At 30.5% G+C, this 237,665-nt stretch overlaps 7 protein-coding genes, 2 long non-coding RNA genes and 9 other non-coding genes across 18 annotated transcripts in view; 15 read left to right on the top strand and 3 right to left on the bottom strand.

The window, feature by feature from the left end:
- The first annotated feature begins 89,808 nt into the window (after positions 1-89,808).
- Positions 89,809-170,824, top strand: LOC135961172 (lipase 3). The gene is made up of 5 exons (XM_065512667.1): positions 89,809-90,231; positions 105,551-105,709; positions 154,396-154,480; positions 154,701-154,846; positions 170,672-170,824. The coding sequence occupies exons 1-5, from the start codon at positions 89,809-89,811 to the stop codon at positions 170,822-170,824; spliced, it is 966 nt and encodes a 321-aa protein (XP_065368739.1).
- A 96-nt stretch (positions 170,825-170,920) lies between these two features.
- On the bottom strand, positions 170,921-175,823 carry LOC135959929 (ubiquitin-protein ligase E3C). Its single transcript, XM_065511079.1, has 8 exons — positions 175,208-175,823; positions 174,120-174,888; positions 173,628-174,054; positions 173,446-173,567; positions 172,610-173,380; positions 172,394-172,538; positions 171,617-172,316; positions 170,921-171,549 (listed from the first exon to the last, which is right to left on the bottom strand). Exons 1-8 carry the CDS (start codon positions 175,541-175,543, stop codon positions 171,382-171,384), a joined length of 3,438 nt encoding a protein of 1,145 aa, XP_065367151.1. The 5' UTR covers positions 175,544-175,823; the 3' UTR covers positions 170,921-171,381.
- Positions 175,824-177,115: 1,292 nt separating this feature from the next.
- On the bottom strand, positions 177,116-179,270 carry cN-IIIB (cytosolic 5'-nucleotidase IIIB). The gene is made up of 3 exons (XM_065513215.1): positions 178,650-179,270; positions 177,585-178,008; positions 177,116-177,515 (listed from the first exon to the last, which is right to left on the bottom strand). The coding sequence occupies exons 1-3, from the start codon at positions 179,060-179,062 to the stop codon at positions 177,354-177,356; spliced, it is 999 nt and encodes a 332-aa protein (XP_065369287.1). The 5' UTR covers positions 179,063-179,270; the 3' UTR covers positions 177,116-177,353.
- A 4,222-nt stretch (positions 179,271-183,492) lies between these two features.
- On the top strand, positions 183,493-185,807 carry LOC135960254 (borealin-like). Its single transcript, XM_065511499.1, has 4 exons — positions 183,493-183,849; positions 184,026-184,137; positions 184,395-184,842; positions 184,912-185,807. Exons 1-4 carry the CDS (start codon positions 183,628-183,630, stop codon positions 185,099-185,101), a joined length of 972 nt encoding a protein of 323 aa, XP_065367571.1. The 5' UTR covers positions 183,493-183,627; the 3' UTR covers positions 185,102-185,807.
- A 3,239-nt stretch (positions 185,808-189,046) lies between these two features.
- On the top strand, positions 189,047-193,311 carry Nop60B (dyskerin pseudouridine synthase 1 Nop60B). Its single transcript, XM_065511505.1, has 6 exons — positions 189,047-189,185; positions 189,352-189,720; positions 190,792-191,043; positions 191,381-191,655; positions 192,223-192,639; positions 192,707-193,311. Exons 1-6 carry the CDS (start codon positions 189,173-189,175, stop codon positions 192,947-192,949), a joined length of 1,569 nt encoding a protein of 522 aa, XP_065367577.1. The 5' UTR covers positions 189,047-189,172; the 3' UTR covers positions 192,950-193,311.
- On the top strand, positions 190,554-190,699 carry LOC135962559 (small nucleolar RNA snoR639/H1). The gene has a single exon (XR_010576663.1). It is a non-coding gene; the product is annotated as a small nucleolar RNA snoR639/H1 (small nucleolar RNA).
- On the top strand, positions 191,699-191,842 carry LOC135962558 (small nucleolar RNA snoR639/H1). The gene has a single exon (XR_010576662.1). It is a non-coding gene; the product is annotated as a small nucleolar RNA snoR639/H1 (small nucleolar RNA).
- A 1,306-nt stretch (positions 193,312-194,617) lies between the features above and the next one.
- Positions 194,618-194,706, top strand: LOC135962562 (small nucleolar RNA Me28S-Gm1083). Its single transcript, XR_010576666.1, has one exon. It is a non-coding gene; the product is annotated as a small nucleolar RNA Me28S-Gm1083 (small nucleolar RNA).
- A 463-nt stretch (positions 194,707-195,169) lies between these two features.
- LOC135962566 (small nucleolar RNA Me28S-Gm1083) lies at positions 195,170-195,258 on the top strand. The gene has a single exon (XR_010576670.1). It is a non-coding gene; the product is annotated as a small nucleolar RNA Me28S-Gm1083 (small nucleolar RNA).
- A 472-nt stretch (positions 195,259-195,730) lies between these two features.
- LOC135962564 (small nucleolar RNA Me28S-Gm1083) lies at positions 195,731-195,821 on the top strand. Its single transcript, XR_010576668.1, has one exon. It is a non-coding gene; the product is annotated as a small nucleolar RNA Me28S-Gm1083 (small nucleolar RNA).
- An 887-nt stretch (positions 195,822-196,708) lies between these two features.
- On the top strand, positions 196,709-196,798 carry LOC135962565 (small nucleolar RNA Me28S-Gm1083). The gene has a single exon (XR_010576669.1). It is a non-coding gene; the product is annotated as a small nucleolar RNA Me28S-Gm1083 (small nucleolar RNA).
- Positions 196,799-196,863: 65 nt separating this feature from the next.
- LOC135960906 (uncharacterized) lies at positions 196,864-198,620 on the top strand. Its single transcript, XR_010576589.1, has 4 exons — positions 196,864-196,933; positions 197,137-197,193; positions 198,105-198,168; positions 198,553-198,620. It is a non-coding gene; the product is annotated as an uncharacterized LOC135960906 (long non-coding RNA).
- On the top strand, positions 196,973-197,061 carry LOC135962567 (small nucleolar RNA Me28S-Gm1083). Its single transcript, XR_010576671.1, has one exon. It is a non-coding gene; the product is annotated as a small nucleolar RNA Me28S-Gm1083 (small nucleolar RNA).
- Positions 197,244-197,332, top strand: LOC135962563 (small nucleolar RNA Me28S-Gm1083). The gene has a single exon (XR_010576667.1). It is a non-coding gene; the product is annotated as a small nucleolar RNA Me28S-Gm1083 (small nucleolar RNA).
- On the top strand, positions 198,385-198,473 carry LOC135962561 (small nucleolar RNA Me28S-Gm1083). The gene has a single exon (XR_010576665.1). It is a non-coding gene; the product is annotated as a small nucleolar RNA Me28S-Gm1083 (small nucleolar RNA).
- Positions 198,621-199,601: 981 nt separating the features above from the next.
- LOC135959844 (uncharacterized) lies at positions 199,602-201,882 on the top strand. The gene is made up of 5 exons (XR_010576558.1): positions 199,602-199,672; positions 200,122-200,181; positions 200,406-200,470; positions 201,062-201,107; positions 201,794-201,882. It is a non-coding gene; the product is annotated as an uncharacterized LOC135959844 (long non-coding RNA).
- Positions 201,883-210,567: 8,685 nt separating this feature from the next.
- ocm (over compensating males) lies at positions 210,568-222,161 on the top strand. Its single transcript, XM_065511434.1, has 6 exons — positions 210,568-213,143; positions 213,205-213,263; positions 213,325-213,485; positions 213,555-219,052; positions 219,132-219,219; positions 221,528-222,161. The coding sequence occupies exons 1-6, from the start codon at positions 210,607-210,609 to the stop codon at positions 221,660-221,662; spliced, it is 8,478 nt and encodes a 2,825-aa protein (XP_065367506.1). The 5' UTR covers positions 210,568-210,606; the 3' UTR covers positions 221,663-222,161.
- A 13,493-nt stretch (positions 222,162-235,654) lies between these two features.
- Positions 235,655-237,665, bottom strand: part of LOC135960308 (uncharacterized) — a 5,664-nt gene continuing 3,653 nt past the window's right edge. The window contains exons 2-3 of the mRNA XM_065511566.1: positions 236,840-237,049; positions 235,655-236,785 (exon numbers count right to left, since the gene is read on the bottom strand). Of these exons, the coding sequence (XP_065367638.1) occupies positions 236,027-236,785; positions 236,840-237,049 (969 nt within the window). The 3' untranslated portion in view covers positions 235,655-236,026. The remainder of the gene's footprint in view (positions 236,786-236,839; positions 237,050-237,665) is intronic.

Genomic DNA, 237,665 nt, shown 5'->3' with positions numbered 1-237,665 from the left:
TAAAGTTTCCCAACTCTGGCACATTCTTATTATTAAACTTCATAAGAAACCATATGATCCTTACATTTTACGTATAAAATGTGTTTAGCAAAGTTATGTAAAATGTTACGGAGAATATTTTTGTAGAATATGTTAACCCTCTAAGTCCTCAAAGCATGGGTCTTTTTATACCCTTCAGCTTCGTGAGAAGGGTATATATAAGTTTGTCATTCCGTTTGTAATTTCTACATTTTTCATTTCCGACCCTATAAAGTATATATATTCTGGATCCTTATAGATAGCGGAGTCGATTAAGCCATGTCCGTCTGTCTGTCTGTCTGTCTGTCTGTCTGTCTGTCTGTCTGTCTGTCTGTCTGTCTGTCTGTCTGTCTGTCTGTCTGTCTGTCTGTCTGTCTGTCTGTCTGTCTGTCTGTCTGTCTGTCTGTCTGTCTGTCTGTCTGTCTGTCTGTCTGTCTGTCTGTCTGTCTGTCTGTCTGTCTGTCTGTCTGTCTGTCTGTCTGTCTGTCTGTCTGTCTGTCTGTCTGTCTGTCTGTCTGTCTGTCTGTCTGTCTGTCTGTCTGTCTGTCTGTCTGTCTGTCTGTCTGTCTGTCTGTCTGTCTGTCTGTCTGTCTGTCTGTCTGTCTGTCTGTCTGTCTGTCTGTCTGTCTGTCTGTCTGTCTGTCTGTCTGTCTGTCTGTCTGTCTGTCTGTCTGTCTGTCTGTCTGTCTGTCTGTCTGTCTGTCTGTCTGTCTGTCTGTCTGTCTGTCTGTCTGTCTGTCTGTCTGTCTGTCTGTCTGTCTGTCTGTCTGTCTGTCTGTCTGTCTGTCTGTCTGTCTGTCTGTCTGTCTGTCTGTCTGTCTGTCTGTCTGTCTGTCTGTCTGTCTGTCTGTCTGTCTGTCTGTCTGTCTGTCTGTCTGTCTGTCTGTCTGTCTGTCTGTCTGTCTGTCTGTCTGTCTGTCTGTCTGTCTGTCTGTCTGTCTGTCTGTCTGTCTGTCTGTCTGTCTGTCTGTCTGTCTGTCTGTCTGTCTGTCTGTCTGTCTGTCTGTCTGTCTGTCTGTCTGTCTGTCTGTCTGTCTGTCTGTCTGTCTGTCTGTCTGTCTGTCTGTCTGTCTGTCTGTCTGTCTGTCTGTCTGTCTGTCTGTCTGTCTGTCTGTCTGTCTGTCTGTCTGTCTGTCTGTCTGTCTGTCTGTCTGTCTGTCTGTCTGTCTGTCTGTCTGTCCGTCTGTCTGTCTGTTGAAATCAATTTTCTGAAGGCCCCAGATATCTCCGGGATCCAAATCTTCAACAATTCTGTCAGACATACTTTCGAGAATTTTGCTATTTAAAATCAGCAAAATCCGTCCATAAATAACGGAGATATGAGCAAAAATCCGAGACAACCTCTGAAAATTTCATCAAAAAACACAATGTATTGCATGCTTTGACAAAAAAACAATAAAGCGTATGGTTGGATGTTTTGCGTATTTTGTTTTTTTTTTGTGTTTTGTTTCTTTTGGCGTTGTTGTTGTTTTTTATACAACTAAACGGTTGTTTGGTTGTGTGTTGGTTTTTTTGACAAAAAAACAACAAAACGTATGTTTGGTTGTGCAAGCTTGGCGTATTTTGTTTTTTTGTGTGTTTTGTTTCTCTTGGCGTTGTTGTTGTTTTTTATACAACTAAACGTTTGTTTGGTTGTGTGTTGGTTTTTGTGACAAAGAAACAACAAAACGTATGTTTGAATGTGCATGCTTTGCGTATTTTGTTTTTCTTTTGTGTTTTGTTTCTTTTGGCGTTGTTGTTGTTTTTTATACAACTAAACGTTTGTTTGGTTGTGTGTTGGTTTTTTTGACAAAACAGCAACAAATCGTATGTTTGAATGTGCATGCATTGCGTATTTTGTTTTTCTTTTGTGTTTTGTTTCTTTTGGCGTTGTTGTTGTTTTTTATACAATTAAACGTATGTTTGGATGTGTGTTGGTTTCATTGCCTTGCGTATTTTGTTTTTGTTTTTTCTTTTGGTGTTCTGTTTCGTTTGGCGTTGTTGTTGTTTTTTGTGTTCTTGATAAATTTAGGATGCTGTACGCTGAAAGTGGGCAATGTACATACATACCTATATACTAATTATAAAAAATAATAATGCATCCACAACAAAGGTGAAGGGTATATAAGATTCGGCATAGCCGAATATAGCACTCTTACTTGTTTGTCCTTCTTTTAAAAAAGTGCAAAACCCACCATTAAAACCGGGATTTAAGGGGTTAAACTGTTCTGCAAAAAAATTATACGTGAAATTTTACTATAAGTCTCTGAATACATCAAAACGGAAAATTCAACCAGAAAGTCAGAAATAAGACACAACAAAAGAGATCTTAAGGGTTAATTTCGCATTTTAAACCCCCCTCAAATGAAATTCAGATGTAAACTTTCAAAACGCCGATACACGTGTCTTTTTTTTTGTCTCCTCTATCAAAATTTATTGGTGTAGCATATAACCTAAAGATTTGCAGTCTTTTCAAATATGTTTTGTTAAGTTCTCGCATGCTCTAGTTATCCGGCTCTGGCTCGTCGGCAATCGGTATGGGTTCTTGAACTTAACATAAGATGTAAAGAATAAACTACATAGCAATACATATTTTATGCATGCGAATTTAAAAAAAAACAAACTAAACTTTAACTAATGGAGCCACGAAAAGCTAAAACATAAACAAAGAAAAATTTGAAGTATACTTGAGGTTCATTGCATCTGAGAACTGTCTGTTGCATTTAGATGGAAACTGCAACATTATGCCCATCCCTACCATGATCATCTACGAATATTTCCGAAAACTGATTTTCCCGATGATCCCTATCAAAAATGTTTCGCTACCTAGCTAGGTTTTGCCTTTAGAATCAAAAAATCAAAGAATTTAGCAATTCATAGTATCTATTTTATTCAATGAATAGATCAAAACAATTATATAAGATAACATGCTAATTTTATAAATTCATTTAATATGAATAATATTGTTGAAATATTTTTCATTTAAAATGTTTAAATAAATCATTAATTAGATATTTTTCTTAAATATATAAAAAAAAATTGGAAAATTAAAATAAACTTTATAACAAAATTTATAAGAAGATATAAAACAAAAATAATAACAAACTTTATAGAAAAATGTATAGAAAATTTATAGAAAAATTCACAGAAAAATTTTATATAAAATGTGTAACAAAATTCTTATATTTAGGCAAATTTTTAACAAAAAATGTATTTACAAAATTTACAGAATCAATTGAGCTATATACCCTGTATTTATATTAAGAATAGAAAAGAAAACAGAATCGAAACTAGGTCAAGTTGAGGTAGGTAAGTAATTGAGGGTTATAAAAAAAAACAGACGGACAGAAGCGCGAAAATATACTTCAAAAGAGGGGCTGATTTAGATTAACAAAAGAATATTGTAATAACTTACAGAACATCACTAAATGCTGCTATTCCATAGATATGTATGTGAACAATATGTGAAGCACTATTTTATTTTGAAACACTCTTTCAAATATATTTTATATAATTTATAACTTTTAATTTATCATTTCTTTTCTCTTGTTACTTTTCTAAATTTTTCTTCTTCTTATTAACTATTTTCTTTTAACTTTTTTTTTTATTTAATATTATCACACACAACACAAATATATATTAGATCTTTTTATTTATAATGTAAAATTTAATTAATTTAGATATTTTCACTATTTTTAGACACTATTTTTAATATTTTCACTTATATATATATTTTATTTTAATTTAATTATTTTTGTTTTAATATAAAGCACTTGTTCTTGCATAGTGTAAGTAGTGAAAATAACCAAATGTAATAAAATATGTAAATCAAATGACACTTACGGTTGTCGCATTTAATCCATCGATGAATGGCCATTCAGCAATTTCTGGATAGTATGTGGGAGAGAGACAAAATATAAATTTGATTGATGGTGTGATCGATTCTTAATTTTTGGAATTCTTCTTTTACTTAATCTGCATATCTTTCAACGATAAAAAAAATTAGCAACATGTTTCCAAACTTATTAGCAACATTATGTAATGTTCCTAGTAGACAAATTTGGAACAGTTTCTACTAATGTTACTTAACCCGGTTTTTAATATATAAATCACTCAATTTGATGCTGTTAAATTTTTAAATGATTATGATGATAATGATGAAAAATTGGTGTTAAATTTCAGAATACATTCGTGATTTTGCTGGACATTTCAATAATTTTAAGGCGATATCATGCTTGATTAATTGCTGGTTGCTAATGTGGTTATGTTAGGTGTTTTTTTCCGTGGTAAATTTTGAAGACTATTGCAAGATGTTGAAGAAATATTGGATTTGGTTCAAATATCAGGATCCAAAACTCCTTATGCAACTGATTTTTCTTTACAAGTACCAAGTGTTTTAGAATTTAGGTGTTTGGAGTGTAGGCGTTTTATAACCAATTCTAGGAATTTTAAATATGGTGCCAAATCTATAGAAATAATTGGTCTTTATTAGAAAAGAATATAAAATTTATAATAAAAATTTACCCGTAAGGATGTGGCACCAATGATTAAGTGTGCAAAATTTAATTTTATCCTTTAACTCAGGATTATATTCCACATTTGTTAGTTGTGGGAGTAAAAATTGTGGTTTTATCGCAAAAGTTTAGAAATATTAATTCTGAATTTTGAAATTGAAATACTAATTATAAAATGTTGTGTTTTATCACACTGCAAACTTTTAATAATTTGTATGACTTTCTCACTCAAAAATTTATTGGTTATGAAACGTGTTTTAGCCCGTAAGGGTTTTTATATGATCAGCAAATATGCTATTCAAATTGCTGAATAAAATGTGCGCCAACTAAAAATGTATATGAAAGTAACTAGTTACCAATACATCTTAAATTCAATTTTTTTTTTGCGAGTGGTGAAAATTATAAGATATTAAGTCAAGAATGCCAGATTCAAAAACAAGTTGTAATTTTAGCGATTTTTCAATCTTTTACAAAATTTTCTAGTTTTGACCACATTTTTAAACATAAATATGAAATAAACATATTAAATAACATGGTTTTAAATAATATTTTGAAAAAATAACTTTAACATAGTGTCAATTTGAGTAGAATTTATTTATGAATTTAAAATACTAAAAGAAATGTGAAAATTCTATTATCGTGATAAAAATATTGTCTCTCTTGCCAGCAACTTTACATTGGTCGGACCTCGTCATTTTTGTTGGTGTTGTATAGTGTTATTTTTGAATATTTTCTCAAGTAGATTTAACAACAGGGTAGTAAGCTAATTGGTCTCTAGGAGGATGGTATAGTTCCATTATAGTATTTGTTAAAATTTTAAAGTAATTTACCTTTATGTGATTCTCATCCGAAAAAAGGTTAGTTTCTTACTTGCAACGGACAGCCTCAGCTTTGCAGCATGAGATCTTCTTTGCTGCCAAACTGCTCTACGTTTCTTTTTCGAGAAGAAGTAATTCAATATCAAAGTTAGAAGTATACAGACTTGGTTTTGAAAGAACTGAACTAGGAAGAAATGAATTACGGAGAGGAAATTGTTTATCCCAAACCATAACTCTTAATTACACTGTAATATTAAATAAAAGCCAATAGTATTAATTAAATATTACTAACTTTCTTTATTGAGTGTAGCCAATACACAGCAACATCTCCTTGTAAAGTGTGGTTAAGGGCATAACACAAATCTTTTATCCTTTAAAATATCAACAATAATTTTCGATTTAATTTCAGCCAAACAGACAACAAAGACAACGAAAACAAAGTATCCGTCTACTTAAACATCTCCCCCATTTTCTCTGAACTTGCTGAACCGCATGGCCAAAATACTGGTATACTCTGGTAATATGATGGAATACCATTAGAAAATAACTTTTGTTACAAATTTCTAATTGCTTTGTGTTTTAATATCCTTAAACCAATACCTGGCATGCAACAACTACACAACCACAACTAGGTATCTGCCACAAAAACAATAATAAAAGCGAAAATAAAATAAAACTTTTAGCAAAATCTAGCAAAGTAAAGGAAATTGTGGAAAACCTTTGGAAAATCTTAACAATCTTTAAAACTAAATACAAAAAAATGCCACAAACAACAATGAAAATGAAATAAAATAAAATGAAACGAAACGAACGAAAGAAAGATTAAAGACAAACTCAGACTGGAAGAGCATTAAAAATCACTACTTAACTGGAAATTGTTGTTAAGCTTCTTCGGCTCCTTAAGTACCTGCTGCCTCCCCTGTACCCACTGCAGCCTCAACACATTGCTTTGCTAAACATTAAACGCCTTTGTTGCAAGTAAACAATTTTCCACCTTTTAGCTGCCATCAACTTGTGTTGTGTTTCAGGTGGATTTTAAACAAGATGCAGGATGCAGCACAACACTGCTACACACATAGCACCGACCCGACCAGGTTGGGCTACACAAGTCATTCTTCAGTCAGTTCAAGAAAATAACAACAAATACGTATGTAAGTGTAACGTGTACAATGCAACAAAACATAACTAGACAAGTCAAGCCAAACAGCCAAGTGGCAGCCATACTTCACCTCTATTTACTCATTGTATTTATTTCGTTGTTTCTTTTTTTTTTTGCTTCCTCCTTCTCGTCTCTTTAACAGATGGTAAAACTTTGACTCGAGTGTGCTGGAGGAAAAATGCAGAGAAGATGAAAAAGAATGGGAAAAAAATGGAAACAAGTGACAGCATGCCCTTTAGCTGGCTAAAGCAAAAGTCTCTGCTATTTTGTGTAGCAACACTTGTTGCCACATGAACTTTTGCCTTAAAACCTGGACAACAAGAACAATAAAAAAAATAATAACAGAAAACTGTTCAATAGCACTCTTTAAGATATATTTTAAAGGATCTGAAGAATTTGATTAAATCACAGTCTAGAAATACTCGAAAAGTAATGGATGGATGGTAGTATAAAGGGGATAAAAGATTAATTTAAATAAAAATTATTTTCAATATGTTTTTGTTTTTAGCGTGGTTTATTCTCCATTTAAATTTGTTCAATTCTAATATTACAAATATATACTCGTATATATGACTGAACAGACATTTATTAAAACAAATCAATCTCTCATTTAAAATGTCTATAAGCGACTCTGCAGCATAAGCGTATTTCACCGTTTTCACAGTGAAGCCTTCGTAAAAATTTAGACTTACACTCGTCGCTCCAGAGAACTATATTCTAGTAACGTGAATATTTTTTAAGCAAAGCACCCACGAAGTCCCGGCTTTTGCAAGCGCCTTCTTATTGTCCTTGTGAATCCCCCCTTGGGACATGGATAATCACACCTTGATGTTATGTTTTATTTATGTTTAATTTATTAAATTCAAAGCTGACTAGAGGCTTATCTAGTACCACGGGAATCCTATGGCCCCAGGACTTCGGTGACGCTCCACACCTTGATGTTATGCTCCGTGGTGCATGGACCTCATTCCTGGTAAGAATTTAATTTATTAAATTCAAAGCTGACTAGAGGCTAATCTAGTACCACTGGGATTTTATGGCCCCAGGACTTCGCTACTGTAGGAACATTGGTGAGGTCAGTTCTGTGAGCACGTGGTGACTGTGGTTTAAAACCATTTCCGGAGACCCATTCATTAAGGTTCCTATAGTGTTTTCTCTCACTTCGAACAGGTAGTCCATCTCCATTTGAAATCTAGCACACTTTAGGACACCTTTTGTGCTCTTCAATTCTATTTTAACAAGATCCCAATATCTCTCCATTGGCCTTAACCCCAGGCAGTTTGGAGGATTTGCCTCTCTTGGTAAAAATACCACATTATTGTTCTTGTGCCACTCAAGACCTTGCTTAACATAGCAACAGGATGCCAAACACATTAAGAAGTCTTATGAATGAAAACATCCTTTTTTGTAAACATTCCTTGAAGTAAATTTCGTTTTTATAGAGCCTTTTGTAACAAATGTTTGGCTTCTTTTGTCGCAACTGCATATTGATTGACATACCAAGAACTTTTTGGGAAAATTTTCTAATAATCAAATAATACTTGGGTTAAAAGTTTTAAGGAAAAACATTTGTTAAGGTTTTTTCGATCTAACTCCTTATTTGATTTTTGGTTAGTAGTTTCAAAAAAAAAATTGTGTGCGTTTATAAGAATATGTACCAGTGTATATAATGATCTTACACAAAATGGCAAATATCTAAGATACATCTATGTACAATAACCTTTTTATATTTATTGTTTCTTAAACACCCAATCAATGTATGCATTAGGATGATCGATTCTAGGACATTTTTAAGAAACCGGTTTTCGGTTTCTGCGAAAAATTGCAATTTAAAATAAACCGGTTTCGGTTTTTTATAATAACCGGTTAACCGGTTTTTTGGAAAAATATTAAAACGCATAGAAATAAGAAGAAAAAAAGTTTTATTTATTAAAATAATAGTGATTAAAACAATTTTGATTACTTCTTTTATACTTCACAAGGTCTTCGGTTCAAATTTGATCCATTTTGAAATTAATATTTAATTTTTTCTAAAAGTATCAACTTTTGATATTTTATTTTATTTCAAATATCAACAATTATCTTAGGTTTATGATTATGTTACATTTTTTCAGAGCTTTGGTAGCACTACAATATATCTTTGGTAGCTCTAATATATATCTGTCTCTTTTTATCAAACTTGCTGAACTACTGTTTTTCTTATCCTTCATAAGGTCATCGGGTAAAATGTTACCCATTTTGAAATCAAAATTGCAATTTTTCTAAAAATGAGTGGTTGATATTTTTGATATTTTATGACTTTAATTTAATTTCAAATGTCAACAACTACGTTAGGTTTTTTTTTTAAAAAAAAATCTATTATCTATTTGGGTAAAATTTGACCTGAAGATCGTTAACTTAAGTAAGTTTTACGACCTTATGAAGGTAAAATAATATCTTAGGAATAAGTAAAACACAGTTTAAATGCTTTGGTGTATATCGATTTTTTTTTGTTTTTATAAATAATTGAAAATTATCTTTTACTTGGTGTATTTGTAGGACATATAGAAAACAAAGCATTGAGTAAGTTTTCAGGCTCACCAGATCACTTGTGAAATTTTCTAAATATAAAAAGTCTTCTAAAATAGTTGAAGTATTTGTTTTATTTTTTTGGATTTTGAATATGTTTTTAAGTTTTTAATTCACTAACCCCCATTTTCTCAATATCTGGTTATTTTTTTATCGTGACGATAAACTGACAGTTCTCATACAAAAAAAAATGTTAATTAGAGTTTTATCGTTACGACAAAACGAGAACCAGATATTGAGAAAATGGGGGTAAAACTCATAAAAACACACCTTTAGAAAAAACCGGCTATTCGAGGAGAAAAACCCGGTTTCTTCGATATTCGAAATGTGAGCTTTTCAAAAAAACCGGAACCGACATTAGCAAAAAAACCGGTTATAACCGGTTATTAAAAACCGGGCCGATCACCCTAGTATGCATGCATGACCTACAAATGAGTTGATTTACAATAGATTGCGTATCTTTTGAACGAGGTTAATGTTTTTAATAACGTATATGTCATTTTGAGAGTACATATCTGTCACTTATTCCCACTTAGTTATTGAACATTAAATTTTTTTTTCGAAAATGTCGAATTTTTTGCCAACATGGCGTCATATGCGGGACGTTTTGCTTTACTTCCGATTGCTGACCAAAGCTTATGGTCAATGTGTTCCATCGGTTTCAAATTGCGAGTGATGATTTGTGCGGTTTGAAATGTTGTGATTTAGAAACGGAAGACAAATATCGCTCAGGCCAGCCAAAAAAGTTTGAAAATCAAGATTGTAGTCAAACTCAACAAAAGCTTGCAAAATCATTGGAAGCTAATCAGGCATCAATTTCAAAACAAGCAGCCTGCAGCAGGATTCATTCAAAAGCAGGAAAATTGGGTACCATACGAATTGAAGCTGAGAGACCTTAAAAAACGATTTTGCATGTCCGAAATGCTGCTTGATCTCACCCAATCATTAGTTTTGATGAAAATCAATGCATTACGATAACCCGAAGAGTAAGAGATCGTATGTAAAGCCCGGCCAACCAGCCGAAGCGACGCCAAAACTTAATATCCAATGCACTAAGGTAATGTAGGACCAAAGGGGTCCTGTTAATTATGAGTAGCTGAATTCTAGCCATGCCATCACAGGGAACATGTACCGAATATATACCTGTTAAAAACTATTTAGAATGAATTGGTTGGTGTCCTGTCCGAATAATATTTGTTTCGATTGCTGAATACATATTGTTACGGTTTTTCCTTTTAAAAACGGAGGTTTATTTCCTTTAAATAAGCCGGATACTTTTGATTGCAAATAAAAGCAGTTTAAGTTGTTTAAAAATTGTAACAACTCTTTATTTATTCAAACAACAACAGTTTAAATGGCTAATATGAGTTCTTATACAAATACACGTTTATAATTCACGATAATACACATACTTAAATTACACTTAATAATATACAAACCAATTGATGTTAACTCTAACAGCGCTTATGATAAAGCTAACTAAGGACTGCAACCACAGCCACTATTTATACGCAGCGCCCTCTTCTTTCGAGTAGCTTCTACAATGATATTAACGTACATAGCTAGAATGTTCGAATTCTAGAGATTTTAGCAGCTTCAATATGAATATTAGCAGCTTAAACATTTAGTGTTGCCATATTTACAAACAGTGATCAACTCAAAGCTTTTATTCAATGTTGTACGTGAATAATATCCACAGTTATGATAACTGCTGTTAATCGGCCGGCAAACAACATTCAGCCTTATCATGTAAGTCGTTTTACGACAACGATAGTTTCGTACTAGATTAATGAAACAGGTTGAATAATTTCATTAATATATTACGAAACTGTCGTTGTCGTAAAACGACAACGCCTTACATGATAAGGCTGATTGTAAACAATTAGAAGTCTCCAGAAATAGAAAGGTTAAGAAACATTATGCAACTTTAAACCAGCCGTTAAAACCGTTATACATATTTCAATTCAAATACAATTTCGTAACAATATGTTGCTAATACTTTGAATAAATTAATATTTTACAAATGTTTCAAAATAAAAGCTAAAAAAAAATAAATAGCATTTTTAAGTCATGGAGCGATCGCCATGAAATTAGGTCGCGTGATTATTTCTATATGAAACGTTTTTCTGTTGAATTATTTTTCTATACGAACAATATAAACAATTTTATGCTCGTTAAAGTAAAAAATAAAAAAACAAAGTGAAAAGTTTGTCACCAAATGTGTCATCACTATTTCTTATAAAAACAAGGTTTTAAAATTTATAGTTGTCTTTGTTTTATTCCAACTATACTCTTCAGGAATAGCTTCAAAAGTGAGAGCATGTTGACAGTTGGTTTTTGCAGAGTGAAAAAGTGGAAAATTAAGCGCATCTTTAAATTAATTAAAACCATATAAAAAAATGTTTTTTTGAAATAAATCAAAATGAATATTGAATTGGAAGGTATTAACTTAATTTTAAGATAATTACAATGTGTTTAGCTTCTTGTGTATTTTTTATAAAATTAATATTTGCCCAGTGTCATTTTTAGTATTCGTTCGTCCATATATTTCAATTTCAACTAGAGTTTTAGTTGTGTTTCCCACTGATGTCTCCAATGGGATTTTAGTTAATATTCCAAGATTCTAAAATTGGAAATTTCAGCTGCATCCTTTTGCATCTCTTTCGTTGTTTTCAATGTCCAACTTTGAATTTTTGTGAGGTGTTTTGTTAGTTTATGTTCGCGTTGCTTTGTTATTGTTATGCATGTAAAGAATTGTGTTTGTTTTTTTCTTTTCCACGGACTTTTAATATTTTTAATTTATGAATTTGGTCCTTATTATAAATTGTTTTTGCAATAGTCACATCTTATAATTGCAAACTTTCCCGCTCACAAATTTTTGATATTTGGTGCTTAAAATGCTGAAAAAGCTCGAAAAGTGAAGGATGTCGTGAAAAACAATATTAAAAATGAGGGCTACACATTTGAAGAAAGTAATTTAGAAACACGCTCAAATTATAATTGCAAAAAAATTTAAAAATTTTGGCAAAAATGGAATCGTATAAAAACAAAAGTTCAAAATACATATTCTGATTGGCTTGCCTAAAAGGAGTCGATTTTATTAAACTCACATGAGCGGGCGGACCACACCCAGATTTAGTTTGCAATTTTTTTAGTAATTGATTTTTAATTTTTTATCAATTTTAAAAAGTTTATAGTTTCACTTATATGGGGAGTGGGTGTGGCAGTTGTACAATTACGCCCATTTTTGAAAAAACTTTGTATAATATCCTTATTATATATTGTACCAAAAATTATAAATGTACTATTATTTATTACCGAGATATGGAATTTTGATTAACTAGAATGTCATAACTTCGCACTAACTTCGTTATGGTGAATTTGGATGCTAAGGTATGGTAGAGGGTGGGTATGAGTCATCAAACACTCCCATTTTATCATTAAACAGTTCTGACATATTTATAAAGCCGTGACCGAAATTACAAGTTGATACCTACACTGGAAGTATTTTTGACCGCCGACTCCATACAGCACCAACCACTGTGCGATCCCTTGAAATTTTTACTGTATGTTTCCCTATATCTAGAATTAACAATAAATTTAAATAGATATTATGGAATATCTGGTGGACTATAATCGTCGTCACCATTGTGCGCAGCTCGGCTAAAAGTGGGCGGTATTGCATTAATGGGTGTGGCACCACCCATACAAAGAGAATACTTATTTTCTACAAAACTATAATTTTCACAATCTTCAAACTATATACGAATCAATTTCTTATCACTGCATGAAGTTTAACCAAAAACGGGACGGATCGAAACAGGGATACAAAGAAAGTAGTTATTTTCGAATATCTGGAGAACTATAATTGTATAAATATAATTTTGCCCGATACTACCGTTATCATTTTAAATAGTTTGGCTACAAATGGGCGGCATTGGATTAATGGACGTGGAACCTCCCAAACAATGTACATTTTTCATTTCGAATATCTGAAGAACTATAATCGTATAAAAATTAAACTTTGTACGAATTAATTTCTTATCATTAAAGGAGTTTTACTGAAAGTGGTCGGAATTGGATTAGGGGGCGTAGCACCTATCATGCAAAGTAAATATTTATTTTCGAACATCTGGAAGACTATAATTGTAATAAGTAGTCTTCAAATTGCTGGTGTAGGTTATAATTATAACCTGCACACTAATTTACCAAATACAAATATATCCATTGGTATTGTATTAGTATCGCTAAAGCTTGCGCTATTACAACTCCTTGAATATTGTAGCACACAATTAACATACCCTGTATCACAGTGGATTTTAATAAAGATACTATGAATTAATTTCAAACGACAATAATTAAAAAGACAGCAAAAACTTTGCAAATACATATATTTATAAAGAAACAATGTCTTCTTATATTTGAACTCAACAACTTTTTCATGCTCACCTTCATTGTCATCTGCATTCTCAGTGTCGTAATTTGAATGCTGTCTTTTTTTCGCATTTCTTTTTGCAATTAAAATATTTATTAATAAATAGTTACAATTAGCAAGAAATGTGCAAAATACTTTAATTAAAAATATTTCATTTTCCATATAGTCCTTATTTTTTTATAAAAAAAAGTTGAGCTTTTGTCCTTGTTTTGTGATAAATATTTACTTTCACAAAAGTTTCACTTCAAACAAAGTTGCTGGCATTTGTATAAAATATTTATTGCTTTTAACATGAGATAATTAAGAATCTACTAGTTTTTATTTAAAGATTAAAATTGTGAAATCATTGTAAGAATGTAGTAATTAAATTTTATGTTTATACAGTTTTTTTAATCGTGAAGAAATAGTTGAGCAAAATTAAATTAACAATACACAGTGGGGTATAATAGGGTGTTTCATTTTGTAAGAGAAAAAATAAAATGTAACATTTTTGCAGACTTTTTTATTAGAGCAACTCCTCTTTCTGAGGTATCGTTGATCACCTTAAGAGCGTTTACATACTCTCTTAGAGAATCACTGCAGTATTCTGTTGTATCATGGATCCCAAACAATTCAAAGAACTTCTTTGTCTTCTTAGTGACATATATTTCCCTTCAAAAACTAAGTTTTTACCATCTAATATTTTGATTTGCTTTTTCTTTGCAGGTTTGGTTTCTAAATTTGTAATTATATTTTCCTTATCAGCTTCAGTAATGCGATCGTCTAAAAAAGCCAATCCAACGTTTATTTCTGACAGATACCACAGGTGTATCTTAGTAACTGTGAGAGCACTTTTCTTGACGCCTTCGTCTGAGTAAGTGCTCAGAAGCTGTAGCATATTCAAATCATTCTTTGGAGCCCATCGACTTACAATTGCCTCGTGCCAAAATCGCTACCAATGTCAATAACATTTTGTCGAGAAATGTGAAATAACTCAACGAGGTCACCTTTTCAAATCTGCCGTTTCATATTTGCTTTATCCGTGTTTCATGATTTTTCTTTACCCAGATTTTTGTATTGGTTGTACGGCACGGATATACTCCTCCGTCTTAACAGGGATATTTGCTTTTCTCCACACTTCCTATAGTTTAGTACTGGTACATTTAGCAGCATCCGAAAGTGTTTCTTTAGTTTCCTTATGGTGGTAAATAAAAACTAGAAGTAATTGTTCCTCTGAAGGGATCCGAGCTCCTAAAAACTCACTAGTAGGTACCTTTTCCAGCAGCCAAATTACTCTTTTGGTTCCCATTTTAAAGTGCAATTACCTACAACAGATGGAAGAAATTCAAGTGAAGTCGATTGGTACAAACTATTATTTAAATATTGTTATTAACACCAAATTTAAGACTAGCGTTAATAACTATAATTTAAAACAGTTTTTACCATATTTGTATACATAATAAGTGTGTTCGCGTACTTTCCAGTAAAAATGATCCAGTAAATTTAATTTAGAGCATAAAAATACATTTACTCTCAATGAAAAAAAATATCCAAAAAAATAAGCGAACAGCAATTTGTAAAAATAAGTTGTATTTTATTATAAATCAATTAAAAACGTTTGTTTTGTGTTATTTTACTTCATTTCTTTGCAAGACTTGTAAATTGTGTTAATTTTCAACTTTTTTGTTTTGTTTACATTTGCAACAATATGTTCTAAAGATATTTTTTATGTTGATATTTTTTACTGGACAAAAAATTTCCAGTAAAAAATATCATGTTTTCTATCTAACGAACTGTCACTTTTAACACTCTCTTGCTCTCTCGTTACAAGTTTTTCAAAGTAAACGAACGGAATCCCGTAAATTCCCGTGATAATTTGTACAAATTATTATAAATTATCAAGTACGCGAACACAACTAATATAAGACTTATTTCCGTATATATGATTATAATGTTAAAAACTGTTCTAAACATACTTTAAGTATGCTGGCGTTTTCAGATAAAAGTGTTAAATGTGTGCAACCCCTAAATATAGCCCAATCTTCTTGAAATTTGATATGTATTTCTTTTACATCACAGAGACTCGGGGCGTAAGCAAAGTGATATGAAAATCACATCTTTGGAAAAATGAAACACCCTAGGGTACAATCAAAATACTTTTTATACCCTTCACCTTCGTGAGAAGGGTATTTATAAGTTTGTCATTCCGTTCGTAATTTCTACAATATAATTTTCCGACCCTATAAAGTATAGAGTAAGTTCGGGTAATGTGGTATAGGCGGGTAATGTGGTATAGCTGCTTTTCTCTAAAACTAAGAGCATAGCTCAAGAGTTTTATGATCTCAGAAAATTAACATTGGGTGAGTGTACTTCATTTTTGCAGGTCATGTAAATAGTCAGTTGTAAAAAATCAGCATTATCTTATGGTAGACTTTTTTTGTGATCTGTTAAAAATTAATTTGTTTCTACAATCACATGTTTTAAACTTTATTAATTTAATTTTAAAGTCAATTGGGAATATTTTTTTATTGAAGAGCATACATATGTAACAATATAGTATATTTAGTTTATATATTTAATTTTATAATAATTTCATTAAACCACGTGGTCGGCTAATGTAATATAGCTAAAGAATTTCAAGCAAATAATATGCCAAAGAAATGTGAAGTATGAAAATGGGCAGCGGAAGATTTGAAAAACGGTATCTGAGCTATTAGAAACAACAAATGGAAATTTTTTTCGCTTCAGTCATTCAATGTCTCCTACGAAGCGAAGAATGTATTGAGGAGTAAGCTTGGTCAACCGCCAACTTCAACCGCATCCATTAAAGATGATTTAAATAAAACGCAACTCATTTACAAATTAAAATACTTTGTTTCGGTTATGCGGTTTGGTATACAATATTAAAAGAACATGGTGTACCACTTAAAAGACTTTTTTACTTTCATGGATGTAAACCTAACACTTGTAGTAAAACACCAGCTGAAAACTGTTCCAATCGAATTAAGATTCTAAAAATTATAGTCAAATCAAAAATAGGTATACCACATTACCCGAACTTACTCTATATATTATGGATCCTTAAAGATAGCAGAGTCGATTAAGCCATGTCCGTCTGTCTGTTGAAATCAACTATTTTAGAGCTATATCTGGATTACTAAGTCGTTAATATAGACAATATAGATATTTAATGATAGATATATAGATAAACCTTTGCCACAACGTATGTATATAAGACCATAGTAAGTTGGACCTACAATGGGTCAAAATCGGAAAAAATATTTTTTAACCCGAATTTTTTTTTCACTAAAAGTTTTTTTCCCTAATTAAAAACAAAAAAAAAATTAAAATAAATTTTTTTTTAAAAAATTTAAAAAATTAGAAACAAATGAAAAAAAAAATTTACACAAAATTAAAAAAACAACTTTGGAAAAACAATTTTTTTTGTTTACCTAAAAATATTTAAAATTTGTATTTTGAAGTATAATTTGGTGAAGGGTATATAAAATTCTGCACAGCCGAATATAGCACTCCTACTTGTTTATTATATTTTTAAAACCCTTGATTAGGCCTATAAAATGAGTATGCCAATTTTCTCTTATAGTAAGCGAATTATATGCATTTGAAACTTTTCTGAATGAACAAAGAGGAAAATTTCATACCCATAAGTCCTTTCCTCTAGGCTCTATAGTGCCAACAATAGACAGACGGATGGACATGGCTAGATTTTCTTAGAATATTATAAGAACCCAGAATATATATACTTTTTGGTTCTTGTACAAACGAAATGACAAAATCAATTTACCCCCATCTTTTTGGTGGTGGGTATAAAAATGTTTCCCATTTTTAATCTCACAGTCCGCACAGTTTCTTTAAAGATTAACCAATTTTATGTCGAAATTTCGGAAAAAGCTGATTTGTTCTAAAATTTCAAACGAAATATTTATCTGTCCTATCTGAAATATGTTATCTGAAGTCACATGTGGATCCACAGATCGGCATGTAAAAGATTGAGATACATAAATTTTGCATGAAATTTTCACGCAATAAAAAATTTCGACTGAAAATCAAAAACATTTTGGTTTGATGCAGATTTGTTTGTATTAAAATTTCTCTTTGAACAATTAAACTTGTTGTTACATTTGTTCCACCTACTAAGTAGTACACCAAACATCAATGAAAACTGACTGTCCCGTAGAGGGGGTGTGAAAAAAAATTTAGCCAAACCAAATTTAACACTTTTAAATATTTGCTTTTTACTTCATCGTATTTTTTCTTTTTTTCCGGTTGTTAGAGATGGTGTTTATTTTATGGCGAATAAGTGTTAAAAAAGCAATTCAACATCAAAAAGTTATTTATTTCCACTAATAATAAAAATGATATACAAAAAGCAGAGGATAAAAAACAAACAAACAAATGAATATATTTTTATTATTTCGAACTTTAAGAGCGGTGGCATCAGTGGGATATAATAGGAAAAAAGTTTACAGCATTTTCAAAAAATGCAAACCAGACCTTATAAAAGCATGGAAATATTGTAAAATTCCATTTTGCAAGTTTCATGTGTCCCTTCATATTAATTAATTACCTGCCCCACTAGGGACGCCTTTTTAAGCCACATAAACCAATCAACAATGCAAACTTTTGTATACAAATAAATTTGTTTTGTATTTTGGTTTATTGAGGGGATACAAACCAAAAAACAATGTGGATTTTTCTTTCGTTTTGAAGTTTTTTTTTTGCTGCTGCTGTATTCATGCGGTGTTTGCAATCAAATATAAAATTTTGTTTGTATTAAAAAAAAAATGTTCTTTGTATTTAAAAAAACAAAAAAAGCATAAATTGTTGTTGAAAAGGTGTATAAAATTATGTTATAAATAACTGGAAACTAAAAGTAATTTATTTGGTAGAAATGCATTTCATATAAACCCTACATACAACATTTGTACATGCATGAATACAGTGTAATATCCTGCAAGTACCTTAGTTCCGATTTGTGGAGTTTATTAGCCATCCATTCTATGCTTCGTTTTAAATACTAGTTTTATCCTCTATTTGTCTGTGTAAAACACCATCAAGCTAAGAATACCAAATCAAAATTAATGAGAATGTATGTTATTGTCCTAAATATTTTCGTATTGAACACATTCAAAGTCGGTTCAATAGAAACTAATGTATCAAGCGTTAAACAACCTAAAAAATTTAACTTAAATAATTATTTCGATATTACTAATGATTCATTTGGTATCATCCTCGAGCCTTCGAGAATGACGATTCTACTGCCACATCCTGATCGTTGATGATAAAATTTCCGAATAATCAGGTCTGGTGTTATGTGAGTTTTTGTGTGAATAGTATGAATGAATATTGTTGAAAATATAGGGAATTATTTATTTGATACTGATATTCCTTGATTTCTGGTTTCTCCGAGTGCAGTTTTCTCTCGGTATTTCGGATAATAAAAAAAGGGCATAAATTATAATGCGATTTATTAAAGGTCATTTGTATCTTTGTTATGATAAATTTCGAATTTTGTACGAACAAAGCGTCATATGCATTAAATTTTAAAACAAGACATAATTACCTATCCACTGATATATAATACTTATTTATATTTTTTTTCTAATTAATTTTGTAACAAAAATATGATAATAAAATTTAAAAATAAACAAACAATTTAAAAGGCTATAAACTGTTATAGAACTAAAATTATTAAAAAACTTCTTATATTTCTGTAAACTAGACGTAATATCCTATCCATTGATATATAATACTTTATATACCGCTTTATGTTACCTTAAAATATTCGCTATTCAGCTTAATAAAAATGTTAGCTTTACTTGTTGCACGGTGCTTACTATGCACTCCTTATTTTATCATGATATACATACTTATATCCTAATGTTCACTTGAAGCTTTGTTGTTGTTTGTTAAAATACGAATGTTATTTTTAGCTTAAGTACTATTTTGTTGACGCAATTTCAACTATTTTAGAAACCAATGCCAAGTTAGTTTGAACAGTAGACTGTTTGGTTCATAGAATTTGTATACTATCAAAATGGCAAAAATCGGAAATTTCAAAAAAAAAAAATTACCAGAAATTTAATTTTCTCAAAATTAAGAAAATTTCATTGAAAATTCTAGAATAATATTGAAATAAACAAATATTTGAAAATTTTTTTCAAATAAAATTTTATTGAAATAATTATTATTTTTGTAAAAATTTAATTTCTGAAATATGCTTAGCGAAATATAAATTTAGCGATTTGATAGAAATTTTTAATAAAATTTAAAATTTTTGGTTGAAAATAAAATTTTGGTGATTTTTTGGTAAAATTAAAGATTTTAAATTTTTGGTGATTTTTTTATTTTTTGTGAAAATTTAATTTTGGTTAAATTGGCGATATTTTTTCAAATAAAATATTTTTTAATATAATTCTAGAATTTAAAAAAAAAAATATTTTTGTGAAAATGGAATTTTTGGTGAAAAATTTTCTATTGTGAAATTTTTCACCTTTAAAAACAAATGTAGTTGAAATTGCGTCAACAAAATTGTACTTAAGCTCAAAATAATAGTCGTATTTTAACTAACAAAAACGAACTAGCACGACTCATGGCTAAAAGCAACAACAAAGCTTCAGAACATTTACATATCGATGGCTTAATATAAACAGGCCCTAACTCGTGTTTTTTTATGTCGTGATTTTTTTGGCTAATTATGATATATGATCGGACCATTTATCGAAATAAACGAAAATCTGGACTTACAAAAAAAACACGTCCCATGATAAAATGAGAAGTACATAGTAAGTACTGTGCATAAATAAAGCTAAAATGTTTAGTAAGCTTAATTTAATAGCGAATATTTAAAAGTTATATAAATCGGTATATAAAGTATTATATATCAATGGATAGGTAATTACATCTAGTTTTCAGAAATATAATAAGTTTTAGTCAACGGAAACCCCGATAACAAACGCAGGATATGTTCAAAGCCAGCCAACCCCGCTAACTCTGATGACCTATTCAGGCATCTGGTTGAAGGGAAGGAAGACCGCCGTCTCTCTACAAGGACATTCTAAAATCACTACAGAGGATATATGATCATCTGAAACGTCAGTACTAAGAATATCAATTTGTTCTTTTTATAGAATGAACTCGCGCGTAATTATACCCTACACCAGCATAGTGGGGAGTCTATTATGAGTTTGTAATTCCCAAAAATATTTGTCTAATATCGTTCGACTACTCAATCAGCAATTTCAAAACGTTTGCAAGCAGCAGGGCTCATCTAGAAGCAGTCAAATCGGGTACCATACGAATTGAAGCTGAGAGACTTTGAAAAACGATTTTGTATGTCTGAAATGTTGCTTGAGCGCAACCAACCAGCCAGCCGAATCGACACCAAAGCCAAATATCCATGGCGCTAAGGTAATTCTCTGTATTTGGTGAGCTGTAGAAATCTGTAACCACAATATTCCGTAATATTCCATCATGACAACTCTAGGCCACATGTTGTAATACCTGTTAAAAATTATTTAGAAAGATGATGTTGGACAGTTTTGCCTTACCCGCCTTATATTCCAGACCGTGCCCCATCCGACTACTATTTGTTTCTGTCGATACAGAACCGTCTCTCCGGGATACGCTTCATTTTAGAACATAGTACAAAACAACTGTTGTTATAACTATTTGACCTAGGCGTAATTCAAATCGATGAGTAGGCATCTTGTAATTTTTCTAGACAGCCAAGTAGCATATACCCTGTACAATAACTTTTCCGAAGCAGGGATTTTAGCACCTGGTTCAAATCTAGATTTACAAAAGATAAAGTCGAGAAGTTGTCTAATCGAAAGCAAACCCCTAATATATGTACTTTATAGTGTTTATAAAAAACCGACTTTTTAAAAAACCGGTTTGTCGGTTAACCGAAAATTGGACTTTTCTAGAAAACCGGTTTTTCGGTCATACATATTTATATACATATATGTATATACTTTATATATACTTTATTTATTTTACTATGTATTCCTCAGACGTTACCAGACTCAATTTCAAATTCCTTAAACTAAATTAACATTGCATACTTTTTGGGTTGCACCTACTTATGTTTGAAACGTATGATAACTATTTAATTCTGATAATAAGTATACGTCACCGGGTAAGCACATACTTTTGAGTAGTAATTCTGTAGCATAATTTTGGGATAAATTAAAAAAAAAACTAGGCGTATGATTGATATTTAACTCATATAGTACATATAGGGATGCCAGATTCAGATACGCAAAAAGATGGACATTGGGTTTTAAAAAGCTGGACAAATCAAAAAAAAACTGGACATTAAAAATATGACCGAGAAAATGTAAATTTTGGTTTTGTGTAAATATGTGTAAATAAACTTGAAAAACGTGGATATAGCGTGGGTATTAGTCTTGTTGAGTACATAAAAATTGTGTCTAAAAATTTCAGAAACACCCTCAAATTCAAAAGTTCTTCTAAAAACCCGTTTTTATTGATGTTCGTCATCTTAACGACCAGTAACTATGTGAGTTTTTGTCCGATTTTAATTTTTTAACAGGTTTAGAAAGAAAACTTATTACGCTTTAAAATAACGCGCATTTTTTGATACTTTTGTAAGTTAAAAATTTTATGCATATATGTATGTATTTTATGAAAGGTTAGTTCTTTGCTTTTCCGTAACTGTTTAAAATTTTGAAATCGGTCCAGAAATGTGTGAGTTGTTTCAAAATAACACAAAATTTTGAGCGTGTTTCAAAATCTTTCAAAACGGTATTTGTATGTCCTCATCTAGGCTTATAATCCTCACTTGGTCGCTTTTCAAGTTTAAGATTTTTTTTAGTGGGTAATACAATAGGCTGATTTATTTTTTTTTAATATTTAAGGTAGTATTTAAACAAAAATTAAATCAGTCGATTTAAAAAACCTTAAAAAATAAAAGTTGAGAAAAAGCTAATTTTTTTATATGTCGTAGTGGAAATTTTTTTTCAAGCTATCGAAAAATCGATGGCACAATATTGATTGCTAAATCGACCCTAATATACATATTTACAATCATATCGCACACCCAGTTCAAAAGTGACACAACTCAAAATTTTAATTTTTCAGAAATCGAAAATAAATATATACCAATTAAAACATAATGAAAGACATTAGTGTTTTTTTTTAGCCACAGTTAACAACAACAGAATACACTGATATCTTTTGTATAGATAAACAAGTGTATTGTGCAGAGTTTAAGCGTAAAATTCATTTTTCCGATTTATATAACCCGACAAATTAATTTGAATTGTGTCACTTTTGAACTGGGTGTGCGATATGTATGTATGTAAATAAAGAAAAAATTAAAAGTAATAAATTAAAATTAAATACTAAAAACAATGCCACTTTATTTTGTTTTTGAGATTACCGATTTGCCAATTCCAAACCTTTAGAGATCTGTAAACTATTTTGAAAATCTATACAAGATTCCTCTAAATTTGTTCGTATTAATTTTTTAGCTCTAATCAGGTCCAATGACAATCAGTTTCTTTCTTTAGTTTAGAGATTGTTTAAAATAGAAAAAAAAACTCTTTCACATAAACATACAACTTTTCTAAAATTCTCGAATTCATTCCTTTCACCTTTGGTAAACAAAAAAAGAAAATGAAAGACAGGTAAGTCCATTTAATATTGTAAAAATTTCAAAATTATTATCTTAGTCAAATGGAATTGAGTATATAAAAATAAAAGAGTATAAATATGTTACTAAATATATAATACATACTTGTTTTAATTATTGGTTTATTCACTAAATTTCAACCAAAAAATGTAAATCAATTTTTTAATTAAATATTTGATATTTAATATTTATCACCTCGACTTTCTGATATAAAACAGAAAATATTACAAGGTCTTATAGATCCCAAAAAGGACCTATAAGATGCAAACGCACTTCTTCTTAGCTGTGATTATTTGTCATTATAAATCATACCAAATAATTAATAAAACTCCATTATCAGATTTCAAAAACATTTCAAATCATGGATTTTAGAACGATTTTTGTTTCTCCTGTAAGACCCCTTTCACACTAGGCAATTTAGTTGCGCAAGTCTCTTGTGTTTGTAGATGTCAGAGGTAATGTCGGGTTAAGGAGAAGAAAATTTAGCATGTTGTTTTGTTGTTGGGCAAGAGACTTGCGCAACTAAATTGCATAGTATGAAAGGGGTCTAATATTTATAAAAAGGGCTAAGTCCTACACTAAGCTAACGAAATGAATAATAAAATAAAATTTTTAGAACAAAATACATTAATGAAGTCAAATTTATTGAACGACTTCATTTATTGTACATCAAATTCAATTTAACGTTTGGTAAAATCATCACTTAGTTTATAATGAATTATTATTAAGACTTAGCTTAACTTCTAGAATTATGCGGAATTTAATTTTTAATAATTTCATTATGTGCAATTTATTCTGAAAAAGTTTTTCAGTAAACTCATCGTCCTCTACTATTTGGAATCATTGTAATTCTTAAAAATATTAATCTAAAATGTTTTGTATTGTAATTCAGCAGTTTATGTTTCAAATCAGACCAATAATATGTATACAATTAAAATAAAAACTGCACAAAAACATGAGATTTATTAATTTTAGTCCCAAATATTAAAAACCGTTTAACAAAGTGATAAAAACTGGTTAAACCGGTTAACCGAAAATCAACATTTTAAATTAACAGGTTCGCAAAAAACTGAGATTTCGAAGAAAAACCGGTTTTTTCGGTTAACCGGTTTATAAACACTAGTACCTTAGGGTGGCTTTTAATAAACAAAAGTTGGATTTTTGCAAGTCTCACCCCATTTGTAAAAAAAAATAATCATGAAAACATTTTGGGTAAATATGTCTCAGGCCAGTAGAACAATAAATGTACACACAAAATACAGATTGGTTGGAAAATGGTTACAATTATGATAATTTTTTAATTCTAACCAAAATATTAGTTTAAATACTGAAAATTGGTAAAATTAACTGATTTTCTTTAATTGTATCTAAAAAAACATATTTAGAATGGAATTAGAATTCCTACAATTAAAATATTAGTTAACACAATAAATTTCCATCTATTGAAAATAAACGTAATAGACTCGGTAGATGCAACCGCATTCAATTCACATTTTACAATAAAATATTGGTGTTCGCAATCAAAAATATGTTTGAGTTAAAAATATTTTAACTTTAGCTATTTTATCAATAAGTAACAAGTTCGGTGTTTCCAACCGATTCATGCCTTTAATAAAATATATTTTAGTGATTCGGCAATGATAACCAAACTTAATTATGTTTGGTTATGAATTCGGTGTTCTCAACCGATTGAAAATTTTCTTTCGGTAGATTGTTTTGACATTCATAAACAAATAATATAAATAAAAATTATTTTATTTTATTGAAACAATTTGTGATAAATATAAGAACAAATCTTACTATGTATTATTAAAATACATATTAGCAGAAAAATTAGATAAGATGAAACCAACTACATAATTTTAAGGTATGTATTATTTTCTTAAGATGTTGTGTCTACATTAATAACGCGTTCATAACTTTTTATGTGTTTTAACAGCAACCCTTTATCTTATGTGTGGTACAGCCGAAAATAATAGTATTTGAAAAGCAAAAGCCACTTATTACATCCTCTCTGGCTGTTCACCGTTGACAAAAATCAATAAGTCCTAAAAAATGTACTTGATTGTAGAAACTCAGTAAGTTTTATCTTTGGATTCCTTATCGATGGCTATCTTTGCCATAATCTTCGACACCTCGGATTACATTATGGAACCGAAATCAAAAATAGGCATTACAGAGTAGATGAAGTCCGGATATTCCGTTAAAAGTCAAGCAAAGCTGAAATTTTCAAATGGTTAACTATTGTTAACATACATACGTGGATAAGATTATCAAAAACTACATGTTTATGCATTTCATTGATTTTTGTATTTAATATACATATATGTATATACATTAGAGTGACAATCAGTTGTATGGAAAAAAATGTTTGTTAAAATTTTGAAGAGTGCCGGGTGGAATATTGTGACACTAGGCCTAACTGTTAAGTGCTGAAAATTTGAGCCAAATCGGGGAACGATTTCTGGACGCGCATCGAGGTCAAAGTTCAGATATATGCAAAATTTTACTGTTAATATGGAATAAATAGGTGAAACTCGTTAACTTTCTGCATTGTTTTCTAGAAATATGTAGATTTATTTATATTAATGAATATTACATTAAAAAAAAATTTTGGAAATTAACCCTGTATCTCCTTTGGTTCAAAATGACCCAAAAACTGTATTATCGCCAAAATTAGAGAAAAATGCAAATTTTTCAGTTTTTGAAAAAATTTTGCTACTAAATAAATACTTTTGCAATTGAATGCAAAAGAATCGAAATATGTACGTAATTATCGTTGTAATGAGATATAAATGACAAAATTTGATTAAAAAATTTTTAAGTTATTACAAATTCGCCAGACCATTAACGTGTTTCAGGCCACTTGAACAAAAAATTTAGGAAAAAAATTAAGATATTTCGAGAAAAATTAAAATAAAAGCTCATTTTTACTTAAAATATGTCCATATTTACTTGTATATGAGTTTTTGTCTCCGTAGGATACCGTTAACCTATTCGCAGGTATGGCCAAAAAAAATATTTTTTTTAACTGCTGTTTCAAAACTCCATTTTCAATTTTTTAAAAATTTTGTTAAACAAATTTCAGATTTTTTCGATCATCACATTGGGGTTTATTGAGATCAAAATAGGGAATAAAAATATGAAAAAATGATGTCAATACCTCTTACAGTTTTTCCGTACCTGCGATTTAAATTTTGCGATTTTCAAGAAAAACTAATTATTTGTCCATATTTAGGCGAATGAGCCCAATTTCCTTACTGTTATAAATTTTAAGTAAAACTTATTCATAGTATTATAATCCTGGTAATTTTAAATATGGTCTGAAAGTTTTACTAAAATCGGAAAACGATTACCTTTAAAATCGTGAAGGTCAGGTCAAATTTTTCAATATTTGGAATTTCTAATGAAAAGATAGCGAAATGTTATATATTTTTGTGCCGATTTTCATGAAACTAGAAATTCCAAATATTGAAAAATTTGACCTTTGACCTTCACGATTTAAAGGTTAACGTTTTCCGATTTTAGTAAAACTTTCAGACCATATTTAAAATTACCAGGATTATAATACTATGAATAAGTTTTAGTTAAAATTTATAACAGTAAGGAAATTGGGCTCATTCGCCTAAATATGGACAAATAATTAGTTTTTCTTGAAAATCGCAAAATTTAAATCGCAGGTACGGAAAAACTGTAAGAGGTATTGACATCATTTTTTCATATTTTTATTCCCTATTTTGATCTCAATAAACCCCAATGTGATGATCGAAAAAATCTGAAATTTGTTTAACAAAATTTTTAAAAATTTGAAAATGGAGTTTGAAACAGCAGTTAAAAAAAATATTTTTTTTGGCCATACCTGCGAATAGGTTAACGGTATCCTACGAAGACAAAAACTCATATACAAGTAAATATGGATATATTTTAAGTAAAAATAAGCTTTTATTTTAATTTTTCTCGAAATATCTTAATTTTTTTCCTAAATTTTTTGTTCAAGTGGCCTGAAACACGTTAATGGTCTGGCGAATTTGTAATAACTTTAAAATTTTGTAATCAAATTTTGTCATTTATATCTCATTACAACGATAATTACGTACATATTTCGATTCTTTTGCATTCAATTGCAAAAGTATTTATTTAGTAGCAAAATTTTTTCAAAAACTGAAAAATTTGCCTTTTTCTCTAATTTTGGCGATAATACAGTTTTTGGGTCATTTTGAACCAAAGGAGATACAGGGTTAATTTCCAAAATTTTTTTTTTAATGTAATATTCATTAATATTAATAAATCTACATATTTCTAGAAAACAATGCAGAAAGTTAACGAGTTTCACCCATTTATTCCATATTAACAGTAAAATTTTGCATATATCTGAACTTTGACCTCGATGCGCGTCCAGAAATCGTTCCCCGATTTGGCTCAAATTTTCAGCACTTAACATTTAGGCCTAGTGTCACAATATTCCACCCGGCACTCTTTGAAATCTAAAAAAAAAAAATCGGCTGTCACTCTAATATACATATTGTATTTTATCTAAAATAAATTGAGAAAAAAATAAAATATTTTTACATTCTATTTTGGTCACAATACTTATTACTTCAGTCCTTTTTGCCGAATTGCTTTTTTAAAACAGTTGTGAGTACTATATAATTCAGCAATTGAGGTTGCGTATACCATATATTCAGTCACTCCAATCGAATTTTGTGATAGTACATGCAACCGACAAAATTCGATTGGCGATAAATTCGGTTGTGAACACGAATCTGTTTTCTCTGTGTAGGAACAAAATTAACATATTTCCAGAAATATTAAAATAAAAGCTCACTTTTACTTAAAATATATCCATAGTAACTTGTACATGAGTTTTTGTCTTGGTAGGATGCCGTTAACCTATTCGCAGGTATGACCTCCATTTCCAAATTTTTAAAAAATGTTGTTAAAAAAATTTCAAAATTTTTTGATCATCACATTGGGATTTATTGACAATATAATAGGGAATAAAAATATGAAAAAATTATGATAATATCGCCTATAGTTTTTCCGTACCTGCGATTTAAATTTAGCAATTTTCGAGAAAAACAAATTATTTGGCCCTATTTTGGCGAATAAGCTCAATTTCATTACTGTTATGAATTTTAAGTAGAACCTATTCAGAATATAATAGTCCAGGTAATTCTAAATATATTCCAAAAGTTTTACTAAATTTGGAAATCGTTAACACTTAAATCGTGAAGGTTAAAGGTAAAATTGTTCAATATTTGGAATATCTAATGGAAAGATAGCGAAATGTTATATATTTTTGGGCCGATTTTAATGAAACTTAAGAAAAATGCAACATGAAGTCTAGTATTTATAATAACTGCTTAAAAATGAAAATTAACCCTTAATGGTATTTGGAGTTAAAATGACACTCAACTGACGAAAAATACAGTTAATATAAATGGTGCTAATTTTAATGTTTTTTATAATTAAACTGAATTATTAAAGTTATTTTCAAATTTAATAAATCAAAAGTACACTAATGGGTTAAAATCAATTTTAATCTTCAAAAATCCATAATAAAATACTAATTACGTTATTAAGGCAAAAATAAAGTATAAATAAAATATTTTGCTGTTTAAAAAATGGGTGGTCAAAATTATGAAACATTTTCAAAATAGGTTAACTTACTACTTTCTAATTTATACACACTAGTTTCTTAAGTTGGCTTCCTTTAATAACACTATGCACGAAATTGACACTTTTTTTCTGTCAAGAGGGGCACCCAGCGGCTTAAACTAATTCAGGCACGCTGAATTCAGTGGTGCTAACCGTTTTTTTAGGTTAGCTCGGATTTTCGAGATATACCGTTATTTCGAAAATGGAGGAAGTTCAACAACATGTATTTGCGTAACTCAAAAACGGTTTAGTTTATTGAATAAACTGAAAAAAACGAAATTCCGCAAAGAAATAACCTTCAAGTAAAGCTTAACATGTTTATAATCCTCGCAGTCGTTTTAGAAATATATTTTTTTTTGGCAAAAAAAAATAATTTTTAAAAAAATTTAGAATTTTTTGGTTTTTAAAACGACATCAAAAATTTTAATTTTTTTACACATATAGAAAATGAAGTTCCAAATAAAACAATTCCTAAATGATTAAAATCTATCCACAACTTTTCATTTTAAAATAATACAAATATCCCCTAATATTTTATCAAAAGTAGTAATTAGATACATCGTGCAGTGCACAGTGGTTTAGAAAAAAAGGGGGAAATAAATCTAAACCCTTAGTCCGATTTGAATGAAATTTGACATTGTTGTAGAGTTTAAGGTTTGAATTTTGATTGCATGAGTTCACCAGAGGTGCGGTCAGGAGACCCCAAAGATCCTATGTCTTCGTTTGTGTTCCGATTTTAAAAAACTTAAACTTATCAACTATCTCTTATAGCTTAGGAGATATTCGCATTTGAAAATTAAATTATCAACATTTTTACCCACCATACTCCAGTTTTTTGATAACAGCGGGTCCAAATATTTCCCGATTTGTTCCTTTTTTCTTTTATTGGGCTAACTACAAATGTATATGTCTAACAAAAAAAGAATCGCGACTGACTCCAAAGTTATATGCATTTGAATTTAAAAATTAAGACCGTATACGCATTTCCAATTTTTAATTCCTTTTTAAAAACCAAAAATTTCTAAATTTTTCTAAAAAAAATTTATATTTCTAAAATGACTGCGAAAGTTAAAAACATGTTAAGCCTTACTTAAAGGTAACTTTGTTGCGGAATTTCTGTTTTTTTTCATTTTATCCAATAAACTAAACCGTTTTCGAGTTACGCGAATACATGTTGTGGAACTTCCTCCATTTTAGAAATAACGGTATATCTCGAAAATACGAGCTAACCTAAAAAACGGTTAACACCACTGAATTCAGCGTACGCGAACTAGCATAACCCACCGGGTGCCCCACTTGACAGTTTTATCAACTAGTACAGTGTAATTAAATTTTGATCAACACTATTGAAATTGACAAGGTTTTTATACCCTACACCACCATAGTGGGGAGGGTATTATGCGTTTGTGCAGATGTTTGTAAAGCCCAAAAATATTAGTCTAACACCCACCTTAAAGTATACCGATCGACTTAGAATCACTTTCTGAGTCGATTAAACAATGTCCGTCCGTCCGTCTGGTTGGCTGGCTGGCTGTCCATGTAAAACTTGTGCGCAGAGTACAGGTCGCAATTTTGAAGATATTTCGATCAAATTTAGTACATATTACTTTTTCGGCCCAAGGACCAAGCCTAATGAAACTGGCTGAAATCGGTCCATTATTTCACCTAGCCCCCATACAAAGTCCCCTCGAAATTGGACTTTATCGGTCATAAATGTTTAATTTATTTATGTATCTACACAAATTTCGCTCCAAGTTTTATATATACAAAATTCATGTCACCAAATTTTGTTACGATCGGTCCATAATTAGTCATAGCTCCCATATAGACCCGCTTCCGAAAATCACTTAAAAATGTTGGTATACACACAAAATTCAACATAGTTAAATTTAATGTAGACATAAATCACACGACCTAATTTCATGGTGATCGGTCCATAATTGGTCATAGCTCCCATATAAGGCCCACTTCCGAAAATCACTCATGAATATAAATTATTGATATTTTAAAAAAAAATATTTTTACTCATTTACTTGGTGTAGGGTATTATATTGTCGGGCTTGACCGACCATACTTTCTTACTTGTTTATAATTTTAAAAGTTTGGGGTCATTTTAACCCCAAGTGCCATAAGGGTTAATTTCCATTTTTGAACCGTTATTATAAATACTAGACTTTATGTTACATTTATCTTAAGTTTTATCAAAATCGGTCCAAAAATATATAACATTTCGCTATCTTTTCATTAGAAATGCCAAATATTGTAAAATTTGACCTTTGACCTTTTTTGGCAAAAAAGGGTCACTTATTCTAAATGCTAATTTTTCAATAAAAATCGAATACATTCAACTAATCATTTCACATATAGAACCACTCCTATTTAGTTATAGGATACTTGATGGCATATTTGTAATTTATAGTTTTGTTTTTACCAGTTTTCAAATTGCTTAAATGTTAAATTTTTAATGAAAATATTAATCACTCTACCCCCGCAATAAATTGCAAATGAAAGTAACAAACATTTAACTTCATTTAAAATAATAAATTACATATTTTTTCCCTCAATATTTTGCTAAAATTTGCCTTAAAATCTTTCAAGAGTGACAAACTATTGACACAACAATCAATTTTAAATTTCGTTTGCCTTTTTTTTCAACAAGGATTCAAATAAATATAAAAGAAATTCCACCAGATTGAAACAAACATTTAATGGATTCAATCAGCTCACAGCTCAACTCTACTCCACTCAGTTGAGTCAGTCATTCATTCAATCATTTATCTTGAAAATATTTTAAGGGACTTTTTTTTCTGGTGTGTTCATTTTATTTGTTATAAATTTTTAGTAGCATGTAAATGAGTTTCCTTGAGTTTTATTTTTATTACAAAGCAAATGAAAAGCTTGAATGAACGAACAAAAAAATTAGTTTTTTTTCTCCTGATCTACTTCTTCTTCTTATTGTTGAAGTAAGCAAAACAAACACAATTTTAGACTCGCATCCAACTTCCGGCGGCAAATTTCCGTTTCCTTTATTTAAACAATCAGCGAGAGCTGAGGATTGGGGGAGTTAAAGGGGAGGAAAATGAATTTTTGCATTTTGTTTTATTCATCATTGCCAACAAATACAAAGTTTTATTGACGAAAAATTCTATAATAAATGATTTTGCATTAGGAAAACTAATGAATCTCAGGGTAAATGCACAAGAAAAAATAAAATAAACGAAGCCGAGAATAAATTACTGCTTTGCTGTTTCCTCAAACCATTTTCCAGATCCACAAAATATTCTTGCTGCTGGGAACAAAAAGAAAAGGAAAATTGAGCAGCAAAAAGGGTTTTAATCATTAGTTTTGTAGAATTGTTTCAATAAATCATGCCATTGGCATAAGAATTTCTTTATTTCCTTCATTCATTCAAACTCTTGTTCGTTTCTTTGATTTAAATTACTTGACAATTATTATAATGGTGACAAGGATACGTCCGTCGTATGTATGATGTATTTGCTTGTAAGTTCTAGTGGCAGCAGGAGCATAAATAACTCAAGTTTTATTTTCCTCCATTTTTACTAGTTATTCTTTAGCTGTTTGTAGTTGTATTAACTTGCCACTTCTCTGTGGGAAAAAAATTATGGTAAGAACTAAATTTTTAAGGAAAGAAAGGTTTTATTTCATTGTAGCATGAAATTAATGATGTTCAAATCATTTTTTTTTCACTTTCTTCCCATATTTTGCTTTTGGTATTTCCATTTTTTTGTCGAGTTCACAGAATATGAGTAATTTTCTTAAGATGAAGCGTTTTCTGTTCATTTATTATTGCACCAGACATTCTTCCAACCAACCAACCAACCAGCCAGCCAGCCAACCAACCAAAATGGGTTTTCCATAGCAATTTTAAGTTTTTTGCCTTGTAAGCACTTTACTTATATGTTGAGTTATTATGACAACAAATTTGTAAAATTATTTTTTTTACATAAATAAAAGAAAAAATTAAACATGTTGTTAAAGCAGAAACTTTAGTTATTAGACTATTAAACAAATATATATTTGTTTACTGTAACCATATATATGGTTGATACAATCATGTGAATCGTAAATTAACCATATTATGGTTACCACAATCATGTAAATGGTTACTGTGACTATAATATTGTTAAAAATCTTGTAACACTATTTAAATGGTTACAGTAAACATGTACAACTATATTTTTTTCTGCGTGTATATTAGAGTGACAATCAGTTGTATGGAAAAAATTTTTTGTTAAAATTTTGAAGAGTGCCGGGTGGAATATTGTGACACTAGGCCTAAAAGTTAAGTGCTGAAAATTTGAGCCAAATCGGTCAACGATTTCTGGACGCGCATCGAGGTCAAAGTTCAGATATATGCAAAATTTTACTATTTATATGGAATAAATAGGTGAAACTCGTTAAATTTCTGCATTGTTTTCTAGAAATGTATAGATTAATAAATATTACATTAAAAATTTTTTTTGGAAGTTAAACCTGCATCTCCTTTGGGTCAAAATGACCCAAAAACTGTATTATCGCCAAAATTCTGAAAAAATGCAAATTTTTCAGATATTTTAAAAATTTTGCTACTAAATAAATACTTTTGCAACTGAATGCAAAAGAATCGAAATGTGTACGCAAAATTTTTAAAAATGAAAATGGAGATTTGAAACAGCCGTTAAAAAAAATAATTTTTTTTTGGCCATACCTGCGAATAGGTTAACGGTATCCTACGAAGACAAAAACTCATACACAAGTAAATACGGATAAATTTTAATAAAAATTAGCTTTTATTTTATTTTTTCTCGAAATATGTTAATTTTTTTTCATAAATTTTTTGTTCAAGTGGCCTGAAACACTTTAATGGTCTGGCGAATTTGTAATAACTTTAACAGTTTTTAACCAAATTTTGTCATTTATATCACATTACAACGACAATTACGTACACATTTCGATTCTTTTGCATTCAATTGCAAAAGTATTTATTTAGTAGCAACATTTTTTCAAAAACTGAAAAATTTGCATTTTTCTCTAATTTTAGCGATAATACAGTTTTTGGGTCATTTTGACCCAAAGGAGATACAGGGTCAATTTCCAAAAAAAATGTTTAATGTAATATTCATTAATATAAATAAATCTACATATTTCTAGAGAACAATGCAGAAAAATAACGAGTTTCACCTATTTATTCCACATAAATAGTAAAATTTAGCATATATCTGAACTTTGACCTCGATGCGCGTCCTGAAATCGTTGTCCGATTTTACCCAAATTTTCAGCAATTAACTTTTAGGCCTAGTGCTACAATATTCCACCCGGCACTCTTCAATATTTTAACAAAAAATTTTTTCCATACAACTGATTGTCACTCTAATATGCATGTATTTTAAGATCATGGCCTTCATCTATTTCAATGTAATCATTAAAAATGTCATCCTCAATATCACTTTCGATGACCGTTTCAAAATCACATTCAACTCCATTTTAATCTAAGTTAAAATTTTGATTATTAATTTCGCTTCTTCTAATATTTCCGCCAGCTAAATAACAAATATTTCATTCCGTACCTTTTATTTTCATTGGTTCAAGTCCTAAGTTAAAAATTTTGAAAGATTGGTTTTTGGAATTGTAACTTCTTGTAGTAATATTTATATATTTATAGAAGGAGCTATCGGAACACTCATCTACAGTGATCGAAAGTCCCTTTGTCTTTAGCTATTTGTCGAATTTCAGAAACAATACAATTTTTGTGAGTCAGTATTACTTATTATACCCTACAACACCATAGTGGGGAGGGTATTATGCGTTTGGCCAGATGTTTGTAGCGCCCAAAAATATTAGTCTAACGCCCACCTTAAAGTATACCGATCGACTTAGAATCATTTTCTGAGTCGATTAAACGATGTCTGTCCGTTTGGTTGTCTGGCTGGCTGTCCATGTAAACCTTATGAGCAGAGTACAGGTCGCAATTTTGAAGATATTTCGATTAAATTTGGTACATATTATTTTTTCAGCACATGGACCAAGTCTATTGAAACTGGATCAAATTGGTCCATTATTTCACCTAGCCCCCATACAAATGTCCTTCCGAAATTGGACTTTATCGGTCATAAATGTTTAATTTATAAATGTATCTCCACAAATTGCACTCCAAATAAGTTTTATATATACGAAATTCATATCACCAAATTTTGTTACGATCGCTCCATAATTAGTCATAGCTCCCATATAGACCCGCTTCCGAAAATCAGTTCAACGTGCATAAATCGCTTAAAAATGTTGGTATACTCACAAAATTCAACACAGTAAACTTTCATATAGACATAAATCACACTACCTAATTTCATGGTGATCGGTGCATAATTGGTCATAGCCCCCATATAAGGCCCACTTCCGAAAATCACTGAAAAATATGTATAAATTATTGAAATTTTAAAAGAAAAATATTTTTGCTCTTTTACTTAGTGTAGGGTATTATATGGTGGGGCTTGACCGACCATACTTTCTTACCTGTTTAAATTTGAAATTATGAAAAATTTTAAGCAATTTCATAAATTTAAATATATATGAACATTTATTCGTTTTACTCGATTATTCGGTTATTCTACATAAAATTGTTCGAATTATTTTTAAATTGTTCGAATAATTATTCGTAAGAAATTATTCGATTAATCGAACGATCATTAGTCTAATGAATACCCTAGTATTTATATACCGCTTTTACGTTTTTTACTAAAATATATTAACTTTAACTATGAATAGAGTAAAACATTTCTTTGTTGTTCAATTTTAGTGTAAAACAAATTATTCCATTAGTCTGCAAAAAAAAATATTTTAACTATTTGCAAAATTATTGAGTGAGGCTTATATTCATCACTAAACATTAAAAAACTTAGTGAATAATTTTACACTACCACTAACTATTAGTGATAGTTAAAAATTAGTGCACTAACCCCAACTCTGATACCAATAAGCCAGAGATTCTGCATCTGAAATATGCTACTGAAAATGTGGAAAAATAGCTCAAATTAAAAATTATGAAATCGTATTATTGAATTTAGTATTCAGCCTGTAGAATTTAAGATTCAATATGTATCGGAAAAAAATTTATTAAATCGGAAAAAATAATGAGAAAATGTATGAATTACTGCAGTATATGTGTATGATACTGCTGCAATTCATAAAGTTTTCCTTAATTTTTTCCGATTTAATCAATATTTCTTAATTGTTTTATATGAACTCTGTTGCTTTACAAATTCCATGAATGTTTTATTTTCTCTATCCCTCCCACAGAATTGGTTTCATTATAATATTTTGTTATAATTCGTAATAAAAGTTTCACAATTAATTAATGTGACACTGGTGTTCAGTTTAATTACTCGTAATACTCGTGGACAAACTCATGTCAACTGATTTTATTATTTTGTTTATTTGTATTTTTCTTCAGAATTTTTCTAAAAAGGCAAAATTGAGTTTTTTTTTTGTTGAAATGAAAAAGTTCATTAGCCTTAGAACAACATTTTTTTGTCAACATTATTATTTTAGAAATCAACAAAAGCAACAGCAACATAAAAAAACACAAACGTAATCACAATATGTCAATCACCTGTCCTCCAAAATGAAGCAACACCAAATATACCAACGACAACTACAGCAATATAATAGAATCGAAAATTATACATACACTCTCTTGCATCATGAATGTGGATGGTTGGATGGAAGGCTGCATATGTGATGCAGATCAACTAAATTTCCAATGAAATCTGTTTGATTAAAACTTGTACAAATAATGGTCAATAACCGGAGCTTTCAAAAGCTTGAGTTTATATTTCATTTTCGTTTATTTTTTTTAGACGTATGTACAACAAACAACTCAGGGAAAAATATAGAATAGAGATAAATGGAAATTGAATAGATAAAATATTCTTTTGTTTGAATTCTGAAGGACGGACAGATGTAGGGGCTGTGACAAATACGTTTTGCAACAAAAGCTAAACAAATATCACACAAGCTAATTGCAAGTAGATGTGTGAGTTCACACACTACCCAGCAGTTCTGGATGTCTATCCGCATCTAATAATTTTACCTAGCAGTTGGGGCCACCACTCAACATAGATTACAAAGCGACTGGCTGATAGCTGATCAAGTGCAGCCAATGCATGGGATTCACATACCATTTACATATAGTCAGTTATTTTAATATGTACGTATACTAGACAGAAGCCTAGTTAGAATACGTACATCTCCTAGTACTTGACCCAACCAGATACCGGCTACAAAGAGACAGTCTAATAGTCAGTTCTTAGTAGTCGGCTCATTATCAAGACTTCTAGCTCATTATTTATTCACCGCCACCCAAAGCTCTTACAGATTTTGTTCCTATCAGAGTTCTCATTATGGTGGCCAATTCAAAAAGTTAATAGTTCGATCCTCTGCCTTGTGCATCGATACATAAACGATGTATCGCCTGCTTCACAACCACAGATTTCCAGACTAGGCAGATAAGAATCCTTCAGATCTCTATATAATGATTTCATAGTGGCCTTGATTTTTTGAAGGATTACTAACGTTTCTCATTAAAAGCATCCCAATTATCATTGCATATCCTCCCCAAATTTCAAAGTATTTTGAATATTACGTGATGTGATACCAACTTTTATATCATACCATGACCACACGCGACTATCGGAGCCTAGGCGGTTTATTTTAGTTTCGTCGGACCATGCTATAAGCTTCCAACACTACAAGATTCCAATGCTGCAAGCTTCAAATCCGGTACTTAACTGACAAAAGCGACATCTTAATTTTAGTTTTGCCTTCATGCCGCACTCCTTATGGCATATACAGACTTTTTGATGGAACACTTTGATTTGAAGAGACTCCCCAAGTTCTTTATTGGCTTGTGTACCATTATCAACCTCTCCGGATACAACAAGACGTCTCACCAACCACATTATATACTTTGTAATAAAAAATAGGTTAGAGATACTAAAGTGGAATGAAAATAAAAATGTAAACATACTACACTTCAGATTACAAAAGTACACTAAGTTGTCAGATTATTTTTGGTGGGTAAAATAACAATTTGCTAAAGTACCGGACAAAATAAAAGTTTAAAGTGAATTTCCCTACATTTCTTAGATAACTTAATGACAATTGATTACACTCCAGAGTATCTGGAATGTATAAAGTAATCAATTGACTTCCCTTTGCACTACAAGCATTTACACGTCATATAATTAAAAAATTTATAAATTGGAATCAGCCAAGTCATCAAACATTACTGAAAATTACTGCCAATTTATAGGGCCTACATTGACTACTTCTAAAACTGCTGGGTATTTATATACGAATGCATTTGTGTACTTTCAATATGAACATCTGCATGTTGTCGTATATTTAGTTAAATCATTAAATCAATATTAATTGGAACAAATTTTAAATGAAACAAAGAATATTTATTTTTTGGAATTTCAATTTGATTAATTGATTACCATGCCAACATATGTGGTAGCAGCCAATAATTTTTAATTAGTAAAAAAAAAAAGTATTGAAATGTGTTTTAAAATTTAAGTTATAAATACTTATATAATACTTTTGCGGAATGCAAATTAATAATTTTATATCTATCAAATAACAAAAATACAATACAAAATAATACTTTAGTAAAAAAAAACACTGACTACAAGTGATATATTTTGAACATTCAGCCACTAAAATATTTCCTTTCCGTTTAGACGTGTTGACGAGAACTTTCACAAAGATATTAAAACTTTGACTAGACAAATATTTGAGTTTTAAAATATGCAGTTAAGAAAGTAAGGGTTTTTGGATCCTTATACATCACCAGCGTCTGTTATATTTTGGAGATTGGCTGTTCTGGAATTACTTCGTATCGGAAATCCTATCAACTCAATACTTGATTGAAAGATGGCCATGGTCTCCGAATCAGAAGGATATTCCATAAGGATCACAACTAAAACAAAATGTGGAAATAAATCTGAAACATCTAAACGGATAGTCCGATTTTAATAAAATTACGTATATCTTATGTTTTCATGCAATTTTTTAGATATTTTTTGTCACTGCATTTCCGACTACTGCATTACCAAACATCGGATAGCACTACAAGATGAAGCTAATTACTGCCAGTTATGTATTTTGAAGTCATTAATGATACTAGTTGAAAATAAAAGTTAGACATGTTATACATATTTCAATATTTAAGAAATTGTTTCTTCCTTTAAAAAAATTAAAAAAAAATAAAAAAATCATAGAAGATTTTTTGCAAAAAATAATTTCTTAATTTCATAAAATTTTTGTTTATCTTTTTTAATAAAATTTTACAGTGATAAAAATTTATGATCAAAATGCAAATGTGGATTATTTGAAGTAAATTTCATCCCCCTAAGTCCTTTCATATATGCCCTGTTGTACCTTCAACAGACGGGCGGACATAGAATCGTATGAGCACTCAGAATATATATACTTTTGTGGTCTGCGATGAATATTTCGATGTGTTACAAATGGATTGACAAACTTTTAAAATCGAATCGGGAACAAATATTTGGCATCATTTTTCATTTTTAATTTTTCATATACAAGAGGAACTCCACTTTACTGCATAGAGGCTACACCTCCAACTAACTCCTCTATAGATATGGAAAATTTTATAAAAATCGGACAATCCGTTTAGTTACAGATATATTTCCACCTTTTTCAGTTCCTCGCCTCGTTAAAGAAGATCCTACGAATTCAAGTTCATAATTCGTCGTGTTTATCCAGGGGTCAAAAAGAAGATTCTGAAACCAACTCTGAGTTGGTTGCTGAAATGGACGAAGGTTACACAAATTAATATTCACCACTTCAAAGCAGTTTAGACTATTCCGTTCCTCCGTATGTATTGGAGAACCCTGGATTTATGAAGGGTTTGTGGACTTGATGCCAAAGTTTTCAGGCTACTATACATGAACGGCTTAAGTAAACAATCTCAATATCTTTATCCTCTCCGAAATACTTTAGTACCGGCCTGGATGACTGGTGTATACACCAGTCCTGTAGGAACTATGTTTAATTAGCCAATTACATGGCTCATGACTATAGTGAACCACTACCAAACAGCAAGATTCTATTATAATTGGTGCTAAAGGCAACAGACATCATGTCGTATGGGGTAGCTCGGATAACAACGCAATGGATGAGTCTGTATTTGGGTTCATTCTTTAAAATAATATAGATGTTGTAAATATTGGTTTAGAGCCAAGCTTTTTTAGGGATGTTCTTTATGTGACTCTAGTTAGATCTAGACATTCTGAATTAGACAAATACTGGAGAAGAGGACAGTGCCCAACCGTAAAAGGAAAATAACAGATTGGTAGGGGCAATATGACATTCGCGCTCTACCTAATCATCTGATCATCAGTGATCGAAGTGACATTGAAACCACGTTCAACGTATTCATAAATACGTTTAACATATTTGACGACTACGTAGACTTGCAGATCTAGGATATGCAGGGCTAGTAGTAGGCCATCATGGTGGTTTCCCGTAATTGCGAGCACCCTCAGGGAGTGCAACTGGTACGACTAAAAGACGTATCATACAGCCGAACTTTCCGATGAGCGTACTGAAGTTCCATTTCCCATATGTGGGGATAGACGAAAACTGGTCTCTAGAAAGAATTCAGCAGTATAAGTCAACAGGAATACGGATCTGAGTTATATATTTTTGGGCCGATTTTGATGAAACTTAAAAAAAATATAATATGAAGTCTAGTATTTACAATAACAGCATAAAAATGGAAATTAACCCTTAAGAGCAATTGGGGTCCAAATCACCCTGAACTTTTAAAATCACGACAAACACAATAATTTTGACCCAAGTGCTCTTAAGGATTAATTTCCATTTTTGTGCTGTTATTTTAAATACTCGACTTCATGTTATATTTTTCTTAAGTTTCATCAAACTCGGCTCAAAAATATATAACATTTCGCTATTTTTACATTAGAAATTCCAAATATTGAAACATTTGACCTTCACGATTTAAAGATTAACGTTTTCCGATTTTAGGAAAACTTTCAGACTATATTTAAAATAACCTGGACTATAATATTCTGAACAGATTTTACTTAAAATTAATAACAGTAAGGAAATTGGGCTCATTCGCCAAAATATGGCCAAAAAATTAGTTTTTTTTTTTCGAAAATCGCAAAATTTATATCGCAGGTACGCAAAAACTATAGGAGGTATTGACATATTTTTTTTCACATTTTATTTCCTATTATGTTGTCAATAAATTCCCATGTGATGATCAAAAAATTCTAAAATTTTTTTAACAAAATTTTTAAAAATTTGAAAATGGAGTTTTGAAACTGCCGTAAAAAAAATATTTTTTTTGTCATACCAGCGAATAGGTTAACGGTTTCCTACTTAGACAAAAAACTCATATACAAGTAATAATGGATATATTTTAAGTAAAAGTGAGCTTTTATTTTAATATTTCTTAAAATGTGTTAATTTTGTTCCTACATTTCTTGTTCTAGTGGTCTGAGACACATTAATGGCCTGGCGATTTTTTTAATAACTTTAATATTTTTTAACCAATTTTTGTGTTTTATATCTCATTAGAACGACAATTACGTACACATTTCGTTTCTTTTAAATTAAATTGCAAAAGTAATTACTTAATAGAAAACTTTTTACAAAAACTGAAAAAAATTTAATTTTTCCCTTTGTAAATGCACCTCAAAACTAAATCGCAATCATGATAGAAAGACAAAATTTCATATTTAACTATAGTTTTATACATATATGTATGTATATAAAAAAATTAATTTCGAGACGTTTGCAATTTCCCTGTGTATGAACAGGATTTCTACCCATACGATAAAGTTTTGAAAATATAGTTATTCAACACCCACCAAACAATTTCATCAAATCTAAATTTGCAATGTACAAATATTCATATCGCAATTATTAGTTTCTTTTATATAAATTCCTCAGAAATTCCCCTATTCAAGGTGTAACAAAACGTTAAAAATGCTTTGCATTTAAATTCATTGGAAAATAATGACAACATTTTTAATTGCAATCGTTGTAATTTGAACACAATTCACCGAAAATATGAAAAAAAAAAGGAAATATAAAGTCAACGACATAAAAACCATGCAAATCTTGGATGAATCACTGCAACCAACACATCAGCAATAATGCTGATAACAAAAGAATAAAAATAAACAAAACAGAAAAATTACCAGAAAATAAAAAGAAATTAAAGAAAGAAAAACAATTTCATAATAAATGAAACGCAACGTTGATAATTAATTCTCAGCCAAGTGGATGATAAAGACATTAAAGGCAAATTAAAGCATCAAGTCAAGAGAACAGACAAAAATGCCAGGCATACTTTGCACCATAAATACACCATCGTACACCTAGAATTAAATGCATACAAATATAACATGGACACATTACAATTCGATAGTTTTTTTATTTTTTTGTATGTATAAAGGGTGATTTCTTTAAGATTATTTTGAAGAAAATCATAAGTTTCGATTAATCATTTATAAATAAGTTTTGATACCACAACTGACGTTTTGTGACCAGCCCGAAGTCAGACGACTTGACAACAAGTCAGACAATTACAACTGATGGTTGTTGTTGCTTCTGCTGGAAAGTGCGGCCACACTACGGATATTCGACCAACGATAATGACGCAAGCGGCTGCTGAGGTGACATTTTTGCGGAACTTTCTCTCGTTGCTTCTGCAGGATATTGCGACCACACTACGGCTGAGGTGTCATTTTTGTGGAACTTTCTCTCGTTGGGTCTAACCAGACAATCGATTATAAGTACATTAAATCAGACCAGGACTCGCTATGGCGATATCTGATAAACAAGCGCAATTATCCATAATCATTCAGTGTGCAGAAGGTGGATTCTTCAGTGTCTCTTCTCAGATCCTAAATCATGAAAGTCGTCAGGACACTGTAAAGCTGGTAACTTTAGCATATCGAGCCCTTAGCGCCAAATTATCGTAAGCGACAAAACACAAATTTTACAGGAGAAGGTTTTTTTGATTATTTTGAAATTTATACTACGTAGAATTAAAAATGTTATGATGCGATTTGTCTATTTTTCAAAAATATTTATAAATTTTGACAATTAAAAATTCATGAAACACTTTATTGAAAAATATGACAAAAAAAATTTTTTATTGAATTTTTGCAAAGATACAAATTTTTCGAATTGAAATAAAATTTTTATTTATAAAAAGTTTTTAATGAAATTTCACAGTTATGTAGATTTTTCTATTCAAAATGGAAAAATAAAATAATTTTGAAATTTATTATCAGCAATCCCGCAATTCCCATAAAATTGTTGAAATATCCCAAAAATGGGAATTTTTAGTTTTTTGGCTATAATATGCCAGAGTCCGGGTTATCGAAACCCTTTACAAAATAGTTAGAAACATATTATGCCACCTAAAACCAGTTACTATATTTTGTTATCGAATATGCGATTTTTGCTCTAAAGTTGAATTTTACATAAAAAATAGGTGTTTTTTGAAAGGACCTGGTCCCCTCGGTAACAAAAATTTTGAAATTTGTTTTCCCTTAAAATATTTTATGAAAACTTAGCTTTCAGAAAGTAGAAATTCCTAATGCAAATTTTTTGCGATAACTTAAAAAGAAAAAAAGTGCTTTTTTCCCAAAAACTTAGCGAATTTTTGGGAAAAAATTTTTAAATTTTTTTAAATTCGAATGCATATAACTTTGGACTTAGTCATTATTTTTAAACAATTATTTTTCTATTTGACACATGCATGTGTTAGTTAGTCCAATAAAGGAAAACTGGGAAATATTTGGATACGCTGTTATCAAAAAACTGGAGTAGGGTGGGTAAAAATTATGAAAATTTAATAAAGCTACGACGAGATTCTTTTTATAGTGCTCGATGAGAAGATTCTATAAGTATTTTTTTTGAAATCGGAACTCAAACCAAGAATTAATATCGTTTTAAAAATGTAACATACCCGAGGTGTCCTACTTTGAGGGCCCTTGGTTGAGGCCCTGGTGGGCCCATGAGGTCCACGTTCAAATCTTAAACTCCACAACACTTCTTATGTGAAATTTCATTCAAACCAATCTAACCATTTAGAAGTTACAGATTTATTTCCCTCTTTTTATTCCACACCACAGTGTGTCGCTTACGATAAAATTTGTTTACTATAAAATATAAACATTGACTTACGATAAAATCTTACCCTCTATATTTTAGAAGTTATTAACAATTTTGATATTCTGAGAACGCTAAAACATCAGTCGGTCCATAAAATTTAAATTTCTGCAAAAAAAAAAAATTTAAAAATGTCGCTTACGATAATTTGGCGCTAAGGGCTCGATATTATGGTTCAATGAATCAGGATATTGCGACCACACTACTAAATGGCTGGATCTTAGCCTCTCTGGGTCATGTAAAACGATATTTATTGGTGAGAACAGTGGCTCTAAGTGAATTTTGAACTTCATACGAGAACTAAACGTCTTATGGTGAATATGATCTAAATAAATATTGTTACGAAATTGTACTTGAATTCAAATATAACGATTTTAACGGCTGATTTAAAAGTTGCATAATGCTTTCAAAGAGCAGTGCCTCTCAAACTGTAACATATCTGTGGGCATTATTAACATTGAATAAATGCTTTCAGTTGACCATTGATCGTAAGTATGACAACGCTGTTTGCTGCCACCGTATATTCGAATATTCAGTTAAAGAACATTGTAGAATATACACCACAGATGGCTTATGTATTAGAAAGCTCTAGAATATACGAGCTTTGATAGTTAAAGAGCAATCTAGAATGCAGATGGCAGTGTTATAAATAGTGGCAGAGGTTGCAGTCGTTAGAGAGTTTATCAGAGACGCTTTTCGAATACACATCAACTGAGTGCCTTAAAGTGTGCTGTATTTTTCAAGTGAACTCGTGTAAATTATAAAGTGTGTCTATATTTCTGCGAATTTATAAACGTGTATAAAAAAACAAATAAACCAACGTTTTGAAAAGGTTAAAACGTAACAATATCAATATTTCCAAATTGAATGAGGTTAGAATTTGTAAATTCCGAAGATATCAAATATCGCGGTAACTTAAACTAACTAATAAATAACTTTTACTTATCAGATCACATGGGTAGAGGATACAGTTCGCTGTAGGCTGGTATTATTGTGTTAATTTCATATAAAAATATTCTCAACCTCTTAAAAGCAACACCCTTTGTGTGTCGCAACAGACATTGCGGCGACATACCAACAAATGTGTCAAGTGTTCTCATTTAATTCTTTTTGTAAATGACAAAGAAAAAACACAAAAAGAAAACACGAAACGGTGAAAATGATTAAAAAACTTAATGCTGTTTATAAAGGAATGCAATTACTTAGAAAATATAATAGAGTAAAAAGCTAAAACTTGAATTTTTGTATGTTTTATACCTAAACTTACTTATACCAAAATACCCACCTATTGATGTAAAGTTTCAAATAATATACAAATTTAACAGTTAACAAGAAAAGCTGACAGTTTCATTTAAAATCTCTATTATTCCAAAATGTATGTATATCTACTTATAACTCACAACTGACCCCTTAAACGATTGAAATCTTTTAAATCCCTTACAGTATAATTGCTACAATCAAATTGCTGCAATCCCAAAGAAGAGATATCAAATATTTGTATACACCGATGATAGTTTCACAAGATTACAGCAACAACTACAACGAGAGTCGTATAGCAGCTACAACAATTGCAACAGCAGCAGCAACAACAACAACGAAACCATTAAGAAAGACAGTGTAAATAGTTTTTCATGCTAATTGAAATTGGAATTTGGCGATGAACGTATTAGCGACTGCTGCAACTGGATGACTAGCAACCGGCAACTGAAAACAGCACAGCCAGCAACAAAACATAAAAAATGAACAATGTTAATGGCCTTCTACCAAACAAACAGTGAGGAAAAAAAAACAAACAAACAAAGAAATAAAATGAAAAAAACACACAAAAAATTTAATTTTCAGAAAATGAAAAACTAAATTAAAATTGAAATTTATTTGTATGCGAGGAGTGTTTGTATAAGCCAGACAAAATATTGCTAATTATTAAAAGTATCAGGAAATTAAGTTGGAAACTAATACCATAGAAATGGGAAATATGTTTTTAGTTAAGTTTGAAAATTGTATTAAAATTTGTTTAAATTTAAATATTATTATATTTTCGAAATCATTCGAATTAGAATCACTTTCTGATTATATTAACCTTTAATTAGTAAATTACCAAGAAAAAAACTTGACCACCAAAAGCCACCATGTAATATTGCAGCTAAGTAAGAACTACTTACTATAGTAATTACACAGTGAAACACGAAAAAAAATAAAGATTACGGACACCACTACTTGATAAAATACCAAAAACAAATAATACCCGTGTTTCTCAGTTTTGCCAAAGTCATGCACTTTTGTTATGGTGCCTCAAAGATTTGAGGCCTCGGTGTAATTTTTGCAAAAAACTGATCATTTTCTCAGGCTCATATCTTGCAAACAGTTCGGAATTTTGTTTACTTTTTTTCCCCTGTTCAGGTCCATAGGTTTAAAATTCAAGGAAACAATCAACTACAAATATGTACCTAAGACCTCAATAAACATCTTTCTAGAACCATGGTAGGCGTTCATATTGTTCAGGTTACGATGATTTTCGTCAAACAACCCGAATGTGAACAAAAGAGCGTAAAAGTACACACATTTCATTCAGTTTCTTGATGTTGTTGTGGATATTTTATTCTTTATCCAAAAGAGCACACAAATTAAATGCCTCTTTTTGCCTACCAATGTTCTAGAACATGTGAACTTACTAGGAGAGAGAAACAACTAAAGGAATTAAGTGTTTGGCCATAAACTATTAAATTATTGTAAACTAAAGCATACTTTTAGGCAGTTTTAAAAAATTTATTTTGATTTTTTTAAAGTTTTTTGCGATTTTGATCTTGAATATGAAGTATATGTTCACAATTTTTGTTCTTTATGACAAGGGCTACAACTTTGCCTCATAGATATGTTTGCAAGATATGAGCCTATGAAAATAATCACTTTTTTGCAAAAATTACACTGGCCACAAATCTTTGGGGTCCCATAAAAAAAGGGCATGACTTTGGGAAAAACTGGGAGACACGAATCTTTTTTTTTTGGTCTTTCATAACCAAAAATTATTAGCGATTTCACAAAATTGCTTTAAAAAAATTTTGTTTTCTTAAAGCATACATAAATGTTACTCTATGATTCTTTCATACATGTTAATACAAATGCTCCACGGGCGTCGATTTGGGGCTCAAAGTAACTTTCATATAGACGTAAATCAAACGACTTAATTTCATGATGATCGGTCCATAATTGGTCAATGCCCCCATATAACGACCACTTCCGAAAATCACTTAAAAATATAAATTATTGAAATTTTAAAAGAAAAATATTTTTGCTCTTTTACTTAGTGTAGGGTATTATATGGTCGGGCTTGACCGACCATACTTTCTCACTTGTTTAGTATGAAAAAGTTCAATATTTTTGATAGACTTAATTTTAAAGTGGCATAATTTTGAATCTAATTGAGATATTTTTTGTAAGACCAAAAATTAACTTACCTAAACAAAAAAATACAGCTATAATATTACGCCCTATATTTTTAAAATAGCGGGCCAAGGTATGGCCAAATTTTAAATTTTCAATTTTTAAATGCTAATAACTCGAAAATTGGAAGAGATAAATAGCATGTTTTTTGAAGACCTAGCCGGCGCTTTTCAAAAATATTAAAATCTTTGAAATCGGATGGGAAACAAAAAATTGGCACGTGTTTAAAAATTTTACATTTCGAAGGTACCCTACTTTGAGCCCCCATAGCGCCTCCCCTGTAGTATTTGTAGGGCCCATTTTACTAACTTAAACTCGAATACTCCTTGATTACACGTTAAATTTTATTCCGATCGGACCAGCCCTTTAGAAATGCCAGATTTATTTCTAAAAAAAATTGATTCTGCCTCACTGTGCTGTATGTAATTTTTTGAGTCATGGAAATATAACCATATACGGTCACCAGTACGTGATAAAAGACAAAAAAAGACCCGTGTCTCCTAGTTTTGCCCAAAGTCATGCACTTTTTTTTATTAGCCCCCAAATATTTGGGGCCTCGGTGTCATTTTTGCCGAGGTATGAGCCTGAGAAAATTATGACTTTTTTGCAAAAATGACGACACCATGACTTTGGGAATAACTAGGAGACACGGGTCTTTTTTGGTCAATTATCAGGTAGTGATGTCGTGTATGGTTATATTTCCATGACTCAAAAAATTACACACAGTGTTATAATATTTTTATATTTCTCACAATAAAATCGCTGGCACGTTTTGTAATTTTCATTTGAAAACATTTTCAGAAAAATCGCCTTTTTCCGACATTTGGCTATTAGATGACGAAGAACTATTTTAGACTTTGGGAGCATCGTAAATATAATTGAAGGAACTAGTTAGAGTAACATTTAGAAAAGATTCATACTTCGAATGAATTCAGTTGCACCTAATGGAAAACTAATGGTTTTATTATCTGTTTTTCTCACTAAAAACTCATTTGAAATTGATACGTTATTTAATTAACACATTTTACATTTCTTTATTTTAAAAATCCAATTAAACTTTTTACAATCAAACATAAAAACGTAATACCCCAAAATACATATTAAAATCTCACCAAATCAAGATTCGGCAATAAATAGAATTGAATTTAATTTCAATTTTATTTAAATTTGTTTTACTAAAATTTATGTGAATTAATAAAAAATAATAGTAATAATAAACGGCAGAAAAACATGATGAATGAACACAAACAAAATACCAACCAAATTTAATTTAAACTTATTCGTTAAAATATCAAAAAGCATAAATAAAAAAAAGAACTTTTTCGTTTTTATTAACTTATTACAAAAACAACTACTATAATAAAAATAGCTGTGAAAGGAAAATTATATTTAAGCTTTGTTTGCGGAAAATAAACAAACAAACGAAAAAAAAAGAAGATAAACAAATGAAATTATTAAAATTAAATCACTCTGCCTACTGACTGACTGGCTGACTGAGCAAGCAAATGTATGACAGACTGACTGACTAAAGGAAGTCAGCAAAAAATTATATTCTCCATATATTTATGCAAATGTAATTTTAGGGAATTATTTCAAGTTAATTTTCAGCAAAACGAAAAGAAAATGAGAAAGAATAATAAACAACAATGATAACAAATAAGATTATTATATTCAGCTGAGCCGAATCTTGTATACCCGCCATCTATGGGGTCTTGAATCAGTTATGATCCGAACTGTACAGAATTTATTAGGTTAAGTTCATATAAAACATGTTTATGTCTAAGAGAATTATGAATGTTTAAGTCATTTTCTGAGGCAGAGCTTGTATGGGGACTAGGGACAAATGTTGACCGATTTTCGCCACTCTTTACAGCATAATTTCAGACCACTTAAAACTAATTTGTGCAAAATTGTATCAGTATTGTCGCATAATCAACATATTTATAACTGCTCAAACAGTATTCCGGGGGGACATTTGTATGGGGGCTAGGTGAAATCATGGAACAATATCTCGCATTTCCAATACCAAACAAACTTTACCAACTGAGAGTATTTGTGGAAAATTTCAGTCAGCTAGCTCGTTTCGTTTGGGACCTATCGTGTTTTCAACAGACAGACTGACGGACGGACATTTCTAGATCATCTTAGAATATTTTGAGGACCCAGAATATATATACAAATGAGAGTCTGCGACAAATATTTTGATGTGTTACAAACAGAATGACAAAATCAATATACCCCCATCTTTTATGATGGTGTGTATACAAACAGAAGGGCGACTGTTTATAAATATTTACTTCCTTAAAATATGCCAAAAATTACATAAACGCCTTAAGGTAGGCTAGATTTTTATACATTCATTTATTTTTTTTATTATTAAAACACCACAAGTAGATAATAAAAAAATGTTGTCATTGTGTAATAATAAGCGAACATGAAGAATTGAGATTTTTGAATGCTACTGATCTAGGGATAAAAGAGATTTCTAATATTGTAATAAATTTAATATAAAAGAGTACTTTGTTAACATAATTGTTGTAAAATGACGGAAAACTTTTTATATCATTGTTTATTTTATATTTTTTTAACCAAACTGAGGCTAATTTTGCACAGAATATTAGATTATTTGAATATTTATTTAAATAAAAAAATTTTAAAAAAAAATGTTTGAAGTAGAAGCGAAAAATATATATAATTTATTTAAGAAACTGAAAGCTATGCTTAAATGTCAGCCCAACCTGATAAAGATGAATGAAGTGTGGAACGTTTGCATATCCACCTTTGCTTAAGGTAGGATCACACGATTGCCGCAATGCACCAATTTAATGAAATTTTTATTGTGCTGAATTGGGGCCCAATAAATAAATTGTCTCAATCAAATTCTCTGCAGTCACATGATTGCATCATCTATCTATGGAGAATTTCACGTCAAGTGAACCAACTTTTGAAATCGATGTCTTCCGATCGCGATGAAATTTGCACCAATGTTAGTTATATTGGATAGTAATTCGGACACCATTTTTCAACAAGATCGGTCAAGAACTCTCTGAGTTATAGGAGGTCAAAATTTGACATTTTGGCCAAACAGGTATTTTTTTATCCATATAACTTATTACCTATTGTTCTTAGCAAAATGTGTCCCAAATAGTTTAGATAGCTATTTATGCAATCTTTCGAAAAAAAAAATTAAAAAAATTTAATAAAATATTTTTGATTTTTTTTTTAAAAATCAAAAATATTTTTGACTTTTTTTTCAAAATGGGCCCTTTTTATTTTTTTTTTATGTTTTTTAAGAAAGCTTAGGTCTTTTCCTAAGCGACCATATAGGTGGGATGCGAGTGGGATATCTATCAAAAAAAATATTTTGTAACTCAAGATTTAAAATTTTTGATTTTTTTTGCAAAATCAAAAACTTTGTTGACTTTTTTTAAAAAAAATGGACCCATTTTTTAATTTTTTTTTTTTGCTCAGAAGAAAGCTTATGTGTTTTCCTTTAACACCCTTTTTGTCGCTTAGTGGGATGCGAGTGGGATATCTATAAAAAAATGTTTTGTAACTCAAGACATACAGTTTTTTACTTTTTTTTGAAAAATCAAAAACCTTTTTGACTTTTTTTTTCCAAAATGGACTCTTTTTTTATTAATTTTTTTTTCTCAAAACAAAGCTTAGGTCTTTTCCTTTAAAACCTTTTTAATCGCTTAGTGGGATGCGAGTGGGATATCTATCAAAATAAATGTTTTGTAACTCAAGACCAATGTTTATACCCTACACCACCATAGTGGGGAGGGTATTATGCGTTTGTGCAGATGTTTGTAACGCCCAAAAATATTAGTCTAACACCCACCTTAAAGTATACCGATCGACTTAGAATCACTTTCTGAGTCGATTAAGCGATGTCCGTCCGTCCGTCCGTCCGTCCGTCCGTCTGGTTGGCTGGCTGGCTGGCTGGCTGGCTGGCTGTCCATGTAAACCTTGTGCGCAGAGTACAGGTCGCAATTTTGAAGATATTTCAATCAAATTTGGTACATATTATTTTTTCGGCTCAAGGACCAAGCCTATTGAAACTGGCTGAAATCGGTCCACTATTTCACCTAGCCCCCATACGAATGTCCTCCCGAAATTGGACTTTATCGGTCATAAATGTTTAATTTATATATGTATCTCCACAAATTCCGCTCCAAATAAGATTTATGTACACAAAATTCATGTCACCAAATTTTGTTACGATCGGCCCATAATTAGTCATAGCTCCCATATAGACCCGCTTCCGAAAATCACTTTAACGTGCATAAATCGCTTAAAAATGTTTGTAAACACACAAAATTCAACATAGTTAACTTTAATATAGACATAAATCACATGACCTAATTTCATGGTGATCGGTCCATAATTGGTCATAACCCCCATATAACCCCACTTCCGAAAATCATTCAAAAATATAAATTATTGAAATTTTAAAAGAAAAATTTTTTTGCTCTTTTACTTAGTGTAGGGTATTATATGGTCGGGCTTGACCGACCATACTTTCTTACTTGTTTTAAATTGATTTTTTTCATATTTGTGTGTAAGTGTTTCTAAAACCTTAAAAATAAAAACCACAACAACTGACCGATAATAGCTCTGGAGGGGTGCAATATGAGGCCGACCGCTATTAATTTTCCACCCCCAAAATTTGTCTGAGTTTTGTATCTTGCGGCTTTTTTAGTCAATCATAGAGGTAGTTTTCAGCGCACGTGATTTTCATTGTTAAAATATCAGGTGCCCCAGAAACAAATTTTTGGAATCAAGTGGAAATATTTTATGGCCCTTCTCCGAAGTACCAGTTTATTTATTATTTTATGACATTTGACTTTAAGAAGTGGGTGGAGAGGTAGAAGTTGACAGGTAGGTTATTTATATGGTGGTTTATTTTTATTATTATTTGTAACATTTGGTTAAACTAGGTACTTTAGTATGTATGCATCTTTCAGTCTGAAGCCAAGATTAAAATTTTAACTCCTCAATTCTCGATCAAAAGAGTTGATTAAATTTTATTTGATGGATGTGGTTTCCGGGCAATTCGAACATTCACATAAGTGGCAAGAAGTTGTAGCATTAGGGCACATAGTCAATTTAAGGCAATCGCGGTAATGGTGTAAATCTTCTGATGAATCATCTTTTAAGTAATTTAAGTTGATTTCCTTCAACATCAATTTAACATTTTCATGGTAAATACAAACACATACTGTGTGAGTTCCGCTGCTTCCTGCCAAAACGCAATGTTTTGGCCTCAGTTGTGTAAATTTTGTGAATCCAATTTTGACATCCTCGTATTCAGATTGAAATGTTGCGAATAATTCATTCAGGTTACAGAGAACCATTCTCTTCTGCATTTGAACTTTCTTGCCATCGATTCGTACAGACATCCAGTCTTTCATCCCTGGCATCAGGCGACTCATATCATCTCGCTGATAAAACTGAGTTATTAGAGATTTAGTATCGCACTCCAAAGTTTTTCCCTTCTTCTTGTTTGGGAGTGTGAGAATCCCATGCTCAGCAACCAATTGTTTAGCAATTCTTGCTTTTCGTTGAGACGTTCCAAACTCAGTCATTGTTTTTGCAGAACTCCATGTTCTTGGAGCAAGCGTGAGAAGTTGAATTCTTTCAGCTTCACTCTGTGACGTTTTGTATTTCTCTTTTATTTGTTCAAGAACTTCTACTGCATCCTTATGGTATTGGTTTCGACACTCATTCGTTGAATTTGAAAAGTTAGAATAACCATCATCATCAACAGTTCTGTCTTCAGACTTTTTTAGTCTATGATTGACTAAAAAAGCCGCAAGATACAAAACTCAGACAAATTTTGGGGGTGGAAAATTAATAGCGGTCGGCCTCATATTGCACCCCTCCAGTGGCTATTATCGGTCAGTTGTTGTGGTTTTTATTTTTAAGGTTTTAGAAACACTTACACACAAATATGAAAAAAATCAATTTAAAAACATTGGTCTTGAGTTACAAAACATTTATTTTGATAGATATCCCACTCGCATCCCACTAAGCGACCAAAAAGGTTTTAAAGGAAAAGACCTAAGCTTTCTTTTGAGAAAAAAAAAATAATAAAAAAAGAGTCCATTTTGGAAAAAAAAAGTCAAAAAGGTTTTTGATTTTTCAAAAAAAAGTAAAAAATTGTATGTCTTGAGTTACAAAACATTTTTTTTATAGATATCCCACTAAGCGACAAAAAGGGTGTTAAAGGAAAACACATAAGCTTTCTTCTGAGCAAAAAAAAAAATTAAAAAATGGGTCCCTTTTTTTAAAAAAAAGTCAACAAAGTTTTTGATTTTGCAAAAAAAATCAAAAATTTTAAATCTTGAGTTACAAAATATTTTTTTTGATAGATATCCCACTCGCATCCCACTAAGCGACCATATAGGTCGCTTAGGAAAAGACCTAAGCTTTCTTAAAAAAAATAAAAAAAAAAAATAAAAAGGGCCCATTTTGAAAAAAAAGTCAAAAATATTTTTGATTTAACAAAAAAAAAATCAAAAATATTTTATTAAATTTTTTTAATTTTTTTTTTCGAAAGATTGCATAAATAGCTATCTAAACTATTTGGGACACATTTTGCTAAGAACAATAGGTAATAAGTTATATGGATAAAAAAATACACCTGTTTGGCCAAAATGTCAAATTTTGACCTCCTATAACTCAGAGAGTTCTTGACCGATCTTGTTGAAAAATGGTGTCCGAATTACTATCCAATAGAACTAACATTGGTGCAAATTTCATCGCGATCGGAAGACATCGATTTCAAAAGTTGGTTCACTTGACGTGAAATGCCCCCTATATATATAAAAATGAATGGTGAAATGGAGAATGGCTGGAGCGATTTGGCTGATTTTTTTTTATTCGATTCGAAATTTTCAGGAGATGGTTTGTAAAGAAAAAAAATTCAAAAATTCCGGGTAAAACTCGAAAATTCTTTTTTTTTTTGTGAATCCAGTTAACTGGAAAAAAATCTCCCTAAAGTATGCAGTACAAATTTATTTATTTGCATATAAATAAGAACAGGCTGGTGTGCGTGGGTTGGAGAAACTTGAAGAACTAACATTAGTAAATGCTACCGTGCGAAGCCGAAGATCAACTAGTTTTATATAAATTTGATTGTCGTAAATTGGCGCAAAGCGATTTAGTGGCAATAATTGTCGCATTCCAGTCACACGTTTGTTTACGGCAACTAGCTGTTGTGCTAGATGTTCAATTTTGTTGTTGCATTTGATTGGGCCAAATAAGCACAATATTGATGTGGTTTGACATATGAGCCAATAAGTTGTGAAATCACACGATGGACGTATAAAATAGACCAATAATTGATGCATTGCGGCAATCGTGTGATCCTACCTTCAGTCTTTCTAAAATATGCCGAATTAAATATTGGTCAAACTCAACCTTCGACTTTCCGGCCCATAATGTATTTTCCAAAAAAAACCGAAGAAAATTAAAACCGAGGTTTCGGTTTGAGAAATTTAATTGATATATATGATTGATATTTTTCAATGAAAATACAAACTTTTTCAGGCTCAGATTGGCACCAAAATAGTGGCACATGTTGATGTTATATTTCTTATTAAATGGAAGCTTATGAATTCATCCCTTAGCATTCTAATAACTTCTTCGGACCAAGGAAAACAGTATCAAATTCTGTATTTAGACCACCACACTAATACATTGGCGTAATTCTTTACTCATGAAAGCGTACTGCTTACTTTAGACATCATAGTCGACAGCGCACAGTGGGGAACTGAGAAAAAAAAGTGCAAATAAATCTGTAACTTCTAAACGAATAGACCGAATTTGGGCTTATAACACCAAGGAGGCGCCGAGCCACAGTGCCCCAAAGTGGGGTACCTCGGGTATATCAAAAATTAAAAATTATGGAATTAAAATTTTTGGAAATAAATCTGGCATTTCGGGTCCTGGCTTGTCCAATCGGGATAAAATTTGACGTGGGCATAGCCAAGGAGTATTCATGTTTAATTTATTAAAATAGGCCCTACAAATGCTCCAAAGTAGGAAAAAATCTTTATTTATTAACAAAACTCAATGAAAATTTCAAGCGTAAAAAACTTGTCAAAAAGTCAAAGGGAATCCTTGAAAAAATTTATTTTTTTACAATTTTTCCCATAGGGTCCACATTTCTTTCGGTGATAAATACAGAATACAACAAGGTTCCCAAGGCCGCATTCCGTTATCTGATCCCAGTTTTAGGATTTTAGAACATGTGGCCCAAAGTTGAAATTTTGATAAAAACAATATGTCGAATTCCGAAAGGGGTAGGGGCGACATATTCGAAAAATAGGACATGTTTTTTATATCGAAATGTTCGCCAAAGATACCTTACAGAAAAACAGAAAATTGTTATATGCTGGAAAGCCTAGCACTTTCCAAAAATATAAAAATCTTTGAAAGCGGATAGAAAAAAAAATTGCATGTGTTTAAAAAAATGGCCCGTGGAGCATTTGTAGGGTCCATTTTAATAAATTAAACTAGAATACTCCTTGGTTACGCGTCAAATTTTATACCGATCGAAACGGCCACTTAGAAATGCCAGATTTGTTTCCAAAAAATTTAATTCTACCCACTGTGCGACAGTGAAAAACTCGAAAATCTTAGGTGTCACTTTTGATAGCCTCTTTTACTTCAGCACACGACACTGCAATAACGCACAAATTAAGAAATGGGAACAAGGTCCAGAAGGCACCAGCCGACAGCAGTTGGAGTATGGAGAAGGAAAAACGAGTGGTCGGTCTGTGATCGACTATGCTGCTCCAATGTGGTCATCTTCATTGATTGAAATATTTAAAACTGTCAAATTGCCACCTTAAGGATAACCTTTTCATGAGGAAATTAATGATCTAATACTCAAGTAACACAGTGCAATATTGAGGCAACAGGTCCTTCTAGTATGTCACCGGAGGAAATCATTCAAACTTAGACGTTCCCCCGAAGCATGTCAGAAAGGACCTACATTTCGCCGCATAAAACAAGAGGTCAGGATAGAATATCTGGCCTTCAGGTTGCATAAACCGTGGTGTCTTCAACTTTAGCCCACTTTGTGGTCAGGATCCTCTTGACACCCTCCACATGCTTCTTAATTACACTAACCCCAGAGGCTTTATGGACTAATCCTGTCGAAGTAGTACTATTCCTTGGACATGATATCCATGCAGAAATCTACACTATTTTTCATTGAAATTGAGAAAATTCCAAATGAAATTGAGAATCTCCATTTCAAATTGAGAAAATTCCAATTGAAATTGAGAATTTCCATTTGAAATTGAGAAAATTGAGAAAATTTTAAATTGAGAAAATTCCAATTGAAATTGAAAATTTTTGAAATTCTTTTCATTTGAAATTGAGAAAATTGCAAATGAAATTGAGAAATTCAATTTTAAATTGAGAAAATTCCAAATGAAATTGAGAAATTCAAATTGAAATTTTGAATATTTCAAATGAAATTGGGAAAATTCCAATTGAAATTGAGAAAATTCCAAATGAAATTGGGAAAATTCTAAATAAAATTGAAAAACATTATATAAATTATTTTAAACTGAAAAAAAAAAAAAATTTAACGATTATATCAGATGTGGAAAAATGTGGATGTCTGGATAGAGAGACCAATTTCAATTTATTTTTTTGTCGTAAAAAACATCGTTGGTCCCGTATTGGATCCCGAACAGTTCTTTCGATACCTACTTCCCGTGGCCCCGACATCATCCTGATAGGTGCAATTGGTACGGCAGGCATCATTCAAATAGATAGTCGCAGAGGTTCGTTCACTGCCGAAAGCGAAAACGAATGGGTGAAAAGTGTTGATAGCAAGAGTTGAGTAATCAGTTATCTGATCTCGTTTTGGTATGTGACAATGCCCCTTGCCACAGTCGTTTACGTGAACTTTTCGACAACTCTTCAGCAACACTTTTACCATTGAGTCCCTATTCACCAATGCTTAACCCTATTGAAAAAGTCAAAAATGAATATACCAATCGTACATCTTCATAATGTAGGAGAGCAGAGGATTTTATATCTTCAAGCATTAATTAACGATTCCAAGTCCTGTATAACTACTGGAGATTGCAGTAGAGCAATACAACATACAACATCATTCCACCAAAGTAATAAGACTGTGTACATTAGGGTGGCCCTTAATAAACGAAAGTTGGGTTTTGGCCATTCTCACCCCCAAGTTTGGTGAACATTAGTAAAACAAATCATCCTAAAAAAATGTTGGGTAAATCGGTTGGGGTTAAGACGTGCCGCAAGCCCTCTGATGTTTTGAGATGCATTTACAAGGGGAAAAAATGCATTTTTTCAGTTTTTGTAAAAATTTAAAAAATTACTTTAGCAATTTAATTTAAAAGAATAGAAATGTGTATGTAATTGTCGTTCTAATGAGACATAAAAAACAGAAATTGGTCAAAAAATGTTAAAGTTATTAAAAATTCTCCAGGCCATTAACGTGTCTCAGGCAACTAGAACCAGAAATGTAGGAACAAAATTAACATATTTTGATAAATATTAAAATAAAAGATAATTTTTACTTAAAATATATCCATATTTACTTGTATATGAGTTTTTGTCTTCGTAGAATACCGTTAACCTATTCGCAGGTATGACCAAACAAATAAAATTTTTTTAACGGCAGTTTCAAAATTCCATTTTCAAATTTTTAAAAATTTTGTTATACAAATTTCAGAATTTGTTGATCATCTCATTGGGATTTATTGAGAATATAATAGGGAATAAAAATGTGAAAAAATTATTAAAATATCTCTTATAGTTTTTTCGTACCTGCGATTTAAATTTTGAAATTTTCGAGTAAAACTAATTTGTTGGCCATATTTTGGCAAATGAGCTCTATTTCCTTACTGTTATGAATTTTAAGTAAAATCTGTTCAGAATATTATAGTCTAGGTAATTATAAATATAGTCTGAAAGTTTTCCTGAAATCGGAAAACGTTAACCCTTAAATCGTGAAGGTCAAAGATAAAATGTTTTAATATTTGGAATTTCTAATGGAAAGATAGCGAAATATGATATATTTATGGGCTGATTTTGATGAAACTTAAGAAAAATATTACATGATGTCTAGTATTTATAATAACAGCACAAAAATGGAAATTAACCCTTAAATAGCACTTGGAGTTAAAATGACCCCAAACTTTTAAAATCATAAAAAACTTTGTCAATTTCAATAGTGGGGTTATTTTAACCACAAGTGCCATTAAGGGTTAATTTCCATTTTTGTTCTATTATTATTATATATTGAAATGGAAATTCTCAATTTCAATTGCAATTTTCTCAATTTGAAATGGAATTTCTCAATTTCATTTGGAATTTTCTCAATTTCATATTGAAATTCTCAATTTCATTTGGAATTTTCTCAATTTAAAATGGAAATTTCCAATTTCAATTCGAATTTTCTCAATTTGAAATGGAAATTCTCAATTTCATTTGAAATTTTCTCAATATCATGTATAATGTTCTCAATTTCAATGAAAAATTGTGTATTACAGTCCTAGAGTATAAGTAAAATAGTTGAAATCGAAAATTGAAGACAAAAAAACTATTTTATATTTATTTCCTAATTTGTGTGTTTTTACATCGTCCCCTTAATAAAACAATATTGTATAATTTTTTTGCCATTTTGAAATAATTGAGTTTAAAATTTTTTTGTTAGTAGACTTCTAGAACAAAATTAATATTTCAATTGATTTTTTGACCCACTTTGTGGAAGTAGAATTTCACCAAATTTTTACCACATATAGAATCAGTTATGTAGATTCTTATTATGCAATAATTACTGGAATATTTAATAATTAAACACAGACAAATATCATATTCTAATACTTAATATTGAATTCGTTTCAAGAAAAAACGAGGAGCACTGCCTACCCTCCTGAAACAAAACCTTACTTATCTTGTGTCCATTCTGTACTGCTCTTTGTCAAAAGTAATTATTTTTGAACACATTATCAAAGTTTTCTTAATAGTGATACAGATCGTTTTGTTTAACAAAAACACTTACCAACCACTTTCTTCTCGAAGTGATTATAAAACAAAATGATTAAGAAAATTAACTCATTGCCCTTCAAAGAAATAGAAACCCTAAAACAAGGGTAACCAACCCAAACCTTAACGAGATAGATGTTCAAATACAGAAAGACAGATTTTCCCTTATAGCAATTATTTGGACTTTGCCACAGCACGCATTACAAATAACAAAAAGGAACGAAGAGGAAAACAAATCACTTGTCTTACTCTTGAAGTTTTTAAACTTTATAATTCCCTTTTGATTTTCATAATTTGTAAAACTGTTTTTTTTTTAAGTTTTAACAAAAAATAAATATAAATTCTCTTTTAATTGCATAAACTTTCTTTTTAATCTGCTGCCATTCATTAAAATATTATAGCGAAAAGAAAACACACAAAAAAAAACGTAAAAAAAAGAAAATAAACCTTTTTGTGGATTCTTTTCGTGGCAAGACTCTGCTGCCATTTACCCCTCGGTCACAATTCCCTTAAGTCAAGTCAGTGAATAGAAAGTCAAGTCAAGTCAGTGCTGGAAATAGTGAGGGAAGAGCAAGTAAAAAATAAAGTAAAACCACAATCAGTTAAAGATAATCACTTAAACTACAAAGGAATAAAACGCCAACCAAGTAACCAACCAAACAAACATACTTACACTTCCATATTCAGTCATACATACATTCCAACACTGAATCGTTCAGTCAATTCGCTAGTAACTCATTCAGTCATTTCCTTAGTCATTCATTTATTCAGTGCATCTCGGTTGGTATGTTGGAGAGCTAGCGACGAGCATTGTTAGATACTGAAACAATCATTAAAACACTTCATTAAAAAGTCTTTTGTTTGCAACACCAATGTTATGGCTACAAATACCAAACATTCACATATATTTACGAGTAGTGATGGTTTGTGTCGCAACTATTATTGTTAAATATATGGAGTAGGTATGCCAATCAAAATATGTTCAATTATAGACTAGATTTGAACTCAACATCTCAACTACTGGCTATTTATTATCTTAAACCCAGTGATATTTCTATCTAATTCCATTATATCAAGGTTTTTGCTTCATTATTTCGATGGATTTTCTTTGGACACAAATTTATTCTATTTAGATACATGGCAAAGTGTATTTGGATAAGTTCCAGCAATATATTGTTACATTTTTACCTTTTAAAAGCAATGGTTTATTTGCTTCAAATAAACCGGATTGTTAAATTACAAATAAAACCGCCAAGTAGTTTAAAAACTGTAACAACTCTTTATTTATTCAAATTTACAAAACAACTTACATATATTACATACTTTAAACCCGCACTGGTAATACGTTTTGATGTTAACTCAAGCTTTGCATACGATATACTGACACCTCAGCAACTCGCAGTTACTATTTAATTCAGTCGATTTCCAGCATGTTCTAGCAGAGACACTTCTAGAATTATCATGCAGTGCAACAATGTAGACAACAATTTGTTATCAACATTGTTTATAATTAGAAATCTATACTTATCAACTTTATTAAAATTGTAGTTGCTGAACGTGTTGAAATATTGAAACCAAACGTTAAAAATTGTTACATATGTATAAGGGTATTCATTCGGTTAACCGATTAATTTTGGTCGGTTAACTGTTCGAATAATTCAAAATTGCCGATTTTCAAATAACAAATAAACCGATTAATTTGTGTCGATTAACCGATTAACCGAAATTTCCTTTTTTTGCACTTTTAACATATTTATACCCTACACCACCATAGTGGGGAGGGTATTATGCGTTTGTGCAGATGTGTGTAACTCCCACAATATTGGTCTAACACCCACCTTATACCAATCGACTTAGATTCACTTTCTGAGTCGATTAAACGATGTCCGTCCGTCTGTCTTGCTGTCCATGTAAACCTTGTGCGCAGAGTACAGGTCACAATTTTGAAGATATTTCGAAAAAATTTGGTAAATATAATTTTTTCGGCCCAAGGAAGAAGCCTACTGAAACTGGCTGAAATCAGTCCATTATTTCACCTAGCCCCCATACAAATGTTCTCTCGAAATTGGACTTTATCGGTCGTTAATGTCTAATTTAAATATGTATTTACACAAATTTCGCTCCAAATAAGTTTTATATATACAAAATTCATGTCACCAAATTTTGTTACGATCGGTCCATAATTAGTCATAGCTCCCATATAGACCGGCTTCCGAAAATCACTTTAACGTGCTTAAATCACTTAAAAATGTTGGTATATACACAAAATTCAACATAAATAACTTTCATATAGACATAAATCACACGACCTAATTTTATGGTGATCGGTCCATAATTGGTCATAGCTCCCATATAAGGCCCACTTCCGAAAATCACTCACGAATATAAATTATTTATATTTTAAAAGAAAAATATTTTTACTCATTTACTTGGTGTAGGGTATTATATGTTCGGGCTTCACCGACCATACTTTCTTACTTATTTTTTTTTTTGTATTTATTTTTCCCTTTTAATTCAAATACAAATGTCAAAGTAAAATTACATATTTTTTCGAACATCCATGTGAGTATAACAATTGACATATTTAATTTATATGTATTTGTCGGATGAGAACATGATAACAATGTTATTCAATGTTAATATGCACACAGATATGTTACAGTTTGCTATTACAGCACTGTTATTTGACAGCATTATGCTACTTTTAAATCAGCCGTTAAAATCGTTATATTTGAATTCAAGTACAATTTCGTAACAATATGTATGTACATAAAATTCGTGGTTTTATTTTCAGTTTAAAATATTAATAGAAATTATTCGGTTAACCAAATAATTTAAAATTATCCAATTATTAACCGATTAAATCTAAACTTCGATTAATAATTTGCTCGATTAACCGATTTAACCAGAAACCCGATTAATTGAATACCCTAATATGTATGCAATTTCATAACAAAATAGCACCAAAAACGCACCAAAATTCAAACGTTAATTTCCCTTTCATAATTTGAAAATTTTGAATATAAAACAAAAACAAATTTTTAAAATTTTTGAAATTTTTGTTTTTGCTTTCCATATAAATATCACTTTGGTGACGTGATTTACAAAATTAGGGCCTAAATTAGTTAAGACTTCACTTAAAATATTGTTTACAAAAAAAATTCATTTGTACTTTATTTATTTTTTTTTACTTCATTTTCGAGATTAACAGCCATTTTTTAGGGTATTTTCCTATAAACGCACTTTAATTTATGGGCCACTGTAGCATTATTAATAATGTGTGGATGATTCTTTGTTATGGATTGTTTCAAAAATACGGTCTGGCATTGATTCCACTAATTGGAATCAATTTCCTCCCAGACTTGTTTAATTCTTAGTTTCAGCTCTGTCACAGTCATTATGCTTTCATTCTGGGAATTATTTGCATAAACTTTACGGGCAATGTATCCCCACAAGTTCTCCATTGGGTTTAAGTCCGGACTACAAGCCGGCGAGTCCAACAGAGGAAGGCTATGTTCACTAAATCAAGATTTCAATTGCTAAGAAACATGGATTGCAGCATTATCTTGTTGGAATATACAATCTTCATCCATAAATGAGAGAAGAGCATCTTCCAACAGTTCGTTATAAATCGCATTATTCATTTTTGTCGGAACAAAACATATTTTCGACTTGCCAACTGCAGAAAACGCTGACCAGACTATAACACTGCCACCACCGAAATTACGTTTTGACATCCAAAATCGTTTGATCTCAAATCGTGCCAATAGCATGAGGACCGTCTAAATTTAATTTGTTTTCGTCAGAGAAAATAACTTTTTTCCACTCATTTGTCCATTTCATATATTTTAGACGATTTTCTTTATGGTGCTTTTTTAGCATTGGTTTACATTTCGGATTTTTCCATTTTATGTTTTCATCGTTTCGTAAAATATGTGCAAAGTGTTTGGAAGTCACTGGAAGATTCAATTTATTCTTTATTTGTGTGGAATTCAATTTGTTGCGGATTGCTTCTTGTTTTGTTAGATTATGTTGTCTTCTTGTTAGTTTTTTATTTCCCTTTGTAGGTTTGCGAACTCCATAATTTTGACCTTTCTTCAAGAAATTTCGCACCACAATTTCTCCTTGGTCGTGAAAAAATTTTATTTGAATCTTTTCTTGATCGGACATAAAACTTCCCTTGGGCAACTTTAAAAGTAATGAAATTTATTGAGATGTTACTATTAGAAACGAACCTTTGGTTGAAAAAAAACTAAAATTGATAATATTTTATTTTTACGAATCTTCTTAATTAAAGCAAACAACAATAATAAGAAAAAACCTTGTTTACTTTTAAAAAGTACCGTTAAGTTGTCTCACATTAAAAAAGTTAAAATTTTGCATTTGGATGAGAACAGCAGAGATATAACAAAAATACAGATACAAATTAAGTGCGTTTATAGGAATATGCACCAGTGTAATATCCATCAGTCAGAGCTTGGTTGCCTAAGCTCTCAATGAAAATACTCGTACAAAAATAGCACCTCTATATTTGTATAATCGATATTTATTATGTTTAAAAAATATAGGAGTCTACATTCAATCCTAAAGATTTGTCGGTTTTAGCTCCATACATAAGTCCACCTCTCTTTTCAAAATGTCTTTGAATACAGTGTATCACAAACTTGATGGTTCTCGTTACCCAGGCTCTATCGATCAAAAATATAAACCCAATATCCCCACGAGGATTGCATAATTCTGTCTGGAAGCTAAGTTGGCAGTTCCGACACCACACTCGGATCAGGTATGTGGCCCATCTTAAATACGCGATTGCTGAAATAAGCAAAATGTATACAAAACGGATATATTTACGACTATAGGTGTGAAAAGACGGATAATAATTAGAATTGTATTCTGTTATGATTTAATTCAATTATGAATGTAGCTAAAGAATTATATGTTGGGAATGGATTTATGAAATGAATGGCTAACAATTTTTTAATTCCGAATTAAAATTTTAGTGAATTAAGCTCAAATTTAATTAATTCATAGCTATGCTATAGAGGAGGTGTTGCTTAGTTTAGGTTTTGAATTTGGACTTTAATCATTAACGGCCTCAAAGTGAGGTACATCGGGTATATAAATATGATGCCAAATTTTTATTCACGGTGAATCAATAAATTTTTCTGGTAGAAAAGATGTCTTCTTATCAAAAATGTATACAATTTTTATGAATTAAATAAAGCATAGAAGATTTTTTGCAAAAATAGATGGAAAATTAATCTTTTTTAATGAAATTTTACAATTATATAGACATTTTTGATCAACGAATTTCAAGTTTCTAGCTTTAGCAGTTTGGGCTGTGCGATGATGAATGAATAAGTCAGTCACGTTGGTTTTTTCGAAAACAAAAGCCAGATTTATTAATTTATACAAGAAAGCTGAGAGCATTATAATATTGATAAATTGGCAGATGTTGATAGCAATCTGTTTGTCTGTTGAAAACACAATTGGGCCCAAACGAAAGGTGCTAGCTGGTTTAAATTTTCCACAATATCTGTCCACAATTTCACTTAGCCAAAATACAAATGTCCTCCCGGAATACTGCTTGAGCAGTCATAAATACATATATTGTTTATGCATGTTGGACAAATTAGTTCTTAGTACTCCGAAATTATACTGTAAAGTATGGCGAAAAACGGGCAAAATTTTAGGTTATCATCGAAGCAGGAAAGAACAGCTCACTTGGGCACACTTATGTTACCTGCAAATAGAGATGTAAAGATGACCATTAATGGCTAATAAAAGCTACTAAATAAAATAATTAAATATATTTACTTTTAACAAAACTAGTATAAACAAGTAATAAACCAAATTATTACTATTTTTCGCCAGATCATCGATAGGAAGGGCCTGAGAGTGGAATAATCAATATAATCTGGAAGATTCTGTATACTTTCGATTATACTGGCATGACCGTATGAACCATGTTTGCATGCATCAGCCGCATTAAGCCTGAAGGCCTTAGTGAATTTCATTTTCTGGGAATTATATACAGTTTAATACTGCAATACTGTAAGCGACTTTGTGGGGCTCCTGTTATCAGGATTGCCATTCTCCTTAAACCTTTCTCGAATAGCATAAAATTTGAGCCTTTATCTAGTGCCTTCCACCAGACAGAGACTCTTTAGAATAATATCGGTTGGTGGCCGCATCAAATAGCCAATATCCCATTGCGCCTTCTTGCAGACATACATTGCCGTCAAGGGTTTCGATGTACTTGCTAATGTTTTGAGAATGGTCAGAATGACGTCCAAGTTTTTTGTGCTGAGAGAGAGTTAACTCCTTGCGAGAAGCAAGGAATCTTGTACTTCCTTTTGGACAATACTAGTTCGGCTTAGCTTGTGTTCACATTCAGACCACTGTCATTAATCCACCAACATTACTCAAACAACTGCAACTGCATCGCTTAGGTCATGAAATCCAATTTCCTGAACAAACAATTTATGGCCAGATTCCACAGAAGTGGAGATAGGATGATGAGGGAGGAGGCGTACCATACTTGTGATCGTGGCCGTTTCCTATTAAGAACGAATGATCCTATAGTTTAAAAGGTTCATGATAAACCTAACAATTGATTGGTCCAGACCAAGATCTTGTGGAGCTGATCCTATAGTGACAGATTCTAAATTATTAAAGATTCCTTCTGTATCCAGAAACGCCACTAATGAAAAATGGTAAAATTCAAGGGATTTCTCAATGTATCCTACTAAGGGGTAAAGTGCTGTCTCAACAGATTTCCTTTCACGTAGAGATGTTAAGAAGATCCTTGTTTCACAGATACTCGTATGTGGCTATCGCTGATTCTCTCTCTGGTTTTCAAGAAAAATTATGATCGACTTACCTGTCTAAAATCGTTTGTCTTAGTTTGTGACGTTTTTCCTCCATATATGGTAACCAGTTTTCTAATCTTTTCGCCTCGTTGAAGAGTTTTCGACAACTATGCCTAGAGTTCTCCGTATCTAGAGACCACCATTGGGTCTCTAGATATAGCGTTTTGGCCTTAATAAGAGAGAGTGTGAGTTTATCCACATCGCTTTCAATATCCCTAGTGTTACCTATCATAGGAGGTGTGGGAAGTAATTCATACAAGATCCATTTATGTTCATCCCATTTGCATCAGCTCCGAGATTCACATATTTGATATTAGGTTGTTTGGTGGTGGTTCAACCCGGTCGTGCGAAATATAGCTTTAGAGCACCCACCTACCTCTGACTCCCAAACAGCAGCTACAGTATCTTCATCGCTATAGTCGCACAGTGTCAGATTTTGCAAATTTAGGGGGACAAAACTCATTTTTTTTTGTGTGTTTTTTTGATTAAGTTTAAATGCAGTACGACAGACAACTGTCCAAATAATAAATAAATGCTTAAGAAAGTGAAGGAATGTAAACCAAAACAAGGTAACGGTATTCTGAATGTCGTGTATATTACAAAAAATAAAAATCATATTTTTATCTGCCGAGTATTCAATAACTTTAAATCATTATAACTTTTTTGTTTATGGATATTTTTCCATTTTTTTTTTGCTTTTTAAAGGTATTAATCTATTTATTAATAGTAATAAAGCTTTTTGAAAAATAAGTGAGGACACATTTTTCTGTGCCGTTTAAAGTAAGTCATTTTATTTTAAGTAAGTTTTGAAATTAACAAATATTTAATGGAATCAAAAATATAGAATACCATTTGATTCCAAGGTTCTGTTGGCACTATATGATAAATTGATATATAACCTATTGGGATTACAAAATATTTTTTGCATCTTTTTGCATACCCCATACACATTTTTTCAAAAGTTCATCATGAACTCGCAAATGTCGAATCAACAAATTTTCGATGTTTGGTGTTCCGCTGCGCCAAATAATAAATATGAGCGGGTCTTTGATTTTATTTTAGGAAATATTAGTAATGGATCCAATCAAACTATTGATCTTAAAAAATTAAAAATTTTTGTTAGTAAAATTTCACATTATCCTAGAATGTTTAGCATCAGGATATCCAATAAATTCCACAGCTTTTGAAAAGTTCGCAGAAATGACAAGAAATATATATTTAGAGAAATATTCTTGGTACTTCATGCCAGTGACAGTACACAAAGTCCTCTTCCATGCAAAAGAAATTATAGATAGCAGTATTCTTCCAATAGGCCAGTTATCGGAAGAAGCACAGGAAGCTAGGAATAAAGACAACAGAAGATATCGACTAAACTTTACGAGAAAAACATCTAGAGTTGACTCTAATACTGATTTATTGCATAGACTTTTGATATCATCTGATCCGATAATATGCAGTTTGCGCAAAAATCCGAAAACTAAAAAACACGTTTTAACTCCTGAAGTTTTGGCATTACTTAAAGAGCAGGATATTTATAATGACGACTCTGATGGCTCTGATTTGGAATAAATAATGTAAATTAAATGTTTATGTACTTACCTACTATTGTATTATTCTGTAACAAATATTAAATTAATAAAAAATAAAAATATATTTTTTGACCAGCTATAAATTTTTTTTTCAGTGTAGTAAGGCCCGAGTATTTTTAAATATGGGTTTATCCTAATGGGTTTGCCCTAAAAAATCTCCTGGCCATAACTTTCAATCTTTCTTTGGCGCAATCTTTATTCATATTTAAGCATATTTATTCTTACTGTTACATGGGAGGTGGGCGTGTCAGTTGTCCGATTTCGCCCAATTTTTCTAAAAAGATGCGTCTTTTCATGATAATACCAAGTTCAAAAATTCGTGGCTTTACCATTAATAGTTTTTGAAATACAGAGTTTAGTCCCCCTAAAATGGCAAAATCTGACACTGTGAGTCGGGGAGAATAAAGATATTAAGATTTTACCTGTGCGTTTTATGTACGTCGACGTCTTCTGGATCAGATTCCAGAAGAACACCTTCGTCCTCCACTTCGTCCAGAGTACAGAATAGATCCCCAAACAAACTGTAGTGTGATTGGGTCTCCATTCTGTCTTCAGAGCTAGCGGGGTCAACCGATTTGCTGCACTCGATATCCTGGGGAGCTTCCGGTTTGCCACCTAACTGAAATGTACCTAACTGAAATGTAATATTTCAAAACTCTGAATTTGGTTGTTTTAGAATATACTACTTCTGATTAGTAAAACTTCCCCTCAAAAATATGTTGCATTAAATAAAAACTTTAAAAATAAACAGAATAGAAATAAGCCACAAAGGAGAGAGATGAAAAGATTTGAAGAACTTAAAAGGTCATTAAGATATGAAACATCACAAACTCTAGCAAGGACCAAAACACTTACTCTCATACACAGAAACAGATGCAGGCAAGTCGACAGTCAGACAAGACAAGACGATAAAAGACAGGACAACACAATACAATACATAATAAATGACATTAGATTTTGTTAACAACAAACAATTTCATTCATTCTCTTGTACAATAATGACAGTTGAAATCATATTTATGCTCTACCACACAAAGACATGATTAAAGATGTTCCATTTCATATTTCACCAAAAATAATAAATAGAAAAATATAGAAAATTTAGATAAACTTTTGAAAAATTTACAACAATTTTTTATTATTACTGTTACATTTTTTTATTTTATTTCATTTTATTCTCATTTTTGTTACTTTTCAAATGATTTGGCAAAGAAATTTTTGGAAAAAAAGAAGAATAATATGAATAATAAAAAGAAAAACTTTTATTTTGTGAAAAATCCCTCTTAAGTCGTGAAATAATTGATGCATTACAAAAGATTATAAAACGAACAGTGGCCAGGAATGCCAGAGGATGAGAGAGAGTGTGAGAATGAAAAAGGAAATTGGTGTTGAAAAGTATTTTGTGTAACTTTATCTCAATATTAAGAATGCTCAACAACACCAACAATAACAACAATAAGAGAGAAAAGTTGGCAGGACGAACAAAAAAAAATAAATAAAAAAAGAACTAAATTAAGGCTAAAGTAACTTTAGTAGCTGACTGATACGAACTGAAATAAAATGAATTCCTATTGTCAAGAGATTAAAGAGATGAAAGTTTTCGTAGTTAAAATACTGTCACACAAAAGATATTTAAACAGAATTTTTAATAATAAGTGTTGTGCACAGTAAAAGAATTTTAAGGCATTTTTGCAGTAAGTAAATAAATAATGGATATATAGAAATTTTATAAACTTTTCAACTTGATTTTGCTATAGTTATTTATCAAGTGGGAGTCATTTGATGTGAAACTATTTGAGAAATGGTTTGCAGTTAATATTATATGGAAGTTTCTTCTTTATTCTACCAAATCTTCCTATTTCTATATTGAGGGTAAACATTTTCAATATTTCTCCTTAGAGGTAAATTAAGAATTAAATGACATTAATTATATTTTGAGTGTAGGTTTTCAAAAGCATTTTTTCTTTATTCTACAAAATCTTCTATTATTCTAGCCACCCCAATTGGGAGAAAGAAATAGTACTATTAACATTTTCTCAATATCTGGTTATCGTTTTTCTTAACGATGAACCTCTAATTAACATTTTTTTTGTATGAGAACTGTCAGTTTATCGTCACGATAAAAAATAACCAGAGATTGAGAAAATGGGGGTAAGTCTCCTTTAGTGAATTAATACTAATTTAGGATAACATGTCTCTAGTTTCGTGTTTATTGATTCATTGTAATGTGGATTCTAGCTCATTCGAAACGTATTATTAGAATTAAAAAAGTACCATAAAGACCCACACTTTGTATTCCTAATCAGCATAATAATTCTGGCTCCATTATTATAGAAAATGCTAAAGAAAGGTACCACTAAAGTTTCCTTTCGTGATTTCTAACTTATTCAGAATCATGTGAATCATTTTGAAGAACGAAAAAGTACTCCTTAATTTGGTTTAGAGTACCATTAAAATAAAATTTCCTTTATCCACTTGAACACCCGCCAAGTTTGAATTTTAGATTTGTATAGCATTTCCTATATTATCAACTGATTTTGTTTTTATAATACTTAATATTTAACAAATTATCTCAAAACCGAAACCCATCGGATTTCAATTATTTAAAACCGAAATCGCGGTTTTGAAATTTTTCGGTTTTTTGGAAACTCTACTTAGGACCATATATACTTAATTTCATGTTTCTAAGTCCATTGTTATAGAAAATTAAAAAAAAAAGTACCATTAGAATAAAGAAAAAGTACCATAAAGCATCCGCTTGAATTTTCACTTAGCACCTTATACTCTTAATTTCATATTTCTAGGACTATTATTATAGAAAATTCAAAAAGTACCATTAGAATATAGAAAAAGTACAAAAAAACAGCTACTTATGGATTCCCACCCACTCTGGTGTGTGGGAGTACCATTAGAAGAATAAAAAAGTACCTATAGTTCAGTTCTCACATTTTGGTACCTAAATATTATCTCCTATTTCTAACACCTACTTCACTCAGATACATATCAGCTAACTTTAATATCGATAAGTGAAATAATTTAAAATATTAAAAAAGTACCATTAGGAGAAAAGGTCCATTTTGCCAAAATTGTTTACGTTACAGACATGCCTCAAACGATTAAAATCTGTGTTAATGTGCCCAAGAAAAAATATGTTTTAAAAAAAGTACCAAACTGTTTACCCGGATTTGGCCCAATATACACCTTGGCACGCGACTTCCAAATAACACCCTGTTAGTTAATTTTTGTATGAATCCAGGGACCAATGTTAAAAAAAAAATCAAAATCGGCTTAATAATTTCAAATAAAATGTATTTTCCCGATTTTATCCAAATAAATTTCTGTATCGTGTTGGGAGCTCATAATGGAAAAGTACCAAAAATAAACCCAATTTTTATACCTTAAAGGTTCGAATTTCCAAAAACTACCAAACTTATATTGTTTTTATTTTTTGATAAGTAAATAATACGTTTTAAAATTTGTTTCCATGTTCATTGGTTTAAAAGATACATAGGGTGCCAAAAAAGTACCAAAATACAGTTTTTACAAGTTTTCTCCCAATGGTTCGAATTTCGAAAAAGTACGAAACACCGAATTTACCCTTTGTTATCCCCTAAACGTTCGAATTTCCAAAAATCCCTTCTTAGTGGATCGTTTTGGGGACCCATTTCATGATTCTATCTTTAGTCGTTTGGGCTGTGCGATGATGAATCAGTCCTGCGTGACGAACGTTTCATTCGTACACGTTTTCATATTTAAATATGAACATTTTTTGGTTTTTCAAATAAGATACCTCCAACGTATACTATACGCTATAGTGAGATTTAAGTGCAATTCCAAATGGCATAATATGTTACCTTTTAATTGCCATTTCTTGCGAAATAATTTATTGCAAAGTTTTGTGACGCACGTTACAAAAAGTGGAAGTAACTTTAAAAGTTAAAGTGTTTAATCGTAATTTTAGCGAATTTGGCATAATATATCACACAAAATCTTACTCCTAAAAGAAAGATGAATGAAAGAGAATTCTAATATAACTTATTTGCATGAACAAACATTTGCCATTTTTATAAAAATCCGAGAACATATAGTGACGCACGTTACGTGACGCTCGTTACAAATTATCCAGATGCTTGAAAATTATCTCCTTTTCCGTGAGAAGCTGCGAAAAATTCCATTCAAAGTGAAATTACTCAAAATTTATTTGTATTTAAATTGAATGGTCAAAAATATAGCTGTCAATCGAACCATCTTGTTAACATTTAAGTAATGATAAAAACAAAAAATTTTTTTGTTGGTAGACTGTTTCTGGGTTTTGCCCATATATAAGATTGATTGAGGGTAATTGATTGAGAATGACATTAATAATTTCAAAATAGTCCTAGATTAAATCATCAAGTAAAGAATGACAGGACTTAAGCAACCTGCACAAGCTGTTTATGCTCATGTAGGGTATCATAAGATCGGGCTTGACCGACTATACCACCATACTTGATGTAATCGAAACCGTATTTAAAAAATTAATAATATTTAGCCAATTTAATGTCAAAATTAAAATATGTTCCTCTTTTTTATACCCTTCATCTTCGTGAAAAGGGTATATATAAGTTTGTCATTTCGTTTGTAATTTCCACAATATAATTTTACCACCCTATAAAGTATATATATTCTGGATCCTTATAGATAGCGGAGTCGATTAAGCCATGGCTGTCTGTCCATCTGTCTGTTGAAATCAATTTTCTGAAGACCCCAGCTATCTTCGGGATCCAAATCTTCAATAATTCTGTCATACATTTTTTCGAGAAGTTTCCTATTTAAAATCAGCAAAATCGGTCCACAAATGGCTGATATATGAGGATAAAACCAGGACAACCTCGATTTTTGACCAATATCTGGATTACTAAGTCATTAATATAGACAATATGGATATCTAATGATAGATATTTCAAAGCCCTTTGCAACGACGTATATAAGACCATAGTAAGTTGGACCTATAATGGGTCAAAATCGAAAAAAAAATAATTTAAAACTCCAAAAATTTTTTATAAAAATTTAAAAAAAAAATTTTAAATTTAAAATAACAATTCGAAAAAAAAAATTATAAAAACTACTTTGGAAAAAAAATAAATTTTGTTTAGCTTAAAATATTTAAAATTTGTATTTTGAAGTACAATTTGGTGAAGGGTATCTTAGATTCGCCACAGCCAAATATAGCTCTCTTACTTGTTTTTTTTTTTAAAAATACAAAATACAGAGACAGATGGTGTTAAATTATTTACTACAAACGGTAGTCATGGAAATCTTCATCCATTCATTCATTTATTTATCATCATCACCATCATTATGATTTAATAATATATTTTTAACAGATTAATTTTGTACGTGTCATTGTTTTTGTTTTAATTAGCATACATTTCATAAAATATAAAATAAAATAAACAACATTTTGTTACAGGTGACTTGAGTCAATAATAATTTACAAACTTTCGTACGTGAATTGACTCGAACTCGTTAAACAAACAAACGCCAACCAAAACAAAAACAAATAAACTCGAATGTCAGTCGCTTATGTGCAAAACAATGAAAGAATAAATGAACGAATGGCAGACTGACTGACAGTGAACATAATTTCGATTTATGTTTAATGTGACAATAACGACAGCAACACCAACAACAACAACACCAATAATATTTATGCTTGTTTTAACAGGCCCGACTAAGCACAACAATAATAAAATAATATTTATGTATTTATAAATAAATACATAAATATTTAAATGATTTAAGTCGAACGAAAAAAAAAATTAATTTAATTTATTCAATTATTTTGCTTTAATAAGGAGTGCGTCAATAAAAAACGTAACACTCGATTTATTTTATAATTTCAACTACCAATAATATAAAAATGGTAGATTCAATACATCTTCGAGTTTTAAAATTTTTTTTCAGAGAATAAAATGTTGGTTACAATTAATTTTAGAGTACTTTCAGTAGGGTACAGTAGAATTTTCGAACTAAATGTATTTCAGTCGTCTAAAAATCAAAAGACGGAGAATAATATTAGACCTTGGAGGCATCTAAAATAAAAATCGAGAGAGCTGTGCCGAATCTTACATACCCTTCACCAAATTATACTTTAAAATAAAAATTTTAAATATTTTTAGGTAAACAAAATTTATTTTTTTTCAAAATAGTTTTTTTTTGATTTAAAATTATTTTAATTTATTATTGAACAAAATGTATTTTAAAAAAAAAATCGTATTAATAAATATTAAGTCCCACTTTCTGTTATGGCCTTATATAATTCGTTGGAAAGCACTTTGAAATATCCAAATTGTCTATATTAGTGACTTGGTAATCTAGATATTAGGGAATTCATTCGAATAATGATCGCTCGATAATCATTAATTTCTTACGAATAATTATTCGAACAATTTAAAAATTACCATTTTTGAATAACGAATAATTCGAAAAATTGTATGTAGAATAAATCAAATAAATGTTCATAAATTTATTAAATGGCTTAAAATTTTTCATAATTCCAAATTTAAATAAGTAATAATGACTTACAAAAATTGTATTTTTTCTCAAATTCCACAAATAACTAAAGATAAAGGGAGTCTTTCAATGACTGTAGATGAGTGGTCTGATAGCTCCTTCTATAAATAAATATTACTGCAAGAAGTTAAAATTCTAAAAACAAGTCATTCACAATGTTTAATTTAGTACTTGAAACAATGAAAATAAAAGGTACAAAATAAAATATTTGTTATTTAGTAAAAAAGAGGCTGAATGATTTTAGAATTGATTTCGAAATAGTAATTTTAGGGTCTAAACATGACGTTGCGGTCGAGGTATGAACATATCGAGCCCTTAGCGCCAAATTATCGTAAGCGACAAAACATAAATTTTACAGGAGAATGTTTTTTTTTGATTATTTTGAAATTTATACATAAAATTAAAAATGTTATGATGCGATATAATATAATTTCGTTCAAGCTATTTGTCTATTTTTCAAAAATATTTATAACTTTTGACAATTAAAAATTCATGGAATACTTTATTGGAAAATATGACAAAAAATTTAATTTTTGCATAGATACAAATTTTTGGAATTGAAACTAAATTTTTATTTATAAATAGTTTTTAATGAAATTTCACAGTTATGTAGATTTTTCTATTTAAAATGGAAAAATAAAAACGAATTTTAAAATGTATTATCAGCTATCCCGCAATTCCCAAAACAGTGTTGAAAAATTCCAAAAATGGTAAATTTTAGTTTTTTTGCTATAATATCCATACCAGGGTCGGGGTTATCGGGACCCTTTACAAAATACTTAGAAACATATTGACCCATCTATAATCGGTTACTATATTTTGATATCGGATACGAGATTTGAGAATTTTAGCCCTAAAGTTTTATTTCACATAAAAAATAGGTGTTTTTTGAAAGGACCTGGTCTCCTCGGTAACAACAATTTTGAAATTTGTTTTCCTTTAAAATATTTTATGAAAACTTAGCTTTCAGAAAGTAGAAATTCCTTATACATCCTCTTAGAAATTTTTTGCGATAACTCAAAAGGAAAAAAGTTTTTTTTCCCAAAAAATTAGCGAAAAATCGATTATTTTAAAACAATTCTTTTTCCATTTGACACATACATGTGTTGTTAGTCCAATAAAGGAAAACTGGAGAAAATCGGGAAATATTTGGATATGCTGTTATCAAAACACTGGAGTAGGGTGGCTAAAAAAGTTGAAAATTTAATTTTCAAATGCGAATATCTCCTAAGCTATAATAGATAATTGATAGCTACGACGAAGTTTTTTATAGTGCTCGATGAGAAGATTCTATATGTATAATCTCAAACCAAGAAGTAATATCGTTTTAAAAATGTAACATATCCGAGGTGTCCTTCTTTAAGGGCCCTTGGTCGCGCCCCTGGTGGGCCCATGAGGTCCACGTTCAAAACTTAAACTCGACAACACTTCTTCTTTGCGCATGTGAAATTTCATTCAAACCAATCTACAGATTTATTTCCCTCTTTTTTTCTATACCACTGTGTGCTTACGATAAAATTAGTTTACTGTAAAATATAAACATTGACTTACGATAAAATCTTACCCCCTATATTTTTGATGTTATTAACAATTTTGATATTCTGAGAACGCTAAAACATCAGTCGATCCATACAAATTTTAATTTCTGCAATAAAACAAAAATTTTAAAAATGTCGCTTACGATAATTTGGCGCTAAGGGCTTGATATGGATAAATATTTAAGAATCGCAATTAATAAACAAAATATTAACTTAGATTAAAGTGGAGTTATGGCGAATATTATTTTGAAACGGTCGTGGAAAGTGATATAGAGGATGACATTTATAATGATTACGTTGAAATATATAAAGGCCATGATCATAAAATATATATAAGTGATGTTATAAACCGCGTACGTAAGTGTTGTAAAATATTTAATAAATCTTATGATAAACACAAAATATTACAAACTTACGTTTTGATGGACATCTTTGTCTAACATGTATAGTTGGGCATAATTGTTCTTTTTACTGATTGATCATTTTTGTTCAGAACAAATAAATGAACAAGTTCGTTCTCTTTGTTTTGTTGTTTATTTCTATTCTGTGGTGTTTGACTGAACTAAGTAAATGAACAATTGGCCTGTTAAGGTTTTTGCAGTGAACAAAACGGCCTATTATGAACACGATTTTAATATAATAAAGTATAGAAGATGGTAATTATATAAAATATAATATCAAGCGTTTGATAAGGTATGGCATGCTGGATTAATATACAAATTGAGTCAAAATTTACCGGCAAACACACATAAGCTGTTGGAAAGCTATTTAACTGGTCGAACATTTAAGGTTAAAGAGGGAAACTTTTTAAGTACTGCACAACCCATTGAAGCTGGAGTCCCCCAAGGCAGTATCCTGGGACCTTTTTTATATTTGATGTATTCGTCTGATATGCCAACTAACAATCGCACTCATACATCAACATTTGCTGATGATACTGCTATTCTAAGCATTCATGAAAACCCTCAAGAAGCGTCTCGTCACTTACAAAACCACATATTTGAATTAGAAAAATGGTTAAAACAATGGAAAATTAAAGTCAACGAGCAAAAATGTACACACATTACATTTACATTGCGTAGAGAATCATGCCCCCCTATTCATATCAATAACCAAACAATAATTCAACAATCGGAAGTGAAATACCTCGGAATACATCTCGATCGTCGCCTTACATGGAAAAGTCATATAGATGCAAAGTTGACTCAAATGAAATTGAAATCAATTCAAATTAATTGGCTTATTGGCAGAAACTCCACGCTTAGTTTAGATTGTAAACTTCTACTTTATAACATGATCATAAAACCGATATGGTGTTATGGCATACAGTTATGGGGCACGGCCTCAGCGTCAAATGTAGAAAAGATCCAAAGACGCCAAAACAAGTTTCTTAGAATGATCACAGTTGCCCCCTGGTATATCAAAAACGTGCCCATTGTAAAAACTGAAATCTCGAAAAACGTACAAAAATATTTAAAAAAAACTTGAAGTTCACCCAAACCCGCTGGCCCGCAACATATTAGATAACCGTGGCCACACTCGATTAAGAAGGAGGGACACAGCAGACCTAATCTAGAAGGAAGAATGCCAATTTAACCAAAACAACCATGAACACAAAATTTTTTCGTCCGGCACTGGCTGGACTAATTAAATACTAATATTAGATATAAGATTTGAACCACTTATTGTTAGTTCATTAAATAATGAAGATACAATAAATAAATGATGAAAAAAAAAAAAAAAAATTAGCCACGTTCACTGACAATGATATCAAACTTTGGACAGATTTGTGTAATTCCCTAAGACCAAAATAATTTAGAAAAAGTGAATAATTCATTTAGTAAAGAATTAGTTACTCATTTTAAAACCCGAATTAATGAACGACGTAAAAAATTTCTTAATACGTTTATATTGTACTTGAATTCAGGATCATGTCCAACTAGCTCAAATTTTTTAAAGCAAAACTCCAAAACGGAAACTAAAGAGTTTGCTAGTCAATTGTTTGGTAGATTGTTTGGTAGGGGAATCTCAATAGAATATTTCTGATGAAAATTTAATGACTGACTTTGTTTTCGAATGTTTTTTTAACATTATCAATAGAATTATTAACTTTGACGTTATTTTTTGTTTTTCTTTAACAATAAAATATTAAAAACCTACATCAAAACTATATTCTTTACTTTTTTAAAAAAAACTTAAATTATTCAAATAATTCGATTAATTTTAAACGTGTGATCGAATTATTCGAACAAGTTAAAATCTTTTATTCGAATTATTCGTTTTATTCGAACAAGAGAAAAATCAAGTAATTTGAATACCCTGAAAACATGATTAAAATGTGAAAATTTTAAAAATGTTGTAAAAAATAAATTCAATTTAAGTTGAAGAGTTTTGGTCTAGTGATAGACTAGTTCCATTTCCCACAGCTATCATTAAAAATGCAAACAGTGCAGCAAAATTTCTGGCAAAATAATAACTCAATCAAAATTAAATTTATATTTTACAGAAAATCTTAAAAACACTTTCACATTAGGCTGCTTCAAAATAGTGGGGAGGAAATTTAAATTATTTTCGACCATTGACTGAAGTAGGATTCCTATTTGAGTCAGAATAAGATTTTACAATATGTAAAATTACTCCAACTAAAGTTACTGTAAGGAACCGAGTTTTAATGTGTTTGTAGCAGTCTAATAAATGTGCATAAATTTTATTTAGGAAACAGATTTACATATGTATGTATATAAACTATTAAACAAACAACTATCACCTTCTCTTATTGCTCGTTAAAAATATAATAATTTATTTTCAATATCAATATTTAAAATTTAAAATTTATTTAACAATAAATTAATAAAAAACCTTAGCGTAAAAACCAACCGCGCTTTAAACAAATTACAAAACACTCAATGTAAACATTAAGTTTAAACTTTAAAGCAAGAACATGGCAAACAAAACAAAAAAATAAACATAAATGTAAATGTAAACAACTAAAGTATGAGTGAGAGAGTAATTGAGTGAGTAGTAAGAAAAAAGAACCACTGTAAACAATAAACAAAAATCATAAAGCGAATATTAAAACCAAATATGAATGAACGAGTATAAACGAGTAAATAAATAAATTTTGTACATATGTTTGTATGTACCCAGAAACAATTTTTGCCGACGTATCTGATATGAGAGTTTTCTGAACTAATTCCAAAAATTTAACAGAAAACAAGTAATACCCTACACCAAGTAAATGAGTAAAAATATTTTTCTTTTAAAATATCAATAATTTATATTCGTGAGTGATTTTCGGAAGTGGGCCTTATATGGGGGCTATGACCAATTATGGACCGATCACCATAAAATTAGGTCGTGTGATTTATGTCTGTATGAAAGTTAGTTATGTTGAATTGTGTGAGTATACCAACATTTTTAAGTGATTTAAGCACGTTAAAGTGATTTTCGGAAGCGGGTCTATATGGGAGCCATGACTAATTATGGACTGATCGTAACAAAATTTGGTGACATGAATTTTGTATATATAAAACTTATCTGAAGCGGAATTTGTGGAGATATATGGGGCATTTCATGTCAAGTGAACCAACTTTTGAAATCGATGTCTTCCGATCGGGATGAAATTTGCACCAAGGTTAGCTCTATTGGATAGTAACTCAGACACAATTTTTCAACAACATCGGTCGAGAACTCTCTGAGTTATAGGGGGTAAAATTTTGACAATTTGGTCAAACAGGGGTTTTTTCTTATCCATGTAACTTATTACCTATTGTTCTTAGCAAAATGTGTCCCAAATAGTATAGACAGCTATTTCTTCGATCTTTCGAAAAAAAATATTTAAAAAAAAAAATAAAAAATTTTTAATATTTTTTTTCCGAAATCAAAAACTTTTTTGACTTTTTTTTTAAATTTTTTCTCTTTTTTTTTTTTTTTTTTTTTTTCTTAAAATAAAGTTTAGATATTTTCCTTGAACACCTACTTGGTCGCTTAGTGGGATGCGAGTGGGATATCTATCAAAATAAATATTTTGTAACTCAAAACATAAAATTTTTGACTTTTTTTGCAAAATCAAAAACTTTGTTGACTTTTTTTTTCAAAATGGACCCTTTTTTAATCTTTTTTTTTAGGTCAAACAAAAGCTTAGATATTATCCTTGAAGACCCTTTTGGTCGCTTAGTGGGATGCGAGTGGGATATCTATCAAAATAAATATTTTTTAACTCAAGACTTACAATTTTTGACTTTTTTTTTTGCAAATACGATTTTTTTTCCAAATGGGCCCATTTATTTTGATAGATATCCCACTCGCATCCCACTAAGGGACTAAAAATATCTTAAAGGAATGGAACTAAGCTTTCTTTTGAGCAAAAAAAAAAATTAAAAAAGGGCCCATATTGGAAAAAAATTTTGATTTTGCAAAAAAAAATTAAAAAATTGTATGTCTTGCGTTACAAAATATTTATTTTGATAGATATCCCACTCGCATCCCACTAAGGGACTAAAAATATCTTAAAGGAATGGAACTAAGCTTTCTTTTGAGCAAAAAAAAAAATTAAAAAAGGGCCCATATTGGAAAAAAATTTTGATTTTGCAAAAAAAAATTAAAAAATTGTATGTCTTGCGTTACAAAATATTTATTTTGATAGATATCCCACTCGCATCCCACTAAGGGACTAAAAATATCTTAAAGGAATGGAACTAAGCTTTCTTTTGAGCAAAAAAAAAAATTAAAAAAGGGCCCATATTGGAAAAAAATTTTGATTTTGCAAAAAAAAATTAAAAAATTGTATGTCTTGCGTTACAAAATATTTATTTTGATAGATATCCCACTCGCATCCCACTAAGGGACTAAAAATATCTTAAAGGAATGGAACTAAGCTTTCTTTTGAGCAAAAAAAAAAATTAAAAAAGGGCCCATATTGGAAAAAAATTTTGATTTTGCAAAAAAAAATTAAAAAATTGTATGTCTTGCGTTACAAAATATTTATTTTGATAGATATCCCACTCGCATCCCACTAAGGGACTAAAAATATCTTAAAGGAATGGACCTAAGCTTTCTTTTGACTACAAAAAAAATTTTAAAAAAAGGGCCCATTTGGAAAAAAAATCGTATTTGCAAAAAAAAAAGTCAAAAATTGTAAGTCTTGAGTTAAAAAATATTTATTTTGATAGATATCCCACTCGCATCCCACTAAGCGACCAAAAGGGTCTTCAAGGATAATATCTAAGCTTTTGTTTGACCTAAAAAAAAAGATTAAAAAAGGGTCCATTTTGAAAAAAAAAAGTCAACAAAGTTTTTGATTTTGCAAAAAAAGTCAAAAATTTTATGTTTTGAGTTACAAAATATTTATTTTGATAGATATCCCACTCGCATCCCACTAAGCGACCAAGTAGGTGTTCAAGGAAAATATCTAAACTTTATTTTAAGAAAAAAAAAAAAAAAAGAGAAAAAATTTAAAAAAAAAAGTCAAAAAAGTTTTTGATTTCGGAAAAAAAATATTAAAAATTTTTTATTTTTTTTTTTAAATATTTTTTTTCGAAAGATCGAAGAAATAGCTATCTATACTATTTGGGACACATTTTGCTAAGAACAATAGGTAATAAGTTACATGGATAAGAAAAAACCCCTGTTTGACCAAATTGTCAAAATTTTACCCCCTATAACTCAGAGAGTTCTCGACCGATGTTGTTGAAAAATTGTGTCTGAGTTACTATCCAATAGAGCTAACCTTGGTGCAAATTTCATCCCGATCGGAAGACATCGATTTCAAAAGTTGGTTCACTTGACATGAATTTCATGTCAAGTGAACCAACTTTTTTCGCCTAACCAACTTTTGAAAGAAATAAAATATATATAAATTAAACATTTATGACGGATAAAGTCCAATTTCGGGAGGACATTTGTATGTGGGCTAGGCGAAATAATGGACCGATTCCAGCCAGTTTCAATAGGCTTGGTCCTTGAGCCGAAAAAATAATATTTACCAAATTTCATCGAAATATCTTCAAAATTGCGACCTGTACTCTGCGCACAAGGTTTACATGGACAGCCAGCCAGCCGACCAGACGGACGGACGGACATCGTTTAATCGACTCAGAAAGTGATTCTAAGTCGATCGGTATACTTTAAGACTAATATTTTTGGGCGTTACAAACATCTGCACAAACGCATTATACCCTCCCCACTATGGTGGTGTAGGGTATAATAACTTTCATATAGACATAAATCACACGACCTAATTTCATGGTGATCGGTCCATAATTGGTCATTGCTCCCATATAAATCCCATTTCGAAAATCACTCAGGAATATATATATAAATTATTGAAATTTTAAAAGAAAAATTGTTTGTTCTTTTACTTAATGTAGGGTATTATATGGTCGGGCTGGACCGACCATACTTTCTTACTTGTTTTATTAGAGATTTCTGTACATTTTCTGGAATATAATAAGAAAATTATGAAGGGAAATTCCCTTTTTCTTGTGTAGTTTTACTTTTTCAGTTAGAGTTTTGACAACAAATCAAAATGTGTTATAATATGTTGGTCTCCAAAAGTATGTAACTAAATTTTTATTATTTATTTTATTATTTTTTTAGGTAGAAATTTATAACCGGTTATGGCCAATAGGCTAGGTTGTTGAAAATAAATAATAATAAAATTATTTATGAAATTATTATCATATGAAATAATGATGATGATAATAATGATTTCCTTAACAATTTACGTCAGAACTCGTACAAAATTTCTGTCCAACAATTCTGAATTTCCCCAGACAAAGACTTACAATTACTCATACAAATTTCGGTACAATATCGGACACGAAATCGTGCGAATTCTGATCGAATTCGACAAAATATGTTTAGTGGGTAGGTAGTAGGGTATTCAATCGATTAACTGTTAATCGGTTAATCGATTAATTTTGGACGGTTAAATGTTCGAATAATTTAAAATTACCGATTTTCGAATAACAAACTGATTAATTTGTGTCGATTAACCGAAATTCCTTTTTCCGTTTCAATTAAAAAACAAATTTCAAATAAAAATTACATATTTTTTCGAACATTCAAGAAACATGTTTGGTGAGTATAGAAACTGACATACATATTTAATTTACATGTTCACATTTGTTTGTATTTATATTACACAGACGAAATTTTTATGGAAAAGAGTTTTTTATCAGAACTTAACGAAACTATTAAAAGGATTCCAATGGTATAATTAAAAAAAATGAACTGAGATATTGTATATTCTTTATCATGATTTCGATTTCTCCAACAATACATAAGGGAGAGAGTTATTTCCAAGTCACGTTTTATTAAATATAATTAAAAAATAGTTTACAAGGAAAACATTTAAATTATATTGTTTTTTTTTTAAAAGATTATTTCAGAAGATTTCAATAAAAACCTAAAAAATTCACATTGGTATACATGAAGGATCGCAAACACCATATTTGCTATTATGTTTTGCTTGAATTGTTATGTTTTGTTGGTTTTTTATGATTCGGTTAATCGAATAATTTTAAATTAACCGATTATTAACCGAATAAATCTAAACCCCGATTAATTATTTGTTCGAATAAACGATTAAACCAGAAACCCGATTAATTGAATACCCTAGTAGGTAGGTATGTTTTTGTAAAACAAATGTCTATGAAAACATCAACAACAAGTGGTGCACTTGTATGTATGATTATGTATATTAACAACAACAACAATGCAATATTGAACATCAAAATAAATACAAACAAACAATAGTGCAAATAAAAACCCATTTACACTAGGGTGGCCCTAACTTTGCATTTTTTGGAGTTTCGATTCTCCCCAGGTCAAAAATTGTTATTCGTCATCTAAAAACCAAATTCCGAAAGTTTGATCAAAATCGGATAACTTTTAGAGGTTGAAAATTTTATTTGAAGTTTATTCGAGTTTATTTAAAAAAAAATGTTGAAAAAAAATTTCAATTAAAATTAGTTTTTGTATTTAATTTACCCACAGATGTTTAAATATAAAAAAAAATCTGACATCGTAAAACCAAAAAATCATAAAATTTCATGAGTTATCAAATATTCGACATATACCAAAAACTGGTTTTCGAATAATTCGAAAAAGCGTAATTTTTAAAAACCGGGTTTCGTTTTTTCTTTCAAAACCCGGTTCGAATAACCGGCTTTTCTCAATATAAGTTTAAATTATTGGTATTAAAACAAAGAAAACAAGTAAGAAAGTATGGTCGGTCAAGCCCGACCATATAATACCCTACACTAAGTAAAAGAGCAAAAACATTTTTCTTTTAAAATTTCAATAATTTGTATTTTTGAGTGATTTTCGGAAGTGGGCCTTATATGGGGGCTATGACCAATTATGGACCGATCACCATGAAATTAGGTTGTGTGATTTGTGTCTATATGAGAGTTTACTATGTTGAATTTTGTGAGTATACCAACGATTTATGCACGTTAAATTGATTTTCGGAAGAGGGTATATATGGGAGCTATGACTAATTATGGACCGATGGTAACAAAATTTGGTGACATGAATTTTGTATATATAAATCTTATTTGGAGCTCACTTTGCGGAGATACATTTATAAATTAAACATTTATGACCGATAAAGTCCAATTTCGGAAGGACAATTGTATGGGGGCTAGGTGAAATAATGGACCGATTTCAGCTAGTTTCAATAGGCTTGGTCCTTGGGCCGAAAAAATAATATGTACCAAATTTGATCGAAATATCTTCAAAAATTTGCGACCTGTACTCTCCGCACAAGGTTTGCATGGACTGCCAGCCAGCCGACCAGACTCAAAATTGATTCTAAGTCGATCGGTATACTTTAAGGTGGGTGTTAGACTAATATTTTTGGGCGTTACAAACATCTGCACAAACGCATAATACCCTCCCCACTATGGCGGTGTAGGGTATAACAAGTAAGAAACTTTAGTAGGACAAGCCCGAAACTTATTTATATTGAATCTTATTTGAATGCACAAGATTGTGAATACCGCTAGTCTCAAGATAGTTGAGATATAATTTATTATCTTTTGTCCCGCGCAAGTTTTAAAAATCCCGCCATTGTTCCTATTTTTAAAATTGTCCCGCTTTTTGCAAAAAATAAACTGGCAACCCTAAGTGGGATTAACTGTTAAAAGTGTATTTTATAAAAGATTTAATTTAAATTTTTTCCAAATAATCAAAATCTTGTTTTAAGTCACTAGTTGTTGCAATATTAGTTCTTTTGTGTGGATTTTGAACTTCTTTTAATATTAAACTGAGCTGAGCTTCTAAATTTTGCATAAAATCTGAAAATAAATAAAAACAAAAATATTCGATTTTGTCGAGTAACTCGAAAACCGTCCTTTTATAAAAACCGAAAAGCAAACGGAAATTTGGGAAAAACCCGGTTTTTCGAATAATTCGAAAAACGCTTTGACAACTCTATGCCTATCTAATGCTATGTTCAGACTTGAGTTTTTGAAAGAGTTTAAGCAAAATGTTGATTAAGTTAATCAAAGCCGTTCACATTAAATTTGAGAAGATTTAGTTGACAGTAAACCACGAACAAATTTATATTTCTTTAAAGCATTAAAAATGGAAAGAAATACTTTAATAAAGTAATCTACAGATTACACAGGACAACAAAATCGAAAAAATTGTAGAGGCCACTACAAAATGTTTATGTATTGTGGTTCCAGTAGTACAAATGAGGAGCCGCAGGTACTTTTTCGATTTTTTGGTATTTTTATAATATTTGGATTGAAATCTTCTAGAAAATATCAATATCCCAAAATTTTTAAATTTTCAAAAAGTACATTTTGTTCTGCGGCTCCTCAAATAGGGTTTAAATTATATTGAGAATTTTTTTCTAAAATTTTTTTATTTTTTTGTAAAATTGTGAATTTTTTAGACGTTTCTCCACATAATTTATGATAATTCAAAAAGGGTTAGCCCGATATTTTTAAAATAATAGAAATGTTTAGATTTATATAACCTTTAATACGTCTATATATTGCGTTTTTATCGGCTGATTAGTTTCGGAGTTATAATAACAAATTGAAGCAAAAAATATATTTGTTACGTGAAAATAGCTAATTTTTTTGTTTTAGAAAAATCATGAAAAATCGAAAACGGCAGAAATTGTTCAGATTTATTACTTTATCACAAAGCCACATGTTATAGGAAAACGAGATATAAAATCGTAAAAATCGATGGATTCTTTTCGAATTTATTCACAATTAAAAGAATTCGTACATTTTCACAAAATTTTTGTTATTGTAACAAAAATTATTACAAAAACAAAACACATATAAAATTTACACTCAAAGTACAAGCGAATTCACTTAATTGTGAATAAATTCGAAATGAACGCATCGATTTTAATGATCGATATCTCATTTTAGTCCTATTGTATGTGGGTTTCCGATAAAATAATAAACTTGAACAATTTCTGCCGTTTTCGAATTTTAATGATTTTTTTTAAAACAAAAAAAAAAACTCAGGTCTGGCCATGTGCAGTTTCATTGCAATATCTTCAATAGTTCATGAGCTACCGAATTATTAAAAATAAAAATTTTCTAAATCAATATGTGGTCAAAACTTGTTGTCTTGTACAGATTTGACCCCATGGTTAACAATATTCTAGTAATTTAAAATAAAGAACACGTAAATTAGCAACATACAGAAAGTATATCGCTGGCTTAACATGCAAAGGCTCTAAGTCCATATTTTAAAATTTTACAGGAGAGACAAAAAACATTCAAACTGTTTTTTGCGTAAATATTTTTGAATTCTGTAAACGCAATTTTTTTTGTATTTTTCTTTGTTTTCGATGTGCGTAAAAGCAAAATGATAACATAAGTATTTGCCGAGATAAAATTTTTTTGGACTTAGAGCTTTTTCTATTGCTTAGTTTGTATTTTTTCTATGGACTTAGGTCTTTTTCTTATTTACTTGTTTTTATATCTGGATTACTAAGTCATTAATATAGACAATATTGGTATCTAATGATAGAAATTTCAAAGTCAATTGCAACGATTTATATAAAGCTATAGTAAGTTGGACCTACAATGGGTCAAAATCAGGAAAAATATATTTTAACCCGAATTTTTTTTTTCATCAAAAATATTTTTTTGCCATAAATTCATTTTTTTAATTATTAAAAATTTAAAAAAATTTTAAAAACTTTCAAAAATTTAAAAAAAATTTAAAAAAAAATTTGGAAAAAACTTTTTTAAGAAGGATATATAAGATTCGGCACAGCCAAATATAGCTCTCCTACTTGCTTTTCACTAACAATTTTAAAAAAAAAATTAAAAAAATTTGAAAAAAACAATTTAGAAAAAAAAATTTGGTAACAATTTTTTTAAAAAAAATTTTGAAATTTATTTTTTTTTAAATTTTGTATACCTAAAAATATTTAAGTTTTGTATTTTAAAGTACAATTTGGTGAATTTGGCTATAATACGTTTGTGTAGATGTTTTTAACGCCCAAAAATATTAGTCTAACACCCACCTTAAATTATACCAATAGACTCAGAATCACTTTATGAGTCGATTAATTTTGAAGGCATTTCAATAAAATGTAGTAATACACTTTTTTTAGGCCCAAGGACGATGCCTAGTTTCAATACTAGCTGAAATCGGTCCATTATTTCCCCTAGCTCCCATACAAATGTCCTCCCGAAATACATTATACTATGGAAATCATGTCACCTAATTCCATGCCGATCGGTCTATAATTAGTCATAGATCCAATATAGGGCCCGCTTCCAAAAATCACTTTAACGAGCATAAATCTCTTAAAAATGTTGGTATACACATAAAATTCAACGTAAATAACTTTGATGGCGATCGGTCCATAATTAGTCATAGCTCCCAAATAAGACCCTCTTCCGAAAATTACTTTTTTAAATTTTAAAATAAAAAAATGGTTGGGCATGACCGAACATTTTTTCATACTTGTTTTAATACATGCCATTGAACAATTTGACAGAAATGGTTAAACTGTACTTTTTATAGGGACTTAGAGCTTTTTCTTGTGATAAATTGGACTAAGCGCTTTTGCTCATCACTACAAAACAACAACAAAATGCGAGAAAACTCCAATTTTTTTCTTTGTAATCAATGTATTTTTACTTTTTGTACATTACTTCATTTAAATCTCAATTTCTAAAAAAAGTGGACTTAGAGCCTTTGCATGTTAAGCCAGCGATATATTACTTAGATAATAGATTACGAAATGTACATATTTTTAAGAAACTTGTCCCCACACTAACCCATATTACGTACAACTGTTAAAATTTATAATTTTAGTTTTCATTTAGATTCGAAAATAATTTTTATAATTTTTTTAAATTTCGTTTAAAAAAATTTTTGAAATTTAAAAACAATTTTAGACTTTTGGCACATCGAAAATCCAAAAACTGCAAAATAAGGGCCGCCCTACTATAATACACACTCCCATAAATACTCATTTAAAAATAGTGATTTAATACTTAGTTAGAGTCTATGTGCGAGTATTTAGTTAGTGTAGAAGCTGTATTTAGTCTAGTTTAACAAATAGAAATAGAGTTAGTTGGAGATGTTACACATTGAAGAAGAGCAATCACAATGTGTTTGTTTTTATTATTAAAATCTGGTACTTTGTATCGTTAACATTTTTATGGCCTACACAGTTTAGCAGTAGAGAGCAGAAATATAGCGGCATTTAGAAAAAAAAAAACTATGAAAAATAACTTTAACAACTATGAAGCAGTATTTTAACTGGAAAGACAATTTATATATTCCTCTAATATTGGTTTATAACTTAGGTAAAAATCATATTAATATCAGTAATTCAATAATATAAAAACTGATATTTTCCCACGACTATTTAATTTGGTCTCAACTATTTTTTACTGCCACCACTGTGCAATGTACAATAACAATACAAATAAAAATAAACATAAAACAAATTGACAAAAATAAATTAAATAAAAATATACCTACAACAAAACAACACACAGAAGAGATGCAAATTTAAATAAATATTTGAAAACAACATTTAAAATTGTGTTTTTTTTTCAATTAAAAGCAAACAATAGAAATAAACGAAAAAAATGCCGGTTAAATATTTGATGGTCAACGTGAAAAAAGGGCCTTTAAAATTACAAACAAACAAACAGACTGACAGTCACCAACCAACCCTCCTCACACAGTTCAAAATTCAAAAGAAGTAGCAGCCGAAAAAACTCTGCTAAAGCATAAAGATTTTTTTGTAGTTTAAAACTTAACATTTGTTATTATAAATCAGTAGTAAAGACAAGTTTAAACTAAGCACATGTGTATAAACAAATTGAATTGATTAAATTTAGTCAAGTTAAAGCCATAAATAAAAACATTAATAAACCAAACAAGAAGTGTTAATAAACAGCAACGGCAGGAAGCCTTGAATATTTTAAATATTTGAATTACAAAAAAAACCCAAACTAACTATGAGTTCTTTAAAATTGCAAAGTCTATATCTAATGCTAACATTAAGTTTAATATTTTTAAATTCCGTTACTTTGGCACAAAAAGACCTTGTCTGCCAGCTGATACAAATGAACTCCTACACCTGTGAAACCCATAAAATTCAAACCAAAGATGATTATATTCTAACAGTGCATCGTATACCTCCTCCTTTAAATGCCGCAAATAACTCTAATTCCTTTATGCAGCCCAAACGCCCCTTAATACTCATGCACGGTCTGTTGGGTTCAGCGGCTGATTTTATTTTACCCGGTAAAAATCGCGCCTTAAGTGCCATATTACACGAACAGGGCTATGATGTTTGGCTACCCAATGCTCGCGGCACCACTCATTCCAAAAAACATCTCACTTTTGATTCTTCACAATCAGAGTTTTGGAATTTTACTTTTCATGAGATAGGGGTTCAAGATTTACCCGCCATTGTCGATTATGTTTTGAATTTTACCCAGCAATCATCGGTGCATTATGTTGCCCATTCTCAGGGTTCTACTACTTTGCTGGTAATGCTATCGGAAAGACCAGAGTATAATGATAAAATTGTTAGTGGCCATTTACTGGCACCGGTGGCATTTTTAAAAGATCTCAAAAGTCCCCCGCTAAGAATAATGGCGCAGAAGAGTGATGAAATAGAGGTAAGTTAGGGGAACAATGCAGATCTATGATTGAGGGTAAAATAAGCCTGTATAAAGATGTGGGAGTAAAAATAAAACCTTTTACAATATTAAGATAGATTTAGTGTATAAAATACTTCATACAAAGACCTACGATTAAAGCTAAAAATGTTTCTAGAGAACTCCTATCAATTGCGGCTAAATTTGGTGTTTATGATACTAATGTATGTGAAGTAAAAATTTATCAATATAAAATACTATGAATTATTCTAAAATTGTTCTATATAAAGATCTACACGAAGATCTAACCATTACAACATTTTTACAAGGTTTTTAACAATATTATGGTCACTGTAACTATGCATATTATTTGGGAACCATAATATGTTTAAGTTACAATTCACATCATTATAGCAATCATATATATGATTGTATTAATTATGTATATGTTTGTGGCAACCATGTTTATGATGTAATACTTCAATATATTGTGTTGTTCAAAATATTATGATATACATGATTAGTCGTGAATAAACATGTATTTCTTTACTACAATCATATATATGATTGCTACAATAATGTCAATGGCAACTTGAAGCTATTACCACAATCATAGGCATAATTACAGTGACCATAATATTGTTTAAAAAAAACTAATTATTACAGCTTAAAAGTCTATAAAAGACAAGTAATAAAGTACAGCCGGCCAAGACCGTCTACACAATACACTACGCCGAGTATATGGTAAAATTATGGACCGATCCTCATAAAATTAGGTAGCATAACTTGGGTATATATTGGGTATAACATTTGCCTATCAATATTTTAAACACATTTATGCTCGTTACTGTGGTATTCATAGGTGGTCCTTCTATGGGAACTATGACTAATTATGGATAGATCCTCACAAAATTAGATGACATGACTTCCGTATATATAAAACTTTTTTATAGTAAAATTTGTGTAGACATCCATATAAATTAAAATTTATGCCCTATAAAATCCTATTTTTGGATGACATTTGTATGGGGGCTACAAGAACAGCCAGCCAGTAAGACAGACGGACTGGTGGACATTGCTAAATCGAGTCAGAAAGTGATTCTGGTTTGTATAAAGACCTGTTATTGAAGCCAAATCAATGAATATAAATATCTACGATTAAAACTAAAATTGGTCATCTGCAATATGAAGATGAAACCTTCGAATTGTCTATGAAAAGACCTACGATTAGTACTTAAATTCGTCTATATGAAGACCTAGATTTAGAACTTTGTCTATTTAAAGATTATAACTGGAATATGTCTATACAAACACCTACGATTCAAGTAAATATTGGTCTAAGATTGAATTAAAATGTTTCTAAATAAAGACCTATTTACTATTAAAACTAAAATATAAGATTGATGTGAAAATTGGTCTATATAAATATCTATGATTGATGTAAAAATTGGCTGTGTAGACACCTAAGATTGTTGTTGAAACTAGTCTGCATTGAAACTAAAGTTGATCTATATAAAACTTACAATTCAGGTTGAAATTGGTCTTTGTATAGACTTAAGATTAAAGCTAAAATTAATCAGCATAAATACCTTATATTGCAGACAAAAAATGTTGTTGGTCTATAGAAAGACCTATGATTGAAGTTAAAATTAATCGACGTAGAGATCTACGATTGAAGTTTAAAGTACTCGAAGCTAAAAAAGGCGATTAAAGTTAAAATTGCTAGATATAAAAATCACGATTCAATTTGAAATTGGTCTATACAAAGACCTATAATTGAAGCTAAAATTAATACACATATATAAGACTGAAATAAATACGATTGAAGTTGAAATTGAACTATATAAAGACCAACAGTTGAAGATAAAATTGGTCCACAATAAAAGTTGAAAACCTACAATTGAAGCAAAAATATATCCACGATTGAAGCTGAAATTACTCTATATAAGCCCCTATGATTGAAGCTAAAATTGGTTGATTGATTCATATTGAAATTGCTCTATATAAAGACCTACGATTGAAGATTAAATTAATCTATATAAAGACCTACCATTAAAGCTAAGAAGATTGAAGTTGAGATTGCTCTATATACATATATGTATATATCTATGATTGAAGTAAAAATTACTCTGTTTAAAACACCTTAGATTGATGTTAAACTAGTCTGGATTGCAACTATAGTTGGCCTATATAAAAACTTACGATTGAAGTTGAAATTGCTCTACGTAAAGACCTAAGAATAAAGCCATAATTGGTCCACGATTGATGTTGGTCTATAGAAAGACCTATGATTGAATCTAAACTTAATCGATATAAAGATCTGCGATTGAAGTTGAAATTACTCTATAAAAATACCTATGATTGATGGTAAAATTGGATGAGGATTAAAGTTTAAATTGCTCTATATAAAGACCTATGATTACAGATAATCTAAATAAACTTATAGGCCTATGTCCACGATTGAAGTTGGAATTGTTCTATATAAAGAACTACAACTGAAGCTAAAATTACTCTATATAAAGTCCTTCGATTAAAGCTAAAATTGGTCAACGATTGAATTTGAAATTGCACTACGATTAAAGTTAATATTGTTACAGGTAGGCCTCCATTTACGCGGTTTCGTAAAACGAGGTTCTAATTTAGAACGAAATGCTTTTGTGGGGCCAATAATTTTTTATTTCGCGTAACAATACATCAGTCACACAACAAAAAAGAAATTGGGACCTAAAAATCGCAAAAATTCAAAATCGAGTTGTTGATTGATTGAACAATTGCCAAGAATACTCTATTATTATTGATTTTATAAGGTATCCTGTAAAAACAATAAAAATGTAGTTACGTCCGTTTGCTTTATATACTTTAATTAGACTTATTTTATTTGTACTTTTAAAAACTAACTTCAAACAAAAGTAAAGTAAAAAACTGAACTAAAAAAATTATTTCTTATCGAAAATTATGGAAAAAATGTCAATTAAAAAAACAAAATATTCTAATACATTAAAGAGATCAACACATAACAAAAAAATTCATAAAAATTAACGAAGTTTTCAACAAAAAAAATATACAGGCTTACCTGTATATCTAAAGTTCTTTGAATTAAACTAAAATTGGCAACAGTTCAAGGATTAAAGCTAAAATTGGTATAAAACTGAAAAAAATATACATAGGTCTACTATTGAAGGTCTATAAAAGACTTTATTATTGGGAGTATGACTAAAAAATTAGGGATTTTTTCATATTTTTGCTTTTATTTTGAACAGAATAACCTATGACCTTTTCCCATATTTCTGACAACATATGGATTCTGAGCTATAAGAACTGCTCATCTTTTGAGGCCAAGAACGAATCAATCCAATATCAGATACTCTGCTCCAAAGTGAAGTGTATCCCAGAGAGAGCGTTCTGCATCGATCGAAACTAATAGTAGTCGGACGGCTATGAATGAATGACGGATGGTGAATTGCACAAACCATCTTTTGCAAGTTGAAACCGACGGAACACATTCACCATTTAGATCAACATTTTAAAGACAAAAATAATAGTTTAAACTGATAAAATTAAATTTTTTAATGTTTTAGGAAAAATATTTCGTTTAGTGTAAGAAATTAAATGAAAACGCCTCTCACGATTCTCAAATTTTCGCATGTTTCTGCATGTACCTCAAAATTACTTCCGTTTTATGTCACGTACGATATAATCTTATTTCGCTAGATATTCTGGACAACAATGATTCTAAATAACATTTTATTATTTTAAAATATATTACCCTCTGAATGGAACATAAAGACTAAATTATTTTTCAGATACTCTTATTTTTGCAAAATCTATTCCACTCTATAGGCGTACAAATTTCACGTACGATGATATGGAATTGCTCATATAAGTTATAAGTAGTTCCAAAATCTATTTTTATTCCCGTATTGACTTTATTTTGACAGACTCTTTTGGAATTGATGAGGAACAAGTTTTCTAGTGATAAAATTGTTTGTTGAAAAAAGTTCTTTGGGTTTAAATCCACTTTTTTATGTTTTTCTGTTTATCTCCATTATTTTTTTACCGATTTCGGTGGTTCTATTTAGATTTTACAAAATATTTTTCACAGATTTTCAATTCCCGAATTTTATTTTTTATACCCTTCAACTTCGTGAGAAGAGTAAATATAAGTTTGTCATTCCGTTTGTAATTTCCACAATATTATTTTCAAATCCTATAAAGTATATATGTATATTCTGGATCCTTATAGATAGCGGAGTCGATTAAGCCATGTCTGTCGGTCGGTCTGCCTGTCTGTCCGTATGTTTGTTGAAATCAATTTCTTGAAGACCCCAGATATCTTCGGGATCCAAATCTTTAACAATTCTGTCAGACATGCTTTTGAGAAGTTTCCTATTTAAAATCAGCAAAATCGGTCCACAAATGGCTGAGATATGAGGAAAAAACCAAGACAACCTCGATTTTTTACTTATTTTTGACCTACATATATCTGGATTACTAAGTCATTAATATAGACAATATTGATATGTAATGATAGATATTTCAAAGACATTTGCAACGACATATGTAAGACCATAGTTTAGTTTTTTAACCAAAAAAAAATTTTAAAATTTAAAAAACAAAAAAAAAATTTAAATTCAAAAATTCTAAAAAAAAACATTTTCCAAAAAAAGAAAAAAAAACACTTTGGAAAAAAAACATAAATTTCTTTTACCTAAAAATATTTAAAATTTGTATTTTGAAGTATAATTTGGTGAAGGGTATATAAGATTCGGCACAGCCGAATATAGCTCTCTTACTTGTTCTAATACTTTTTGTATCCAAAACCCTGCTATTTATAAATGTATTTCATGATTTCAAAAGCAACATAATCGAGATCATACCTGATTTATTTATGCATCATTCATGTTCTGTGGCGTTATTTGGAGTCATTGGAAAGTTTATTTCAACAGTAAGGCGGATTTTCAATATATCCAACATTCATATTTATTTGTATATCCCAAGTTTTAACAGACTAAACCATTAGTTTTAAATAATTTTTAAATTAATATTTAAAATGAAATATCATTTGACACTAGGAAATAATCTTTGTAATTATATTTAACCATTAAACTAAACTTATTACTTATTAAATTTAAGATTTAATAAAAATATATCCATAAAAATCCAAATAGACCACGTACTTTTGTACTGACACTGTGTGTATTTATTTAATGGACTCACAGATTCGTTATCAAATTCCATAAATGTGTCATTTAATGATCTTGTTATTACACTTGCTCATCGTACAACATGTTTGACACTTCACACACGCGCGCCAAAAACTCATAAAATGTTTAATGACATGTTTGTTTTGCCTGCAAAAAATAAAAATAAAAACAATTTATATTTTTAGAAGAAGGTAAAAAATACATTTGTATGTACGAGTACTTTAATTCAATTTGAAACATGTAATAAAATGTGTTAGGGAATTCTTTAATCATTAATACTCGAGTATAATGCAAAATTTAGATAACCTTCGCTACAAATCAAAAGCTAATTTGGAGGTTTGAAACAAATTGCATTAATTTAAATATGTGTCATTGACATGAATCTAACAGGGAAGCGATTAGAAACGCAATTTATGACAATCATTTAATGAAGATGTTAAGTTTTAATAAAACAGTTTCCGAATGTTATGAGTCAAATGATCTGATTTAGATTATGAAAAATGAGTGCTAAATATATTACAGGGTACGGTTAGATTGCTATAGCTGGGAATTATTATAATGATTTCAATATTCAAATAAACTATGAATTCCACTTTTTATTTCTGAATACCTCAATTATTTAATAATATAACGATATATTTCACTATTGTTTGCCATAATATTGTGTCAAGAAAGTAGCAATGTCATCATTATTTTCTTTATTCTACTATAACTATAACTTTTATAGCTTTCTTTTTCAACATGACACTTATTAAATAGAAAGGTTAATCCCAAGCTCAAACTCATTGTCTTCAGAGTATCAAAATGAACTCATACTCGGCTCTTATTAAGTCAAATAACTACTTTTGTCGTTGTTTCGTTTTTAATGCTTAAAATAACCAGCTTAATATTAATACTAATGAATCCTTTTTATGTTTTCTTTTCCATACTATAATATAGCCCTGTTGTTTTAGTGTTTTTTTTTCATTCATTCATTTACTTTAGTACGGTACGAGTATCACAACCATTAAAAACTTCTTTTATACAAAAGAATAAGAGTGAATGAAAAAAAAAATTAATAATATGCATACATTTTATAAATGTAATCCTTACTATGCTGAATATGTACAGTAGTCCCCCTATTTTTATAGGAGTTCCTTATAACTGCAAATTAACCAGTTGTGAACCGATAGTTGAGTAATTAGTTTGCACTAAACTTAGTACAACAAAATGCGGTGTCCTACTTTCCCCAGATTTTATGACATAAACACAAAAATCATTGAAACTTTTTGAATATGATTTTTGATATGATGAATATGATGATTTGAATAGGAGAAAATAATAAAATATTACTATGCGAAAGTATTTAGACATTTATTTACAACATTTTAAAGACAAAAGTAATAGTTTAAACTGATTATATTTATTTTTTTAATGTTTTAGGCTAAAATTGCGGCGAAAACTAGGCTCCCAATTAACTTGTAGTATGAAATGAATTTGACTCTGTTTTTTTTTTATTGTCAAATTGTTTATTGAAACCGAATGTATATTTTCTATTCACTTTTTTAGTTTTTGTATACAAATATTTACAGAATATATATTGTTTTATTATAAGAGAAAAATCTGTCACGTACGGTATGTCACGTACGGTATGTCACGTACGATATTAAATTTTATTTATTATAAAATCATCCAAAGATTGTTTTTATTTAAATATGTCGGATTGTAAAGGAAAAATATTTCGTTTAGTGTAAGAAATTAAAAGAAAACATAACCCCTCTCACGATTCGAATATTTTCGCATATTTCTACATGTACCTCAAAATGAGTTCCGTTTTATGTCACGTATGATATACCCTTATTTCGCTCAATATTTTAGACAACAATATTTCGAAAGAACTTTTTATTATTTTCAAATATAGTACCCTCTGAATGGAACATAAAGACCAAATTATTTTTCAGATACTCTTATTTTTGCAAAATCTATTCCACTTTATAGGCTTACAAATGTCACGTACGATGATATGGAATTGCCCATATGTGTCATAATATCTCTGCCTTGTTTAAACTTTTCAATCTGGCCGAAATCCAGCTATACAAAGTTCCTTCATTCATATTTATTCCTTCGATTTCACTAAATCTTCCGTTTACTAAACCATCTAACTGTAAAGTTTACACTTCATTAAAACCAAGACCATAGATTATTCTGCACTCATATAGTTTTGAAATTTTCAGATCTCTTTCCGCATTTAATGGTTTAATAATAAGGATTTAAACTTTTACACACATTTTACTCGGTGTATTTAAAACGGTGAAACAATTTAAATATATACACACATAAATCTTTAACATACAAATGTGCTAAATATAGCAGAAGAAGTACTTGTAACTATAGTTTAAATCACAGTCAACCCAGTGGAAAATATTGAACTTAACAACATCGCTTCTATGCAACAAATAACGGTACCGTGAAATAACTCCCAAATGAAATAACTCCCCACGAAAAAATGAAATAACACCCAAAAAATTTTTCATACAACTTAGGACTTATTCCATTATGAAACAACTCCTAACGCATGGGGAGTTATTTCATAATTTTTTGTTGGGAATTATTTCATAATGCAATAACTCCCAATGAAACAACTCCCAATGAAATTTTTGTTGGGTTTTATTTCATTTTATTTTGGGAATTGGGAGTTGTTTCACTGTATTGGGAGTTATTTCATTTTTGTTGGGCTCTACTTTGCAAAAGCAGAACCCATAAATATCAAAAACTGTCTTCACTCAGAAAAGTTTTTTGCATTGCCGGACTTCGGCCGGTCGCTAAGGTTTTCTCCTCTGGGGTGTATCAAATCCGGCTTCGCAAATTTGTTATTATAACTCCGAAATTAATAAGTCGATTAAGTTTATTTTAATGTCTGGACAATTTCTGCTGTTTTCGATTTTTCATGATTTTTTTAAAAACAAAAATATTTGCTATTTTCATGTAAAAAATATATTTTTTTGCTTCAATTTGTAATTATAACTCCGAAACTACTTAGCCGATTGAAATTCAAAATATATATGAACATTTTTACATAGTGTGGAAAAATGTTTTCAAAATTTAATCAATCGAAAGAAGAACATTAACTACTCAATCAAGGTGTATTCAATAAGGTGAAGTTACGAGCACAGCTGATTTTTGTTTGTTTATTTATGTTGTGTTTGAAAGTGTCAAAAAGTTGTTTACTATTTGTTGTTGACATTCGAAATATTTAAAATGAAAATAATAAAAATCTGAAAATTGTTTAAATAAATTTGTTCAAGCAAACAAAAACCATAATATCTGCAAGAACAAAAAAAGCAATATTGGAAATTGATTGGTGAAAATGCATCACATTTATAGCTTTTGCTGAATTTTAATACCAAACTCCTTAGAAGAATTTGGTTGTGTATTTTGGACGTGGTTTTGTATTTAGGACAGACAGACGGCCATATGTACATAAATGGATAGTTTGATAGTTCCGCTGGAATCACCTAGCTTTCTATCCCCGCTGGCCGTTTTTATACCCTTCAGCTTCGTGAGAAGGGTATATATAAGTTTGTCATTCCGTTTGTAATTTCTACATTTTTCATTTCCGACCCTATAAAGTATATATATTCTGGATCCTTATAGATAGCGGAGTCGATTAAGCCATGTCCGTCTGTCTGTCTGTCTGTCTGTCTGTCTGTCTGTCTGTCTGTCTGTCTGTCTGTCTGTCTGTCTGTCTGTCTGTCTGTCTGTCTGTCTGTCTGTCTGTCTGTCTGTCTGTCTGTCTGTCTGTCTGTCTGTCTGTCTGTCTGTCTGTCTGTCTGTCTGTCTGTCTGTCTGTCTGTCTGTCTGTCTGTCTGTCTGTCTGTCTGTCTGTCTGTCTGTCTGTCTGTCTGTCTGTCTGTCTGTCTGTCTGTCTGTCTGTCTGTCTGTCTGTCTGTCTGTCTGTCTGTCTGTCTGTCTGTCTGTCTGTCTGTCTGTCTGTCTGTCTGTCTGTCTGTCTGTCTGTCTGTCTGTCTGTCTGTCTGTCTGTCTGTCTGTCTGTCTGTCTGTCTGTCTGTCTGTCTGTCTGTCTGTCTGTCTGTCTGTCTGTCTGTCTGTCTGTCTGTCTGTCTGTCTGTCTGTCTGTCTGTCTGTCTGTCTGTCTGTCTGTCTGTCTGTCTGTCTGTCTGTCTGTCTGTCTGTCTGTCTGTCTGTCTGTCTGTCTGTCTGTCTGTCTGTCTGTCTGTCTGTCTGTCTGTCTGTCTGTCTGTCTGTCTGTCTGTCTGTCTGTCTGTCTGTCTGTCTGTCTGTCTGTCTGTCTGTCTGTCTGTCTGTCTGTCTGTCTGTCTGTCTGTCTGTCTGTCTGTCTGTCTGTCTGTCTGTCTGTCTGTCTGTCTGTCTGTCTGTCTGTCTGTCTGTCTGTCTGTCTGTCTGTCTGTCTGTCTGTCTGTCTGTCTGTCTGTCTGTCTGTCTGTCTGTCTGTCTGTCTGTCTGTCTGTCTGTCTGTCTGTCTGTCTGTCTGTCTGTCTGTCTGTCTGTCTGTCTGTCTGTCTGTCTGTCTGTCTGTCTGTCTGTCTGTCTGTCTGTCTGTCTGTCTGTCTGTCTGTCTGTCTGTCTGTCTGTCTGTCTGTCTGTCTGTCTGTCTGTCTGTCTGTCTGTCTGTCTGTCTGTCTGTCTGTCTGTCTGTCTGTCTGTCTGTCTGTCTGTCTGTCTGTCTGTCTGTCTGTCTGTCTGTCTGTCTGTCTGTCTGTCTGTCTGTCTGTCTGTCTGTCTGTCTGTCTGTCTGTCTGTCTGTCTGTCTGTCTGTCTGTCTGTCTGTCTGTCTGTCTGTCTGTCTGTCTGTCTGTCTGTCTGTCTGTCTGTCTGTCTGTCTGTCTGTCTGTCTGTCTGTCTGTCTGTCTGTCTGTCTGTCTGTCTGTCTGTCTGTCTGTCTGTCTGTCTGTCTGTCTGTCTGTCTGTCTGTCTGTCTGTCTGTCTGTCTGTCTGTCTGTCTGTCTGTCTGTCTGTCTGTCTGTCTGTCTGTCTGTCTGTCTGTCTGTCTGTCTGTCTGTCTGTCTGTCTGTCTGTCTGTCTGTCTGTCTGTCTGTCTGTCTGTCTGTCTGTCTGTCTGTCTGTCTGTCTGTCTGTCTGTCTGTCTGTCTGTCTGTCTGTCTGTCTGTCTGTCTGTCTGTCTGTCTGTCTGTCTGTCTGTCTGTCTGTCTGTCTGTCTGTCTGTCTGTCTGTCTGTCTGTCTGTCTGTCTGTCTGTCTGTCTGTCTGTCTGTCTGTCTGTCTGTCTGTCTGTCTGTCTGTCTGTCTGTCTGTCTGTCTGTCTGTCTGTCTGTCTGTCTGTCTGTCTGTCTGTCTGTCTGTCTGTTGAAATCAGTTTTCTGAAGACCCCAGATATCTTCGGGATCCAAATCTTCAATAATTCTGTCAGACATGCTTTCGAGAATTTTGCTATTTAAAATCAGCAAAATCGGTCCACAAATGGCTGAGATATGAGGAAAAAACCAAGACAACCTCGATTTTTGACCTATTTTTTTACCTATATCTGGATTACTAAGACATTATATAGACAATATGGATATCTAATGATAGATATTTCAAAGACATTTGAAACGACGTATATAAGACCATAGTAAGTTGGACCTACAATGGGTCAAAATCGGGAAAAAATTTTGAACCCGAATTTTTTTTTTTTAAAAAAAATTGAAAAAAAAAAAAAAAAAATTTTTAAATTTAAAAAAAAAAATTTGAAAATTTGAAAAAAAAAAAAAAAAATTTAAAATTTAAAAAAAAAAAATTTTAAAATTTAAAATTTAAAAAAAAAAATTTTAAATAACAATCGAAAAATTTTTTTTTCCAAAAAATTCAAAAAACAACTGGAAAAAAAATTAAATTTTGTTTACCTAAAAATATTTAAAATTTTGAAGTATAATTTGGTGAAGGGTATATAAGATTCGGCACAGCCGAATATAGCACTCTTACTTGTTAATATTAAATCTTCAAAAAAAAAACAGTGCAAACTACAAATAATTGATTTTTTATTTGTTTGTTTTTAATATTTTTCATATAAAAACTTGTAATTTATTTATTTTTTAATTGTTTGTTTTTTATATTTTTTGACATTTTCAATCTCTTGACAAATAACAAATATTGTCTTTGTTGTATTTGTTGCCGAGACGCTCTCACCTGATTAATACGCCTTGTACTCAATTTTATGTATATCAAACAAAAAAAATATATTTTGTAACAATGATTGAATTCACTTGATTGTGAATAAATTCAAAAAAAAAACCAATAGATTTTTATGATCGATATCTCATTTTGTTCCTATTGCATGTGGCTTTGAGATAAAGTAATAAATCTTGACAATTTCTACCGTAATATTTTTGTACTTAGGTAACCATTACATCAAATCTATATCATGGTTAGTCAAGCCTATTTCTGCTGTTGACCTGTGTAATCATACCACGATATTATAATTCATAAAAGGCGCCTTCAACTAAAAAATATATTTTACTATCGAAATAGACTTATTTAAAAAAAAATACACATTTTTAAGAACTGCTATTAATGAACTAATACATGCTAGTTATAAAGCTTACAAGAAACTTCAATTCAATGTGTTATATGTGTATATCAGATAGTTACCCATTGTCTAACAAACTCTTTTATTTAACTGTCAAATGGCGCGCAATGAGACAGTGTCTCGTTATTTGGTATTAATTCAGATGTCGCCATAATTGACTAACAATTATTTAAATTGACCCATTTTATATTCCATACTCCTCAAGTAGATTTCTTTGTTACTCCCATTCCAACCAAATAATTCTAAACTAAACTGCCAAATCATCTCCCAACGGCGAAAGTGGCATGATACATAAGCAACGTTCTCCCCTTGATAATCTTCTCCGCATTTTCGTCAAAAAATATTGAAATTAGTACACGAAATAAAATACAGTACAGTAAAATACAGAGATAAAATTTAGTTACCTAGCTATCAAGAAACCATTTCTAGTGACCAATCCAATTTTCCCCAATAATTAATGTATTTCCCAGTCAGACTAGCTCCTGAGATATGTCTCTATATTCCTCTGTCCTTAAATATCACAAAGAACAAGAATTCCAACGGTCAATGCTTTTACTTAGCCCCACTTATATAAGCAAAGTTTGGCTGCCTATTGTAGTACCAATACAGGTCTATTAAAATCCCATATCAGAGTGTTATGCATTACGTCAACAGGGAACAACGACATAAGACTTATTCAATTGCCTTCTCCTAATTCTTATTTCCAGTCCATTTATCATCGAATTCTGCAAAATGTTCAGATGCTTGGAGGATAAACAGACAAATTTGGCTGCCTGTTTATAATGCAGGGTACACCTCTCATATTCCCAACCCAATAAAGTATTTCGCAGTTGACAAATTGCTCAAGGTACTTTAAATTTCCTCCTTTTATATTTTATAACTGGAACCGATTATGGAATATTGGCTAGGATTCAGTTCCTGAACTGAATTAATAAAATAAAAAAATATTCTTATGCTATTTCCTTAAGAGACGATTGACTGTAAAGGTCTGTTTTCGTTCTCAGAACGAATTCCAAGGCCGTTATGGTGGCGTGACGGTCTAAAGAGACATTCACGAATTCATTCTCAGCCAGTCCGCAACTTCGTTAATCTCCAAAATGTCTGCCTCATATAGAAAACTTGATTGACATTTTGCTAAGCTTCTCGTATAATTAAGTATTGTTAAGTACAAAATAGACGAATTGCGACCTCCTTCCCAACAAAACTTAGCACATTCATAGAAAGCGGAGTCCAATGGGTCTTTTTATGGTATAAAAGCGATTATAGCTTTCTTCATCGGTTCCATGATATTCAGTTTGAATCTCAACTCAATCAATCCAGAATAATGCCAAGATATTTTGATCTGCATTGCTTAAATTAATTCCATTTACTCAGAGTTATGACATCTTGGCAAATAAAGTGAGTCAGTCAATGATAACCGGCTCCATAATCTTGTCCGTTTATGATACCCGCAAACTATAATGTTTCGATCCCTCAAGTAGAACCTTTAAATGTGCGAAAACGGTACAAACGAATGAAGGAATTCCACTTCGAATATTCACCAAACAAGGCAAAGACAGAAATGGATAATTCATTGTCCTCGTCATGACTATTTCTAAATATATAAATTATTACAAGAGAAATTCAATCGCCTCGCATTTGCACCTAACAAATAATGTCGTGTCAAAACAGCTATCAGAACCCTTAACCGATGCAATGAAAGTTCCCGCTGTGCTGGCGATATTCATCATGAAAACGGTACTCCAACCAACCAGTATTCTCCTTATCTTGCAAAACATTTTCTCGGTTTCAGCAAGTTTGTTCACAACGTTATAATCAGTATTATCAACTTGACAAGGGAGAAACTCGGCATTTATAGATCAATCTAGGTTTAGCGTGGAAACCAGAAAGAGACTTAACCGCAGGTTTAATGTTAGACCATATTTTGATATTCCCACTGCACATATTGTAGTACCTCAATGTACCCACCCGGTAGCTTGAAACTCATCCCCTACCCAAATCATGGAATATAAAACCACCAAGATCTCGAACGTATCATAGGTATCAAGGGAAAGCATCCTACACAAAAGGTGACTTGCCCTTAATCGATAACGTAATTCGTCTATAGAGGAAGATTAGTTACACATCACAAAATATTAACATTGTCAGCATTTCCAGGCTTCCATAATTTTAGAATTATGAGGAGTTTGCCGCTGAGTTCAGAGCACTTTGTGATCTTTGATGCAGAAGTACGAGAAGTAACCAAAAAAGGAAGCTTCCAAATGATATACTATCTATACTATATCATTTGATATGAAATCAACCTTAGAATGTGAGTTCATGTCTATAACTATTTTTTTAATAAGTCCCCAAACGCCGGACAATTACAGAGAAGATGATGAACTGTCTTCTCTTCTTCCTCGTGGTTACAACTTCTTCAAAAAACACTATATGGGAGTAAGAAATGTTCGCATGTGCACCTAGAGGCCAATGATCAGTAATGATTGATATAAGTTTTATAGCAAATCGTGTCCTCTACATTTTCATATTATGTCAGGTTTTTTTGGTCTCCCATCTTTCATTGACAATGACATAAAGTTTGTGTGCAATTAGTTGTTTACCCCTCGTGATTGGGATGACAATATAGTATTCACAAATGCATCAGTTCTGTAGTTTCCATCAATCTCACCAAGACCAGGAGCTCATGTAAGGGTAACCTATGGACGTCTCGCTATCTACTCTGGAAATACCCGGCATTATTGGACAAAATGTGATGTTATATTCATACTCTCCCGTTCTAATTCTCACTACCATATTTCTGTTAATTTATGGACTTTAAGGGGTTTCTAGTGGTTATCAAATATTTAGGGAATTTTGTTAAAAGTTCTTTAAATTATAACTTAAAGTCAAATTCGTTTCATATCATTTAATTTACTATTTAAATATTAATGATTTTCTTTGAAAAAACCTTGAATACATATTATAAATTTAACTTGATATTAGGAAAATTTTCAATATTTAGCAATTTCCTACCGATTCACATTATTACCAATTCACATTTTTCTACCACATTTAACTATGGGAATATTTACATGTAAATGTATTTACACACATATGCAGATTTGTGTGTGTGAGTGTTTGAGAGTATTTTCAACCTTAACCACTAAATAAAGTTGGCGGTTTTTATTTTTCAAATTTAAATGCAAATTTTGTTCTCCCTTCTTGCAAACGAGGCGAGTAGTATTTAAATGCAAATTTTGTTCTCCCTTCTTGCAAACGAGGCGAGTAGTACTGTGACTGGTATTTACAATATTTTTTTCCCGCATTCACCCATTAAGCTCCGTTTTCTGGTTACAATTATTATTTCAATTCACCAACGTAAAACACCTTTGTTTTTATTTTTATACTCACTTGTACCCCCCAAACCGAGTTAATACTCTTTTTATAAGCTCACTCACCCCCTCCCACAACTCACTCTTCGTTATATTATTTTAAGTTGTAGAGGTTTGAGTGAATATTTTATTTTATTTCCTCCACTCCTTACTACATAAGTATTTACCATTTTTGTTATTTTAATATCCTGTGTATGTCTTTTTTTTTTGTTGTATTTTTAGGCCCTCTTAAATCACTTGGGATTACATGAACTTTTTCCATCTACAGCTCTAAATCAATTGGGCGGACATCTGTTGTGCGGCAACGGAGTACCCACTCAAAATCTCTGCCTGTTACTTACGTTTCTATCGGTGGGTTTTAGTGACTTTCAAATGGATCGTGTGAGTACAAAACTATATTTAAAACCATGATTTACCTTACATTTCTATTTCTAGATGTTTGCAATTTTTCTATTTCTACTTTTTTCTTTCCCCATTTTCTATGAATTCGAGTGTATAAAGTTGTTTAACTGCAGGCATTTGAAATATGGTTTAAAATGTGCAAAAATACTGTAAAAGTTTTTCATTAAATTTCTGTGGTTAGAAACTTTTTTACATATTCAAAGCTTCAGGGTTAAATACAAAAATAAAATAAAAAAAAAGAGTTTTCAGTTCTTTTTGATTTTATTATTAATATTTAAACGAATGCTTAAGCGTTTTTTATGCATCAACAATGAGAAGGTAAAAAAAATGTGATTTTTATTTTTTAAATGTTGCATTTTACGTATGAGGAAATACGAGTAAATAGTATTTACACAAAGCCAAGGATTTTGACATTGACATTGAAGCGTATGTTTGACTTTGATATTGAAATCCTTCAATTATACAAAAATACTTATATAATGTTTATTATTAAAATATTAGTAGTGGTGTAATTATGACTGAAATTATGTATATTTTATTTAAGATTTACTTATTATTTGATGATTGCATGTTGTGTAATTGAAATAAACCAGCAGAAAAATATTACTGATTAGGATGCAGTATTAAACAGCTAAGTTTACTTAGCTGCTTAGAGTATATTTAGTGTTCTATATTGTTTGGTAAAATAATTTGAATGCAACAGAAATAATTTCTGATCCCTTCATTATAGCTACTCGCAGTAGCCTGAATCGTAGCTCAATCTTGTCCAAGTATAGACCCCATTGTGATATCTTATACCTATCTTACAATTCATCTAAAATTTATTAAAATACGAAAATGCTGAAAAAATCGGAAAGTCGACTTTTAAAAATAGCAAAAGTTGAATAGTCGACTTTTTAAATTTTTAAAAAGTCAACATTTGGAACTTTTTAAAATTTTTGAATAGTCGACTTTAGCTATTTCGTATTTTTATCAATTTTAGTATTCGACTTTTTTGTAGAGTTGATTGTTAGAACAAATGAATGCTTGCTGAAAAAAGCCAGGTATTTGGGGAGTTAAAATGTAGAATATTTGTGAACTTACAAACTTATTTACAAGACCTGTCTTTCGAAGGGTGATTTAAGTAGTAGGGGAGTCGACTTTTTTGGGACAACGTAATGAATTGATTGTTCGACTTTTTTCCGAAAAAAAAATCAAACAATCAATTCAGAAAAATGTTCAACAATTGATTACGTTATCCCAAAGAAGTCGACTCACCAAAAAAAAGTGGAATACTTAAACTTGAAAAAAAAATCTGAAAAAATCGTAAAGTCGACTTTTCATAAATAGCAAAAGTCGAATAGTCGACTTTTTCAATTTTTAAAACGTCAACTTTTTTAAATTTTTGAATAGTCGACTTTTCGACTTTTGCTATTTATGAAAAGTCAACAGTCCGATTTTTTTCAGCATTTTCGTATTTTTATCAATTTTAGTAATCGACTTTTAGAACAACTGAATGTTTGCTGAAAAATTCCAGGTATTTGGGGACTTAAAACATAGAATAGTTATTTTTAGTACTTTTTTCCTAAAAAAAATCGAACAATTAATTCAGAAAAAAGTCGAACAATTGATTACGTTGTCCCAAAGAAGTCGACTCACCAAAAAAGTCGAATACTAAAACATGATAAAAAGAAGAAAATGCTGAAAAAATCGGAAAGTCGACATTTCATAAATAGCTAAAGTAAAAAAGTCGACTTTTTAAATTTTTAAAATGTCAACTTCCAACATATTTAAATTTTTGATTAGTCGACTTTTCGACTTTTGCTGTTTATGAAAAGTCGACTTTCCGATTTTTTTTTGCATTCTAGTATTTCTTTAAATTTTAGTATTCGACTGTTTTGATGAGTCGATTGTTAGAACATGAATGAATGTTGGCTGAAAAAGCCAGCTATTTGGGTACTTAAAACATAGAATAGTTATTGACAAGTGCTATGTTTCGAATGATGATTTAATTAGTAGGTGAGTCGACTTTTTTGGGACAACGCAATCGATTACTAAAGCATGACAAAAAGAAGAAAAGGCTGAAAGAAATCGTTAAGTCGACTTTTCATAAATAGCAGAAGTCAAAAAGTCGACTTTTTCAATTTTTAAAAAGTGAACTTATGGAACTTCCAGCTTTTTAAAAATATTCAAAAGTCGACTTTTCGACTTTTGCTATTTATGAATAGACGACTTTCCGATATTTTTCAGCTTATTCGTCTTTTTAATATTCTTCTTTTTTGGTGAGTCGTCTTCTTTGAGACCAGGTAATCAATTGCTTGACTCATTTCCGAATTGATTGTCCCAAAAAAGTCGAAAAATCTACTTTATTCTCAACTACAGAAACTTATTACTTAAATCACCCTTCAAAAGACAGCACTTGTCAATAAATATTTGTTGACCTAACATTCTACGTTTTAAGTCCCCAAATGCCTGACTATGAAAGAGAAGATGTCCAGTTGTTTGCTCTTCTTCCTCAACATTACAACTTCTACTAAACTCGTAAGATATTACCAGCATGTGCACCTAGAGACCAGTGACCAGTGGAATCTAGGTAGATTTATCGCTGTTGTGTCCTCTAGTGGTATCCTTGCCAGTGGACTGTTTATCTTATCTTTCATTGACAATGACATAAATTTTGGGTGAAATTGGTTGTTTACCACTCGTGAGAGAGTGTCATGACTGAAATTATTCCAATTTAAATTAAGGCTAACATTCGAAAGTGCAGTTTACATCAATATTTCCATGTCCAGGTACCCATATAAGGATAACCGATGAATGTAGCGCTACTTTAGAAATACCGGCATTCTTGGACGATATTCGATGAGATATATATAATCTTTCTTTCTTATGTTCACTGTCATAACTCTTAATTTATATCATTCTCGAAGGTAAAGTGGATGTGTACACCTGGTTTTCAAAAGCCTTTATAATCTAATTTAAGCTAAACACTCCACTTTGCAATCAGTATTGAATCTAAAGTTATATGTGGTATGGCATACAGCTATGGGGCACGGCCTAAGCGTCAAATGTTGAAAAGATCCAAAGACGCCAAAACAAGTTTTTAAGAATGATCACAGTTGCCCCCTGGTATATCAAAAACGCGAATATACACAAAGATCTAAACGTACCCCTTGTAAAAACTGAGATCACGAAAAATGCAGAAAAATATTTAAAAAAACTTGAAATTCACCCAAACCCACTGGCCCGCAACATATTAAATAACCGTGGCCACACTCGGTTAAGAAGGAGTGACACAGCAGACCTAATCCAAATAATAGAAGGAAGAATGCCAATTTAATAAAAGCTAAATGAATAAACAATTTTTCGTCCGGCACTGGCTGGACTAATTAAATTATAATTATTAGATATAAGATTTGAAGTACTTGAAGTACTTGTTGTTAGTTCATGAATGAAGATACAATAAATAAAAAATTAAAATTGAAAAAAAAAAATCTAAAGTTGATCTGCGACTACTCTTGTAGCAATAATTTCGGCTAAAAATACCGTAATCTGTTAGCCCAGTTTTAAATTCAACTGGTCAGATAGCATATCCCACGCTTTAATGTAATTTTGATCCATCAGTGGATATTTAGTTGATATTCTCGCGCAGATTCCAGTACTTCCGAGAGTATTTTTGGAACGTTGACTGAGGGGCTACGTACTGGCCCCCATTAGCGCTAGGAAGCTGAACAAACGTAAGTCAACACCTCAGCTCAAACCATGTGAAATTTGGTAACAATATCTTCAATAGTTCCCAAGATACCGAATTATTTCCAAAAACAAATTTGTTAAACCACTGTGCATTCTAGTGTTGCGCCTACAGCCACTTTATTTTAAGAGTTTTCTGACAAATCGGATGATTTCAAGATCAATTTCCAGTTGTCACATCAATGGCCGATTAAAATTTAATGTTGTTGAATCAACTCTCTATATAAAGGAAGTTCAGGGACCTTTCTATATGGCTAACTAATGAGTTTAGCGCAGTTTCGGAAGATCTACAAAATTGTGTACGATTGCTGAACTTTAGATCGTCTCTCACGCCAGCCACGTAAAATACATGTTCATCAGTGGTTCTAGACAAAGTTTTTAGTAGAAAAGAGGAGAGGCTGATTCATCTGAAGTCTATATATTTTTTCCCAAAAATACTCTATAGAAGTTTATGTCTTGATATGATGTGTCTTGACTATTTTGTGGGACTAATGACCAAAATAGGAGTTAAAATAAGTTGAAATATGTATAAAATTGTTATTAGCATTTTAATCTTTTAATTCAAAAATTAAATCAGTAGCTCCTCGTAAATCATAAATTAAACAAATGCCTCTTCTTTGAGACAAGGCCGAATTTATTGAATTTAAATTAAACTGAACATTCTAATAAAAGTTAAACCTTTCCTGGTAATCCGATCGATAGGAACAAATTTGACTTTGTTCTGCATTTTATAAATGGTGTTTTTAAGCCTGATAGAACTTACGAAAGAGTTAACTGTCATAATTCGGTCACTTTTTGCTATTTATGATTAGTATACTCTGGCAAATCAACATGATTATCAAAATTTACTAAATTATCATATATACTTTGAAAATCAGTCATCGATTCGCGCAACTTATAGACTACTGTTTTATCTAGTTTGTAATACCAAAAATGTCTGATAAATATGTCCTTCTGTCGAGGCCCCAAAGTAGGACACCTCGGATATGTTAAAATTTACCACTGATTTTACTAAAAATTTTATAATTATCCTTTTACGTACAAAACTATTGGGCAAAATATAAAACAATAATTGACTATGACCACAAAGAATTTATAAATAGCAGATGGGGAGAATTGGATTCCGTTATAAGATAAATCATACCAGTTGAAGATCACATGATTCTTTCGTTATATTTATTTCTGGCCAACTTTTAAAACTCATATGTATGTAGTAGTCTAAAGTATGTTAAGTTTGTCTATATAAAATCTAATAAGATGAGTTTAAAATTGACAGCTATTTTGACACCACTAGGAAGTCATAAACTATTTTTAATATTTAATACCATTGATTACTAAAATATTGTTTAGACAAACAACTAATTTAAATATTTATCGACATTCAATAGTTATAGTCTACCTTTCTTAAGGAATTCTTAAAATATAAATTAAAATAATAAATAAACGGCAATTTAATACTAATGTAATAACTAATCTTACCTGTTTTTTTTAAATTCTATTTTTTGCTTAACTTGCTAATTTTAAACAAGACATTTGACATTGAATAACTAATTAAAAAACTGAAGAGAATACGCTTTGATGTTGCCATAATTAGTAATTCTTTAAAGGCCATTTCGTCTGATACGTCTATTAACCAAAACCATTTACATATTTGTGGGTCATTTGTTGTGTGTTTGAGAATCTTTGAGCCGTCTATTTGTTTAAAATGTTTATTTTATTTTTAACATTTTCTATGAATTTTTTCTAAATAAAAATGAAATATTTTCTTTGATTTTTTACCCCTGCCAGACTCAAGTCAAATACTATACTTGTGAGGAGCAGCAGTTCAGTCGCTGCTTCTTTATTTATTCATTCATTCAGTCATTTATCTGTGATAAAGTTAAACAATTTCTATTGCTCTTCATGTTTTGTGTACTAAATTTAGTTGCAGTTGTTGTTAGTTGTGTTGTGAATCCTTTTAACAAAATTGTTTACAATATAATCGTCTAAAATGTTCAGCTTTCCATCATTACTTTAACAACAGGGACATACTGCAAACAAAAAAAGTTCCCATGTAGTATGAAACCTCAGGTTATTTTATTGTTTTTTTTTTTAATTTTTTTTCTCTTGTTGCTTTTTTTTTTTGCTAGCGGACAACAACTTTTATACCGGAAATGCAAAAATATGTCTGTTTTTATTTCATCGTTTTTGTTTTTTTGTCCTTATTTTAGTAAGAAAATTCGTATTTCTATCATATTTTGTTTTGTTATCATGTTTAGAACCCTCTTTCAAAATAGAATTTCATATAGATGCATTGGTAACTGGTTATATTGCAGTTTTGTAACAATTTCTTTCATTGTATTCCCTTATTTTACGGCCGAGTTAATTTGAATGTTGTGCTGTTTTGTTGCTAACTATTTCTGTGTGCACCCTACTCAAATATGGAACGTGATATGTGATTTTATAATACAAAAGATCTAAAAAATCGTAAGCGACAAAACACAAATTTTACAGGAGAAGGTTTTTTCGATTATTTTGAAATTTATACATTGAATTAAAAATGTTATGATGCGAAATAATATAATTTCGTTCAAGCTATTTGTCTATTTTTCAAAAATATGTATAACTATTGACAATTAAAAATTTATGGAATACTTTATTGAAAAATATGACAAAAAATGTTTTTTATTGAATTTTTGCATAGATACAAATTTTTCGAATTGAAATAAAATTGTTATTTATGAATAGTTTTTAATGAAATTTCACAGATATGTAAGATTTTCTATTCAAAATGGAAATTGAAATTTATTATCAGCAATCCCACAATTCCCAAAAAAGTGTTGAAAAATCCCAAAAATGGAAATTTTTAGTTTTTTGGCTATAATATCCATACCAGGGTCGGAGTTATCGGAACCCTTTACAAAATAATTAAAAGCATATTGGGCCACCTAAAATCGTTTACTATATTTTGATATCGAATATGCGATTTGAGAATTTTTGCCCTAACGTTTAATTTAAAAAAAAAATAGGTGTTTTTTGATTGGACCTGGTCCCTTCGGTAACAACAATTTTATTTTTTTTTTCATTTAAAATATTTTGTGAAAACTTAGCTTTCAGAAAGTATAAATTCCTTATACATCCTCTTAGAAATTTTTTGTGATAACTTAAAAAGAAAAACAGTTCTTTTTTCCCAAAAAATTAGCGAAAAATCGGCTTTTTAAAATTTTTTAAATTCAAATGTATATAACTTTGGACTTAGGCATTATTTTTAAACAGTTCTTTTTCTATTTGACACATACATATATCTATACCACTATGTGTCGCTTACGATAAAATTCGTTTACTGTAAAATATAAACATTGGCTTACGATAAAATCTTACCGCCTGTAATTTTGAAGTTATTAACAATTTTGATATTCTGAGAACGCTACAGCATCAGTCGGTACATAAAATTTTAATTTTTGCAATAAAAAAAAATTAGAAAATGTCGTTTACGATAATTTGGCGCTAAGGGATCTTTATAAACATCAAATGCTGAAAAGTTTAGCAAACTCGGATAACGTTTAGAGGTTATACATTTTATTTGAAGTTTCGAGTTTTCGTTAAAAGTAGAAATTTTTCCAAAAAAATTTAAAAAAATTCTAAACTGCTCACAAACGTTTTAAAATTGCTGATTCAGTAGTTCCCAATGATTAAGCAAGCTCTTATTGAATTTTACAACAATTTTCATGGAGTAATGCCTCCAATTCTTGGTCTTCAAACTTTTTGGGCAGGCCTAGGCGATCTATGTCTTCCGTATCAAAATCAAGTGCAATATTTTTTAAGGACGGAGTTTTAAAGTGGCATATTTTTGATTCTAATTGAGATATTGATGACTTGAAATTTTTTCTATATAAGACTAAAAATTAATTTATCTAAACAAAAAAAAATAGTTCGGATTAAATGTGGATCAAATTGTACTAATATTTCCAATACTATTAAAATTTTAATACAAATTTTAGTTTTAGAAACTCAATAAAAATTAAATTAAAAATTAATTTAAATTTTCAACGTTTTTTAAATTTATTATTCTAAATAACAAAGTGTAAAAAAAACTTGTCAAAAGGTCAAAGGGAATCCCGCAATTCCTAAAAATTGGTGCGAAAATCCCAAAAAATGCAATTTTTTACAATTTTGCTCATAGGCTCCACATTTCCTTCGGAGCTGGAAAATACTTTGGGGATAAATAGGGAACACATTAAGGTTTCTAAAGCTGCATTCCATTTTCTGATCCCAGCTTTGGGATTTTAGACCATGTGGCCCAAAATTGAAATTTGTATAAAAAATTGATTAAATTCCGAAGAGCATAGGGGCGACATATTCGAAAAACAGAACATGTTTTTTATATCAGAATGTTTTCCATAAAAATACCTTACAGAAAAACATAAAATTCTCATATGTTCTTAAAGTTTTTTTTTTAATAAAAAAAGAGTTAAGTCACCCAAAAAAACAGCAAATATCTACTATTTTTTGAATTTTTAAATTGAAAATCGATTATTTTTGGATCCATAATTAATATTGCTCTGAAATCTTTTGTATATTATTGGTAATTTACTTGTCTAACTAACAAAAAAAATTAGAGCCCTTTCGGTCCAATATTACGACCTATATTTTTAAAAAAGCAGACCAAGGTATGGCAAAATTTTAAAATTTAAATTTTTAAATGCCTATAACTCGGAAATTATAACAGATAAATAGCTCAAGCAAGCATGTTTTTTCTTACAAATCTTTTAAATAGGATGGGAAACAAAAAAAAAATGGCACGTGTTTAAAAATTTTTCATGTCGAAGGTACCCTACTTTGAGCCCCCATAGTACCGCCCCTGTAGTATTTGTGGTACCGATTTTAATAACTTAAACTCGAATACTCCTTGGCTACGCCCACAACAAATTTTATCCCGGTTAGACCAGCCGATGTATTTCCAAAAATTTTAATTTTGCCGCACTGTGTAGCGTCAGACTAAATTGTTCACAAATACAACATTTCTAGCTTCTAAGACTTCTTCTTACTCGGAGTTTGGCTGTGTAGCGAACAATTTGCTATCCGTCTATGGCTTGTTGACAGTCGATCCTATATAAACGTTGTTTTAACATTTCTATGATTTTTGTCACTCTGGCGACCACTGGAACTCCTTCATTACTTCGTTTATTTTAGAGGGCGGCCAACTGATGCCTATCCTTAGGGTATAATATGATTTCATTAGAGAACTTTCAGCGAATATATGATTGCGGGTAGGCCTACTGTCTTCTTCTTAAGTCGCCATAGTTTTCTCTCCTTCGGCTTTTGTACTATATTTCTATTCTACGCTGCAGGGCATTCCTGAGAGCTCATCCGCATTGCCATACTTCTCGCTTTAGCTCTCAAGCCGTTCAATCAAACAAGCCATCCTTTCGGGTTGTGGAAATTGCGCCAACCACATGAGGGCAGAATGATCGGTTTTCAGTTAACTATACAAATACTTTTGGTAATTTTTCTCTCAACTACTGCCAGGAGTTCGTATCGCGTTACACAGTAGTCGCTCTCATGCTTTGAAACTTTTCGAATATGAATTTTTACACCCGGTTGATTACCTGTGACAATACACCTCCTATACCGTTTCAGCAGACACCGCTATTTAACACAAATTTCTCTCTAGCAATAGCATATGTTTTCATTTCATGAGTTTCTGGAAGCTTTGGTACAATCATGAATTCCATAACACAGCAGAAACTAATTGGCCTTATGTCTTTCGATTGTAATCATATTCGAAAATCGCATTTAGTGTCTGAGAATTACCTCTTTGCAAGTCTTATATGGAGAACCATTTCGTTTCGGCTAGTGTGGTTTTTGGTGACGTCGCACAGTGGGTACGATGGTACCCAAAGTGGCGATTAATTCATAGAAGCCGTAGTTTTAAAATATAATATTTTTTTATTGATGAATTATTGTTATAAAAGCTCAACATTTTAGAAAAAAAAGGTTACAAATTCTTTTTAAACACTTTTAGCGCATTATTTTTTTTGGAAAAAAAGACCTTAGCTCACAAATTATGCTATAACTTTGGAATGGAAAGCGATAAATTAATGAATAAAATTGGAAATTAAAGCAATAAATTTATTATATGTATTTATATTAGTTTTAATTTAATTTGAATTTTAATTATTGTTTTTCACAAAATTTTATAAATGTAAAATTTTTTTTTCAAAAAATTCACAAAAGAGAATATTATAAATTTTTGTAATGAATAATCATATAATTTTCGCTGTAACTTTGAAAACAAAATAAAGTTAAAGAATAAGTTAATATGTAGGTAATATGTATTCATATTAGTATACATTTTTATCCAGTTTTTCTTTCACTAAATTCAGTAAATGGTAAAATTAATCTGAAAAAATAAAAAAATTTAAAAGTTTTGGGAAAATCTTTGGTTTCTTTTACCTTCTTAATAAAAAATATATAAAAATATTTGTATTAATCTGCATTCTCAAATTCACCACAAATATCCCAATTATCATAAGCTTCATTATAATCATTATCTTCATCATCATTATTATAATCTTCTTCATCATTATCATCAACATTATCTTTATCGTTGTTATAATTTACTGGTCTTGTTAAATAAATGACAACCAGAGTTTTTACACAAAAATGAAAATAAAATACTACCTTAATACTTGTGGCCCATTAAATGCGAAATTATCCCAATTTTGGGCCTTTTTTAAAAAAATGATTAAAAATATATACACATAATTTTTATAAAAAAAAAAATTATCATATACTTAAATACCTGATGTTGAAGGTTCCATTATAAAAGATTTACTTTTAGTAGATTTAACACTAACAATAATCGCTTGAATTGTAAAAATATCCTATTTTTTCACTTTTTTTAAAAACAGCTATAATTTGCTAACTTTGACCGCTCACTGAAAAGAAAGTAAACAACTTAGTTAATTTATTTTTACAGCTAGTGATGTAGAATTTTATCTACTTTTATTCTATACCAAAATTTATTACAAAAACTTTATTTCTAAATTTCAATTAATCGCCACTTTTATACCATTTGAACCCAACTTGCGTCGCACAGTGGGGAAACTAAAAAAAAGTGGAAATAAATCTGTAACTTTTAAACGAATAGCCTGATTTTTTTATAAAATTTGCCATGGCTATAGAGGAGGTGTTGGTATGTTTAGGTTTTGAATTTGGGCTTGTAACACCAAGGGGACCAGAGCCACAATGCCCCAAAGTGGGCCACCTCGGGTATATCAAAAATTAAAAATGATGCCAAATTTTTGTTTGCGATCCAATTTGAAAGATTTTTATATATATATAATCTACTATACCTCTATATCCATGGGAAATTTTATTAAAATCGGTTTAGAAGTTACAGATTTATTTCCACTTTTTTTCAGTTCCCCCCATTGTGTATCGTTCAGATTGCAATAGTCGTGACAGAATCTTGTGCTATTATCCCACTTCTTAACTAATGCCAAAAACTTGAAAATAGTTCGAATGTTCCATTCCAATCTATTTTATTGAGTACATACCAGATATCTGTCCTTCTTGGTAACGTTCTGCTTTAAATAGACATGACATGACAGGCTCCTGAAAATGAAGCAGATGATGAAAAATTTTTGGAATTTGAATTAATTTCAGCAAATTTAACACGTTTGAAGAGTTGCAATGTTATATTCAAAAAATAAGCTTTTTTTCACAGCACTTAAGAACTTTCCAAAGTACGTGCTCTTTTCCTTAAGTACTTTCAAAAAATTTTAAAATTTTTACTGGATAATTTGCTGCCGAAGAGACTACTCTAACTCTTGTTGTAGTGTATAACAAAATTTGTATATTGTTATAAATAATTTCCTAAACAAAAATTTGCATATATGTATTTATGTAGTTCCCATTTCTATGTCATGATCTATTTAGTGCAACCTATATATAAAAAAATAAAACATTGTTGTTACCCCTACATATGTAAGTAGTTGCATTGTTATTGTTTGGCAAATGTTGAGGGAGAGTACAACTGTATCTGTGCATTTGTATTTCTATCTATATATTGACCTGCCCGAGGGCATATTGTTATAAAATACTTTCACAAACAAAACACACACACGTGCAAAATGTACACATAGATATAATATCTATGCATTTATTTAGAAGAAAATACCCACTAAACATAAACGAGTGGTTATGGAAAAAGAAAACTCAAGATGATATACAAATTGAGTTCAAATCTAATTTTTAAGATCTCTTGCATTAGCTTCAAACTAGTTCCAGGTTAACGAATGTTTAAAATGCCACCATTAGCCAATCGCTAAACTACTATCAAGGTGTTTAATTGGGGAATTTTAAAAAGCATTACTAGGGTGCTTTTACTACCGAAATTACTATTTAATAGCTGCTTAGCATAAACAAGGTAAATATTAAAAGCGTTCATGAAAATTTCGCCGCCCAATCGTATTAAAGTAAACTGAAACATAAAACTGGCTATAAGTCGGTACAAGTGCCCCAAATGGAAAAATTATGAAAATCTGAGATCACTCTATTTTGATCCAAAAATCGATTTTTTGGATGAAAGTCGCAAAATAGTGATCCAAATAGAAAAAGGACGAGTTTGTTAATATACAGCATTAAAAAAGTACTACTATTCCCTTTTGTAATATTACTTAGTTTCATAAGAATCTAATTCCACTTTTCCAGATTCATAATTATTGAAGATTCAAAAATTGCCTTTACTCTACTTATAATCCTATTCATCACATTTCATATTTCTCAATTCCTCATAATTGAAATTTAAAAGGTACCAGTGAGTGACCTTTGTGAATTCTCACACATTCAGGATAATAAGTTCACAAGTTCATGTTTATTGATTCATTGTAATCGATAAGTAACACTATAAAAACCACTAGGAGAAAAAGTGCTAATGGTACTTTCTTCTAGTTTGAAATATTAAAATAAATAAAATAAAATATTTTTTTTAGGACACAGACAATCTAACCATTCGCACTCGAGTTCCAAATAACAATCTGTTAGTTAATTTTTGTATGACTGGAGGAACCAATATTTAAAATGTTATTAAAATTTTTTTAAAAAATAAATAATATTTTTATCCCTTAAGGGTTCGAATTTCCAAAAAGTACCAAATTTATATATATATATATAACTGCATGTTTTGAGTTACAAAAAATTTATTTTGAAAGATATCCCACTCGCATCCCACTAAGCCACCAATTAGGTCTGAAAGGAAAATATCCAAGCTTTCTTTTGAGCAAAAAAAAAAATTAAAAAGGGTCCATTTTGAAAAAAAAAATCAACAAAGTTTTTGATTTTGCAAAAATAGTCAAAAATTGCATGTTTTGAGTTACAAAACATTTTTTTTGATAGATATCAAAGTCGCATCGCACTAAGCGACCAAATAGGTCTTCAAGGGAAATATCTAAGCTTTATTTTAAGAAAAAAAGGGCCCATTTTGAAAAAAAGTTAAAGTTTTTCATTTCGGAAAAAAAATATTAAAATTTTTTTATTTTTTTTTTTAAATATTTTTTTTTCGAAAGATTGAAGAAATAGCTATCTAAACTATTTGGAACACATTCTGCTAAGAACAATAGGTAATAAGTTATGATGAGGATGAGAAAAATCACATGTTTGGCCAAAATGTCAAATTTTTACCCCCTCTAACTCAGAGAGTTCTGGACCAATCTTGTTGAAAAATTGTGTCTGAATTACTATCCAATAGGTCTAACCTTAGTGTAAATTGCATCCCGATCGGAAGACATCGATTTTAAAAGTTGGTTCACTTGACGTGAAATCCCCCATATTTATATTGTTTGTATGACTTAAAAATTCGGTATTTTTTCCATTTTTATCTTTTATTTTGAACATTTGTACAAAATAAATTTATTCAAAGTATTGGCCATTTTTAGCTATTCACTTTTCCCATCTGTCTGACAGTATATAGATTGCGATCCAAATGAACTGCTCAACTTCCCACTTCATTCTATATACTTTTTAACAGATTTTGCAACATGTGACCGAGAGTTGTCATGATGGAATATTACGCATATTCTGGGTATTTTTCGGCCAATGCTAGCTTCAAACGAATCAATTGCGTTCCCTGTGATGGTCTGGTCAGTTTTCAGCAGCTCATAATAGATATCAACCTTTTGGTCCCACCAAATATAGAGCATTACATTAGCGCCATGAATATTTGGCATCGGTGTCGATTCGGCTGGTTGGCTGGGCTTCTCATACGATCTCTTACGATCAGGTTATTGTAATGGATCCTTTTTTTATCGCAAGTAATGATTCGGTGCAAAACTTATTTTCTTTTATAGCATTCAAGCATCATTTCGGACATGCAAAATCCTCGTTCAAGGTCTCTCGGCTTCAATTCGTATTGACCTCGACATACCCTTCCAAATACTTAGATATGTCGAGGTCATCAAAATAGGTATTTTTTGTGAGATGATTTCATCGTTGGAGTTAAATCTCTTTCAGCCGAGATATTTCTTCTGGTTTGGAAACAAGAATTAGTTTGTCGGGGCTAAATCCGGAGAATAAGAGGGAAGTAGCCCAATTCATGGATTTTTGGCATGGAAACTGCACATGTGTGTAGCCTTTTGTACACCCGATTGTGAGCAAACACGGCAGCCATCTTGCGAAAGCTTTCTCATACCTAAGTAATCATCCAAAATTTAAACCACTAAGACAAGTGAGATGCCTAGGCTTCCACAATCGCTCGCTCTTTCAATCCCCGATCGGCTAAATCCATATCGTGAATTTTTGAATTTGTTTCAACTGGGCGTCCAGAACGTTCGGCATCTTCCGTGCTTGTAAGTCCCCAACGAAATTCACTGAATCACTTGTTTACCATTTAAATTGATGGTGCAGAGTTCTTATAGTATTTATCAAACATAACTTCTATTTGAGTGATGTTATTTTGTTCCAATTTCTTATCAAGTCACTAGGTAATCTGCTATCAATGGCTGTCAAACACAAACTAAATGATGCAGCTTGTTCAAATTTTGACAAGAGTCTACTGACAGCTGCCTGTTGTCAGGATCAGTGTTGCCCTTTTATTTAAGAGGAGGGAAATTGAAAAAGTCACGGACTATTGACCCATTAAATCGACAACGGTATTTTAGCGACAACAACAATTGCTGTCATTTAGATAATGGTAGCCCACCTTGTTTTATCTCTTGTTTGCTGGGTATTGGCTTATATTCGAGTGTGTTTGTGTGTTGTGTCTCCATATGTAGACATCTGACAAGTAAAAGTACTGAGGACATTCGGTTCATCCGTTTATTCCTTGGATTTTGTGGCCCATATATGAAGCACAACTGCTTTTTAATTGTTGTTAAAAAGTTTTCTTGTATAAAAGTTTTGTTGTTTTTTTTTTTGCTTCTCCATCTCTATCACTACATTGTTGCTATACGAGGAGTTTAAAGGATTCTTGTGTTTAATTTAGTAATTTTTATTTTATTTTATTTCTATATATGTGTATTTATTATAACAATGATAAAAAGTTTCAAATGCAAATTATTATGTTGTTATATGAGCATGAGTTTGAGCGTGTTTGTTAAGGGGGTACAATTTTGTATTTTGGATTTTCGATGCTCCTATGATCTTATTCTATGTCATCTAAAAATCAACTGGTGAAAATTTTAGCTAATTCTTAAGGTTTAGTTTAGTTGCACATTTTATTTGAAGTTTCGAATTTTGAGTCAAAGTACCAAAACAATATTTTGAAAAAAATTCAATTAAAAATACATAGTTTTTGTATTTGATTGGCCCATATAATAATAAAATATAATAAAACTTCAATTTCCAAAAAAATTAAAAAAATTATGTTTGATTTTAATAATTGCTAAATAATGATTAATAACACAGGTCAACAGCAAAAAAAGGCTTCACTTACCATTATATAGATTTGATGCATCAACTACAAAAATTATAAAATTTTTGAATTATGGATAGATTTTTTAAAAATTTGTTTTTTTTTAAATTGTGAATTTTTTTAGATGTTTTTCCACATAATTTATGAAAACTCAAAAAGGGTTAGTCCGATATTATTGAAGTAGACTTAGAAAAGTTCAAATTTACATAACTTTTAATCTGTTTATATATTGCGTTTAAATCGGCACAGTAGTTTCGAAGTTATAATAACAAATTGAAGCAGTTATAATAACAAATACCCTACACCAAGTAAATGAGTAAAAATATTTTTCTTTTAAAATATCAATAATTTATATTCATGCGTGATTTTCGGAAGTGGGCCTTATATGGGAGCTATGACCAATTATGGACCGATCACCTTGAAATTAGGTTATGTCTATATTAAAGTTAACTATGTTGAATTTTGTGTGTATACCAACATTTTTAAGCGATTTATGCACGTTAAAGGGATTTTCGGAAGCGGGTCTATATGGGAGCTATGACTAATTATGGACCGATCGTAACAAAATTTGGTGACATGAATTTTGTATATATAAAACTTATTTGGAGCGAAATTTGTGTAGATACATAGATAAATTAAACATTTATGACCGATAAAGACCAATTTCGAGGGGACATTTGTATGGGGGCTAGGTGAAATAATGGACCGATTTCAGCCAGTTTCAATAGGCTTGGTTCTTGGGTCGAAAAAGTAATATGTACCAAATTTGATCGAAATATCTTCAAAATTGCGACCTGTACTCTGCGCACAAGGTTTACATGGACTGCCAGCCAGCCAGCCAACCAGACGGACGGATGGACATCGTTTAATCGACTCAGAAAGTGATTCTAAGTCGATCGGTATACTTTAAGGTGTGTGTTAGACTAATATTTTTGGGCGTTACAAACATCTGCACAAACGCATAATACCCTCCCCACTATGGTGGTGTAGGGTATAAATATATTTTTTATGTGAAAATAGCAAATTTTTTTTTTTAAAAATCATGAAAAATCGAAAACGAAAGAAATGGTTTAGGTTTATTACTTTGTCGCAAAGCCGTATATAATAGCAACAAAATGAGATATTGGAGATAAAAATCGATTGATTATTTTCGAATTTATTCAGAATTAAGTGAATTCGCTCATTTTCACAAAATTTAACATTTTTGTTTGATATACATAAAATTAAGTAGTTAATGTTCTTCTTTCGATTGATTGAATTTTGAAATCATTTTCCCCACACTATGTACAAATTTTTACATATATATTGCCTTTTAATCGGCTTAGTAGTTTCGGAATTATAATAACAAATTGAAGCAAAAAATATATTTTTTATGTAAAAATATCCAATTTTTTTGTTTTAAAAAAATCAGGAAAAATCGAAAACAGCAGAAATTGTTTAAATTTATTACTTTATCGCAAAGCCACATGTAATTGGAACAAAATGAGGTATCGGTCATAAAAATCTATTAATTATTTTAGAATTTATTCACAATTAAGTTAATTCGCTCATTATCAAAAAATTTGACTATTTTGTTTGATTTACATAAAATTGAGTAGTTAATGTTCTTCTTTCGATTGATTCAATTTTGAAATCATTTTCCCCATACGATTTACAACTTTTCACATATACATATCGTTTTAATCGCCTCAGCACTTTCGGAGTTATAATAACAAATTGAAGCAAAAAATACATTTTTTATGTAAAAATATCCAATTTTTTTGTTTTAAAAAAATCAGGAAAAATCGAAAACGGCAGAAATTGTTTAAATTTATTACTTCATCGCAAAGCCACATGTAATAGGAACAAAATGAGATATCGATCATAAAAATCGATGGATTATTTTGGAATTTATTTACAATTAAGTGAATTCGCTCATTTTCAGAAAATAATGAAGTGGTTTAAAAAGCCTCTAAAATTTTTTCGATTTTGATGCCCTTTGAATTGGTCACAAATTTCTTAAAACTTTTTCTACTTTGACCCAAAACTAGAAAATTTAAATAAACGTTATCCAATTTTTTTTAACAAATTTTAAAAAATCCAAATATTGTTAAATATGAACCCCGTTACTTTTGTATGTATGTTTGACTGAGTGAGTGCCCTGTTAGTGTAGATTTGCATGCTGGCATGTAGAGGTATGTGATGTGATAGTATGTTTTATGAAATTTAGTATAAAAAGCATGTAATAAAGTTTCTTGTTGTTTTTTTTTTTAAATAAATAAACCCAAAAAAATTATAGAAGAACAAAATACTCGTATATACAACCAACAAAAGTACATGAAATTATTGCTACAAAAATTATGTTCTGTTGTGTTGTGTTGCTTATACTGGCAACAAACAACAAGATGTTTATTAGTGAAAATGTAGAAATAAAACTTTTTGTATGCATAAATTTAAATTTAAATAATAACAAGAGCAACAGCAACGAAAATCAGTAAAAAAAACTTGTGTTTAATATAAGCAAATTTAAATACATATTTTATTTAAATAAAATTTTAAATTTATGTTTTAAATTGAAAGTAAAATTTAATAATTTATCATTAAAAACAGCTGACTTAAATCAAAAAATTTAATAGTGAATTTCGACATTTTAATAAAACATGTTGAATTTCTATAAGGTTTCCTCTTAACCGTGCATTATTATTTCTGCCAAGATAAAACAGATTCCAAGTGATTTGTTGCCAATAGAATAATTCGATTATAAGCATAGACTTTTTGATCGTAATTTGAAAATCAGTTGACATAATTAAAATTTTTCAGCCACAACGAACAATTCGGTCATTTAGAATCATTTGATTGACAATAAATTCGGTTATCATAACCAAAACTATCTTTAAATAGTTTTGGTACAGAAAACAAGTTAATACAAAAGAATAAAAATATTAATTAAGGACATTTTTTCGGTCGAACAAAATATTTATTTATTAAAAATTTGTTTCCACTAAATATCAACTAAAAATTTATTCGTTTTTATTCCTAAGATAGCAAAATAAAAAAGTAAGTTTGAATCCATTAATTTATATATAAATTTCAAAAAAAAGGAAAAAATTGTATGTCTTGAGTTACAAAACATTTTTTTTATAGATATCCCACTCGCATCCCACTAAGCGACAAAAAGGGTGTTAAAGGAAAACACATAAGCTTTCTTCTGAGCAAAAAAAAAAATTAAAAAATGGGTCCATTTTTTTACAAAAAGTCAACAAAGTTTTTGATTTTGCAAAAAAATTCAAAAATTTTAAATCTTGAGTTACAAAATATTTTTTTTGATAGATATCCCACTCGCATCCCACTAAGCGACCATATAGGTCGCTTAGGAAAAGACATAAGCTTTCTTAAAAAAAATAAAAAAAATAAATAAAAAGGGCCCATTTTGAAAAAAAAGTCAAAAATATTTTTGATTTAAAAAAAAAAAATCAAAAATATTTTATTAAATTTTTTTAATTTTTTTTTCGAAAGATTGCATAAATAGCTATCTAAACTATTTGGGACACATTTTGCTAAGAACAATAGGTAATAAGTTATATGGATAAAAAAAAAACACCTGTTTGGCCAAAATGTCAAATTTTGACCTCCTATAACTCAGAGAGTTCTTGACCGATCTTGTTGAAAAATGGTGTCCGAATTACTATCCAATAGAACTAACATTGGTGCAAATTTCATCGCGATCGGAAGACATCGATTTCAAAAGTTGGTTCACTTGACGTGAAATGCCCCATATATATTATTTAATACAGCATTTTTGAAATAGAATAGCTACCCTATAATTCTGAAAGCGGCATCTTTGGTGACCCCCACTGAAATTTTCCGGAAAAAAATTCCGTAGAATATTTTAATCCTTAAATGTCTGTTTTCAAAGGACTTTTTTTTATTTTCTCGAAAAAAATGTCAAATTGACACCTACAGAGAGGAACAGGAGGGATAAGATCTTCCACAAAAATTATCCCAATAAAATTCTACAATATAACTCTGACAATAAGAATTCTCTCAGACAATAACTAATAACATTTTTTTCATTTATTATAATGATCCCTTCGATCAAAAATTATTAAAAATTATTAAATTAACTTTGACCCACCGTAAAAAAGCAGTCGATAATATATTTATAAATGTTTTTGAATGAAAATCTACATATTGTTACGTTTTTACCTTTTCAAAACGTTGGTTTATTTCCTTTAAATAACCCGGAGACTTATGATTGCAAATAAAAGCAGTTTAGTAGTTTAAAATTTGTAACAACTCTTTATTTATTTAAATTATACAACAGCAACAGTTTAAATTAATGTTTTTATCCACGTTTATAAAATCGGAGAAATACACACACTTTATAATGTACAAGTATACACTGGTAATGCAGTTGATGTCTTTACTTAACGATGTTTCAAATTAGACTCACTCGTTTAGTGTTCTCACGGCCAATTTACATATATACGATGCATTACCATCTAGAAAGCTTTATTTCTACAATGATCTTCAAACTAAAATATTCGAATTCTAGAGTTTTCGATGTTAATAATTAATCTTTTAGTGTTGCCATACTTACAAACAATGCTTAACTCAAAGCTTTTATTCAATGTTGTGTGTTCCACAGCAATGTTAATAATACCCACAGACATGTTAAAGTTTGAGAGGTTCTGCTGTTTGAGAGGCATTATACAACTTTAAACCAGACGTTAAAACCAGTGTTTAAAAAACTAGACTACAAGTAGCAGTAGCAACGAAAAAACACAAGTAGTCTAGTTAAAAAATTAATAAAAACTCGGAGTCAATAATTACTACTACTATTGCTACCTTCACATTTTGGTAGCAGTAGTTGTAGTAGTACTAATAAAAGAAAAATTTAAAAGTAGCAGAGTAATTTATTTTCTATTGCTACCTTAAAAAAGAAAAAGTTTTGATGTAGCAGTCATAAGTTTTTTATTAATTCTGCTACTTTTAAAATTTAGTAGTAATAGAAGTAGCAGTTGAGGTAGTAGAAGAAGTAGCAGTTGAGGTAGCAATAAAATAAGTCAAAAATAAAAATCTTCAGCCAAAAAAGTATATTATGTGTTGTTGTTGTGAATGTATATTTGTGTAAGTTGGTCGTGTTGTAAACAAAAGTTCGGCTTTTTTGTTATACACACAGAAAACACGATCTTTCTGTTAGCAACACGAACATCTGAGACGAATAAAATCGAATAATTTTTTCAAACTCTCTCAAAACAAAAACAACACACAGTGTTTAATTCTGTCAATTTTGGTGTTATGACTGAAGATTTTCTTTTTTGACTACTTTTATTGCTACCTTAACTGCTGCATCAACTGTTACTTTACTGCTGCCTTAAAAATTAAAACTCGATATAGAGCAGTAGCAATGATTTGTATTTTTATACTACTACTCCATTTACAATTCATGTTTTATTACTACTGCTCTGTTAAGAGTTTTATATTTTGAAGGTAGCAGTTGTTTTAAAAAAACAAGAAAACGAAAAAAGACAAATGCTACTGCTACCGCTATATACACTTTTTTGAAGCAGTAGTAGTAGCAAAAGTTAAAAATTTGTTAGTTATCCTAGCTTTTTAAACACTGGTTAAATATAAATGTTTTAACTTAAAACAATTATATTTAAATTCAAGTACAATTTCGTAATAATTTATATATTTTTACCATCCTAAAAGCGGGATATATCAACAAATTAAATTTTTATTTAAAAATTCAAATATCTCGTAAGCTATAAGAGATAATTTATAGGTATAACTAGTTTTTGTTGTAGTAAAATATAGTAAAATATTTAGAATCGGATCAAAAACAGAAAATTTTTATAGTTTTTAATTTTGAAAATACTAGAGGTGGCTCACTATGGGGTTATATTGTTAGCTTATTCAATAAGATATGCAATTTAAACACTCTTCTATGGTTATTGGCTAAATTGTTCATTATTTCTGAAATATTGTCATATCAGAAACCTGTTTATGCTCATATACTCGGTGTAGGGTATCATAGAGTCGGGCTTGACCGTTGTTTCTTAGTTGTTTTAATTTCCCCACTGTAGATATACTATATCTCCATCTGTATATAGATATAGATCTCCCCATTTCGGAATCATATTATATGTGCTTTTTTCAATCTGCTATCAATGTGGTCCTTCCTGAACAGTCTACATTCGAGTACTACTCCTAGGTAATTGATTTTTCATGTTATTTGTATTGTATTGTCTTTTGAAAGACGGTGCATTTGTAGTTTGTTAGAAAAATATAACAATGGTCTGGTGAGGAACGTAAAGGATCTTCCAAATATGATTGCGGTCATATTATTGAAGCTACATCTGTCGAATTGACCAGTAAATTTTTGAGTCTGCCATGTATTACTGTTGGAGCAGTTGTACAATCGCGTTCCTTTATCTACTATTGATTATTGTTTCAGTACTGCTGATATTTCACAAAAATTATAGGAATATCAGAGGATTTTTAGCACGAACCTGCAATTTCACTTGTTTTTACCATACATATCATTTCTTTAAACATTTATATATATTTGGGCAATTTTAATATTTTATTGAAATGACACACAGCTTTTCAATAATTTTTTTTGTGGAAAATGATAAATTGTAAAACTGCAGTCATAAAATGTAATAAGAAATTACTCAGACGCAACGAACAACAAAAATAATTTATATTGCTCATATACACAGATTCATACGAATCAGGACACCATTTACAAACGCAATCGATACTGTGCATTTGGCATATGCAAGGTCAAAGGTTAAATTTTCAAATATCTGGGATTTATCATAAGAAATATTATACATTTACTAGGGAATTTGAATGAAACTTCATTTGTACAAGTTACAAACATAAAATCTTTCAAACAACAAAAATGGCCCACTTTAACACCATGTATCACAAATTTAAGTAGGATAGTCAAAAAGCAGTATTCAATTGGAAATTGTGTAAATAACTCAACAAAGGAGTTAATATGAAATATATCGTGTATGCTGAACTTATTGTACAATGGCAACAACATTCAGCCAGCGCCAAACAAATTTTTACAATGACAAAATAAAATAAAATGGGCTAAAGAAAGAAATAAATAAATAACAGTATTTCATTTCTAACTTAATAATATAAATAAACAAACAATAATAATAAAAATTTATAACTCACAGAACAAAACGAAAAGGCAGCAATACAAGCTAAGGATGCAAAAGAAAAATGAAATAATAATAAAGAATCCCACGCATTTTTAAGCAATTTTAAACGGTCAAACAGGCACACATACACAATGAACATTTAAAGCAGTGATCGGCACTCATAACCACTAGGGAATGAATGCAAAACGACTATTTTGATGTACAAATTAAGAAACAAATTAAAGATTGTACATCGAAAACAATGTCAGGAAACTCGTTTAATTTATGTACTAATGTGACATGTCTTGTTTGTGCCGACCACTGCTTTAATGTCAAACAAAAGAAGTACAAGAGTTAAAGCAAAAAAAATCGTATATTCTAACAAAAACAACACAATTGGCTCGGAAACAATAAGAATCATAAGAATGGCCATAAAGATAAACAGGGCATTTACAAAAACGGTTGCTGTTACAGTAGTTTTTGTACTTATACATGTACGAGAGTACATTACACTACGCTACTTACATTACAGTCACTTTTACTTACTATTTGTATGAATGAATATCTCCATATAGTACATTTGGGTGGCCCTTATTTTGCAATTTTTGTATTTTCAATGCTCCCAAGGTTCTTCCAACTGTTCTCCGACATCTTAAAACCAAATGCAAATTTTTTTAACGAAATTCCAAAAAAGACATTCTAACATTGCAGAATCGAAATTTTTTGGAAATAAATTTGCAGTATTTTTGAAACATTGAGTTTTAAAAGTGGCATATTTTTGAATCTAATTGAGATATTGACTTGAAGGCCAAAAATGAACTCATCTAAACAAAAAAATTAGTTCGGAATAAATGTGGATCAAATTGGGCCTAATATTTGCAATCCTATTAAAATTTTGATACAAATTTTAGTTTTAGAAATTCAATAAATCTATATATATAAAAGAGTAACGTTACTGACTGACTGAATGACTGACTGACTGATTCGTCATCCCACAGCCCAAACGACTGAAGCTAGAATCATGAAATTAACTGTGGGTTCCTCCCTCCCCAAAACGATCCATTAAGAAGGGATTTTTGGAAATTAGAACGTTTAGGGGGTAAAAACGGGTAAATTCGGTAACCTTATATCTTCAAATCTAATAAAGATACAAAAAAACTTAAAATGGCATGTTACTCCATTTAAAAAATAAGCTGACAGGTATTTCATACTTTTTCGAAATTCAAACCTTTTAAGGGATAAAACGGGTAAAAACTGTATTTTGGTACTTTTTTGGCACCCTATGTATCTTTTAAACCAATAAACATAGAAACAAATTTTAAATCGTATTCTTTACTCATCAAAAAATAAAAAATATAAGTTTGGTACTTTTTGGAAATTCCTTAAGGGATAAAAATTGAGTTTATTTTTGGTACTTTTTCATAAAATATGTTTTTCTATAATTTGACATAGAAATACGAATATTTTATTATGAGCTCCCAATTTGCATTGTTTACATTCTACACATTGGTGTATTGACTCATGCCTGTCTGTGTTTTTGAGTGTGCTTGGAACAAAGCATATTGTCAAATATGCTGACTGTTCAATAAATGTTTTGAGTGATTAAACCCTTTGTTCAATACACAATTCTATTTTAACGCCAAACAGTTGATCTAATTCTTGATCAGCCGCGCCACTCAATTTCCCAACAAGCAAAATGGGACCATACACACAACACGCATTTTCAAGTGTTGCACCATGAACATCTGTATTTCAAGTACTTCATGTGCACACTACAATACATTTTATTTGAAATTATTAAGCCAATTTTGATAATTTTTTTTTTAACATTGGTTCCTGGATTCATACAAAAATTAGGAACTCGAGTGCCAAGGATATTGGGTGAAATCCGGGTAAGCGTATATGGTCCTAAGTGAGTGAGAATTCTAGGAGAAGACTTTTTGGTACTTTTTCTTTATTCGAATGGTACTTTTTGTAATTTCTTCACCAGCTAAAGGCATGAAATTAAGCTTATATGGACCCGAGTGAGTGGGAAACCACAAGTGGGGGCTTTTTGGTACTTTTTATATATTCTAATAGTAGTTTTTGAATTTTCTGTAATAATGGACATAGAAATATGAAATGGTCCTAAGTGAGTGAAAATTAAATTTTCTATAATAATGGACCTAGAGTTTCCAAAAAACCGAAGAATTTCAAAACCGCGGTTTCGGTTTTAAAAGATTGAAAACCGATCGGTTTCGGTTTTATGATAATTTATTAAACATTAACCCCCATATGCATAAACAGTTTATAAATTTATCAAAGGTTTATGAAACAGATTTTGTATGGAAATTTTGTTTTATAAACTTTTGATAAATTTATAAACTGTTTATGCATATGGGGGTAAGTGTTTTAGAAACAGAATTAGTTAATAATATATAAAATGCTATACAAATTTAAAATTCAAACTTGGTTATGGTTTAGTTAATACGAATTCAAAAGTGATAATCAGTTTTCTTTATTGCAATGGTACTTTTTGAATATTTTATAATAATAAACCTAAAAATTTAAAATTAAGCACACATGATTCTGAATGGTAACTTTCTTTAGCATTTTCTATAATAATGGACCCAGAAATATGAAATTAGACATTTACATTTAGATTCACAAAGGGAGACTTAATAGTACTATTTCCTTCTTCTAATTGGGTGGCGAAGCGCACCGGGTCAGCTAGTATGTAATAAACTCTTTATTTATTATCAACATTATTTAAATTTATCATTCTAAATAACAACTGGTCAAAAGGTCAAAGGGAATTCCAAATAACACAGGTCAACAGCAAAATAAGGCTTTACTAACCACTATATAGATTTGATGCATCATGGTTACCTAAGTACAAAAATGGTCAAATTTTTAAATTCTTTGGATAGATTTTTTTTTTAATTTTTTTTCTAAATTTGTGAATTTTTTAGATGTTTCTCCACATAATTTATGATAAATCAAAGAGAGTTAGTAAATATATTATTGAAGTAAACTTAGAAAAGTTCATAGTTGTAACAAAAATTTTAACGAAAACAAAACACATGTACAATTACACTCAAAGTACACGCTTGTACGCACATGCAATTTTCTGAAAATAAGCGAATTCACTTAATTGTGAATAAATCCGAAAACAATCAATACATTTTTATGATCGATATCTCATTTTGTTTCCATTACATGTGGCTTTTTGATAATGTAATAAATCTAAACAATTTCTGCCGATTTCGATTTTTAATGATTTTTTTAAAACAAAAAAATAAATTTTTCACGTAAAAAACATATTTTTTGCTTCAATTTGTTATTATAACTCTGAAACTACTGGGCCAATTGAAACGCAATATATATGTGAAATGTTGTACATAGTATGGAGAAAATGTTTACAAAATTAACTCAATCGAAAGAAGAACATTAACACTCAATTTTTTGTATATTGAACAAAAAAGTAAAATTTTGTGAAAATGAGTGAATTCATTTAATTGCGAATAAATTCGAAAAGAATCAATCGATCTTTATCTTCGGTATCTCATTTTGTTGGTATTATATGCAGCTTTGCGACAAAGTAATAAACCTGAACAAGTTCTGCCATTTTCGATTTTTCATGAGTTTTTTAAACACAAAAATTTGCTATTTTCACGTAAAAAATATATTTTTTGCTTGAATTTGTTATTATAACTCCGAAACTATTGAGCCAATTAAAATGTAATATATAACCGGATTAAAGGTTATGTAAATTTGAACTCTTAAGTTTAAGTTAAGTTTACCTCAGTAATATCGGAGTAACCGTTTTTCAGTTATCATAAATTATGTGGAGAAACATATAAAAAAATTCACAATTTTAGAAAAAAAAAATTTAAAAAACAATCTATCCATAGAATTAAAAAAATTTACCATTTTGGTACTACTGGAACCACAATTCATCAAAATTGTGTAGTGGTTTAAAAAGCCTTCAAAATTTTTTTCCATTTTGTTGCCCTGTGTTGCCAAAAATTGGAATTTTTTACAATTTTGCCCATAGAGTCCACATTTCCTTTGCGGCTGAGAAAATTCTTTGGAAATAAATAGGTAACACATCAAGGTTTCCAAAGCTGCTTTCCGTTTTCTGATCCCTACTTTGAGATTTTAGAACATGTGGCCCAAAGTAGAAATTTTGATAAAAAAAATAGGTCAAATTCCGAATGGCGTAGGAGCGACATATTAGAAAACTATTACATGTTTTTTACACCAAAAAGTTTTCCGTAAAGATACCTTACAGAAAAACATAAAATTATTATATATTCTTAAAGAAAGTTTTTTTTTAATAAAAAAAGAATTAAGTCACCTTTTCGCCCAAAAAACAGCAAAAATTTACTATTTTTTTAATTTTTAAATTGAAAATCGTTTATTTTTAGATCCATAATCAATTTTGCTCTGACATTTTTGTATATTATTGGTAATTTAGTTGTCTTACTAACAATAAAAATTCGAGTCCGTTCGGTCCAAAAGTACGATCTCTATTTTTAAAAAATCAGACCAAGGTATGGCAAAATTTCGAAATTTAAATTTAGAAATACCTATTACTCAGAAATTATAAGTGATAAATAACACTAGCAAGCATGTATTTTCAAGACCTAGCCTTTATAAAAAAATATAAAAATCTTTGATAATTTTACATGTCTACTTTGAGCCCCCATAGCGCCGCCCTTGGACAATTTGTAGGGTCCATTTTATCCCGATCGGACCAGCAGTTTAAAAATGCCAGATTTATTTCCAAAAAAATTTTATTCTGCCCCACTGTGCGCTGTTATTAACATTGATTATAAGTATGACAACATTAGTGAAGCAGTGAAGCATCTTGGAAATAGATCATTCTAGCTTTTCCGTTAGATTATTCATGAAACTTCTAGAAGATGAAGCTGTGTATATAAAAAGTAACAGAGAGTTGTGATTGAGTTAGTGTATCGTAGGCACAGTTATAGTTATACATCAAATGTATTTTTAAAGAACTGTTTAGCAATTATTGAGAAACTAAAATCGAAAAAGTGCCAAAAAAGCATCACCCTAATACACACAAATAAATGGTGATTCGTTTGCAGCATATGAGCATGAGTTGGATGGAGTTGAATACGGGAAACGGAAATAATGTTAAATATTCAAATGAAATGCCAACAAAAACATATGTGACCTTTTTCTGTTTTATTATTATTACTATTTTGTTGTATTTGATTTGAGAATTGGCAAAGCATAAAAAGGACAACACACACAGAAGAAGGCGTTTTTATATGACAGTGACGTACATATGGGACAACTTTTGGATTCCAGAAGATTTTCTTATTTTATTTTTTATTACACAACATAAACTTTATGGTCTTTAAGTTAAGATAAATCATACAAATGTTGAAAAAAACATCAATAATTAATTTAAAAAACATGATTCTAGAATCTTTAATAATGTAGCAGCAATTTTAATGGGTTAAATTATGTAATAAATTTCATATTTCTTAAGAATGATAATATAGATAACTCATAGATTGATTAATTTAAATTTTATTACATTATTTATTATAAAAAGTTCGAAATTTTTCTTAAATAGGAAATTTAGTTTCCTTGTTTTTTTAAATATTTGCGCTTCTATTTCATATTTAGATTTAGCAGACGTCTATGTATGTCTGACTCACGGACTGACTATAAGTGTTAAATATCGTAAATTCTCTTATTTCGTTTAATATGCAAACATAAGTGCAAAGATATTTATACTACCAGATGTACTCACATATACGAATAGTTATTAACACTCGAAAATTCTAAATAGTTTAAATAATACCATAATTATAATATTTACTATTCTATGATTACTTAAATAATGCTCACATACGAAGCAAATATACATACTAGGGTGGGTAAAAAAACGTGACAGGCGTATAGCAAAATTGGAATCTACACAAAATTCTATGAAAATTACCAAAACAAAGTATGGGTATAAAATTAAAACCTAGCTGCCGCCAAGAGACATACAAATTTAAAATTTATTTTTAAAAATTTCTTAACTGTGTATTTTGAAGTCTCTGAGCGAGAGCTAGGATTTGATTTTAGACCCACAGGTTATTGGCGTGAACCATAAGGAAAATAGAATTTTTATAGTTTCTGTATTAAGTGTTTCCTCCGACCAACATGTATCACAGTTAGGGTGATCGGCTCGGTTTTTAACAACCGGTTATAACCGTTTTATTTGAAAAGCTCACATTTCGAATATCGAATAAACCGAGTTTTTTCTAAAAGTGTGTTTTCATGAGTTTTAGTGTATTAAAAACTTAAAAAACATTCAAAATTCAAAAAACTTTTTTAAAAGAAGACATTTAGACAAATGTCACAAGTGATCTGGAAGGCCTGTCCTACAAGTACACTGAGTGAAAGATCATTTTCAATATCTAGTTTTATAAAAACAAAAGAAAATATCGATCTACTCCAAAGCATTTAAACTGTATTTTATTCCTAAGAGATTATTTTAACCTTCATAAGTTCTTCAAATTTACTGACGCACAGTGGTATGAGAATAAAAAAAGAGGGAAATAAATCTGTAACTTCTAAACCCTTACGCCGATTTAAATGAAATTTCACATGCGCAAAGAGATAGTGTAGTCGAATTAAAGTTTTGAATTTGGACCTCATGAGCCCACCAGGAGCGGGACCAGGGGTTCCCAAAGTAGGACACCTCGGGTATGTTCAATTTTTAAAATTATCCTATTTCTTCGTTTGTGTTACGATTTAAAAAAATTCATGGAATACTTTTTTGAAAAATATAACAAAAAATGCTTTTTATTGAATTTTGCATAGATAAAAATTTTTCAAAAAGAAATAAAATTTTTATTTATGAATATTTTTTAATAAAATTTCACAGTTATGTAGATTTTTCTATTCAAAATGGAAAAATAAAAACAAATTTTGAAATTTGTGATCAAGTATCCCGCAATTCCCAAAAAAATCTTGAAAAATCCCAAAAATGGGATTTTTTCGTTTTTTGGCTACAATATCCATACCAGGGGCGGGGTTATCGGAACCCTTTACAAAATAATTAAGAACTTATTGGGCCATCTAAAATAGGTTACTATATTTTGATATCGAGTATGCGATTTGAGAATTTTTGCCCTAATTTTGAATTTTACATAAAAAATAGGCATTTTTTGAATGGACCTGATCCCGTCGGTATCAAAAATTATAAATGTTTTTTACATTTAAAATATTTGGCGTAAAGTTAGCTTTTCAAAAAGTACAAATTCATTATACATCCTCTTAGAATTTTTTTAGATAACTTAAAAAGAATAAAAGTACTTTTTTCCCAAAAAAATTGCGAAAAATTTATTTTTTTTAAATTCAAATGAATATAACTTTGGACTCAGCCATGATTTTTAAACACTTCTTTCTTTATTTGATATATAGATCTATTGTAAATTCTATAAAAGAAAAAGATAAAATCGGAGAATATTTGGAACCGCGGTCTCCAAAAAACTGGAGTAGGGTGGGTAAAAATGTTGAAAATTAAATTTTCAAATGCGAATATCTCCTAAGCTATAAGAGATAATTGATAGCTACGACGAGGTTTCTAAATGTGCAATTTTTTTTAAATCGTAGCACAAACGAAGAAATAGGATAATTTTAAAAATTGAACATACCCGAGGTGTCCTACTTTGGGAACCCCTGGTCCCGCTCCTGGTGGGCTCATGAGGTCCAAATTCAAAATTTAAATTCGACTACACTACCTCTTTGCGCCGATTTCATTCAAATCGGCGTAAGGGTTTAGTTACAGATTTATTTCCATCTTTTTTTATTCTCATACCACTATGTGACGTTAACGATCTTCGGGTCAAATTTGACCCAAATAGAAAATACATCTTTTTTCCGAATTTAAAAAAAAAACCTAACGAAGTTGTTGACATTTGAAATTAAATAAATTAAATTATTAGATAAAATTAAATTTTAAATTCAAAATGGGTAAAATTGGCAAGACCTTATGAAGGATAAGAAAAACATAGCTTTAGAATTTACCCTTATACTGCAAATATGATGAAAAGAGACAGATATTAGAGCTTGATTGTGCGTAACAAAATTCAAGATTTTTGCTCCAGGTCAAATATGCCCAAAGACTTAAGTCCAAAAAAGTTTATAGATATTTTTTTGGCCAATTTGTTTTTCTAAAAACCTAAAACATAGTTGTTGACATTTGAAATTAAATAAAATTCATAAAATATCAACCAATAACTTTTAGAAAAAATTAAATATTAATTTCAAAATGGGGCAAATTTGAACCGAATACCTTGTGAAGGTTAAAAGAAATAATCAAAATTGTTTTAATCCCTATTATTTTAATAAATACAGCTGTTTTTCTTCTTATTTCTAGGCGTTTTAATATTTTACCAAAAAACCGGTTAACCGGTTATTATTAAAAAACCGGAACCCGAAACCGGTTTATATTAAATTGCAATTTTTCGAAGAAACCGAAAACCAGTTTCTAAAAAATGCCAAAGAATCGATCACCCTAGTCACAGTGCAATTATAAACAAATTTAACAAAAAAATTTACAATTTTTACATTTCTAACACAATTTTACCATTTGGGATCAAAAAAGAATTTGATCACTACTTATCAAAAACATGCTTAAGGTCGACATTCATTTGTCTATCTGTTGGTTAGAATTTACTTTTCCTAGACTGTGATAGTCATGAGAATTCTGATATTGAAAATTGATCAGATGATCAAATATAGTCGTAATATCATTTCATACATGATCATTAGGACGGATCGATGACAAGGAAAATCGTACTCTATGGATCAAAATAAGAAACTTTGCCCAAGGAACCATACCTCTAAAATGAATTCTGATGTTCCTTATTTTGACCCAAAGGTCAAATTTTCAACATTTTTACCCACCCTACCCAGTTCTTTGATAACAGCGGTTTTAAAAAGGCGATTTTTCGCTAATTTTTTGGGAAAAAAGCAGTTTTTTTCTATTTAAGTTATCTCAAACAATTTCTAGGAAGATGTATAAGGGATTTTTAACTTTTTGAAAATCAAATATTCTAAATGAAAAAATTTGAATTTACCTAACATAGAAATTCATAAAATTTATGTTGGCCTACCTAACAACATTTTTATAAATGTTAATAACAGTGCTAAGTAAATTCTCTGCGAGTTTTTAAGTTTTCCTAAATTTATTTACCAAGTAAAAACTGAAGGTAGATAGGGGATTTTGTCTATTTTTTTAAAATATGTATAACTTTTCCCAATTGAAAAATTCATGGAATACTTTTTTTTAAAAAATATGACAATATTTTGAGTTTTTGCATAGATATAAATTTCTCAAATTGAAATAAAATTTTTATTTATGAATAGTTTTTAAGGTATTTATAGACGGCAATACTGAGTATTAACACTTTTCAAATTTAAAATATTATTGAAATCAGTCGGTATTTCAAAAAATCGTTTCGAAAAAACATTTATTGTTTACAAATATTTTATTTCTTTGTTGATTGATATTTTTCTGAAAATTTTATTTTTATTTTATATTTTCTTGACATTTTTATTTGCCTTATTTGTTTTTATAAATAAATACCCGATACATATGAAAATAAACAGTTTTTGAATTGTTTTAAACAAATTTTCAATACCGACCGTAAATCAAAAAAATCATTTGTATTTTTTGAAAATCTAATACAAATTTTGTTTAGACGATGAAATTGTATTATGATACTTGAGTTTTTGACAAATATTAATACTCAGTATTGCCCTCTATAAATACCTTTAATGAAATTTCACAGTTATGTAGATTTTTCTATTTGAAATGTAAAAATAAATTTATTATCAGGTATCCCGCAATTCCCAAAAAAGTTTTGAAAAATCCCAAAAATGGAATTTTTAGTTTTTTGGCTATAATATCCAGAGTCGGGGTTGTTCTGAATAACTAAGAAGATATTTGGTCATCTAAAATCAGTTACTATATTTTGATATCGACTATGCGATTTGAGAATTTTTGACCTAAATTTTAATTTTACATAAAAAATAGGCGTTTTTTGGATGAACCTGGTCCCCTCGGTATCAAAAATTTTCAACATTCAGAATATTTGATGTAAAGTTAGTATAAATTTTGTATACATCTTCTTAGAAACTTTTTGAGATAACTTACTTTATTCCCAAGAAATTTGCGAAAAATCGCCTTTTTAAATTTTTTTAAATTCAAATGTATATAACTTTGAAGTTAGTCATTATTTTTAAACAATTCTTTTTCTATTTGACACATTTTTTTGCCTCCTACAAATTGACCCGCCCTAATGATAATAATATGTTCTGAAAAAAACATATTGTTACTAAATTGCACTATCAATTTTATCATGTTTATAAACATTTCCATCTGTAGAAACTTCCACTTATCAACAATATTGATAACACGCACTAATTAACATTATTTATAAGTATGGCAACATTAACTGTTAAAGCTACTAAAATCTCTAGAAATATAACATTCTAGTTTTGTCCGTTAGATAAGTAGATAATTCTTGAAACTACTAGATCATGGTACTGGTATATAAATGGTGGCAGAAGATTGCAGTCAGTTTATCGTTAATACAGTAACGACCATAAAAAATGCAACACTATATTATGTGATCTTCAATTGGTATGATTTTTCTTATAACGGAATCCAATTCTCCCCATCTGCTATTTATAAATTCTTTGAGGTCATAGTCAATTATTATAAAATTTTTAGTAAAATCAGTGGTAAATTTGTGCGGTAAAAAAAATTCTACTCTAATAAAATTTTTATAGAATAAAAAAATTCTACTCTAATAAAATAGAATTGTAAATTTTTCAAATATAATTATTAAAAATTGAAATAGGGACACAAAGAAATAGGATCGTTTTAAAAATTGAACATACCCGAGGTGTCCTAATTTGGAGACCCCTGACCATGCCCCTCGTGGGCCCATGAGGTCCAAATTCAAAACTTAAACTCGACAACACTTTCTCTTTGCGCATGTCAAATTTAATAGAAATCGGACTAACCGTTTAAAAGTTACAGATTTATTTCCCTTTTTCTATACCACTGTGCGTTGCGTTTTTTATGCTCGGTACAGTAAGTGTGTGTATTTAAAGAAAGTGACCATTTAAATTGTTGTGTAAATTTTAATAAATAAAGAGTTGTTACAATTTTAAACTTTTAAGCTTTTATTTTCAATTAAAATAATGCGGTTTATTTAGAGGAAATAAACCACCGTTTTTAAAAGCTAAAAATGTAACAATATTATGATCCAAAGCAATCACGAGTCAAAGTAATCATATTTATGATTCAATGGAATCATATTATCATCATAAATTATTTTTAGGAATACAAATTTTGTTTTTTTAGTAAAAAAAAGATTTTGACCCATTGTAGGTCGGATTTACTATGTAGTTATATACGTCGTTCCAAAGGTCTTTCAAATATCTGTCATTAGGTATCCATATTCTATAAATTAAAGACTTAGTAATCCAGATATAGATCAAAAAGTTGTAATCGAGGTTCTCCTGGTTTTTTCCTTATATATCAGCCATTTGTATTTCGAATCATGTATGTAAGATATTTGGTGGCTACGGAATGTTGATTTCAACTTACAGGCGGACATGGCTATATCGACACCACTATTTATAAGGATCCAGAATATACGTACTTTGTTGGGTCGCAAATGAAAAATGAAGAAATTACAAACGGAATGACAAACTTATATATATCCTTGCCACTCATGATGAAGGTTATACAACAGCAATTTTTTAAATATTTTCTATATAGTTGGTTTCAGTTTTAAATGTTGCTTATACTCGAGGCTACCCACTAGATGATCCACCTATATCCATGGGTATCCATGGGTTTAATTAAAATCGGATTATCCGTTTAGAATTCATGGATTTATTTCCACTTCATTTTGAAATTACCCCATTCTTCGGTCCCACTACATTTTGATTTCCGCTTCGGTCCCAAATCTCATTTAGCGACAGCTGTAACAACATAAAGTTGTTTATGGTCAAATTGAAACCACTGATCCAACTGAGATGCTTGTGGCTGCCACAATTTCTCGCAGTTTCAGTTGCCGATCGGCCAATATCGTGAATTTCGAGTGTAGAAACCTCCATGGGCATCTAGAACGTTCGGCATCTTCCGTGTTTGTACGGCCACAACAAAATTCAGTAACCACTTTTTTACCTTTGGTGGTGGAGGGTATAAAAAGCAAACTCAGATTTTAAATATTTAAATAACGAGTAAAAAAATATTATTGTTAAATATGTAGGTAGGTATAAAACTAGTTTCCCTTCTAATAAATTTCTGTGGGTGTAAGAAAACATATTTTTTTATACAAACATTACCGAACCATTGTCTCAATTACATATAATAATACAATTTATTTTTATAGCACCTTTGCGATTTTATTACACTTTTTACATAAACACACATCCGATTACAGACAGGACTACCATTTTACAAAAGAATATTCGTATTTTTTGGGCTTGTACAATCCAACAATACTATACATACTCTTATACTAGAAACTATGAAAAAAAACAAAGAAAAATTTAGGAGAAACGTTAAATAAACTAAAACAAGTGGTGGGTAAATTTTTACTAACCCTCGACAATCACAAAAATATTGGCTTTTTATCTAAATCCGTATGTATTTATGTGTATAACAAGTATAGTAAGTAGATATTTATACCCTGCAGTCCATGAACTAGAGATTTAACTAGCTATTTCGGTTGCCAATTGGCCATCCATTGATTACAAATAAACATTATTATAGCTGGTTTGTAGTAATCAACGTATGGCAATATATATTGTTACGTTTTCACCTTTTAAAATCAGTGGTTTGTTTCCATTAAACCGCTGCCATTTAAATAATGGCAATCTTCCTTCCAGTAGCTTCATGAATGATCTTAACGGACAAAACTAGAATGATCGTATTCAAGAACTTTTAGAATTGGCTAGGCTCAGCTGTGTTAAAGCCTATTTACAGATGAAACAATTTTTATATGACGAATTGCGCACTGACTAAAACCGATACATTGTCACTATCAGGACTGCACGATACATTTCCACATGCAATTGGGTATTTGACTGTGTATGTAGACATTCATTCATACACATGTAAATGTAAAACATATTCGTACACAGAATAGATGAGTACTTGTAAATTGCTGGTACTCTTTACAATTTTTATCCGAAAATTGTAATATACTGCTGCATATTTTATACCTTTTTTGTATTTATGTTAGGCTCTTGGTTTTGGTATGTAGAAATAGAACTTACTACAAGTCAATAAGTTGGTTTATCTTTTTTCAGGGGGATTTTTTATTGTATAAAAAAGTGGTAATGTTTTCAGTTTGAAATAAATATAGAACAAATTAATAGCATACAGAATAGGTACAATATTCATTTATAATAAGAATAGTAACATAAAATGTGGTGTGTAAGTTATTTAAAATAACTTAATATTCCTGTTCTTTTAGTTTTATTTGTGATTATTGATATGTGACACAATTTAATTGTTATAATATTCAACGAACTCTTAAAAATATTAAATTTCCCATTTACCTTCATATTTAAAAACATAAGGAAACGTTTTGTTTCGATCTTGACCAAGTCACTTGATATATATTTGTACTCCTCTACTCCCCTAGTGCATACGTTTATAATCTTCCTTGTTTTATTTTCTTTTTTACTTTTTACCATGGCCATGTAAATAAATACTTAAAGCTGCTTTTCTTCGCATAGATTTTATGTTGGTTCAAACGTACTAAAATACAAAAGTTCCCCAAAGAATATAAAAATATGTTTTTTTTTATTATAATTTTGTTACCCCATTTAAAAAAGACATACAAGTACAATTGCTGGAAATAAGGCACAAAACATGATAAGTCACATAGATTGGAAAACTGTTACGCGTTATTTTTATTATTTTATAACTCTCTCCAAAAGTATGGTTTTATAATTTTCAAAATATTTATTTTGTAGAGAAACAAGTTAGAAAGCTATATTCGGCTGTGCCGAATCTTATATACCCTTCACCAAATTAATTCTTCAAAATAAAAATTTTAAATATTTTTAGGTAAACAAAATTGATTTTTTTTCCAAAGTTGTTTTTTCCATTTTTTGGAAAAAAAAATTTGAATTGTTTTTTTTTAAATTTAAAATTTTATTTTTTAAATTTTAAATTTTTTTTTGTTTTTTCATTTTTTTAATGTTTAGCGAAAAGAAAACTTTTTGGGAAAAAAAAATTCGGGTTAAAAAATAAGGAAAATTATATTGTGGAAATTGCAAACGGAATGACAGACTTATATATACCCTTGCCACTCATGGTGAAGGGTATAATAACTGATAATTTTTTGTATACCGACATTATTTTAAAACTTTGAAGTTGATATTTTTCAATAATTTTATTGTATGACTTATCATGTTATTGTAATAAGGTTTTGTGTTAAATATATGGGGGATTTCATGTCAAGTGAACCAACTTTTGAAATCGATGTCTTCCGATCGGGATGAAATTTGCACCAAGGTTAGCTCTATTGGATAGTAACTCAGACACAATTTTTCAACAACATCGGTCGAGAACTCTCTGAGTTATAGGGGGTAAAATTTTGACAATTTGGTCAAACAGGGGTTTTTTCTTATCCATGTAACTTATTACCTATTGTTCTTAGCAAAATGTGTTCCAAATAGTATAGATAGCTATTTCTTCGATCTTTCGAAAAAAAATATTTAAAAAAAAAAATAAAAAATTTTTAATATTTTTTTTCCGAAATCAAAAACTTTTTTGACTTTTTTTTAAAATACGCTATTTTTTTTATTTTTTTTTTTTCTTAAAATAAAGTTTAGATATTTTCCTTGAACACCTACTTGGTCGCTTAGTGGGATGCGAGTGGGATATCTATCAAAATAAATATTTTGTAACTCAAAACATAAAATTTTTGACTTTTTTTGCAAAATCAAAAACTTTGTTGACTTTTTTTTTTCAAAATGGACCCTTTTTTAATCTTTTTTTTTAGGTCAAACAAAAGCTTAGATATTATCCTTGAAGACCCTTTTGGTCGCTTAGTGGGATGCGAGTGGGATATCTATAAAAATAAATATTTTTTAACTCAAGACTTACAATTTTTGACTTTTTTTTTTGCAAATACGATTTTTTTTCCAAATGGGCCCTTTTTTTAAAATTTTTTTTGTAGTCAAAAGAAAGCTTAGGTCCATTCCTTTAAGATATTTTTAGTCCCTTAGTGGGATGCGAGTTTGATATCTATCAAAATAAATATTTTGTAACGCAAGACATACAATTTTTTAATTTTTTTTTGCAAAATCAAAATTTTTTTCCAATATGGGCCCTTTTTTAATTTTTTTTTTGCTCAAAAGAAAGCCTAGGTCCATTCCTTTAAGATATTTTTAGTCCCTTAGTGGGATGCGAGTGGGATATCTATCAAAATAAATGTTTTAACACAAAAATTGTATGTCTTGAGTTACAAAACATTTATTTTGATATATATCCCACTCGCATCCCACTAAGCGATCAAAACCATCTTAAAGGAATAGGCCTAAGCTTTCTTTATAGCAAAAAAAAAAATTACAAAAAGGGCCCATTTTAAAAAAAAGTCAAAAAAGTTTTTGATTTTGCCAAAAAATCAAAAATTGTATATCTTGAGTTACAAAATATTTATTTTGATAGATATCCCACTCGTATCCCACTAAGGGACCTAAAATATCTTAAAGGAATGGACCTAAGCTTTCTTTTGACTAAAAAAAAATTTTTAAAAAAGGGCCCATTTTGAAAAAAAATTCGAATTTGCAAAAAAAAAGTCAATAATTGAATGTCTTGAGTTACAACATTTTTATTTTAATAGATATCCTACTCACATCTTCCTAAGTGACAAAATAGGTCTTAAAGGAAAAGACCTAAGCTTTCTTTTGAGCAAAAAAAATTTTTAAAAAAAAGTCTCATATTGGAAAAAAATTTCGATTTTGCAAAAAAAAATTAAAAAATTGTATGTCTTGCGTTACAATATATTTATTTTGATAGATATCCCACTCGCATCCCACTAAGGGACTAAAAATATCTTAAAGGAATGGACCTAGGCTTTCTTTTGAGCAAAAAAAAAAAATTAAAAAAGGGCCGATATTGGAAAAAAATTTTGATTTTGCAAAAAAAAATTAAAAAATTGTATGTCTTGCGTTACAAAATATTTATTTTGATAGATATCCTACTCGCATCCCACTAAGGGACTAAAAATATCTTAAAGGAATGGACCTAAGCTTTCTTTTGACTACAAAAAAAATTTTAAAAAAAGGGCCCATTTGGAAAAAAAATCGTATTTGCAAAAAAAAAAGTCAAAAATTGTAAGTCTTGAGTTAAAAAATATTTATTTTTATAGATATCCCACTCGCATCCCACTAAGCGACCAAAAGGGTCTTCAAGGATAATATCTAAGCTTTTGTTTGACCTAAAAAAAAAGATTAAAAAAGGGTCCATTTTGAAAAAAAAAAGTCAACAAAGTTTTTGATTTTGCAAAAAAAGTCAAAAATTTTATGTTTTGAGTTACAAAATATTTATTTTGATAGATATCCCACTCGCATCCCACTAAGCGACCAAGTAGGTGTTCAAGGAAAATATCTAAACTTTATTTTAAGAAAAAAAAAAAAATAAAAAAAAATAGCGTATTTTAAAAAAAAGTCAAAAAAGTTTTTGATTTCGGAAAAAAAATATTAAAAATTTTTTATTTTTTTTTTAAATATTTTTTTTCGAAAGATCGAAGAAATAGCTATCTATACTATTTGGAACACATTTTGCTAAGAACAATAGGTAATAAGTTACATGGATAAGAAAAAACCCCTGTTTGACCAAATTGTCAAAATTTTACCCCCTATAACTCAGAGAGTTCTCGACCGATGTTGTTGAAAAATTGTGTCTGAGTTACTATCCAATAGAGCTAACCTTGGTGCAAATTTCATCCCGATCGGAAGACATCGATTTCAAAAGTTGGTTCACTTGACATGAAATCCCCCATATGTAAATAATAATGTTGATAATGTAGCGCTTAAAAATAGCAGACATCAAGCTCTTTATTTTAGCACTTTTCAATTTTATTTTCACAATTTTTAGCATACTTTAGTTTTTGGTAGATTTCAGAAATTTTTGCAAAAATTTGCTGTTTTTTAATGGGTGTATGACTTAAAAATGGATGTTTTAAAATTTGTAGCTTTTATTTTGAAACATTAGTTATGAACTTTTCCCATCATTCTGGCAACATATGGATTCCGCGTCAAAAGAACTGCTCATCTTTTGAGGCCAAGAACGAATCAAGCCAATTTAGTCTGTTCTGAAGTGAGTCGTGTGCCAGAGAGAGGGTTCTTCATCGATAGAAACAAATATCAGTCGGACGGAGCAAAGTTTGGTCCATATTGCGGGTGATGCAAAACTTCACAACAACTTCTTTCTAAATAGTTTTTAACAGGTATTGCAACATGTGGCCCAACGTTGTCATGATGATATTATTACGATTCATGTATGGCCGCATATGCTGTGCGTTTTTCGGTCAATGCTCAAACGAATCAGTTACATTCGGTACATGTTACCTGTTATGCTCTGCCCAGATTTTAGCAGCTTATAATAGATACGACCCTTTCGATATTTATCTTAGAATAATCTTAGCGCCATGGATATTTGGCTTTGATGTGGATTCGGCTGGTTGGTCCGGCTTCACATGCAATCTCTTAGGCTTCGGATTATCGTAATGGATCTATTTTTAATAGCAAGTCATGATTCGGTGCAAAAATGATTCTCTTCTATAGCGATCAAGCAGCATTTCAGACATACAAATTCGTCTTTCAAGGTCTATCAGCTTCAATTCGTATGGTACGCAATTTCCCTGGTTTTTGGACGTTTTGAAATTGCTGATTGAGTAGCTCCCAATGATTTAGCAAGCTCTTGTTAAGTTTGACAACAATATTCATGGAGTAATGCCTTCAATTCTTTGTCTTCAAACTTTTTTAGCTGACCTGGGTGATCTTTGTCTTCCGTGTCAAAATCACCACTTCTGATTTATGAAACTGATGGAACACATTCATCTTTGGCGAGCAATCTATGTGCTTCAGTGGCACTTTTTTCGAATTGAAGAAGTAAAGCAAAACTTTCTGCATATGACATTTTTTTGTCACTAAATTCTAAATTTTTGAAGCAAACCAATTAAGAAAGTATGGTCGGTCAATCCCTACCATATAATATTCAATACTGAGTAAATGAGCAAACACTTTTTTTAATTTCAATAATGATTTTCGGAATTTGCATTATAAGGGAGCTATGACTTATTATGGACCGATCGACAAGATATTAGGTCGAGTGATTTATGTCTATATGAAACTTATTTCTGTTAAATGGAATATCTGATCACTTGAGTCAACTTGTATATGTTGAGTCAATGGCAAGTATGTGCTCTTTGTAGACAATTGGTTACTTTATAGATCCCATGTAATCAAGCGTGAAGACAATAGTTTCTTATGTGTCTGTAAATAATCTAGATTGTAGAACTTTAAACTGGTTACTTTATACATCCCAAGTAATCTAGCGTGAAGACAATTGTCACTTAAGTGCCTCTAAGTAATCTGGTTTGTAGTCACAAACTGGTTTTATACAAATTGTTTTGATATAATTCTCATACAGTTTATTTTTATTTTTTTATAGCGTGAAGTCAATAGTCACTTTAGTGTCTCTTAGTAACCTATATTGAAGTCACTAGTTATTCCAATGCCTTGACTACTTTGGACCAGCTATCAGACAGTCTCATTGTAATCAGTAAGGGTCAATTGACCCCCTGCTTAGGATATGCACGTGTTAAAATAACTAGTTACTTAGCTATTGAAGTTACTAGTTACCACCCTAAATGATGGGTAAAATCACTAGTTCGGGACTGTCTCCTAGAAGTGTCTGTTTTTTCTCTGGGTGTACAAATAAACAAAATATTGCCAATGCATTCTTAGAGTTAGGTTTTTTTGACAGCGTTTTCTCTTCTTGTTATTCTTTGACCAGTATATTTATTTATTTATTTTGTTTAATATGCATTATTCTTCAACATGATTTTCAATACATTGATACATTTAAGCTGCTTAATATAAATTTATAAAATAAATAAAAATATTTTAAATCTGGCACCACAAACCATTCAATTGTGTATACATTTGTTGATAATCCACAGCAGCTAATAGAAAAATGAGGAAAACATTTGATGAAAATATGTAATCGTTTTAATTTTTAAGATTTTTTTTGTGGTCATATTTTTTTATACTCTACAGAACACAGGAGGGTGGCTCTTATTTTGAACTTTTTGAATTTTCGATGAACAATTTTAGCAAAATCGAATATATTTAGAGGTTGCACATTTTATTTGAAATTTCGAGTTTAAAAAAAATTAAATTAATAGAAAAACAAGTAAGAGAGCTATATTCGACTGTGCCGAATCTTATATACATACCATTCACCAAATTATACTCCAAAACAATTTTTAAATATTTTTAGGTAAACAAAATTCATTTTTTTTCCAAAGTTGTTTTTTTTATTTTTTGGAAAAAAAAATTAGTTTTTAAAATATTTTTTCCGATTTTGACCCGCTGTAGGTCCAACCTAGTATGGTTTTATATACGTCGTTGCAAAGGTCTTTGAAATATCTATCACTAGATATCCATATTGCCTATATTAATGTCTTAGTAATCCAGATATAGGTCAAAAATAGGTAAAAAATCGAGGTTGTCTTGGTTTTTTCCTCATATCTCGACCATTTGTGGACCAATTTTGCTATCATTCCACGAGAAATTCCAAATATAGAAAAATGTAACATTTGACCTTCACGATTTAATGATTGGCTTTTTCCGATTTTAGTAAAATTCTCAGACTGTATAATATTCTGAATAGGTTTTACTTAAGATTCATAACAATAAGAAAATTGAGCTCATTCGCCAAAATATGGCCAAATAATTTGTTTTCTCGAAAATCGCAAAATTTAAATCGCAGGTACGGAAAAACTATAGGAGGTATTGTCATACTTTTTTCATATTTTTATTCCCTATTATATTATATCTCAATAAATCCCAAATGAGATGATCAAAAAATTCTGAAATTTGTTTAACAAAATTTGAAAATGGAGTTTGGAAACTGCCATTAAAAAAATTAAATTTTTTTTGGTCATACCTGCGAATAGGTTAATGGTATCCTACGAAGCCAAAAACTTATATACAAGTAAATATAAATATATTTAAATTAAAAATGAGCTTTTATTTGAATATTTCTCAAAATATTGTTACGTTTTAACCTTTTCAAAACGCTGGTTTATTTCCTTTAAATAAACCGGATACTTTTGATTGCAAATAAAAGCCGTTTAGTAGTTTGAAAATGGTAACAACTCTTTATTTATTCAAATGTACAACAACAACAGAATTAAATAGTCACTCAATGTTTATACCCTACACCACCATAGTGGGGAGGGTATTATGCGTTTGTGCAGATGTTTGTAACGCCCAAAAATATTAGTCTAACACCCACCTTAAAGTATACCGATCGACTTAGAATCACTTTCTGAGTCGATTAAGCGATGTCCGTCCGTCCGTCTGATCGGCTGGCTGGCTGGCTGTCCATGTAAACCTTGTGCGCAGAGTACAGGTCGCAATTTTGAAGATATTTCGATGAAATTTGATAAATATTATTTTTTCGGCTCAAGGACCAAGCCTATTGAAACTGGATGAAATCGGTCCATTATTTCACCTAGCCCCCATACAAATGTCCTCCCGAAATTGGACTTTATCGGTCATAAATGTTTAATTTATATATGTATCTCCACAAATTCCGCTCCAAATAAGTTTTATATATACAAAATTCATGTCACCAAATTTTGTTACTATCGGTCCATAATTAGTCATAGCTCCCATATAGACCCGCTTCCGAAAATCACTTTAACGTGCACAAATCGCTTAAAAATGTTGGTAAACACACAAAATTCAACATAGTTAACTTTAATATAGACATAAATCACACGACCTAATTTCATTGTGATCGGTCCATAATTGGTCATAGCCCCCATATAAGGCCCACTTCCGAAAATCACTTAAAAATATAAATTAATGAAATTTTAAAAGAAAATTTTTTTTTGCTCTTTTACTTAGTGTAGGGTATTATATTGTCGGGCTTGACCGACCATACTTTCTTACTTGTTTTTATACACGTTTGTAAATTCGCAGAAATACAGACACAATTTATAATGTACACGAATTTACTTGAAAAACACAACACACTTTAAGGCACTCAGTTGATGTTTATTCGAAAAGCGTCTCTGATAAACTGACTAACGACTGCAACCTCTGCCACTATTTATAACACTGCCATCTGCACTCTAGATTGTTCTTTAACTGTCAAAATTCGAATATTCTAGATCTTACTAATACATACGCCATCTGTGGTGTACTTTCTACAATGTTCTTTAACTGAATATTCGAATACAGCGTTGCCAACTTACGACCAAATCAACTGAAAGCTTTTATTTAATAATGCCCACAGATATGTTACAGTTTGCTGAGGTCCAAGCTCAAAATTTAAACTCGATAATATTTCCTCTTTGCGCACGCCAAATTTCATTGAAATCGGTCTAAAGCATCTAGAAGTTACAGATTTGTTTCCCCCTATTTTTATACCCTTCAACTTCGTGAGAAGTTTGTCATTCCGTTTGTAATTTCTACATTTTTCATTTCCGACCCTATAAAGTATATATATTCTGGGTCCTTATAGATAGCGGAGTCGATTAAGCCATGTCTGTCCGTCTGTCTGTCTGTTGAAATCAATTTTCCGAAGCCACCAAATAACTTACATACACGATTCATACATCAGTATCTCCGGAATTCTTCCGGCACGGATTAAAATGGAGAAAATAGGTCCACAAATCGCTGAGATATAAGGAAAAAACCAAGACAACCTCGATTTTTGACCAATTTTTTTACTTATGTATATCTGCATTACTAGGTCATTAATAAAGACAATATGGATATTTATTGATAGATATTTCAAAGACCTTTGCAATGACGTATATAAGACCATAGTAAGTTGGACCTACAATGGGTCAAAATCAGAAAAAATATTTTTTAACCCGATTTTTTTGTTTTTTTTCGCTAAATATTAAACAAAAATTTTTAAAATTAAAAAAAAATATTTTTTTAAACCGTTTCAATTCAATTCAAATCAATTACGAAAATTATCTATTCAATAATTTTTGTATTTGAAATTCAACCAATAACGAAAATTGTATATTCAATTGTCAAAATAATCAAATTCAAAACTCAAAATTCAATAGAAAATATCAAGAAATTTAGTTTTTGAGCAAATGAATACCTGTTTAAAAGCGCTACATTGTCATCACTTTTGCATACAATATTTGATTGTGCAAAACATTTGGCAAACAACTTTTTTCTATTCCGGTGTTCTTTGCGTTTTTTTTCACCATTTCCAAGGATCTCTTTTGTCTTAAAGTCTTATTTTAGATGAACAAATAGAATAGAAAAGTAAAATAGCAGCCAAGGAGCAACACACAACAGCAGCAGCATCAGTATCAAAAGAAAGTAGTAACCCAAGATTTCGTAACTTTTATATGGAGTCCTTTTATTCTCTGTGTTTGTGTGTTTGGACCCCTCCCCCCAACAAAAAAAAGCGGTACAGCTAGAGTAGAAAAGTTAAAATTTATGAGATTTCTCTCCTGATGCCACTTGATATTTGTTTGAAACTTAATTTATGTGTAATTTTATGCTTCGTATGTTTGTTTGTTTGTATTTAAAATTCCTTTCTTACGATTTTCCTTTATAATTTCCAGTTCAAATAAAAGAGAGACAGTAGAACTGAAAAGTGCTGAAAACTTAAGCTCAAAAGCAAATCGATTAAATAATACTCTAGAGTAAAAGTAGTGAGTGAGTGAAAGATAAAAAGATATGAATTGTAATTCATTCATACATTCATTCATACTTTCAAACCTTATATAACAACTGACTTCACTGGGTCTTACAGGAATGCAATGAAATTGTTTCTTTCTCTTTTTATATATAACTAAAACAAATAACAAATGTAGTCGAATAGAAAATCATTTGATTTGCATATTAAAATTAAATTAAAATAAATTGTTTGTTATGCATACAATTTCCATTCATATTCAATTTATGTGCATTATTCATAAATTTTATAAAATAATAAATGGACGGACACATGGTAAATACGATTTTCTTTCGATGCGTATGAGTAATATTTATGTTAAATATTAAAGCATTAATCAAACAAAATCTATTATTATTTAATATGAAAATGAACTGAAACATAAATGTGTTTTGAAGATGATAAATAGTGATTAAAATTGAAAAAAGACGATAATCGGTGATTAAATTAAAAATTAACGTAGCTATAAATCAGTAAAGAGTGGTAAAAATTGTAAGAGGACGATAATCTGCGATCACTTATATTTTCAACGAAACATCAATTTTTATACCTACTAATAACTTGGTCAATAAGCCTTTAATCAAGAAAAGGAGCTCGATCTGGGATCACTTATATTTCTGACAATAAAATCAATTTTTTATATAAAAACTCACAATATCTAAATTCGCTAATAACTTGGCCAATAAGCGTTTAATCAAGAAAAGGAGCTCGATCTGTGATCTCTCATATTTCTGAACAAAAATCGATTTTTATATATAAAACCTCAAAATATCTAAATTCGCTATTAACTTGGCCAATAAGCGTTTAATCAAGAAAAGGAGCTCGATCTGTGATCACTCATATTTTTCGAACACAAGCATTTTTTTTAATTTGGACAGGACAACATCTGTCGAATCAGCTAGTAAATATGTGAATAAATTTCTAGTTTGCAGTTTTGTTTACAAATTATATTGTAATAAATATATTGTTACAGTTTTTACCTTTTAAAAATGGTGGTTTATATAAATAAACCCAATTATTTTGATTGCAAATAAAAGCAGTTTATTAGTTTAAAATTGTAACAACTCTTTATTTATTCAAATGTACACAATAACAGTTTAAATAGCCACTCTTTGTTTTAATACACACACTTATATTGAACAGTTTATAATGTACAAGAATACACTAACAATGTAGTTGATGTTAATTCCAAGATCACCTATGATTAACTAATCACCGACTGCAATCGCTGCCACTATTTATACATAGCGCCATATTCCTTCCAGTAGCTTAATGAGTTGACTTAACGGACAAAACTAGAATGTTAGAATTATGTCACAATTTGACTAATTTTAGAATGTTGTGCTTTGATGTATCTTAAAAATGGTTCTGATTTTACTCAACAATTACACAGGGCAACAAAATCGAAAACAATTTTGGAGGCTTTTTAAACCACTACACAATTTTGATGTATTGTGTGTGGTTCCAGTAGTACAAAAATGGTAAAATTTTTAAATTCTATGGATAGATTTTTTTTAAATTTTTTTTCTAAAATTGTTAATTTTTTTAAATGTTTCTCCACATAATTTATGATAACTCAAAAGTACAAGCGTGTACTTTGAGTGTACATTTTACATGTGTTTTGTTTTTGTTAAAATTTTTGTTACAATAATAAAATTTACACTCAAAGTACATGCTTGTACGCACATAAAATTTTCTGAAAATAAGCGAATTTTTTTCCAAATTTTTTTTTTTAGTTTTTAAATTTTTTTTGGAAAAAAAATGTATGACAAAAAAATTTTTGATAAAAAAAAATTCGGGTTAAAAAATATTTTTCCCGATTTTGACCCATTGTAGGTCCAACTTACTATAGCCTTATCTACATCGTTGCAATGGACTTTGAAATAGCTATCATTAGATATCCATATTGTCTATATTAATGATTTAGTAATCCAGATATAGATCAAAAATATGTCAAAAATCGAGATTGTCCCGGTTTTTTGCTCATATCTCCGTTATTTATGGACCGATTTTAAATAGCAAACTTCTCGAAAGCATGTATGACAGAATTATTGAAGATTTGGATCCCGAGGATATCTGGGGTCTTCAGAAAATTGATTTCAACAGACAGACAGACGGACATGGCTTAATCGACTCCGCTATCTATAAAGATCCAGAATATATATACTTTATAGGGTCGGAAATGAAAAATGTAGAAATTACAAACGGAATGACAAACTTATATATAAACTTCTCACGAAGGTGAAGAGTATAAAAATTAAAAAAAAAATCTATCCATAGAATTAAAAAATTTTACCATTTTTGTACTTAGATAACCATGATGCATCAAATCTATATAGTTATTTATACTTTTTTCAAAATAAATTTTGATGATCAAAGCCATTTGAAATCAGAGCCATTTTGAATTCAAAGCAATGTGTTCTTTTGTAATTAAGAATTTTCTTTTATATTGAATGTTTGATGGACACAAATTTTATTGAACCAATTGGAATGAATATTTTCGAAAAGAAACTTTGACAAATTCATAATGTTGTAATACCTAATTTTATCGGGTATTGCTAAGTTCATTTAAAATGTAGTTTGATTTGACTGAAGAATTATATTTTTCAAGAAAATTAATATTTGGGCATTTTGGGAATATTTTAAATTTTAGTTGGGGCAATGTAATTTTTAATTATGAATCTAAAACGAAAAAGTCCAAGATGGTGTTAGAAAAAAAGACTACTCAAATCCTAAAGTTTATTTTAATTAGTCAAGTAATTTTGAAAATAGTTAAGATAATAAGACATGTTATTTAAGTTAATTTTATTTTATTTTTTATATGTTTCTACTTTAACTGATATGTGTTTTTATAAATGTATTCTATTTTATTTTCTTTATATTATTGCAGAATCTATTTCCACGTTTATTTGAAACGACACCCGCTGGCATATCACGCAAACAGTTTCAACATTTTGGACAATTGATAACTTCCGGTAAAACTTTTGCACCTCATCACCGTCATCATCAGCATCATAATAATTTCGTTTGCTACACGTACCTACACTGTAATACGTATAGTATTATTACATCCTTTTTAAACTCTCTCTCTCTCCCTCTCTCCTTCACAATATCTCTAACCATATCCTTTAGCTTATTTTTCCAAAAATTGTTTAAAGTTAAATTTATTTGGCTCTTTGTTTATTTCGTCTGCAGGAAAATTTCAACAGTTTGATTATAAATCGAAAAGTGAAAATTACCGTCGTTACAAAAGTAAAACACCACCCGAATATAATTTACGTAATGTACGTGTACCACTGCAGTTGTTTTACGGGAATCGTGATTTGTTGATGGCTAAACAGGTGAGAGTACAAGTATTCATTAGACTGCTCTAAAATTATATGGAGAAGAGAAAACACTTCTACTAAAACTTTTCTTATAATTGTTAATTTTATTGTTACCATATGATCGGTTAGAATGTCTTTTTACTAGATTAGGGAAATTTGTAGCAAAAGTAACACCCTGTCTATACTTGACAAATATTTATCATAACAATTAATGACGTTTGTTGTCAAGACAAAGTTGTCTTAGCAAAAGCACTTACAATTTTCTCATAACGAAGGAATAATACTAATAAATGGAGACTATACCTGATAATTTTTAATCTTGACAACCATTTTGACTTTTATCATGATACAAATTTATCAAGTATAGACAGGGGGTGAACGATAAAAATTCAAGTTTTAATGTTTTTGCTGCAGTCTAATAAACACAAACAATTTCAGATTTATACACGTACCGAAAGAGAATTACGATGATATTTTTCCTTTGATGGGTCTAGTTAGTACGAGTATGAATTTATGTGGGTGCATGTCGGACAGTCAGTCGTTTTGTGTTGGTACAGGTGTTTCATGTCAGTAGTTTGTTAAGTTAGAAATGTCTATATAAAGACACTCACACATACTCTGACTAATGATAATCCAACAGACATTTTTGTCAAATATAAAGCATTTGAGAATTAAAATTCATTACGGAATATTGTTTCACAGTATCGAATGAAAGATTTCATTCGTATTCTAATCGAAAGAAAACTGATTCGTATACATAAATATGAAGTTATGGAAACCAAAATCAGCTTTCTTTGGCTTAGACTGCGAACAAAGTCGTTCATTCGATATAGCGAAACAGGCTCTAAGAGTTATTTTACGATCAGCCGTGCCAGATTTTTATACCCACCACCAAAAAGATCTGGATATATTGAGTTTGTCGTTCGTTTGCAACATATCGAAATATTTGCCGTAGAACCAAAAAGTATATACATTAGGGTAGAGCGATTTTTATTTTTCTTTTGTAATCTCTTTGGAATACCTGTTAAAAGTTGCTTTTTTAACTCCTATAGGAGTTAAAATTTCATTTGGTGGATCGTATATATAGAGGTGCCCCCACATCATTATAATAATACAAACATAAATGGCTCTAGAAAACGGGTTGAGTGGAAGTCCATAATGCCCTCCTTATGTCTAGTAGTCTTGGATGTCCTCTATCAGTAAAAAAAATAACCAAGTGATTAGGCCCACTTTCCTAAGCTACAAGTACGATTTTGCGGATTGGGTATAAAAATACCCACTTGGGAATATGTGGGTTGTAAAACGTATGAAATAAGAATTTAGTTTTTCAAGTAAAAATGTGTTTTTTTAATTATTGGATATAATTATATTGACCTAAAAATACATAAAAATATTTATATTCAACATAAACTAAAGTTTATAAAGTACTAGCTGAACCCGGCCCGCGTTGCTGGCCCTTAGAATCATCTGTTTTATATTGCATCTCGATCTCGATTTTAATATATTGTTACGAAATTGTACTTGAATTCAAATATAACGATTTTAACGGCTGATTTAAAAGTAGCCTAATGCTTTCAAATAGCAGTGCTGTAATAGCAAACTGTAACATAACTGTGGGCATTATTAACATTGAATAAAAGCTTTCAGTTGACCATTGATCGTAAGTTGGCAACGCTGTTTGCTGCGACCGTATATTCGAATTCGAATATTCAGTTAAAGAACATTGTAGAAACTACACCACAGAGGGCGTATGTATTAGAAAGCTCTAGACAGTTAAATAGTAATCTAGAGAGCAGATGGCAGTGTTATAAATAGTGGCAGAGGTTGCAGTCGTTAGTCAGTTTATCAGAGACGCTTTTCGAACAAACATCAACTGAGTGCTGTGTTTTTCAAGTGAATTCGTGTACATCATAAAGTGTACCTGTATTTCTGCGAATTTATAAACGTGTATAAAAAACATTGAGTGACTATTTAATTCTGTGGTTATTGTACATTTTAAATAAATAAAGAGTTGTTACAATTTTCAAATTACTGAACGACTTTTATTTGCAATCAAAAGTATCCGGTTTATTTAAAAGGAAATAAACAAACGTTTTGAAAAGGTTAAAACGTAACAATATGTACAGTGTCGGACAAAGTCGGTGATGCAACCTTCAATGTTGATACATGTAGTGGCATTTCGGCTTGTTTCAAGGAATTCAAAAATTTAGTATGGAAATTTCTTATTGATGCACATAATATGCAAGAGTAAACAAGATTGTTTATCTCAGAACGAAAATCAAAAATCAGACTTTACACTGTTACCCAAAAGGCTTTTCTGAAGATTCCGTGAAAATTTCATCAAAATCGGTCTAGCCATTTTTGAGACCATACGGAGCATACACATCCATTTTTATGAAATATAGGGCATTAGCGGTATAATGTAAAAATTGAATTTTTACACACCTCTCCGCACACACACCTAATATCAAAAATCTGTCTGTACAGTGATAACCGCTGGGCTTTTCTGAAGATTCCTTGAAAATTTCATCAAAATCATTCCAGCCGTTTTTTATATGGGGGATTTCACGTCAAGTTCGATTTTGTCAAAAAAAGTAAAAAATTGCATATTTTATGTTACAAAACATTTATTTTGATAGATATCCCACTCGAATCCCACTAAGCGACTAACTAGGTCTTCAAGGAAAATATCTGAGCAAAAACAAAAATTAAAAAAGGGCCCATTTCGAAAAAAAAGTTTTTGATTTTGCAAAAAAAGTCTAAAATTGCATGTTTAGAGTTACAAAACATTTTTTTGATAGATATCGAACTCACATCCACTAAGCGACCAAATAGGTCCTCAAGGAAAAATAAAAAAAATAAAAAAGGACCCATTTTGAAAAAAAAGTTTTTGATTTCGGAAAGAAAATATTAAATTTTTTTTTTTTTTTTAATATTTTTTTTTCGAAAGATTGAAGAAATAGGTAGGTAAACTATTTGGGACACATTTTGCTAAGAACAATAGGTATTAAGTTACATGGATGAGCAAAATCACATGTTTGGCCAAAATGTCAAATTTTGACCCCCTCTAACTCCGAGAGTTCTTGACAGATCTTGTTGAAAAATTGTATCTGAATTACTATCGAATAGGTCTAACATTGGTGCAAAAACATCGATTTTAAAAGTTGGTTCACTTGACGTGAAATCACCCATATAAGTTTATCTTTCCGTTTGTAATTTCTACATTTTTCAAAGTATATATGTATATTCTGGATCGTTATAGATAGCGAAGTCGATACAGGCATGTCCGTTAAAATCAACTTACCGTAGCCCCTAAATAAGTTACATACATGATTCATACATCAATAAATCGGGAATAGAAAATTGGATCTACAATGACTCAAAAATTGGGAAAAAAAAATTGTTTGTTATAATTATTTTTCCATAAAATTAAAACAAAATTTGGAAAAAACTTTTTTAAAATAAATTGAAAAACAATTCCGAAAAAAAATTAAAAAAAGTTTTTTAAAAAACAATTTTGAAAAAAAAAAAATAATTTTGTTTACCTAGAAATATAATAATTTTGAAAAAAAATATGGAAAAACTTTTTTAAAATAACTTAACCTATATTTAAAAACTTAATTTTAAAGTAAATTTGGTGAAGGGTATATAAGATTCGGCACAGCTGAATATTGCACTCTTACTTGTTTTAATTCTTATTAAAGATAAAATAATGTGCTGTTTTTCTATAGCGAGTGAGCGCTTTGAGTGGACGTTTTAAATGTATTTTGTTTTTGTTACAATAACAAAACACATATTAAATTTCCACTCAAAGTAGTCGTTCGCTATAGAAAAACAGCACATAAGTCTATTTTTTCTAACAGTTAGTAGACTACAGTAAGAGGATTTTAAAAATATAATTTCAATTGTCAGAAAATCCTTAATCCTTCAGAAATCATATCTCGCATGTTTAAATTCACCTCCTCTCATCGTCCGTAATCATAAATTTTTCAAATTCTACTCCAGTACACATAATTGGTGTGTTCGCGTACTTTCCAGTAAAAAATATCCAGTAACTTTATTTTAGAGAGTAAAAATAAATTACTCTCAATTTGAAAACTAACAAAAAAAGTACGCGAACAACAATTTGTAAAAATAAGTTGTATTTTATTATAAATTAATTTAAAACGTTTGTTTTGAGAAGTAAAATATTCTTTTCTTTGCAAAACTTGTAAATTGTATTAATTTTCAACTTTTTAGTTTTGTTTGCAACCATATGTTTTAAACATTTTGTATGTTGATATTTTTTACTGGACCAAAAATGACCAATAAAAAATATCATGTTCTCTATCTACGAACTGTCACTTTTAACACTCTCTTGCTCTCTCGTTACAAGTTTTTAAAAATAAACGAACGGAATCCCATAACCAAGTAAATTAATAAAGTAGCGACAGTACTACAACAAATACAACATTTACAAAAACCACAAGCAATTTTGTTTTTGGTTTAAGGTCTGAGCTGTCAAAGTTGCCTGTTGTTGTTTTTGCTTTTGGGCTTGTTGTATTTTTCGCCACAACAACCACAAGTGAATTGACAGTTCAGACTGAATAAAAAAAATAGTCAGCTGTTCTACTGAGTCTACTTTATTAATTTACTTTGCCCATAACTTCCAGTGATAATTTGTACAAATTATCAAGTACGCGAACACAACTAATGTATTATAATCTTTATAAGTTATCATGACTTTTAACAAATAAATGTCACCATGATTTTCAAGTTTTGATATTTTTGTTTTGTGGGACACTTACTACATAAATATCAACTGATGATTGCTGTCATGTTCGGTGGTTCGTGCCTTTTGTTTCGTTTGTATTTGCTGTGTCATTCCGACATGTTGCCAGCCAGCGGTGAAAATATGAACCAAACAGGCCTTCTAAAGGCCTTATTTAACGGACTGATGTCTTCAAAGCCTCTTTTACAGCATTTTTAGAAGGACTTTTTGAAGGTCTTGTTACTATTATTATCATTATGTTTTTATTAGAATATAATCTTTATATACATATATAATTCTTCTGTACGTGTGTTAGTAACTGAACTCCTACTTAACGGCTGGGCCGATTTCGATGAAATTTGTTGTGCGTATTTGAATGGGTCACTGGATGGTTTATATTCATAATTGACCCATATAGGAACAATGGACATGGCACCTCCCATACAAAGTAAAAATATTTTATTGAATATCTGGAGTACTATTATAGTGGGAGTCTTCAAACTTTGTGTGAGCTATGGCAGAACAACGTTTGCCGGGACAGCTAGTAGTATATTTTTAAATAAATGAAATGTTTTTGTTAAATTTCAAAATTTTTTTTTTAATATGAGGGTAAGTTTTTAATTCCGTTTGTAATTTATTTTGGATCCTTATAGAGTGGGAAGTTTATATAAAGATATCCATCTGATCTGAAATCAACTTTCCGAAGCCCCGAAACTGAAAGATTCAAATATTGTAACAGTATATTAAATATACATACGTTCGAGAATTCTCGAAAATCGACAATATCAAAATCCATAAATGGCTGAGATATGATTAAAAAATATGTGCATATTTTTGAACGTTGACGGTTTCTAAATACCACTATTGTTGTTGTTAAGAATATTGTTAAGCTGAGAAGCTGGGTGAAGGGGGAAAGGGCTGGATGAATTGGAAGGTTGTTCAAAGAGAAAAGATTTTCTAGAAGATCTTGCAAGCAAGAACTTGAATTGGATGATAAAACAAGATCTAAGCAGGCCTGCAAAGTAAAGACCTTTTGATTTCAACAGCTGTTAAGTGTGCAGCAGTTGTTGTGGTATTGTTGTACAACAATGTTTGTACGTGGGTGGTATTGTTTTTTTGGTGTAGAAATAAAGATTGTTGAAATTGTGTGTTCGTATAACACGTTCAACATGTTATGATTTCTTATTTTGGTTGCCCTACATCATAAATGAAGGGAAATACTAGTTGAAATATAAATAAGAATTAAAATAAACACAATAGGAAACAAGTAAGTGTGTTATATTCGGCTGTGTTTAATCTTCTATACCCACCATCAATATGCGATGGAGTTAAATGGGGGTTGGATCAATTACGGACCGATCCTCACAAATGTTGATAAGACATGAATATTCAAGTCGTTTTCTGAGGTGGTTCTTGTATGGGGACTAAAGACAAATGTTGCCCGATTTTCACCATACTTTACATAATTTCAGAGTACTTGGAACTAATTTCTGCAAAATTGTATCAGGATTGGCGCATAATCAACATATGGAGCCCTTAGCGCCAAATTATCGTAAGCGACAAAACACAAATTTTGCAGGAGAAGATTTGTTTTGATTATTTTGAAATTTATACATAGAATTAAGAATGTTATGATGCGATATAATATAATTTCGTTCAAGCTATTTGTTTATTTTTCAAAAATATTAATAACTTTTGACAATTAAAAATTCATGGAATACTTTATTGGAAAATATGACAAAAAATGTTTTTTATTGAATTTTTGCAAAGATACAAATTTTTCGAATTGAAATTAAATTTTTATTTATGAATAGTTTTTAATGAAATTTCACAGTTATGTAGATTTTTCTATTTAAAATGGAAAAATAAAAAGGAATTTTGGAATTTATTATCAGAAATCCCGCAATTCCCAAAAAAGTGTTGAAAAATTCCAAAAATAGGAATTTTTAGTTTTTTTGGCTATAATATCCATACCAGGGTCGGAGTTATCGGAACACTTTACAAAATAATTAGAAACATATTGGGCCATCTAAAATCTGTTACTATATTTTGATATCGAATATGAGATTTGAGAATTTTTGCCCCAAAGTTTAATTTTACATAAAAAATAGGTGTTTTTTGAGTGAACCTGGTCCCGTCGATAACAACAATTTTTAATTTTTTTTTCCTTTAAAATATTTTATGAAAACTAAGCTTTCAGAAAGTTTAAATTCATTATACATCCTCTTAGAAATTTTTTGCGATAACTTAAAAAGAAAAAAATTATTTTTTTCCAAAAAATTAGCGAAAAATCGCCTTTTTGAAATTTTTTAAATTCAAATGCATATAACTTTGGACTTAGTAATTATTTTTAAACAATTCTTTTTCTGTTTGACACATACATATGTTCTTAGTCCAATAAAGGAAAACTGGAAATATAAATGAAAAATAATAAAATCGAGAAATATTTGGATACGCTGTTATCAAAAAACTGGAATACGGTGGGTAAAAATGTTGAAAATTTAATTTTCAAATGCGAATATCTCCTAAGCTATAAGAGATAATTAATAGATTCTATATGTGTAAGTTTTTTAAAATCGGAACACAAACGAAGAAATATGATCGTTTTAAAAATGTAACATACCCGAGGTGTCCTACTTTGAGGACCCTTGGTCGCGCCCCCGGTGGGCCCATGAGGTCCACGGTCAACTACAACACTTCGACAACACTTCTTCTTTGCGCATGTGAAATTTCATTCAAACCAATCTAACCATTTAGAAGTTACAGATTTATTTCCCTCTTTTCTATACCACTGTAAAATGTAAACATTGACTTACGATAAAATCTTACCTCCTATAATTTTGAAGTTATTAACAATTTTGATATTCTGAGAACGCTAAAACATCAGTCGGTCCATAAAATTTTAATTTCTGCAAAAAAAAAAATTTTAAATGTCGCTTACGATAATTTGGCGCTAAGGGCCAAATTATTACGAGGGTATTGCCCATTTTCAATACCAAACAAACCTTATCAATAGAGAATATTTGTGGAGAATTTATACAAGCTACCTCTTTTTGTTTGGGCCCTATCGTGTTTTCAACAGACAAACGTTTTAGAATCTTTTGAGGAGCCAGAATGTATATAATAATGTGGGTCTACTACAAATATTTTGATGTGTTACAAACGGAATGACAAAATAAATATACATTGATCTTTTGTGATCGTGGGTATAAAAGGGCATTATTGAATTATGAACTGTACTGATCTGTAATTGAATTGAATTGAACAATAAAGCATATTTCTAATTAATAGAATAAGTCAAAACTTTGGAGAAGTTTCGGAAATTATTAAGACTAAATTCACAAACATTTTAAACATATTTTAACAATTGTCTTTGAAGTAATTGTATATTTTATACAATTACTAAGTAATTAATAAAGAACTAGACTATTTATTCATAACACACTTTTTATTAATTTATCAAATGTTTATAAAATAATTTTCACCTTCGTGAGAAGGGTATATATAAGTTTAACATTCCGTTTGTAATTTCCACAATATAATTTTCCGACCCTATAAATATACATATATATATTCTGAATCCTTATAGATAGCGGAGTCGATTAAGCCGTCTGTCTGTCTGTTGAAATCAATTTTCTGAAGACCCCAATCTTCGGGATCCAAATCTTCAATAATTCTGTCAGATAAGATTTCAAGAAGTTTCCTATTTAAAATCAGCAAAATCGGTCCACACATGGCTGAGATATGAGGAAAAAACAGGACAACCTCGAATTTTTACCTATTTTAGACCTACTAACTCTGGATTAATATAGACAATATAGATATCTAATGATACATATTTCAAAGAGCTTTGCAACGATGTAGTATATAAGACCATAGTAAGTTGTACCTACAATGGGTCAAAATCAGAAAAAATATTTTTTAACCCGAAATTTAAAAACACAAAAATATTTCTTAAATTTTAAAAAAAAATAAATTAAAATTTGGTAAAAGATTAAAATAACAATTCGAAAATTTGTTTCCAAAAAAATAAAAAACAACTGGAAAAAAATAAATTTTGTTTACATAAAAATCTTTAAAATTTGTATTTTGAAGTATAATTTGGTGAAGGGTATATAAGATTCGGCACAGCCGAATATAGCTCTCTTGCTTGTTTTATGTAGCGATTCTCGTGGAATTGCCCAAATGGGTTTTAGAGCTTGTAAATCTCGTATTTTTGTTCACATTTATTGAGACCTACAACATTTATTTAAAAAAATAGAATAGGGCGTAGTATCAAATAGTATAAGAAGTCACTTGACTTCTTTCTGCACTAAACACGGATTTCTCGGCTTTGCTTCATCATAATAGGTATGCAGTATTTAATTTTGTTTTGCATTAACCTTTACGAAACAGTAATCGCTCATTAACTCAATTTCGGATATTTTGTTGCTTGACTGGTTTTTGAAATAAACGATTCAATTGTATTTTTCGAACATACTTGTATCTTAAATATAGAGTATTTTACAATTCGTACATAATAAAAGTCATCAGTTTTGTTATGTACATACAAAATATGTATATTTCATATTAATATTGTAAATAATATGTATATTACATACACATTTATGTACAACATATGTATTTACGAGTATGTATGTGTGTAGATATTAAATATTATTCATCTTCATCTCATTATACGCACCTTTAGCTAATGTAACATGGTTTACTTTTATGCGCCACTGTGGGCCGATTGAAAAGTAAATGGTTAAATAGGAGCGGATTTTCATTAATTTATGATTGAAAAATATGCTCCTAAAATATGCCACAAGAAAAGCATAATTAGAGGATTCAAACGGTCTCCTATTAGGTCGTATTGTCATAATGTCCTAAAGTATTTTGATAATTTTCAATTACTGATAGAGAAATGAAGAAGACTTACTGTCAGTTATATTTGTGGAATTTCAGCCAACTTGCTCCTTTTATTTTGGGAACTATCGTGACGGATATAGCCTTAGAATCTTAAGACGACGAATATACATACCTCTTATCTTTTTTGATGGTGGGTATAAAATCAGTTATGTACATTGATCAACATGTATTTTGTTAGAATAAAAAAATTTGCCCTCAAAATCAAATAGTAACTTAATTCTATATCGTTTATGTTAATATTTTAATATGGCTGTATTTTAATGCAAAAGATAAAATAATGCATACATATTGTTACGTTGTAACCTTTTCAAAACGCTGGTTTATTTCCTTAAAATAAACCGGATGCATTTGATAGCAAATAAAAGCCGTTTAGTAGTTTGAAAATTGTAACAACTCTTTATTTATTTAAAATGTACAACAACAGAATTAAATAGTCACTCAGTGTTTTTTATACACGTTTATAAATTCGCAGAAATAAATACACACTTTATAATGTACACGAATTCACTTGAAAAACACAGCACACTTTAAGGCACTCAGTTGATGTTTATTTGAATAGCGTCTCTGATAAACTGACTAACGACTGCAACCTCTGCCACTATTTATAACACTGCCATCTGCACTCTAGATTTCTATTTAACTGTCTAGAGGTTTCTAATACATACGCCATCTGTGGTGTACTTTCTACAATGTTCTTTAACTGGATATTCGAATTCGAATATACGGTCGCAGCAAACAGCGTTGCCAACTTACGATCAATGGTCAACTGAAAGCTTTTATTCAATGTTAATAATGCCCACAGATATTTTACAGTTATCTATTACAACACTGTTATTTGACAGCATTAGGCTACTTTTAAATCAGCCGTTAAAATCGTTATATTTGAATTCAAGTACAATTTCGTAACAATATTTTGAAAATTTAACTCCTTTGTTTAAAATTTCTTTAATAATTTTGCCATCAAACCCACTGTTTGCATTTGATTTTTTTTAGCCCACATAAGTTCTAATGTAAGTGATACACGACGTATGAATAATAATGCCTTATTCATATTCATCATACGTCATGTTGGTGTTTTCAGTTTGTAAATTTATTAATTTCTCAAGAAATACATAAATTTGATAACAATTTTGAAATATTTATGACTTTTTAGAGTTTTATTTTAAGATTTATCAGCGCTCACAACCAAAACAATTATGTGTAATGAGGGTGAATAGTACATATGTTCGAATCTTGAAATAAAGTGATATACAGACATACATACAAAAGTGTAAAATATTTATAAAGATTATTATGGAAATTAACCATGTGTAAGACGTTTTTTTATAGCCACCACTAAACAGATGGGGGAAATATTGAGTTTATCTTTCCGTTTGTATCATATCGTAGAACTAGGTTTTCTAATTTCCCGTCTTTTTTGATTTCCTGAAATCGGTAATTTTTTTGGTACATTCCTGGGTACCCGGGAATTCCCGAAATATATAATTAAGTAGTATGTAAATTCGATATATTAACGCCAAAATTCATATAAAAACTTCGTGTTATAATCATTATGTACACAGAGAAAACAGATACGTAGTAGCAACCGAAATTGTTGCCAATCGGTGGTATAACATTTAAACGCCACCGAAGGAAAAGTAATTAAAAAAAAGGTTTTTGGCTTGACTAATGCGCCATCTCACCACCAGAGGCGCTGTAACCTGCACTATTAACCAACATAACGCGCAATTGCAGAATTGTCAATAAAAGCTTTTCTCCTCCTTTCATCACATTTCCTTCTACAATCTATCCCCTTTCCGAAGAAAGTAACACAACTAATATATAGGCAATTGTTTAAAAAATTTAAAAAATCAAAGATAAAATTTATCTAATCAAATGGATTTTATAAGTTTTATTAATACAATGTCTCCAAAACACACTCACTCTTAAGCCTTGTCATTGTTACCAAAACATATTTATTCATTTTATAACCATCAGCCATACGTGTTCATCGGACAATTAAGGAAAATAAATAATCAAAATGCTAACTTTGTCCCAATACAAAGTCAGTCTTTTGGAATTTTTGTAACAAAATTTTATAATTCATCAAAAGTTTTTGAGTGTTTTATATTGGAACTTGATGAAAATTTATACCATTTCTTCTTGTAATGCAAACATCACCAAAGTATCTTAATAAGGTTAAATATATCATTTTGATATATAAATGAATTCTTTTGTTAGTTAGTATCTAAATTTAGATGTCCCCTGTTTAATCCTGTTTAAAGTTTAATTACATAATTCCATTTTTGTATAAAAATTTAATTAAAATTAACAAAGAAGGGCCGGGCCGGGCCGGGCTTCACATACGATATCTTACGCTTCGGGTTATAATAATGGTTAAGATTCGGTGCAAAAATTATTTTCGTTTATACCGTTCAATCAGCATTTCAGACATAAAAAATCATATTTCAAGGTCTATCAGCTTCAATTCGTATGGTATCAAATTTCATTGCTTTTGAATGAACCCTGCTGCTTGCAAATATTTTGAAATTGCTGCTTGAGTAGCTCCCAATGATTTTGCAAGCTCTTGTTGGTTTTTACAACAATCTTCATGAAGTAATGTCTCCAATTATTGATCTTCAAAATTTTTTGGCTGGCCTGCGCGATCTTGTCTTCCGTGTCAAAATCACACTCCTTTTCTGTTATCTACATAGGATTTCAGACTGATATTCAGAAGATCCCAAAAGGTGATAGGTTCATGACATAGAAGCCCAAAAGGTCATAGGTTCAAATTCCGGGAGGTACATGACTGCAAGAGAGGCCTAAAAGGGATGATGAGCCAATATGAAGTAATACGGCAGCAGTATTATGTAACGAAGTATTTAATAGGGTATTCAATTAATCGGGTTTCTGGTTTAATCGGTTAATCGAGGAAATAATCGAGGTTTAGATTTAATCGGTTAATTTAAAATTATTCGATTAACCGAATAATTTCTATTTAAATTTTAAACAGAAAATAAAACCACGAATTTTCTATACTTATTTAAGTATTTTATTAATATAACGAACAAAAACATAAAAAATAAACAAAATATAACAATTCAACCAAGAAGTAAATAATTTTCTTTAGTTTTAATAAAACTCGTATTGGAAAGAACTAGATGTTGGAGAAATCGAAAGTAAGGCATATCTCAGTTATTTTATTTTATTTTTGTTCTAAGCATACATATAATATACCATTTGATTCCTTTATGGATTTTTTTTTTAGATTTTGAATACTTTTAATAATTTCGATAAGTTCTGATAAAAATTCATTTCAGTAGTGTCTCCAGTTTCGTCTATTATGATGTTCTCATCCTTCAAATACATTCCAATTAAATATGTATGTTGTTATACTCACTAAATATGTTTCTTGGATGTTCGAAAAAATATGTAATTTTACTTTGTCATTTGTATTTAAATTAAAACTGGAGAAATAAATAATTTTCTATTCCCGATAACTACAAAATAAAGTTCGGTTAATTGACACAAATCAATCGGTTTATTTGTTATTTGAAAATCGGCTATTTTGAATTATTCGAACAGTTAACCGACCAAAATTAAGAGCTAGTTTCTTACTTGTCAGTTAAACTCAGCTTAACACGCTGTTATATTAAACCTGAAGCATATTTTGCTGGGATTTAACCAATGATTGTGTTTCTCACTAATAGTGCATTTACACCGAGGCGAAATCTAGTGGATTTTAATTGAAATCTTGTTCAAAATCTATACCTTTACACCGCTGTTTTCTGACATTTAGCAAGATTTCATTTAATAACAAAAACAGCTGACTAACAAAACCCGCAGTAAATAAGTAAATTTTTAGTATTATAATTTATAAATTTAACTTTTATTCATATTTGCATCCATTGAAAATATTTATCAAACGCTAAAATTGTTCCGCACTTTTTATATTATTTTTTTTATTTGTATCTGTCAAATTTTACTTGTACAGTGCTGTATTTTTTAGTCCGTTATGAAGAAATTCACGGTTGCATCACTTGGTACTGAGTAGATTTGAGGAGATTTCCCCAAAATCTAGTCACGAAGTAGATTTCATTTTGTATGGGAAATCTCGTCAAAATAACTAGATTTGGCTCGAAATCTCATATGTACTAGATTTCGCTTCGGTGTAAATGTACTATAATAGATTAATTTTGTTAGCATTGCCATACTTTTGAGTCAAATCACATGTTTATTCCTCAAATTTGTTTATATAAATATGGCAACACTTTAAATTTTATAAGAAAAAGCAACCGCGTACATAATTTTTTTTGTAAATTTTTACTTTGTAAAAGAAAAAGTAACATTAAAGTATATAAAATGTATATTAAAAATTATATTTATGTTAATAAAGCAAATCAAAACAAAGAGCTGCTGTGCTGAATTGTTTATTTTATTTTTTATCTGTTTGTGCTTTAGCATTTTATACTTAGGTTTAACTCATCAATGATGCTCAGTTAAACCTAGATTATATAGTAACAAAACAATAAGTGAGAAACACAATTTTTAGTTTAATCTAGGTTTAAGCGATGAATCTTTATCCCAGAAACTAGCTCTAAATGATTCATCTTTTGTGTGATATTTTCTTATATTTCCAGTAGGGTATCCAATTAATTATTAAAACGAATAATTGAAATTTTTAATTAACTACAATTTCATGTTTTTCTCTTAATCAATGTCGTATTATCTAAAGCCACCTATATAAAGTTTATGATCATCTTCCTCGGATATTTAAACATAGCCATCATCAATGTCATACTTTATAATAGTTTCCCAAAAAATATCAACATCACTTTATTTTTCTCTAATATTTTAATTAGTATCTATTATTTATTTTCATTCGCAAAAAAGGTCTGGGTTGATTAACAACTCGCTAGTTATTATCAATATTTCTTAAGGGCAATTAGACTCGTTTTCGTTTTTTCACCTTCGACCAGACTTCGTATATCGGTTCCGGTTCTACCGCGTGTCTTTTAATTTGGATAAGTCCTAGTGGAGACCATAAAAACTAATCGAAACAACTCACTCTTGATTTTAATAATATAGGTCGAATAGGGACTTACTTGAATCGACGTGGAATAACTGCGCTGCAGTTTTCCGTTTGCAGTCTCTATTTTCTATTTTTCGTTATATTCAATAGCGTTCTACTTATGTACAGTTGAATATTTGGAAAAGATTTTCACTATTTTCTTAATTTTAAAAATAATTTTCGTTAAGCAATGGTGGAATATTATAACCCTTCACCAAAATATACTTTAAGAAAAATATTAACAACTATTTTTGGTGACTTCCTACTGGAGAAAATAAAATGGAATGAAAAAAGAATTTAAAAAAAAATGGGAAAAAATTTGGTGACAAAATGGACTTGGTCGAGGTTTTTGTGGGCCGATTGCTTCAGAAAGTTGTTTAAAACATACAGGAGGACATGGCTATATCAACTAGACTTTAGGTTACATCTGTTCTATACTGATATTTTTCCTTGTTCAAAATCATCTCCCATTCCATTCCAATTCTCCATTTGTGTTTTACAAAAGAGACTTAGATACAAGAGATATTTTAATGTTCGCCCCAGTACGTAAACCGATTTGATTTTTCGGCATTCCAGTAGCCTTTAAGTTGTTTCAAACATTTTATATTCGATTAGAGATCTCTTCCATTTACTCGTTTTATTAGAATCCAATCATTGTCGGAATCGGTTTTGAAAACGACAGAAAAAGTACATAAGTCTCGTGAAATCGAAAATTATAGGTTTTATATTCGATCTAGAATTAAATTCTTTATCGATTAAATAAAAAATTACATTGGATTTCATAAGTCAAATGTACTTTTTTTGTTGTTTTCAAAACCGATTCCGACAATGATTGGATTCTATGACAACCCCGTATATCAGTTTTGAGATTTAAATGGAATTGTTGATAGACACCGATATTTTCTGGTATTATTAGCGATATATTTTGCGAGCAATGAGAAGTGGGGAAATTATTTTTTTTATTATTTTTATATTCTTGTGTCTGTCATCACAAAATTACCAATCAGAGGTAACATTTCTTGGGAGTTTCTCTGTAAATGTGGATAAAAGACTCACATTTTTTTCTGAATTTTTTACTAACATTCCCCTTATGTGTTTTAACAAATAATTTTTTTTATTTCTTTCACAGGACGTTTTTCGATTGGCAACCAAGCTGAAAAATACTCATTATTCATTAAATGAAATACGAGGATTCAATCATATTGATTTGTTATACTCTACTGAGGCGCCTCGCTTAATCTATAAGAATATACTCAAGGAAATTAAAAAGTTCTACAAATAATTAATAACAAAAATAGCTCTTTATAAACCAAAAACTTAAAAGACTTACCTGCCAATGTAATTGAAGAAACTCTGCCCAGAAACTTAAGTAATGAAATACATATTAAATACATTTATTATTATATAAACATATGTATTATATTTAACATTTACCAATTAAATAATTTATTATAAGGTTGTCTTGAATCAAATATTGGAAGTGTTTGATATGAATTTCTGTAAACTTTGTTCATCTTTTTTTTCTGTTATAAATATGACTCGTAAGTTTGTGTTAAAAAAAATCACAATTTTTTTTTTTATTTTTTTATGTTTAAGTTAAATGTTATATAGAGATTAATTAATATTAATGTTGTTTAATTATTAATTAAATGTTTTAGCACATTTCATTTCACAATTTATACAATAAAAAATGGAATATAGAAAAGAAACAAAATGGAAAAAAAAGAAGATAATTTTATGTTTCTTTTGTTAAAGAATGAAAAGGAAAACTGATATAGATGAAGAAAAAAGAAAAAAGGAAAATCAGGAATGAAGAAAAGTTAAGGTATAAAACAATATTTAGCTTAATTCAAAACCCACACCCGATTGTATGGCATAGAGTAGCTTCTCACGCATTTGTTCAATGGTCTTGAAGGGAGGCAATTTCAAAAGATTTGTACAAGTACTAGCCGTGGGTAAACGTTCCATATCACCAGCATTTTGTATAAAAAATGGTGGATCCAAATCCTGTAAGTTTAATAATAAAAATCATTTAATATTTTTAAAGATTTTGAAAATTGGAAAAAAAAATTACCTTAAAACCCAATAGCGGAGGCCTCGAACAGCTCGTTACAAATTTCAGCAATTGTCTTTTTTGCAAATCATCGAAACTCTCCAATGCCGACCAGAACGCCACTATCGAGGGATGCTCTGGACTGTATTCTCCACCATATTTACAATGCTTTTTGAGATCTTCCAAGTCTATGGGTATTTCAGCACCCGATATCAATATCTGTAATTCCTTATTGCTAAACATATACAGCCATTCAACGGGCAACACATTCGACAGACCCTTACGAAATGCTATACAGTGCTGTCTTATTTGCACATTCAATTTATAATCAGCCATCAGCTGCAAGTATTCAATACGATTTGAATTTGTCACCGGTATCGTTTGACCCTGCGGTTTCAATTCAATCACTTGCGTCTGACCTAACGAACTACTGGCTACCGTAAAATCTAAATTTAATTCACTAACATCACCCTCGTAGTCTTTTAAATACAAAAGATTTTTATAGAGTTCTGGATCCAAAGAGGCCAACTGGTGTATATCAACGTCTGCATATTTGCCCGCCAATTTGGTGAGGAAAAATTCAGCTAAAGGAAGTTCAACTAATAGATTTTCATAGATGGCCTTGCCCAGTATGCGACCAATGAAATAGTAGTGTTTCTCAAAGTCGGGCACCAAATCACCAACATTTGGATTGGGATAGAGTTTATTGTCGGTAGTGACCCTAAAATAGAAAGGGTTAAGAAGGCATGATTAGAAATTGCAGGGGAAATTGTTGTTGTTTTATATTTCTTTACTTACATAAAAAACCCTCTATTTGGATCGAAAGCAGTTTTAATCAATTCCGACAAAAACTCACGGAAAACACCGCCGCCATCAATTCCCGCCTCATCCAAACCCAAAGAGGAAACAAACTGAACACGGAATTTCAAACGTAAATCAGGTTCTATAAAAATATATATATAATTGCAATTATAATAATTAACAAGTAAGAGAGCTATATTCGTCAGAACCTACCATTTTCCGGTCTTAATTTGTCGTAAGCGTCTTCATACAGATGGGTTCTTCTCACAGTCAGCGTTATGGAGGGTCCCTGTAGAAAGGCCTGCAAATGTCCCTGAACACGCATTTTATCAGCTGCCACCAGGCCTTGTAAAATGCCCACACGTTTGCTAAACGCCACCACAAAGGGTATTTCCCTTAATATGGTAATCGAACGTATTTGTTTCGTTGACATGGGAGGACCATTTTCGAAATCTTCTCGGGTGAAATCTCGTATCGGTTGAAATGGTCTTATGCCACGTGTACGACTTCCACGGGTTAGAGGTAAATCGGCTGGTCTATCTAAGGGCAAATCCAAACGTGTTACCGTCCAATGAGACTCCGGACAGAAACCCAATCTCAAATCTCTGGTATGTACTTGATTCAATACAAATACTACAACTTTTAAAAGATTTGACCAAATTTGCTTTTGTTGCTTGATTTTTTTATCATCCGAATCGGAACGACCCAAAACAAAACGATAATGTTGATTAAGATTTGAGCGGGTTTCTGGAAAAGCCAGTTCTACTAAACCCAACGACACGTCTTTAAGTGTCTTAGACAGTTGCACTATTTCGGCCAACGAAAAGGGCATTAGTCTTACATGTAAAGTGGGTTGCAGAGGTTTCTCGATTAAAAGCTTTTCATCACAAAACTCTACATCGTGTAGTGTAGGCAAAAGACGGCCAAATAGCATACAAAAGGTGGCCAGTAAAGGCACAAATGATTCGGCACCAGCTTGTTTAGCTGAAAAATTTGTGGAAACAATAATACATATTTAAAACTTTTAAAATGTATGTAGCAATACTTACGCACAACTCCTTTGGAAATCAAAGTCAAGGGAGCATTGAAGCCTTGTTGTTTTGATTGCGAAATTAAAGTAAACCAAACAGCACGTATAAAGTTGGGCATAAAAGCCAAAGTATATAAAAGCCTATTAATAAAACAAAGTAAAAAAATATCGGTCTTTAGTATTTTTGTGAATGCAACTTACTTATATTCGAACATGGCCATTTTATTGTAAATCATTAAGTTATGACAAATTTCACACAGCCCATAAAGTACATCTTCATCACTTAGATACTCCTCGATATGATCTAAAATGCTGTGAACACGTTCACCCTCATTTAACAGTTGAATACACTCCAAAAGACTTTCTTTTTCGTTCTCCGACAAGGGTATAGAAACCACCACATCCACCGTATCCATGGATTGTATATTGCTTTTAACTTGGTATTGTTCTTCATCCTCATCATCATCCGATTCATCATCGGACGATGAGTCTTCACTGGCATGAGCATGATGGCGTTGGTGATGGCCATTATGTTTTAAAGATGATTTGGGCAATTGTAGAATTTTCGGTGATACCTCAGCAATAACTTTGATATAATCTCCCAGTAAAGACTTGGCATGAAGAGAGTCTAAGCAAGAGTACAGAAATAAAGTTATTTGTATTTTACAAATTTGCTTTATAAAAAAAACTCACCCAATTGTTTGCGATCCAACATTAATAGAGAGTGTAACAAAAATGTTGTAAATATCTTGTTAGGTTCCTGAGCCTTTTCATTGAGACCTTTCTTGCCCGAAGGCGAATTTGAATTAGCAGAAGTATTAAGACTTTCGGCAACTGATGCTCCCGTAAATGTCAACACTGGACTGCTATCGATTTGCATTTTCTCGGGCAATTGTGATGTGGTACATTGCTGCAGTGTCTTCAGCAAATATTCAAACGGAAATTCGGAGCATTCAGCAAAGCAGGGTAGCAAAAAATAGCGTATACAATCGGTAAATGGCAGCGCTAGTATGTGTTTAGTAAACGATTGGCAAATGATATTGCCATAGGAAAATCCTGACGCCGCTTTATTGGCCAACAATAAAGGTCTTAGCATAAGCTGAAATATAGCCTCTGAAAATTGATTTGGTGGATGTAGTGTCTCACCATCCAACGGGGGACATTTTTGCTCTAATAATTTACGCAAACGCTTGTAATAGTCTTTATCTACTAAATAACGAAATATACGATCTAAATAGGTTTGTATTAGTTGTTCGTTTTCCACATAACGCTCGATGGATGTTTCAGCTGTGAAAGTTTCCAGCATTCTCAGCGGTATGGCCTGCGAAGTTTGCTGGACAGTGGTTAATTGTATGATACACAAGTCGAGTAGTTTTTTAAGACGATGCAGCCAAACAGCATCTGTAGTGGAGTTTTGCACTAGACGGGCAGGATTCTTTAAAACGTGCTGACAAATTTCAATCTATTTTGGTAAAAGAAGCGCATGTAATATTATAATTTGGGAAAAGAAAACATTTAGTAATAACAAATTCGAAAAAAAATGTCAACGGAGAGATGGACTTCACAATTTCCTCAACCTGAAAAGTGTAGAAATTACAAAAGGAATACCAAACATATAGATTTCCTTTGTTAGTATTGAACTAATTTAATTCAACAAAATTATCCCATTGGAAATCTCGTGTATCTTTTGAAATGTACAAAGACAACCCATGATTTTCTTAAACATTTGTGAAAATTTATGCAGTACAAACTTAACAGAAACAAAATTTTGAACCACTTACCAATCTCTCACCATCTTTGGTCTCTTTTGTATTATAAAAAAATATAATTCTTTTGAGTAGAAAAGCCAGATTTTCATCTTGTGTAAGTTTATCACGATGAGTGCGAAAGAATTCATCAAAGGTTTCGCGTTCATGGCGCTTACGTCGCTGACGATTTAAAAATGAACGTGAGTAGGATTGCAAAACAATTGCTCCATGGTTTTCTCGACGCAATTGATTTCGCTTGAGACGCTCCTCAGCTGCCTTGCGTATAATAGTTTCACGATCACTGCTGGTCGAGGCACCACCAAAACTTTGGCTCGGCTTGCGGCGATATTCACCATCAAAGCCAAACATTTTTTTTTTTTATAAATTTGCCCTTTGCTTTTTGTAGCTTGACAGGTCCAGTTGTAATAGTCCAGTTGGAATTTCTTGATTTGTTTTCAAGGTCTATTGTTTGTTGTTGTTTGTTTATGGTGTAATATTTTTTTTATGTTAATTTTTCTTTCACAATTACTTCCTTATGTATTTGATTTTTTTCTTAATTTCTCATTAAATCATTAAAATTATGGTTTCTTCCTTTTGTTATTGTTCAGTTTTCAATACAATTTTTAAGAATCTTTTGGAAAATTAAATAAATTAATAAAAGTTTTTTTAACAAAATAACCTTTTGTGTATTTTCTTATTTTTTTACTTTAGCATGACACTAGAAAATTTATGAACTGTCAATAATTGACATTTCAATGTTTTTGTTTTTTTAGTAGTTGTCATTTCTACGCTCTCTGAGAGAAGAAACATATGATTGATTTTTGAGAGCACAGGGTGACTTATAAAACAATTAAAGTTGATTTTATATTTAGTGTAGAAACGGTAACTTCCAGTGAGTATAATTCTTTTTTTTAAATACCCGCTAAGTGTGTGTCAACAATAATTAGAAAATAACTAATTTTAAGTCCAGATACATGTCACAGGGTACTCTATGTCCTTGTTCAACCTAGGTCGCAAGGTCTCTTTGGAGTCTGCAGTCCGTACTGCCCATCTAGAATCAGTTGTTTTTGTAACAGTTCGACTGTGACCGATTGTTCTTTCCTGGGGAAAAAACTTTCGGTTTGTACAGCTGTCGCTGAGTTGACAATTTTTGGCCGAATATGATTCGAGTCGTTCCGGAACGGAGATCCAATTGTCGTGGGAACGTATCAGAATCAGTCCATAGTGTTGGTTCCACCGATCCCTTCCACCTTTTCCCGGGTGACAATATCTTATATTATTGTACTAGCCTGGATAAAGATCGTATCCCCACAATCAGGAAAGTATAATTCAGTAAGTAGCCAGAGTCTCCGAACTAGATTCTGTCATTCTTTTGAACACAGTAGTTTTGACTTACCTGCCTTTCACTTAAGAGCATTTTGCATATAAGTGCACAAAACTTGTGTTTTGTATATTTATTTATCAAACTCCATACAAATTTGTTAATTTAAGTGCATTGTTCATACCTGCACATTTAAGATAAGTGCATAATACTTTTGGAAGCTATAATTGGTTTTCATGAAAAAAATTTCATTTAGCTGCGATTTTGAATAAAAAATTGTGTTGTAAACTTCTTAATAATTTTAAAAGTAGCTAAAATACCAAATTTCTCGTTATTTTTAAAAGGAAACATCACAAAACTTCATGTAAATTATTTGCCGTTAGCTGCTTTTTTGGGCTGTAAACTTAAATGCACTTACCAGCATCAATGAGCAGGTAAGTTAACTGATGTTAACTGCACTTTTAACTTACCTGCACAAAATATCGTGCAAAGTTGGTTGTGCAGGTAAGTCAAAATTACGTATGTATATCCAATTGCTATAAAGCTATAACGATTTGAAAATTAAATTTCTTTAGAATTTCTTTCCTAGAAACTTAATTAAAAAATTGATTTTATTCAAATTTTGTTTTTTTTTAATCAAATACAATAATTTATTTTGATTTTAATTCTCTTCTTTAAAATACCATATGTTTACAAAATAAAAGATAGTCCCTAGATTAGTATAAATGACAATACCTCGACATGATTATTAACTTGTTGAAATCTGAATATATGTAACTCATTTGTTAAAGTTAGTTTTTCAAAAAGATGCGGTCAATAATAAACATAACTATACCGATTGAGATAGCCTCTTTTAATTTACTTTTCTATTTGAGTAACGGCATTTGGAGTTGAAGATGTTTGCAAACGTTGCTGAACGTTTTCTATAGCTGCTAACAAAGCCAATGGCACATCCATAGTTTGGTCATCAATTAAAACAATGTCAAAGGCATTCATATACCTTTCCAAATTCTGTTCAGGCTATAATTGAGCAAAATATATATTTAATTGGGTACATTCTAGTTGTTAATGTTTACAAGTAGTACTTACATGGTCAAATAAAAATCCTATTTTAATAATATGAGAAGATGCCGGCACACCATTTGCCATATCGGCATCACCTATTGAATCGCCCATAACAATTATATGATCTCGATTGTGTACCAAATCATAATATTCACTGCCATTCAATGCTGTTTCATTTTTATTAAATGTATGTATCATTGGCTGTTGGAAACCATTCAACAAACCATCTTTATATTGTAAAAAATTCGAGACCACTTTAACATTCGAGTACATGACATTGGCTTGTTGTAGTACGGATATTACAGAATTTCCCAAGCCAGCTGAAAATACCAAGACGGGTATATCCAAACGGTTAAGTGTTTCAAACAGAGTATTAGTGCGGTCCCGTAAAGCATCTTTATATTCGCCAGCAATATCATCAATTTCACTTTGACCCAAAGGAAACCCACTGAAAAAAAAACAAATACAAAATTATAAACTTGTGCCAAATGTTATAAAAAGTTGTTTGGTATTTTCTATAAATTAATATATTAACTATAATTGAGGGTGCCAACAAAGCCTACATAAATGACCGGAAATACATTAGATTTCTGTTTTTATTCATTAATTTAAACTATAATAAATGATGTGGAAATATACCCCTTACTAATCCAGTTTATGATAATTGTAATAAATTTTTTTACTCTATTTAGTTTTATAGATTTATGTGGTATATCGTTGATATAAAAAAAGTCATTAACTTTAATTAAAAACTTTGCAGTAATATACAAATAACCCTTATAAAATTCTAGCAAATAAAAAATGGACTAAAAATTTCAAAATTAATGGTTTTCGTTTTGTGTGTGTTTTAAATTCCAATTTGATACTTTTCCCTGAATTTTTTATCAAATTTGTTGATTCATACTTCGGTCGCACTCTTTCAACTTAATCATTTTTAACTCAATCGATTTTTATCACATACCTAATAAATTTCCTTATAATTTATATTTAACACTATTTCCTACAATTGAATTTCCTTGTTTTTCAGTTACATTCGAAATTATGTACCACAAAATACGTTACTTTTAACCTTTTTGCTTTAATACTCACACCAACAATTCACCCGTCTTAGTCCACCAATCAATCATATGCTTGATTTTGTCCTTAGTCGGAATATGAGGATCGATTTCAATAGGCCGATACTTGTGATACAATTTATCCGACTCCTCAATAAATCGTGGCGGCAAAGATTTGCAAGCATTTAAAATACCAAAGCTGCTTAACACTGGCTTCCCATCAGACGTACGCTGTTTTGTTATGGTATAATCGAAATCTGAAACCAACTGCAGCCGTTCCGTTCCACCATTAACAAATTCATTGAGTATACGTTCAACACGTGCCGGATCTTTTATTTTACAATGATCATCACACAATTGCTTAATATCCTGCAAACGTATGATTGGCTTAGGGCCAACCTCGGTCATAGCATCGTCTTGATGGCTAATTTCCGTTGAGGAACCCATTATTCTATCGAAAATTCGCGTAAAAATAGGTGGAGCAGCAGCTAACGTGCTGCGTATTAGTTTCGCAGAAATTTTGTTAATAATTTTCAAATGTCAATTTCTATACGCACAAAGTCACTTTTCGGAAGAAAGATCAACAAAAGATCTTACTCTCTCTTTTTTCTCTTTACTCTCTTCCTAGCGTTTTTCTCTTTGTAATTCAATTCTCACTGGATGGTTGCAAGGCGAATTTATAGAAGGTGACGACAGAACTACAACAAATACAACATATACAAAAACAACAGGTACTTTGTTTTTGTAAAAAGATAAGTGAACTGTCAAAGTTGCCTGTGGTTGTTTTTGCTTTTGGGTTTGTTGTATTTTTCGCCACAACAAACACAAGTGAATTGACAGTTCACTTGTCTAAACAACTGAATAAAAAAAATAATCAGCTGTTCTTCTGTCGTCACCTTCTATAGATTCGCCTTGGATGGTTGTCTGCAAAGTATAAAAGAAATGAATAACTGTAGGTACCTATAATAAACAAGATAAACAAATTAGATTTAAAAATAAAAACAATCGCACAGATACTATACACAAAAACTATGTATTCATATAACTTGATAAGAATTCATGTTTTTTTATTGTTTATGTCCCATTTATTTATCTCTCAATAAAATCTGAAAAGAAATATCACTAAAAATCTCTAACTTGCAGTTAGACTAAAAGATTTGTGGTTATTTTTATTTGATAAGTGCGTGCTTTTGTTTACCTTTGGCAAAAGTAGTTATCAGTTGTCTACAATTCTAGTTAGATTTTTTGTATTTTGTTTATGATTGCAATTAAAAATCAAGCTTTTCAAATAATTTTTTGTTTGTTGATATTATGTAAGAGATTAATGACCTAAATTTATATATTCCAATTCACGATATTTTTGGAAACAATAATAAACTACAAAATTTGTAATATTCGCAATCCAATTGAAATAAAATCGAAGACAAATTTCAACACACGTACACGGTTTTATCAAAATAATAATAACAACAACAACAAAGAGTAACCAGCTGTTCGGTCAGAGTTGTCATTTTCTACGCCTTCATAAATATATAGTAGAGTTACATTGACTTTTATATACCCTACATCAAGACGTATTAATGAGTACGTCTTGTCCTATTCCTTTACAGTAATAAAAGTGATCATTACACTCATGAAAGTTGAGATTGGAACTTTTAATGTTTGTAATTGTCAAATTGTATTGCTTATATAAAAATGTTACATAGAAACCGTGTTTGAATATTTATATCGCAACAAATGTTACTCACTGTCTATACCTGATAAATTTGTATCATGATAAACGTTGTCAAGATAAAAAATTATCAGGTCCCCATTTCCCCCTGTCTATACCTGATACATTTTGATCATGATAAATGTCAAAATGGTTGCCAAGATAAAAAATGATCAGGTATAGTTCCCATTTATTAGTATTATTGCTTCGTTATGACAAAATTGTTAGAGCTTTTGCTCAGACAACTTTGTCTTGACAACAAACGTCATTTATTGTTATGATAAATATTTGTCAAGTATAGACAGATGGTTTATTAGTATTATTGCTTCGTTATGACAAAATTGTTACTGCTTTTGCTCTGACAACTTTGTCTTGACAACAAACGTTATTAATTATTATAATAAATATTTGTCAGTATAAACAGGGGGTTAAACTATGTGTCTGATAAATAAGTTTGGACATTTTTAGAAATGTTACATGGAAGCCACATGTGTTTCGCTAAGCAAGACCCGTTTCACACTAGGCAATTTAGTTGCGCAAGTCTCTTGTGTTTGTCGTTGCCAGAGGTAATGCAGCGTTAAGGAGAAGAAAATTTTACATGCTGTTTTGTTGCTGGGCATGAGACTTGCGCAACTAAATTACCTAGTGTGAAAGGGGTCCAACAGTGTTTTAACATGAACCATGATAAAAATATAGAAGGTAGTTTCAATCAAATTTTTTTTTTTAAAATAAGGTTTTTTGAAGTTTCCTTTTTTTGTGAGCATTATAAAAAGCGTTGCCACATTCCAAAAAATGATTATGATTTTCGAGAATTTTTTTACAAAAAATGTGTAATTTAATTTATTATATAAATAAAAATGTATTATGTTGTGTTGGGAGTTATTGATTCAATTCCTAACGTTCGATTACTTATTAAAACACGTTGACTATTTTTATATGTATGCATTTTCTTAATTTTTTTTATTACTATGTAAATATTTTATATCTTTTAAATGGAGGTTTAATTATAAGAGACAAGTAGTACACGGAAGAATGTATTTTCGAGATCTAGCCGAGCACTCTCAGAAAATATAAAAAGTCTTTGAAATCGGATGGAAAACAAAAAATGGCACGCGTTTAACAAATTTACATGTCGAAGGTGCCCTACTTTGGGTCCCATAGCGCCGCCATTGAAGTATTTGTGGGGTTCATTTTCAAATCTTAAACTCGAATATTCCTTGGGTACGCCGTTTAGAAATACGAGATTTATTTTCAAATAATTTCGATTCTACTCCAGCGTGCATAGTTAATGTATTATGATCGGTAATAATCGGTGATATATATCCCAAAATATGTTTACATAATAAATAGTATTTTGAAGTTACCTTGTGTTCATTGGGACAGCATTCATATCCAATCTCACACGCTTTGTTTTAACTGAAATATTACTTTTAACTAAATGGTCGGAGCACACCATTGGCTGTTTTGGCAAATCTTCTTCGTAAGCTTTACATATATCCATAAACTGTTGTTGTTGTTGGGTAAATATTTTTTCTATTTTTTTTAAATAATTTTCAAATTAATGAAAATTATGTATTCCCAAAGGGAAAATTTTAAATTGATATGGCATTACTATTTTAACGAAAACGTCAAAATCCTTAAGCATGTCAGACGTAGAATTTTAAAAAATAAAGAGAGAATGAAACTACCTTCTATTTTTCTACTATGACATGAACTGTAGAATTTTTTATAATTTTTTTTTAATTTGTGTGTTTTACTTTGAAAGAGCTGATCAGATTTACTTGTGTTAAAAAAAATTAATTATCAGAAAAATCCAGAAATAAATAAAAATAACATATGTATTATAAAAATAAATTACATGTACACTAAGACCCCGATTTCTTTATGATTTTGGGTTGCGTCTATTTCGATTTGCTTTATAAAAAGTGATTTTTTGATCTGTAGTCAAACTTAAATTTAATTTATTTATTTGTAAATTTTTTGGATAATATGCCTCTTCGATGAGTTATTCAGCACGATAACGACCCCAAGCACTCTTCACATGTTGTTAAATCGTGGTTAGCACAAGAAAGAGTTTCGGTAATGGAATGAGAATATTTGGGAAATCGTTAATCAAAGAATCGACCCCGAAAATTGCACTAATTCAGATATTATGTTTCAAGGATTGGTAGATGCTTGGAACGCTATTCCTGCAAATTTTATTACCAATTTGATAGCTTCACTGCCTTGCCGATGTAAGGCCGTCATTGAAAATATAGGATTTGCCACGAAATATTAAGTTTTATAGACAGAAATGTTTTAAAAGCATTTAGTTGCATATGTTTTGACCAATGAAATATCAACCCATACGTAGTTTTTTAATTTTTTTTCTTTTCAATGCAAACAATTCTGAATTAAATTTCATATTCTTATTTTTAAAGCATTAATTAAAATATTATAAGCAAATTAATATTTTTGTTTACATCTTAAACTAGTTTAAACCACTTTTGTAAAATTCTGTTTCTGGTTGCATATGTTTTGACCACCACTGTATGTTCATATAAATTTCAATTTTATGCCTAATTTTCTCTATTCACACAGCTGCATCACAAAGTATACAGAGGCGACACGGCAAAAGAAATATATTTGTCTCTTTCACTCGAAACAATTTCAACTGGTTTAGTTTTGTGCTTATTTATATAGTTGTTTGTTTTAACGCACTCTCTGTATTAAACCGCAAATTTGTTTTCTCTTTCTATCGAAACAATTTCAAAAAAAGCTGATTTTAGTGTTTTTGAACTGTCAAATTTGACGCCTCTGTATACTTTGTGGCTGCATTCAAGATATCAACCTTGTTTTATTTGCCCTAATATGTTTAGAACTATTTTTTTATTTTTCAAATGGAATTTTTCGAGCCATAAATCTAAAAAAAAACCTTTTTGGGATCTTATAGAAGTTTTTGGGTATTGTGTGATTCTATTTATTTTCTTTCAGTGTTTATAAAAAAACACAACCCTGCTTGTTATTCAGAAAAATTCCATCAGTTTGGCAGATGCAAAAACTAAAAACAGTGCAGCCAACCTCTAAACTAAAATTCAAACAAAAGCAATCCTAGCAGAATTAACGGCAGCGCAAAAAAAATCTGCTTGAAAGTCGGCTTTGAAGCGCCATTTTACTACATATTTTCATAGTTTAAAGTAAAAATAAATGAAAAATAAAAAGTAATTAACATAAAAAATATATTTCTAATAAAAACAAAGCGATTTCATATCGCTACTGAACAAAAACTAAATACAACTTTGAGAAAAGAAAATAAATCAAGATGCCGCGCACAAAAGTTTCAAAAAGTTCAAAGCGCAATCGTGAGACAACAAATCGTGAAGAAAAAGTTCGAGAGTTTGAAAATTCTTTAGATGGCATTCAAAATACACTCGACGATAAAATTCAGGAATTTTTGACCGCCTATGAGGATGAAATGAAAATGTTGCTGCAACGAACACCACGGGCTTTGCTAAAGATGAAAGCAGTGGATGTATTTTCTTTGGTATGTAAAGTTTTGTGTTGAATAGGAGTAAGTCTGTCATGGATGCGTTGTCAGTTTCCAAAATTTTATTGCAGATGACAACTGGCAGCCACCATCACCATTGTGATTGCCTTCTCACATGGGACTGATTTATACCTAAATTAATGTTGTTTATTTTAATTTTACAATTTTTTCAGGACTTAGATCATTTCACTGATTGGGAACAACAAAAATCAAAGATGTTTAATGCATCTCTACAGAATTCAACTTTGAAAAAATCTGTCCGAGCTGCAAACCCCAACGATGAAGGTGAGTTTCTTAAAAGTGATTATTATTTAATTATTATTATGGTTTTGGTTTTATTTCATCATTATTATTTCATAAGTATGGGTTCTAAAATGGTTTCCTTTAAGTTAATCATGCTTTCCGTTGTTTTATAACTGTCTCTTAAATGCACTTTAAACAAATATTTGAGTAACAAACACATTTCATCTTATTGCTACTACTTTTCTTCTGCTCATTTATATGTATGTATACATTATGGTACTTTGACTCATTTGGTAAAGGCTACCTTACAGAGGATAGTTCCACGGGCGGCAGTATTGGATCAACAATTGCAAATCCTGCATTTTTGAGTACTTCAACTATGCTTACACAACCCCTAATTCAGCAACAGTCGGCTCGTTTGCGTACTCCCGGACCTTTGAGCTCAGCCAGAGCTAGACGACCAAGACGTAGTCGTTCAGCATGCGGTAATTTAGCTCCCATACCGGCATCTGTTGCGAAACTAAAGCCGCAGCTAAGTGCATCTGGTGGAGGAGGACATGTCAGAGAACATCACTCACGTAGTAAAATGCGTACACCAATGGCAAGTCGCACAAAGGCTCTCAGTGCGGATCGTACTACCAATATTTGTAATACAACTTCACCACAATCGCCACCAACATTTTTGCGTTTTCCCAAGCCAGGCGAATTGGCATTGTCGAAATGCGGCAGTCCCTTAGTCACCCATATGTAAGTTTAATGAAACTATTTGTATTTATTAATCTTTATTTTAAAAATGTCTATTAATGTATTCTTTAGGTTGCCAGAAAATTTTGCTCACTTGAATATACCATTGCGTAATGGTGTAATTTCTATGCGTCCCAAAGAACTAGCCAATGTCCAACAACATATTCTGGAAGATATCGATCCAGTGACCGTGGATCAGTTAAGAACCTTAAAACTCAACATTGATAAGATTGTAAATATGGTTGACAAAGCAGGATATTAATATCAAACCATTTCTGCAACAAGCGAGCACCTCTTAAACATAAGAATGCCTTCTTTTTTTTAACACAATTTAGTTTTAATCAATATACTTTCTATTATATTCCTCACTAGAAATCTAAACAAATCTATATTTTATCGTATACACCGTATAATAATATTTTTTCTTTTTAATTTAAATGTATTATCTTTGGCTATAATATTAATTTGCCTGCTTTTATGTACTACTTATATCAATATCATAACACAATAATGCATTTGTTACTTTATGTGCAAAAGGAGTTTCCTCCTTTTAAATTCTAATTCTGGCATGAATAAACCCTTAATTGTTTGTTCCTTTAAACATAACATAAAACAAATTTCATGCTGAAGTTTCGCTATATGTATTTTTTACGCTGTTTTAGTAATTATTTCTTTTTATTTTCATTTCCTTTATATAAGTTTATTATTAAGATTTTTTTTTTAAGATTTTATATTCAAATCGCAAATGAACAACAAATATATAAACATAATTTTAGATTTATATATTTAAGATCTTATTCAACTATTAAATTGATAAAGGTGTTATAAAACAAATTTTAAACGGGAGTTTTGTTTTATAAATTTCAAATTTTATTATGAATATGGGTGTTAATTTTATGTAACGTAAGTTAAGTTTCTTTTATTTCAATTTTATTAATAATAAATAAAATATTTCAATTGGCCAAAAATTTATGAATATTTATTACAACCAAATATTTTATTAGCTTTTTATTTATGTGCTCAATAAAACAACTAATGATTTATCACTGATAAGTGTTAAATTTTTATTGAAATGTTTATCTGTTCCTCCCAAACTCAACATTTGAGAGGAAGACCTCGTAAATCTACTACAAGACAAGAGAGTTTAAAAAAAATCCCAAAAATAAATCATCAGTAGCAAGGCGTATTTAACAAAATAAAAATTCTGGTTGTTTTGGTATTGTATTTGTTGTAGGGACCATAATATAACAATAAAAGGTAGAATCACTACAAAATATGTTCTCAATTCTACATGCCTTGAATTGTCAGACTAATATAAAATAAAAAATAAAAGTACAATTGAAAAAAAAACATCAAAAATTAACTAAATTGAAATATATTTTAAATTCAATTTAAATGTTTATTTGAACAAAATGTCGTAAGATTTATAAAATATCCTGAAAATAAAATTAAAGAATGGAGTGCAGCCTGCGGGGTCCCTTCGACTCTACTTGATTGTTCGCACGTAGTGAACTACCACGTAAACCAGCAGCCTGCGGTGTTGAGCTGAAGAAACACTCACGGATTTGCATGCATCATTTCAATGACTCCGATTATATTGAAATGTATTTCAAATATAAACAAAAAATTTCTCAATTTTCATTTGTTATTATTGGTATTTTTGGATTTCTGTTTTTTATTTTTCTATTATTTGACGTAACAAGGCATAGCATTTTAAACTCTCTCCATAGTGATTCTACCTTCTAATGGTTGTATCCAAGGCGAATTTATACAAGGTGGTGGTAGTTCTACAAAAACAACAAATGGTCTTAACAAATGTCAAAAAACAGAAATTAAAAATTAAACAAATATGTATTAAAACTAAATATAGTGTAGATAATTGAATAGTGAGGGCTTTACGTATTTATGCAAAATATAAATATTTTGTTAATTAGCTTAGAATATGTAGATATTGAAGTATAAAAACAAGCTTTGACAGTTGTTAGAACCAAACAAGCGAAAAAAGAGTAATCAGCTGATTGACTGACTCCACCTTGTATAAATTCGCCTTGGGTTGTATCATGGTAGGGACGAGTACACCAAGGTGAATTTATACAAGGTGGTGTCAGTTCTACAAAAACAATATTTGGTCTTAACAAATGTCAAAAATGAAATATGTATTAAAACTTAATATTAAGGTAGATGATTGAATAGTGAGGGCTTTACTTATTTATGTAAAAAATAAATATTTGGTTAATAAGCTTAGAATATGTAGATATTTAAATATAAAAACAAGCTTTGACATCTGTTAAAACCAACAAGTAAGAGAGCTATATTCGGCTGTGCCGAATCTTATATACCCTTCACTATACTTCAAAATACAAATTTTAAATATTTTTAGGTAAACAAAATTTATTTTTTTTTCCAAAGTTGTTTTTTTCGAATTTAAAATTTTTTTTTTTAATTTTATAAATTTAAAAAAAAATTTTTGTTTTTTTTTTAAATTTTATAATTTTTTTTAAATTTAAAAAAAAATTCGAGTTAAAAAATATTTTTTCCGATTTTGACCCATTGTAGGTCTAACTTACTATGGTCATATATTCGTCGTTACAAACGTCTTTCAAATATCTATTATTAGATATACATATTGTCTATATTAATGACTTAGTAATCCAGATATAGGTCAAAAATCGAGGTTGTCCCGGTTTTTCCCCATATCTCAGCCATTTGTGCTGATTTTAAATAGGAAACTTCTCGAAAGCATGTCTGACATAATTATTAAAGATTTGGATCCCGAATATATCAGGGGTCTTCAGAAAATTAATTTCAACAAACAGACAGATGGACATGGCTTAATCGACTCCGCTATCTATAAGGATCCAGAATATATATATTTTATAGGGTCGGAAAATTATATTGTGGAAATTACAAACGGAATGATAAACTTATATATACCCTTCTCACGAAGGTGAAGCATATAAAAAGCGAGAAAAAAAGTAATCAGCTGATTGACTGACTCCACCTTGTATAAATTAGCCTTGGAGTACACCTTTTATGAATTCGCTTTGATTTGACATTTACAAAAAAGAGCAGCCATTTTAAAAGTGCTGTCAAATTTTGTATATGATTAGATTTGGCGCCACTTAGCTTTACCCGGAAAAATAAATATACAACTCTCTTTTCGGTTGAATTCAAATACAATTTAAGAGGCACATTTTGAGGCACGGCTGAATGGATAGATATTGATCCCTCAGTACATGAAGTTTGCGGTGGCAATATTATTTCGCTTAGTTTGGAGATTATAGCACGACAATGACAGTAGGGTTTTAACCAAGTGGCCTGTCATATCGCCAGATCTCAATTCACAGACGATTGAGTCATTAAGAGGACCACAAAATTGTTGTAAAAAATTAAACCAATTGGTCTTAACAAATGTCAAAAAAACTGAAATTAAAAAAATGTGTATTAAAACTTTTTTAATATATTTGAGTATACTTGACGCACGCAAGGAAATCATTATGATTATCCATATGAATATAACGCCATCAACAAGTTCGAGTAAAATTCTCTTTCAATATTATCAATTATATCATTATTATATAAATATGTTATCAAATCACACTCAAACTTCTTCAATTACGGCCTACTTCTAAGAAGAGCCTCCACCAGAAATAACCATACGACCTATTCCTTCGTATAGGAAGCCGGAATTACCGAACTCCATTCCTGATTTCTATGGTTTCTATCTATGACTCCGCCTTACATGAATTCGGCTAAGAAATACTTTTCAGTTTGTTTTTTGTTTTCAGAATTTAACTAATTATCATTTTATTATTTATAAGTAGATAAAAGTATATATTAATTAAATACTAAAAATTACAAATTGCTTAGGAATTTCTTTGGATTAATTGAATATTTAAAAAATGTTTTTATTATATTGTCAACCACAGTACTTTAAGACGAGTGTAATTTTGTATAAGTATATTTTTTTAATTTATATTGCCCAATGGATTTATATTTTTTACATTTTAGTTAAAGAAAACAGCAGATTAAGTAACAGCAGATCAAAATTTGCACAGCAAAGTTGTGAACGAACTCACCTAATATTTAATAACAAAAATTATATTTAATACACACGAAAATTTTTGTTTGTGTATTTCAAATTTTGACAACCAGATGGCGCATTTGTAGTACACGTGTTTTCTTCACAAACACTCAACTTCACTTATCGCTGTCAAATCGTCCATTTTTCTAACCTCGTTGTTCAGTCTGGACGTGTTGCTTCAGACATTGGTTTTAATTTGTGATTTTAATAGAAAATTTTAACATTTTATAAATAAAACAACACACAAAAATGGGTGATATTGGTAGGTTTTAAAGATTAAAATATAAATAAAAGTTTTTCAATAGCAATTAAAAAAAAACTTAACAAAACAGTGCTATATTAGTGAAAAAATTGTGCCCATATTGTAACCACGTTTTTAATTTTGTGAAAATTTCCACGTTTTTCTTTTGCGTCTTTTCATCGTATAGAAATTAAAAAAGAAAAGAAAAAGAAGAAGATCAAGGAGGAGCCAATCGATTTAGATGACATCGGCACTTTACAAAAATCTGGAGATTTCACTGTAAAACCCTCTGAGAAAAAAGCCACTTTGGACACCTCACAATGGCCATTGTTATTGAAGAATTTCGATAAGTTGAATGTGCGCACCAATCACTACACGCCATTGCCCAGTGGCTCATCGCCCTTGAACCGTGACATCAGGGAATATATGAAATCAGGTTTCATCAATTTGGACAAACCCTCCAATCCCAGTTCTCACGAAGTCGTAGCCTGGATTAAGAAGATATTGAAGGTGGAAAAGACAGGTCATTCTGGTACATTGGATCCTAAAGTAACTGGTAAGTGTCAAATGAATGCTTGGTAGATATTTTAGTTGATATTTCATATTTAGTTTGTTATAAAACTGGTTTGAATCTTATATTTTAAGATGTAGGTAGTTAATGTTTTTAGAATACCGAAACATTACAGTATGAAAAGACGCGATATTATATAAGATTTTAAACAACTTTATAATATCGTTTTAATAATTTAAAGATTCATATTACACCTCACACAAGTATGTACAAACATATGTATGATCTTAGATACATGTTTGTATGTATGTGAAAATATCAGAAATAACAGTGCGCGCCAAAATTTTTCGACCACATGGCTAGAAAAGCAATATTCATGTTTTGATTTTGTTTATTGTTTATTATTATTTTATTACCCAGTTTCGATACTAATCAGATTTGTAGGTTTATTTATATAGATTCGAAGGAAGAAAGTTCATTAGTAATGTGTTTTTAATTTTTTTTTTTTACTTGAATTAACGTCGACTCCTGATAAACTTTTAATAAAAACAAGCATAATTAACGCTTTTATTTACATATGCGCAAGCAACCATAACAAAATATATTATTTTTGGACGATCGACTTTCCATTCTACTCTATGACCGAGACCATAGGTACATAGTTATGTTGTATATCGATTACCAAAACATTATCAATATGATATTTCGAACATATCTTAAAAAGCTATTCTAAAATGAACATTTTAAAGTTTTAAGTTTGAAATAATAAAATGTTAAAAGATTTCAAAAAGTATTGCATATTTTTTAACGATTTATGGAGGAAAATTAGTTTAATTTGTTTTAAATATTTCTAAATTCCAAAAAAATCTAATTATGACACCCCATCACATAAGCCGACAAAGAGAGTATATTTAACCAGCTCTCTATGTGACTAGAGATGGGAAAATTAAATCTGCTCCGATGTGTGTATGTTTTGAGACAAAAAAACATTTACGTCTCTTCACAAAGAAAATTTCAGAGTACAAATTTTATAAAATAAGTTATTAGATTTATTTATCCTTTATTTCCTTTATTTGAAATACTAATATTTTAATTTGTGGTTCTTTTATTTTTTAGGTTGTTTAATTGTTTGCATTGATCGCGCCACTCGTTTGGTTAAGTCTCAACAGAGTGCTGGTAAAGAATACGTTGCCATTTTCAAATTGCATTCTCCTGTTGAGTCTGTGGCTAAAGTGCGTCAAGGCTTAGAAAAGTTACGTGGTGCTCTCTTCCAACGTCCTCCTCTAATTTCTGCTGTGAAACGTCAATTGCGTGTACGTACCGTATATGACAGTAAATTGTTGGACTATGATGAATCCCGTAATATGGGTAAGTTTATCTTTCTTTTTTAATATAACTTAATTATAAGAAAATTAAATCAAAAAAGCATTTATAATAAAAAAGTAAACATTTTCTTTAAAAATTAACCTGAGACTATGTTACTTTTTCAATTCAACCATCATAAAAGAAGATTAATGCAACATAAATAAAATCATTAGTTTTTGTTTAACAGAAACCAAATGTACATGTCTATTATTTTTATTTATACATTTGTTTTTCTTTTTTCCCACCATATACATATTAATGGCCTATTTTTGAAATGTTGGCCTATATTTTAAATTAATCAAATCACTACGAAACGAACAAAAATATTGAACATTTGAAGGTGTCTTTTGGGTTAGTTGTGAGGCTGGTTCTTATATTCGTACCATGTGTGTACATCTTGGTCTGGTGCTCGGTGTTGGCGGCCAAATGTTGGAGTTGCGTCGTGTCCGCTCAGGTATACAGTCGGAACGTGATGGTATGGTAACAATGCACGATGTCTTGGATGCCATGTACATGTATGAAAATCACAAAGATGAATCTATGTTGAGACGCGTCATCAAACCTTTGGAAGGTCTTTTGATCAATCACAAGAGAATCATCATGAAGGACAGTTCGGTAAGTGTATTTTTGTTTTAATGTAGTTAATTTAATTTACTGGACCCCATGATATAAGCCGGCATGAAGAATGTATTCCCAGTTCTTTATGTGACTATGATTGGGAAAATGAAATCTGCTCCGATGTGTGTATGTTATGAAGTGAATTTTATGCCACATTTCTGAACAAAGTAAATTTCAGAGTACAAAACAAAAAAACTTAAATACAATTTTTTTAAAAAATATTTTTTTATTTAAAAAATTTTTAACACAAATTCAATTTTTTGTTTTAAAAATTTTTTTTTTATTTAAATATTTTTTTTTAAATTTTTAAAAAATATTTTTTTAATTTAAAACAATTTTTAACACAAATTTAATTTATTTTTAGAAAATTAAAAATATTTTTTTTTTAAATAAAAGAAAAAAAATTTGAAATATTTTTTAAAATAATTTTTTTTTGGAAATAAAATTTTTGATTTCGAAAAATGTTGTTTAGATAAATTTATTTATTTTTTTATTATATTTATTGAAATCGTTCCAAACCAGAGAGAGATTGTTCTCATTCCCCCACTTGTTTCAACTTTTTAGATCAATGCCATTTGTTATGGTGCCAAAATTATGTTGACCGGTGTCTTACGTTATGAAGATGGTATTGAAATGGATCAAGAAATTGTTATTTGTACCACAAAGGGTGAAGCCGTTTGTTTGGCAATCGCCCAAATGACCACAGCCACAATGGCTTCCTGCGATCATGGTGTAGTGGCCAAGATTAAACGTGTCATCATGGAAAGAGATACATATCCACGCAAATGGGGTTTGGGTCCTAAAGCTTCGGCCAAGAAAGCTCTAATTGCCTCTGGCAAATTAGATAAATACGGTCGTCCCAATGAAAATACACCCAAAGAATGGTTAACTGGTTTTGTAGACTATAACGCCAAGAAACCTGCCGCGGCTGTAGCGCCACAAGCCAACACCAATGGCAATACCACAGATGAGGCTAAGAAGGTAGTTGTTATAGATAGTAATAAATAATTCAACAAAATTTTAAATTTATTTTCTTTTAAATTTTTAGCGTAAATTAAGTGTTTGTAGCCAAGATGATAGTACAGCTGCCGTAGCTGAGGATTCTATTGTCACAGATAAATCCGAAAAGAAGAAGAAGAAGAAACACAAGGCTGACAAAGAAGCCGCTGATGTGTCTTTAGTAGAAGAAGAGACAGTGACAGTTGCTGAAACAGAGGCTGAACTTGAGGGCGAAAAGAAAGAAAAGAAAAAGAAGAAGAAGAAGGATAAAGATAGGGAGAAAACTGAATAAGCAAAAATTTTAATATTTACATGTTAGCAATTTATATAAGTACATTTACTATAGCTACTTCCTTTACAAAACAACAATGCATTTTATATAAAGTTTAACACTTATTTTTTTTTTCTTTTTGGCAAGCAGTCCTATTTCTCTTGCTATTTGTTAGCTTTAAGGATTTTATTTTAATTTTTACTTTGAAACAAAAAGTTCAAACTATTATTTTATATAGTTGTTGTCTTCTTAAATACATGATCTGAATATGTATTATTGCATAAGAGTATGATGAAATGAAAAGAAACAAAAAAAAAATATAAAACACTATTTTTCTAAATAGGAAAATGTATTAAAATTACATTTTTAAATGAAAACAAAAATTGTTGTAATTATTTTATAAATGAAAGGGATTTTTAGATTTAAAGCAGCTTCTTCATATTTTTCGCATCTTCTTTCTCTTATGAAATGGTAAGTTTTTTAAAAAAAAATATTTATATTTTATTTACAAGATTTCTGCCTTATGCATAACAAAATAAACTATTTAAAAATGTTTATAACGAATTCAACTATAATATTTCTCTTTTTTCTATTTCTAGCTTTAAATTATATTTCATGGAGTTTTGAGAATGACGAGATTGAAATAAGTCGAGCTTGTGGGTAATTTATTTCGTAAATGAAAATATCTTGGAATTTGTATAAATTACAATGAACTTGATCTTATGTGGTTGTGTATTTTATGGCAGTCCTGAATGTGGTCAAGTTATTGATAAAGAAGTTTTTTAAACAAAAATTGTGTAAATTCATTACTGAGTCTAATTTTACATAGAAACTTTCTATTCCAATTTTTTAAATAAACTAAAATCTCTATAAAATTGTAAATAAATTCGCAAACTATCAAAAAACGTAAGCAAAAACTTTCTAAAATATGGAATGTTTTCTTTATGCCGACTACTGATTGACTAGAATGATTATAACCTTACTTTCGTTTTACTGAAAAATATTGATTTAAACTTTGATTACGATGTCTATAGCTGACTCCGTCATTACTTCGTTAAAGATTCAGAAGTGGATTTACAGTGTTATTTTACTTTTTTATCACTACCTTGCAGCAAAAGTTTTAACATATCGCAGTCATAAAATATATTAATACCTACATTAGGTAGTTCCACTACCCTATCTATTTATCATCATTCATAAGTGTAATACACCATACCCTCCCAATTTTACTGTTGAGTGCAGAGCTAGTGCTGAGTGTTTTAAGGTAAGAATTATTCCTAATATTGACAACCTAGTGGAAATTTTAAATACTTTCTGCACCTTTTACTGGCTTTCTCATACGTTAAGAGAAATGTCATCAGATTGTTAACTGTAATAAAAATCGAACAACTTCGGATTATGTGTTAAGCATTGTGTATAAGGTCAGCAGGCTATTAAATTTTCCACTTGATATATAAGGGTACGTTTGTAAATGTATTAATATTGCATAGAAATGCAACAAATTTCTTGTTCGGACTTGAAATTTTATTTTTAAAGCAACACTAGTCGATTGTTGTCTTGTTCTTGATGGCACAAAACGATTGATAGCCTGGACGTAGTGTTTAGCAGTGTTGCCACAAATGTTTGCCTCAAACACAGAATTTTATTTTTAAAGAAACTTGTTTGTGCATTTACGAATGTAAAATACCCTATTTTATGATGAGCAATTAACTTTCGCCCCTATCTGAAAATTTAACTTCTCATGTTGAATGCGAATGATTGGTCTTACTGAATAAATTCTTAATCAAGAATTAATGTTTCAAATATTTATTTCAATATTAATGGATTTTTTTATTTTCATTTCAGTTAAATTATGGAAAATCTAGAAAGTGAGAGAGATTCAATTTTCTAATTATTGTCCTGAAGCTCTACTGCTCAAATAAAAGTTTTTTAAAGGTGAGTTTTGTAACTTATTAAAATGACATAAAAACGTATTACAATGATGATTATAACCTTAACTTTCGTTCTACTGAAAACTAATGACGAAACGTTTGACTACGTTATCTCTAACTGAATATAAATAGAAATAAATCTGTATTATAAAAAAGTTGACATGTTATTAATTTAAATTGTTTTTTAACATTACTTTCAGATCAAATAAATAATTTATGAAAATGTAAAAACCCGGGATTGCTGATAATTAAAGTTAATTACAATCAAAGGTAAGAAAACGTAAAGTTTTAAAAATTTGTTTATTATAAATCTTACATGATGAGCAATTAACTTTCGCCCCTAGCTGAAAATTTAACTTCTCATGTTGAATGCGAATGATTGGTCTTACTGAACAATTTTTTGACATTTAAAAACTTGTGATTTTTGTAATTTATTTGAATACTAATGTTTTTGTTTTATTTTATTTAAATTTTAGCTTAATGAAAAATATTATTCAAAGTATTTTAAATTTTGTTGAGATGTTTAAAAAAGCTGCAGCATGCTGTAATGATTATAAGGTAATTTTTTTATTTTTTTTTAAAAAAAATTTATAAACAAACTATTTACAATGATGATTTCAACCTTAACTTTCGTTCTACTGAAAAATAATGACGAAACGTTTGATTACGTTGTCTTTAACTGAATATAAATACAAATATGTTTTATTAAACAAACATTTTACATTTAATTATTTTGTTATTAATTTGAATGTTTTCTTTACTTTATTTTTAGTTCGAAAACTTGTAAAGAATAACCTGAATGAGGCGAAAACAATATGAATAAAGGTAAGAATATAATAATTTTAAAAAGAATATGTAAATTTTATTAAAAATCTAACATGATGAGCAATAACTTTCGCCCCTAGCTGAAAATTTAACTTCTCATGTTGAATGCGAATGATTGGTCTTACTGAAAATTTTTTAATATTTTAATATGATTAAATTTGCTATTTACTTGTGTATTTATAAATATTTTTGTTTCTTTTTATTTTAGTATAAATAAGAGCCATAATTATTGCAGTTTGTGACTGCTTAGCCGCACTATCAAATGTTATTAAAGGTAAGTTTAAAACCGTAGTAAAATTACATATCTATAAGTACTTTGCGTCAGTGGTCGGCACTCATTAAATTGTATATAATACAAATTTTAACAAAACTCATTGAGTTGAAAATGTAATAAAGAAAATACAATTGACAAAGCTAGCATAATTTGCATTTAGTGCAAACACACACATGTGACATGTTCTCTTTGCGCCGACTCCTGCTTTACAATGATGATTATAACCTTAACTTTCGTTCTACTGAAAAATAATGACGAAACGTTTGATTACGGTGTCTTTAACTGAATATAAATAGACATGTTTTTTAATAAATACTTGTACATTTCAGTTCTTTATTATTAATTTAAATATATTTCTTTATTTCTAGTTAAAATAAATAATTCATGGCACAGTAAAGACAACTTAGAACAATGCGGAATAAGTTTAAAGGTAAGAAAAGTACAATTAGAAAAATATTCATCCCCAGTCTACACCGAGCTATAACCTTGGAAATATTTATATTCGCAAATGCCAATTTCGTTTGTTTACATAAAAATGTTAGGTGTAGAGTTAGCAATAATTGATTATCTTTGCTGTGAAATTAGTTTGTTCTTTTATGAAAATTCAGTTTTTTTTTTCTTGCAAAATAAAGCAGCACAAAATTAATTATGCTAAATACTATAAATTAGGGTTGATATTTCAATTATAATCATGACGTCATTGTTTAGCTTAAGAAATATAATTCTCACGTCTAGACTGGGGATTAAAAATATTACATGATGAGCAATTAACTTTCGCCCCTAGCTGAAATAAACTTCTCATGTTGAATGCGAATGATTGGTCTTACTGAACAATTGTTTAATTGAAACTATATTTTATTTTTTATTTAACTGAATATTAATAGAAGTCTTTATTTATTATTTAATTATAGTTCACACATTTCAAAATGCTGAAAGGAAACTCTAAAACTTACTCATCGTTGAATGTTTCAAAAGGTAAGAAAATCTAATTCTCAAAACATTTTACTAAACAAATTTTACATGATGAGCAATTAACTTTCGCCCCTAGCTGAAATATACTTCTCATGTTGAATGCGAATGATTGGTCTTACTGAACAATTGTTAACTTTAAAATAGAATTAATTTATTATTCATCGGAATATTAATGCATGTGTTACTTTTTTTTAATTTATTTATAGATAAAAAACAATTCATTATGATGAAATATACTGATTCAATGAGAAATATTTTGAAAGGTAAGAGAAAATCACATTATAAAAACAAATAGAATGTATTTTACTAAGGATTCTTACATGATGAGCAATTAACTTTCGCCCCTAGCTGAAATAAACTTCTCATGTTGAATGCGAATGATTGGTCTTACTGATAGAACACTTTCAATCGTATTCAAAATCAAAAACCTTGATGTGCTATGTAACCCCACGTCTTGAGAATTACGGACATAAATTTGTTCATGTACTTCTGTGTGGGATTTTCTTTGTAATTTTTGTTTGAAAATTACATTTGATGGCAAACATAACATCGACAAGAGTGTAGTCCACACGGGACAAATTCATGTACGGACAAAAAATTGTTGCTTATTTTTTTTGCAAACTTTTTATATGTTATTTCCAAAAGCCCGTGTCTATACTTGACAAATATTTATCACCACATTTTGTTTCTTATCAAGTCGATGTTGTTACTGCTCTGATAATTTTACATAACCCCCTGACTATACCTGATAAATTTTTATCATGATAAACGTGAAAATGGTTGTCAAGATAAAAAAAATATCAGGTATAGACCCCATTTATTAGCATTATTGCTTCGTTATGACAAAATTATTAGTGCTTTTGCTCAGACAACATTGTCTGGACAACTAACGTCATTAATTGCTATGATAAATATTTGTCAAGTATAGACAGGGGGTAAGGATGCAATAAAATAACACTAATAAGTGGGGACTATACCTGATATTTTTCTCCTCTTGATAAACATTTCGAAGTATATCATGACAAACATTTATAAAGCATAGACACAGGTAAAGTTAGCAACTCGTTAGCTAGCACTTTGTTTTTAATTTTGAATACGGTTGTTAATAATTATAAAATTAATGTTTTTGTTATTTAGTTGAATGTTATCAAATAAAACGTTTCTTTATTTTTAGAAAAAATCTATAAAACTATGAAGACATTTGGATAAATAATAGGAAATTTCCTATTTAAATAAAGGTAAGAAAATCAGTCTTAATAATAGCATAATTACAAATAAATATCTGCGGAATTCACTCTTCATAGTAAAAAAGTGCGTTTGCAGATGTTAAAGTTTGCATTTTCTCAGATTTATTTCAGTCGGAGCTCTTAAATGTTTTAATAAAAAAATCCGGAAAATAATTTAGCAATGTAGGATATGAATATAAAAAAAATACTGCGAAGAGTGATTTCTGCTATTATATGATGAGAATTAACTTTCGCCCCTATCAGAAAGTATTGAAACTTCTCATGTTGAATGCGGAATTGGTCTTACTGAATAATTTCTAATTTTAAAAATAATTGTTTTTTATTATAATTCATTGTATAGTAATGCATCTGTTTTTCTTGTTATTTTATTTTTAGTTTATATGTAATGGCCCTATAAAAATAATAGATGACTTTGAATTGCTGCTGTATTAAATGAATTTTAGGTAAGTTTATTAATTTTTTTAGTTTGATTCCACACGCACTAATATATTATGACATTGTATACAAATTTAATGTATACGATAGAAATTTTGGTGCAAGATTAATGTGGGCTTTTCGCTAACATCGTGCCAATAACTACCATGGTCGAAGTTTGATAGTAGAAGTCTCAACATTTATTTACAATTTAATAAATTTATGGAAATCACAGTTTTAGTTTGAAAACATTTTTGAGAAAATATTTGTATTGCAACTGAAGAATTGGGTGGCGTTTTATAAAACGAAACGACTAACGTTTGATATAATTTGTATGAAAATATTCAAGATTCAAAACTTTTCCAGTATTATACATACAATTTGTTTACGTTTCAAAACGTTTCGTTTTATAAAATGAGGATCTTAATGTAGTTTAGTTTAAATAACTTCATTAAATAATGTTAAAGCTAAAGATGCTGAGAATTCATTATGTAGTAAAAATATTACAGGAATGGGCGCCAGATATGTTTGATATTGAAAATAAGTAAAATCGATGCAACCAAAACAAATTTAGAACGCAATTAAAACAAGATATAGGGCATAATCGGGGAGACTGAAAAAGGCTAGATGACTTGATTAGCTGATATATTAAATTAAAATATTTTCTCACGCACTGATGTATTATGACAATGTATACAAATTTAATGTGTACAGTAGAAATGTTGGTGCAAGATTAATGAGGGCTTTTCGCTAACATCGTGCCAATTATAACCATGGTCGAAGTTTGATAGTAGAAGTCTCAACATTTATTAAGTCCAACTTTTGACTTTTTAAAATTTTTGAATAGTAAAAATGTGTCATATTAAAATTTTTAGAACAAAAATAAAAAAGTCGAATATTCGACATTTTTTAGTTAGTTGACTTTCTTGGGATAACGTGATTGCTTGTTTGATTTTTTTCTTACTTAAAATTTTCGACATAAAATTAACTAAATTTATTTTTATTTTTAGATTAAATGAAATAACAAACAAAAATGGTTAATAAGCAGCCTGGAATAGTTCTACTTTGGTTTACAAAAAAGGTGAGTGAAAATCAAAATACAAATACGGACTGGTGTAAAAAAAATCGATTGGTTACAAATTTGACAAATTAAATATACAAACATATTAAAAACAAATAAAAAAATCAATAAACTTTATGGACTTTAAAAAAATGGAAAATTTATACTTTCAAACTTCTAGTGATTTTTTAACTGACAGTTTTCATACAAAATTTTGTTTAACAGACTGTATAACTATAACCAGACATGGTGAAAATGTGACTAAATTTTGCTATAAATAGTTAGTTTAAATATAAGGTATACTGATGATAAAGGGAATCTGATTATGTGGCATGATTTCACATTAAAACCGCAACAACGCAACCCGATTCATAATAGGTCCTACTGAATACATTTTATACTTAAAATTTTAACATTAAAATTTAAATTTAAATCTATACAAATTTAATTATGTTTTTTTACCATTACAGGGGTTGCCTGAAGTATGTGTTATGTTCTCATTCACAAATGATCGTATTAAGGATAAAAAGGTAAGATTTATTTAACTTTTTAAAGTTATATTATTAGATTTATTATTTAAACTGTAAACTGATGATAAAGGGAATCTGATAATGTGGCATGATTTCACATTAAAACCGCAACAACGCAACCCGATTCATAATAGGTCCTGCTGAAAACATTTTATGCATTAAATTTAATGTAAAGATTAAATAAATATGATTTTATAACATATATTTATACTTTATCTTTACAGGAGTATTCCATGATCTTTTTGATATAAAGCCAGCACTCGTTTTATGTTCTTTTTGAAGGAAAACGGTAAGAAAGTTTATTTTATTTACTTTTGATAGCAAAGTTCTTGTGTTTATTACTGTTTTTAATTGTAACTGATGATAAAGGGAATCTGAAAATGTGGCATGATTTCACATTAAAACCGCAACAACGCAACCCGATTCATAATAGGTCCTGCTGAAACAATTTAAAACCCAACCCATAGGGTCTAGTTTTTACAAAGTAGTTAAATTGTTTTCGTTAAATTTATTTAACTAAGTTTAAAAAAAATATCAAAATATGAATATACTTAATTAAACTTCAGTTATTTTTTTATAACATCTTTATATTTACACTTTTTTTAAATCGTTATGGTATTAAATTAAATTTTTTACACATAATTAAACTGCACAACGAGTTTAACTCATATTAAAAAAAAAAAATAGGCCTTGGGGTTTTAGTTTAATATCGCATTGCTATAAATTCGTAAATACTTGAAATCATCACATTTGATTTCGTGTAGGCAAATTTGCGATTTTAATCTAAGACTAATAAACACAAGACAAAGAAATTTTATATACATGCATGTGTTTCTAGATTTATTTGTATTAAAGTTTTATCTATTATGTATTTTTACAGGATTTTTTAACTATCTGCTGCCAAAGAGATTGCTTCATAATAAAAGGTAAGATTATAAATATTGTATTATTTGTTATTATCTTTAATTTTTAATGATAACTGATGATAAAGGGAATCTGATAATGTGGCATGATTTCACATTAAAACCGCAACAACGCAACCCGATTCATAATAGGTCCTGCTGATATTTTATATGGTTTTATTAAAATTTAAATAGTAACAAAAGCTTTTTTTTTAGTATGAAAAGTTGCTAGATTGTTCGTCAAAACACATTTTTGAATGATTAATTAAAAAACTAATTAGAATTAAAGCAATTTCTCTGATGAGCTCTTAATTTTATGTACGATAAGTACATAAAATTGATTTCGTGTAGGCAAATTACCTGCCAAAACGCAACAGCTAAATGGTTATGCATAATAATAAACAAACCATTTCTTGTAAAAATCGATATTTCATCTGTTGCATGTGCAAGTCCTTTAAAATCATTCAAAATATTTTCCAGTCTAAGATAAATGACTGGCCTCTGTTGTCACTCCCAACTTTTGCTATATTTATAACAAGTTAATTTATTCTAATAAATGATAAATTAATAAAAAAAAAAGTCCAATCAGCATTTTGTTAGTTTGTTTAAGTTTTTGTAAAACCATTTCTACATATATGTTTTTGTTTAAATAGATTTTGTTCTTTGTAATAAATTATAACAAATTATTTTTTTTTATTTTTTCATTTTAGGTAAGCCAACTGGATTAACATGTAATTAATATATTATTTGAACTCAATTATAAGCTAAATGGAAAATAAATAAAGAAATCCTAAAAAAATAGTTGTTTTTATTATTTAATGCCTGCAAATAGGATTAGATATTCTTAAATTTTAACGAAAGCACGTGTTTTTGCTAAGACGCTTTTAACTTCCGTTGAATGGCGCCAAAGACAAGCTAGTTGTCTCTTTCCTGAAATGTTTCACTACCATATTGTTTCAACTATAGAGTTGCCATCTTTCAGTTGTTAAGTAGTTTGACAAGAACAAAATATCCAAAAACAGCCTAACAATCTCCCTTATCGTGGTTGGCGTAAACGTCATACGCCTACGACAGTTTCGTACTAGATTAAAGACACAGTTTGCATTTTATCTTTAATCTAGTACGAAACAGTCGTACTTGTAAGACGTTTACGCCAACCACGATAATGGCGAATATCAAACGAAACATCTTGTTAAAAATAAAAACTTTTCTGTTTTTTTGTTTGTTTTTAAACAACAACAAAACATGTGTGCATGAGCTTTTTCCTCCTTTTAATTTTAAACCAAACGCATTTTTACTTTATTTAAATGTGTATTTCTCCTTACAAGGTCATTCCATACTCACCATATTTCATTTACCACTACGTTTCTGTATATGCAATGTTCACTTTTTCTCTCTCTCAGCTATTCTCTTTGCTTTGTGTTTGGTTATGAAACCAAATGTCAAGTGAATTAATCGAAGTTTTGTTGACACATAAAAAAAATCTATCGTGTGTGAAAATTGTTAAACTAAACTGCAAAAAGGCTAAAAATATCTGCAACCTATAAAATATTAAAGAATTTAAGGTAAATTCCTTACAAATATTTATATATGTTATTGGATAAGCTGTTTTTTCGGTGGAAAATAAAATAACATTTATCCCATGCAGACAAAGGTAGGGTTTAGTATTGAAAACATTAGTGTATAGTATAAAATTATGTGTGTATAAGTCGGTGCTTATTTTTGCGAACCTCTTCATGTATTCATCAAACTTCGTGCGTGGTGGCGGTAGACATCTTGTTTTTAGTGCTCACTGGAACAAGTGATCTGCGGAAGTACAGTTTTGTTTGTGAAATTTCTATTTTGACTGTTCTCAAAAATAATTTTTCTAATTTCTTTCAACTATATATTAAATAATCTAAATAAATAACGCTGCTTTTTTATATACTTGTTGATTTGATTCATGGAGATATATAGTATATATTTTTTTTTTAAAAAAACTTAAATACCTACACACATATATTTTTTTTAATAATGTTTTAACAAAATAAAATCTTTCTTAAATATAATTAATTTAATTTGTTGTATAAAATAAATAATTTTTAATAATGGCCAATGTCCTGCGCATTAAATATTTGTCCGGATTTGTTACCTTTATATACAAGAGCCATTTCATTCGTCTTATCAATTTCTTGCTTTCGTATGTTTTTAGTATACATGACAACAGTAATGGCAAACAAATAAGATATACTAAGAATTTAAATTTCTCTGACTTTTCTTCCAGATGTATGTATGCACTGTCACCTGAAACCGCAAGAGTTTAATAATTTGAAAGTTTCATAAATTTTGATGTTCTTTAATTTACATAATTCAATATTCTATTTGAGCCACTGAATTTTTAAGAAATCAGTAAAATAAGAAAATCTTCAGGGGGGTTGTTGTGTATTTCGAATCGAAATACTTACGAATTCGTAAAAATTGGATCATGTAGTACGTATTACGAAAATTTATATACTACGAGCGTTCTGAAATTTATTTACGAGCATTCGCAAACGAAAAAAAATCTTTCGATAATGCAACTATGTAATACACAAATAATTATTCAATTTAAATTGTGGAATAATTTTTATAAATTTGGTGAATTTATGAAGAAAAAAAAAAGATTTTTTTTAAAAAAATTTTGATTTTTAAAAATTAATTCGATTAACAGATATTGGGGTATATGAGGACATCACCAATGCCTTCAAAATGTTTCTATTGTTTTTTTTTTTGGAAATTAAAGTTAGTTGGCGGAGTCACAAGACTCTCAGGTTGTCCCATGTCGATTTAAGTTAGTCCCTAGTCGAACTATATCTTCATATAGGAAGCTGGAACGCTTAAACCTTGTTAAAATTAAGAGTGACTCCACCATTTTTTTTAATGGTACTCCAAAAGATTAACGATATAAGTTTTAAATGGTGCTCCACCAGTTCACGAATTGAGGGCCTTTTCGGAAATGCATCACTGCGCTACATCTGATGCGCAGCACATTCTAAAATGCAAATGTTGGCAACAGTGCAAATGTCTTGAGTTCTAAAACGCAACAGTGAAACAGATGGGGTGAATTCCAAAATGTATGTATGCAATGCAACCTTAAAAAGTCGAGCGATTCTTAACGCAACCGTGTAAACTTTGATAATGTTTCATATCGCAAAATGTATGAACAAGTAAAAACAGGCAGTATGATAAGTTTTTATTAATTTTTAACTAAGCGTTTGAATGTTTTTTTTTGATAAAGTTATGACTGCATTGCATACATACATTTTGGAATTCACCCATGATGCGCAAAAACCCATCAAACAAGCATCACCAAAATGGCTGATGCATTGTCTGCGCATCAACATCGCAAACTAATCACAGATGCGCATCAAATGCAGCACAGTGATGCATTTCCGAAAAGGCCCTGAGTTTTAAATGGTACTCCACCAGTATCGACTTAAATTAAAAGACATGCGGTTGGTGCAAACAACGTAAAACAGGAACCGTTATACGAAGCCTTACATCACACACGTGCCAGAGTGAGACGCAAAATTGTCGAAGCCAAAAAAACTAAAACGGGCCTGGGGGTTACTCTCTATTGCGATGCGAAAGAAAAATGGTACAATTGGTACCCTTTATTGTTAAAAATTAGTTTAAAATGCTTTTATTTACAAGTTTTGACATTTCATTTTGTCATTCTTCGCTATTGTTTATTTTGTGGTGCCAGTATTGCTTCTTTTTGCGAAAGCGTTTGCGTAGACGATATAAAGTACAAAATTGTATTCTTAACGCATTTACCTTTCGCATCGAAATTGCATTCGCATCGCAATAGAGAGTAACCCCCCTGATTGCACATAATTACAATGACGCGCGAGTTGTTAATCAACCAATGATTTGAATAGGAAAACAATATTACGAATTGGACAACAATATTTCGAAAGAACTTATTATTATCGCACACCCAGTTCAAAAGTGACACAACTTAAAATTTTAATTTTTCAGAAATTTTTTATAGATAAAGAAGTGTATTGTTCATAGTTGATGCATATAAACCCGAAAAATTAATTTTGAGTTGTGTCACTTTTGAACTGGGTGTGCGATATGTATAATAAATAATCAGTTTACCTAAACAATTTTCAATTGTTTATCTTCCCAGCAGTTTGAAAAGTGCCAATTGGAAACCTTGCACTAGCTATATTACTACTTCTACAACTAACTAGTTCGATGTGGCTGCTAAAGTGGTAGTCAAATGGTTATCATTTGCACTACATTTCACCAGCATATTCAGTAGTAAACAATAGTCAGATATTTGTCTTTAGTTTTTGAAAATATATTCAAGAAAAATAAAATCTTCTAAAATATACCACTTCGATGGCCACATGTAATGCTGAATGTGGCCGTTTGTGTTTTCATTCTCAGTGATGATGTAGAAAATGCAAAAATAGAGAGTAGACTCACATGTTATTCTTAATAACAATTAGAGAGCAGTACAAATAAGAGCTCTGTGGTTTAGTGGTTAGACCATTTGACTAGAAAACGAGAGGTTATGTGTTCAACCCCGCTCTCAGAAAAATTAATTTTTTCTTTTTTTCTCAAATGCTGGAGTATTTTCACTATTGAATTTAATAGTGAAGTGTTATGCAGAGTGTGCCAATCGGCCACTTGCAATGACATCCCCGTGTTAAATTCACCAGTCAATAACGTTGCGAGTGGGTTGAAAATTCACTAGTAGTAGTTCTTAGTGGCCAACGAATTCGACGTAGCGGAACTAGTGCAATGAACTGCAGGGTTTTTACATTGTTTCTATAACTGTTGCCAGTACTGTATGCATTCATTGTGAGTGACCATGTATGTATGTATGTATTTCATTTACGAACTGTCAATTGAACGATTGCAACTAATAATTTGTTGTAGCATTAAGTAAATATCTGTATAGTGATAAATAAACAGGTATTTGAGGTTAATAGAAATATAATATAAAGTAATTTTAATTAATATAAAAACGCTGAAATTTATAAAATTGTATGTGATCGAAAATACTTGGAACTAATAATATAGTTTAATAACTGTTTACTAATGCAAATTTATAGTTTGACTGACTTCTACATTTTATTATCAAGATATACACGAATACACGTCGGTTGCACTATAACGCAGGAAATATTGTACTCGTCCTAAATTTGCCCTTAGTTGACTTATAACATATGTACACGCAAAGTACATATACTATTTGGGAATTTAGGTATATTTTGAGAATAACAAGACATTTGATTCTTTAATTTATCAACCTTTTTCAAAGTGAGGTTATGATTGACTACATGTATTTCATAAAAACTGGGAACAAATACAAAATTCTCATTTTAGATACACATACTTGGTATACTTTTAAACAGGCTTCTCAGATTTGCCGATTTATTAGCGATTTTTTACTGAAATAAGCTAAAATACCGTTACCGAATGAATCCAAATTAGCGTTACCGTTATGTTTAATCCGTTTCGAATCTGTAGCTAACCTTGATTATGACCATATATATTCTTCCAAATTGTTCATTTTATTTTCTATTTTTTCTTCTGAATATCTATTAATTTGATATACATACATATTTATGTATGTATTTATTAAGTGCATTATTGAATACAGCTTGTGACTATATTATCATGTATTTAGGACACAACTACACTACAGCTTTTTGGAGCAGTTTCATAACGTCAAACTATTAATTGGAATAGCAGCAATACTCCTGCATTAAATGATTCTACATATATACAAATCTTTCAAATCGAATCTAGAACAAAAATGTGGCATCATTTTTAATTTGTAATATACCCGAGACAATCCAATTTGGGGTCTTGAGTATCCGCCCCACCTTAGAGTTGAAAGTCGAAATTCAAAACTTAAGCTCAGCAACACCCCCTCTATAGTCATGAGTTTATTTTATTAAATTCGGATTATCGGTTTAGAAGTTACAGATTTATTTGCCTTTTTTCACATCCCCCACTGTGACCCAAAAGCTCGGTTTTAGGTTCTCGCACAACCACGATATCCATTTGCAAAGATTCATCTTTTCTGCCTTTCTTTCATTTCGAAGAAGCCCAAACATAGTCCAGTTTCTTAAAAGGCTCAATAAAATGTTAGCATATTTAAACAAAAATTTAAAATACGAAAGGAAAAGTTTCGTGTTAAAAATGTAAAGCTCGATTTTGATTTTAAAACCATGGTTTCTTCGGCAAACCTTCTTAGAATTCGTCGTAGATTACGATTTTGATAACCGCTTGGGCTAGAAAAAAATTTACCAACTCTAATGTTGATATTGTTTAGTTAAATTGTAAGTTAACTTCTATACAGGAGGAATTATTTGGCCTGGAAAAAACGCCATTATTTGGCCTGTTTATCAAATTGAGTTTTGTTTGATACTCCATCATGTGTGAAAATGTTAGGTTATGAAAACCAAAAACGGTTGCAATTGGCCAATGAAAACATCGAGAAACTGTAACGCGGTACAGTTAGACGACGCCAAGCATTGACCACGGCCTGAATACCCGGAAGCGATAATGCCAATGACGCGCTAGTTCTTTTTTTCCCAGAGCTGAATCTTTGTGGCTGAATTACGACTAGATATTGAAATATAAACACAAGCTTTGACAGACGCTAGAACCAAACAAGAAAAAAAGAAGTAAACAGCTGTTTGACTGACTCCACCTTGTATAAATTCGATAACTAATATTTTATTTGCATTGCGGATTATTTTTGCTTTCTCTATAGTTGCCATACGTTTTTGTTTTTTATGAACAAAAACCGGATTATTTAACATTTTGTAGTGAATGACAGGAAGAAGAAGAGAAATAACTATGAAATACAAAAATTAAAAAAAATGATTCCTAAATGGACTAAATTTAACTAGAACAGTCAAAAATTATGAAATATATATTTGTATGTGCCATATTATATTCCGATATCCAAATAACAGGTTTGATAAAAACTGTGTAAGTAATTAAAAAACAATAAAAATATTGCTTTAGTTCGGTAAGATTGAAATAGTTTTATCGAAATAAATTTATTAACGAATTACATATCTAATCTGATGCCAGTTTTTTAAATAAGTTAATTGCAAAAAATTATCTAATAAACATAACCTCAAAGATAGTGACTTGCAAAAATTAAGCACATACTTGACTGACTCCACCTTGTATAAATTCGATAATTGATATTTTATTTGCATTGCGGATTATTTTTGCTTTCTCTATAGTTGCCATACGTTTTTTGTTTTTTTATGAACAAAAACCGGATTATTTAACATTTTGTAGTGAATGACAAGAAGAAGAAGAGAAATAAATATGAAATACAAAAATTAAAAAAAAACGTGGTTAAAATAATAAACGGACTAAATTTAACTAGACCAGTCGAAAAATGTGAAATATAGTTCGTATGTGCCATATTATATTCCGACATCCAAATTACAGGTTTGATAAAAACTGTGTAAGTAATTAAAAAACAATAAAAATATTGCTTTAGTTCGGTAAGATTGAATTAGTTTTATCGAAATAATTTTATTAACGAACCCTTTATATTAGAATTACATATCTAATCACCAGTGTTTTAAACAAGTTAATTGCAAAAAATTATCTAACATAACCATAAGCACATGCTTGTTTCTGTTTTTACCAATCAAACGGCATAAAACAGCTGTTTCATTAGTGTTTATCACTAAAACAAACATTCACACAAACAACCAAAATCATGTGAAACATAAACAAAATACCGCCACTTTTTTTTTGTTATAACAGTGATACATTCATTATACACACGCACACAAACAAATTATGCTTTTCACCAGTGTAAACAAAAAACATGTGATTAATTAACCAAACTCCCGCTCAAAAGGAAAAACTCAATGTTTCACACATTCACCTCATTTCTCTCTCAACACAACAACTGATTTTTGTTTTGACAGTCATTTGTAGAGGAACAGAATAAAACAAGAAACACAAGTATAACAAACGTCAAACAGGCGAAAGATTTGCGATCATACATCAATAGTTATTAATTTTTTCAACAATTTTTTTAACGGGAAATAGAAGGTTTTAAATGTTAAAAATATTGCGAAAATGTAATATGATTGTGCAAAAAGAGTGTAATTAAAAATTGAATGTGAAAATGTGTGTGTAAATATGATTTTTTAATAAAAACTTAAAGCATTGCTTTGGTGTAATTCTTGTGTTTGCGGCGGAGCACTGGCACATACACACGCACAACACAATATACACGCCATTTGCAAAGTGGGTGTTTGTTGTTGTTCTTTTTGGTTTTCTTATACATATATCCCTTCTTCATTTAAAATACACATAATGTGTGGTGTATTCTTTATTTTTAAATGTTATTTTTTTCTTTTGGAAAAAATCTAAACAAGTTTGATGTTTGTAAAGTGAAGAAAATAGAAACGTCTAAAAGAATATTTGGTAAGAATGATTGCATTTTATCGTAAAGACTTTTTTTTCTGAAATGTGCATTATTATGTGTTGAGCGAATTCTATTCCGTAAGAATCGATGAATGTGCTGGTTTACTATAGTGGTGTGTATGTATACGGAGAATGAAAACAGGGTTGCCAAGTTTCTGTGATTTAGTGTTTTCTCAAAATAGCGGAAATGAAACATACTTTTTTTAAAATAATTTAGAAAAATATGTAATGGTATAATAGTTATTTATGCAAATTATATAATTTTCTATAAGTTTTATAGTAGTTTGGAAATTAGTTTTAGTAATACTTATTGGAGTCAATATTTTCAAACATTGGTACTCAGTTACATCCCTAAATCACTAAAATTTTAAATACTTATCTCGATCTCAAATGTTTTGATATAATTTAAAATGGGGTTTGATTTGCCAAATATGTACTATAGTTATCATTTTTTTTAGGTAGGTACCTAATTTATATTTGTAAAGTACTTCAGGAACACAAAGAGGAATGACTTATTTTGGAATGTTTTGTAGGAATAAGAATTGAATAAGGAAAAAATATATAAATCATTTTTTTAAATCACCAAATCAAATAAAAAAGTTAGTTTTTATTCCGATCGATTTCGTTTTAGGTTCTTCAGATTCCGTGTAATTTATTAATTACAAAAAAATTTAATAATTCTATATTTCTGATTTGTTTTAATTTTTATATTAAAACAAAAGTGAAATTGTTGGTACAGAAATTAATTAAAAATTTTAGAAAAACAAATAATTACAAAGAATAATCAATTCCACTATGAAAACTGAAAGTGGTTTCATTCCGAATGATATTTTGGTTTTACTTTTTCTAAAGAAGCAAAATACGGAAATAATTCCACTTTCGATCGGAATGGAATTCTGTGACAGGCCTGTATGACATGATAAGATATCTTGTGTATCGACCAATTGTGATATATGATATAATATAAAATTAAAAACATCTAATCAAATTAGTAAAGTAATAATAATGAACAATAATTTTCTTTTTAGACTTATACCTGCCACGTTTTATTTAATATATAATTTTAAAAATGATTAAACTAACACAAAATGATTGGCGAATATTTCGCCGACTTCAGCGTAAGCATAAAGTTTCCTCTGAATTCTTACGTTACAATTTGGAAAATATCGAAAAGTTTATATGGTTTGAAACATGGCCACGCATAGTTATAAAACGATATGCTGTAAGAAAAGAAAATCGAGTGTTCATAATATACTATCGCCTAAGGCGCGTACTTTTCGATCAATCGAATCGTAAAATGTTTAAAAGGATGCGACAAAACATAAAGCAGTGGTCCAAACGCATAGTGGCGTGGCAAAAAACTCATTTAGGCATTAAGGAATACGTTGAAGAAGTGGTGTACGAAGAGATTTCGGAAAAAAAAGATGAATTAGTAGCTGTCGCAAATACTGAAACATCAGGTGGCGCCATCGAAGATGTCAGCAAACAGCTCAAAGAACAACTGAAGTTATTAAAGAACGGAAGGAGACCTCAGCCTTTAATTACAAATTCCGTTCCAAAAGAAACACCTCCAAGTACAGTGCAAGAAAATCTAAAGTGTACCGATGATAAAGAGAAGTGTCCAGATTCTTCTGGGAACAAAGAAGAGAAGCAAAAGTCTGATAGTAATAGTGTAGATGATGTTAGGAGAAAATTAAAAGAACAATTAAATAGTATAAAAGCTCGAAGAGATAATACTGCCCCTTTAGATATAATAAAACCACCAGAGCCAAGTGACCGAGATGGACATCTTGCCGAATGTTCAAGTATAGAAACACAGCAAGATTGGCAAATTAATTTGGAATCCACACCGGAGAAGCAAATAACCACACAAGAAAATATACAGCCTGTAAAACAATTGGACACCGACGAAAAAACTGAAAAGTCTCACACAGAGCCAAGTGCACAACAAACTGATAAACTGAAGACTGGTTTGAATTTCTTGGACATGCTTATGTGTAAAGTTAGTGGCAGTACCAGCAATCAAACTATCATTGGCAATGTGAACTCATCTGCCACAAAAACAAACGATAGTCTAGCGAGAACGCCTTCATCCAGCTCCTTAAAGGAGGGCTATCAGCATTACCATGAACATTCTATGGATTCAACAGATGAATTTTTAGGTTTTGATGACTGTGAAAGAATACCCGGCATGCTAATGACACCTATTGTACCACATTCCACTAAAAATAACAAAAACTCGGTTTTCGTAAGCGAGTCGTTGAACGAGTACATGCGCCTAAACGATTTGGAAACCAATTACAGTATTGACGAAGATAAATCGGTGACAAAGAGTAAAATATTTGCCAGAGATATGGAAGGCCTGATGACACCGAAAACAAAACCTCCCCACTTTGACATGCCGGCTGTGCCAGAAAATTTACTCAAATTTCGTACGGTGGCCGAAAGAAAACAGTATTTGCAAAAGTTTTCAAAAAATTATCGCTTGGCTATCATTAACAATGAGGCTAGTATTTATAGGGAATTGCAACGAAGAATGCGCACTCAGAAGGTCAAAAGTGCCAGTCAAATTATGGCCCAATCAGCAAATTCGTCAATGTCTTTTACACGCAACGGCTGGAATGCTGCGTCTTTCATAAACACCGAATTTAATAAATACTACTATCAAGTTTTAGACGTCGATCATGGCACCTACAAAGTGCGTTTAAGGGGGGTTCGGGGCAATAACGATGAATTTCATAAAAGCCCTTATGTAAGTCGAGTAATTAAACCGCCCAAGGTATGCCCTGAACATTGTGTAGATGATCAAGTTTGGCAATATTTGAAGCCCATCAAGACGATTGCAGCAAAAACGAAAAAACTCAATAGGGGTCCCTTGCCTGCAGTGTTTAAACCATGTCCATTATCCCATAAGACTTTCCAGAAACCTTTAGATGATGACACTGCTGCTCTGCTTTTGGCTGGTGGCAGCATGGCTGTGGTTCGTATGCCCACGGTAGAATTGGAGGTTTTTCCTGAGTATGGCAAACCTTTGCATGAAATTGCCAAACGTTATTTACAATATATTTTGCCTCATCATGATATTTCCAGAGAATGGGCTGAATTTAGTGTCTCAACGCTGCTACAACCCAAGTCGCTTAAAGAAGTGGAGCAAGCAGCCGCCAAGACTTTTAATTCGCTAGACTTGCGAAAATCCTATACGTTTGTCATACCCTATCTAAATGATCGTAATCACATCTTGGTACGACGTGTGGTTGATCGTTCCGAGAAGTTGGATCAATCGTTTGAACAGAGCCTGGAAGACAGAGAATTGGTGCCAAAAACCGACTTCTCATTTCGACAAAACATAGATCAAACTGATGATGTGCTCTTAACGTGTGCCGATGTTGTTAGCGATATGATAAATACAGTGGCCATAAGTTGTAGTGAGAACTCATTTATTAAAACTGATCCTGATGGTTTGAATATTGATGTAGATTTAATTGGTACAACGAAATTCAATTACAAACAGAATTCTAATAGCTTAGAAACACGAGCATCATCTTCGCCGAATGTCACAGTGGCAGGTGGAAATATTAAGAAGCACAAGAAACAAAACAGCTTATTGTAAGTTTCTGTTTAATAAATCTCATGAAGATTTTAATATAAAAATTACTAATATTTTTAGAATGGAATTAAAACGTCTAAATGCTACAATTATCGATGCAGCCGTTAAGCCAGGAAATGGTAAGTTTATGCGAAAATTTCACTAATTTATTCTGTATTTGTGTTAATTTCGGTTTTGTAGATAAAAAACCTTGCTCCAAGGAGTACTGTCAAATGGGTTGTATTTGTGTTAGTCTGGAAGATATTGCGCCAATGCGTGAACACTGTGGAAAGACGAAATGCATGCTGGAGTGCACTTGCAAAACGTCTGGTCAATCACGTATAATGCGACTGGAGACAGATGTAAGTAACATAGAGATAAAAATGTACAATTGATGAAAAATTTTATATTGTTATTTCAAAAATTTTAAGGGTCGTACACTCACCACTGAGGATGCTTTTATGTTACGTCGCAAAGCCACCGCACGTTTAGCACGCATGGAAAAGGAATTCACATCCACGGTGGTGCTTACGGAGAATGAAACTCTACTGATCAATGAAACAAACAATGACAAAAAGCGTCGCTGTACAAAAGCACCCAAACGCTATGAAGACTTCACCGACACCGAAGATGAACAGCGTAGAAATTCGCCGAAAAAAACTGCCCTGACAACTATAGACAATGAAAAACATTTAGCAATTGAAATTAAAGAAGTACACGAACCGGTATACGTTAAAGATTCAATTTTAGAGCAATTAAAACATTGTACTGTTAATTTAGTGCCATTGCAAGAAATTGATAACATTGCACCCTGGTGCATGGTGCATAATTTATATAAATGTTTCTGCAAGGGTCGCGCTGTGGAGGGAAAACCGATGATTATTGAAAAGGAAGAGGTCAACACCACGGTCGAGCATAATACTGAACACAAATTGGAATTCGATTACAGTGTCGGCGTAAAGCCCAAATATACTTTCGATAAGGTGGAAAAGAAGAATAAAAAGACCGTGAATTATGACGAGGATGGTGAGGATAATGAAGATGAAGTAGCTGAAGCAGAAGATGATAGTGACGATGAAGACCAAGACTATAATAATGACGATGATAACGATGACGATGATTGGATTAAAGAAAAAAAGCGCAGAAAGAGGGAGAGCAAAGACAAGTTTTCTGAAAAACAAGTGGACGAAGTAAATATAAATAAAGAACAAGCTAAATCGGATGATGATGCTGAAGAAATGGTCGATGATGAATATTCAAGGGATTCAATACAAAGTGGGCGTACCGAAAAACAAAATCATAAACGTAGTTTGCATGAGGTGCGTAAACGTTTCTACCAGTCGCGTCCTGATAGCTGCAGACGTCATATTCCCACACCTAGACGTATGTTTCTGTATTGCAATCGCAGGCGCAGACTTAACGCTTTGAAATTTATTAAATATACTGAAAATGATCAATCTAGACTGCTACTAAATGAACATGTAATGCGATCGGTGTATTATCATAAAATAGACACCGAAAATCACAAAAATAATAATAGCTCTGCAAGCAGTACAAAAGATAATATAGATGCAGTGGAGAAAACTAAATGTGACATGACACAACCACCACAAGCAACCGGAAGTTTGTCCTCAACAGATGATAAACCAAAGAATAAGTATTTGCTTGCGAATGAAGTTGTGGATCTATTGGAAGATGATGAAGAAGAGCCCAGTAATTCGAAGCCATTGGAGATTAAAGATAAAGATGAAAATACTCAACTAACTTCGTCGAGCACAAGATCGTGCAGTTCGTTCGAAAAACTCTCTCCTGATACAGAATCCGGTGAGTCTACCAATCATTTCGAGATCTGCAGTAGTGGTGGTATTATAACAGTTAAAAAATTCGCTACCTTAACAGATCTAAAAAATACGGATCCTGTAAAACCAACACCAACAGCTCCGTCTGTAACTGCCACCAATGAAGCAGCCGAGCTGACAGAGGCAGGACTTGATGCACTCAAGTTACCTAAAATAGCTAGCTGTTTTTCACTGAACGTTAAAGCTAACGCACAAAAACCTACTTCTACAGCAGCGCTTAATAAAGAGAAGTGTTTGGATTTCACCTCTGCCACCTCTGTACACTCGGCAGCCTTTTCGCAAACTCAAAATCAACAAGAAATCGATTCGCAAAATAAATTGTTATTGGCAACAGCACCTTCCAAGGAGGGTAGCACTGATTTTCCTTTAGACATGGACAATGAAAATGTAAAAGTTGTATATAATAGTGTAATAAAAACGATGAATTCATTGGTTAGTAGAAAGATGCAAGATATTGACTGTGCCCTACAAAGAGAATCACATATAATACCCACCCCCAATGCAGAAATTCTATGCATCATGAAATGGTGTAATTTTCTAGATGCTTTTTGCGAGGGTTTCGCCTATGTCTGGCAGGTGAAAATAAAAGATGAAACATTTTTGGTGGTTACCATACGGAATATGATGCCTTTGGTTGCCGGCGCAATGGGCATAGTAAATATTACCGCTTTGAAACCGGATAAAATGCCTTTGATGGGTAAAATGTTGTTACAGAAATTCCGCAACAAAGCAACTGAAAAACTGGCCGTGGTAATGCAGGGCAAGCAATCTCATTGGGTGGTTAAGGGATTTCTAAATTCAGATCCTAATATGGCTTGCAACAAGCCCACGCCAGGAAGTCATCCGGCTTTGACGAAAAAGATCAATGTTTTATGTTCTTTGCTGGTGAAACAAAGACAAAAGGATCAAAAGAAAAAGGAGAAATCCTCAAGTCAATGGACTAGTCCTCAAATGAATTTGGCAACACAAAAAGTGAGCAGACCTACACAGGCACCACTTCAACAACCACAACTTACACCAAAAATAGCACAAATTATGCCAACACGTAGATTAACAACTGTGCAACCCATACCTCCTCCTGTAGCAATGTCACAGCAATCTCTAAACCCACCAATAGTTCAAAATCCAATTTTATTAACACAACTGCAGCAACAACAGCCAATGCCACAACAACCCTTGACACTAGAAATGCCACCACAAATCTCTGTAGATGCGACACAAAAACCAATCAAACAAAATGAATTGGAGCCGGGGAAAGTAATCGCCAAGATAAATTCACGAAAACGTAAAGCCGAGACGGCACAATCTAACAATTTATTGAAAATGGATACATACAGTAAAATGAGTTCGAATATCGAATATCGCAGTGTAACACAGGCCGATATTAATGAAATCTTCTTACCCGAATTACACAAATTGGATCACAAATGGTTGGTACTCGACTTGCACAATGACTTCTCTCATATATTCGTACCGGATTTTCGAGATCTTGTATCCTTGGATCGTATACAAAAGGTTATCAACTTTGCCCGGCAAAAAAGCAAAATCGTTAAACTGCAATTTTTTCAAAATGCACCATTCGATGCTTTCGTTACACCCAAATCGGGTAGAAAGATCTATTTTGGTCCTTTAACAATGGATATGAAATCCCCCACTCTGATATTGCTGCAAAGTGTGGATGGCCAAATGATGTTAAGGGAGCTCTATCAGTTGCAACACAATATAGTAAAGAAGCCGGAGGAAAAAACAAAAGCATTTTGGTTAATACATTTAAAAGGGAAGACACAGTTTGAAATTGATGCAAATGTAAATAGTGAAAAGGTAACACTAGAAAATACATTGCCCACCTCTTCCACTGCAATATCTTTAATAACATCGGAAAGGGATAAGGAAATAATGGCTACATCTGCGTCTACAACAAATATTGTCAATGAAGAAGGAAGAAATAATGTTGATGATGACGACGATGACGAAGATTGTATGATAATAGATGATGAAAACGTAGAAAGTTCTCCAACTGTGGCCAAGGAGGTATTCAATTTTAGTATAAATTCTACAAATACTTGTTTGCCTGGCGCCCCAGCTATACAATCATTGATATCATCTAAAGCAAATAACATGGATTCTACAATAATTGCACCGCACACACAGACCTTATTGAAAGTGCCAAATACAAATACAATTATAAAGCCATTAAATCATTCAAATGCAATCGGTCCTGTTGTGTTAAATGTACCGCCAATGTCAGTTAGTAACACAACATTGCCAATTTTAACTTTGCCACCAAACACCATAATAACCGGCATTACACCCGCACCATCGTTAGATGTAGCAGCAACACCAGTTCTTAATTTACCTACAAACGCTGTTATAACTGACATTAAGACAGCGCCACCGGAAGCACCATACAGTTCTACTATCTTCATAACTTCCTCGGCATCTTCGTCATCAGCTACGACTACTGTAGGCACAACTACATCCACAGCCTCTATTAGCAACGCAACATCAGTTTCAAATTCTTCGGATTCCCATCAAATACTAAAAAATAATACAGTGAATATAACGAGGCAATCCTTTGAAGCGGGAGCCATAAAACGCAGGCGCATTTCATTGTTCTGCTCGAAAAAATTTGACCAAATGTCGGAAAATATAGCAGTTGATGCGGTTCTTAGAAAAATTTTACCTGATAATACCGATGACATACTGACTGTGAGGGAGGAAGTTAATAATACTACATTACTAACACCAGAAGTTGTAGCGACTGTAGGTTCAACAAAAATTTCAAAACTTCGCCCTGCAGAATCGAACACTTCCCAAACGATAATGAAACAATCTCCAATAAACTCCCCAGCATCTACAACACAGCCAAAAGCACCTATTGTCTTTGATGTTAATTTTATGGACGATGGCGATGAGCCAACAGCATCGATTGTCATAAAACCCACAACAACGACGCCAGCAACAGCCACGACAACATCACAGACACAAATTTGTAAACCTTCTACATCAAAAACAACTGCTACAAATTGTTCACTGATCAGACAACAACTTATGTCTACAAAAACTTCGACTCCCAGTACTACACCTACGGCTCATGTTTACAGAAATGTTAAATTGCCAACACTCTTTAACACTACAACTGCTGCCACTAGCAGTACAAGTACAACAGTTAGTGCAAAAGGAAAACTTATTAACTCCTTACTATGTGCAAAACAAGCAAACGTTGTGCCGAAATTTTCAACACCTAGGCCTATAGCACCAAAAGCAAACCGTGCAACGTGTTCCACTTTTGTTTCGCCAACTGCTGATAATTCAATAAGCACAACTCCGTTTCCATTTAGAAGATCATCAGTATCTCTAAAAGTACAAAAAATAGTTAGTTCTTCAGTTGCAACCACGTTGCAGACGGCAAAACCGATAACTCCCACTGCAGCAGTCACAACAAATCAACTGCCGCCATCTTCGCCAACTTTAACTGTAAAACAAGTTCAGGAGATGTTAAATAAACCCGGTATAAGTGTTGCTTCAACAAACAATACACAAACATCATCTGCAGCTGCAGCAGCAGCTGCAGTTTCCTCACCAACGATGCCGCTACAAATATTGCCCTCAATAAAAGCAAGAATAACGCCGGCAAAAGCAACACCCATTTCACCAGCTACATCAGCAATAATAACTCCGGCCTCAACAACTTCGATATCGACCGCATGTACAGTTTCTTCACCATCTACATCAGTAATATCCAAGACCATACCTAATGCAGATACGGCATCATTGAATCCCACTTTAACCATAAGCAAAGTACAATCATTTGGATCACCGCAAAAACCCCATAATCCAGATAAAAATCTGCAAAAGTTTATACCTCCTCCATCGCAAGTCGTAATCAGCGATGTGAATGATAAAATTGCGCCACCACCTCACATACAATATGGCTACATTGTGTCTAAAACTCTTTCCAATCATAAGTATGTCGCCAAACGGGTAGCTGATGAATTTTATGTTAAAGTACCTTCAGTGGGTATATTAAAATTACAGGGCTTGGGAGCTGTTAATAATTATCTCAATAAGTAAGTTTTCCTCTTTACGTTCCTAATGGAAATCTTCTTCATCTAAACATTGTTTATTTATTTTGAATGAATTTTCTAGATATATTAACAAAACATTTAAGGATAGCGATAATACAGCAGGAGTGTGGCAGTTTATGGCCGCTAGCAAGGCTGTACAAATGCAAAATGTAAGTAAATTAATTATAATCAGGGATTACAAGATTAATTTAATTATTATTTGTTTTTTTTTTAACACAAATAAAAAAACACTACACCATTTCCAATTGTATTTTAGAAGTTTCTAATTGCATTTCAGAGATTTCCAATTGAGTTTCAGAAATTTCCAATAATATTTCAGGATATTCCAATTACATATATCGAGCCCTTAGCGCCAAATTATCGTAAGCGACATTTTTAAAATTTTTGTTTTATTGCAGAAATTAAAATTTTATGGGACCGACTGATGTTTTAGCGTTCTCAGAATATCAAAATTTATCGTAAGTCAATGTTTATATTTTACAGTAAACAAATTTTATCGTAAGCGACACACAGTGGTATAGAAAAAAAGAGGGAAATAAATATGTTACTTCTACATGGTTAGATTGGTTTGAATGAAATTTCACATGCGCAGAGAAGAAGTGTTGTCGAAATTAAGTTTTGAACGTGGACCTCATGGGCCCACCAGGGGCTCGACCAAGGGCCCTCAAAGTAGGACATTACATGTTACATTTTTAAAACGATATTATTTCTTGATTTGAGTTCCGATTTCAAAACCATTATACATGTAGAATCTTTCATCGAGCAATACAAAAAATCTCGTCGTAGCTATCAATTATCTATTATTTCCTACATTTTTACCCACGCTACTCCAGTTTTTTGATAACAGCGTATCCAATATTTCCCGATTTTCTCCAGTTTTCATTTGTTGGACTAACAACACATTTATATGTCAAATGGAAAAAGAATTGTTTAAAAATAATGACTAAGTCCAAAGTTATATGCATTTGAATTTAAAAAAATTTTAAAAAGCGATTTTTCGCAAATTTTTTGGGAAAAAAGAACTTTTTTCTTTTTAAGTTATCGCAAAAAATGTCTAAGAGGATGTAAAAGGAATTTCTACTTTCTGAAAGCTAAGTTTTCGTAAAATATTTTAAAGGAAAACTAGTTTCAAAATTGTTGTTACCGAGGCGACCAGGTCCTTTCAAAAAACACCTATTTTTTATGTAAAATAAAACTTTAGGGCAAAAATTCTCAAATCGCGTATCCGATATCAAAATATAGTAACCGATTATAGGTGGCTCAATATGTTTCTAATTATTTTGTAAAGGGTCCCGATAACCCCGACCCTGGTATGGATATTATAGCCAAAAAACTAAAAATTACCATTTTTGGAATTTTTCAAAACTTTTTTGGGAATTGCGGGATTGCTGATAATAAATTTCAAAATTCGTTTTTATTTTTCCATTTTGAATAGAAAATTTAACATAACTGTGAAATTTCATTAAAAACTATTCATAAATAACAATTTTATTTCAATTCGAAAAATTTTTATCTATGCAAAAATTCAATAAAAAACATTTTTTGTCATATTTTTCAATAAAGTATAAATATTTTTGAAAAATAAGCAAATAGCTTGAAAGAAATTATATTATATCGCATCATAACATTTTTAATACTATGTATAAATTTCAAAATAATCAAAAAAACCCTTCTCCTGTAAAATTTGTGTTTTGTCGCTTACGATAATTTGACGCTAATGGCTCGATATATGTATGTATTTCAGAAGTGTCCATTTTAATGGTATTTCAAAATTTTCCATTTGTATATCAGAAATTACCAAGTATATTTCAGAAAATTCTAATAACAATACAAATGGGCATTTTTAAAATCCAAATAGAAAATTCCTAAACACAAATGGAAATTTCTGATCCAATTGGAAAATTCTGAAATGCAATTTTAGACAATTTTTTTGTATAAATCATGTGAGAGCATCTCGGCAAATATGTATTTGTTAATTGTCAAAGACTTCAAATGTCAAAATCAGTTGCGTGACATGAAAAATTTTAATAAACAAACCATAAAATGCTCTTATTTTGGTCATTTGACGATTCAATCTCTCTGCTAATCATCTGATTTTATTGTTTTATGTACATTAGGGATATAACCAAATATTTCGCATAGTACCAGGAGGTAGGCAATATGTCAGTTTATGGCCAACAGCTAATTAAAACTTGGTGATACCGCTTAACTATATATGACAATAATATAGCTAAGAAAGAGTTAGAGAGTTGGTGATGTCAACATTTTTTGCCAAAAAATAGCCTTTCGTGTACTTTATTTTTAAAAAACTATAGGAAGAACATATTTTTTCACTTTTTTAGAATAACTTACAGGGACTCCTATTTTTCAAATGGAAACTTTTGAAATACAATTAGAAACTTTTGAAATACAAGTTGGTGTAGAAGTTCTAAATGGATTGAATAATTTTCGTTTTAGCATCAGAAATCGTTGCTGGTACGTAAAACAAAAAACCCCAGTGGTACTTCTGGAACGACTAAAAATAAAAACAATCCAAACATTATGACTGTGTGTGACACCTCTTTAGATGAACCGATATTAATTGATGATTAAATCTATTTAACATCATTCGGCACAATGATGTTTGAATATAAACAGTGGCGATATTATAATTAATAATTTCTATTGAAGTTATTAACGTTTGTAAATATAACCAATTATTTAAGCAACTTTTTAATCATATCTATATTTATATAAAAATATAGTTATTTTACAATATTTTCTTAAATAATACCATTTGATTGATTGTTTAATTATACATTCAAATTTTTATTGAAACATGCTTTAACATGAGATTAACTCATAAAAACAACAAGTTGAATTATTGTTTTTTTTTTTAGTTACTATGAATAGTTTTAAATTTCAATTTCATTAACGGAATTGTTCACAATACTTTACTTATTTAGTTAAGTATTATTTTTAATTTCTTTTATTATTTTTAAATATTATAGAAATCACTTTGTTTATGTTATTTTGAATAATTTAAAGGCAGCCTAACAAATTTTGTATGTATGTTTAAATAAAAGCAAACAAAAAAATCTGAATAAAAAAATTGGCAAAATATGCATAAAATTATTTAAAAACAAGTAACAGAGCTATATTCGGCTATGCCGAATCTTATATACCCTTCACCAAATTATACTTAAAAATACAAATTTTAAATACTTTTAGGTAAACAAAATTTATTTTTTTTCCAAAGTTGTTTTTTAATTTTTTGAAAATTTTTTTTTTCGAGTTTTAAAATTTCATTTTTTTTAAATTTTATAATTTTTAAAATATTTTTATTTTTTAAATTTTATAATTTTTTTTTGGTGAAAAAAAATTCGGGTTACAAAATATATTTTTTTTTCCGATTTTGACCCATTGTAGGTCCAACTTACTAACTATATCGTTGCAAAGGTCTTTGAAATATCTATTATAGATATCCATATTGTCTATATTAATGACTTAGTAATCCAGATATATGTAGGTCAAAAATCAGGTTGTCCTGGTTTTTTCCTCATATCAGCCATTTGTACACCGATTTTGCTGATTTTAAATAGGAAACTTCTCGAATGCATGTCTGACAGAATTATTAAATATTTGGATCCCGAAGATATCTGAGGTCTTCAGATTTCAACAAACAGACGGACAGACAGATGGACATGTCTTAATCGACTCAGCTATCTATAAGGATCCAGAATATATAAAATTTATAGAGTCGGAAAATTATATTGTGAAGGTGAAGGGTATAATAAATAAAATTCTTATAATAGCTCTGTTCCAGTAATAGTCAGATTTCTCTGTGGTTTTTATTCATTCTGAGAAAATCCTGAAAATCTGATTAGTACTACTAGAACAGAGCAAATATATGAACTTAGTTAATACATATTCAAATTGCAAATTGTATAGTAAGAGCTAAAAAGAATTTAATGTATTGGAAACAAAATGATAAATACATTTCGCAATAAAATAAACTGTTCGAGTTATTCGTCTTAAGTTCTGAAACAAAAAACTGCAGATGTCATATTTAAAGTTATTATTTTCTTGGGATAATACAAATTAACACCTTATTTACAAAACAATGATCAAGGACTTCCAGTTATTATGGTGATCTCCCAATGGATATGAGTGACATGTCTCTTAGTGACATTTGCATATCAAAGACGAGAGTGCAGATTGTCTAATATTGAGTTGATTATTTTCTCTTAATCTGAAATATTCCTCGGCGTAGACCTGAATGCTGACCAATTTAACGGGATTTTATTTTTTTAAAACAAACATAAACTGCGAAGCGTTTTGCTTGTCTGCATTTTATTTAGGTAAACTGCGTTGTTGACATTGCTGAGTTGAAAATGGTTGGTCGACTAGTTGAATCTCCAAGTCGTTCCGGTGCATAGAGCTGATTTTTGTATTAACATGCATTTATTATTTTCAATGGTCAAAAGGCATCACTGCATGGATGTGTTCTGTAAATGGACACTCCCACAATCGAAGACACATGCGCAGCAAATGGACGTTGATTACAATGATTACTGTCGCAGCTGTGGAGATAATAATCAAATAGAAATACTTGAGCACTTTATGATTTGATTTTACAGTGGAGACTATGTTATTATACAATTCCATGGCATTATTTCAAAGAATGATAATAGGGTCGCGATCCAGATTAACAACACCACCATTTCGGACCCTAAACAGTATGCGCGAGCTTTTATCCGTATGTTTATTGAGCACCCAGAGAGAGATAAGGCGAAATGAAGTGTTGTTCCCAAACTTCACAACCTTCCAATAACAGACCAACCACAACTTTTCCTGCCTAACGAAGTTGCAGAGGTTATCAAAAATGCAAAGCCTTTTATGACCATTGGCCCTGATTGAATTTAAATGCTGATGCTGGGGAATCTGGATGACCCGGGAGATAAGTTCATGACAAAGATGATAAACCTTTCCGTCAAGTGCCTATCGATGTCTGGAAAATGGGTCGAGTGATCCCATTGCAGAAACCTTGTACAGACCGATCTCTCTGTTATCTCCACACTGATACGACACTAGTGGCTCATCACCAACATGTATTCCGGAAAATGAACACCACCACATCATTAACCGCCTTAGCCACCCAAGTTTCACAAGGCTTGAACCATGCCACAGCAATCTCGCATAAATTGTGAAGTAGAAACAAGGTACTCAAAGCACTTGCCGGCAGCGCTTGTGGTATGGATGAAGAAACCTTGTTGGCTATACTTGTATGTGTTCAATTATGCGGCTTCAGTGTGGACCTAATCGGTGAGTATTACCCAGTGGAGAAATATACAAAGCTTACAGATGTCCTGGTAACACCATCTACATGAGGAAACGAATGTCTTATCGTTGAAGGAACACTATAACATGATTTCACCCAAGTTCCCTCTAGGATGTCATCGGAGGAACCAACCCAACTTCCACATAACGGAGTTAGTATCTCCACAGAGGCATGCCAGAAAAGATCTTCGCCTATACGCAAACGACATAAATAAAACGTACATGACCCGCTTGATCAAACGTAGTAACTTGCAGCTTTGATCGATATTCACATAGATGCAGTAAACACACTTGGAGGCAGCTCATCGCCTATTGCAGAAAATGAACAAACACTGCCGCAGAGCACAAAGTTCTCCAAACATACTTGATGATTGATGAGAAATTTTTAAGCATCATTCGACATCATTATGAACATTAAAATAAAGCATTGTCAGTTAAAGAAGCATTTGTAGCAAAAATATTGAATTTCTTATCAGGTAACGTATTAAAATTGATTCGAATGGGGCTGTTTCTGACAAAAGAACAGTCACCATTATTAATACGATTAAAAATATTAGCATATTTCTTGTAAATAACACCATAACCCGATTTGATTGGAGTTTTATTATATAAGTCGCCATATTCGGTAAAATTATACAAATTTTGATTATCACCTTTGCTGCAAGTAATATACAGAGGAAACTCTGTATCTGTTTTATCGGAATATCGTCAGAAAGGGCATAAATAACATGAACATCAGTACACCTCGTCAGACCCAGTTGTTATACATTTAATCAGGATGGAATCGTTCCTGGCATCTGATAAGACTCTTTCATAGTGGTCACCAACATTAGAAGACATAATAATCACCCTTACCGTTGTTGGCGTAAACGTCATACGCCTACGACAATTTCGTACTAGATTAAAGAAACAGTTTGTATTTTATCTTTAATCTAGTACGAAACAGTCGTAGTCGTAAGACGTTTACACCAACCACGATAAGGGTGAATTGTTCTACCAAGAAACATACAGTGGTCGGCATAAGTCTACGTACGACCACAATTTTTGCCACTTTATGAGAGAAAACCCGGTAAATAAAAAAAAATAATGCAGTTTTGTTGAAATCTATTTTTATTGCTATGCACAAAAAAAATCTTGTTGCAATGTAAACTTGCAAAATTATTCATAAAAAACAATAAAAAAACATTGACAAAAGTCTACATACGACCACAGCATGTCCTGGTTTTTTTTAATACTAACAGATAAGCAATGCAATTTATTAAGTCTACAGTTCAAAAAATATTCAGTTACTTTGAAAACACTGGTACAGTTAAAAACAAGCTGTGAAGTGGTCGCCCAAAGAAACTACATTGTAGAGATGTAATCTTCATTTTAAAAGAAGTCAACAAACACCCAAAAGTAAATACCACAAAATTGGCCGAAGAACTCGCAACAAGATCAGAAGTTATTGTTTATCCACGAACAATTCAAAGAACCTTAAATAATAATGGCAATTAAAGCAGAAATCCTCGTAAATTAGCGAACGGGTCGTAAACTTCGTTTGGAGTTCGCCCAAAAGCACTTTGAAAAGGACATGGAATTCTGGAAGCGAGTTTTGTTCACTGATGAGTTGAAGTATAACATATTTAGAAGTGATGGGAGAGATAAAGTATGGCGCAAAACAAGTACATCAATGGATTCGAAAAACTTACTTGTTACAGTTAAGCATGGTGGTGGCAGTGTGATGGTTTGGGGTACTGTCGCTGCTTCTGGAGTGGGAAGTTTGTGATTATTGAGAGTAATATGGATCGTTATCAGTACAAATCCATTTTGGAATAAAATTTGAGAGCACCGGTTGATATTTTAACTAGACTTGCCAACCGTCCAGTTTTCGTCGGGACAGACCAGTTTTAGAGTCGAATATCCCGTGTCCCGGCGATACTCTGAACGGGACGCCATTTGTCCTGTTTTGAAAAAAACAAGTAAGAGTGCTATATTCGGCTGTGCCGAATCTTATATACCCTTCACCAAATTATACTTCAAAATTTTAAATATTTTTTGGAAAAAAAATGTTTCGATTGTTATTTAAAATTTTAAAAAATTTTTTTTTGGTTTTTTAATTTTTTTTTTTTTGAAAAAAAAAATTCGGGTTAAAATTTTTTTTCCCGATTTTGACCCATTGTAGGTCCAACTTACTATGGTCTTATATACGTCGTTGCAAATGTCTTTGAAATATCTATCATTAGATATCCATATTGTCTATATTAATGTCATAGTAATCCAGATATAGGTCAAAAATCGAGGTTGTCTTGGTTTTTTCCTCATATCTCCGCCATTTGTGGACCGATTTTGCTGATTTTAAATAGCAAAATTCTCGAAAGCATGTCTGACAGAATTATTGAAGATTTGGATCCCGAAGATATCTGGGGTCTTCAGAAAACTGATTTCAACAGACAGACGGACAGACAGACAGACAGACAGACAGACAGACAGACAGACAGACATACAGACAGACAGACAGACAGACAGACAGACAGACAGACAGACAGACAGACAGACAGACAGACAGACAGACAGACAGACAGACAGACAGACAGACAGACAGACAGACAGACATGGCTTAATCGACTCCGCTATCTATAAGGATCCAGAATATATATACTTTATAGGGTCGGAAATGAAAAATGTAGAAATTACAAACGGAATGACAAACTTATATATACCCTTCTCACGAAGGTGAAGGGTATAAAAACATAACTTTTTCATTAATTACCACAAAAAATATAAAAAATTGGAAATACCTATAGATATTTTCTGAAATATAGTATTTTCTCAAAACTAAATATCACTATTTAACAACATACTTAGTGCATTAACTTCTATGAGTTCAGAAAAAGTCATTCAATTATTATAGATGGAAAATGGGTAATAAACCAATTGGTAAATACCCGGTAAAATGGGTAAAAACGTGTAAATACCCAGGTGTGGGTAAAAACTATCTTGAAGATTATGTGGAGCAGAAAAACATTGGATGGTTCAAGAGAATGATTTTTTTCATTTAATTTTATAAAGAAAAATAAAAAATTGTACATAGTAGTTGTAAAAAAGGCCTGAAGACTTGTGGCTGTTACTTTCTGTTGATAAGCTCCGAACAAAAACAATCTCGGGCTTAGAAATTAAAAAAATTATAACTCCTTCATTGCGTATATTGCTACAGGCATTTCACTGCAAATGCAAATACCTCGATGATTTCAACTGTGTATTAATGTCAGTTTGCATTTCCATGTAAAGTTTATTCAAGTATTTATTCGAAATTACTTTTCTACTCGGTAATTTGTATAAGGGTTGTAAGTCCTGGAAAAATTGTACCCTTTCACAATTGAAAAGGGTGTTCCGGAAACAATAATGGCCTTGGCTAGTTTCTCATTTAGGCTTTCAGTAATTTTTTGGCATGAGGGTGAGAGTGAATTTGAAGAATTTGAAGAACTTACACTATCACTGCATTCAAATGAATTCGCAGTTAAAACTGTTTCGGTTGTTTTACCAATTTCCCTTTTGGCCATACTAGGACATTTTAGACAATTTATTAAATGTTTGGACATTTTATTTATATTTGGTCTTCCCATGTTAAAACCTAAAAACTATTTATGTAAATTTGTTGCATTTTACAACTACAAGCACAATAAACACATAACTTCTCGAGGAATTACAAATTTTATTCGACTTTTTGAATGTTTTTTAGTTTCTAATATGAATAAAAATATTTTTAGGTTTGATTGACATTCCGTTTTTGAAAATATTTTGATATTAAAATCATTTTATAAATACCCAAAAAAAGATTAAAAAAAGAAATATAGCTGGTATTTACCCGATGTATGGGGTAGGATCCCATCTATATCAATTATATATCAAAAAATGTTTACAGTATACTGTAAACATTTTTTAACATTCATGAAAAATAAATGGCACGATACTCGCTCTAGGATGCTTGTACCTCGCTCTAGGATGCTTTAGTTAAAGCTGAGTTGTTGGTCCATTTCAATTTAAGCTAAGATGTGCTGAGTTTGTTGAATTTATTACTTCAAATAAAGCTTAACCCGTTGCGCTTCGGCCATTTTCAGCCAAACTGTGTAAAATGATAAGAGAGCTATTCGGACAAAGTTTGAAGAATATCGCAATTATAGTTCTGAAGATATTTATTTTACTTTGTGTGGTAGATGACTCACCCCCTGTTCCGATCCTTCTCATTTTTGGTTAAACTTCATGCCGTGATATGATATTGAAATTCTTCAATTTCACATTTATAGTACTCCAGAAATTTGAAAATAACTATTTACTTTAAAAAAATCCAATCCCGCTCATTTTAAGCCAAACTCCGTAAAGTGATAAGAAATTGATTCATAAAAAGTTTAAATACTTTTTAATACGAAAATAACTATTTACTCTCTATGGAAGGTACCACACACCTATTCTGATCAGTTCCATTTTTGATTAGATAAGAAATTGGATCGTATAAAGTTCGAAGACTTTCACAGTGATAGTTCTCCAGATATTCGAAAATAACTATTTACTTTGTATATCGACCCCTTTGTTACATTTTTACATAGTAAAATATTATAACGATATTCGCTATATTTATGGAAATATTACTAAGTAAATTTTATCGTATGTGGAATTTAATTTACTAAATCGGTTATTGTATCGAATTTAAAATTTGGTATTGATGAAAGCAAAGAAATTTAATAATAACGTTCTCCTGTAAAATTTGGTTTTTGGAACATACGATAATTTCGCGCATTACTTTGTATGGGAAGTTCGACGCCCACTTGAAATTTCAAAATAGCCTATTTGTCATTCCAGATATAGGGGAACATGCAGAACAAATTTCAAGAGCATCGGTCCAGTGGTTTATTCTGCTAAAAGTCACAAACAAATAACCATACATACATTAATTTTGTTCCTATTAATATTAACTATTCCTAAGTCTAATTTTAACTCTTGGTTAAAGTTGGATTTTTCAGCAAGATAAGTATCCGAAACATATGTACGTCTCAAATTGTCAAATATTGGCTACTCTACCATGCCCACGACAATTGTACATACCACCTCAAAGAACGGACTTAAATGTTATTGAGTACGTGTGGGAAATTCTACAACGGAAGATCCGAAAACATCTTATTACTTGTGAACCAATGTTAAAGGAGAAGGTTCCAGAAGAATGTCAAAATATAAAGTCCGCAGAATTGGAAAATTTAGTTACTTCGATGCCCAGACGCTTGTAGATGCCCATGGTGGCCCAACGAAATATTGAATTTAATGAAAATTTGTATTCGCTGAAAAATGTTTATTACATTAAACAGAAGCGGGACAAACAACTACTTTGTGATAGCCCATCGCCAACAAGTACCTGTACTTCACCCAGTTTAAGAACAAAAAAACGTTTGACCAAAAAACTATAAATCCGCCGAATATATAATAATATTTAAGATTACAATCCAAAAAACTATCACTAATCGCTGTGAATGAAGATCTTTGTGGTAAAGTGATAAAGCTCGAATCAGTTCTTTGTAGATGTCATGAGCTGATGGCTTTTTCTTTCTTTATTTCATCAAATTAATCTTAAGTAAAAGCATAATCACCACTATCAATATCCACACCAACTCTAGGCACTTTATTCTTAAGAAATTGGAAGTATAAAAGGTTGTTATGGTTATTCCAAGAAGGAGAATCTGAATATCTAGAGTTGCCATTACATTAATTTAATAATTTTATCCGCAAATTGTGATGACTACCACCCAAGAAAAAGTTTCACTACTTACATATTGATATTAATCATGAGGTAGTGCAATTACATTATCATCTATTGAGGTATCTTCAGTCTAATCAGGGACATAGGAATCCAAGAGATGAGGTTTAAATTGAGGTACAGTTTTGTCAGTGTTCTGTAGATGAATTAATTCTTTATTAAGTTTAATATTCTTATTTTTCTTATATTCTATTTTTATACCCTTCACCTTCGTGAGAAGGGTATATATAAGTTTGTCATTCCGTTTGTAATTTCTACATTTTTCATTTCCGACCCTATAAAGTATATATATTCTGGATCCTTATAGATAGCGGAGTCGATTAAGCCATGTCCGTCTGTCTGTCTGTCTGTCCGTCTGTCTGTCTGTTGAAATCAGTTTTCTGAAGACCCCAGATATCTTCGGGATCCAAATCTTCAATAATTCTGTCAGACATGCTTTCGAGAATTTTGCTATTTAAAATCAGCAAAATCGGTCCACAAATGGCTGAGATATGAGGAAAAAACCAAGACAACCTCGATTTTTGACCTATTTTTTTACCTATATCTGGATTACTAAGACATTAATATAGACAATATGGATATCTAATGATAGATATTTCAAAGACATTTGCAACGACGTATATAAGACCATAGAAAGTTGGACCTACAATGGGTCAAAATCGGGAAAAAATTTTGAACCAGATTTTTTTTTTTTAAAAAAAAAAAAATAAAAAATAAAACAAAAAATTTTTAAAAATTTAAAAAAAAAAATTAAAAAATTTAAAAAAAAAAAAAATTTTTAAATTTAAAAAAAAAAAAATTTAAATTTAAAAAAAAAAATTTTTAAATTTAAAAAAAAAAAATTTAAATAACAAACAAAAAAAATTTTTTTTTCCAAAAAATTCAAAAAACAACTGTAAAAAAATTAAATTTTGTTTACCTAAAAATATTTAAAATTTTGAAGTATAATTTGGTGAAGGGTATTTAAGATTCGGCACAGCCGAATATAGCACTATTACTTGTTCTATTTAACACCTCCACCAGCCAGGTCCTTTATTGAGTTATTCCTCCCAGTAGCTTGAGAGGAAACAAAACCCTCAAAATCCAGCTGAGACCTATAAAGAGTCTTGTATCTATGTGAATTTCTATATGGTTTGGTCCGCAGAGAATGTTTCGCACATCAGACTGCAGTTTTTAACAATTACAATGGATAATTGCCTATCTAATGTTTAAAATTTTGAAAGAATGCTATGGTATTTTATAATAACATAGTCCTTCAACACGAGTTTAATATAAAGTCCGGTTGTATGCACCGGAACGACTTGGAGATTCAACAATTTTTAACTCAGCTGCTTAATCACTTACAATGCCAACAACACAGTTTACCTAAATAAAATGCAGACTGCAATCATTCCCAATAAATTTGTTAACTTTCAGTCCTACGCCGATAAATATTAGAAATCGCTCCAAGGTTGTTACCGTTACAGGTAAAAAACTGATCATGTTCGGCACATAGGGGCTACGTGGGCCGACCACTAGACTAAGAAACTCATACATCATATTCCAAGCAGAAATATTAGACGAAGTTTGCATTTGACAAGAGATTAATGGTGAAGTAACAAGTCAACCAAGTTCGTATTTATAATCACCCCTATCGCGAATCAATATTTCACATGAAATATTTTCCTTTTTTCGTTCATCAACTTTGTTCACGTGAAAAAATTCCCCATGTTTTGAAATTTTTAGAAGGAATTTTGTAAACAATAAACAGCTGTTACGAACAAAATCAACTATTGTCAATGAAAATTTCATGGAAATTTCAAGATAGCAATTTTCCCTTCGAGGGAAATGGATATTTCATGTGAACAAAATTTCACATGTTATTGCGGATAGGGGTGAATATGTATATCATCGCTGATCTAACGTGTTCAGATATGAGTTTTGAGAGTAAAAGGTAAAATGCACAATAAACAAGGAAATAGAAACGAAAATATCGAAGATGTAGCGATTTTACTTCTAAAAAGCCAACATATTCCCCTGATAAAACCTAGTATGTTACCCAATTCACAACCAGCAACACTCCCAAGTTCATCTAGAAATCTGGTACATAGCCATTTAAATATATGACTCTGTAGTCTCGGACAGCTGCACTACTGTTTCCAACTCCTTTACATCCACACACACTCTACAAAAATCCTGTGTGCTATTATCCCTTTTTGTCTGGCCAGTTCATCTGATACCTCAATTCCCTGTATGTTACAGTGCCCTGGTACCCAACACAATAAATTGTCACTACAGACCCCTCTATGACGTGTACTTTTATCGCGAAGATCTTTGCGTGGAAGACGCTACATTCATCAGAGAGTCTACATGATCATTGTCGACCATATAAAGATGTCTCAAATAGCCTAAGTAAGTTTCATGCACACATTTGAGCTTTGTTGGATATAATCCTATAACTTCATCATTGCCTCCCACCACATTGTAACATAAGTAATAATAGGACTTACAACAGATGTATAGATCCAATTTACCATACTTGTTCGCAAACCCCAATTCTTGCCAATGGAGTTTCTGCATGTATAGTATATATTTAATCCCTTCTTTAATCTCTCCTTAGTATTTATTTTCCATGCTAATCAAGGAAGGTCCATAAATACTTGATAAAATCAGGTCAAGGCCGTCTAATTTCGACAAATTGAAACACTCCACCCTGAATTTTCTGATAAAAAGCACCGATTATGTCTTCGATGGGTTTACAATCAACCCGTTCGTTCTTGCACAGAACGAGAGATCACCAAGTGCTTCCTGCATGATGTCACTGATAGTGGAGAGAAACTTTCATTTAAACAGAATCACCACGTCATACGTAAAGGCGACTATCATAATACCTTTAGGCTCAAAGATTTTGAGAATAGAGTTTACTACCATCAGCTATAAAAAAAGGAGTGTCTCCGAGCTCGATTCCGTCCATGGATTGTCCTCTCTTTGAAATTTGCCAAATCCTAGATAACTCATTGACATTATCAACGGATTCACAATACAACATCCGTGAATTCCGTTTCCCTTATACTTGTTGAAGCTCACCTTATAGTTGTCCCAATCATCTTGTAATCTTTGCCTTGTTAAACAGTTTCCTAACCAACGACCTTTGAACGCGAAGTTCCCTGGTCCACCATCTAGGCTGTTTACGCCTGCCATGAAATTTCATTGGGCAGGATAGCTCGTTGCTCTCCCTGAGTAGAATAGTGAATTTGTTTACATTTCATAATTAAAATGGTAACAGTTGACGTAAAGCTGTCTGTGCCAACCCAGTTTGAACCTTGTTACAAAAGATTTCCCAGTTTGTGCGGATCCCTAAAGGGTACTTGTGCAGACGGCTCAAAATTCAAGGTAAAGGTAATACGATTATGGTTCGAAAATGAACAGTTCGTGGATACCCTCCAATCTCTAGCTTATCGTATTCTATAACTGCTTCTTGAACGTGTGCATATTACGGTTATTAAATTTTGTTTATGTCAGCACTGCCCCACTGACTGTGATGCGCATTGGCATCATATCCCAGAACCAGGATAGCGTCTTTCCGCTTTGTATACTCCGAAAGCTCCTGCACCTCATTACCAGGTGGATCTGCTGCCTCATACGGCATGTACACCAATGCAAGCGTACGCTCACCCCTGGCCTCTCTATTAACGACAGCGAGATCACCGCTACTGAAAGAATGAGAAACTAAAAATCTTAACTCCATTAGCACCTTTGATACATCCTCGGAATTGCCACTATAAACGTAGAAATAGTAAATTTTTCCTAAAAAGCATAAGTCTTCTATTTTCGTTACACTTTTTCTTGTGGGGTTTTTTGCTTCTATAAAATTATAAAAAAACGGTAACTTACCTCATACAATGAAATATGTACATTACTCCCTGTCTATACCTGACAAATTTTTATCATGATAAACTTCAAAATGGTTGTCTAGATAAAGAATTATCAGGTATATTTATTATTAGTATTATTGCTTCGTTATGATAAAATTGTTAGTGCTTTTGCTTAGACAATTTTGTCTTGATAATAAATGTCATTTATTGTTATGATGAATATTTTTCAAGTATATACAGGGGGTTAGGGATATAACCATAGGGTAACATAGAGACGAGACGTAATTGTCAAAAACCTATCTCTCGCAACAACAAAATACATGCTAGTCAATGTATTTTGTTGTTGTATTAAACATATTTTTTGTTGTATTTTTGTTTGACAAATCGTAGTGTCTCGTCTCTATGTATAATTCTCTATGGATATAACTATTGACAATTTTTGCAAATATGCAAATTGGCATAGCATAGTCGAATAGAGCATTAAAAAATATAAAAGACCACGGTATTATTTTTTCGCGGTTGTTTAAAAAAGTTCACGCACCAAACGCAATAAAGTTTTGCATTAAATATTTTCAATTATTTTGAAATACAATATATTTTATTTTAATAATAACTGCGGACATACTTCAAAATATAATTTTTAAATAAGGGGGATAGTTCACACTTGCAAAAAAAATTATGAAATTATTCATGATAAAAATATAGAAGGTAGTTTCAATCAATTTTTTTTTTTTCAAATAAGGTTTTTTGAAGTTTCCTTATTTTGTGAGCATTATAAAAAGCGTTGCCACATTCCTAAAAATGATTTTTATTTTAGAGAAATTTTTTACAAAAAATGTGTAATTTATAATTTAGTATTTAAATAAAAATGTATTAAGTATGTTGTGTTGGAAGTTAATGTATTAACTGAAATATTGCTTTTAAGGAAATGGTCGGAGCACACCATTGGCTCTTTTGGCAAATCTTCTTCGCAAGTTTTACATACATCCAGCCACTGTTGCGTTTATTAGGTAAAGTAGGGACTTTAAAAAAATTAACATTTGAATTTTTGCAAAAATATTTGGTATTTTCGCAGTTGGGGAAAATGCAACTCATGTTTGTTAAATCTTAAAATAATGTTCACAAATTAGCTTTGTAATATTTGAAAATGAAAATCTTACCTTTGATCCCAATTTGATAGTAAATATTTTTTATATTTTTTTTAATATTTTTCAAATTAATGAAAATTATGTATTAATTTTTTAACGAAAACGTCAAAATCCTTAAGCATGTCAGACGTAGAATTTTAAAAAATAAAGAGAGAATGAAACTACCTTCTATTTTTCTACTATGGAAATTATTTATATAATTTTTCAGAGAAAAAAGTTTGGTTTATTTTAGAAATTGGTGTTGGTGCGTGATGTTTTTGATTCCAAATGACCTAAAAAATGATTTTCATTACTTATACAACATTGGCCATCACGTGGTGGTATGCCAAAGATTTCGCCAAAATTAGTTATATGCCTAATGTACATATATCTTTCTTATTAGATTTGTCCAAAAGCTGTGTAGAAAAGAAAAAAAACGTTCTAAATGTAAATTGTAATGTTACGTTTTAATTTTGTAAGTAAATATGTACTGATGATCTCACTTTTTGTAAATATAGATCGATTATCATTTTATTTTCCATTTGACTTTACGTACTTCCATATCTTAACCTTTAACTAAGGAGGTAAACATTTTAGACATGGTTATTTCTAATTTTAGCATTACATTTTACTAAAATAAGAGAATTCATTAATATATGCTTTTTAAAAATAAGATTCATTTTTAATTTAAAAAAAGAAATTCAGAAAAATTTCATTCAGTTCAACAAAGCGGCACATTATTTCACAAGACTTTTTTTTAAACTTAAAAAAATATAAACCGGGGATTAAATTTACCAACATCTCCGTAATTAAAGGTTAAATAAAGATAAATTTAATTTATAAGCATATCTGCAATATTACATTGGTTTAATTAGTTGTCACAATAATCATCACCATTTGCGACGAGATATTTTCGAATGTTATCTCTAAATTTATTGGCCAATTTAACCTGGTCCTGACATTGTGGCGGTAGGGGTGTCATGGTTTCCGGCAGATTTGGTGATGTTATCTCCATTTCGTAAGGCTCTGTCATATCCTTAGATAAATAATTATGTAGGATACAACAGGTTTTTATCAATGAATCGCAAGTATCTAAACTGACTTCAATAGGTCGCCGTAAAATCTTAAATCTGGTGGTTAGTTTATCAAATGCCATCTCAACTGACATCCTGGCTCGACTTAACCTATTGTTGAACAGCTTTTGCGAAGCTGATAAATTAGAATTTGTATTAGTATATGCCTTCATAACATGGCGGTCCAAGCTGAAAATGTCATCAGCTACAAAATAAAAAGGAGTTTTTACTGTTTGTCCTTTGAGTTGTCTGTCAGATGGTAGTTTTAGCTTTTCATCCTTTATTGCTTCGTACAATGTTGAATTTTTAAAGATCTCATCATCGGAACCTCGACCGTTTCCGCCAATTTCAACATATAAAAATTTACTATTGGCGTCTACCACCGCGAATAGAACCTTACTGTAAAACCCATTTTTATTGAAAAAATTAGACCCTGATTGTGCTGGAGATTTGATTCGGATATGTTTCCCATCCATTGCACCCAACGTGTGTGGGAATTCGCATAAATATTCGAAACCATTAGCCACATCAAGCCACTCATCTTCATTAGAGGGCAACTGAAAAAAATAATTCACAATAATTTATAATTTGTTTTTGTATTTTAAACTTACCTTTAAATATTCACTTTCTAAACTTTCAATTAAAGCGTTTAAAACTTCAGGAAGAAAATGGCTTATAGTTTTCCTTGAGATTTTACTAACACATTCTAAAGACCTCAATGAATCACCTGTTGCTAAATAGCGTAATGTTACTGATAAACGAACGCGTGGGCTAATGGCACATCTCATAACGGTGTCCTGTTTTTTTATTTTTAAATGTACCTACAAATCAAATACATAAAAATTTATTATCAGCCCAATTATGAATAAAAAAGTCCGCGGGAGTTTTCCCCCTTTGAATTTGAATAGGAAAAATGAGAAAAGTGAAAAACTCCCGGGGAATTTTTATTCATAATTGGGCTGTATGAGTTTAACAAATATATCAGTTTAACAATGGCGAAACAACGGAAACTTTTAAACTTCTTCGAGAAAGAAAAATAAAACAAAAATAATTTGTATGAAAAAAATATGCTTGTATTACAAATAAATTAAGGCCCTAATTTTGTAAATCACTTCACAAAGTGATATTTATATGGAAAGCAAAAACAAAATTTCAAAAATTTTAAAAATTTGTTTTTGTTTTATATATAAATTCTTAATAGAACAAACGCACCAAAATTCAAACGTTGATTTGCCTTTCATAATTTGAAAATTTTGTATATAAAACAAAAACTATTTTTTAAAATTTTTGAAATTTTGTTTTTGCTTTCCATATAAATATCACTTTGGTGACGTGATTTACAAAATTAGGGCCTAAATAAAAATTAAATTAAAACGATGTTTTAGCGATATTTCAATATTTATTTTATTTTGATCATTGGTTTTTGTATATTTTTTC

The sequence above is a fragment of the Calliphora vicina genome, chromosome 5, assembly GCF_958450345.1.
Source record: "Calliphora vicina chromosome 5, idCalVici1.1, whole genome shotgun sequence".
Lineage (NCBI taxonomy): Eukaryota > Metazoa > Arthropoda > Insecta > Diptera > Calliphoridae > Calliphora > Calliphora vicina.
The sequence above is the reverse complement of the archived record's forward strand: the minus strand, read 5'-3'. Positions and strand labels throughout refer to the sequence as shown.

Bases quoted from the DNA above. Each gene is read 5' to 3' on its own strand.
- LOC135961172 (XM_065512667.1), top strand. From the start codon at position 89,809: ATGCACGGTCTGTTGGGTTCAGCGGCTGATTTTATTTTACCCGGTAAA. The intron at 105,710-154,395 runs GTGAGTACAAAA...ATATTATTGCAG, and splicing joins GTGACTTTCAAATGGATCGT to AATCTATTTCCACGTTTATT. The intron at 154,847-170,671 runs GTGAGAGTACAA...TTTCTTTCACAG, and splicing joins ATTTGTTGATGGCTAAACAG to GACGTTTTTCGATTGGCAAC.
- LOC135959929 (XM_065511079.1), bottom strand. From the start codon at position 175,543: ATGTTTGGCTTTGATGGTGAATATCGCCGCAAGCCGAGCCAAAGTTTT. The intron at 174,889-175,207 runs GTAAGTGGTTCA...TTACCAAAATAG, and splicing joins CCAAAGATGGTGAGAGATTG to ATTGAAATTTGTCAGCACGT. The intron at 172,539-172,609 runs GTAGGTTCTGAC...ATATTTTTATAG, and splicing joins CAAATTAAGACCGGAAAATG to AACCTGATTTACGTTTGAAA.
- cN-IIIB (XM_065513215.1), bottom strand. From the start codon at position 179,062: ATGGGTTCCTCAACGGAAATTAGCCATCAAGACGATGCTATGACCGAG. The intron at 178,009-178,649 runs GTGAGTATTAAA...TTTTTTTTTCAG, and splicing joins AAGACGGGTGAATTGTTGGT to TGGGTTTCCTTTGGGTCAAA. The intron at 177,516-177,584 runs GTAAGTACTACT...GCTCAATTATAG, and splicing joins TAGGATTTTTATTTGACCAT to CCTGAACAGAATTTGGAAAG.
- LOC135960254 (XM_065511499.1), top strand. From the start codon at position 183,628: ATGCCGCGCACAAAAGTTTCAAAAAGTTCAAAGCGCAATCGTGAGACA. The intron at 184,138-184,394 runs GTGAGTTTCTTA...CATTTGGTAAAG, and splicing joins TGCAAACCCCAACGATGAAG to GCTACCTTACAGAGGATAGT. The intron at 184,843-184,911 runs GTAAGTTTAATG...TGTATTCTTTAG, and splicing joins AGTCCCTTAGTCACCCATAT to GTTGCCAGAAAATTTTGCTC.
- Nop60B (XM_065511505.1), top strand. The intron at 189,721-190,791 runs GTAAGTGTCAAA...TTTATTTTTTAG, and splicing joins ATTGGATCCTAAAGTAACTG to GTTGTTTAATTGTTTGCATT. The intron at 191,656-192,222 runs GTAAGTGTATTT...TCAACTTTTTAG, and splicing joins TCATCATGAAGGACAGTTCG to ATCAATGCCATTTGTTATGG.
- ocm (XM_065511434.1), top strand. From the start codon at position 210,607: ATGATTAAACTAACACAAAATGATTGGCGAATATTTCGCCGACTTCAG. The intron at 213,264-213,324 runs GTAAGTTTATGC...TCGGTTTTGTAG, and splicing joins AGCCGTTAAGCCAGGAAATG to ATAAAAAACCTTGCTCCAAG. The intron at 219,220-221,527 runs GTAAGTAAATTA...TTTTCGTTTTAG, and splicing joins AGGCTGTACAAATGCAAAAT to CATCAGAAATCGTTGCTGGT.